A 246694-nucleotide genomic window follows, 5' to 3' on the forward strand; every position below is an offset into this window, starting at 1 on the left:
CCCGAGGCGAAGCCGAGGACAAACATTTTCTTGAGGGAGAAAAGGCATTTTTCACTCGTGATATACACAACATTTTTCCTCCACCTACATTTTTATAAAAACTGCAAATAAAGATAATTTTTTCCATGTTATAATAAATTATGCTTTTTTAATTTTGTCAAAAGTTATATAACAAGATCTGTTATATAATGCTATATTTTGTCTTTTGTTATGGTATCAGCATATCTTACGCTATCGTTTCTCTATGATAAAAGGCAGTGAAAAAAGAGACTTGGCAACCATATTGCCATATAATTTCCACTGACTTTATAACGTGAATCTCACAGAGCACTGTAGTTATAATTCTATAATTATTAATTATATAAATAATGCTGTATAATTTGAGCAGTAGCTGCTGAAAGCCAAGGCACTTGATGGTGGGGGATGAGGAGTGTGTGGTTCGGAAGTCACCAGCCTCCGCTGCAGCCACTGCACTGCTTCACCGCCTTGCCTTCTCTCAGTTCGATTGTGTCTTCTCGATTGCTATCCACGAGGCCGTTGTGATCGTGTCTTTTCTGAAATAAACGTTCAAATGTAACATAACCTCATTCAGACTATATCAAATAAGAAAGAGATAATTTAATAATTAGGGAGAGAAACAGTTTTGTGTTCAAACCTGCTGATTCTCTCCCAATCATCGATTTGACGTCTAGTCTATCAAATATTTCAGGTCCGAGATAAATTGAGACATTTTTCTGGCTCAACTCTTTTTGTCATGAGGATTAGTGATAATTGTTGCTGATTGTTGGCATTAAGATGTGGGGGGGAGGGTGCTTTTGATATCCATATGATATACCTTACATAAACACCTTATCGGAGCTACATTATGCAGACCCAAATTGTATTTAAAGCTGCGTTTACATCAAAGTTATTAACAAAATGTTTATTTTTCCGTCCTTATAGATTCTATAAGATTGAACATAACTTATCATACACATGATGTACATATGTGTTTGTCAAGCTCCTTTTAATCTAATAGAATCTATGAGAACGGAGAAATAAACATTTTGTTAATAACTTTGGTGTAAACGCAGCTTTAGTAGTCTTCTTTTTCAAGAATTTCAGGCGCTTATCATAGTTCAAACTCACTGCCGGCGCACAAGTTGTTCTTTGCCATATTGTGATTAATAATATATTATATTTTATTAATTTGTAATTACTTTTATGACAAATAAATAAATTTGGATATTATGTGGCTTCTGTTACACCTATCTCTAACAATCACCGGCCTGGGGAGAAGAACGGAAACGTTGCATAGCAAGGTTCAGTCACTCGGTCAGCCCGAGTTGAAAGCTGTGAAAAGCCATACTTTGAATCAAACTAGTTGAATTTGTAAGGTTTGCTAGAATATGGGACAAAATTTGCAACAGGAAATCGAGGAGAGTTTTAGAACCGTTTGAGATTATTTATTTTAGTGTTGATGGCGAAAAAGAAAAGATGCTTGATGACTTTTAGAAGAATCATGGCCATTGGTTTGCTCTAGGCTTTTAGGTGGGCTTTGAGATTTATGTATAACATTTTTAGTTTGCCAAAAGTGATAGTGATTTACTCACATGGGAATGTGATCACGTGGAGATACAGGCGATTGGAGTCAATGTCCTTGTAACCTGGTTTGACAGATTTAAACATTTTATGAATTTTAAAACAAGACTTTATGAATTTTAATTTATTTCCGATTAAGAATGATTTCAATCAAATAGATGAATTGAGAATGATCTAACTGATTGTGAAATGGCTTTAAATATTAGAAGTTGTTCAATGACAATACCGAGATAAGAAGGGTAAATCTATCTCTCGACATAGAGTATCAGATGAATAGTTGGAAGCAACAGACCGTCGGAAGCAACATTGTTTGGTGCCTCAAGGAAGTCACACATAGGGTGTGTGGTTACGACATGCATTAGGGTATGTATAAGTGAGAAGAACAGGAGAAAGTGAGGATGTCACTAGCTCGAATGGGACTCCTCAGTCCTCAGCATGTAGCTGAGAGGAAGCACAGTTGTCTGGAACTGCAGAAGCATGGCTGTCTGGCAGGGAGGAAGCGTGGGTTGTTTTGTACTGCATACTTGGAGGTCTGGCAGGGAAGAGCACGGCTGTCCGGAACTGCAGAAGCATGACTATCTGGCAGGGAGGAAGTGTGTCTGTCCTGAGGTATGACTGAGCACTCTGTTCGATTTAGAGGTTTGAGACATCGTTGGTGGAGACGCGATAGAGCCCACAAGGTTGAGGATCAAATGTTGGTATATCTAATTGTTTAAGTTTTATTGGAAATACAAAGAATCCAAATTGTTTGTTATTTGGCCAAGAATTGAATTTTGGCAATATTAAAAAAACAAACAATTTATGCTCAGAGAAAACGCAGGGGAAGGCCCGTTTTGAAAAGAAGGCTACATTGTGAAGAGGATAATTGTGTATAGGATCAAGAAACTAAATGAATAATCAAACCAAAGGTTGTACACATTAGTCGTCTACTACCTTATCAAAGAAATCTGGATATTGGAGACCAACATCCCTAAGGGGGGGATAGTGATGTAGGCTAGCCTTACATGGATAGCACGGTTGTCAAGGTGACTGTTTTGGCAACGAACTGTTTATGAGAAAATAACTAGCTGAGTTTTAAGTTGGATTTTGATGAGAGATGTTCAAAGATAATGTTATTTTTATTTTTATCTTGTTTGATGTAAACTTTTAATAAAGTGACAATTAAAAAAGCACATTTACAACAGTACTATAACGAGGCAACAACATTTTTAGAATAGCATTCTCAAATTAGCTGCTTGAATCCTAAAATAGCAGAGGAATGAGTGCGTTATAATATTAAATTTATGCTGAGCTTCTAGGAACCTTATCAAATCTGATGTCTCCAATGAACCTACAGATTTAATGGATTATTAAATTTAATAAGAAGTGTCCTAGAAACAGTTTGAAACTATTTTAAAACCTCATCAACTGTTTATTTTTATTTATGGCCCCTCACAGTGGAATTCCCGAATCACTCTACGAGAGTGGTCTAAGGGTAAAAACACGGTGGAGCAGCGAGGTAGAGGGTAGCTGAGAGTGTTGGAAATAATTCATTTATCTAAATGTCTCCGCTCCCTTCTACACTACCTTCGCCGCTCCACTATGTTTTGACGCTAACACCACAGTCGTATGAATCGTGCTACACTCACCTTCAATTCCGAAGCAAGACACAGGAAGGCTTGGTCAACGTTGGTGTTGTCTTTAGCTGATGCTTCCATCACATAGAGAATTTCTGGAATATATTCACACATTGCTTCAGCTTCCACGAATTCCACTTCACGTAGACTCTCCAAATCACATTTATTACCTACAAACAGATACAGAGTGGTGAATAGTCGGTACCATCTCCAGATCAATCTATAATTATATTTTGTGGGATGCAAACATAGCGTAGCGGCGACGGTAGCTCCAAACTTGATAGAGGTGAATGAAATGCAGGTATTCAAATGGTGGTGCACGTAGTACTCCACTATTTACTACCAGAGTACGCCACCATCGAATGGCGTGCATTAATTCAACACCCTAAAGCTTGAACCTTCGCCACCCCACACTGTTTGCAACCATAGTGAAAGAATATTCAACCAGATTGATTTTCTTTTCTTGAGGTGACTACTCAAAATAAATTATTATGAATTTCTATTTTTAGATTCCTTGACCACATTGGTTGAATCTTGTAGATTAAAAAGTAGTGTTACAATTTTCCAAATGATTCCATGGATCTATATATAAGTTGCTCATACATAAACACAAAGTAGAGACTGCAAGTGAATGATAGCCAGTCATTTGTCATTATTAAATTTCTAGTCAAAATGAAATAATTTCACCTGTACATGCAGCTACTCACCAACAAGAATCAACATTACATTAGAAGCTGTGTATCTTCGAACTTCTTCAATCCAACGTTGAAGGCCAAGAAACGAGGATCTTTTTGTTATGTCATAAACTGCAATCAAAATTAATTCGACCTCAGTCAAATAGACAGACTTTCATAGAAAACAATCACAATCAATCACTAATTAATTGTATTTCAAATAAATAACTTGTAACTTTGATAGTGCTAGAACGTTTTCAAAAATCAATTGATAGTGGAAGAGGAATTTATTGGAAAATCAAACTCGAATTTGTGTTCAACTGAGGAGTAATATTTCACACAAAATTTCTAAATATCCAATAAATGATACATCAGAGGCCTCTGAGTTGTTCTAATAATTTTAAATACAGAGTTCAGATATTTGAATAGTAGTTTTATCATAAACTTGATTGAGTTACCATACTCATAAAAATTAATAATGATAGACGGTGACCGGAACTTTGGGACCATGTATTTTGCCACCAACTGGAGAAGATAAGTCTACTAGCTAATTCTGGGGTCTACCTGCGAGGTGATTAACAAACAATTAGTAGTCGATCGTTTTGATAGGTTTAAACACTCCTGTCACTGAATGAAAACTAGAAATTTATGACACACAAATACTTACAATATATTCAACTACATTCATTCTTCATTCACATGTAATGGTAATTCATAAGAAATCATTCATAATATCAAGTCACTCAATCCGATCCGCTTTATAAAAATCTTTGGCTGTGGAATGTTAATGCTTCTGCGGTTCGGAATCGTAAACATTCATAATCTTCTCCTAATTTATATTTTCCTCATTGAGGTAGTGGAAATAATAATTTAACTTTACCATTTGAATAAACACATTATACAGAGTGTCGCAAAATTAAAGTGCTAAACTTCGGGAATAGGTTCTATGGGTCAAAACAAAGTATAGGCTATTGAAGATGAATAGGCTGGAACTGAATTGCAAATTCAATGTGATCAACACTTTTTGGTTGAAGAACAATGTCTAAACACCTCCACCTGTTGGAGACACCTGATTCTACCCAAGAAGACCATCCCCTCTTATGCCGGAACTCTTTATTTACAAAAAGTACTGGTCCCAAAAGGTGTTGATCCTAGCACATGATAGTCACACTACTTTGAGAGCTATCCAAACAGCAGAAACAACATTCAGAAAATATGGGAGTACTTAGTTTTATATTCAAAATATAAAACTTGAACTTACCAATAATAACACCATTAGCCGATCTGTAATAGCTCTGTGTGATAGTTCTAAATCTTTCTTGACCAGCCGTATCCCAGATCTGGAGCTGAAATTGAACCGAACAAAACATCAAATCACTGTTTGTTGACATTGACATCCCTGAAAATCTCAAATATAGCTTTCCAAGGATAATTGAATCAACCTATATTATTATTTAAACTAAAACTACTTATAGGCTATGTACATAATTAGACTGACACAGTATCAATATTAGTCATCAAAGGAGTCAATATTTTTTGTGGATTGTCAATAGCTAGTTTCTTTTGAAGTGATCAAGATGATTTCTTCAGATTACTACTATAATGGTGACATTTATTCATTCATGATATTACAAAGGAGTCAACATGATAAATTGGTTGTTATCTATGTTCATTTCTTAAATTAATATTACAAATTAAAAGGGCCAAGGCAGATTTGAAATTGGATTAGAAAGCCTGAGTGCAACGCTTTAAAGAGTGGTATTTGGTGGGCTACAAAGATAAGAAAGAAGTCTCAAATTAACTAAAATAACAAGTAATTTAGATGAATAAATAAGCACGTCAATAACACATTCATCAAAATAACAAAATCCTCTAACCTACCTTTACTTTCTTGCCATCAACTGTGACAGTTTTCATTGAAAAGTCTACGCCAATTGTGTTTCCATGTCTTTCCACAAAATTTCCTGATTTAAATCTCTGAACAACACAAGTTTTTCCAACTCCACAATCACCAATCAATACAACTTTGAACAAAAAATCAAAAGATTCGTCGCTAGCTGACATATTAGTGGAATCTCCACTTCGTCGATACATTTTCAAGTAATGTTGAACATCTATCTTGGAGGACACACAGAGACAAAAATCAAAGTATTAGATCCAAAATAAACAATCACATCATGTCAAATTCGTCGATAGCAAATATAAGTTAAGTTTTCCTAACCTCAAAACTTTAAAAACTTTTCTTTCTTCTTTGTACTTCAACTTTGAGAGAAGTCAGCTGATTGATAAAGACTGCTTCTGAGTTTGATTTCGCTGGAAGCAACACATTTTTAAAAGTTTGATTGCTCGAATGAAGAATAGACAAATATGAACTGGTTGAAGAGAGCACTTCAATGGTGAATAATATATTTTTTTAACTGCTTCTTGTTCTTTAAGGTAAATATTTACTGAATATTGATATAAGTTGAACGATTGATTGTCATGAACAAACATGACCGGGAAGTCTGGAACCCCAACTTTAAAACCTAAGTTTTAATAACTTGCTGGAGATCCCATTGGCTGAGGGGCTATAATTTATTGACTATTCTGATGATACAGCTCTTTTAGACCCAGCTCCCATAGAGAAGAACCTCATGAAACTAGCAACCAGTTACATTAAGAAAAACAATGTGTGGCTGCATGAGAACGGACTATCCGCTCACAAGATGGAAGCAGTTTGTAGTCTTGGCTGGTCGGAGAAAACTGCTTTCCACTTCAAGACAGAACCTGCATGACTCTCAGCTCAAAGACTACCTACATCAAGTACCTGGGATAGAAGGCACAGCTTTATCCCCCATATAGCAGTGGTGGCTATGAAGAGGAAGCTGAAAAGACAGCCATGGCGCCACACAGTCATATTTTATGCAGCCCCCGTCTGGCAGGAAATTGATGACAACAAATATGCGCCCTGGGAAAGAGACAGAAGATTCAACGAAGGATGACACTCAGATTATGATTGTAGCTCCTACCGAACACTAGGGGCAGAGCAATAAACATTTCATACCTGGGATTTCTTCAATTGATCTTCTAATCCAGAATCACAATCACAGACATGCTGGAGGCAGTGAGTAGCACTGCGTCAGGCACTGTTGGATGTATGGAGTGGAAGATGGGCACAGGAGGAAGGTAGGACTAAGCTGCTAATCCTAAAACTACAATGATACAACAGGTAGGGTTGCCGCCCGTACTATATAATAAAGTATTGTACTTTATTTGTAGGTCTTGTACTTTATACTTTGTAAGCAAGATTTTGCTTAATAAAGTACTATATAATAAAGTACGAGGAAATCAAAACATTTTAGTATAGTAGAGTGGCAGAGACTGTCAGATTTAAACTAAATATTGGCTACATTTTTTTACTGCATGTGATTCTGATGAGTTCAAGAATTTGTATAAAGTGGTTTCATATTTAGGCCTACTCTCTATCCCTGCCACTTCAGCATTTGTGGAAAGGGATTTTTCGGTGATGAATAATAAGTGGAGAGATGAGAGGAGTAAAGCATCTTTGAATCTCATAAGAAATAATGAACTAATGATTTATTTCAATTTGAATGTTGATTGCAAAGATGCTTTGCAACACTTCACCAGTGACAATTATTTATTGATGATGGCCAAAAGCATTACAAAATTTATTTTCAAGAATAACTAATTGATTTTTTATTAAATTTAAAATTCATTATCAAACTAATTCTATATTCAATTTTACTCATGTATTGATTTTTGAATATCCATTCAAAATTACTTTATTTGCATGGGCTACTTATAAAAGTTATTAAAAACATGATGCACCCTTAATTTATCTTTTCCAGGAGCACATTGAAGCTCTAAAATAAAAAAAAATACAACTCATTAATCAGCCTTGTGGAGCACTTGATAGAAGAAAACCATAAGTATATTGATATGAATGCTAATATGAAGATTTTAAACGTTGGAAGCAAAAGCAGTAAATTAAATTGATGTAAAAGAATATTTTATATCTGCACTACAGCAAAATTTAATAGTAATAAACCAATAAATATCATTCAATTCGATTTAGATAATCCCATTTTTGATAAAATTATGCAAACCAAGAAATAGAACATAATATGGAGGATAGTCTTATATGTACATAAATTAGTCAATACCATCTTATTTATTTGAATTTGAAAATGGCTAAAATAAGCTGAACGCGGTCGTGCTTTTAAAATATTTTAAATATTTCATATAAATAAAGGGTGCTTTATTTTTGAATGAATCATTAAAAATTGTATTTTGAGAAGTAGCTACACATATTTTTGGCCAGAGGGGTGCAATTTTTTTGCATTGAATTTCTTAATCTTGTGTACGGTACCTCAAATTATTTTGCTATAATAGTCTAGAGTTGATTAAATTGTTGAAGAGTAACAATATTATGCATTTTTTCAAGGCGTAAAACTTACATTTTGAATTTAGATGACCAACACTAAAACTTTTTGGATTAAATAAAACAAATTATATGTTTTTTCATTATACTATATTAAACAATTTTTCTGTATGAGCGTGTGCTTTGTAAGAAATGAAATTAAATTATCTTTTTAATGATTTATGATTATTTTCATCATACCAGTATGTAATCAATAACTTTCCAAGCTATCATGTTCTTATTTGGATAACTCGAATTATTCTATCATTAGTCATTATTAATAGAATAATTATAATTGATTCTAATAGTAATCAGTGATATTCATGTCAATAATGTGTATTCTTGTGAGTATATAAGAATGCCACAAAGAACTATACTTTTTGAATATACAGGTAGAAATGACATTTACTTTATTTAAACCTAATGTACTATATTTTTTAGGCCTGTGATTACCAATGTACTTTATTTTTCTTAAAAAAAGGTGGCAACCCTAACAACAGGGGACATGAAGATGTAAGCCCCTGCATGACCCAGTTTCTCACAGGTCATGGGGGTTTGGCCTTTACCTGAGGAGGATTGGTAGACTGGGAGAGGACAACTGCTGGTATTATGGGGAGCCAGAAACCGCAGAGCACTATCTTCAACCGTCCCACTGCTGGAAAGACCTCAGAGAGCAGTACTGGAGAGAGATTGTGCCTCAGACTCCGGACTCCATTGTGAGGACAATGTTAGAGAGCCAATCTGCAGGAATTAATGTGAACAAAATGGTCTCATCCATATTGCTCGTAAAAACAGGTGGAGAATGCAGGAGGCAGCAAAGGTATCAGTCAGATGATCAGTAGGGCACATTGTTCAGGCTAAGTTGCACTGCAGACCAGTTCTGATAGGGTTCACTGTGTAAATATTCTCATGACGTCCTGAGTCCAGGGATGTCAGGTACGCCCTTACAGAAAACATGTCAACATGACATGGCCTCTGAACACCAAATAGCAAAGTGGAATGCTCTATTTCTGGAGATCCATTGTTCGATCACTGTACGTTGAATCTGAAGCAGATTTCCTTTATTTCACGAAAAAAATAAAAAGGCGTCAGCGAATATAAATTTTCATAAAATTTGTAGTTCTTGATATGGAATTAGTTATTAATCCTGTACATGTACTGCGTACAATATTGTTGGCTAAAATAATTTATTTGTTGAAAATTTTAAAACTTTACTCAATAATTCGCAATAAAATATCTAGACTACAAAATATAGAACAAGTCAGTTTTATTCAGGTTTCAATAGTGCCGCTTAGCATTATTTCGCTTGATTATGGATGAAATCCATGTTCTTCACGATTGTCCATAACATTAACAAAAATAGGCTATTCGATCATCCGCATTTTTATTATTTCTTATGAATTCTTTCTCACTCCCCTCAATCATCATTCTTGACTTATAATTCTGAATGAAATATGCAATAATAATTGACCAGGATTCATTATTCTAGAAACACTGTGAGATAATGGGCACTATAAATTTTCAAGTAGAGAGAGCTTTTTTTAGTGTATCATATGAAGAAAAGATGCTCGGAATCCATCAAACGCCAAAATCATATTCGCTGTCATTGTCTGTCGATCATCTTAAAATTCAATGCACGTAAGGTAGGTATTTGTTCGCCCCATTTTCCACTGCAGCACCTTTGACTGAGCGATATTCATGCTATATACTGTCACCATTGATTGAATTGAGAAACTTGACGTTATATATGGGGAAAGCTGACAATTTTAGATGAGTCTTACTGTACAACTACTGCACATTATCCTCTTCAGTCTTCAGTGGCGCTCTGCCGTTGCTGGTGCCCGGTTCTTTTTTACAAGCTACTGTCAGTTACTGTCATGACCGATTGATGTCAATTGTAATGCAGCGCAAAATCAGCTGCAATTGAATTTAGTTTATGCTAAGTACGAAGTGAATACAGTAGTCCAGTGTGCATGCATTTATCTTGTCAACTGACGATCTCCACTAACACTTTTCTCACTGTAAACAATAAGTTAAGCCGTATTGCTTTACTCTAGTAGGAAATGAGTACAGAGCTTCCATTTACTGGACTGCTCCGATTCTTCGAATATCATACTAAAGTTCTGAGAGTATGATCAGTTATGAGTTGAGGAAATATCAGTTATCCTTCAATCAAAGGCTCAATGGATAGGATGAGCAATCTGCAATCTGTATGCCATATGGAGTGTATGGTAGTCCACAACAGGATCCAGATTCTCCCACTATTGATATCGAAATACTCGGAGAAGAAAGACAATTCCAAAGAAGAACAAGTGAAATGAGTAATGTCCTGTATGCGGACGTGACCTCTCTCTTAAGGTCATTTGCATACAGTAATGACTTATTTCTGCATGTTGTATATGTATTATAATCTTTGTAACTTGTGAATTTCTATCTTGAGTTGATGTCCACTGTTATTTTATTGTATCTCTAGTAGAGTAGTCTTTTTGATGTATTTTTCGTTCGCAGTGTAGCTCTAGAAGAGTAAGCCATTAGCTGTACTGTTTTTTTTTGTTTCTTTGTTTTGTTTTTTTCTCATTGTATTTCTATAGTGGAGCAGAATGATAATACTTGTTTTGTATATTTTCACGCAGGAATAAAGTCAAATTTATTATTATTAAAAAAAAATTGCATGATCCTGTACAGTGGATAAAATTTGTTTAAATTCAAACTGTACAAAAGAGAAGTGTAAAACTAGTAGCCTCTATTTACCAGCTTGCTGTAGCTGGTAAGCAATTATTACTTACATTTAAATATATTTTTGTTACTACTGTATTTAGAAATTGTTCCAAACATAATTATTTCAATTTCCTTTACTTGACTGTCAGACCAATCGATCTCGAATTTTGATTGTCAGGGCCTTTCTCAGAGCAGTAGCTCTAATATTTAAAACCATTCCAGAGGTAAAAAGATGGGTTAGCATAGATATATTAAGCTCTGAAGATATTTTTTCTTCCTCACCCTATCTTGATTCCCTTGAATTAAATTCTGAAGCAAAGAGTACCATATGTCAATCTATCAGCAATCAACTTGCTGTGAGATGGTATAAGTTAGGCCTTTACACAATTTGAATGGTGTAAGTTTTTCCACAATTTGAATGGTGTAAGTTTTTCCACAGTGTAATGGTGTAAGTTGTGTCTTTTACACAATTGGATGCCTTGTTTTCGTTCTCGCTTTTGTAGCAAGTCCGATACTCGGTCGTGCGACGACGCGGGCTCGATGCGATAATTAAAGTGTGTCTCGAGTTGAAAAATTCAAATTTTAAAATAATTTTCGTCCAAATTCATATATTAAATTCTATGAACTTGAATTTAATCGTATACCTTGAAGTACAAGCATGTACTGGTTTAAAGCTTCCAAGAACAACGCCGCTAGTACACTAAATTATACAAGGGAGCATATTGTAAACTTGTTCAATAGCACTTGCTCAAGTTACGGCAGGTTGATTTATTTCTGTATCATTGTAACGAGGAGCAAGCTACCGAAACCGGTGAACTTTTTTTGGGTTCGATCCGATTGCCTGCCCCTGGTTAAATTGTCATTATATAAGCTAAGCTCAGCTAAAGATGCGACATAAACAGATGGTGTTGGAATGTATGGTTGACTGTGACCCGCTTGAAAAAGCTGGATATCGTGCCATTATCATACCGGCAGTGCAGGTTGCACAACTTTGTCTTCTCACTCCTTACTATTCACCCTCTTCTTCTTCTTCACCATCCTCTTCGAATTGACTTCCTCTTCCTCCGACACCGGTGACGTACTTAGTAGCAGGGGGTCATAAGCTTATCCCTTTCCCACATGAGTCTCGCAAAAAGTGTACCTCTCCACTATCCGTTGAGAACAGGAAACGAGTCGTTCTCCGGGATCAATGCATGACAACAGTTCCAAATAAAATAACCCGAATAAAGATTATTTCGGAAAGAAGATAAAAACAAGGTCGGCTGAAGAGAACAGTCAGTCACATGCCAAAAGCCCGCTATTCGTTCCAGTTCATCACGCTGCATCCGATAGTTGTTTAAAAGCCTCTCGATATATGTCAATTTGTTTGTTTACAAAATTCATCGCGTTCTAATTATTTATGGAAATTTCCGAGCTAGGTTCTATATCAAATCCAACTAGAACTACAGATATTCAAATTTGATAGAAATAGTATGGAGGAATTTTGATAGGGCTACTTAAAATACTGTCTAAAATAAAAAAGGCTACCATTGATTTTTCTAGTTAATTATGAAGAGGAAATTAATGGATGGAGTAATGTAGTAGGTCTAATGATGTAGAGCAGTGGTCGCCAAACAGTCGATCGCGAGCTACCGGTAGCTCGTGGGGTGGTTTTTGGTAGCTCACAGAAATGCTTGGGTTGTCAACAATGCATTGAGAAACATGGCTACAAAATTTTGCATTTCTCACAGATATAACTGAGAAGTTGAATGATTTAAATTTGCAGTTTCAAGGAAAGATAAGGACATCGGTGGAATGATTTGAACTGTAAAATCGTTTTCCAAGGAGCTTGAGATGTGGGAGAAGAATGTCGTCCAGTTTGAATATAAACACTTTTCCAGTCTGAAGAAAATCAATGACGAGAAAAATCCTTCACAGCACCTCAGCATAACCAAGAATACGTTACAATTCAGACTTGAGACAACAGTTTGATCAACGATTTCAATATTTTAAAAGCATATCGAATATGGTACAATTAGTCAACTCTCCTTTTGTAGAGATTGATGCAGAACTTTTTGCAGCTTCGCAGCTTGTGTTGTAAAACATTTTGGTGGAGATCAGGCTTCAGTTGAAATGGAATTTGTGATGATCTTGTCTCTCAGATCACTTTCTACAACTGGAAATATTTGGCCTCAAGTCCCCAAAGAAAAATATCCAATTATTATTAAAGTTGCATTGAGGTTGAAAGCTATGCTCAGCTCTACCTACTTGTGTAAATCATCTTTTTCAAGTATGAAATTCATAAAAAATCGATATAGGAACATGTTTCGGACAACTGCATCAGAATGGCGACTACAACGTCAAGAAAATACTTGATCGCCAAAACAAATATCTCATTGCTTACTTTATTCCACTTATCAAAACTAATCAATTATAAATTCATATTATCTTTATTGTTGGTAATACAGGGTTGTCCTCCCTTATACGCGACACATAATAATACATATATCACGATAACTTATTCAATTTATTTATGTATTGTTGTTTGTATGACGATTGTCAATGTTTCAGACTGTGCCACCCATGCCATTAAAATGAAGAATGAATGGAATAATAATAAATAAATTCGTATGGCTTTTGTTGGTGGGGAGTCCCTTACGGGAAGGTCCCACCGCCTGAATATATGATTCGAGCCGTCAATGAGCCTTACGACTGTCATACTTCCGCCGTGACCGACAATTTAACGTGCCCATCCGATAACACGGGAGTGATCTGGTTAAAAACTTTTTAGTAATGAGAGGGTTTGAACCCGGGATCTCTATGCTGCTACGCAAGCACTCTATCCACTAGACTACGGATCACTCCAATGAAAAAAATAAATGCCGACCAGGATAGCCGAGTAGACTAGGGTGTTGCACCCTTCAGTCTGCTGGCGCTACCTGATGTGGGTTCGAATACCGCCGGTAGCCATGGACGTTTGATCATCTCATCAAATCACTCTCGCACTTTCCATTACCTACCTATCAAAGAGTCCATGTGGGATTTTATCATCCGCAATTAAAACATAATTAAGAATTTCAATGATCCAGTCCACATCAGCTTAGGGTAGTAACATATAGTGGAACGGAGAAGATAGCTTAAGCTTGATGTGAGTGTTGAACGTAATGCATGTAATGCGTTTGAATTGGTCGAAACATACTGCTTCACTATTCACCAACAAAGTCCGCCACCATTCAATTACATACATTAAATTACGGTAATGAAACACTTTCAAGCCTGAAGTAACCTTCGCCGCTTCACTATGTTTATACCCTTACCTACTTTACTCCTAAGCTATTCATTTTTGATTACAGTACGGTAGAACCTACATAATTCGTAGTTGAAGTGACTAAGTGTGTACTACCATAGAAAAACAATAGCATAAGTAGGTATCCCATGGTATAGGGCGTTTATGTCGCAATTTTCACTGTTATCTCAAGCTTATAGTCCACGTAGTTCTTTCCCGTGAAGCTGTGTGACGCTGGTAGTCTCTCATATTGTGCCGTTCATACACTTTCACCCCGCCAAAACATTAAAAATCGACAATAATCCACAGTAATCGACAATAATCGGCTTGAGTTGACAGTAAAAGTTGCGACATTAAAGTCCTGTACCATGGGACATCTACTTACGCTATTGTTTCTCTATGGTACTACGAATTATAGAGGGTGACGAATTATCTCGGCCAGGATGGTGGAGAAAAAAGCTGATAACTATAAAGATGATGATGATGGAGGAAGTTATATAATTATAATTAATTCATATTGAATGCTTGGTCTCATCAAGTACGAATTATAGAGGTTCTACTGTAGTAATACACAGTAGAATAGTGAACAGTAGTGGTATTTGGATTTGTCAATCTTTATAATGGGAATCTATTTGAATGACACAGAGGAAAAACGATCAAAGTCAAGTCACAAAATATGTTTTTCTTCTTCTTCTTCTTTTTCGTCTTCTTCTTCTTGTTCTTCTTGGTTTTCTTCTTCTTCTTCTTCTTCTTCTTCTTCTTCTTCTTCTTCTTCTTCTTTTCTTCTTCTTTTTCTCCTTCTCATTCTCCTTCTACTTCTAAGCTGAGAATATTGTCGTTTTTCCCCTATGCCCTTCATTTTCTAATATTGTTTTTATTCAATTTTAGAGGTCAATACAACATTCTTGCTATTGCCAAAAAGGTTCGGTTTTTATTTGATTACGGTACTTATATTGCAATTCAGTAGTTCACTTTTGGACCAATGCGACCATTAATAAGTGACAAACAACTCATTGCGATGCTTCTAGCGACACGTTAATCGATCGATCCGGGTCAATATTGCAGAGACGATTAGGTTTATTAGCCAGAGGAGAATTTGGCGAGTGACGCGTACGTGTCAAATTGGCAAACAGAAGAGGACAGACTAGGAGTGGCGAAAGTGTGGGGGCGTGATGGGGTGGGGAGGTGTATAGAGGGGGGAAGGGTCAGTTGAGGCCTAGTTGGCCTTCTTCCCGCTATTGTTCATTCGGAAAAGTGTTCCGTTCGACGAAATGTGTTCGTTGCAACGATGCTTGTTGCCTCTCTCAACGATATATTTATGTACGATCATCAATTACCGTAGAACCTACTCTAGATACGAAGTACTCACATGATTGGTCAGTGTAGGCATCAATCAAGAATAGGCTATAGAATACAGAATAACATTCAGTTTACCTGAAGAATTTACCATGATTTTCAAGGTGAGACATAGTAATAAATAATTATTATCAACCGAAAATCCCAATTAAATGCTGTAAATCACCCCGAAGACTTCTGCAACTGCAAATATTGAAAGCAGGGTTAACAGATAGATGGAAATTCGATGAGCACTAATAATACACAAATTATTTGTCAGCCCGGGCTTATAATAATTTTGTATAGTAGCGCTCATCGAATTTCCATCTATATGTTAACAGGGTTACAGATAGATGGAAATACGATGAGCACTAATAATACACAAATTATTTGTCAGCCCGTGCTTATAATTTTTTTTATAGTAGCGCTCATCGAATTTCCATTTATCTGTTAACTCTGTTGTCAATATTTGCAGTAGCAGTAGTCTAAGGGGTGATTTAATTGGAATTTTCGTTTAATAATAATTATTCATTAATTAGGATTTGAACAAATGCAATTTCTGATTGATTTCCATCCATAGCAATAAACTTCGTATAACATTGCGATGCAAAACCAAGAACCTGGAGAGTTGCGTGTGCTTGGAATAGTATGCAAGAATTCTTGGACATTCAAGAAACTTGTATTTATGTTAGAATCTTGAATAGGCGAGAATCTTGGATAGGCGTGAGTCTTGAATATACAAGAATCTTGGATGTACAAGCATCTTGAATATGCAAAAATAATCGATTTGTTATGTTCTATGTGGTCGCGCTGATAAGCTATCGATAAGATGAGCTAAAATTCATGCGCCTGTTACTTCCGTTGTAAGGGTGACCACTTGACGAGCTGACTCCTCTAAATATAATTTATGAGTCTAAAAATAGTTTCCCGGTGGTTCGGAGCCCACCTTGAACTCATCAATTGGTCCTCTCATCTCTCATCATCAACATCATTATTAGGGTTGTGTGGCAGAGAGGAACTGGAGTCCTAACTCCGCCCTAATAAAGGCAAATAATCAATCAATCAATCATCTGTCTCATTATCCAGTCTGGAGTTCATAATATGTGCATCATCCACAGCCAAAAAACCACTTTAATTAAGCTTCCATACTTATCTCTTGAGCTTCCAAGTTATCTCTTAAGCTTCCAAGTTACTCAGTTGATCTCTTTCTATCTTGAAAAGAGAGAAAGAATGTGAACTTGAAGGCTTTGCATTTGCTGGTTGAGTGAAGCAATATATGTTACAATTATCTCTATTTCCCTTGATCGGAAGTAATTTGAGAGAGCCAGCTAAAAATTATTCTCCAGGGAGTAAAAGAAAATAAGAGGACCCTGCTCTGACCTGACCTATTTAACTCGATCAACTAGTCACCTATTAACGATTCAAATCATTTGCCGAATAGTATTTTGCTATGGAGAATAGGGCTAATAGGTTGTCAGGCAATGGATAATATGCTGTAATAATAGACGCCTGTAGAGAATCGTTAAGAGTGTTGGTAATATTGAAATTAGCAGCTTTTCTCACGGATAAAAATTTGATTGACACTTGTAATGAATACTGTACTTTGCAATCATGCGAATTTGCAGCATGCTATCAAATATCAAGTAGTATTAGTTATGTTAATATGATTGTTAAATTCGCGTGTTTCACATAGTCTCTTAACATATTTTCTTGTGATGAATATTAGCACACAAGGTCACTTATAAGTCGTCTCTAGGTCTCTAGTTCTCTATAGCTCTTTAGCTCTAGCCTGACCTGTCGATAGAGATGTTGAAAACAGCAAGTTTTCAACTAAGGATGATTTAAAAGCTATCAAATTCTTGACTACAAAACGGTACTTTTGACAATTAGTCTATGAATAGATTAAACTGATAAGGAGCCGAACCAGTTTGTTTAAAAGCACTCTAGATGATTGGAATGTGATCTAGTAGCAGAATAGCATGGTCCGAATTATTCCAGTAGCTATCTTAGAACATGCAATCCTTTACTGCACTTCAAAACTCACCTTTCTATCACAATAAAAACTTCAATGTGAGTTGTTCTATTCACTAATTTAAATATTAAATTATTAATTATTTATAATTATTATCATTGAATGATAATGGAGCAAGACTTCTTCTTATTATATTGTAATGGATAAAATATAAATGGAATAAACTTTTTTGAATGGTAATGAATTTTCATAGAAATTTCTTAGTCATGATGTCTGATAACCAATTTTCGCCCAATAAATTATGTCGCATAGCCTTGAATAATCGATGAAACTATTACTTCTCAGGGATATCTAGTTGGACCTTGAAATTCGAACTTGAAGTCTTTAGATCTCATCTAATGCTTTGAGATCTATGGGCTGTATCTTTGTGAAGGCCTGCGTATACTGTTGACAAGTTCTCACACATTGATAAGTTCCGAAAATCGAGGTTTAATCAAAGCAAGATTACGCCTAACAATAGAAAGAAAATCTGTATTGTGTAATTCATTTGTCCATTCACAATATTATTCATTGAATTGAAATTCCAATTGTATTAGACAATTTTCACACAATTATTTCTGAAATGAAGCACCAGAGTAATGAATCTATTAGACTACAGTTTCTCTCGAAATAACATGAAAATTCAAAATATCAATTATCATGCCTGTTGAAACTGTTTTGACTGCATCTGTCCTACTTTCAATCTTAGTACTTCTAATTGGAGTAATATACTAATAACTAGATGCACTTATACTCCTGGATGTCACTTGACAGTTATTGTTGACACAGATTAGTCTCAGATGAAAGTGATAACAATCGATCGCGCAGCCCGCTGAGATCTCAACATGACGATCAATTCTGTACCGACAGACGGATCTATTGCCTCCATCACCAGCCCTCTACTCTTGTATTTGCTTATCGAAAGAGCAATTGTTGAGTTTTTAGATTCCAATCTAAATTTTCATGTTCAATACTTGATGACTGGTTGTTTATTTACATGAGTATAACTTTCATTTTCCTATCGAGATAATCTTTTTTGTCTCGTTACTAAAGGTTTTACAGCCCTACTAGAATAATGAAACTAGAGTTTACTTTAGTTTCAAGTAAAGTAAGTAGAGTACATAAGTGAGTAATTAATTAAGTAAGTAAGTTTGATTTTTAGTAAAGTTAAGTAATTGCGAAGTATGGTAGGCCTATATAAAAAGGTAGATTGGAATCTAAAAATTTAACAATTGTTCTTTCCATAAGCAAATACAAGAATAGAGGGCCACTGTTAAGGTAGGCACAAACCAGTTAGTCAAGACAAGACTAGTCTCGATTAGTCACAATACTTCACATAGTTGCTTATGAAGACATGTCTAATTGCAATGACTAATCGGTGTGTGTTGCTTCATAAGCAACTATGTGAAGTATTGTGACTAATCGTGACTAGTCTTGTCTTGACTAACTGATGTGTGCCCACCCTTAGAGGCAATAGATCCCAAATACTCAGAAAATACGTTCCAAATAAACTGTGGATTATTCCACATGATGTGAAACCTACACATTCAGTAGACTTTTCAAAGACTAATAATCCACGCAAACATGTGTAGCCTAATGTAGACGCTTTAACAAGATCTCAATTGTTCCAGTTAAGAGTAGAAATAGTCACATAGTTTTTAGTGGAACTGTGCTATACGCTACTAACCACAAACGCAAAACATACATGAAACGGCCAATTATAACATCTAGTTTTGAACATGTGGAAACAGTGCGGTCCGTCTCTACTCTTCAAGAATTTTATTTACATGAAAAAAGAAATGGGTTTCTCTTTTGCTTCTGCCATAGTTACTCATACATTCAGACATTTGTTATGCAGCATCAAACAAATGAGTCCAGGACAATGCAAAAAGCTGCCTTTGTGAAATTCCCAACAGACCAACAACTCAATCAAGACTGACCACTCTCTGATAAGACTAGCAACGAGGCTTCTGCATATTTTCATCAGAATGGAGCCCGAGACAACAAATCAGCTCGTGGATTTGGCGTACACCATGTCAATAGTGGAAATAATAGTGCACTATGATAGAGGAAAATAGAGGTAGAAAGAAAAGGTAGGTAGTTTCAACTCTTCATCATCAGTGACCTATTGCATGAGAAAATACAAACTAATAATATTCTTGTTATTAAAATAGAAGATTACAGAATAGAAAATATTGGCTTCTCATGCAACTGGGCCCAGATCTTCAAAAAAAGTTTGTTTTTACCACCTTCTGTACCCATGGGAGCATGAATGAAATTAATCTTCATTTAATAAATTATCTATAATATTATGAATAAGGATATCATTTGGTTGTTTGAATTCATAATTTATTCTAATTGAATAAATTATCAGTTCCTTAATTGTTGTATGTATTTTAGTTAAGTGCAGTAGCTTATATTTATTTTTTGTAAAGCTTTCCTGTATTTTGTTTATGGCAAATAAATAAATACATTCAAATTCATTCATTCATTCATACATTTTCCAGGTTGATATTCCTATGTGAATATTAGTTGATGAACTGTTTTATCAAATCTATTAGCATAGATCAACAAGATTCTATCCTACTCTATAATTATATTATAACTACATGATATTATATTATATTTGGAAATGCTATTAATCAGTTTGTATGCATTTGAGTTAATTTCAAAGAAAAAATGAAGCACTGCAGCTAAATTAATACATTACAGAAGAGTTCGCGGTGAATATAGAGAGATAGGATGTAACAGATAATGTGAGAAAGAGAGAGAGAGAGAGACAGAGTGAGCGAGAGAGGGAATGAGAGAGAGGAGCGAGAGACAGTGAGTATGAGAAATGATGGACTGTCAAGCGAAGAGATCTTTTCTCCGGGGCTGGCTAGGCAATCGGTATGACACGGCGCACGATTCTATACTTATAGCTGTTTTCATTCAAATAGACGAAGAATTTTCTGTGAGTGAGTGATTAGTCTATCTATATTCTAGATCATAGTGTAGACTATCAGTGAGTAAATTCAGTAATCATTACTGAGGAACATGATTAAGAGAATTTGAAATTCAATGCCAAAATGATAACAATAATCTCAATTTGTAATATTCCAAGAAACAGTGTAGTGAGTATTTCGTTGTGTAGATTCAAATTTTAATTTTATTCAATTTAAGCTCAGATTGAGCTTATACAATAGAAACATGTAGACTGTTTCTGTGTGGCACTCACTACCCGATTCCATAATAAAACGAATTTCGCCCAGTTTTTGGCACTTACAACGTTATGGAAATGCACGCTTCTGTTATGATTCTTCTCGACTTCATTCAAGTTCAATATTTGATGAAGAATGATAACCATTGAATAATGTAATTTATAGGCTACATGTACAGAATTTATAATAAGTGATTATTAAATCTCGATTCATGAACAGAAATATCCTTAATGTATAATGAATCACTGTAATTGTTATGTTATGGAAGAAATTTTTGGGAGAAATCCTGTATGCTTCCATGTTTTCATGAATGAATAAATATAAATAGTCTTTTGAAAATATTGTTAGACCATTTCTCTTTGGAAATTGATAGTAGGATATAATTAGGAGATAGGCTATCAGTGAGATTCACTTTAAACGGTCAGCATTTATTGGTTAAGTAAGCTTCCGTCATTTTTAAACTTGAAACGGAAACTAAAAAGTTCAAATTCGATTTCAAACATTTCATTCACAAGGTTAGTAATTGGAATAAGATGTTCATGTATCACAGTATTTATAATATTATAATCTACGACTTATTTTCATATAATCAGTACTAAGTTACCAGTTTATAACATGTTCTTAGTTCCCAGGATGAAGGAAATCCAAATTTAATATCTACATAGTGAGTAATAGCAGTGGATTAGCATGTGTTGACTTGTAATATTATCACATTAATAAATTCATAATCTCGAAAAATTGAGGTAATGTTGTACAATTTCTGAAGAAAAGTACCCACTCAGAATACAATAATAATAGAATGACAACAAAATATTTCAGACACACGGCGAAGTCTAGTTAAATTGGAATTTTATATCTTATTTGAAAATCAGTTGAATAATGAGAAATCGGTAATCAACTCATATCGGCAGAAATTTAATGAATCATTCCAATTAATTGTGAGTAATTGAATTAATAAATGAATATGAATATTAAATAAAAATACTAAAAAATTGTCAAAAACCACAGATTTATTGATACTTAAAAAGACTGGTTTCGGTTGTTACACCATTGTCAATCTCTGATAAAGAGAATTAGAGTTAGACTCTGATAATAAGAGTTTATCAGAGATTGACAATGGTGTAACAACCGAAACTGGTCTTTCTAAGTATCAATAAATCTGTGGTTTTTGACAATTTCTTAGTATTTTTATTTAATATGAATAATTACATTAATATCAACTTCTCAACTACACAAAAAGTGAATATGAATATGGATTACGCGATTATTATTAGAGGACAATATCGGAAATCAACTAACAATGCTTGTATTGTTTGGCTTTCCCGCCAATTTCATTCATAATTATTTCTCTATAGAATCAACAACACTAGAAGCAAGTCGAGGGATGTAAAAGAGGAGACAATCGCGATTGTGTGACGAGTGACCGCGGGTTTGGCCTGGGGGTGACACCGCGATGCATCTAGGGTCGCAACGACGGTGTATCAGTTGCCTGGGCCCAATTACCTGGTGACCTGGATGGCACATTCGCACTGACGGTGGCATGGCACTGGTCTCTGCTCTGGAGTAGAGGGGCCTTCCGCAGCCGTTGGCTCTGTGGCTTAGTCGTCGGCTTCAGTCGGTGTTTTAGCATGGCGAGCACACGCCCAGCCACCACAGGGCTGCAGTTCTTCAACTTCCTCTCTTATCACCGCGTTGCTTTTCACTCGCTGCTTATCAGTTCGCTGTGATTCGGCTCTTCTTAATGAACATGGTGTACTCTATCGGCCACCAATCATAGCCAACTGTTTTGTTATCCAGTTATCAGTTATCGTTCGGTTCTGCATCGTTCTGTGAATACGTCTTATCATTTATCAAATGTGAGTACCTACATCAATTTTTATTTCATTTGATTTCAATTAATCTGTTTCTATTTATCAAATGTGAATGCATCAATTTTTATTTCATTTCATTTCAATTTATCTGTTTCTACTTATCTATGGAAATTATTTTATCATGAGAATCCATGAGAATGTTTATTATCATTCATACATGGGAATTACTATTCTCTAACCACAGATTTATTATAATAGAATAATAATTTCCAGAGTAGTTGTGAAGGTGATATTGTGGTAGTTATCCAAAATGAATAAAAATACTAGATGTTGTCAACCCACAGATCTATCAAACATCAAGATACCGGGTTCGGTTGTTACACTATTATCAATTCTCTAGTAACTTACAAACTCTGGTGATCAACATTACGGAGAGTACCAGAGATTGATAATGGTGTTGTAACCGAAACCGGTATCTCGATTTTCTATAAATCTGTGGTTTAACAATAAACTCTGAATTTAATAAACTATGGTAAATAACAATACGGAGTTTGCAAGAGATTGATAATGGTGTAACAAGCAACCCCGGTATCTCGATTTTAAATTAATCTGTGGTTTAACAATAAACTCTGGCAAACAACGATATGGAGTTTGTAAGAGATTGATTGAACGAGTTTGAAATATGTAACAAGCGAGTTGGTAAACAATATTGAAAGTATCAACAGTATTGAAAATATTAACAGTATTAACAATATCAACAGTATTGACAATATTAACAGTCTTGGTAAAAAACAATACGGAGCTTGCAAGAGATTGATACAAGCGAAACCGCCGTTATCTCGGTGTTCAATGAATCTGTGGTTGGACAATATCTAGTTCTTTCATCCAGTATGAATAAATATCACAATATCACTTCCTCAACTTCTCAGTAAATTATCATTCTATGTAAAAACATCGGAGGCCTCAATCAGAAGACAATGTAAACAATGGAAACAGAAGGCTCAATCCAGAACTGCTTTTCTCTAAAATTTGGATAGCATTTTTAACACATTACACCCCATTTATTTATTTTTGAGTATGATGCCCACATTAGCTTCCACTTGTTCGTGGGTGAAGAGATGATATTATAATTAAATAATACAATCAATAGAGCATGGTCTGATTCGGAATACAACTTTTCCGACCGTACTTTATCAAAGGTTGATAACGCCTTATCTGACCGAGCTACACACATTATTAAAGATTATCGGAAAGCCGGGGTTTCCAAACTAGGGATTTAGCTAAGTTCTAGACTTTAAACAGCTGGAGTTAGAAAATTAGCTTTCCAAAATGGGGCGTAGCCGCAGTTTTTATAACAGTAGGCTAGTGGCAGTTTTTATTTTCTCATTCCTATAATTAGAAACGTTCTTCCTTGACGAAATTAAACATTTTTAAATAATTCAAAAAAGACGAAACTTCACACTATTATCCCTTTATTTTTTTGTGTTTAATTTTCTAGCTTTTTGAAATTTAATTCAAACGTGACTTTGACAATGACTACGACTACGCCCCGTTTCGGAAAGCCAATTTTCTTACTCCAGCTGTTTAAAGTCTAGAACTTTAACTTTACTTTACTAGAACTTTACTAGAGCCAAATCCCGAGCTCGGAAACCGGCCCTTAAATGTCAGTATTGCTAATAATTATTATTCAACGTATTTCACAAAGTATGAATAATTATCAATCAGAAGGAAGATTGAAAGTAATTTGAATAATTTTCTCCCTGTATGATTGGGAGATGCCCTAAATTTTTCCTCTTCTGAGTTTCAGTAAAATTTGTATATTCAATTCCATTTCTTCCCACTTATTCTTGTATTATTAAAAAATCATGACAGTTATTAAAGAGAATGAAAGGAGCACATTTGATACAATTCATTCTCTCTAGTATTTTCCTATAAAAACAGGAAGCTTAGGATGCTCTAGATCTCTTAGCTGGATGAATAAGTTTCCCGAGTCGCCTGGAAGGCTGCAACGTCGAGACTTCATTCAGTGATATTCATTTCAAACTGCCTGAAATGGTTTAATGGGGTTCATAGACTTTTTATAAGTCATGCTGATAGTTTAAAGTGAAACTCATGACATACATGCCATAAACTTATAAGTTCAATGAATACACTATATGGGAGGTCTGAGCATATAATACGGTCTACCACTTGCAGTTTTATTCAGACGACCTGGATTGTTTGAATAATCTTAGTACTTTCGCACTATTAGAAGAATAGACGAGTCGCTAAGCCCCCGTTTTAGGAGAATGCAAACATGACACTGGAGAGGCTATCATATACGTGGATGCTGTATGAATGAGTAATTAATCATCACCTACAATCTTAAAAAGGTTCAAACCTCATTGAAGTTGTTTTAAAACTGTTACTTTTTCATGCTCATCTCTAATTTTTCTGAGTTGAAAGAAAAGACCTATAGACCCACAAATCCAATATTAGAAGCTATTTATCTTTCTAGAAAGAGTAAGCCAATATATGGTCTCCTCAAAACTGATTAACATAGGCTTATATTTTCTTTAACTTTGAAATTGATGTTCATATACACTACCCTACCAAGAATATTATTCAAAGTTGTCAGGTAATCTATACGTTTCAATGATCAACATTATTTTTAGAGATTCAACGAGTTTAAAAGGATTATGTTTTTTCTCTAGTATTGCCATCAGACTTACATACAGTATAAATATAGGTTTTCCCCACTTTCACCTTGATTGAATTGTGTGGTTAAAATATTAAAGTTTAGCTTATCATGTTGAATCACAATTTTCCTATTGAAAGTAATATTATCGTTTTCTGTTTTTATTTTGAACTGAACTGAACTGTTTTGATACTCGTCACCAAATTAGAATTATTGGCTGGTGTCGCCGAATTAGAATGTACTATTATGTTAAAAAAATATATATCTTCTTCTAAAATATAACATTATTGTAATCTGTATTTAATTGTAAACATATTTCGTAAGGCAATAAATTTGATTTGATTTGATGTAAAGTAAAGTTGCCTACTATATTATAATTATGGCCTACTAGATAACAAATAATGCTTCGGTAGATCATGAAATATGTTATAATTTTCTGTCGGAAGTAGATTGAAAAGTTGATTTTGCTATTTTATCTAGTGGGCATTGAATTCAACAATTGATCATTTTTATTGCAAATCATTGAGTTTGAACTAGAATTTTGTGAATAAGGTGAACGTGAGAGTGACTGGTTCTAGAACTGGTTTACAATATTATTTTACTGTTGAGTGTTGCTACTGTTAATTCGAACAAGCTTCCTTGTCTAAATTATTTCAAGAAAATGAGAGTAACTCTCTCTAGTTCACTGTTGTCTTTTGAGTGATAACAAGCACCTTTAATGCAAAATTCGTTTCCCTTGCAAAAAAATTCAGATTTTTGAAGGTTTTCTTGCTTAGAAGGTGTGATTTATCCCATTATTTTATTCTTGGCGGCTGTGGATTGAGATGTTTGAAGCAGATAATAGAAGCAAGTTTCCGTTCATTACTTAGATAAGAAACAATAAGTATCATTACTGTGTCTGAGAGAGTTAGCCTGAACCACTTTTTCGAAATCGACTTTATTAGCCATACGTGACAACTCCATCCATTTCCTTTACTGCAGTGAGTTAGTACAGTAAAACACAATAAGAAAACTGTGAGATTACAAGTGGGAGTTTCATCAGCTCACTTATAGGTTTATGGCAATGTATACGTTTATAGCAGGTAATTTGCTTAGTGTCAGTACACTTAAGCAGTCGTTAGGTCATGTCAGAGGCCCTGAAATCGATCAGTTGTGATCTGAAATCTCTGACACCAGACCTGAGCCAGCCAGGTCACTCGATATTATTATTATTAGTCGACTTCAAAATTATCAGTAGAATTCAGTTCTGATTTTCATAGAATGCAGTATCAGAATCATCAGTGATCACGAATTTAATATGGAATTTGTAAAAGAGATGGAGAATACATATATAAGAATTTATTCATTCACAAACAAATTTACCGTAGATTTTTATGTATACGGTACTAATCAATCGGCTTGAACTCTAGATTCATTATCCATTATAGCTCACTGGAAACTTCAAATCTATATTTGATGAATTTCACATTATAATTAACGTAATAGAAAATCTCAAAATAGTCTTGATAATATTATTTCTGACAGCATTATTTTATTATGTAGTATGGTTATCTTAAGCAGAACTGGCTGGGACACTTGCTGAGGCATGGCGGACTACTTGTGGTGACAATGGAGGGGACTGTGCAGGGAGGGAGGGTGCTGGGATGAAGGAGAGTGAAGTTGGTGGATGATATCAGGGAGGAGGGAAAGTACTCCAAGATGAAGAGAATTGCACAGGACAGAGAGGAATGGAGAAGGAGGAATCATGTTTAGACCTGCCCTAGGGCAGAACACCAGTAGTAGTAGTATGGTTATCTATTAACTGTGTAAAAAAGGCTCTTCATGGTATTGTCTGTGAGCCATTATATGTATATGAATATCAATAAATAAATGAATAAATAAATAAATTATTTTAATAAAAGTTAGAGAAATTTGTATTCTATAGTATAAATTTATCAAATATGAAATCAAATAAAGCATCAAAATCTTTCAAATTAAAGAACCTTCCATAATAATTAGTATCTAATGTTTTCCTTATCTGATGTTATGGTGGAAAACCATACAAACTGATTGAAATTAACCTGATGCAAATTGCAAGAATTGGCTTCGTAAAAATTTCCAAATTGAATGAATCGTGACTAATTGGATTAAACTTGAGATTTTGAATTTACTTGCATAATAATATCGTAAAGTAGGTGAGTACTATTTGATGAGCAATATAAGGATATTACATTTTTCCCGTTAGAAAATATAAGTGGAAATTATCGTTACCGGCGGGGAGAATATTACAAGGGAAGCTTGAGAAGCTTATAGTCTGTCCAATCTGTCATACATGGAGATATGTTCTAACCGTGCAATGAGGTACATCGTTAAACGTTATAACCTTATCATCAAAGCTAATATCTCTTACATCGCACATCCTTTTCATAAAGGATTCATACAAGAATTTCATGAATTCAATTATTTATTAATTGATACATTTAATTATTGATAGCAGTTGCATTTGAAATCAAATTTTTAAAATTCATGATAATTGAACGAAAAACTTTTCTATACTTCATAGTCTTCTATAATATTATCTACTCTTTGAATAAATACGAGGCTGACAATGCGGTTTGTTCATATTGCATGATTTTATTCTTCTATACTTGACTTGAATCTTTCGAAACTTTCATGTGTCTAATGATGATGAATATTTTAATGTGAAAGGAAATAGTTGCCTGGTTGAATTACAACAGTCAATTTTTTACGAGCGTTCAATGATTTTTCTAGGATCCGAAATTGATGGAATTGATAAGATTATGATTTTTATTGAAATGAATCATGATACAGATACGAATAATCGTCGCTGCCTTTAAGAGAATGATTGATCCACGCGTATCAAATTAAGTTGATGGGTAGGAATGAATGATTTCAGAAATACAGCACCATGCATTGTTTGATGAATCGAGAGAAAAAAGGAAAATTCAGAGAAGATTCGTGGAGAGATTTACAATTTATACGAATTCTTTTTTCAAGTATGCTCATTACAATATTTTGAAAGGCGGAATGTCTTTCATGGAGAATTGTGAATATTATTGATTAAGGGAACTTAATCAAACTGAGATAATTGGTGTCATAATTATTTTCATTCCAGTTCAAGGTATCCTACTCATGAATTGACTGATAAGCTCATACCCACTCTACCTTTTTCTTCATCCATTACCCACACTTGTAGGATCGATGGCTTAATTCTTACAATAGTTAATGTAAGATGTCTGAAGTTAATGTAACTGACTACTCATTTATAAACTAGACTTTCAAACATCCCTAGAATATGTGCCAACATTTATGTCATGGATAAAGAGAAATAACAAAAAACACTAAATTGATCAAGCTTTTGTGGGAGTTTATAAAATTTTAAAATAAAACCATATTTGTTGCAAACCAATCACTATACAACACACCGGAGTACAAATACTCTAAACGGGAACAACCATTTTTTATTATCTCACATAAAAATGAATGAAAAGTTAATGTAACTAACTACTCATTCATAAACTAGATTTTCAAACATCCCCAGAATATGTGCCAACATTTAGTCACAAAAGTAAGAGACTTATTGCAGCTTAATAACGGCTTGTTGACCTAAAGACAAACACCAGTCTCTGGTTGGATACGAAAACAGCATTGGATCATGAAGTGGACAACAGAAATGCATTGCTGCAGTTGCATCTTGCATCCAAACCAGTTTCATTTATCGGCAAAGGTTCAAGGTTCAATGCAGTTTTTATCTTTCCAATGAGAAATAGCGTATTCGAATAATATAAAAAATTGAAAATTCGTAGTTAGGAATAATTAAACTGTCAGTTATCATGAGAGATCATGAATAGCCCTGCAATGATGCAGTATAAATATAGGAATGATGTTCAAGAGTGATTACCTAGAAGATACAGCAGGAAAATTATTTTCCTTATTCCTCATATTCTGTCTTATACTCATTTAAATAAAAACGACTTTGATAATGTCAAAACCATCAATTTTTTGTGTTTTAAAATGATTTTTTCATGATTCTGCTGTTCTTAAGTTTCTATTGTAGTTATTAGTTAAATTAAACCTAAATTTTCTGCATTATATCGAAATATTATGTTTTTCTTTTACTGTTTTGCAACTCTCACCAGCGAGCAAAGATTTTCTATTTGCTGGTGATGCCTAGATTTTATATTTTATCTTAATTTTATTCAACTATGTGTATGAGTAATTATGTTTATTTAATTATATTTTTAATAATATGTCATATTATAAAGAGTTTGTAATATGTCTTGAATATTCTAATTGGCAATAAATGAAATGTGAAAAATATGAAATTTGAGATACTATTTTTGGTTGTTACGCCATCAACAATCTCCAGTTTACTGACAGCTTCAATATTGAGAGGCAGAATATCGTACGGGTGAAGCCCTACGATTGGCCATTAGCTGTCGACCTATGAAGGTTGAGCTCTACTGTCATTGGCCGAGACTAGGCACTCCTGCGTTCGTTGACTAGACCCTTCATTGGTCGGCAGCTAATGACCAATCGCAGGGCTTCACCCATAATATACATTCTGGTGCTCAATGTTTAAGCTTTCAGTTTACTAGAGATTTATAATGGTGTAGCAACCGGAACTAGTATTTCAATTTGTTTTAATAAATGAGTGGTTTTGACAATATTAAGCCGTTTTCATTCAATATAGATATTTTCCACAACATCACTTTCATAACAACACAGAAAGTTGTTTTCTCAAAAGAGATATTATGATGTATGAATGTTTTTTTATGAAGAAAAACAATGAATATTCAAGATAATATATATTGATATTCTAAAAATATTTTCGATGAATTTCGTTGACTTTTTATGCTTTATAGACGTCAGTTGGTTATATTTCAGGCAAATTTTCAGTTCACGATAAAAAATTATCTGAAAAAATGGCATAAAAATATTCTTGTAAACTCTCCCACCTTTTATTAACTACCTTCACCAGATCAACCTCAAACTACACAATTCAATCACTCCCAAATACAGAACAATTAGTCCCATAATCCAATCCCAGAATTTAGTCCCCAATCCCAGAATTTGCAATACTCGCACTATTCTAATCACATTATACATTCAGTGATACCGTTGATGATGTCGAAGATTGATTCAGTGGAAACGAACCGACATTTATAAAACTCGTCAAATTTAGGGCTGATTTTTTCTCTGTTAGAATGAACTTATCTCTACTACGGTTACTCTCATCATCAGCATCATGAATTTAGAGGATGATTCAAACCATCATTATTTCAATTCTCAATATATTCCTTCAATGAGCATTTGTAGATTTACGATCTTTGTTACACAACACACTTTAATTCAAATATCGAGTATCAAACGTAAGTTGAGGCTATCTTTGATCTTCAACCCTCCATCTGATTCATAACAGACTTCAGAATCATCATGATTGGAGAACAATATTCTTCTATCTATATAAAAAAGCGAAATGGCACTCACTCACTGACTGACTGACTCACTCACTCACTCATAGAACTAAAAATCTACCGGACCAAAAACGTTCAAATTTGGTAGGTATGTTCAGTTGGTCCTTTAGAGGCGCACTAAGAAATCTTTTGGCAATATTTTAACTCTAAGGGTGGTTTTTAAGGGTTTAAAGTTCGTCTTCTAGCATGTATATTCTTCTTATTCTCTTAATTATAATTGAAAAATGTCCATAGCATATGTTAATATAGAACTATAAACTAGAGAGAGTACCTCTTCGAAACAGTTGTTAACTGGTAACTAAATTAATAATTTTGTCAGGTTGGCATTAAATTGAGTTGACTTTGTTAGGTTGGTGCCAAGTTGAAAATTATTGGAAATGCATTTATCGTGGAAAATTGATTGGGCACTGCTACTTCAATCAGAGCTATTCCTGGGAATATTATATTACTAGCTGTCAGGCTCGCTTCGCTCGCCATATCCGTTTAGTCTGGACCCCCGACTGGATCGTCCAAACATATGATAAAAATGCTCAAATGAAAAATGCAGGCGAGCGAAGCAAGCCTGACGGCTAGTATTTTTATATAAGCTTTGTATGCAATGTGTAGTGGTGTTGTTAAAAAATCCACACACTGCTTTGTAATACAATATCTCCTCAGAATGTTGTTGTATCTCCGTGGAGAAGACGTATCGCAAAAGTTCAATTTTATCCTAGAATAGAACATGTCGATTATTTTCGAAGACATGCGACTGATATCAGTTCGATGTGGTCTTGTCCAAACAATGGCCAGCACCGATATTGATACCCAATGCCCATTCGCTGAGAACCAATTACGCTCACTTCGATAAATCGCAGACAACCGTGATAGCTTTACGGACTGCCAGTCTTTTCTAACAGCTTTCCGCAGAAAACTGAAGTCTGAACTCTAACCATTGTTCAATCTATATTATTTTCAGTCATTTCTCTGGAACCTTCATGAAAGATGTACTTTATTGAACGTGTTAGCTGGTGTGAAAAGTCCAAAGTTTTTGCAGTCATATCAAGTTAAAGATGTTCCTTGCAGCTTACAATACCGTACATGAGGAATGGAAATTGAAATATGCCTGTGTAGTGCATCGTTCATTTGACGAACTAGACGTTGAATTTTAGTAGAATATTGGCATTCCTGTGGAAATATACCAGATAATTCATTAAACAAGGATATTGTTGTTCTTAGGAATACTGGAGGAGTTGAGGAAATCAACATATTCAGGATTTATATTCATATACATGATACATATTCATATGCCCTAAATACTTGTGAATCAGGTTAAATTTTTCTCGTGGATTGATCTTTATTTTGAATGAACTCTCCAGCTAGCCATAGTGAGGTCCACGTTATAATGACAGTATTTGTTCAACTTTGGTTTTGCTATCCTTGTCTATCATTCGACAAAGCCGGTGGTACTATCCTTTTCTAGGTCCACAACGATGCCAATTATGTTTTTGACAGTGTAGAAATATAATTAATTAATGCAGAGAATCGGCATCGCTATTCTCCTATCTTTATCCACTGCCATTATAACGTGGACCTTACTATAGGCTAACTTCAACTATTAATCGAATCGAATCGAACTACCGACCTATAGTCTTTCCCCTAAAGAATTTAAATGTATTTGTAAAAATAGCAAACATTTTTGTATTATTTGGGGTTTGTTATTTCGTTCATATTATGATTAAGTAATTGATTCAAGGAACAGTTTTTGGTAACCAGATGATCAGCAACCAATCAATGCGATTTATCAAAGATTATCTAATCATTTCGATATCTTCCGAAAGCAGATGAAGCTGCAGTAATTGCGTGTAGTGGGGTTATATGATACTTATGAATAATTGATGATAGTATTAATACTGAGGGTGATGCCCACATAAGCTCTTAGGCTTGTACGTGGATAATGAGTGGGAGGGATAATTATGATGAGAGATGACTACTTTTTAGGTAGTCGGGACTGACGGCTTATCGTCTCCTCCGAAAGACGATAATGTTTTAATAGAATAAATAATTCTATTAATTAATTCTCACGCCAGTGTGATAGTTTTTCATTTTTAGATCAAATAAACGCAGCTAGAGGAAAATAGTATTATTCTGAAAGTCAAGTGTTTCAATAGCAGTACATTGTCATGTGAGAATGCAGGCAGTGAACTGCGTGATGTGAATAAATATGAAACTAGAAAGTAACAACTACTCATCGGGTGACAATTTGACAACTGGTCAACTAGCTCCTACTGTGAGCTTTAAGGATTCCGTAGTTTTTTACATATTTATAGCAAGTGATCGGAGACAAAAAAAATGCTCGTATGCAAACATTTAATTCGGTTATAATCCTGTCCAATTTTCAAATATTCATACTTTTGTTTTCATATTCATTAACTGAGTCATTCTACAGTTTTTTATACATAAATATAGCAAGTAATCGGAAACAAAAAATGCATGTGAGTACACATTTAATTCGGTTATAATCCTGTTGCAATAAAATTTTCAAATATTCATACTTCTATTTTCATGTCCATTAACTAAATAATTCTTATCATGAAGACCTGTGATGAATTTTCCACTCAGCTTCTAAATCTCTACTCATCCCTCATTATTATCATTAGTTTCATTACTCACGCACAAGCCTGAAGCTTATGTGGGCATCATCCTCAGCAAAAAATGATTGTTTATTTGTTGTTTTTTTTTTTGATCCTCCTATTGGTCTTGAACTGGGTCTCATTGCACATTAGGTGGTTCGTGAAACTTTCATAAGTATGACAAGGATTATGTTTATTTCTAGAACTGGGTAGTTCATAGGTCGAGTTAGGCTAGCTAAGACACAAAAAGTGTATAGCTATGTTGGTGTTAAAATGTTTAATGTTCTATCACCTGAAGTTAGAAATTATGAATGTAAAAGATTCAAATATATTATAACATAATGGTTGAAGGAGAGAGCATTTTACTTTGTTGAAGAGATTTTAACTAGTAACTCTCATCCATAATATTATGAGTTTTAATTTTATTATAGTTTTTATAATGTAAGTTAATCTGACCTGTACTTGATCCTAGTTTTAATATTGTGATATTTATGTCAAGTGACTTTTGTCTATGCAATTTTGTTTGTGACAATAAAAAATTATTGATTCTTGATTGTCATTTGCAATTTAATCTATATTCCAATGTGTTGTATTAAGTAAACAAACACACATGAAAAATGCTTCATATCTTGAAACACAAATAATCATTGAACCGTATAAATAGCAAACAGATATTAAAGTGGGAAGATGGATTACAAAATAATGACAAGATAAGTAGTTCGAGTATCAATGGAGAGTATCTTGAATATCAAATCTCATTAATGATTTTCCAAACTTTTACTAGTGATTACTTGAATTTGAATTCTTTGCTAAGGATGATGCCAAAATGAGTTCTAGGCTTGTGAGTTGGTAATGTAACGGATGATGATGAGAGATGACTTGAATTTCTTTCTCGGATTTACTGCGAAATTTTTCTCTTTAGAAAATTAGTTGCTCTCCTTGTATCTGATTCTTGATCCACTCAAAATTAGTAGTGAACAAACTCTACCAATCTATTGAGTTAAGTCTATGCTCAGCAGAGCTCAAATAATGTACCTATTCTTCCTTTTTTGCAAAGCTGGAAACAACGATTTCTTCATGGTCGAATTATTCCTTCATAAATACATCTTATCCAACTATTCAATAACTCTAGATATACCTTATCACTAGATGTTATATTATTATAATCTTCAGTTGTGTCTTGTCCTGAAAATAATAGCAAAATTGTTTTCATCTATCCGAATTAGTATTCACCCACCGTAGACATCGACTTTTCGACTGGCAAGTGATGGTTTGAACATGTTAGAAGAAGCAATTGTTGACTTGTCACATGTATCAACAAGCGAAATTATTATTCCATTTGCCTGAGTGACAAATTGCAGCTAATAGGAAATCGTGGAATTTGTATTCGGGCCGAATAGCTACAAGTTGCCATTATAGTTTCACTTGCGAACTCATTGGTTGTGTTGATCTGATAGCGAGTCAATAGGACAATTGCCAGGTCTTGACCAGTGCGAAATTAAATTCGGCCAGCGTCGCTTTTTTCATTTGTTTCACTTTCTTTGGACGCGCGACCTCTCTGCATTCGGCAAGTGTGTCGTACGTTCTGTACGCACTTCTTCTTTCTGTTTTTCAAATTATCTTCTAAACCTTTTCTCTCCTCCTTCCTCTTCGGCCCTTTCCAGGTGAGTATTGAGTGATCTTTATCTTTTTCTCTTTCGATTTCCGTTCTATCTTAGTTTTTCTTTTTCCTCCATTGCCACTATTTTTCTCCTCATTTATGTCTTGTCATGTTCCTTTCTCTCATTTTCCTTAATGTCACTTTCTCTCCTTTGTGTTTACCTTCTTCTTATCCTTATCCTTCTATTTTACGTCTCTTTATTCTTCGTTTTCTTCTTCTCCTTCTGCTTCTCCCACCGCCTTCTTTTTTCCTATCTTCTTAATCATATATAGAAACTATCACTCACATCTTCTTCTTTTTGTTATTGTTATTCTCCTTATTATTATTTTTCATCTTCTTTTCTTCTTCTTCTTCTTCTTCTTCATCTTCTTCTTCTTCTTCTTCTCCTCCCACTACTCCTTCTACTCTTCCCCCTTCACCAAATTCCTCCCCCTCATCCTATTCCTTCCCCTCCTATACTCTTCCCATTTTCTGCTGCTCTTCCGCCTCCCTCTTCTTCCTGATCATCCTCCCCTCTTTCTTCTTTCTTCCTTCTTTCTCATCTTCCTCTTATTCCCCTTATTCCCCTCCTCCTTTCCGTCTTTAAACTTTCCTTATTCTGTCTCTTTTTTTCTTGTTTCTTCTCCTCTTATCCTTCTTTTTCTTTATCTTCTCTGCTTCTTTTTATTTTCAATTTTTATTGTCTTATTCTTATTCTCCTCTTCTTCATACAATTATTCTCTACTCCTTCTTTTTCCTTCTTTCTCCATTTTCCCTCTTTATCCACTCCACTTTCTCTTCTCTTCTACCTATTCCATTTGATTTTTCTTCCATTACTCTCTCTTAGCTTTTCCAATTCTCTTCTACTTGTAGTTATCCACCTTTTCCCATCTTTCATCAGTATTATCACTCACATCTCCTCCAAAATTTTCTCTCGTTCCTCTTCCACCATTCTAGAACTACTCTCGATTACTTTTTCACCGGCATCTTTCGATCAATCGACGCAACGCGATCAATCCAATCAATCGATCAACTATTTGCTCGAGCAGCCAACCGATTGATGGACGACACACGCTCTATGAGCCCCCCTCCCGTCTACCCCCGTTACTGGGGGGACTACCCCCTGCCTTCCCCCCTGACCCACTTGTCGTTGCAACTACTAAAGCCTGTCGCTAACTGTATCGCAGGCTGACTGTCATTGTCACCAATCTCACTTTGCACCCGGCTAAAACAATGATCGCACAACATTCTATTATTTCTAGTTCACTCGCCGGATGAATGAATGAATGAATTTGCATCCCAGCATCGCAAGTGCACAATGTCATCAGCATCCGACTTCTCTTCTCTCTGCACTATCAGAGAGGAAGGATCGTTTCTCTATGGTACTATTCTTAGTAGATCGGCCAATACGGATCTAGAACTTGAATAGCACGAATCCAAAGAGCACGAGTGCTATAGATTAATAAATTAACATGACATTTTTGTACAATGAAAAATGAAAAGTGAATAATCTTTCTTTTTTAAATTTGTGTATAAAAATGTGGTTTTTATGAACTTCTAATGACTCGCAAAATGTATCTTTATTAGAGTTTTTAACTTTTGGCATAAAATCTTGAACAATAGCAAAATTAGTGGCATCCCGACACATATTCATATATAGTGGGGGCCACATTTTCCTAGATCAGCAAATAATCAACCAATTGTATTAATACTTCGTAAATAATTGTAGCTTATAATATGCTTTTTGTAATCATAATTTGAATAAACTCCTCTGGTCGTGTTGTACCCTCGACCAGAGACATTATTATTATTATTATTATTATTATTATTATAACAAGTGAATCTCAATTCCATTGAACAAAGTTTGCGTTATTCTCCTAACTACATCATAGACAGGCTGCTTCAAATAGTTTGGCACCAAGTTATTTGAAGCAGCCTGTCTATGATGTAGTTAGGAGAATAACGCAAACTTTGTTCAATGGAATTGAGATTCACTTGTTGGGTATCATGTCAATGGAAGCTCTTGCTAAATATACTGACCTGTCCAGAAATTATTTTAAAAATGAATTCAGGGAAGTTAATGAGATAGGTTATGATTTAAGAAATAGGGCATTTAGACCGCAAAGATATAATAATAACTATGGTAAGAGATTATCAAAATTTAGAATTCCTTACCTGCTGAATTGTCTGCCACCTGAGTTGAGGAATTTGCAAGGAAAAAGCGAATTGAGAACAAAATTGAAAGATTTCTTCATAAGAATAGCTGAATAGGATAAAACATCTTTTTCCTACAGTTACGTTGAAAAGTGGCCATTGCTGCACTGATTACAGAACGCAAAGAATCACTTTTCCGCTCTAGTGCGGGAAAAATTTTTCTGCACTCCAGATTTGCAACATGGCAACGCAAAATACTTAGTAGGTTATATGGAGCACCAGTGCAGCAAAATCAAAATGAAGTTGGTAACAGTGACTGCTGTGGCTGCCATAGTGAGCAGACGTGCAACGAAGCACAACGCGCTAATTATTAGTATTAGATATTATAACCAAGGACAACATTTTTATTCAATTTGACAATAAATTAAGGTTTTTATCAATAATAAAATTACACAGAAAAACATTTGATGCATTTCAGGCAATTTTACCCATAATTACCCACTTTTCATATTCAATGGTAACTGTAGGAAAAACTTAATGTGAAATACGTGCGCAAAGTTCCTCTGCTGCACTCAAGAAACCATTCCGCCCTCGCCTACGGCTCGGGCGTAAACGTTTCTTTCGGTGCAGCAAACTGTCACTTTGCGCACTAGTTGCACAAATAACTATTTCCAAGTGATTTTATTATGTGTTAGTGTGTTAAAATTTAGTCAGGTTAGTAAGTAGTCATGTTATAAATATGTAAAGTTAGTAGCATACTAAGGTTAGTGAACAGAGAAGAAAAGGAAACATAAAAATAAAAATTCCAATAGGCTAGATTGATTTTAATATGGAAAATAGAAAGAAAGTATTGTATGTAAAATGTAATATGCTGATAGGTTTAAGATTATAAAAAAATATTGTAATGAATTATTACTGATGTTTATAAATTTTGAAGGTTATTTGATTGTGCTTCTGTGTTGTGTTCGATTGGCTACGGCCATCTGAATTTCGTTACTTGTGTATGAACAGTCAAAGAATTAAAGAGCGACTCAAGTGGTGAAAATCGGAACTTACTGTATGTCAAACTCTCAAGAATTTCCTCATTGTAGAATAAATACAGTAATGATTGAATGTGAATATATTATTATTATGTAAATGATTTTGACACTCCTCAATTAGCTATAAGCTAGAGGAGTAACTAAAAGCACTGAGTGTATTATGATTGTAATGTAATTTGGAGAAATGAATAAATTGAATTGAATTGAATTGAATTGAATTGAATTATTATTATTATTATTATTATTATTATTATTATTATATCTTATTAAATAATTATTTTTCTAATAACTTTAAAATGTCAAGTAGAATTTTGCATGAGCGAAGACAAGGTGCTGCTTATAAGAGGTTTATTGTGCCCGAATACAATAATTATCATGGTAAATGTGAACTTAGTTATGTTGTACCAACTATTTTCAATGAGTTGCCAGATGATTTAATTGGTCTGGATAGAATTTCAATTGTTAAGAATAAGATGAAACACTTTCTGTTAAATAATTTGAGTGAATTTGAATGATTTTCATAAATTCTTTCTTTTTTATATATATTTTTTCTTGTGTATTATTGTTTGTGATAAGCAACAACTGAAATCCCATTGTTTTATTATTTTATTGCTACACAATACAATTAAATGAATTATTATCAATGTATCAAATAATTTCTAATTGTTATTAAGAAATCATTTTCGTTCAGATATCAATCTTACAATCACACCCAAAAATCACATCGATATAATATTGGAGATTGACCCTCTATTTGTATCAAAATCTCAAGATATCTTTTCATTATACTGAGGTCCACCTTACAAAGTCCGTTGTAAAGAAGATAGTACTACTACAGGGTTGACGATTCTCTGTGTTGCCACTGCCTTCTATAGTAGATATCATCCCCAGTATATCCGATTTAATATTAGTTGTTCATTCTTGTAAATAAAAATCAATTATATTATACCCGCTCGTTGCCAAAAGTTTTTGTTTTGGTCACTCCCGCGATATCGGAAAAGCACGTTAAACTGTTGGTCCTGGCTGTAGTATGACAGTCGTAAGGCTCATTGACGGATTAAATTATATTCAGTCGAGGTGGGACCTTCCCGCAAGGGATTCCCCACCAACAAAAGTCATACTAATTGACTTTCCATTTTATTCGTCAAGAAATATACTTTTCAATGATTCAATAATATATTTACATGAATTAAATTGAATATTCTCGTGATTAGTTATATTTCTACAAGGTCCAAAAAAAATCTGGCGACGTTGCGTGGTTGGAAAAGGTTAGAGCTATCTGCTCTCTCTAATGACAGGCAAGGATAGCAACATCAATATTAATCGGGTACCAGATTCATAACGTGGACGCACTAAAGGATTCAAATAGAGTGACTGATTAATGGCGGTAATGCATATATTAATTGAAAGTTGTTTGCATTGTCCTCTCGTTTCCTTAGATCGTTTTCTCTCAATCGTTTCACCAAAAGAATTCGAAGGAGATGGAACTAGAATGATACAGACACGGTTGAATTGCCCTTCTTCAATTAAAAAGTGAGAAGAATATTATAAGTGATGAGTGACGGCTTATTGATACGTAGACACGAAGAAAAGCGAAAATGGAATGGAAAGCTTGCTATGGTTTTGACTTTGGACAAATGTGATTCATCCCAACGCGTAAACTTGAAACAGCATTGTGGAAAACAAGAGTATAATACTATAATATGGAAATATTTCCCATAATTATTCTCTCTGCTTGAGAATAATATGATTATTTTCAAGAGAAATATATTTAAAATATCAGAGAGAAATCTTCAGCCATCCACGGTCTAGGCCATCCTTTACTATTTTCCCCTTTTTAGTATGTAGTTGGTGAAGTGGTAAAAGGGATACCTTCTTCATCACAATGGAGGCTCATTTAAAAACATGAGTAATTAAGAGACAAATATTTTGAAACCGATAATTATAGTTTTGTCTATTAAAATAATTTCGAGTACTCCAAATTGCTCTGTCGTTTCATTAGTATGGAAGACAATATGCATTGTTTTCGAACGAGCCATATCCGCAACTTTTTCTTCTAATGTGAAACCAACATACTATAATATTCATTACTTTCTTGACACCCAGTTCGGGGCTGGATCAGTTTTGAAGTGTCAACTGTGAAGATCGCGTGTGTGCCACTTGATTGACATGACATCAACTTTGTAAGTACTGAAAGCTTGTAACATATTGCAGTTCCACTCAAATTAGAATTCAGTAACTATTGAATAAATGAAATGAGAGCTTCAAGAGATATTCAGTCTGAACTTATCAAGTTTGTGTGATACTGAACATAAACAGTTCCACACAAATATTCTGTAAGAGAATGAGAAATTCATGAGAGTATATCAATCTTCTGGAAAATACAATTAATACAGTAGCCATAAAATCCAAGTTTCATTATTTAAGTTAATTGAGCAAACTGGAGTTCATAATTGTATATTGAACTTCTACAGGCCTATTCAGACAACATGAGAGGCGAGTGTACCTCGGAACCTACTCGAAAAATGAATTAAGTATGAATTAACAAGTGATGATTAATTATCCATATAAAGTCTATATACAATAAACATGAATGATACTTTATCAAACCTTCTTCAAGGAAGGATCCAAAAACTCACTCATCTTCTTATTTTATAAAACCCTCTCTTCCAGGTTAAATTCCATACTATTTTTCCATAAATCTGTTATCAATACAATGAACAATCAATACGATACACGTGACATGACTACCTTCAAGTTATCTCACTCTTCCACCTGTCTCAGACCTTCTCAAAAATATAGAAATGATAGAAGATATTTTAAGAAAATGCGAGATATCCTTGTTTTAGAATATTCCAAGGAACATTACGGATTCCACCGCGATACCCATAAATATCACAAATAACCATCAGGATAGTGTTCTATTTTGAGTACAGTGAATAGTAGAGCTCCAGTGCAGCATGACGCTAATCAAGCAACAAGTAGTGTCAATGAACAGGCAAATGAAACTGCTTTAGATTGGATCCGCTGAGTTTCCTTGGCCGGCAAATTGGTTGGCAGTGATTAAGGTGACTTGATCGGGAGCACAGCCACTGAGCACAAATAATGATCTCAAAAGATCCTACTCTATCTCAGAAGATTTTACTTTATCTCAAAGGATGTTATTCTATCTATTTCAGAATATCTTACTCTATCTCAAAAGTTCCTATTCTATGTATCTCGAAAGATCTTACTCTACCAGTCTCAAAAAATATTACTTAATCAATCAATCTATCTATTTATTGGAATAATTTGTCCACTGTTCGGTCCTGCTAAACCCGTACGTTTTTCAGCAGGTGTCATATTTTATTATTATTATAGTACAACTTTGCCTTGAAACTAAATAGAACAAACTACAATATTATAGAAAGACAGTAAAGTGTAGGCCTACTCAATTACACATTTTTCTGTTTTGAAAAATAAACAGTAATGTAAATAAAATTGATTCAAAAATTAAATCTTCCTCTTCTTCTTCTCCTCACAAACAAGAACTAGGCTATCACCTGTTCCGACTCACATCTAGTCTACTAATGATTCAAATAAACCTACAAATTATCGGAGCACCGAGCTTCGCTCGTTATTTTTATCCTATTGTAATAAGCGAGCAATTTCTGTATTTATATACCTGGTTATTTTTATATCTGGTTGTTTTTATAACTGGCAATTTTTATATCTGGCTATTTATGTTTAACGGATCTCGAAAACAGCACTAACGATTTTCACGAAATTTGGAACATAGTAGGTTTATGATAAAGAGATTCGATTGCTAAAGGATCATCCTTGGCTGAAACAGCTGTGTATAGTAAAAATCTGAGTATGTGAAAAATCAAAATATCGCATCCCCGAAATTCATAAGATGACGTATAGCCAGCTGTGAAATATAAAAACTATCATTTTAGAGAATATTGTGTTCGGTTCATCAATAAAATATCGGGGCACCGAGCTTCGCTCGTTATTTTCATTTATTAATAAATTTATTTTATTAATAAAACAGAACATAATTCTCTAAAATGATCACAGCGATATTTTGTTTTTACACATACTCAATTTTTTATTATCCACAGCTGTTTCAGCCAAGGATGAATTATCCTTTTAATGTCGTTCAGCGATTTTTCTCAAGGATGAGACCTAGTGCAATCGAATCTTCATATCATAAACCTACTATGTCCCAAATTTCGTGAAAATTGTTGGAGCTGTTTTCGAGATCCGTTAAACATAGATAACCAGATATAAAAATAGCCAGATATAAAAATAGCTAGAAATAAAAATAACCAGATATATATAAATACAGAAATTGCTCGCTTAATATAATAGGAAATTGCTAAGTTTTCCATTATTCCTACCGCTTTCGCGGTCTTTTGTCTACTGGCTGATAATTATGATTTTAATGGAATTCTCTCATCTGTCATTCATTCTTCGGACATGCTCCCTCCATTGATGCTGATTCTCTGCAAAATAAATTTAAATCAAATAAAATATTAAATCGAAAAAATTAGAATCAGATTATGGGGATCGGGAACTCTATCTGAATGAGCAGAGCAGGACAGGTGACGTGGATGAAGCACAAGGTGTGCGCGAAAAGAGAAACGTCCGGATAAAAGGAAGAGGAATTGACACGATTGGTCGCGGTCCCAAGGAGGAGCGGTCCGGGAAATTGCGAAAAGGCGAGAAAATGAGATGGAGAAAACCTCACAAAAAACCTGTACGGCCGAAAACGGTGGATGAGGGGCGAATCGGAGACCAGGCAGCGACAGACAGCACGTCGCCATTTTTGTGCCTGCTGCTTTTTTGCGCTGACTCCATTATGCTTAGCTATGCGACGACCATCGTCGATCATCCTCCATCCAGTGCACTCATCGATCTTGCTCAGTTGACATCAACAGCAGAAATTCTGTGAAAATTATTAAAATCTGTGAAAGTTTTAAAAAGTGTAATAGTGTGTTGAGTTGAGTGATGGACCATTGAGTGATGACTCCACTCATCATAACTTGGATTAACATGAGATACTCCAATTGATTACGGAGATTTTGGCAAGGTAAGGCCTACCGATCAGTTAGCATGTTCTGCATGCACTGACCTACAATTTCCTAAAAGTGGAGCTGCCTTGACTCATCTAGACTTACTTTTGCGTTCAAGGTGGAGAGATAGTCTAGGTAGTTGATGGGGTAGTTTGGAGGCTTAAATTAATGATAAATAGTACTTCATTACAAACTCATATTTCATAATGAGATAATTATTTAGGAATATTTCATACCATACTAGATTCATTATGATGATTAATTGAATAAGTGTGGCTTTATTGATAATATTCAGCCTGATTTTCAATTATTGATCAAACTCAGATTACAATAGTTTTCGATATGAAAAAATGAGAACAGTATTTGATATTTTGCATGAGAATATTTGTGCAATACTCGTATTGGTTTCCTAGTTTGGGATAGAAATTCTATCTTAAGATAGTGTTTAAGATAGAATAAATTATTTATACCAGTTACACCGTTCTTAGTATCTCTTGTCAATTCCAATATTCATTGAGATTGTATTGTATCCGATTTGAGGAACCGATCAAGAAGTATCTCATGCCTCTTTAGAAGTACCTTCAATCATTGATTAGAAGATTTGGAAGCAATAATTCACCTAATATAATACAGTTATATAATATGATACTTTAATAAGTATATAATAGTTCTGTGATAAGTTTGACTAATGGTATGCATAAAACAAAAGCCCCTTAAAGTTGGAAGTTCAAGTCACTTTCCATTCCTAATGACATTTCTTTCAGCTGTACGATTTTAAATTGATGGAGTTTTTCAATCTTGAATTCCTTGAGATCAATAAGAAAGCCGATAAATATTGCCAAAGATGATAACTTTATGTGCAATATCATAAACAATTAACATGATTAGAGAAATTTTCGTTGAGATTTGTAGTATTATTGAAAGTTAATCGAGTATAATCTCGTTATCCCACGTCCATTATAATTTTATATTGTTCATCATTGGAAACATTGGAGAAATTCAGAAAATTGCTTTAGTTGTTTCACAATAGCTGCAATGTGAAGTCTAGGAAATTCTTGAGGAAGGAATTCGACGACAAGAATACAGAATTCGTCGAGACACGTTTCAGTGTCACAGGCCCTCAAAGCATTCCACGCTGAAAAACTGTTCCACTTCAATTACTATTGCTATGTGATACTGCTATCCAAAGACTGAACTCCATCAAAGATACAATTTTTTAACTATCATCACGGAAACTCAACGATATTAACCCGAGCTGAGTAAAGACCAATAAGAATGAGAAATTTATACGCGCTAGAAAATATATTTTGTGATCTATTATTTAACAAACTTCTTCAACATATACATCCACAATCTTCAAATTCATAGTGTTTCTGGATTAAGAAATGGATTATTAAAGGCTTCGAAGTACTCTCCTGAATAAATATACAATTCTCAACCTGAATTAGAATAGGATTCCGTGATTTGCTAGTTAATAGCCATAGTAGTCTCCACTACACACTCAATCTATTAAGTTTTATTCAACATAGACTTATTGTAGAGGAATTAGCTGTTACAAAACAACTATAATCAAGTTTGACAATTACTGTGAACTGATTACTGGAAATGTATTGAATATTATGTAGTTTAATCCATTTCAAAATGCTTCTTTATCAGTGAAATCCATCAATAAAGACTCTCATATTTGATTCAATCACCTGCATTAATATTTTACCCTTAAAAGTCTACTTCAAGAATATTATGAAATGCTTTCTAAACGCAAAGATAAATTGGTGAATAGAAACTCTTCAGACTCTTTAGTCCCGTCCCGCCTTCCAGCTGAACCTGTGCATTGAACATAAACATTTCTAGCTCAATCGTTCTAGAAATAAATAAATAAATAATCCTATCATTGCATTCTTATCGCTGAATACCCTTTTCAGAACAATAACGTGTAATTGATGTAGGAATGACTGAATTAGTAGTCCACGCCTTGAAAACGAAGGAGCTGTCTGATTGGTCGATGAGTTGATTAGTCGCCATTCTATTTCCGCAGCTCACTACCAAGTACCAATAGGAAGCAAGCTCACATTGGAATGGCCCCTCCCATATTTTTTGGTGTCTTAGTTTTACCTTCTCCGCTAGGCATCATTTCCTCTGAAATTCTCATTATTTTCAAAGAGTGAACAAACCCGTATATTCTAAAAAAATAACAATAATTATGTAGTTGTATCGTTATATTGTGCTCTAAGAATCAGCATAGATTGTCTGCTATAGAAATTTTAATTATGTTTGATAGAAGAGTAATTCTTAATAGAGTCAAGGCGCAAAATATATTGGGCCTGGGGATGCCATATTCCGAATTTCGGCCCTGCTGATACATAACAATCCTTTCTATCCTAATAATCTGCAATGAATTGTATGGTATTTCTTCGTCAATGCACTGCAGTCAGAAATTAAACATATTAATCAAGTCTGATTGAAAAATATTATTACTCCTTTATTCTAAAAGGAGGTTGGAACTGAACCTTCTCAAAAGGCAAAATCAAGGCGTATCCTTGACAGTGAATAATTCATATATGCTCAGAGAATTCATACAAAACCCATTACGTTGATTGGAACCTATGTAAGTTGATAGCTGATAACGCAAACAATATAATGAAGAATGAAATATCTAGAGATGAATGTAGATTAGCTGAACTAGGAGCTGCTGCCGAATCTATCCATTTAAGTATAACAACATGATTAGACACCTGAGAAAAAAGACTAAATAATCACTGCGGGTCCATCTTTCTAGTATAGCCTCAATAGAACAAGGCGCAGGAAGTTTAAAAACTGGTTCCTTGAACTCAACGGTTCAATATTTTGGCTACATAATAAATGAATTCTATTCTTAGATGGATTGTGACCTATAATTTCAGGCTACAAAAATATTCAAATATTCAATTCAACTATCTACACATCTGAGAGACTGTCTTTGTAACTTGTTCTGAGCACTCGGCCATGATTGAAAAATGATCTCGTGTGGTTATTCTGATATAACTTGCATACTATTATATAGGCTAAACCTAGACAAACAATAGTGTTGGGTGGCTAAGGTGCTATCTCCATCTGCATAATGGCACTGTGTTGATTTTCTTGTAGCCCACGATAAGCAGTCAAGTTGAGGATATAACAAGACTTTCAACGCACGCATTAATATTCATAATTTATTGATAGCAAGTGGCTTTCAGACAGGCTTAGATATTGTAATATTACCGTTGGATTGGAGAACTTGTTAACAGATTAGACTATAAAAGGTTATGGATGAATGACCCTCCAAGCTCAAAGAATTAGAATTGAATCAAAATAATGAATAATATAATCAGAGTATTTGATTCAAATCAAATCAATTTATGTAATTTTCTGTTTCAATCTTGTACGTTGTACGTGCTTGAAAACTCGTTCAAAAATGCTCCCCCAAACCTCAACTACAAGGAGAGATTGAACTTGAAATCAATAACAATTATTCATTTATTTCGAATTCATTAATCTAGGACAGCATCATCTACTGGAATAGTGTTTCCTAACGCATACTATTATTAAAATTTCATGAATCCTCTTCAAGGATTCAACGATTAAAACTTAAATTTAGGCCGGGAATCTACTCTGACCACCCAGGACTATCTCTACAAGAAATAAGTAAAAATTGGGAAATCTTAAAATCCAAGAGCCTTGAAGAGCATTACAGATTTGTTTCATTGTTCTTTCCATCAAGCTATTGTATTGGTAGAATCATAGAGAGAATATAGCATAAGCAATGCTATCTTTTCTCTATGATAGTACTGAGGCGTGTTGGTAGAGTAATTTGGTGTTTTTCAGACAATCCGAATGTATATTCTCAAAACTACAATATTATTTCAAAATTATAATAACTCAAGTCAATTATTGACTGCTGAATTATTGACTGCAGACCTGTGTTTTCCATAACTATGACGTTGTGATTCACGTTAAGTCAGCACCTGATTAACATTTGTTATCCTCACACATAGGAGAAAACTGTCATGAAATGGTCTGCCATTACACAAATCAGATACCTCCATCTCTTTAGAGATAGAATGCAGAGGTTTACGAGAGGAGGACTGGAGAGATAAGGAGCAATGGTAGAGGGGATGCGAGAAGCGACTCTAAGTTGAAAAACTTGCGAAAAAAGATACCTTCGTCTTTTTCTAGCTCCGCTCTGTTGCCAAATCGTTTATTGACTCTCATGAAATATAATGAGCTACCAGAATATCACATCTAAATTATGATAATTCATTATTGAATCATGAGAAGATTTACTGTCTCAATGATTTAAGTGTAATTGACCATTATTAAGAAGAACCAACAATTAGTATTATAACTTTGTTGTAGTTTAGACACTGCGTTACATTTGTAGATATTTGAAAAACGCTCATTTTTTGGCGAATTGAGGTATGCGTTTCACTCCTGGGGAGGAGCTTCATCAGCCTCACCTCCCCATCAGGAGTGAAATGCATACCTCGATTCGCCAAAAAAGTAAGTATTTTTCAAATATATACAAATGTAATACAGTGTCTAAGCTACAACAAAGTTATTATATAGTGTTTCGTCATGGAAAGCAGCATCAATTTCAATTAATATTATTTTAGATATACTGTGATAACTTTAATGTCAGTTATGTACTAGAAAAACCGGTGAAGACTGATAATGCTTCTCTATCATTTGCACTGACTTTATACCGAGAATCGCACTACAAAAGACTGTTCTGTTTGAGTTTTCATCAGCTTCAGCTTTCCAGTCGCATCCATGGAGAGAATGGACTCGACTAGTCGTCGCATCGCCAGACCGACAGCCGTCTCTATAGAGTAATTAGTGCAGGTTACAAGCCACAATAGTTGATTTGCATGGCAAACTGTCTGCTCGTTCTAATGAGAGCTATAGTCTACCTGACCAATGCCTTTCAATTGCACCTTTGTGCCTTCCTCTCTCGCTCTCTCTCACCTCCAACCCACTCCTCCTTCTCTCTTTGATACTATGAATGCCAGTTTATTCGCAACCCTTTCAATTGATTGCAAACATCATGCTGTTATTTGTTTGTTATTGGCTCTTTTTTGAATCACCCCAAATACATCCATTAAATCGTTTTTGAAAGGTGGTAGCATTGTTAGTAGCAAAGTCTGAATGCATTGAAAGGATTGAAAATGTGTCTTTCAATTAAACAATACGAATATACCGTTGAATTCTGGGAGTGACAATAGTATCACTGAATGTTGCAATCATTCACGATGAAGAATACAATAGACAAGACAATGCAATAAAGAATAGGTTAGTACCACTATTCCGACTGTTGATTTTCAACAACCCTGATAGCTATAATTATTGTCCAATAGCAATGTCTGGTTTGTCTATCGATATTAACTTCACATTGCTCTCAATCTAATTAATGAACGTATTTTCGCTTCTAGGTTTAGCATATTATGGAAGTTGGATGAAAATTGATTATTTGCAATGTTGTTATCGAGCAAAAAATAATATTTTATGAACAGAGGAATGAGCTTCCTATTTTCAAGGTAATATGTATATCTACAACATCAATGTTATTTGTAAAAAAATGAATGGAACCTTGTATCTGATTTCGAAAATTAGGATGATTCATACAAGAATCACTGAGTGATAGATTCCTATTCGTGTAAATGCTCCAGCTCTCAACAAAATTTTCAACGATAATATTTCATCAAAAAATCTTAATATTGTATGCTACTCAAGAGCTGTATTTTGAAATGACGGAATAGTTATTACTCTCTCAATACCATTGTGATTCTTATAATAATTATTTTAATCTGAATTATTTCTCGTTCCAAAAGTTGTAGAATTTCTTTACAGAGTTGTGCGTATCCTGTATGTTAGGAAACATGTTTTATATCTATATGTTTTGAAGTTGACAGACAGATTCAATAATATGCAATGTAGAAAAAAGTAATTGATCAAATCACTCTGCTATTCAAGTCAAAATTCGCCCAAATCATGCTTTCATATTTTTGTTATTCCCACATTCATGAACTGTCACATACTTCCTATATGTTAAAGAGTATTCCCAGTTTGTTTCCGTAGGCTATAACCTAGAAAAATGATTGGTACGCATATTTCCAACTCTGGGAAGAGTCTCTAACTGCCGGTTGTGATGACAACAACTAATTGGGTGAATTGTTTTTCTTTTGGGAGAAATTTCTACTATAATGAAAACAAAAAAGAGGATAGAGGCTCAGACGATGAAGATGAGAAGAGAGGAGGAAGGAGAAGTAGCAAGATGATATGGGGAAAGAGAAGGAGGAATGTTTTGTTTTGTGTTCAGTAGCTCGTGTGCATGTTGAGAGTCGTGTGCTTGAGCATAGGCGTGTGTATGTCAAACGGTTTTGGGGAAGAGGAAAGACCGAAGAAGATGAATGGGTGACGGAAAAAGAAGAATTTCATTCAAGCTATGAGAAAACTAGTTTGCAATTGAAAGTGTCTCGCGAAAAAGCACTAGATCATCCTTGAAGTCTCATCATTTTCCGTCAACAAATTTGTCTTGCTTGCAAATGAAACAAACTCTAGTCATTTATAAGCTGATCCTGAATTTATTAGCCTCGATATTCTACCAGAGATATATGAGATAATTATGTGCTCGTATAAGAGAATCACAGATTGAAGGATATTCTATTCGACTCCATAACTAGTGGATTGTAATTGATTGTATTGTCAATATGATAGAATCATCATTGATATGGTATGGGAAACTACATATTACTGTTCAAGGAATCATTCAAGTATCATACAAGGAACAGATAAGATATATTTGATAAGGTTTCTCTGAACGCAACAGTAACGAATACTAAAGTTCAAATACTGTATATTTTACCCCCACACAACCGTGTATTTTACCGTATTTCACCCCAACCGTAGTTTGATAATATTGATGCCTCTGTGAGCAAAGTATTAATAGGCAACAGTGATAATAGCGATAAGAGTTTTTCAGTTGAGAGTAATATGCTGTTAAAAGTCTAAAAAGTGAAAAGTAAATTATAGTAATTTGCTCACAAAATTCTACATACAGATTAAAGTTTTCATTACATTGAAAATTTGGAGGCTTCTAATAACTGAATAGGTTTCAAATAGAAATTAAGACGTGTGAAAACAGCAATAGAAAAGTAGTTTAACTAATTTCCACTGGATTAAATTCCGTGGATAGTTTACTGCATTTCTAGTACACATTTTTTTAGTATAATAGTGATTTTGAACTTTTGATCATTGTGGAAATATATGATCAATGTTAATACTAGAACAAGATATCCAGCCTATTTAGTCACGAAAGGCTTAGTTAAACCCGAATTTTGTGAAGAATATCAAAAGGCTCAACACTCAACAGCCTTGGGCGTTTCTATCTACCAAGAAAGCTCAAAAAGGTAGTCATGTCTAATTTATATTTTGTCCGGGAAATGACTCTCAGCTCTAGCAGGCAATATGAACTCTTGAACTCGCAAATGAGAATTTCAATTTTATCGCCCAAACATTTTCTAATTTACGCAAGTGAATGGTGAGGACTTGTTTGGAAATGGGGAACGAACGCTCAGAAGTTTTCAATTTTATAGCTGTCACGTGACCTGACATTGAATAACATTTCGCACTGGGATAAAATCATGGACTTTTTCAAGGATTCCAGAGGTATGTAGTGTGTCATTCGGTCGAGATTAATTTCGAGTGGAATTGTATTTTTCCAAACTCCATTACGATTCTGATTAGCAGTCAGTTGTCAGAACTGACCAGTCAGTCAAGTTTTGATTGGCGTCGCGTATCGTATGCTAACGGACCGAGCGTCTTGTAATCATTATACTTCACCGCGTCACATCAGGATAACATTTTATTAATGGATTTAAATAGGAAGAACCCGTTTCCAGACCCACCTCAACTGTTGCAGGCTATCATTTACGTTTCAGTTCGTATGCAAACTCGCCACTTGACCTCTTTTCCCATCTTCGGCGGAGTAGCTTCATTATTTTGTTTTTTCAATTCTGTGCATCTTATAAAATGATTACAGAAATTATGTAAGCTTCGGTAATAGGTTGTATGTAAGGATTCGGTCATACATAATTATTTTCTCAACAGTAATCTACTGATTTGCATCTTATCAAGCTTTGATGGTAATCTTATTTATCACTAAAATATCATGTATCTTATTTATCAGTATAAAATCATGCATTTTTGTACAAATTCGAAGGAATGGAAAAATATTTTCAAGCTCCTCCTGGAAAATTTGATACAAATTAATTGCACTGGAATAACCTTTCTCAAATACAAAAAGATCACGTCTTTGTCGTCAGAACACAAGAAATCGGAATGTTTGGAATGAAGTTTCAACTAATAGAAACGATTTTCAGTTCGAGTTCAAGATGGGACACACAAGATTAAGATATAGATGGGATACAAGATTTAAAAAAATCTATTTTCAAGTAATAGGCATGCATAGAGCGCAAAAGATAAATAGATATTCATAATATATTTGCCTAAATAGTACGAAATCAGGGTTCCCTATCTCAAGTAAACTGTAGCAACTAAATTATACTGTAGCAAGTAAACTGTAGCAACTAAACTATACTGTAAACTAATTAACTACTGCACTACACTGTTACAACTGTAACAGCTCAAACTACAATCTGAGTCGAGATGATGTCACCTCGTCGATTCCGTGGACTTCTAGTTTTATGGTGATTTCAAATGTCAATGGTCATCATTGTATATATTCACTTTAATCGTCCCTCATAGAATACTAGGAAATTAAAAAAGAAATAGTTACATCAAATACAAGTATTGAAGTCGAGAAAATGAAGTTTTGAAGGATTCATCTATGATTTCTATTCATAAACGGATCAAGATACATGGAGATGTTTTCCATCAAAAACTAGAATATAAAATAGTTAGAGAAGCTCGATTTCCGAGCTTGCTTACATAAATCAAGATCATGGACACAAGTGAGGGTCAGAGTTGATTGACAGATTCAAACCACAGTCTCAGATGACTAGTTTTGTTCAACTATTTGGAATGGTATAATGTATTCATAGAGACATAGAATATTAATGCGTTGTCTGAAGAGGTCCAGAACAGAACTATCAGCCCACATGCTTATTTGCAACCAAGAGCATTGATAGTTGTGAATCAATTTTGAAAAAAGTGGGCCGAAAAGTCGAAATCAGTTGGACAGAATAACAAACAGTTTTTTATAGTTGAACTAGTTGGGAGCGCGTCCATAAACTTGTCGGTGAACGGATCGTGACCGTAAGTTGGCCACAAGGCTGTTGGATCGGGTTGCTCCTTGTAATGGGTGTTTTCATGCGTGTAAATCATCATCGTTGGGCGGCTCGGCAGCAAGTTCATTTTGGTTTCACTTTTTAGCGGTTCGTAGAGTGAGATAAGAGCCTGCGTAAGGAAGCATGAGGAGGCTGTATGGTGTGGCGGTTCCTGGACCGGTGAAGCAGGTCTTCTCTGTGACGTTGCCTTCCTCCACCCTCTTCCTCCACCAGATCTGCACATCCTCGGTCACTGGTCACTGTGTCTTCTACATCCAGGACATAGCCTTCCCCAGTCCATCTGTCACCTGCCATATATCAGATACCACGACCCCAATTATCTGCAGCAGCAGCATTCGACCTCGCTCCAACAGGGTCTACGTGACTTCCTCTCACATAACATTGACAAAATTAGAAGAACAAGTCTTCCACTTCTTTCTGTCCGAAATCTTTTGGAGCACGACCGATCACCCTATTAAAACAAAATCCTGAGACAACAGGAATGTTCCGTTTGCCTACTTAGCAGGCCGTTTACAGGCTTGTAGCTGCAAGTTGTTATTGCACTTGCTTCCAAGTAAGGTGGCGTCTGGACCTTACGGTCTTCTGAGATAATAAACTGTCTCTAAATTTATCACATATGCCTGACATATCCATGTCTTGTACCCTGCCAAAGCAAAAATACATTTGCTACTCTAGAAACATTTCCTCTATTTTGTTAGAAGACCCACTCTGTTTTGTAATGTAGAGACCCACTGAATTGTTTAAAGCATGCGACAGAAAACGAAATCTGGAGTACTTGTCCGTAGCATATGTTGTGATTTTCTACTCCTAATTCTCCAATTTTCATTGTTAGATTAGTTAACGATCTAGGTTCGATAAGTTATGATTGACCAATGTTTATTAGTAGTTTAACAATCTAGGTCTATCTAGTGCAACCTGCAACCTAGTAGAAGATTCACTGTTAACAACCTATCTCGATCTTAATAATTTATTACCAATAAAAAATAACGCTCGCATTTAATATACGTACAATCAGCCTCCTTATTATCCAGTTGAAGATACCATTCATGCCTTTGAGATAATAATGACTTATGTGTTATCATTTTCAAATACATAAATCGCCTGTCAGTGAGATAGATGATGCCACTGTACTTCTATGCTTACAGCTCACACGGCGAGCGGAGATTATTGCTAGAAATACGGTCAGTGTGATGATGTGATTTATCGTTACAATTTATATTACGACTGGATGTCTATTACGATGTAATCACAAGTTTCGTCTACAATTTACAAGTTCATTGATGGACTGCTTCAAGAATGAATGACATAAACATGTGAAAATTCATTTTCAGTCAAAGTAAATTCATGGATTTCTCTAGAAAAGAATGCTATACCGCCCGTAGAAACCTATTTACCAAACGCTTGTTCTTTGTAAAGTAAAAGTATTGATTAAGAGATGAACCATAAGTTTGAAATTTTTTAAAAGCTGTGATCGATTTGAGACGATTAGGTTGTCCGTTTTAGGGCACAACGATGTGATTGGCTAAAATAATTTAGTTTGAAAATTAATGAATAATAAATAGAATAATGACTAGTTTTGTTTGCAATATGTTCAACATTGAAAGTTTCAAAAACTCTTCCTTCATATTCTAAGATGCTTCCAATCAAGGTTCTCCAATTTCTCTCAAAGTTCAACCATGAGGGTGAACTTGGGAGCCACTTCGCTTATTGTTTTCGAACAATCATAGCCCTCGTGCAAACATAGATGTTAGCTACAAATGTATCTTCTCCGGAACTTCCCTGGTTCAATATAAATGAATTCAGACGACTTCACGCAGAGGTACAACACTGAATTTGAAATCGTTACTGCTCTTTTTACAAGGTCAGGTATCAGTATCGAATAGTTTGAACATTAGCATTCAGTTAAAAAGTTAATGAAACACATAGTAAAAAGTGAGTTCGTAGAAGGCTTTTTTTGGTGAAGAGATCCTTGCGGGAAGGTCCCACCCCACATGAAACACAAAAATGTTGGCATGCTACTCGTGATTCTCTTGAATGAGGTGCTGTGTGTAGTGCACCACTCCTAAACAAGTATCAGTGATCATCTCGTAAACGAGTATCAGAGTGGATCAGTGTGGTGCCATTCAGTTACTGAGCATCCTACGTAGGCCGAGCATGCTGGAAGGAAGTGGACAGAGTTCATAGGTCCCCCGTTGTAATACTCTCAACCGTCAAATATGTTATGCATCCTATTCTGCGGTGGCCTACATTGCAAACTTGAGTCCATCCTGCTATTTTACCGTTAGATTTCAAATATTCTACATTAAGGATGTTTGTGTCCTTGGCGAGAATCATATAGGAAATCGGTGCATCAACATTAGGGTGAACCAACTTAATTATGAACATACGGGACATTGCATGTCATATATTCTGAGATTTATTAGGCTGTTGATAAAATTATTGGTTAATTAACTGATAGAAACTACTTCAAATACCCTACGATCGGTGTAATATCTTAATAGTATAGTATTATGGACCCATTCATATATATTTATAATTATAATTGTCTTTTTCTCTTTAGGGCTACTTTTGAATATAAATCTGACTACCCTTTTTAAATATTTCGTCACGACATGTTTCGGCTATTAAAGGCATTAGTAGTAGAAAGGGTACTCAGATTTATATTTTCAATTATATTGTGTTTTTAGTTGTGTTGTAATGATCTTACATTGAAATTCTATGATGTCCGAAGAAATTGAAGGCCATTTTCATTTAGTTTTTAATTAATCAATACCTCCATCAATAATATTCCCTATGAGTAACACCTTCCCTATGAGTAAGAATACAATACGAACGATACTAATTTGAAATGAGAATGACACTTGATACATAGCAAAATAATCTGGTGTGGTACACTCACACAACTTTCCTTGCTCATATTTGAAACTACGATCAGACTTCTGTATATGTGTATATATAATTGTTTTCAGAGTACTTTTTCCTTTGTGTAAATTGTGAAACTCGATGATTTTTTTAGTCCTCATTTTTTAAAGTCGTCAAAACAGCTGTTCTACAGATGAAATATCTCGACTATGTGTTCTTTTTATGAACTGCGCTACCTACCTACCTCATGCACGAGAAGGAGGTTTCTAAGTCCATTTATCAAGGATGGGATGGACCCCCAATTGGTTTCCCAGAAAGGAGACTCATGCCAGTTGATAGAGCTGATAAAAAACTATACAGGGTATGAATTTGAAAAAAATCGGTCAAGTTATTTTTGAGAAAATCGTGAAAAACATGGTTTTTTAGTAATTATCCGCAATTTTTCTCAAGAATATTACGGAGCTCCTGCAATTTTCTCAGAAATGAGACTCATGTCAGTTGATAGGGCTTATAAATAGCTATCCATGATATAATTTTGAAGAAAATCGTTAGAGCCGTTTTCGAGAAAACCGTGAAAAACATGGTTTTTTAGTAATTATCCGCCATTTTTTCCGCCATTTTGAATTCAATTTTATTGAATTTCTTATTGTCGGATCCTCATGGTATAAGGACCTTAAGTTTAAAATTTCAAGTCAATCGGTTGATTAGGAATGGAGTTATCGTGTTCACAGATATACATACATATACACACACACACACACACACACACACACACACACACACACACACACACACCACACACACACACACACACACACCACACACACACACACACACACACACCACACACACACACACACACACAACACACACACACACACACAAACACAGACCAACACCCAAAAATCATGTTTTTGGACTCAGGGGACCTTGAAACGTACAGAAAACTTGAAATTAGGGTACCTTAATTTTTTTTGGAAAGCAATACTTTCCTTATGGCTGCTCACATACTTTATTCATTTTGATAGAATTTGAACAGTGAACAGATTTTTCAGTTCTAAATTGAAGCCAGAGTTGGTTTCGCACACAACCGTGACAGTGAACAGTGAAGATATAATTCCCAAGCGTTCTAATTATTGGACTATTTTCACTCATGCCGACCGAGTGAGTATGAATAATACCATTAGAGCTTATGAAATTATATTTACCTAGAAATTATATTTTCACTGCGAATTTAGCTTTACTCTATTTCTTCAGGAACCATTATTGAACAATTTATGTAATAAAATAATTCAAGGATCAAAAATTATTATCTCAAGACCATCATGAAGTATTTCTTGTCTAAATATTTACAGAGGAATAAGGCATAAAGATTTCTAATAGAAATTTAACTGAACTTCAAAATCACTGGCTCAGATTTTTTGGCACACCTTAATTTAGAATAGAAAAAATGTAGATGAGCCTAATACTATTTGGGCATGAATTATACACAGTTACTGTAATTATTAGTTGATGCTAGTCCACCATGCAATAAAATAAATTATAGCCATTAACTAGACAAGCTAGTTGACAGGTGGATTTAGTGCGTTGGATTGATCTATCAAAGAATACAAACTCCCGTTAGGGAATTGCCGAACCAAGTTGCAGCCTTATTGGGATGAGATAATATAACGTTAAAAATGTTCAAGATCAAGATCAGGTTATTATTGAAATAATGAAGTGCTCGTTGCATAATGGATTGCTGCAGGGGAAGCAGCCTGTTACACAGTTGCCATTGCCACTAAATGGCGTCGCTTATTGCTGGGTTTAGAGCAAACCTGTTCTCTATGAATTGCCATCGAACATCTCAGCGGTCTCTCAACTTTTTTCCTTGACATTGTCCAACTCGACAGACTGCGTACCATCATAGAGTAAAGATACGTTCTACCTAAATTATTTGTCTCTGGTACCAATTTCCTGGGTAACAATCTTATGAAATAACTTTATTTTATGTGCTGTGATAGTTGAGAGTAATATTCGACTATAATTTCATGTTTTTATCCTTCTAAATTTCTAGTTCTATATATTTTTAGACAAAAATTGAACTTAAACAGTAAAAATATAACCTATCCTTGATAAAATTTGTTGAATGAGAATTGATATTGGGATAAAATTAAAATAAATTTATAATAAAAATTAATCTATTTTTATTGGCATGTTATTAAAATTTTGGAGTGGAATAGTTTTGGGCCAAGCCTGTTGTTCATTCCCAATCATATTTGTAATATTGTATCCACAAATTGATAAATAAATAAACAATGGAGTTTGACTGTGGAATAATGCTTGACTGTTCCGAAATAGTTCTGAGAATAAGAGTAGGGCAGCTGAGAGTATCGTATTTTAGTGGAACTGAATTTCAAGCCTCATTAAGTTAAGAACTGATCATATTCTCACTCTACAATGTCAATGACCTTCTACAATTATTACTTTAATCATGAAATAAACAATCTAGATCTATCAATTCTAGATAAAAAATAGACAATCTAGATCTATTGATTGCGTTTATTCTATTCTTGAAGCTTGATCAATGACTTTTCAAACTGCATATTTTTTAGTCCACAATGACATGAAAACTCAAAACAATCATCATCATCATTATCACTGACAGTCCTTTTAAAGCGCTACTCACCCCCTTCTCCACCCTTCTACACACTAAATTTCTGCCTTTGCTTTTCAACGCAAAAGCAACTGTTCTAAATCTCTTCACCTTACATCCACCCTTCTCAGATGCACCAACATACGTATTATAATCATCGGACTGTGGGTTTCATTCAACTTTTCTCTTTCCCACTGGATCTCCAACTAAACATCCACTTGGACCCCGTTTGGATTAATATTCTCGTCACTGTACCTATTTTCTCTGTTGTCAAGATTTGCTGGTGCGGGAATCTTCATGGGCTTTCAAAACTGATATTTTAATAACAGCAATACTTAATTGGTGAAAGCCCAATCATTTAAAACAATTGAAAATTTACTTAAACTATCAGTTTTCAGTCTTGAAATCCTTTTAAGATGTTGCACTAAGGTGTCACACTTCAAAAAAGGTTCTTTTGAGTCTCATGACCTGGACCTCAACTGTACTACATCTGAAGAGTTGAATGATATAAATGGATTATGGTTATTGACAAGGAAGTTGAATCTAATAGAAATTCCAAGAAGCTCCAACCTCCAACACATCTTCAATTTGAGATCTTATCGATTTCCTTATTTATTTCCACAAATCATGGAATAATAAAATTATGACCCTGGAATGATTTTACATCAATATTTCGGCAAATCATTTGTATTGCAAGTTGTAATTTTCCAACTGATATACTTCAATCAGAATGATTATTAATGTTGTAGGCTGACTCGTATTATTGACCTGTATTAGATTGGCTGATAAGTGGTTGAAAAGTTGTCTGGGAATACCAGTCATAGAGTATATTACTATGTATATTTTTATAAAAATTATATTAAGATACCGTTGGAGGGCGTGCGTGCAATCTGGCGGGATTTCCATGAACTTCAGGTTCGGCTCGGCAAAGCGATTGGCTCGCTAAATAGGCCTACGCCAGCCAATAGAGTGGATGACTAAATATTTGCATGTCTTTAAGATTTATATCCATAATTATTAACGAACGAATGATTACAGGTATCTGAACAGCCGCTTCCATTTCCAATAACAGATAGAATTTCAGGAGCAACTCTTTATCAGGTGACTAGCTACTGCTCGTCTTCAATACTTATAATTATTGTTTTATTGACCAACTGAAGTAACTTTGAATTTAATGAGCATTCCACGATGATCGCCTCTTAATTCGAGGAAGTTTCTGATATTACTACGAGAAGTGTAATATCATAAAGTTGATTGTAGGATTGGGATTTTTTCAATTTGTATTTTGTAGTACTTGATTGTATCTTCCTTATGAGATCACGTGCCATGTGAACAAATAAGAATGTTGAAATAATAATATTAATTCAAAATCCAGTTTCAAATTGCATTAACATACTATTACTCCTTTCCCAATTTCATGATTGAGGAAAAAAATAATGGATAAACATTGTCGGGTATTGATTCTAATGTGGTATTTTCTCTCGTGATTTTCGAAGATCATGTCGAGCATCACAGATAATGATTTAGTTAACATTAAACTCTGACATTATTCAAGAGCATTGTCTTCTGTAGTGAATAGTAGATAGCAGTTTATCAGGTGCTGACTTTGTAACGTGGATCTTACTGTAGTCACACTTAAAACTAGACGATTTCTCACTAACAAGATTGTTAACATTTGAATTCTAGAATGTGATAGTCAGGTTAAACAGCAAGATAAGAAAAGAATCAAGTTCATACTTGACTGTCTACTTCTTTAGAGTGAATAATATTAAGGTATATAGGCATGAATGTGGTATTGGAAAGTTAGGCCTGCTACAATATATATTTCACCCGGTTGTAAATGCTTGTGAACAATTCCATAATTCAAAACTATAAACACAAAAGAACCAGCTTGCGAGCCATTAGATAGAATCGAAATTCAATGATAATAGCTAGTTTGCATGGACGAACGTGATGTTTTTGAAAATAAATTTCGAAATATAACGGTAACAAGTTGTTATTCCAGTAACAAGTTCAAAGGCGAGATTACCAAATATGAATTTCAATGCAGCCAGTATGACAAGAGTGAGAAAGGTACCACATTAACAGTATTATATCGAGATGTGATAATTAATTATACAGGTTTTGTAAGCAGGCCTCCAATTTGAAGAATGACACTATTTTTGGAGACCTCTTTCGCGCTCCGCACGAGTATTAGGTCAGCTTGGTGTGGAATTGCCTCCTGCCAGCGGTGGGGGGTGGTCAGGGGGGTGTCAGTGTTGACCCCTGACATGAGGGGGCTGAGTCGATCACTGGCGGTGTCTCTGCTTGTGCAACGGATTGTCCACTTGTGAGAATAAATAAAAAATGCGTGCCGCACACAATCACATACGTTTTTCTTGTGGTCATTGCCAATTTTCAATGAAGAAACGTCGACTATCCTCTGCAAAGGATCCGGTTTTTACCGTTCCAAGTATCGCCTGCTCCACAGGCGGCGGGCCAATTCTTTATTAAGGCAATCCTTTTTTTATATTTTCCTCGTTTTTGTGATACACGGGATCACACAGATCTGTGTCAACCTTGACCCATAAATTATTCATGACGACTGTTCCATAACAAGCCAAATCAACTGGATTCATGCATTTTTCCAAAAGCAATAATCTTCAAGATAGGGAAGTCATCAGAACGAGAACGTTTCCTCAGATACGCGCTCTCATAACATTCATTCCTCTAACAAGGAAGTTGTATGTTGTTGTAGCTGTGGTTGTGATTAAATGGTGGAATATGAACACGTGACTTACACATACATCGTTCATTAAGCTGTTCTGAGGCATCTTCGAAGCTCTCATGTGGTTTGGAGTAAGTTCTCATAATATTGTGCTGTTTTCACATACACTCCCGGAATACCGTTGCAAAAAAACTTCAGTGTCCTGAGGAAGTGGTGGATTTGAAAATAATACAAAAAACTGATGGCTATTTGCAAATGGCCATACGAACTGGAAGATTGGAAGATACGATTAGAATACTATTACGAGACAATTATAAGAATACGATTGTATTTCCCATTAACAGAATGATAATTCATAGAATGAAGTTTTCTCTCTTCTAGAAGTATTTACTCGAGGAAAAACCTGCTCTATTATTTCTTCCAGTCTTATCACATGGAGAGAAAGAGAGAAAAAGGCCCATATTTTCTAATTTTCCAACAGTGATGTCAGAGTTTCCTAGCAAGTCTTTGGATCCAATTTCTGAGAGAGACACACAATATCTTAGTCTTCATGATTTCCTGAAGAGTTTATCACACATAAAATGGAAATGTTGATAGAGAGTGAAATTTTGAATTATTCTGTGTCAGTTAGTTCTTTGAATAGTTCCAAATTTCACAAGATCAATATTTCGATTCAAATTGAAACGTTCAATAGATAACTGATAATTCTGCTTTCAATCCAAGAATGGTATCAATATACATAGATGACATTATATTTATTCATAGGGAATATAGGGATCTTACTATATTAAAGCTGCAAATGACAAAAATTTTCCAACTGTCTCGGATAACCCACCTCAAAATCAGTTAGAGAACACACTGGAGGCTATGGGAAAACCTCCAAATCACGAAAATTTTAACCCCCTGGCACCCCTGGAGCCCCCAAATTTTCTCGACACATTTAGGATAATATGATTACTGAAAACAATAGAATAATATCTCTCATTCTCTAGAAATAAAACCGATCTTATACTGTAATTGAAATAGTCCAAACATCTTTAATAACATACTAAAAACAAGATCAGTCATCGTACGTGACACCATGCAAAAAAATAGCGTTGTAGCTACTTCCCACAATGGAAATTCCTTCAATTCAGCAGGAAAATTACATTGTGGAACAGGATTCAAAGAAATATTGAATTATGGATTTCGGCTGAAATAGATTACAGTCAATTACAATGTCTGCAGATGAAGCATGTGAGTAGGAGAATGAAGATGAACTTCCCAATTGACAAAAAGCAGATATTATACGTTAGAACTAGCACAACCATGTACTGCATGGATGACATAATGAGGTCACAGGTGAAAGTGATGAAGTTACCGGCAAAGAAAAATGACAGCCAGAATTGTTCTTTTCCGCCATTTCGAATCATGAACGGGGTAGACACTGTTGTATTGGTGACATACAAGTATTCACATATTTACACAAAAAATGTACATTACCATTCACTTCGACGAATTTTCGTTTTTGAGAAAACTGTGAGTAGTTGAACAACGAACTTTTTCACTTTGAAAAGATTGTATAAGGTTATTAGAATGAGAAATACAGCTTCGAGGCTTTGTTCCAGCCTGAAAAACTACATCAATTTATCAACCTCCATTCAATGATGATGTGAGTTTGCGTGATTTTTATTGAAAACTAGCAGGTAACCCGTGCTCCGCAAGGGAATAATCAAAAACTAGGCCTATAACCATCCTCAGTAAATTTATATATTCAAAATTTCAAGTTAATCAGTCCAGTATTTCAGACGTGATGATGCGTCGATGATGATTCTTGAATTTCCTATCCCGTACGTGTATAAGCTAATTCTTTCCTTTATTATATTATAGATTATAGAATCAATTTCTATCTAAATCAAATTATGATTATAATATTGAATTTCAAAGGGAATAGACTGTGAACTAATGTTATTCAGTCATTTTATTTTTGATATGATTTATTGATGCTGTGTAACTTCTCCGTAATTGAGGAACAGTTTCTTAATAGTCTAATCCACATGATGAGATGAATAAATTCATAGGTGGATTTGACACCTAGAAGCGTGTCTTTCAATCATTTCATTTCTTATCCTTTTGATTCTCAATATACAGTGTAAGTTTGTTACTTTGTACATTCTTAGCAAGTTCTCTAGGTTGAATACCATCATCTAAGTGATAATAAAACGCTCAGTTTTCTCATTACGATTTGTAAGATATGAGATTATGAATATAAAAAAAATATATATAAAAATCTCAGTACCCTTTTTCGAATTATTTTATCACAACATATTTCAACATTCATGCCATTTTCAAGTGATAAAATAATTCAAAAAAAGGTACTGAGATTTTATATTTATTTTTTTCTATTTATATTAAAAGTAGCCCCATACAGAAAAGAGACAATTTATGAGATTATGATATGTGGAAAAACTAGTATGGCCACCAGGTAAGCCGACTGTCAAGATAATTAATTCCTTCTTAGTAAGTTAATTCGATTACTCCAAAGGCGTAATAATTGTTACCTGGAGATTCGAAAACCGGTCAAGGGGATTGAGGATTGTGGCTCTTTTAAGGCACTTGAAGCATTGCAGAATGCCGCTTTAAAGCTTGCCCCAAATTGTTGAGTGCTTATACAGTAACAGGAAAGAATCCTGAGTTATCAGGGGAATTCCAAGGGATCTTCTGGATCTTTGAGAAAGGCACGCCATTTTATCGTAAACTATTGTGAGTAATTGTTCAATGAAACGTGAAAAAATTTATACTGAACTCAGAGTGAGAAAGATTTTTCAATCACTACTGATTGGAATCAAAGCAATTTGATGTGATAATCCACATTGTTCATTGTGCTAATCAGTGATAGATGTGATTATTAGCACTATCCACAATGTGGATCCTCTTTGATGTGATTTATGAGAGTTGACTGTAACTGCACATTTTCAATAATAGTATGTTATTAACGTTAAAATTGTCTGCTACAAAACCTATGTGCGAGACATAGTGAGACCTGATAGTGCTTACATGATATAAGAATGTTCTTGAACAGGACTTGTTCCAACTTCATTCATTCATGAGAAGCATTACTGATTAACATATTATTATATTTTTCAAGATATATCAGTTTTTTACTTCCCTTTAGAATATATATTCCCATGTAAATCAATTTACAGTGAAGCCAATCCACTTTTTGTGATTTTATTCTATTATTTATTATATAGATTTTCTTCTATTCCATTTTATTATATTATAGATTATAGAATCGAATTCTATCAAAATCAAATTATGATTATAATATCGAGTTTCAAAGGGAATAGACTGTGAACTAATGTTATTCAGTCATTTCATTTTTGATATGATTTATTGACGCTGTGCAACTTCTCCGTAATTATTGAGGAACACTATTCTAATAGTCTAATCCACATGAGATGAGATGAATAAATTCATAGATGGATTTGACACCTAAAAGCGTGTCTTTCAATCATTTCATTTCTTATTCTTTCGATTCTCAATACTACAGTGTAAGTTTGTTACTTTGTACATTCATAGTAGGTTCTCCAGGTTGAATATATCATCTAAGTGATAATAAAAGCGCTCAGTTTACAATTTGTAAGATATGAGTTATTGAATTAATATGATATGTGAAAAAACTAGTATGGCCACCAGGTAAGCCGACTGTCAAGGTAATTAATTCCTTTTAGGTAAGTTATTCGATTACTCCAAAGGCGTAATAATTGTTATCTGGAGCTTCGAAAACCGGTCAAGGGGATTGAGGATTGTGGCTCTTTTAAGGCACTTGAAGCATTGCAGAATGCCGCTTTAAAGCTTGCCCCAAATTGTTGAGTGCTTCTACAGTAACAGGAAATAATCCTGGGTTATCAGGGGAATTCCAAGGGATCTTCTGGATCTTTGAGATAGGCACGCCATTTATTTTATCGTAAACTATTGTGAGTAATTGTTCAATGAAACGTGAAAAAATTTATACTGAACTCAGAGTGAGAAAGATTTTTCAATCACTACTGATTGGAATCAAAGCAATTTGATGTGATAATCCACATTGTTCATTGTGCTAATCAGTGATAGATGTGATTATTAGCACTATCCACAATGTGGATAATCACATCCTCTTTGATGTGATTTATGAGAGTTGACTGTAACTGCACATTTTTCAATAATAGTATGTTATTAACGTTAAAATTGTCTGCTACAAAACCTATGTATGTGCGAGACATAGTGAGACCTGATAGTGCTTAGTGTACATGATATAAGAATGTTCTTGAACAGGACTTGTTCCAACTTCATTCATTCATGAGAAGCATTACTGATTAACATATTATTATATTTTTCAAGATATATCAGTTTTTACTTCCCTTTAGAATATATATTCCCATGTAAATCAATTTACAGTGATGCCAATCCACTTTTTGTGATTTTATTCTATTATTTATTATATAGATTTTCTTCTATTCCATTTTATTCTATTATAATGTATTCTATAAAATCACTCATTTATTCAAATTAATAAAAACAATATAAAAAATTGTATTACTCTTTATTAAAAACTTTAAAATAGTCTATTATTGATTTGTATTCTATACTATCACATTATATATTGGGAGTCAGTGATCTTTTACGATCCTGACAGTCCTTGGGATACTGGTGCTGAATGACTGGATCCTATCTCTACTACTCTATTTCTACTTCTATTCTAAGATCAAGAATTACTTTTCATTGCACCTGAGACAAGCGTATTATATGTTCAAAAGTTTAGTAATTTTTTCGATTGAAAAATCATGAGAATAAAAAAATCTATTAAAAATGGAAGTCAAGGATCCAAGATTTTCATTAAACACTTCATCTTTAAATTCACAGCTACCATGGAAGCGAAAGAATAATGATAATTATTATAATCAGTAGGAAATATGAAATGTGTACGTACAATGCTTCTCAAGAAGCAAATATTCAGGATTGTCTTCGTGACAATGTAATGGACAAAATATGCAAATTCATGCAAAGCAGTTACTGTCCAGGACGCATTGAGCACGTGTATACCAGTGCTGTGCCATGATATTTCAGTTGTCCTTTTTTAAAGCTGCACCTCTCTATTGTAAGATTATCTTACATGAAGAGGAGAGCTATGATTATAATGTATAAAAATCGTGGTGTGTCTGTACAAAAAATCAATAATCACAATTTCAGACAATCAAACGCATTTTCGTATGAGGGTTTTGAGATTAGAATTAGACAGCAGAAGAACTATGATTATAATGTATGAAAAATCATGATGAATTATCTCAATTTATTGATAATTTCAGACAATCAGGCGTACTTTTGTATGAAGATTCTGAAATTGGAATTAAAGTCTCTCAAATAGAATTCAATTTGTGATATCACTTTATTTGATGAAATAAGCTCAGAATCCAGCATCCAGCATTAAGAAAGCTTAGATGACAGGGACCTTTGCGTTCGATGAACTTTGGAGAAATTATGGAGTATGGAATTTCTGAACAACTAATCTTACCATAATTCTCGTGCTCTATTTCTTTGAATTCTGTATTTTGAACTTCAGTCAACTATAGAATATTGAGAACATTTATAGGCCTACACACATTTATAGATGATAGTTTAAATGATTCAAACATATTAATATTGAAAAGAAGTCTGTCTCTTATTCGATAAAAAAAGATCTTGCACCACATGAAGAGATGATTGAGATATGAGAATTATCGTATTTGAGTCGTTTTTTATTGAGATAGAAATGATGTGGAAAGCTTCCTCAATATTCATGGACAACCTTCTCAAGTCTATTTGGAAAATCCGTTAAAATGCTTGAGAAACATGGATAGAAGATAAATCAGCAGAAAGAAACTTTTGAAACTCTCAGCGAAAATAATTCTGCAACAAGTCTTCCTTTACCCATACTACATCAATTGATCTGAAGAATTATCATCATTCGATGCAAGAGCTCATTTCTTTTCATTCTTTTGCGATCGTTCAGCCTATCATCCTCTCTCTTCAAAAAACCTATCAATTTTTTACTGTCCTGATACGCTGAAGTCTCTCTTTACTCTAAATCTCAACCACAATCTTCTCCTCATAATCAACCACAATCCTTATTTCCATCAGGTAGTAGTTAATAGAAGGTGGTAGCCTGGCCTGGCCCTGCCCACTGGCCACTGTAGGTCAGAAGACATTCAAATAGTATAGAATATATATATACTCATCCTATACATTCTATACTCTCTGAAGACAGTAGACAGCATTGTGAGGAATCCGGTATTAGGTATCGGTAGCGTGGTGAATTGCAATCTCGTCTACGGCCTTGACCAAAGGCTACCGACCTCTTAAACGCTGCTGTGATTCATTCTGAGTTCTTAACCAAACTTTTCGGATTCTCACAAGATTTTCGATTTTGATCTGAATTTTGATCTAGCGGGATATGGTATCAAATGCTTATAAACAGTATTGAGCAAAATAAGTCTTTATGATAATTCAAATAATATATTCGAATGATCATATCATTCAGTAATTAACTATTGTGATAAGATGGACGTGACAACCCATTTAATAGCAGATATGCATACGTATCATGATGAAAAGGGGGATTATCACGATTATAATATCAACACTCTATTAGGCTAGTTTCACACTCATTCGGTTCGTTTCGTTTTCGATTCGTTTTCGGCAAATTCCGATAAGTGTGAAACGGTAATTCGGTTTGAATTCGGTACCGAATAGGAACCGCATAGAACCGAATGCCCACTTGACTCTAATGAATTCCATCAGGTTTCAATTCGTTGCTAGCGAATCTTATACTATACTGTAAAAGATTGAGGTTGTATTCGAGGCTGCATGAGTTGTATCAAGGTTTAGTGGTAGAGAGAACTAGAAAGTCCCAACTCCGTCGAATAAAGAATGTTTTCATTTCATTATAAGAGCAGTTTAAAAATCTGTGAGAATTTGAGTGACCTTGGAAAACTACAAGAATTTACACAGCTAACATCAAAGTGAATTCAGTTGAATATTTATCAAATCTTACTTGTAGGTAAAGCTTGTACGTTTCATATAAAAGGAACAGGAAGGATTGCACTTACACTACACCGGTAAAATCGCCGTTTTTATTAGAATAGCATTCTAAGTGAACTCATCCTTCAATCCATATTTATTTAAATTGGATATATGCTCATTTATAAACTGATTCATATGGGCATTTTAAAATGTTATTGCATTATCACAGACAGATTATAATGAAAATTCGTGATGAGATCTTAGATAGGATAACGTTTTCCAAATGAGCTTTTGGTTATTAGCTAGAATAGAATAGAATGACTTCTTTATTTGTTGACGTGGCGAAGTATGGGCAGTAATGACCACTCTACCTCTCGACCACGTAAGTAAAATGAACAAACAGAGAATTGTACCTGTCAAACTGACCAAATATGACGATTAATTTGAGAGCATTCAATAATAGGAATCTTAGAAGAATCATTCATTAGACATCATTCAATCAATCAAAAATCAATGTAACAAACGTCAAAAAAGTCATTCCGTATCATCAATAAGTCATCATATAACACGTTCCTTCTTATTAGCATTCCATCACTACTGAATGTATACTGTAATCTTGAGTATGTACTATGCTACTAAAATAAGAAAAAAACCACAATTGTTTTTTTCGTAATATATACTTTTAAAGCTTCGCTAAGTTACGTCTCGGAGATTTCCAGATACGATAAAAATACTATCAAGAAAACTTTTTTAGCATCAATATCAAATAACCCAACAGAGAAAGAATGAATTTGCAAGTGGGTCGAATACAAAATTTGGCAATCTTCCTTATTTGATTTTGCGGTTTACGGGACTAAAAAAATTAGCATTGACTTGATCATTCAACCTACTCCATAGTATTTCGTTTCACAAACATTTCTGTAAATGGTCATCTCGAATGAGTGGAGTAGAATTCCGAATACTTGAATAAACTCTCTGTTGACACTCACCATGAAAATTTTGTAATCGTTAAGTTTCATGTTAATTGGAGAAGAAAATTATCTCCCACTCCTCTATTCAGAAGTATTTTTATTGAATCCTTCTTGAACTTTTATAGTTATTGGTGGGTTATTCATATTATATTAATGATAACTCAAATAATTAATCGAAATGATCATGTCAATCAATAACTAATTGACCGAACGTAGTGAGGTCTATGTTTTAACTCGGATTTTCTTTTGTCTGTCTCTTTGTATGTATGTAACGCAATTTCGGCCAAACGCCTTTATAGAATTGGATGAGATTTGGCAGGAATATTCCTTTTTCAACTGCGCCTCGATGTTTATAATTTTTTTTTCGAAATTTTGCAATTTAAGGATAATATGAAAAGAAAAGGAATTCCTCCATACTCACTATATAATATATCTTCTACTCTGAAGATAGGATTAATCAGACTATAGAATTATTCATAATCATTCAGCTGACAAGTGAATTACACAGATGTCTGGAGAAGCTGTGTCTATTTATATGGGGTCTATAGTATCAATCAAAGACTTTAAAGAGGTATATGCATCTTTAAGGTCTTTGATTTCAATATTTTGTTTTGCAGTCATGGTATTATTATGCGTGCCCGTCAGTTTCAATATTCTCACATTTGAAAAACCTAATTTAAAAGGTGATTAAAAATAATCAAATGAACTGAATAATGCTGAAGAAATAATTATAATATTTTTGATTGTCAAGCAATAATTCTCATCAGATGGAAAGATTATCACGGAGCTCGATGAATTATATCATATGGATACAAAATCAAACATGAACTGAGTTTGTTAACATTTCAAACAGGTGGCATCAGATAGGTACTTGTAGATGTGGAAAACTGCGTGAGATCTACTATTCACAGAACTATTAGTTATTATGATGTGTAGAATAACTAAATTAATACGTTTATCCATTTCGGATTTAGCCTATTGTAAAACGTGTTTAAACATCCAACGTTGTAATGTATAGGCAGTACAACTGAAAACATGAGTTCTCATTTACTTCGAATTGGTATCAGGCCTATTTGAGCAATTTGTTTGTTCAAAGAAAAGCTTGTATTGGTCAGCTTGGAACACGAGTACTGAAATGTGGTTTTAGCGAGAGGCTTTTACACATTATCGATCAGATTGGAGTGGACACAATGCTCAATCTCTTGTTTCCAGAATCCAATATTCTACTCATGATCAAATAGTGTGATTTACGGTGCCGTGGAACGGATCAACAATATTTGAACTACGTTTAATCTGGATTCCCACATATCAGTGTCAGTGAAAGTGACCTTGGTAAATTGAGAATGTTATTCCCATAAGTTCTTATAGGACTATTCATAAAAAATGTTCATGTTTAAAATTTAATATTCATTAAATAATTGAAAGCTTCATAGCTTTCAAAAGATGTGACAACAATGCAAAGCTAGAAAAGGATAGTCATAGTCTAGACCTGGACACAACCAATTTATATTCATGCTAGGAATTATCCGCTGCCATTAGAGAAGGATCCACTTTGGCTAGTGACAGACGAGGATGACAAAGCAATGTAAAACAGGTGCTGACTCTTTAACGTGAATCTCTCTATAATTTACTACAAAGAGAATCATATTTGATGGAATAGATAATATGAGAATCGACTCTGTCTAATATCAGACAAGGATAGGTAACTAATGTTAATCAGGTGCTGACTTGATAAATCTCACTATAGTTTTCTACTCAGATAGTTATTTTTTTACGGATACGAAAATCGACTACTACCCGAGATCATCAATATTCATTTGTATTGTGAATACAATTGTAGATCATATTATAAGTATGATTAGGATGGAACAACAGGCTTGTCCCAAAACTATTTTTCACTCACATTTTAATGAAGAATGAATAAGGCTAGTTATATACAATCCCGAATAAAATATTTGGGAGAAGAATTAAGCCAGATACACACATCGGTTTTTGGACGTATGTTTTTTCTGTCCTTATAAATTTTACAACATTAAACAGATGATGTTTGTCAAGCTCCGATCAATCTGAAACAAAGACCTTTAAAGAGATATAGACCCACAATGCCTATGCCTGCCTAGCACGAGATATCATATATTATTTATTTGTAATACTATAGATCACAAAGGCATTGGTGGTATTGGTATGTAATAATCTTATGGGTTGCCCCCTCAATGGCGGATTTCAATTCCAAGTACGTACGACACTAGCGCTGCATGTGAGTCTATGCATCTTCAAGGTCTTTGATCTGAAAGAATTCATAAGGACGGCAAAAAATCAAACATCCAAAAAACGATGTGTGTTCAACTGGCTTCATTCTCCTCCCAAATTTTACTGAAAAATAACCAATTCTTATTGAAGGAAGAATGACGTGTGTTTCAGGCTAAAATGAAAAATGAATAATTCTTATTCCAAATTGTAATGAAGGATGAATGACGTATGTTTCAGGCTAAGCATGCTGGCAAGGGTGTGGTTGAGTACCCTGGTGGCTACAGCGCTAGTGCCAGCCGCGCAGCTGTCGCAGGCGAGAGGGGCAGCTGCCACAGACAGCGACAGCGACAGTAGTCGCCCGCCAGCAGCCACAGACAGTGACAGTAGTCGCCCGCACTCGCGACAGAAGCGACTCATCTGGATCACGACTGACGGTCGTCTGGCCCTTCCCCCTGGCACCCATCTCACCATCACTCCCACTATATCGCTGCCCTTCGTCAGGTACCCCCCTGACGGCTTCCTCTCCAACATGACCATCAGTTTGCCATTCACAAGTCAGTACCTAACATAGTACCTACTATTCCTTATATTGTGATACCGGTAATCTTTTGTCTCTGTTACCTACTCAACAAACATTCTGACATTCATTCAGACTTCACCTTAACCAACTAACCCTACATTTATGTTACATTGTAGGCAGATGAATATAAGATAATGTTCTATGAAAGAAAATAGAAGTATTTAAATGAATCATCAATATGACCAACAGTGTCTGATGCTTTACACGCTTTTTAAAGATTCTGCCGGAGACAAATAATCAAGGCATCTTTACTCTATGAATCTACCTACCAAAGTAAGCTGGAACTCCTCCCTATCAGAGTCATTATCACACATTGTAATCAGATTTTGTATTATACTTAACGTAATTATTCATTTTCTAAACATATTTAGCGATTAATTTCAGTGTTCAAGAATGCATCTATATGTGGAATTCATCTGATGCATTTCGAAAACACTTTTTTACGATTCAACCAAAGTTGAAATTGGGGATTCTCATTTTTGAGAACCGATTGCACTGTTTGTAAAGGATATAAGTTCTGTAAAACCTTGCTGGAGGAAATTTTAATTGGCATACAGAAGTATCATTCGCATGAGATACGAATATACTCGTATGTACAATAGCTTGTACAACTACATGTACAGTTAACTTGTGGCAGGTACATGCCACAGGGGGAGGGGGAGAAAAACTCTTATAATATTTATTTAATAATCCAAAATGTATATTTTCTTCTATATTGATATACTCATACTCGCCGGCAGGCTCGCTTTTCTCGCCTCAACCGTTGGCAATGTAGGTAAAGTTACATTCAGATTGATGTCAACGGATTTTGCAAATTTGACTCCTATATAGAATGTTGATGGACTCCCCAATAATGGATGTTACATTAACTTTAGGTTCCGGTTTCTAAGAAACTTATCAAATCTAATGTACCATTGAATCCATATGCACTATTTATGGACTATATGACACCTGGTGAGATCAGACTCCCTAATAATAATGAATGTCACATTAACTCTAAGGACCGATTTCTAGTCACTTATTGAACGTAATGGACCTTTGAATGCATATTGAAGCTATAGGTTTAATGGTCCATTCGATTTGTCAAGTGTGCCAGAAACTGGGCCCTAAAGTTGATGAAACATACATTATATTGTGAGTCCGATCTCTCTAATGATGTAACATTATTATGATTATGTGTTTTTGATAAGTAAATTATGAAAAAATAAAATATATACTGATAAACTAATGCTTGTATTGATTTGTGCAGTTGATTTCGACTCACTGGGCTTGACAGACAACCAGAATCCGTACGGTGTGCTGCCTCCGATCCTGGCTCGCAGCATGGGACGAAGCATGGGCGTGATGTTGGCAGACTATGTGGCGTCCTTGCTTGAAAAGCGACGGCGACGGACGTCCAGGGAAGAGCCGGCGCCTCAGCAGCCACTTCCCAAGGGCGTCTTTCATGGCGGAGAACGGTTAGCTCAACATTATTCCATTCAAGTTCTGGTTTTAAATATGAATTGAGCAATTATGCATAATGAAAATTTCAATTTGTGTTTTCCACTATGGAAAAGTCAAGTACCACAACATCACACACAACACAACTGTATCTGATCATGAATTATAAGGTAATTGTTGTATTATAATGAGTTATGATTGTAAGTTTTAAATATCAACCAAGTGCTTGAGAATCATTTTAGGAATGATTTGTATTTCTTTATATAATATTATGTTGTAGAAAAATTAGCTCTCATAATATAGTATTCAGATGTGAAACTTTCTGTGTTGAAATGAAGGTGATGTTGTGGTAGATATCTACATTGAATTGAAACGAATTGATATTGTCAAAACCACTAATTTATTAAAACAATTTGAGATAGTGTTTTCAATTGTTGAATCATTATCAATCTCCAGTAGACCTATCTAGTCAATACTGCTTAAACAGGATAGTAAGAATAAATAGTCTGGGTGAAGCACTACGATTGGTCATTAGCAGTGGACCAATGAAGTTGGAGCTCGACTGTTATTGGCCGAGACTAGACATCATGCCGAAGAATTCCAGGCTCTAGTCACGTGTCTAGTCTCGGCCAATGACAGTCGAGCTCAACCATCAATATATTATTTTATTTAGCGTATGGAATTTTTTTTTGCCAAGACTTGATCCTCACAGCTGCGCGCTGGCCTAAAGCCTGCTTGCTCGATAGGGACTATCTCAAGGATTGCTGTGCTTATCCCACTATAAAGCAGTATTTCTAGTAATTTATAAATTGAGCTAAGCAGAGCTATTGGCCGATAGCTTTCGACCTGGTAGCCATCTTCCCAGGCTTCAAGATTGCTACAATCTTTGACCTTTTCATAGCAAACCGTCAATAAGTTAGTGGTTTTGTGACATGAGGAACTTCACTCTAGTTATTCTAGGGTATCGAAACTTAGTGAAATTGGGTAGAACCAATCAATGGGAACAAATCTTACCAGTAATTTAACATGTAATAGCAAAAAGTGTTTTCTGATCCAATAGAAATATTTCGTACGTGAGTGGCTCAATGAAATTTCAAATCAATCGTATGATCAATGTATGATCGATCCTCTATAATGATCAGAGGGCTTACACAAACTTTTAGGCTAGTAAAGTTGATAGTACTGAGTATAGTTTTCATTCTTAGGCTCATAATTACGATTTCGTTTTCCAGGGCATTGCTTTATGCAGTCGTTGAAGACCTGTTAGCCAATTTCGGAATGGATGGAAGAGCCTGCTTACTGAGGGCAATTTGCGAAGTTCATGGACAGCCTTTGAGTAGGTTTGGACTAATCGGAGAGATCGTCCATCTATTTTTCACGTAAGTTTTTCTTGAATCAGAGATGAAATTTGTTATTAAAAGCAATAATTTTCAACGCCAATCAATCTATTTCTGTCCGTTTTTAAAAATTATGAGTGGCTCAGTGGCTCTGAGTAGTTTCTTTAGAGCTCGCATGAACGTAGTATCAAAAATAAACTAGCCTAGTAGATAGAACAGTCATAGAAGTGTTATAATTTCAGTCCTGATCAGTGATGTAAATTTATCCAATAATCACACCTCTCCAGTTAACGAAATGAGGAAAAATGACGTGATTTTAATGTTATTCAAGCATAGTTTAACAGTTCTCTGTAACTTGAACATCATTGAATGCTTTCAATGACACATTGGCATGTAATCAGTAGCGAATCAGTAAATAAGATAATATTCCCAATCATGAATCTCCAGAAATTTCAAACCTTTGAGAAATACTATTATCAGCTCAATATATTTTCGAAAGTAGCTGATTTAATAGAACCATTCAATAAGTCATCAATAGCTGAGTGCTGAGTTATTGACCTCCCATTGATAACTTGAAAAGTGGAATAAACTAATCAGTTTGAATGTAGTTCGTTTTGCAATTTTTTACAAAGAGAGTTGTTTTATTATTGCAGGGCGAGTAAATCGCCTTTCTCGGATCTTCTTGATGAATACGTGACGGCAGAGAAAGCGGGCAGAGATGATGGTGACTGCTGGAGGTATTACAAGGATTGTCCCAAATCAATATTCCAAGCTGCTCACAATAAATACAAGTACGTGATAAATTCTCTGGTTTTCTAAATTTTTATTAGTTATGGTGTTAGTTATTCACAGCCACCTATCCATGTATGCTACTTCTTTGCGGAAATGTGGAGTAGTCCATAAGAATTATGGTATAATAATACTGAGGGTGATGCCCACATAAGCTCTTAGGCTTGTGCGTGGGTGATGAGGGAGAGTAATGATGATGAGAGATGACGACTACTTTTCAGGTAGTCGGGACAGACGACTTATCCTCTCCTCCGAAAGACGGGTATTTCGTCTATAGTCTATTGAGTGCAATCTACAATGAACGATCAGGTTCACTTTGTCGTATACCTAGTAACTATGAGATACTTTGTAGCCTAACCGCGGAGTAGAAACCTATAATCTGTATAGAAATGTATATTATGATTCCTTGGAGTGAAGAGCCATACAGAACTTCTAATATAGTAAAGAACTGGAGTATTTCCATATTTTGTGCTACTATATAGGTACTTTGTCGTAATGAACGGCAGACAGTCATTTTCTATCATTACTCCACTTAGGAAGTTGCATTTCTTAATTTACAAAGTCCTGTCAAAAAATTATCCCCCACTCACATTTTCGAGTGATAAATTTCTTGAAGTGAAGAAATTATATACCTCTATATTTAAAATCACCTCACTTATATGGGCTACTTCATTCAAATACATAAAAACAATATAAAACTTGTAGTACCCATTTATTAAAATGTCATTTAACTTGAAAATGGACAATGTAGGTCGAAACTGGTTGTTAAAATGTTTTAAAGTGTTTAAAATGTTTTAATAAAAGGGTACTACAAGTTTTATATTGTTTTTATTAGTTCTCTATATTTAACTTTCGAAAACTCTATCAATCTCTTGGATATTCATAACCTCTATATTTAACTTTCGGAAACTCTATCAATCTCTTGCATATTCATACTCACTTTTCCTATTCGAATGGTGATGTAAAGTTGTAAGCTTTCACATATAAAGAGTGAACGAGACATAAGTATTAGTAGCCTATAAGAAGATCAGTCAAAAAATATTCAATGTTTTCAACAAACATCTTACATAGATCAAAGTTTTATCACGACAATAATGAAGTTTTTTCTCCAGTTATTGCTTGATAGTTTATAGCTTATAGCTTGTAAGACCGGACTCCCAAATTGCATTGATAGAAAAAATTGATATAGAACATATTCCATTGATAGAGCTTAAGCTTAGATTTGTCGAAGACTACCAACAAATTTAGATGATGGTAAGTTACAACAACTGTTGTAGAATGACTTTCATGCAACTGCGGACTATATTATACATTACATACATTATTATACATTTTGAACAGTGCAGTAAGTGTGTACATCAAGTAGTGTGCCCAGTAAGTGTACCGCACATTGTGCACAGTAAGTGTGTAGATTAGTAGAATCATCATCTCAGCATCATCACAGGTGGGTGTTGGGACCCAAAATGGCCGTAATGAGGCTCAAGCGGTAACGGATACGGGAAGCATTGAACAATGAAATAAATAACAATTGTTTTCTCTTATTGTACTGGCACCATTTCACAGTTACTAACAGTACTGGTAGAAGTTATATTCTATTACCAACAAAAATTGAATTACGATGAGTCTAATTTTCATTAGTGCTCTCTAATGACTGTGCAGTATTAGGTTTATATGGACCAATAAAATTTGACAATTAACTATGTTTCAGGGACGAGCACATGGCTCACGAGGAACACGACCTGAGTGATAATGAGCTGGCATCGGAACATGAAAGCAAACTTCGTGATAAGAGAACATCCAAAGTGGACCTGAAACCCAATAACATGGGATTGAATATGTAGAGTGACAAGTGATAAAATTTGAGACGCTAAAGTTACGAATTTTGTAACAACCACTCATTAGATGTTTGCTTTGTTATTTTTCATTAGTCTTCATGAGAAACTTTCAATGTTTATTTTCAGATTTGTAGTAAACAATTTGTCATGAAGCCCAATAATCTTTATTATATTAAAGCTGCAAATGACAAAAAAATTCACAGCCAATACGGCTGATTGTCTCGGAAAACCCACCTTAAAATCAGTTAGAGAGCACACTGGAGGCTATGTGAAAACCTCCAAATCACGAAATTTGTATAATATAACTTAGTTGAAAGTTTAACTAATTAACTTCCTTCTCGTAACTAATGGATTAAAGTAGGTTGATTGCAAATTGAAATGTTGAAGTGGAATATAACTTAATGAATATAATTCCCATGAAATTTCTTTCAATCTTGAATCTTGAGTTGAAACTTCGTCCAATTGTTACGAAATGATCTCCATCTCCATACCTTACCTTATAGAGATTAAAGCCACGAATCTGGAGACTGTATGAAAAATAACGACCAGCATCTTCAAATACCAAAAGTGTAGCTTACATAATTTATCAGTGCGAATTTATATCATGATATTGTTATGTATATAATAGAGACAATAATTTTCAATTACAATTAAGTGCCGCAGTGCCAGTGCTTAGACGAGATACTTGAATTAGTTATTACGGACTCGTAAGTGATAAACTGCCATAAAAGAAATGTGTAAACAGTATTTCATTACGTTGTATACAAGTCTATGGATCAGAGTAGTGAAAAATAATCTCTCTCAAGTCTGCCCACAAACGAGACAGGAAATCTTTAGTGGAAATTTGAATCATAATTTGTAGAATATTACACAAGCTATTTCCAAACGATTGAAGAGCATCTGAGAGAGAGTATTTTCAGCATTACTCCCCCAAAAGAAATATAATCAAAATATATTCGCCAAAATGTGAAATGAGTGATAGAGATTGATTGTAATTTATTTATTTATTCAAGTATGTGAGAGTGTATGTGTGTGGTGGTCACAATGTAATTATTATAGAGACTTGTAAATTGTTAGAAGGACTAGTCGGCCATGTTACCTTAGACAGTTGATGGAGAAATGTTAGACAGCTCAACCAGTATGCAATTTTCTTTCTTGTAGTTTGATATCTGATAAGCATTAAAATTTGAAAAAATCTTGTATTCTCAGTTGTTGTCAATGTCTTGTAAATGCAGTACTGGAGTGCAATATTACTATAATTCGAAGAAATATGAAAGATGTATATAGATTTATAATATTATAACAAACAATTAGAGAGTTCGTTTAAAATTTCGACTTCTGATGTCTCGAGTTTTCAGTTTTAGAGGACTGATGACTCTACAATCTATTTATTTTATTCTTATCAGTATCCATTTTCATAGTTATGAACAACGGTGAATGTATTTTTATAGAAAAATTACTAAGAAATTATTGAACTCCCTCCTTTCCAGTATTTGTAGAATCTAGCTCTCATGAATGGAAGGGACTTCCATTGGGAAATTGGGAAAATACTTAATAGTCTCAATGAAGAGCTCTTCTAACATAAATTGGAATCAAACCTACTTTTTTAATTTATAAGTTGGATAAATCATCTAATTAATTGGTGAAATTTGTTTAAAAATTATCTTTGAAACTTTTTTGAAATATATGGAAGATTCGGAGAGAAATACAAATCTATACTTTTTATACGATAACAGAGAATCTCAAAGCTAAGATAAATATCAATATCAAAAAATGAATTGAATTTAAACAGTTTCTTTCTAGAACGATCTTGGTCATAAACCACTTCTTTTCTATCAAAGGTGCTGTCGAAAACGACACCTTAGAAAGATTACTTCAAGATTATGAAGTTCATCAATATCAGTACTGTAGTTGAATTCAAAAGGTGTTTAACATAAGCTTCACTGTTCGAAAATAGTTTGACTAGTGCTAGAATTGGATTGTTCTAAAATTGTAAATAATATTTATAAGAAATAGTATTTTAAGTTTGATATTTTAGCCATTATTAAATTATCTGTTCTGATTATTGTAGTAGTTATTTTCTGATAAATATATGAATGTTACAATTTTTTTTTGTTCTTATTCAATTTCCCACTTTCTCACTAAACAAATAATTGTTAACAAATTTTCAAGTCCCATTCCTTACTCATTCAACGGCAGTAGCCTACTTTCATAATCCTTCAAGTACAGGAAAGGGATGAGAAATTTCCCTCCAAATTCATTACCACCACTATTTCTCGAAATTAATAATTCTGTTCTCCGTATTGAATGAAATTGTTCGAAGTAAGCCTAGCAATGAAATCATTCCTTCGACCTGGATCATAATCTTCTCGAAGAATTCCCATTTTACGAAAAAAAATTACTCCACGTTCTGTCAATTAGAAAGATATTTCTAGAGATTGGAATACTAAGAATCAATTTTGCACATGGTTTAATTTGGAAAAACTGGAGCAGTATATTTGTGAACTATCTTACCATTCGTTGCTCGACGGACGGAGTTTCGAAAATTTATTGAAATTCTTGAATAACTCTCCTCATGTAGAAGTTGATCCACAAATCTTTTCTTCAGGACTTTCGTAGAAGTAGACAAGTGAAAGGAATCACATAAAAATGCAGAACCTCTGAATGTGAGATGAATTCACTGAAGCCAAGCACAACTGACAGAATAGTTGATATTTTTATGTTCCTTTGTACCTCACTCGATCTCGTTTTCCTTGTACATTTACATTGGAAAGGGTATCTTGTTTCCAACAGCAGCACCATCGACATCAAATTTTTGTTCCATGCAGAATATTTTTCGATATGATCTGCTCATAAATCAAAGTATGACATCTTCTGTAAAGTAGGCTCCTTATAGAACAGATGAATATCAAAGACGAAGTCGAATAAATCAATACGACAATAAATCATCATGATCGGCAAAACTGTATCACTACCGTACGAAAGAAAATGTAAATTTTTCAACCGATCCTTATTGAGAGTCGATTCGAGTGTAAATTTTGGGCTTTCTATAATTTTAGTAGAGATTTTCTCTATGATAAGAATAATTGTGGAAATATATGTGACGTGAGAAGAGAAAATGTGATTCTAGAAATCCTATATCATTTGAATGAGATTGTAAATATTATGTAATGTATCTAATAGCTTTCTCATGGTATTTAACAGCCAATGATCTTGTGGAAGAAACAGATTCACTATGAATAACTAGCTTGCAGGATCGCTTTTCTCTCCTAGCTTCCTGATCCTTTGATCATGCTAGACTTGCCCAAGAGAGAATGACAACGTCGCAAGGCTCAGTCACCTTGTCACCCAGAATTGATGATAGTACCAAGAAAAATCACATAATTGTAGTCTATCAAAAATCAAATCAAAATCAAAATCAAATCAAATAATTTATTTGCCATACAATAAATACATATTCAAAATATAATGAAAGAAAATACTTAATTTTATAATCAAAAGTATAAAATAATTAAAATAAAAATTAAGCATGAATAATACCAAAATCATAATTATTAGATACTTCTCAATGGTAATCCGGCATCACCAGCAAAAGGAATTAAGCCTTGCCCGCTGGTGAGAGTTGCAATCAGCTAGTTACATTGGTTGTTTCCTAGTTTTTTACAATAATAGAGAAGAAAAATAATCCACGCTTTAAAATATGTTTTTAAAAAATTAGATAATGCTTTCAATTGAAAAGAAATAGTTTTCTCTTATCCAATTTTTTAGTATTTTATAATTAATTTTTGCTTCCAGATCAAAAGGCAAATCATTTATGAATCTTGTACTTATATAAATGAGCTGTCTCATTTAAAAAACAACCAAATTATCAGTAAATTGACAGAAAAATTTAGTGGACAAGAGTGGAATGTCCAAGATAAGTTCAAAATGCGTTGAGTGAAGTTCAATCGCATGCTGCAGCTGACTGCTTATTTTAGACCTAATAAGTTCATACAGTTTACAATACGTTATGCATGGAATTTGTTATAGATGACTCTTCTTCTACTATACCTGTGTATTTTATTTCCAGTTTCTCATAGTTCAAGTTGATAGGTCTCATAGTTATTAAGTCAAAGCTCTCAAGTTATTAAGATACATGTCATTTTCGTGCGTAAATGTGGACATTTGCAAATCCCTATGACTATTCCCATAGCTGAGCTTCCGAGTCATCCGCTCAAACTCTTTTCACCATGTCAATCACGAGAAGCAATCACTTTCACTACTTCCCTTATCATGATAATATATCGCCCAGTCGGGAATCGAACTCGGGCATTTTGCGGGTAGGCTAGTATTTTACTGGAGAACGTTTAGATTCAGTTGGAGATTAGTAAACTGTAGAAATCTTGAAAGAAAACGATAGTTCACGCCTCTAGATGCCCAAACTATCTAAACTCGATATTTGAGGAAGCAATAATATACATTTTTGAGGTTCAAATCATTGCTGTTTTCTTGGAATTAAAATGCCACAAATCTTGGCATCATATTGGGTCATAAGCAATAAAGATATAAACGGCATATAAACTTACACAGACAAATCCTTTCTTATTATATTTTATTACCAGTAAATAGATTTAGTTAGTATCAGAGGAGAAGAGCTCTGGCTGCCATTTGAGAAGCCTTGTCAGCAATGAAAACCAGAGCTCTCCTGGTGAATTAAGTGAAATAATGTTGAGACGCGAGTCAACAAGCAGTCTTCTTTGTTGAGATCGATCAACAAGTGTTTGACAGGGGATGCTGAGCAGGCAGACGCGCATGCGCTGACTGACAGCTGCCGAGGGCTGAATGTCGACGCTTCGTCACTCACTCAGCGTCAGCAGCCGGAGGATGGCTGAGTCAGCAAGGACGGCTAGAGCGACGGCCGCGATGTCGCTGTGTCTGGCGTTGGCGTCGCTGATCGAAGGCGTCATGTCGCGCTCCTTCAACGTAGGTGTGCTGATGGCGTCGCGCCTCGATTCGCCCTTTGACCTTGAGCGGTGCGGCCCTGCCGTTGACATCGCCCTTGAGGAAGTCAACGAGAGGGTTCTCGCCAAGCACGGCGTTACTCTCAATAAAGTCCAAGCCAGGTACTTGACTATTTACACGCTGAGGCCCGATTTCACCAGAAACTAGGAATTGGTTAGAGCGATAGTTGACTTTAAGCAAACCAATATTAAAACAGAACCAATTTGAAATCATCTTACTATAGTGAGGTCCACGTTATAATGACAGTATTTGATCAACTTTGGTTTTGCTATCCTTGTCTATTATTCGACAAAGCCGGTGGTACTATCCTTTCCTAGGTCCACAACGATGCCAATCATGTTTTTTACAGTGTAGAACTTTAATTAATTGATGCACAGAATCGGCAACGCTATTCTTTAATCTTTATCCACTGTCATTATACCGTGGACCTTATTATAGATCCAACCACCACTCAAACCTAGTTTCGTTTTTTGTGAAACCGGGCCTGAATGAGTTCTCACGTTGTGAGAGAGTTGATTCTAAACCAACAAAAAAATCATATTACAGGAATAATTTGGAAACTTCCTACTAGACCTCATCCAATATGGCTACGAACAGAACGGTCAGGTCAATATGTCGCTATCGACCTTCTATATCTATTGTCATATCTATATCGATGACTCCTGTTGTTTTTATCATTGGTATCGATCTTCACCGCGAATCACTGTACTCTTTCTCTTCGCACCATGATTCGCGTAGCAACAATTTATTAAGTTTTCAATAACTCATTTGCAATCAGTGATGGTCAATGTAAATGACTTTGGGTCAAACTCTCAAAAAGGATCAATTCATCAACTTCTTGTAGAATATACACTTTTCTGTGTAACACTATCAAAACTCTTAATGTAATGACTGTAATAACTGGTTCAGTACTGAAGAAGGTGAAATTACTTCACCATGGTGCTACGGGTTATTAGACTCGTATCGCTCGCCTTATCAGTTTAGTCAGGGTGCTCCTACCGCTACCTGTACTGCCGGCTCAATTAGAAGCGAATAAAACTCTCTTAGCTCACCTGCATTTTACATTTGAATAGGCTTCCATTACAGTAATATTCATCAATAAGACTTTCAAAAACGATTCAACCACCTGATTAGGGAGCTCTGAGAGTTGCAAAAATCCCTGTCTTTTCAGGAAAAGAAAAGTATTTTTTTACTCATGAAGAGATGATTGAGATATTATGAGAACTATTGTATTCGAGCATGTTGGTTTTCTAATAATTGAAAAAAATTTTCAATCATTAATATTCTACCTTTACCAATGTACTTGAAGAATCTGAAATGCTTTAGAAACGTCAAGATGAAAATTGGTGGAAGAAACTCTCTAATATCTCAGTTTCGCTTCCCAGCTGAACCTGTGAATCGAATTAAATTAGAACTTTTCCAGCTCAGTCGTTCTTGTAATAAATAAATAGCCCAATCGGGAATCGAACTCGGGCATTTTGCGGGGTAAGCTACTATTTTACTGGAGAACGTTTAGATCCAGTTGGAGATTAGTAAACTGTAAAAATCTTGAAAGAGAACGATAGTTTACGCTTCGAGATGCCCAAACTATCTAAACTCGATATTTGAGGAAGCAATAATGTACATTTTTGAGGTTCAAATCATTGCTGTTTTCTTGGAATTAAAATGCCACAAATCTTGGCATCATATTGGGTCACAAGATATAAAGATATAAATGGCATATAAACTTACACAGACAAATCCTTTCTTATTATATTATTTCATTACGGTATCAGTAATTAGATTTAGTTAGTATCAGAGGAGAAGAGCTCTGGCTGCCATTTGAGAAGCCTTGTCAACAATGAAAACCAGAGCTCTCCTGGTGAATTAAGTGAAATAATGTTGAGCCGCGAGTCAACAAGCAGTCTTCTTTGTTGAGATCGATCAACAAGTGTTTGACAGGGGATGCTGAGCAGGCAGACGCGCATGCGCTGACTGACAGCTGCCGAGGGCTAAATGTCGACGCTTCGTCACTCACTCAGCGTCAGCAGCCGGAGGATGGCTGAGTCAGCAAGGACGGCAAGAGCGACTGCCGCGATGTCGCTGTGTCTGGCGTTGGCGTCGCTGACTGAAGGTGTCGCGTCGCTGATCGAAGGCGTCGTGTCGCGTTCCTTCAACGTAGGTGTGCTGATGGCGTCGCGCCTCGACTCACCCTTTGACCTTGAGCGGTGCGGCCCTGCCGTTGACATCGCCCTTGAGGAAGTCAACGAGAGGGTTCTCGCCAAGCACGGCGTTACTCTCAATAAAGTCCAAGCCAGGTACTTGACTATTTACACGCTGAGGCCCGATTTCACCAGAAACGAGGAATTGGTTAGAGCGATAGTTGACTTTAAGCAAACCAATATTAAAACAGAACCAATTTGAAATCATCTTACTATAGTGAGGTCCACGTTATAATGACAGTATTTGATCAACTTTGGTTTTGCTATCCTTGTCTATTATTCGACAAAGCCGGTGGTACTATCCTTTTCTAGGTCCACAACGATGCCAATCATGTTTTTTACAGTGTAGAACTTTAATTAATTGATGCACAGAATCGGCAACCCTATTCTTTTATCTTTATCCACTGTCATTATACCGTGGACCTTACTATAGATCCAACCACCACTCAAACCTAGTTTCGTTTTTTGTGAAACCGGGCCTGAATGAGTTCTCAAGTTGTGAGAGAGTTGATTCTAAACCAACAAAAAATCATATTACAGGAATAATTTGGAAACTTCCTACTAGACCTCATCCAATATGGCTACGAACAGAACGGTCAGGTCAATATGTCGCTATCGACCTTCTATATCTATTGTCATATCTATATCGATTACTCCTGTTGTTTTTATCATTGGTATCGATCTTCACCGCGAATCACTGTACTCTTTCTCTTCGCACCATGATTCGCGTAGCAACAATTTATTAAGTTTTCAATAACTCATTTGCAATCAGTGATGGTCAATGTAATTGTGACTTTGGGTCAAACTCTCAAAAAGGATCAATTCATCAACTTCTTGTAGAATATACACTTTTCTGTGTAACACTATCAAAACTCTTAATGTGATGACTGTGGTTCAGTACTGAAGAAGGTGAAATTACTTCACTATGGTGCTACGGGTTATTAGACTCGTATCGCTCGCCTTATCAGTTTAGTCAGGGTGCTCCGCTACCTGTACTGCCGGCTCAATCAGAAGCGAATAAAACTCTCTTAGCTCACCTGCATTTTACATTTGAATAGGCTTCCATTACAGTAATATTCATCAATAAGACTTTCAAAAACGATTCAACCACCTGATTAGGGAGCTCTGAGAGTTGCAAAAATCCCTGTCTTTTCAGAAAAAGAAAAGCATTTTTTTACTCATGAAGAGATGATTGAGATATTATGAGAGCATGTTGGTTTTCTAATAATTGAAAAAAATTCTGTAGAAAATTTTCAAACATTAATATTCTACCTTTACCAATGTACTTGAAGAATCTGAAATGCTTTAGAAACGTCAAGATGAAAATTGGTGGAAGAAACTCTCTAATATCTCAGTTTCGCTTCCCAGCTGAACCTGTGAATCGAATTAAATTAGAACTTTTCCAGCTCAGTCGTTCTTGTAATAAATAAATAGCCCATTCTGATAGTTCTTCTAGGAGCAATAACATGAAATTGATGTTGCTGTTTTAGTAGTGTACGCCTCCAAAACCAAGGATCTGACTGATTGGTCAATGGGTTGATAAGTCGCCATTTTACCTTCACAGCTCACAACCAATAGGAAGCAAGCAGCTTGAGAGCGTCATGTGCAAGTCATCGACCAATGAGACTGCTCGTTGAATTTGCGGCGTAGCTTACGTAGCATATTCCACTTCCTTATTCCATGGTCTCTTTGGTTAGATCTGCCTTTCTACGCTAGAATTAGGTTTTTCTAAAATTCTCAAAGTGAACTAGAACATAAGCATTGATTGATTGTTTATCACAAATGACAATGTATTGCCAGGTCTTGCAAGACCCATTGCAGACTAGCACTACATGATAATGGAAACAAATGAACAATTAACATATTCAGAACAGAAAATAAATATGTAGATGAGTGTATAACTTTTAGAAACAAAGAGTAGAACCTATTTGTTTACAGAATAGAAATGAGAATACACATGAAATTCTATCAATACTAAGTAAATAAAATAACTCAAATTTTCTTAACAGATTTTCACACACACACACACACACACACACACACACACCACACACACACCACACCACACACACCACACAACACACACACACACACACACACACCACACCACACACACACACACACCACACACACACACACACACCACACACACACACACACACACACACACACACACACACACACACCCACACACACACACACACACACCACACACACACCACACACACACACACACACACACACACACCACACACACACACACCCACACACACACACAACACACACACACACACACACACACCACACACACACACACACACACACACCACACACACACACCACACACACACACCACACACACACACACACACACCACACACACACACACACACACACACACACACACACACACACCACACACACACACACCACACACACACACACACACACACCACACACAACACACACACACACACACACACACACACACACACACACCACACACACACACACACACACACACACACACACATAGCATTCCTCGTTTTATTAAAATGTTGAGTGACAGAATATTATATTGAATGATCACAACGTAGAATCGAACATTATTTTGAGGTTGAGGACCTTCAAGTCCACAAATTCGCAGTTTGGTTATTCCAGCAACTGACTTTGAATGAGTAGCCTAGACATTTCTGGCTAACATTTACAATATATTGATTACTATCAAAGTATTGGTACTAATAAGAACATTAACTCAGTAATTGAGTAACTTTATTCATTATAACGTGGTTATAGAACAAAAAATATAATATAGACGTGGTTATGATACTTCCTGCTACTAATTCAGTCATTGATTGCTTTCAGGAATGAGAATCTATCTTTTCAAAATATTTCCTTCCACGATGGAATTTAGTCAATCATTTATGATGAAAATATCCACTTTAATGCTTTATAATGAAAAATGAAATTGAGTAGTATTGATTGTTACTAACAACTGAAGTTGATAGTTGACCCTTTTCCAAAATTCTTTTGGAAAATAAAGAAACTATGCAAGGAACTAAGTAGGTTTTGTATGATTTCAAAGTAGCCAGTCATTGAATATAAAATTAATTAGAAGATTGTTACGCTCCAAGCGTCATAGAGATTCTGTAATTAGAACAATAATATTACATTCCTTTCCTATATCTCCCTCCATACTGCTGATTGTCTTTCATTATATTACTGTAACTCAACATTGAGTCTGGGATGGCCCCAGAGCAAGTCAGATTTCTACCCAAGCCCAAAGGTGCTAACAGAATGAGTAGATTTCGGTTTCGATGGAATAAAAACATTTCGAAATCGATACTTAAGCGTAATAATGGTCTTACCCATGCTTTACAATGATATTATCTATATCTTATTTTTACTACGATTTACATTTTTATTGTTTATATTTTCTATTTTATATTATTTAACTAAAATAATGTTTGTTCAACTAAAATGTTTGTTATTTATGTTGCTTAACTAAAAGAGCTTAGTTTTGTGTTAGATAAAGTTCTATCTCGGTCGCGAATTACACTGAAAGCTGAATATCGAGAATCGAGCTGACCATTATGTTCGTACCCTGAGACTTTACATTATATTCTGATAAATTTTAAACGAGAAATAGACTCCAAAATATATGTAATGGTCAAGCGGAAGTATAGATATAGCCTTTATGAGCTCCACAAGGCTCATTCATTCGTTTTATAGGAGTTAATACTTTATGAGCATGGGATCTGTGGTCCAAATCAAAGAATGCTACGTAATAACTTCCTTCTTCATCTTTGTATAGAATGTTCTGCAATGTTATTTTGAAAATATTCCACACAGGAAAGTAAATTCCATTTCCTTATCTCTCACGTGATCATGTGACAACTTCAAGATGCGTTTTCTTGAGAGTTTTTCTTGGATGTGTTTCCCCGATCCATTTCTCTTGAACTGGTTGTATCGGATATTGTACTGATATGTCATTCGGGAAATTGGGATTTCTATACTCCACCAAAGTAGAATACTTTGTTATTTCATAAATGTCAGTTATTCTGTTCACATATTTGCCATTTCTTCCTAACTCTACTAAAAATGACTGAATGAAAATTTGAGATCATTACTGGATGAATATTTTACAGAAAAATGTACGGTACACTGAATCATCAAGCTCATTTTTGAAATGCTCTGTGTTTGGGTGAAACAGTAATGACATCTCTCATATCACGCATTTCCAGATATAGAAGTGGAAATTCTCTGTCATATACCATTTGCGTGCTCCCGAGATCATTTTCACCATATATTTATCATGTCTCTCCATCCTGCCCCACATATATTTCTAGAATGAGAAAGAGAGAGTACACTCAGTCATCTGCAAAGAATGTGGCATATGAAATTCGGCATTACTGTCTCTTCCGTAGTGAAAAATTTCAACTGAAAACTTGATTGATCATTTGCATAGAGGACGCATCCTGAATAGCAATACTGTATTATCCACATTGCCTTTCCCCGAGTCAATATCTCACAGCGAAAAACCTCCCGATTGTAGTTTTTCATGACAGTTCATCAGGTCTTGGCATACAAATTTATCACTGTTTGAACTGACTCATAGAGCAGGCTTCTTGTAGCTGAAAAATTTTCATAAATTTAATGATTTTTCTAAATTACTGTAAAATTTTAGTAGTGTAGTACGGCTCTTGTGTATTTTCTATTTTTTTCCTTCTTATTTTCACTTACACAGTAGACATTATTTCCTTGTTAATGGAGTTATCCCTTATGTGTTATATGGTTAGAATGAACACTGGTTGAACATAACAAATGAAAATATTTCAAGTTTTTTGAATTAATTTAAATTAACAACTTAATATTTTCCAACCACTGATTTATTAGAACAATTTGAAATACTAGTTCCGGTTGTTATACCATTATTGAACATGAGATTGAAGATTGTGCAGCAGAATATAATATAGAATTGATGAAGCCCTACGATTGGCCATCAGCTATTGACCAATGACGGTTGAGCTTTACTGTCATTGGCCGAGACTAAACACGCCCAAGTATTCCAAATATGGTCATGAGAATCAATGAAGAGAAACTTAGTAACTAATAGAACCAAATGAATAATATGAGAAAGAATGGAAGAATATTCAGTTTTTGCGAATCTGATGTCAGTCAACTAATGAAGTTTTGTCCTACAAAAAAGGATGAAAATCGGAAGTCGCAAACTGAATAGAATTAATATCACTCATGAAAAATAGGACTTTGATCGACAAAATGAAAATGATTATGACAGTGAGAGTACCCCATCATTTCACACATAGTTTCAATATTCACAGGAAATTATTATTTTCTGTTCAAAGAACTTGATTGAGAATTCACCCTCATTAATTATCACGCCAAGCCCCTCTTTATCTTCATTCATTTATAGAATCAGTTTGTTTTTTGTTTTTCAGATTGATTTCCACACTGTTGCAGGTATCTTTTGGTATCTATTTCTATTTGTTGTGTATCTGTCATACGCTAAATAATGAATAGAATCAGTAATGTATTCAATGATCAATAAAATTTGAGTCAATAAATGTGTATCTCAAGGCCAGACATTTCAATACTCATTCGCTAAACTGTTCGACAACTCAATCTTGAAATATAACACCTATAGGAATGGCACACTAATACTCAACGAATGAATCTGCAAAAGTATATTGTACAAGTAATTACATAAACTATTTCTATTGAATAACAATCATATAACTCAACATGCCTCAAGGGTTGTTGGACAATATTGACCATGAGTTAGTTCGCGTACCGGAAAATCATCATTATTTGAATTAGTTATACCACTGCCACCTCTATTAAATACATGGTGGAAAGAAAGAAAATTAAAACTTTCATAGTTGAAGAACGCAACACAATTCTTCTCTTACAATATTATGTGTGATTGTATTCCACCAGCATAGTTGTGCTTTGGAAGAAATTATGTGGGATGTTGAAAATGAATCAGTTGTTCTCCGATAGTGATAAACATGAATGATTTGTAATTTCAATCATCGTTGCAATGTTGCAATCATTAGAGTGCATGCTGTAAAACGCTGTAGCATGCAATGTGTCACTACTATTTCCAGAAGACCTCTTCAAATAAGGTTTTGTTGTATCAATTCCTCTCATCCAATAAAAGAGTTTTTATCTGGAAAGTAAAATCAGAATATAATTTTTCCAAGGTTTGGTTGCAGAGGTTTAGCCAATCAAGCTCTAAGAAATGAAGTGCAGTAATTACATTCAGATTTATCATAAATTATAAAGTTTATTTCTAGTCTTTGTGATATTTTTTTCCAATTAAAATTTTCCCCCAACTTTCAAAAGGCAATAAGAATGAAGAATTCAATTCTTGGCTGTAAGTAGACTAGTACCTAGCAGGTAACCCATGCTCCGCAAGGGTCTAATTGAAAACTTTAAAATAGGCCTACAACCATCCTCGATAAATTAAGAATCTAAAAGCAAAATTTCAAGTTAATCAGTTGAGTAGTTCAGACGTGATGATGCGTCAAACATAATTTTCGTGTATAAGCCGATTCTTTTCTTTATTATTCTATATTCTCTAAGATAATCTCTATATTCTATAGATAATTCTCTATTATTTGACAGCAACCAGTTCAAATCTATCCTATTCAATATATTCCAGACAAAGTCCAATGCAGATGCGAATTCGAAAATCATTGAGTTGTGCTTGTACATGGAGAAATATAGACTCCACATCTTTCTAGATCGTATATTTATTACCTTCGATATTGCATCTTAGAAAAGATAAAATTCAATTTGAGAGGGAATTTATTGTAACGAAGTAGGTCAAAATGGAAAAGCCAAGCATGAACTTCAAGTTTGTACTTTGTTGTTGCATTGAAACTACTGTTGGAATTGTTTTCCTCGAACTTATTGAAGAGCCAACATTTTCCAAGAAAAGAGCTTTGTAAAGTTCATGAATTCTGTTTCAGTTTAGAAGTTTATTGGAGTTTCCTTCCTCTCATTATTATTCATTCATGATGACTACTGTTCTTGTTAAGAAGCGAAAAATTCTAAACCCATGTACCGAACATAAATTTTGAAATCAAATACACAAATACATCAATGATACATGAAAATTTGAAATCAAATACAAAATTTAAATTTGAAATAAAATTTAAATCAAAACGTAAATTTTGAAATCAAATGCACAAGCAAGTATGATGCAAGTCATGATACATCAATGAGACTCAGCTTCATTGTTAAAGAGTTTCAACACACTGATCGAAGTTTTTGCAGCATGCTGAAATTACATTTTCTCTCCTACAATGTTCCTAAATTTCAGGTGATGATGATGATGATAATCATAATGATGATTATGATGACGATGATGTTGATGATGTAATGACTACACCAGAACTCGCTCTCAGTGAAATATTAGCGCTTTTCGCGTTTCCAGTTGCGGCGAGCTCCATTCTCAGGGCGAGAGAGCAAATTAACCACCTTTATCAGGCAGACACATGAAAATGATCTTATCAAGGTATAGCCGAAGCAAGCTGCATCGTAGCTTCAAATAAGCTCCAGGCTATGAAAAGCTCTTACGTCAACAACAGGCTTCATAAGCAATATTCATCACAATGTATCTTTATAATCTTAATATAATATACACTAATACGAATGGATTACTTCACTGATGGGAAAGCTAACATCAGATCTCCGTGCTGAATTTTCTCTCCATATTGGGAAGTGAAGAGAATATTGCATTTCAAGAACAACTGTAGTGGAATTAGCTTCAAACTTTGTTAGTTATTAATAATATAATGGTGTTTAGCTATGCATATGATAATTCTAAACGCAACAGATTTTCACTGGGAAGGCTGAGCTTTATGTGTGTCTTGAACGGTTGTCTCCTCCCTTGAGAGAGATGAGAAATAGATGAGAGCACTTTGAATCAAATAACCTTATTATTTCTTGAAACAACCTCACAAAAATCTGGTAAAGGAACGATAGTTACTTTAAATATTTCTTCCATTCAAGGTTTAGGAACTTGCCTGTTCCCACTCACAATAGTATATTATATTTCTAATCTATTACAGTACATTATTTCTAAAATTCAAATGAAAAAAATTTTTGGCTATCCCATTATATTTTATTGCCATCTATTCCGAGGTTTACCTATATCTCTTTTTTCTATGGGGTGGTAGTTTAGAATCTTCAAGGGAATCCTCTCTGTTGGCATTCTGTTGACATGCTCTCTCCACTGACTGCGATATGATATAACCTTTTCATTCATGTTGAAGGCATCTAGCTCTTGTCTTATATCGTCGTTTCCTATGTGATCCCGGCGGTCACAGCACTTTAACCTGTGAGGAAATCTCATTTCTGCTGCTTGCACCCTGCTTCCTAGAGGTTTTGTTGTGATCCATGATTCACTCCCGTAAAGAAGAGCAGGCGCAGTCATCACTCTCTAGAACTTCATGAGAGTTTCTTCCCTCGCTTTCTTGTTGAGGGTCCTACGGATGTTCCCACATATTGATTGTGGGGGATATTAAGTATTTATGTAATATAATTGCACACTGATCTATCTATACTACCTATAAGTACACTGAAGTGAAATATGCCCAAGGGATCGTCATCAAGAAATCAAATCTACAGTGAGGGCTGTGTAGCGTTGTTTTAGAGTAGCAATAAATCTAGTAGCTATATACTCGGAGAGATAGATACGAAATCCGTCGACAACCCTCATCCCAAGTTTGGCCTGTTCTACTACGATATCACAATGCCATCAAAAGGCAATATAACAAGTCCTTTGTCCAAATAGTGTATGCTCATAGAATTCATGCAGCCAGATATTCGCGGATGATGCGGATATTGAATTTTATGAGCCAGCGATGGTTTCAGAATTTATGTTGTCATGTGATGCTGATCCATTCTCGGCTGGCTGTGCATCTGGCATTTGGACGGCTCGTTACCTTGTTAGCCGCCATTTTATGCGCCAGCACGAGAAAGTGTTGCTATGTATTGCCAAGCAGGCCGAGCTCAATTTACAGTGGCCACCTTATTACACGGTTGTAAACTTATATTGAAGCTTGTCGGCTCCATTTTTACAGCGCTGTTGAATCACTTAATTCGAAATAATGAGCTGTGTAACAATGGCGGTACTGTAGTCTAGATGTGACGTGCAAGTCATGTTTGTTCATCAATGGAAAATATTTACAATAATAAATTGGCTTATAATACAGGGATGTCCACCCCTCCAAGACCGAGAACAAACCGCTGTAAATATAACTAATTCTAGTATCAACCCCCCCCCCACACACCAAAAAATAAAAAGTGATCCTAGCGAAAAACGTTCGGTGTTCTATTTAACACAGTTTATCTTTTTTGGGACCCCCCTCTCCAGAAAAGTTCTTGAACCCCATTTCCCAGGAATTTCAAGAACACTTTCGTTTACGCTCTCACTCTGTGATCAGCCCTTTGAATGTGCACAGAAACAAGTATTAGTATTACAAGTAAACTGTATTACAAAATACAGTGATACTATTAACACTAGACTTCGGCACACCCACAGATTATAGAAATTGATTTATATTCTATACTATCTCGGCACACAATTGACCAAGGAGTGTAATAAACTAATAAATTGATGTGCATCAGATCTCAACTTTCTTGAGTTTAATTCCTTATAACAATAATTGTTCATTCAATTCCTTTATTTAAAAATCATATTTCTCTAGATTTCCTGTTTCTTCATAAATTGGTTCAATTTCTTGAGTTAAAAATCATATTCCTCTAAATGTCGTGTCTCCTCATAGCCTAGATGTATTCAATTATTGTCCTACCTTCGATATCAATGTTACACATAATTTAGTTCCACTTTTTGCCTTCTTATCATCTTTCATTCAATCTACAAAATGACTGATTGTTGACTAATGATGATTCCAACAATCATAATTGAACTGGTGCATCATGAAGGGAAAAATAGTGACTGATCTTCCAAGTAAAAAAGAAGATGAAGATGAATTCTTTCAGTACAGTAGTAATCTTGACATTGAAATCAGAGTAGAACTTGAATAGACAATTGCGTTGAGAAGAATGGATGGAGAAACGAATGAGCAGGCGTCCGTTGTCGTCACTTAAGTGAATTGCAAAGCGGAACTTAGACGAATCTCTTTCAGTTTCAGGAGTCTATCTGTCTCTTTTGCTCTCCTGTAATAATGTCGCTCTGTCTCTCTCCTGGGCGTCTGGTTAGGCGTCGCGTCGCGTCTGGCACCGTGTGACCTTCAGATGGAAATCACCCTCTATCTGTTTACTGTCCACTCACGCGGACATGACCAGCACATTAGTACGATAAGCGAAACCTCCTCACCCTTCACCACCACCATCCTCATCGTATCGTGAAAAGTACTATTTTACAGAGAGAATAAACACTCTATTCTATTGCCATTCACGGAACATTCGCTGGGTATTGTTTATCCAGTTTTCGTCACAGAAGAGAAGTGTCTACTTCAAACAAAATGCACACTTTTTCGGAAATAACCAAAATAAATTCTCGTTCTCGGTGGTCATTTCCTCCCACGTTCAGATCTATGTTTTATCTAAAACGAATAGCCTATAAACCGAGTTAAAGAAATTAATACTCTACTATAAATTACATTCAAACTGTATTTTGAATTATATAATTAATTATATATAAAATATATAACTATACACTCAAACAGGCGAATGCCTGTTGTTTTTACCTTAAGTGTATTAAGTGTGTATGAATAAATAAATATGAAAAATAAATAAATATTCTCAATAACAAAGTAGCTTACTGTAGCCTTCAGCCTCCAATATTCCCAATTTCCCATCTTAGAACTTATACGAGTGAAACTCGAAAGCAGTTTTTCATCCAATCGAAAACTGCTCACAAAAATAATCAGCGATTCCGGCTGAATGAAGTTGAACGTCAATCAACATGACTTGAACAGTATTGGAAGAGAATGATAACAAAAATCAATTCAGTAAATACTCAGTAGTCGCTGATTCATATCACTTGTTTAGATAGGAATCACTGGTTTGGAAAGGAGTGGATCAGAAACGGTAACAATCATTCTGCTTCACTGAAAGAAAATTTTATTTCATTATAAAGATGGACTCCAGAGATAAACATAATATTAGCAATAATGATGAACTGGTTTAGAATGGAGACGATGATAAACAATTCAAGTTAGGTGCTCAAGGCTAGACTTTCTCAAAATACTACTCAACAGCCCATGGTTTTTTATATTTGTAGCATTTTATTGTATTTTATTTGTTTTGTAATTCTTTGTCATTTTGCTTTGTCTTGTTTTGTGTGTTTTAATAAATTGAATTGAAAAAATTGAATATCAGAAAAAATATCAGTTATAGAGTAAAAATATTTACTATCCTATCATGGATTAAGAAGAGGAAATAGATTTTCATCTGGTTGTTGACTACATATCCATTCTTCATTCATAAAACCGATTTTTGTGTAGTTGAGAAGTTGATATTGTGGTAACTATTCATATTGAATGAAAAAAACTAAGAAATTGTCAAAAAACCACAGATTTATTGATACTTAGAAAGACCGGTTTCGGTTATTACACCATTGTCAATCTCTGACAAACTAAAACTAAATACAAGAATTCTAAATACTAAATTCTGCTGCTCTTGTATCTAGTTTTAGTTTATCAGAGATTGACAATGGTGTAATAACCGAGACCGGTCTTTCTAAGTATCAATAAATCTGTGGTTTTTGACAATTTCTTAGTCTTTCAACATAAAACCGATCTTCACGGATAAAACGGATCTTCATTAAACCGTCTCAAGGCATGATAATTAACATTGTTGACGTGATTGTCAAGTCACAGGTATTTTGAATTGAACTTGGGAGATTGACTTGGTTGCAAATTGTTAGTACTTCACTCGAGCCGTGCTGATTACGTGATTCGTCGCCACAACAGGCTTGTTCATTTGTTTTGCTAGATTATTTATTTGTAGTCGGTTGGCTTCAGGTCTAATAAAGGTGAGCCAGTTGAATTCGCTCAGTCTGTTATCGTCGCTTCGACAAAGAACGCCTCCAAACTCAATTTGCTTTGATTCAACTCGGCGCGGAACAAGCGTGCCACTACTATACACGGTATGAAAAGAGCCTACTTTGTAACTACGCTATCCTATTCTCAGAATAGAGTTGAAAAGGGTACAAAGTTCTACATTCATGTAATACTTAAGTATGCTTATGCTTCGATTGTAATAGAAGATTGAATGAGAAGAACGAGAGAGTTTACTAGAGATTGATAATGGTATAGAGATTGTATATTAATATAGATTGTATAGTATAGAAATTAGTAATAGAGATTGACAACCGAAGCTAGTATATCAAGTTATTTTAATAAATAAGTGGTTTTGACAAAATCAAGTCTTTCTCATTCGATATGGATATACCACAAAATCACCTTCTAAACATCACAGAAAATCTAACTAAATACTCCAAATCGAGTATTAGAACTTGAGTGCTATTGAGTTCTTGAGTGTTAAAAAAACAGGAGAATCTCTGTTGTGAAAGAGATTGATTAGTTGATTGGTTACCTCTATTGAGGGCAGAACCCTGGTGTGAGGTGTCCACTAATGGCAAGAAAATGAATGATAAATCATTTTCATAATATTATTCCCCCACTTTTAACAGAAAAATAATGAAGTAGCTATACTGTAGATTTCACAGTAATGTGTTAAGTTTTCACAGTAAGTTTTACGTTACTAATTTATTCTTAGTGCCTTCAAAAAATCCATTTACTGTGTAATATATTTACTAGGTGACAACAATATTATTATAAAAATCGGTACAATTTTCTCTCAAATCATACTCCAAATTGAAGTATTCCAACTATTAAAGGCAGTGATAATTTAAGGCCCGGCAACATAGAGAACAATCTGCTACCTGCGATTTCATAGGTTTCTGTACCTGCGTTACATATTAGAAAAGTAGATTTCTGATGAAAAGTCAGATTCCAAAAGAAGAAATAAAAAGTAGAGTAAGTTATTGTATACTTTCAGAAAGTAGTATTTTTTATTCCCAATTCACAAATTTATTTCTGATAAAACATACCAGTATTAATTATTTTATTAATTTTTTATCCATTATTATTTATCTTACTGAGCTGCGACTTTTTGTTTTTTATTGTGATTGTAAATATTGTGAATTTGAATTTAAATTTTTAAATTTGTGACAGCTATCCGTCGTGCTCGGGAGACCGTGCTCCTGGTCTGGCTGCTGACATGCACTTTTCGGATGACGTCATCGCATTCATCGGTCCTGCGTGCGCCTTCGCGTTGGAGCCTGTCGCCCGCCTGGCTGCCTACTGGAACACACCAATCATCACCGGAATGGGAGATCAGGTCGAACTATTTTATCCTGTAAAAAAGTCGATTCATCGACAGAAAATCCAACAATAATATAGAGTTTGTGTTTGTGTATATGAAAGTGATGACTTTTGTCTGCTTTTACTCATGCTCGACCAAAGTGAACCGCACGAAAATAGTCCAATGGAAATTGGAACGACTGAATACCTTCTCCATCCTTCACCAATAGATGTTGCCAATTCGTCACGTATAAATTATGAATCAATTATCATTTATATCTGAGCCAGCCAGGTCACTCAATATTATTAATATTAATAATCATTTATAATCTGCAGTGGACAATGTTATTCAACCCTTATTTGGCAACGTTACACACATCTGTTTCCAATTTCCATCGGACTATTCTCGTGCGGTTGACAATAGTAGAACATTGTCTCTTGGTTCCTAGAACAGAATATGAGTTCATTCTGAAACCGTATTAATGGTCTGAAAGAACCAAACAAACTCCTTCAAAGAACTCTGATTAATAAGGAGAGAGGGTAGAGGTGTGTTTGCTTGTTGACGAATATCTCAAATCTTGCTCGAATGATTAGAAGTACCAAATTGCGAAAAAATTTCAGGATTGATGATTAAAATTAAATAGGTTGATAGCAGATTTTACCAAGCTCGGTCAAAGCATTTGAACATGGTCAAGTCGTGTACGCGTTACAACGTTACAACGAGTGCACTGGAATTATCGATGAACGAGTGTACTCGTTGTAAATCGTACCTGACTTGACCATGTTCAAATGTCTCAACCGAGCTTGGTATTACTGGGTATAAACACTGTATAGTTAAACCAGATAAATAATCTAGTTATCATCGTTCAAACTAGAGTATGTGAGTATTTCTACTCTATTGTTCAACCGAAGATGACGCCATGAGCATCGAAACCCTGGGTTTAGTGAAAATAAAATTGACAAGTTTGTCAAAATCGATATAATATCAATTATAAACTGGCTGTCATTAGTTCACAGAAATCTTTAAACATGAGGGATTTGAGGATGATATTTTAATCATTGCTTTCTTTTTAATGAACAGCCCCCATCAGAAGGACAGCTGTCGGTTACGTCTGGGATTCTCCGTCGACTCAATAGATGGAAGAATGACTCTGCCAATGTAAGTCAATTAATCATTACATTTCACTTGGAAAAGCTAATTCTATTAACTTAATGAAAAATTTTGAAGGATTTTATTTATTTTGTGAATCTGAAGTTTATTTCATGTTCTTACAAAAGTTTTATTATCAATCTATCCAAATTTGAAATTGTTTGTTTTATTCTGATTTATATTTTCAGATTGTGATTTGGTGTAGAAATTAAAATGGACATAACCTATGTATAATATTTGGACAATTTGAAACTAAATTAGGAAATTGAAGAAGTTTTGGGCAATAGCCTGTTTTTTCTTTTCCAATCTATGTATTCAGCTTACCCAATAAATAAATATACTACGAATTTTCGCTTGCATTCGCTTACTGCGTAGCCTACATTTCCTTGAATACTTTTGATAGAAAAATTTAATGTTAATGTGATAGTTTTTTATTAGAAATAATCTAATTTACACTTAGGAGAATATAATTTTAATCTGTGGAATCGGCACACAGGTTATACCTATTATACCTAAATACCTGAATTTCATCCTCTTGAATTATAGAATTCCAATACACAAGATGTCGTGAAGCATAATAATCACTTATTGCTACATTGAATGCAACTTCAAGTACCGGTAATCACTTTGTTCTAAATTATTTGATCAATATTATTTGGGCTATTAAAAGTTTATCCTTATCGTCCTTCCATTTCGTATTCCTAATATATTAGAATGTAATGTGAATTTTATGGATCATTTTGCAAGAGAATTAAATATTTATAGATCACTTAGTAAATTAGAACTCCTGGAGGGAATAAATTTCATAGGGATGAAGTGCATCGATTAGGGCTAATAAAGAGGTATGGAGGGGAGGTGATTCCAGGGTCAGACAGTTTATGCTCTTTTTTAAGAGAAAAAGAACCATCTAAGCGTTTTTATTCGATGAAAAAGATTTACATGAAATGACCTTCCTTGACTCTCACAAGGGATGAATAAAAATTGTCTATCTCGATTCTTTCAAATTCAAACCTCAAAAGTGTTTCATTTATAGTAGCGTGACTTTCAATCAATCTGTGTAAATGATTATTGACAGCCACTGGCTAGGTGAAATATTGTATAATAATCCATTAAAACTATTCACATTCTGTACTACATTCTACTAAGCTGTAATGTATCGTAATAGAGCTGTAATCAGTCGCATACAATTTTATTTTTTGAAAATCATTACTACTTGAATTTATTTTTGGTAGTAGTGGAACAAATTAACGTTTTTCATTTTAATTTATGGTTTTCTAGAAGGGTAGTTCATTTATTTATTCAATTATTCAGAATTACACAACTTTCAGAAGAGTACCACAGGCGGTTCCAATATTCTTATTTATGCAACAGTCCAAATGTATCTAGTTTACAATAACAAATGAGGTTGGGAGAACAGAAACGTATCTTGATACATTTTTGTAGTACTCGATTTTTAATTTCCAAATTAGGCTGTCACTTCTGTGTTATGCTACGATTCTTTTCTCTGATAATAATTTTTATCGCTACCGTTAGGCTACTGAGAGGAAAAAATATAAAAGGGAGAAAATTTCATGGTTTACAAAAAATTAGCAAATGAGAGATTTCTTCGTGAATAGTTTAAGGTATGGAGACTGTATGATCAGTCTGATTACACAGTCTCCACAGTTTAAGGTACCAAACCTTAATTTTTCACCCCAAATTCCAATTTTCAAAAGTGACTCACTATTTATTGCACACCGCAAGACGTCTAGTAAAGTGTGTTACACATAACTTGTACAATGATGTTCCGGAAAAGGAAGACTTCCTGTGGAGACAGCTTAATACAACTTCCCGAGCCCGAGAGCATCATCTTGTCTCTTCACTCTTTTTCTTGTCAGCCTGTTTGCAAGACTAAGAGAGATTGATGTTGGTAACACAGTAGAGAAACTGATATCACGAGAGAGTGGCACCCATCCAAAACACGCAAGTCAACGTTTTCCAAGCTGATAATGCTTCCACTATCAAATCATACCACTACACTGCTGAGAGGATGTCACTGGTAGACATTACCGACCAGCATACCTTGCTTACTCGTTTACTAATCGAATAATACTTGACTTATCTATAATATAATAAAGGAAGAATTGCATATACACGTACGGGATAGGAAGTTCACGAATGAAGCGTCATCACATCTGAACTACTCGACCGATTAACTTGAAATCTTACTTAAAGATTCTAAAGCCGTGTCCACACTGAACAAATGTTCGACAAACATGTTTGTTGAAAAAGTTTGGGCGAATTTTATTATGTTTGCCCGTGGCCAGTGTGGAGACGTCACCAAACAAAATATTTGTAAGTGGGAAGAACGGGTTTTATGTTTTACAGCTGTCAACACTGAAAATGTTTGGAAAAACATTTTTTTGTTTGACAAACAATGATTGTCCAAACTTTTAAAAATGTTTGTCCCTGAGCTCCTCAACAAGCATGTTTGCCGAACATGTACGTCGAACATTTGTTGAATGTGGACACAGCTTTAATTTACCGAGGATGGTTATAGGCCTATTTAAAATCCTTGAAGGTTTCAGTACGTCAAGTTTTCAGTTTAATTAGCCCCTTGCGGAGCATGAGGTACATGATAGTTGAAAATAATACGTCATTTTTGGGAAAGCCACTGTTTGATCTGAAGTGTTTCAACTTTAGTATACTGACTCAGTCATGGTTTTGATTCTGTCTAGAGTTATTTTTACGACTTCTCACCTCTTTATCCACACTCAATTTTCACTCAATTCCACAGTCAAAAGAGTAATATAGTATACAATATAGACTCTTCGTAAATCAATAGGTACTCAATACTCATGTAGCCATCAAACAATTCTAGCAACTGCAATGTTACATCTATAATAGTTCACTTAATTGCCTTGTCTAATGATAGATAAGGACATCAACAGCAGTGTTAATCAAGTACCGCCATTATAACGTGGACCTCACTATAAAGACAATTCATATCAGTTATCATAGCTCATAGACTCTTTGTAAATTAATACTCGTGTACTGTAGCTTAAAAACTCTAGAAACTATAATATCACAGTCATAATAGACTACTATATATTCGTTATAGCTTAATCATGTTTAAGCTAAACCATAGAGAAAAAATAGCATAAGAAGATATCCATCCCATGGTATAGAGCATTTATGTTCCAAATGTCATTCCATGCTAAAGCTGATCCGCTTGAAATTTGGAACATAAACTCCCAATACCATGGAATACCTTCTTACGGTATCTTTTCTCTATGTCAATACCCTCTAATAACACAAATTTTCAACGAATAAATAATCTGTACTCCTGTTTCACAATATTCTATTTACTAGTGAGGTTCTTAGACTAATCTATTGTATTTTTCAGACTCTTTTCAAGGATAAGAGCGAATACCCAACTCTGACTCGAATGTCTTATTGCCAATGTCGTTTGAAGCTGGTATTCTCCAGTATTTTTCGACAATTCCAATGGAACAATGTTGCTCTTTTGTTGGATAGATCTGACCTCTTCTCGTTGACGGTCGGTGAGTAGACATTTGTAAATTCAGAAATTATTTAATGGTCTCTTTTCATTCTACATAATTATTATTTAGATAGGTATGTAAAGAATTAAACTTTATAGTAAATGGAACTATATCAGAAAGAGAATAGGCCTAGTCGACCGATCCATTGAAATGGAATTCAATTTATTAAACCAAGTTTGCGTCGTCAGTAGACCCCGCATTCTTATGAGATTCCAAGACACATTCATATGAGAATTTATTGAATTATAATGAATGTGGTAGCTACTCTCATAAATTTCATATGGGTACAGTAATATTGTTTCGGTAGTGGAAAGTGTTTCGATATTTTTAAAGTTTTTCTCTACTATATTGATGAGTCTTGAATGGATATTCATTCTAACTTGCTGGTTCCTTTTGATATCAATTAATAACGGATTCATTGCAGGTAAGAACTTGGAGAATGGTCTTAAAAAACTGGGAGTTCTGAAATTTGTGAGGGAGCTTGATGGCAACGAAGAGGAAGACTTGGAAAAGTATTTGACTGATGCCAGCATGTATGCTCGAGGTAGGATCAAATTTTGGTTATTGATCGAAAAATAGTCCGTACCATTTATTATAATACACACCTCCATACAAGTGTTGAAAATGATTCCACATGAGAGGATCGATCACATCTGAATCCGAACTTTGAAAACTTAAGTGAGTTAGTCAACACTTAAGTGATGAACAATGCAAGAGAATTTTGAATTAAATTTGCAGTAAAAGGCTAGCCTATATATATACTTCCTTTCAGAGTTCACAAGTTAATTACGCATAATAGTAATCAAATCAAATCAAATCAAATAAGCTTTATTCCTCAAAAATATACATTACAGGAAATTAAACACACTTTACATAGATACAGGAATACCCCTACAAGACTATTCGTCTGTGTGTAGGGGTGAGTTCTGGGTTGCCTGAAATATAACAGGCTGCTAAGTTAAATTAAGTAATAAATTAAATTGTGAGGAGAAAAATAAATATTCGGTTTATAAATAATGAATGAGTTAGATAACTAACTACAAAGAAATTATATTTACTTAAAATATAAATAGAAGTAATTTGAAAAGTTAATGGAAACATTTAAAAGGAATGCTAGTAAAAAAAAAATAAATAAATAAAGATAGATAAGGAAAAAAAATAAAAAATGATAGAACATGATAGAGCAGGGACAAGCGGAGCCTCAGGTAAGATTTTGGAATTGAAAAAAAATATATATGAAGGGATTTGAATAAGAGAAATGGAAATATCTGGGTGAATTCCAAGCATCGTAGAGGATAATAGATTAATGCCAGTACATAGACCGAAGCAGGCTTTCAGACATTTCTGTGCCAAGGCGGTATAGCCACCCCTCCACCATACGCTTGAATGCCGGCACACTGCATACCTCCATACTGATTCTAATCTCAGCCGGCAGATTCCTGTACAGAAGTTGAGAAAGATAGAAAGGGGTTCTCAACTCCAGTCCATGAGCCACCCGCGGCGTCGCAACTCCATGGTTGACTCTAAATCGTGTGGGGTAGGTGTGAGGAATTTCGGGTAGAATGTTATATCTATTTTTTTTAGAAAGAGCAGTAGAGATTTATGTAAAGTTGTCTAATATTTAAAACAGGAAATTCAGTAAATAATTCAATTGTTGGGTAGAGCTGTTCCTTTTTCAAAACTGTTTTAATTATTTGTCTTTGCGACACCGCAAGCGGCTCCAAGAGAGTAGCGTGCAGACCCCCCCAGACAAGAATGCCATACTGGATGATTGACTGGACGTAAGCGAAGTATACAGTCTTACAGTGCGCCTCACTCAAAACATGGCCTAGCTGGGAGAATGCATACAATAACCTTCTAAGTCTCTGCTTCACAAACTGGATATGCGGACCCCAACTCAAACCACTATCAACTATAATACCTAAGTACTTGTACTTATTTACTCTTTCTAGTTTTGAGCAATTACAGACAGTTGATGTTGGATCTCTGCACGAATGAAGTATTAAGTCTCTTGGCTCTGGATCTTGCTGGTTACGGGTTGTGATGGGCATGTATTTGGTCTTATCTATATTAACGGTTAAGGAGTTATGGTCGAACCAGCTCTTTATTCTGGCCAAATCAGAAGTAGCATTTTTGAATACATCGTCCCACTGTTTTCCTGATGATACTACAGCTGTATCATCAGCAAATAGAAAGATTTTACTATTAATGTCAAGCAATGGGAGATTGTTAATATAGATTAGGAAGAGAATTGGCCCAAGGGTACTTCCCTGCACAACGCCATAATCAACCTTTTCCAAACCACTTCCACTGTCATTGATCTCGACATATTGTGTCCTGTTCTGTAGGAAGCTCTTAAACCATTGTAAAGCAGTCTGCTTGATCCCAACCATTTCAAGTTTGAACAATAGCTTCTCCCCATCAACAGAATCAAAGGCTTCAGCAAGATCAAGATAAGTTATCATTAATTTGCTTCTTATTTTTACTTTATCAGCTATATATTTTGATAGGTCGAATAAAGCATCAGAAGAGTTCTTAGATTTTTGGAAACCATACTGTGATGTGGATAGAATATTATTTTGGTCCAAGTACTGCATTAACTGGGTCTTTACACATTTTTCAAGAATCTTAGAAATAATAGGCAGAAGAGAAATGGGACGGTAGTTGGTGTAATCATTTATTGAACCTGACTTATAGATGGGTATTACCTTTGAGATTTTGAGCATGTCCGGAAATTTACCTGTCTGAATACTTAAGTTAATTAGGTGAAGAATAGGATCAACTAGGGTATGAATATTGTCCTTGATTACTCTTGCTGGAATACGATCATGGCCTGGGGCGCTATTACCTCTCATGCTACCGATCACCTGCATGAGATCTTCTCGCATGACAAGTCGAAACTCGAACACAGAACCAACAGCATGATCGGAATCGTTTATTTCTGGCTCGCCAAGGGGAGTTAAAGAATCAGCCAAGCGCTTTCCCACAGAGGCAAAGAACTCATTGAAATTATTGCTAACTTCGGTTGCAGTGATTTGAGCAGGAGCCCGACCATCCCGCGCGAACACATTGACAGGAAATGCATGCACCCTGGCAGGCCTCCCCGAGACCTCATTCACAGTTGACCAGAATTTCTTAGGATTATTTGAGACTTCAATTATTTTATTCTTATAGTAATTATATTTTTAAATATTGGAAAAATACGTTTAGCGGGAAATAAATTCGTGCTTAATTCTAATTGATAAATATACCTAGTCACGATCATCTCATGACTAGCCAAACTAGAAAATGAATTAGAAGCATGAATAATTGTATATAATATCATTTCCCTAATTATATTTAATTTTGCGATTGAGTGGACCATTTTCATCTTTGTGAAATAAGAAATAAGATTTTAATTATTACTATTAGTGGCCCATAAATGTTCACATTACTCTTACTATAAATCAAGAGAACAATGTTTTTTTATGTGTTAGTTTATTCAATAAGTAAATTCTGTTCATAATCATCCTGTCAATCATTAGTTGGTCTAAAAACGATGTTTGTGCATACAGTGGGAACTGAATATTCTGTTAAGAAAGAAGATCCCGATAAGAGAAGACAATCTAGACTATTCAGTAATGTATAGACATGACACAGTCAATGATGTGTAATCTAATATTTAAATTAAAGCCTATCTTTATGTAATCTAATTATATCTAAATAATCTATTTATATCTTAAGTACTAGCCTATCTTTATAATTATATCTTATATTATAAGATTTAATTCTTAATGTATAAAAGAATACATAAAGAATAGAGCTAATTATGTAAATTAAAAATCTAGTATTTAAAAAAGTATAAATATAGGTATTGATATGAGAACTAGCAAGATAGTAGAAGTGCTTATTCTACTATGAATTGAATAGCAAGGTTTACACCACTTACTGAGGTCTAAATGATACGAGTACTGTAATTATAATAGTACCGTTTTCATTTGAAGATTTAATGTATGAAGTTTATAGTAATAACTAACTATCTATCAATTAAATTTATTACAGAATTAAAATGTATAGTGGAGTAAAAGAATATCTACTAAACTATTGATTTGGATTATTGAGTTACTGATATGAATGTAGGTATAGAGAGACAACGGGATGGAAGTGTAACAGGCTACTGTAATCTTATCGCCGATTATTATTATTATTATTATTGTATTCTTCAAACTGTACCGGTAACATGCCCTTCTCTTGTTTTCGAGTAAATAATTCTACTGTGATCTTGCAGACTGCTTCAATCTCAAACAACTAGATAATCAAGATCTATGATAATACTAAGAACTGCTATGCACTGTAAATGGGGCTTGGTTCAACTTATAATTTCAGGTGCAGTAGCTACAAACAGTGTACACAGAAGGCTAATGATAATTTATGAAACAACAAATTATTCTGTATATTTAGATAAATTGAATTAAAATGAAATAGTATTATTCCCAAGTTAAAATTTCAGGTGCAGCAACTACAAACAGTGTAGGCTACTCTGAATGCTAATAATATTCAAGAAACACTAATTATTCAGTATATTTGAGTTAATTGAATTAAAATGAAGTAGCGTTATTCTTAATATCTCTATTTTGGGAAGTAACAGGCGAAATTATTAGATTATATAGATTTATTTTTTAGAGATACGGTAGGCAAAAAGCAGGCGCTTGCACGAATGCTGCCTTAAAAAAGGGAATCATGAAAACAATAATATTTCACTTCATTCTATATAATAAAAAAATTTGAAAAATGAATAAAAAATAAAAATAATAGTGTTCTGACTGGTTTCCTAATTTACCAGAATTTGGATGAAAAACAACAAGTTGTGATTGGGTGTTCACTGAGCCTCATCCTCGGAAATAGGCTTGCTATCTTTTCGGCGTAACTCAGCAATTTGCTCCAAATCACGGATCAGGAATGCTCGATGATCGGCGGCAGCCTTTACCATGACTTTGCAGTCCCTGGTCCACACTGAAATTAGTTTGTTTTCCTTCAAAAGTTGCCTCGCCGCATTGAATAGAGAGCGTGTCACGGGAGTGAGATGTTCGCTCAGGTAGACTGGGGTATTAGGGAAATTTGTATTAAGTTCACTAGCTGAAAGCCTACCTTTAAGTCGCCTGGCGGTCAACCAACTCGATTTTGTGAAGCGTGAGGTGAAGTTAACCACTATTGACGGTGGCATATTGGCGTCTCTATTCCTATTCGGTAGTCTGTGAGCCGCAGATATGTCCCACTCGTTGAAGCTAACGTTTATGGCTCTGGCGACTGCATCCAACACGGTGAACATATTCTCCCCCTTCGTTAGGGGTACACCTGACACTAGGATGTTGTTTTTGCGTGTATGTTGCTGCAAGTCATTTATTTCACCTCTCGCTACGTCTAATTCCTTTCTAAGTTTAGAGTTATCCTGACGCAAGAGTTCGACGGATTGACACGCACTATCACACTTGCTTGTAACTGCCGCGAACTGTTCTTTAATAAGTGAAATTTCCAGATTTGTTTTTTTATGTCTTCTTGCACTTGTTTGAGTTTCTGTACATTAGTATCCCACCTATTGTTGTTAGCGTCCCAATTAATTTTGTTCTCCTTCCTGAAATCGGCTATGGCACTGAGAATAGATTTATAATATATAGGTATTAAAATATATAGGTATTAAAATATATAGGTATTGAGAACTATCAACACACAGTTCCTCAAACAAACAAAAATTATAGCCCATTTGCTGATTTTTTACAGAGCTTCTTCATCTTAACCAAAAAAAGGGTTATTACAAGATACTTGAATATAGGTTCTATCCAAGTACCTAGGGATGCATCCTTTCCCGTCACTCAGATGTATTTCGATTCGAAAGTCACCGCTTCAATAAGACTGGATCTGTAAAAAAATTCGAAGAATAGGCCTATGTGTTCACAATTTTAAGCAGATTGATCAAATCGATCAAAAGTTATTGTAGACACAGACTGACTGACACACAGACGGACGATGATTTTGGCCTTGAGTTCACGTGGGAGCTCACTAACGCTAGTTCTATGAATTCATAATGGAATATTACTAACATGATTTTGTGTACTTGTTCAATAACACTTATTCTTGTTCCAGTTGTTATCTTGAGCGTGAGAGGGGTTCTGGTGCGCAAATTTATGCTGGCAGCGCATTCGTTGGGTATGACAAGAGGAGACTGGACTTTTCTGGATGTCGAGATTGTTCAAGTATGTTTTTCTAACTCAAGTTTTCTAATTAATCCAAATTTCTCCTTTTAACTATAAATTGTACTATTCTCAGAATTCCGCTCACATATTAAATGTTTTTTTATAACATTCCACATAAAATTTTCTTCATAAAAGAATAAAATAGATCGAATTAAATTGGGTACTTTTTTATTTGATGGCGGGGTTCATAATAAGCACGTCAATGAAAATAGTTACTGTACAGAAATCAACTATATATGTAAAGTAATGCAGGATCATTGGAGAGATAATTTTACCTTCATCTTCTTATAAATCTCTTAATAGGGCCTCTCCCTCTCTTAAGGCCCTCATTCTTAGGGCTCTCTCTCTTAGGCCCTATTCTCATTCACTCTCTCTCTTTCTTTTAGGGCGTCTATCTGTTGGGAATGGCATTGGATGAGACTTTATCAGAGGAGAGGGATATTCGAAACGGCACAGCCATAACTAAGAAGATGTGGAACAAGAATTTCGAAGGTAAGATAGACATAAATTGAAGAGGTTTTAATACATTTTATTGTACTCAACACATGTACTGTACTAACAAAATCAAAATAATAAAATTTATTGTACGGTATCTATGAATATACAAGCTGAGGCAGCATCCTTTCCCTCAACCATCGCCGACTCTCGGCTCAGCCCCCGGCTAAGGGTGGCCACTAACGACAGCACAAATGTGTTGAGCATTAGTGTACACACATGCTCGTCATGCATGTTGTGTCATATTGCCAGAGGCCTGCTCTATTCTTCGGGGACGCGAGACCTCCTTGTCAGTTACCTGCTCTCTCCCTTGGGGACACGAGACCTCCTTGTCAGCACCCCTAACCTCTCCTTAGGACGCGAGACCTTCCGTCAGCGGCCTGCAACTTTCCCTAGAAGAGGAAACTTCAAAGATAGGTCCATCTTTTGATTTTTTTTATCTCGTCACTGACCAGAAAAGCCAGTACAACGAGAGCCCACTAGAGTGGTGAACACATAGGCTGGCAAGCAACCAACCCGTGCCTAAAGAGCTCTCCTAGAGGCTAGAGACGCTCCTTGCTTTCTTGTCCCACCCATCACGACGACTGAGCGAGGTCGATCAGGGAAATCACCCTACATCAATCTGATCACTCAGGAGACAGTAAGAGTGGCTGTAAAAAGAATAACATTCCTGAAATTCAAAATCGTCTCAATCGATGAATCACTTGAAATGAATTTAAGAAATGAAATAGCTATCGTGACTCTCACAATGTGAAAAGCATTCTTCTTTTAAAAAATTCGACTGAGTCACTGTTAATGTTGTAGAACCGTTCCATAATGAAATAAAAACATAAATATATTGTCAAATTCTACAGTTTTATTTGGTACAGGACTTGTATACAGACAGGTTTTGTATTTTCAAGCTCTTGAAAATGTGACGTGTGTGGTCACGAAACCATGGTCCTGTACCAAATAAAACACTAGAATTTGACAATATATGTGTGTTTTTATTTCATTGTTCTTTTCTTATGCCTTCTTCAATTGACTGGACATGGGATTTCTTGATTAATGTTTTTCATATTGTTCTGTTAAATCAAATAAAGTTCTATTCAATATGACATTGCTCAGAACTTGTCAAATATACCAAGTATTATTGTTCACTTTGTTAGTAAGGGGTATTAAATAAGTATTGCCTTTATTAAGGGCGGAGTTAGGACTCTCTAACTTGTATACTACAAAAATCGAAAGTGTAAAATAAAAGCTTGAATACACTTGAAAATGACTCAAAAGAGTTCGAAACATTTGCATTTAAATAAAACATTTTGAGGATTTTATAAATCCAATTGCACATGATTGTTATATTGTGATGTATTGGCAGGTATAACAGGTCACGTGCGAATCGACGAAAACGGAGAACGTGACGCGGACTATGCTGTGTTGGACTTGGACCCGATCACGGGCCGCTTCGAGGTGGTCGCCCACTATTACGGCGAGAGGCGCGTCTACTCTCCCGTCGCCGGCAAGCGCATCCACTGGCCGGGTGGCAAGAGCGGTCCCCCGCGAGACATACCTGTGTGCGGCTTCATGGGCAACGATCCCAAGTGTGCAAACAATGGTCAGTATTCAAAAATTAAAATTGCAAAATGCAAAAGTAAAGATTCAAAGTTACTGGCGGCCAATGATTTTCGTTATGCGACTTTCCACCAATTTCCATTTTTCAAGCATCTGTCGAAATGTAAATTCACAAAAACTGCTGAAAAATGATAGGTAAAGTAAAGACGGAAAGTTAGCGATGGCCAATGCTTGTAGCTATTCCACTTTCCAACAATTTCCATATTCCAAGCATCTCTGGCACAACAATCTTTGCTAATAAGTATGTTTATTGTTAACAACTGTGCTTCATCTCCTAATGTTGTAACCGTACTTTATTTATGATCCCATCTGTTGTGAATTGGTAGTTGAGTAATTTATTGATTATTCATATTTACAGTTTCATCACATAATTCAATAGAGAATTGGCAGAACAAGAAGTGAACAATTAAATTATTATAGGGCTAAATACTGTTGAAAGGATAAATCCATCAAGAAAACTTTATGGAATTGTGAAGTTTTCAAATAATGCTAAGCTAACTTCATGTAGTTTACATGTAACTTCATGTGATCACATAAGGCCTCAATATTATATTTTGACACAATTAATAGTACAGTTATTCAATCAGACATCTGATTATAAAACTAAAATGTTGTTCAATTGACTGCAAAACCCGAATAAAAATTGTCGTTTTTTTTGTAGAGCTACTCTTGAAAATAGATAAAAATATTGATGTTGTGACCAACATCATTGACTTGATAAAGGGATCATATAACCGAAACATGTTTTGCGTAAACAATGTTAAAAAGGGTACTTAGATTTCTATTTTTATTTATTTCCCGAATAAAACCCATGATTTTCTACATGAAATGGAAAGAAGCACGATTAATAGTCAACTACCTATTAAAAGATACAATACTGCTTAATATAATGATTCTGTACTTTTTGTAAATTAACTTGAATGATTGTCGTTTGAAGTAAGGATTTCGAAATTGGTTGAGAATATTATATGATTTTTATATTGCAGAAGCACAAATGATGGTCAAATACGGTCTGTTTGGCTTCTTCATGATCTTCACTTGCGGCATTGGTGTAGCTTTAGCAGCAATCAAGTGAGTAATGGTGCCTAATATACGATAACGGGTTTGTAATGATGATAGTTCTTACAAGCATAACAACGTATAAAGACAAGTATACACAATGAGTTTATGGCTACTTTCATAAAATCATTGACACATTTTCCATATTACCAAAATATGATCTTGCTGGTGGATTGTTTCCTACGTTTCATAGGTCTAATTTCTATCATTGACGGAAACTAAAAGTCATCTCAATTACAGAAATTATAATGATGCAGTATATTTTTGGATAAATTGGCGAAGCTAGTTGAGCGATAAGTTGAATAGATATTTTTCTGGATGAGGAGAATAATTGTTTATAGAATACTATTTATTCATTAATTTCTTCTAATAATTTATTAACAGACATATGAGAATGACAGCAGATCTCAACAACATGTCATGGAAAGTAAAAACAGAAGAAGTACTTTTAGAGATGGGGAAGCCGTTCTCTTCAAAATTAGCACTGCAGAAAACTTTCGAGGTAAAATTTACTTTTTTATTGCTCAAAAAATCATTTAAGCCTACACTTTTTGAAAATAAGTTCACTAATAATTTAATAGTGACTGCAGTTAACTTATATTTTTCCTTTTTAATATTCTATATCAGCAGTGGTTAGCCTGATTGGTTTTTTATTCCTCTATCACAATCATCATCATTCCACAATATTATATTAATTTCTATGTCATATTGATTATATATTTTTGTGAGAAAACATGAAGAACCTAATAAAACAAAATAAATCTTATAGCACACTTTATTTTTTTTTAATTTAAAATAGTTGAAACCTTTAAAAATAAAGGGTGCTATAAGATTTATTTTGTTTTATTACTTCAAAAGTAGCCCATGTCAATAAGTGTTTTATGAAAACCTAATATATAACCTATAAACTTGAGTGTCAATAGGAAATGACATTAGAGGTAATACGGCGAGGCAGAACATCCAAAAGGATCTCTCTGCCGATAAAAGCCATATGAATAAATAAAAAAAAATTATATATCATTTCAATAATTAATTGACCGAGCGAAGTGAGGTCTAAGATTCAAGTCGACGGTTTGACATTTCTCTTAATTTTTGAATGTTTAAATGAAATGTTTATAATATGTTGCGTCTTAAGGCGAAACGCGGTAATAGATTTTCATGAAATTTGACAGGTATGTTCCCTTTTTTAATTGCGCGTCGACGTATATACAAGGTTTTTGGAAATTTTGCATTTCAATGATAATATAAAAGGAAAAAGAAGCCTCCTTCATACGCCAATATTAGAGTAAAAATCAGACTATAGAATTATTCATCATAAATAAGCTGACAAGTGATTACACAGATGTGTGGAGAAGCCAGTCTATTGCTGTATTTCCATAAGGTCTATAGTTTCAATCAGGTGGATGAGAATACTGCGTGAGGTCTACTGTTCACAGATCTACTAGTATTTATCATAAATATTAATTTTACCTTATAATTATAGTGAAGCAAAATAAGAGTAACATTTTTGCTGGCTTACGAGGTTTCACTTCTAAGCCATCGATATGCCATTCTAGGTGTCTGACAAGTCCTTTTGTATGACTTTTATTGTATGGACTTCTAAAATAAATTTGTTACCATTACTGATACTCTGTCATGCACTCATACTTTGTATCAATTGGCCATTATGTATGTAGGATTTTTCTATAATAAATAGGAAATGGGAATTTATTCATGGCAAGACAATAAACTATTCTAAAAATTCATTATGATTTTTTTTTTCTAGAGTAATGAAAACGGGATACAAGAACGCTTTCCATTCAGACGATCTTCAATTGAATCAAATTCTTCATTTCTGCCTGCACAAGTCTACACAACGATTGGAATTTATAAAGTGAGTGGCCACCAATCTGAGGTAAAACCTTGGACATGCATATTTTGTTGTTGGAGCTGTGATTGGATTGATATAGCTAAATTTTCATTTCAGAAGTTTTCCAAAGAAAAGTTATTGACTTCATCACACTACAGATGAGTACCTACATTATTGTAGTATTGCAGTTGAGTAGCTGTGATATAGCTGAATGCTTTTTAATTGAGAAGTTTTCCAAAGAAAAGTTATCGACACTAGAGAAGAAGACATTATTGCAGTTTTTTTTTGACAAATTTCAGATTTAACATTAATCAGTCTTATGTAACTGGAACTGAAAATTACACACGGAGTTCAATACTTTTGAAGCCCAATTTAGAACATGTTTTATTTTATCCATATATTCGTGTTTTTCAGGGCAGTCGAGTCGCAATAAAAAAGGTTGTGAAGAAAAAAGTTGATATCAATAAGCGTCTACTGATGGAAATTAAACAAGTTAGTACTCTGATTAAATATAAATAACCAGATTTGATATTCTTATTTTGATGGATGAAATTAATAATGGACTAGATATGAATAATATAGTTCATACATCTTGAATTTAATTATTCATTGAACTTATTATTCTTTGAGAACGATATCAATCAAAAGCCTTGTTTTGGTTCTTGTCTTTCGAATATTTTTAGTTACAAAATTACTGTTCAAGATTCTTGGAATATTTCTCTACACCTACAATAAATTAACTCTTAGCCTACTTATTTATTTTTCATAGTTGATTGATTGATTGATTGAGTACTTTATTTATGTAGATTACAATATATACTGGCTTATACACTTATATACAATAGCTTACAATACAGCAAAATTATAGATGAATTTACATAATATAGACTAAGAAAATAATTATTGAACTGTATATGATATGAAAAGTAATTTGTAATAATACTATAGATAATTATATTGTTATGCATCTACATAAATTGGCGGAGCTTTGGACATATCAATGTCCATTCTTCGGAAAGAATATTAAAAATATCCTCCCCACTATCAATAGTTGATAGTATACTATCGTATAGTACCTACGCGAAGATAGAACTGCATTAATTTGAATAATATGAGTATTTGCATCTTCCTCAAGTGAAACTAGAAAAGTTAAATAATATCCTTCCTTAAATTTGTGCCCTCAGACATCTTCCTGAAGTAAAACTAAAAAAATTAAGAAAATATCCTTCCTTAAATTTGTGCCCACGTTTTTGAAGTATGATCAGGACCAATAATTAAGGATTTGATGCATTCAACTAAAATGAAATGCCAATACATTTTACATAGGTGCCAGATTTTCATGTACGAGCAGAATTAGTTCTGATCACTTTTAACAGTGAACATTATAAATAAACACTATGAACATGTAGGCTAAAATCCAATTAATTACCTATATGACATTACTTATCTCTAAAATTCTATCAAAAAGGGTACCATACTAATTAATTCAATAAAAAGTAGTACAACATTCCAACAAATCATTATAATAACTATCATTGTTGTTAAATATTAATTGCAGGTAAGAGATGTGACACATGAAAACACAGTGAGGTTCATAGGCGCTTGCATTGAGTGCCCCACCGTTCTCATATTGACTGAGTATTGTCCAAGAGGCAGTTTGAAAGATGTTTTGGAGAATGAAGCTATCAGGCTGGACTGGAATTTCCGTATGTCATTAATACATGACATAGTGAAGGTAAGTATTGGACGAGTTCTAATCGAATCTTTATCAGAAAACTTTTGGATTACCATTCTCTCATCAGTCAAAGATTTGTATTTCTGGTTGAAAAATATTTCAAGATAATAACGGGGTAGCTTATTCGTTACCTGGAAAAGTAACTTCGTAATAATAATTAAATCACAACAATTGTATTATGATATAACACTAATTATCATCAACATACTTCAACTTTTCAAATTAATGGATGAATTAATTGATAAATAATGAATGATTTTTTGTTTGACAGGGAATGGCGTTTTTGCACAGTTGTGAGGTAGCAGTTCACGGCAAGCTACGCTCATGTAACTGTCTCATTGACAGTCGCTTTGTTTTGAAACTGTCAGATTTCGGATTGCAGACATTGACTACGCCATCAGAGATAATACGAGATGTTCCCTATTACACAAGCAAGTGCATTCATGACTTAATTTGCTGCCTGATTATTCAGGAGATCAATAATAATATAGAGGAAGGATAGCATAAGTACCAGTGGAAGTTGTACAGAATTATAACAGTGAAATTTGGAACATACCATGAGATATTTTATTATGCTATTTTTCCTCTATGGTAATACTGTCGAAATTCAAAATGATATTAAAACCAATGTAGAGTAATCACAAAAGTACACAATACTCGATACCATACCAAGTAATAGATTTATCAGTTCAAGAAATTGAGATTTTTGATCAAGGAGATGAGACTCTTCATCCCAAGCAAAGATGAATTCTTTACAGCCACATATTAATTTAATGAACCAATTGAACAATCAAGTTTGCTGTCAAACATTTAAAATATCAGGTTTCAATCAGAATTCCGTGATTCATAACGTTTAATGCTTGTCCCAAAGTTTTTCTTCATAGAGGATGACAGAATGAATTTAAACACAGATAAAAGCCTATTATAGCAAGTCAAGTGTGGGACTCTCAATCTCTGAATTGAGACCAGTGATGTAAGAGGCATTTGACATTGTCGTGCGTCCCTGAGATGGTCACTACACTCTCAATCATACCTACTAAACGAAAGTCTATTAAATATGACGAGTAAAAGTTTGAAGAATAATACAAATGACAACAATATATTTTTAAAATTGTATTCAATCTAAGTGATAATAATAAATTATTCATGTTTTTCAATGTGCTATAGAACTGCTGTGGGTGGCACCAGAGTTGCTTTCTGAAACCACGGTTCCTGGCAATCCTTCAACACAAAAAGGAGACGTTTACAGCTTTGCCATTATCTTGGAGGAAATTGTGATGAGAGGTGGACCATTTGAAGTAGCAAGGCAAACATTCACAATCCAACGTGAGTTGAATACTCTCTAGGCAATAATATCCATATAAATGAAAATAGAAATCCAAGTACCCTTTTTAAAATTGTTTAGTTATAACATGTTTCGGCTATATGATCAACTTGATAATAGCATACCGTAATAGATCCAAAACATGCTGACTAAACAATTTTAAAAAGGGTGCTTAGATTTCTATTTTCATTCATATTAGAGAGTTGCCCTAAAGAAACAAGACAATGATTTTCATGGTACACATTTAATACGATACACACATTGAAAATATGACAAGGTAGGCCTATATAAAAATAGCAATGCCTCAACTTGAACCACTTTCATTGAACTACATTGTTCTTCTTGAACAATGAACAATGAACAAGTTTCATTTGAAATAATGATAAAATTTAATGGATATGATAATTAAATTAATATTATAAAAGTATACTGTAGTGTGTAATGTATTAATAGGAAAAAATGTGAAATGTTTAGGTGAACAGAGATGTACCCTTTTAGATGTGCATTTCGTAGTTTGTTTGAATTGTTACAGAGATCCTTGACAGAATAAAGTCGAACGACAGTCCCCCATTCAGACCCGACGTGAGTGGCATAGACTGTCCTAATGAACTGCTGGAGTTGATGGAGCGGTGTTGGCCCAACAACCCTGAAGAGAGGCCGACATTCGAGGTCATCCGATCGGTCATTCATCGAATGATGAAGTGAGAACCCAACTTGAATATTCCATTCAATTCAAATGTATCTGTTGTCAAGCTAGAATGAGCAAGTTTGATAGAAAAATGTACAATAAACTAAAAATGTTCAATCTAAACTACGAAATCTACCCTAATACAATAAACTAGAAGTGTTCAATCTACACTGAAAACCCTTCAAATTGCAAACAAATGTGTTCAATGAAAAACTAGAATAAGCGAAGTTTGATAGCAAAATCTACAATAAACGGAAAGTGTTCATTATACACTACAAAATCTTATAGAATAAATTAAAAGTGTTCAATCTTCACTACGAAATTTATATTCAAAAGTAGCCATAAGGAAAATAGTCAATTATTATTATAACCATGAATATCAGTTTTCTCCTATAGTTTAGTTTTTCAACGCAATACGTATTGTCTGAAGAATTAAGAGCACCAGATGGTATAGAGACAATGCCTATGAAATATGCCTATCCTTTATCTATGGTACCTATAAAGTTGTAACTGGTAACTTAAATTCTACAGTGCATCCACTTTATACTGAGTTGGAGTTGTATTGAGGTTGAGTTTTTATCTATCTTCTATCTATCTATCTATCTATATATATATAAGCGAAATGGCACTCACTCACTGACTGACTGACTCACTCACTCACTCGCAGAACTAAAAATCTACCGGACCAAAAACGTTCAAATTTGGTAGGTATGTTCAGTTGGCCCTTTAGAGGCGCACTAAGAAATCTTTTGGCAATATTTTAACTCTAAGGGTTGTTTTTAAGGGTTTAAAGTTCGTCTTTTAGCATGTATATTCTTCTTCTCCCAATCTCTTAATTATAATTGAAATTTCCATATCATATGTTACTATAGAACTATAATCTAGATAGAGTACCTCTTCGAAGCAGTTGTTAACTGGCAACTAAATTAATAATTTTGTCAGGTTGGCATTAAGTTGAGTTGACTTTGTCAGGTTGGCACCAAGTTGAAGATTCAAATGTATTTATCGCGGAAAAATAGATTGGGCACTGCTACTTCAATCCTGGGAATATTATATAACTAGCCGTCAGGCTCGCTTCGCTCGCCATATCCGTTTAGCCAGACGTTTAGTCTGGACCCCCGACTGGATTGTTCTAACATATGATAAAAATGCTCAAATGAAAAATGCAGGCGAGCGAAGCGAGCCTGCTGATTTCATTCTTGGACGAGCCAGTCGGGGGTCCAGGGGGCGGAGCCCCCTGGCTAGACGGATATGGCAAGCGAAGCGAGCCTGACGGCTAGTATAGCATATAATGGAATCTAAGTTATAAAGTCAGCAAAGTTTGCTATCCTTGCATTTCATTTGACAAAGCCGATAGCTTTTATCCGTTTCTACCTCTGCAACGTTGCCAAATCGTCTGTAGGCTATGTGTTCAATCTACACTACAAACTCTTCAGATAAGTTCCATTTATCCATCCTATAAGCATGATAGTTATATTTTAGCATTTTTTTAGCATATTTTTATAAGCATTAAAGTTATATTTTGAATAAATTTGATGGTTTCTTCAGATTTCAATCTCAATGGACAGTTTCAGGTCTCAGAGTGTACAGAATTCAAGAGTGACACATTGGTAACTTTTTAGTGATATTGGAAACTTTGTCAACTTCTTATTAGAACCTTTTTTTGTAACTTAAAAAAAATAAGTATGATTGGACGGCAGTAAAGTCATTCTTCAATAAGGGCAGAAATGTTCTCGTGGTCAAATGATAGGAGGCAGTCAAAATATGCTTCAAAAATGTATTAAGATTGAAACAAGATACCGTACGAGCCATTTTCCAATATCGTCTTATAATTAGAAACTACCACACTATGTATGATTCGTCACTCATAACAAAAGTTGGAAATTATTTCAATTGAATTGATTGCCAAACCTTTAAAAATGCATAATTGTATAATACAAATAATCATTTTAACATGAGTAGTCTAATATAATATTATCATTGCAGTTTTGGCACTGCCAACATAAGATCCCTAGTGTGTTGCAACATCCTGTAGAAGAATACTATTAGAAATAGTTCAAACTTTGAAAAAGTTATTTTTATCACCAAAATTTAAAAGATTTATAATGTTGTAAATAGAATAAGGAAGGTTTCAATGTTTCTTTTGAAAAGAAATCCACAGAAATTGAAAAATAAATTGAAGATTCTTTGATTGGTGTAAGCATGTTGTCAATAGAATAAGCAAGGTTTCAATGTTTCTATTACAGAGGCTACTGCGATAATCTAATGGATGACCTTCTTCGGCGTATGGAGCAGTATGCAAATAATCTTGAAGAGCTTGTGGAGCAGAAAACTGAACAGCTGAGCATGGAGAAGAGGCGCTCAGAGGAGCTACTCTATCAAGTTCTGCCAAGGTGAGATGCAATTTTCAACATAAACCCTATACATCAATCAATCTATGATGAGACATTCAAGCATGATAAAGTTCAGTCTCATGAGAATTTTATTTATTTTTGTTAATCATATTAACACTAGTCACTCTGACTAACCATTCATTTTTCGCTAATATATCTTACAACTCAAAAAAAAACTTTCAACTTGGTGAAAAAATATTTTTCAACTTGAAAATGACCCAAGTTATAGTCGAAACTAGTCGTTGTAATATTTTAAATAACCCTTTATTATTTAATTAACCCTTTATTAATTACTTCAAGTTTCAATATTGTTTTATTAACTTACAACTCAATTATTTTTATATTAAAGTATTCCAATGAAGTCCTTAGTTAGGTACTTTCTATGAAATATAATTACACTACATTCTTCTCTCTCACTGCACTTGCTATTGTCATATTTTCTTATGAATAGTCCCTTACAATTTTTTATTTTCACTCCACTAGCACTATACTAACTCTAATAAGGATTTTATTCGTTTCAGTTTCGTGAGACTTCTATTTATTTAATATTCATTTAAGAATGAATGTTTGCTTTTCCACAAAACAGTTACTACAGTAATGCGTAGCTCTCATCGAAATTCCTTCTAGCTGTTCTCCCTGATGTTAATAGTTGCAGTAGCAGAAATCTTCAGAGTAGTTGATAGAATAATTTTAATTATTGTTCAATAAGTATATAATTATTTTGATGATGTTGCAGACCAGTAGCACAGCAATTGATGGCGGGAGAAATGGTGCAGCCCGAACAATTCGAGTGTGTGACCGTGTACTTTAGCGACATTGTGGGGTTTACATCTTTGTGCGCCCAAAGCACTCCCATGCAGGTAAAGCCAAAGCTCAACAATATAAGTGTGCTATTATACAATATAAGTGTGCTATTATACAATATAAGTAACAATGTTGAATGTGCAATCTCAATAAAAGAAACAACACGAGTGACAGTGGACATTAAAAATGGATTATTCTTTTTCAATTTTATTTTATCTCTCACAAATAAATAAAATAATGTTGAAAAAGGGTACTTGGATTTTTTCACTGTATTTCTTACAAAGAGGAATAAAGTAAAGTTGGAAAAGGATACATTGATTTTTTAATTTTTACATAAATATGAGTAGCCCTTACCAAAGTGAATACAGTGTATAGTAGTTGTGCTTTGTGTATTATCGAAGCTTTCTTTTGTTTTTCAAATACTGAATTTGATTGTATTATTCCACTTCCCCAGAACATGACACTATGGGCCCGTTCTGTGTACATGGAATGTGGTAAATTGTCCGATTCACAATTTACCAAGTAAAAAGTTCCGCGTCCCATGGGAAGAATTTTGACAGATTCTGTACCAGAAACCAGTTCCAGTTCCAAGTTCCTGCCCCACAGTCGAAGCGTGGTAAATTGTCCGGCCTGGTACAGTTCCAACTATCTGAGCTCTCATTGGTCGATGATTGTAGTCTGCTTGCTTCTCTGCGCATGCGCTGATAGTTTACCATAGCATAGCCATAAATACATAACCAACAAAATGATGTTTGATAACCATTCGTTAAATGAATGAATTTTCTCGATAGAAAATTTGAGAGTAATGGAATGAAAGAAATGCACACTTTTCTAGACGGTAAGTTTGTAAAACAGCCTTTCTTCATTCACGCAGCTAGTAAACGACACATTTTGGTGTAAATCAACTTAATAAGTGCGCGCCAAAAGCTTGAACCAACGATTTTGAAATGGCGTTCCATGGGAACATTTTGCACTAGTCACCTGAAGGAACAATTTAAGATTGGAACTGGAACAATTTACTGTACACAGAACGTACACACTAGTATCTTATATATTGACATCAGATAATCATGGAAAACTCTCAATAGTATTTTTGTAACTATTACATTCCTCAGTATCTTTAATGATAAAAGTACACTTGAGAATTTCCCTACAAACAGATAGATAGTCTAGTTGGGGGATTGCAGAATGTGTTGTAGATTGAATTTAATAAACGTGTATCATGTTTTTTGAAAAAAATTGAATTTGAAAAAAGAGTACCCTTAATACTTATCATACTTCATCATAATCATAGGTTATCTGTTCATACTTCGCCAGTGTTGGATTGTAAATTGCAGTGTCTACTCGTAATTCAAAAATGTGTGAGTGACACCATAGAGAAACAATAGCGTAAGTAGATATCCCATGGTATAGGGCGTTTATGTCGTAACTTTTACCCGTGCCTAAAAAGCTCTCCTAGAGGCTCGACCAGTCCACTAAGAAGATAAGACCATAGAGAAACAATAGTGTAAGTAGATATCCCATGGTATAGGGCGTTTATGTCGTAACTTTTACTGTTATCTCAAGCCGATTACTGTCGATTTTTACAGTTTTGACCGGGTAAGAGTGTATGAACGGCACAATATGAGAGACTACCAGCGTCATAAAGCTTCACAGGAAAGAACTATGTGGACTATCAGCTTGAGATAACAGTAAAAGTTGCGACATAAACGCCCTATACCATGGGATATCTACTTACGCTATTGTTTCTCTATGGTGACACATAACCTACTTATATTTGGACTGTCATATAAATTGTATTAGAATTGGAACCGTTTTGGGCACAAGCCATTGGTACTTTTCTGGAAGTTGTGTATGTTGAATGATTGATTGAATATATGCATAAACAAGTAGCAATAATGTACTTTTCTGTGGTACTTTTCTGGAAGTTGTGTAGCCTATGTTAAATGATTGATTGAATATATGCATAAACAAGTAGCAATAATGTATCGCTACGATTGGAAACATAAGTAAATCGCAGATTAAGAGATAAAATGAAGGTTTTTAAAATGCATTAATGACTTGTATCTATTCTTCCAATAGGTGGTGGATTTGCTCAATGATTTGTACAGCACATTCGATAGAGTGATTGGAGCTTACGACGTTTATAAAGTAAGTGTAATTTTTCCAAAATTGATTAAATTTGGAACTTGTTGTTGAATTTAAATTACAGAGATTCACAGAAACCACACTTCACTGAAATTAGGGAAATTCTTAGGATTCCCAGGGCAGATATTCCTTACATGCCAGAGTAAAAACTAAGTATCGACAGGCCTAGAAAGAGATGGCAGTGGGAGTGTTTGAGGACGAAACAGGTACCTTTGTGCCAAATCCTTGAAGGATAGGATTCACAGGATCAACTATTTTAATCCTTGAAGGAAGACGACGATGACTGTTCAAAGACTGTTCAAAATGAGGTCCACATTATAATGGCAGTGGAGAAAGATAGGAGAACAACGTTGGAGATCCTCAGTCTTGTCAATGCCTTCTATAGAAGCTAGCTGATACAGGTTTATTGGTGTAATATTTACTGTCCATTCTCGTTTAAAATAATCAATTATATTCTATTAACCAAGAAATTATATCTTTTAACAATTTTATGATGAATTTACATAATTAAGATGGAATATTTTGTTAACTAATTCTCAATTCTACATTGTTAAAAGCCGACCTGGCAACAGAGCAAAGCGAGAAAGAGATAGCGCTATCCACCTTGTTGAATGATAGACAAGGATAGCAATACCATTGCTAATCAAACACTGCCATTATAACGTGGACCTCACTATAGAAGTAGGTAATAAGTGAAAGTGAAATCATAGAGTTCAGTTACCTACCAATAGTTCAAATTAGGACAAAAACTCAGATGAAATTATGGTGTTTGAAATTAGTAGACAGTTATGGTAATTTTGTGTGCAGATGTCTATAATAAAAGATTATTTTGTATGTAGGTGGAAACAATAGGAGATGCGTACATGGTGGTGTCAGGGCTACCAGAGCGAAATGGCGATTCGCACGCACGTGAAATATCTCTGATGGCGCTGGCAATACTCGATGCAGTCAACAGCTTCAGCATACAACATAGACCCGATGCGCAGCTCAAAGTGCGCATTGGTATCCATTCAGGTCAGATTTCATCGTAAAATAACAGTTCCCAATGCTTTCAATGACACTAATTTAAAAGTTTCTTGAAAAACACTATATACAAGGAATAGAAAAATTTAAATTTGAACCGATATTTTGTCTATGTGATTATTCAGCAGTCTATGATGAAGAATTGCATATTGTTACTGTGGATCGGTCTTACTGGTCCAAGATTCACTCTCACACACGCATGCTTGTTTACATCGCCTCTCGGCTTCCAGGACAGACTATAACATTCCTCAGTATCTTTAATGATAAAAATACACTTAAAAGTTTCCCTACAAACAGATGGATAGTATAGTTGGGAGATTCCAGAATGTGTTGTAGATTGAATTTAATAATCGTGTATCATTTTTTTGGAAAAAAATAATTTGAAAAAAGAGTACTCTTAATTACATACTTATCATACTTGTCTTCATCATAATCATACGTTATCTGTTCATATTTCGCCAGTGTTGGATTGTAAATTGCAGTATCTAATTCAAAAATGTGTGAGTGTCACCATAGAGAAATAATAGCATAAGTAGATATCCCATGGTATAGGGCGTTTATGTCGCAACTTTTACTGTTATCTCAAGCCGATTACTGTCGATTATTGTCGATTTTTACTGTTTTGACCGGGTAAGAGTGTATGAACGGCACAATATGAGAGACTACCAGCGTCATAAAGCTTCACAGGAAAGAACTATGAGGACTATCAGCTTGAGATAACAGTAAAAGTTGCGACATAAACGCCCTATACCATGGGATATCTACTTACGCTATTGTTTCTCTATGGTGACACATAACCTACTTATATTTGGACTGTCATATAAATTGTATTAGAATTGGAACCGTTTTGGGCACAAGCCTTTGGTACTTTTCTGGAAGTTGTGTATGTTGAATGATTGATTGAATATATGCATAAACAAGTAGCAATAATGTATCGCTACGATTGGAAACATAAGTAAATCGCAGATTAAGAGATAAAATGAAGGTTTTTAAAATGCATTAATGACTTGTATCTATTCTTCCAATAGGTGGTGGATTTGCTCAATGATTTGTACAGCACATTCGATAGAGTGATTGGAGCTTACGACGTTTATAAAGTAAGTGTAATTTTTCCAAAATTGATTAAATTTGGAACTTGTTGTTGAATTTAAATTACAGAGATTCACAGAAACCACACTTCACTGAAATTAGGGAAATTCTTAGGATTCCCAGGGCAGATATTCCTTACATGCCAGAGTAAAAACTAAGTATCGACAGGACTAGGAAGAGATGGCAGTGGGAGTGTTTGAGGACGAAACAGATACCTTTGTGCCAAATCCTTGAAGGATAGGCTTCACAGGATCTGGTATTTTAATCCCTGAATAAAAACGACGACGACTGTTCAAAGACGTATAGTGAGATCCACGTTATAATGGCAGTGGAGAAAGATATAGGAGAACAACGTTGCAGATACTCAGTCTTGTCAATGCCTTCTATAGAAGGTAGCTGATACAGGTTTATTGGTGTAATATTTACTGTTCATTCTTGTTTAAAATAATCAATTATATTCTATTAAGCAATAAATTATATCTTTCAATAATTTTATGATGAATTTTTCATAATTAAGATGAAATATTATGTTAATTAATTCTCAATTCTACATTGTTAAAAGCTGACCTGGCAACAGAGCAAAGCGAGAAAGAGATAGCGCTATCCACCTTGTTGAATGATAGACAAGGATAGCAATACCATTGCTAATCAAACACTGCCATTATAACGTGGACCTCACTATAGAAGTAGGTAATAAGTGAAAGTGAAATCATAGAGTTCAGTTACCTACCAATAGTTCAAGTTAGGACAAAAAACTCAGATGAAATTATTGTGTTTGTAATTAGTAGAGTTATGGTAATTTTGTGTGCAGATGTCTATAATAAAAGATTATTTTGTATGTAGGTGGAAACAATAGGAGATGCGTACATGGTGGTGTCAGGGCTACCAGAGCGAAATGGCGATTCGCACGCACGTGAAATATCTCTGATGGCGCTGGCAATACTCGATGCAGTCAACAGCTTCAGCATACAACATAGACCCGATGCGCAGCTCAAAGTGCGCATTGGTATCCATTCAGGTCAGATTTCATCGTAAATAACAGTTCACAATGCTTTCAATGACACTAATTTAAAAGTTTCTTGAAAAACACTATATACAAGGAATAGAAAAATTTAAATTTGAACCGATATTTTGTCTATGTGATTATTCAGCAGTCTATGATGAAGAATTGCAGATTGTTACTGTGGATCGGTCTTACTGGTCCAAGATTCACTCTCACACACGCATGCTTGTTTACATCGCCTCTCGGCTTCCAGGACAGACTATAACATTCTTTGACAAAAACAAGATAAGAAGTCATTTGTGAAAGCTCCATAAGGTACACAATTTTAGACCAAGCGGGAGAAACCACTTCCTCCGTAAACCATGCCATAGTGCATTCTGGTGACGTCAGCACAGGTAGGGCTCCTACACTAATAAAAATCTGTTGCTTTCAGCTGATCTATATCAGCTAGTGTTTTTATTGGTGTAGGAGCCCTACCTGTGCTGACGTTACCTGTCATGCACTATGGCTGTGCTTACGGAGGTAGTGGAGAAACTGATTCGGACCAGAAGTGTATGCTTTTTTATTTATTTTATCCATATATCACTTGTTCATTCGTTCATTAATGCGTGGTTTTTATTAATATTTAATTCAGTTGTCTGAGTAAGTTGGCATTTTTCCTAGTTGAAAATCAATCGCGAATACTCAACTCAAAATAAAGTCATGAACTACAATTTGTTTCTCAAATGAAAAGTTGAAATCCGATAAATTATTCTGTTCATAATTTTATGTTGAAACAAAATGCATATGTAATGAATTGTCGACTTATATGAGTAAGTCTATATGTGAAAAGCAAATTATTTGATGTTGTATTTCGTATATTGCTTTTTAAAGTGTAATAAGAATTGATTATTTATTATTTATGATAATTTGTTGACTTGCAGGGCCAGTATGTGCTGGGGTTGTGGGCCAGAAAATGCCGCACTATTGTCTGTTTGGTGACACAGTCAATACAGCATCACGCATGGAGTCATCGGGCGAACGTAAGGGCCAATTCAAAAACATTCTGGCAAAACATCTTATCAACCATTATTCGGAATGTTCCACAATTTCGATACACAATTTCAGTGTGTATCAGCTCTACATTCTCCGCCAATAAGCCCCTTTATTATCAAAAATATATAAGACTCAGTTCCTAGGGAAACTAATGAATATAATGGGGCATCGAATCTACAGGTTAAATGGTCAATTAGATTTGTGTCCTAGAAACCAGAACTAAGGCAATTTATCTATTATTGTTTGTTTTCAGCACTGCGCATACATGTGAGCAGCATGACCCGGGAGATACTGATGAAAGTTGGCACGTTCCAGTTGGAGCTGCGAGGGGAGGTGGAGCTTAAGGGCAAAGGCAAGCTGATCACCTATTGGCTGACAGGCTGCTCCGACCCCGACCCCCGCCCCACCAGTCCCCTCAACCAATGCAGCGACACCACCGAAATGAACCCCTATCCTCTCATATTCCCGGAGCTCAGCGCTTCTATTATACTAAAATAATTGGCAACGCTTGCATTATTATTGATCAATACATCAAACAGCAGCTTTAAACAATTATCAAGAGATAACATCACATCGATGATGAAATCAATTTACTAGTGAATAATAATTAATTTCAAATCATGTTATGCATAATTATTCATCAATAAATCAAACAGCAGCTTTAAAAATTATCAAGAAATAAAATTGATGATGAAATTAATTTACTAGTGAAATAATAATTTATTTCAAATGATGTTATGCATTTAATGATCTATAACTTAGCTAATTTATAACATAGCTACATTTGGACTGTTGTAAAAATTAGAATTGGAACCGTTTTGGGCTTAAGCCTGTGGTACATTTCTGAAAGTTGTGTAATACTGGATAATTGAATTAATCAATTGGCAGCTATAAGCAATTCGAAGATAAAATTGAAGATGAACTCTATTAGTGAAATAATAATTTATTTCAAATCATGTTATTATTAGAATGATTTTATTTTGATAACTGGAAGAATGAGAATGTAAATTTGTATACCAAAGATGATACGATATTAAAAATTATTTTTCTAATACTTCAAGTTTTCATTGGCTATCATTATTCCAATCTCCTTTCCATCAATGCTTTCATTTTCTTTTGAGACAAGGTGCATTATATGGGGTTTTATCAAAAGTCCATTTAATGAACTCTATGAGAGTGCAGTTTAAAGCGTTGCTTTGTTGTTGAACAGTTAAGATTCCAAACTAGATTTACAAAACCTAACCAAACCAAGAGTAATTAACCTAATTGATACAAGCCGATATAGTGTATTTCAGCCCTTCTTTTCACTATAAAATATTTCAGCCCTAAATATAACAGCTCTTCACTTATAGTTATATTTTCGATTGCAAAATGAATCCTTTGGAGTGAAAACTACAAGTTACACCATTACATCACTCATTACTCCAAGAGCGTGTCCAAAAATTCTTTTAATGTCACCTATTGTAACTATGAGCAGAATCTGATGAGAAATATTAAGACCTGATCCTGAACAGCTTTGTAGGAAAGAGTACAATCTATCAATGCATGGATTCTAAGCTTGATAAGCCGGTACTGTCTTTTTATCGCACGTTATTCATCAGATTTATTATATATACTGTAATTGCACTTAAAATATCTGAAAAACTCAACATACTGATCTCATTTACTAAGATCCAAAACATACAATTGAGAACGAACTCAACCAAGCACGGTTGTATGTCTATAGCAGCCAATCAGAGCGATTCTAGAGTTGCACATCGTTTATGAATGCGGCCCTAAGTTTTGAATTACCAAAATAAATTATTTGAAAAAAATCACTATGAAAGGTTCAAGCCTCTACGTTTCACATTTGCTTCTTCTCCCAGATCTCAACCTTATTGAAGGATTTCCATGGAAATGAGACTACACATATTTCAGAAACTTATTTTTATTGATGAATATTTCTCATTCTTCAATACATTGTATATACAAAGGTCTTCATTAATTATAATAAATTATCTATACTTATATAACTTGTTTTGCAAATCAGATTAAAGATGGGGTAATGAACAGATATTTCTGTTACCATGAAGCTAGATACACAGAATAAAAGTATTAAAATATTTCTGGGGGTAACCGATTACAATATAGATATAACAAATATTATAGATACATGTTAAGCATGAATGCACTATTCTTGACAAGTAGGATTATTATCAGCACTGGATTTAAAATCCAAGATAAGGATATCAATTATATCGATACATATTATATAATATGAGATGCATATACTTTTTCATTTTTATATACGTTTTACGAACATGGAAGATAATATAAAAATAACATATTTCTCATTGAATGATGATAATAATACATGGAATGGAGTGGTTCTATGAGAGTTGACTCACTGTTTTAATCAGGCAATCGCTTTGGCTTCGGGTAGAAAGGTCTCCCAGTATTTTATGAGCTGAAAAACACATATACAAAATTAGAAGCGCAAAAATAGTTAAATCAAGGTTAAAAAGGTTCATAAATATAGACACTGAAATCACTTCGCTCATATGGGCTACTTGATTCAAATAAAAACAATATAAAAACTTTTAGTACCCTTTTATTAAAAAGTTTTTAATAAAAGGGTACTAAAAGTTTTTATATTGTTTTTCTAGTCACGGAAGTATACGAAAGCTCAGTATGTAGTAAAACCTATACAAGGCAGTACCTACACTAAGTGTCGGTTACACAAAAGCCGGTTAAATTTTAATCATGATTAATTCCACGAGAACCAATCAGAGAAGCCGTCTTATAAAAAAGACCTTCTATGATTGGTTCTTGTGAAATTAATCGCGGCTAAAGCTTTTGTGCAACCGGGCTCAAGTATTTTTAGCTGCTTCAATTCAAATTCATTACTTGAAATAGAATAAAAATATCATCCAGTACAGTATCATCTTATATTTATTGATACATAACATATTCCCTATATACTCCATATACATAACATTGGCCATTTTCAGGGCTTATAACTCTCCAAAAATGCATCGTATAAATTTTTAATGCTTATCGTAGGTTTGTAGAACAATAAATTCTCTTTGAAATGATGTATTATTTCACTATTCCAATGTTTTGTTTCATTGTTATAGAAACTTTAATGTAGTGGGTGAAATTTTCAATATTGCAACAAAAGTCAACTCAGCGGTTCCACACCTTCAACAGAGGGGATAAAGATACGCACTTTTGCTATATCTACCTACTAACTAGTTAAAATTAATCTTCAAAGTCAAAAATTGTGTCACAGACACCCCATTCAAATCACATTGTCAAATGATCAATTGTTGTAGCATTGAAAATTTCACCCACTACATTAAAGTTGCTATAACAATGATACGAAAACTTGGAATAATATACCTTTGAACCACCACACCACCTCTTAGAACAAGGGGTAGGGGTGGGGACGTTTGATATGTTTACCTCCTTATTACCCTAAACATAACTGCGGGGTCAAAAATTGTCTTCCAAACTTTTACCTCTATAAACCCTTCCTTGACTGGACCATAAATATATTTACTGGATAATATTTTCATTTTATTTCAACTGATAAATTTAAATTGAAGCAGCAAATAATACTCAGTTTAGGTACTGCCTTGTGTAGGTTGGCACTACACCAAGTTTTTATTTTGCCACTTCAATTAAAACTAGCCAAACTTTCCAAAACACTGCTGCCTCAATCACAGTTACATGCAGTTCTTATTTGAGCTCGATGATATGATACAATATTCTGCCACACCAACAAAAAATTCCAGTTATATCTATACTGAGCATCTCCTTCGGTAGCTAGAAGCCTCTCTATATCGGATTTGACATTGCTGTCACCATCTCTGGCTGAGTCTTCCATGAAGTCACCAATAGTAATTATTACTGATGATTATTTATATTTATTCATTTAACAAAATTATCCACAATATATTAAATACAAAATTAAACGAGATAGACCACTACCTCCGTGTACAGAGATAGTGGATAGACCCAAAACGGTTTACATGAGAATACATTATTGAAGATAAACAGTTCAAGCTTGGTAACGGAAACTATTATTAATTTATTATTTATAACCTCATCCTCTACAACAAAATAATACAGTATGTTACCAACCTGGGTTTGGTGATTCATCTGGTTCTCCAGATAGGTGATGATAACCTCCTTGAATTCCTTCACTCTGGCTACTTCAAATTGCTCCATCTCCTTCTTTATCATTTTCGAAATACTTTCGAATTCATCTTGGCATCTGACAACTTTGGCCTCCCACTGAAAGTGAAAAACAAAATGAAATTGACAAATCGATAAATAAAGCTGGATTCCGCACACTGTGTCAATATTCATGATTCACTGAGTGAATTTCCACATGATTCATCAGTACTCAGTGAAAATATTCTCCCCATTAATTCTAATAAGACTATTTTCACACGTTTAATGGAAATAGTCCCATTTGAACTCATGAGAATAATATTCTCACTGAGCACTGATATGTGGGAATCCAACTTTTCTTCTGGACCTTCAATAAAATAGTTTCTTCTCAATCCATTGTACTGTTTTCTTTAAATGTAGCCTAATTTAAATGTATTTGTCTTTTTTTTTTTGGGGGGGGGGTATGAACAATCTAATACAAAAAATTAAATATATAAAGTATAAATATGAATAGAGCGTATGCAAGATGAGAAGTATCAAAGGCGTCTTAAACACATTGAGCGGAAGTCACAAAAATTCATTTTAAACCATCATAGAAGCTAACCTATGTCCAATCTTAATGATTTTATTGGAAAAAACATTAATTCATAACTTATTCATACAATTAATATAATTGACAAGACGTGGCCGCCATGTAAGAGAAAGAAGCCAACAGTAACTACCTATATAAATGAAACAAAGATTGCAACAATTGTAATAAATGAGGAAAATGGTTTAAATTTTTCTCTTCTTTCAGACTAGCCTGCCAAATAAAATCGAATCAAACTTTATTCTATTGAAATTGATTACAATTTATAAGATTTTACTAAATTTCACTAGATTTAATTACTATAGTGAGGTCCACGTTATAATGGCAGTGTGTGATTCGCAATGGTGTTGCTATCCTTGTCTATCGTTCAACAAAGCAGATGGCGCTATCTCTTTCACGCATTGCGATGTTGCCACATCGTTTATCAACAATGAAGAAATTCAACTAACTGACAAAATATTTAATCTCAATCATGAAAATTCATTGTTACATCTTTAAAAAATATATTTTCTTGACAAATAAAATATGATATGATAACTATTTTCAACAATAATGAACAGTTAAATTCATCAGATATAACAGTATCAGCTGTTTGGGTGGCAAGGCTGAGATCTGGCAACCCTTTTCTCCTATCTTCCTACACTGCCATTATAACGTGGACCTCACTATAAACATAGGAATTATGAATACATAATCAATACTTATAGCATAAATTAACACATTGATTTGGAAGAATATTATTATAATACTTAATAAAAAGACTGGATATTGCCTTTTTATTCAGTTTGGGTAACTACAACAATATCACCTTTACAACGACTCAGAAAGTGATTATTATGATAATTTGACTATACTCACATCGGCTATCTCTCCTGAGGCGATATTGCCCTTGTCTGTACGATTGGACAGATCCATTTTAGCCTTGTACTCTCTCTTCTTATTCAACATCAATAATGAATGTTGCCAGTTTTGAAACACTTTCACACGTTCATGGAAAACTTCCTGAAAACAGATCAGAGTTTTTCAACAATGATAACTTTAAATTTTGCATCAAGTAAGCATATTCAAAACTAATCATTTATGTTTTAAAATGCTTAAAATTTATTAAAAACATATCAACAAGTATGCAATGTACATAATTTATGTAATCAATACTACTAGTAATAGCAACATTGAAGAAAACAACATTGAAGAAACACTATGGAATTTGAATGCTTCCTCAACATTAGACGAACGGCAAAAATACATAAGGGGTCGTCACATTGAATGAGCTGAGGATTATTGTTAGAGTTAGGGAGAAGTTACTTAAGGCTGTACAAGGGCTAAAAATAAACTTTTTACTCGAGATTTTTTTCAAAGTTTTTGATTTGTATATCATCAAGTTTTTTCAGGTAAACATTTTTTTCTGATCATTACTTTTTGAGATAAGAGCGCCTAAAGTTTAAATTTTTGGGACAGAACATTTCAAATCTGGCAAGAGATAAATCCATGAGATTTAGAGGATAGATTCTTCATGGTATTGTTGATCTAGTAAAACAAAAAGTTTCTAAAAATATCATTTTTTAAGATAGTTATTCAATTTACTAAAAATAACCAAAAATAACTTTTAGTTGAGTTATTTTTGGTAAATTGAATATTTTTACCAAAAATTGATATTTTCAGAAAATTTTTGTTTTACTAGATCAACAATACCATGAAGAATCCATCCTCTTAATCTCATGGATTTATATCGTATCGAATTTGAAATGATCTGTCCCAAAAATTCAAACTTCAGTCGCTCATATCTCAAAAAGTAATGATCGGAAAAAAATGTTTTCCTGAGAAAACTTTTTCATTTTGATAGCTTGATGATACACAAATCGAAAAACTTTGAAAAATATCACGAGTAGAAAGTTTATTTTTTGCCTTTGCACAGCCTTAAAGGTTAAGATAAGATTAGGTGTTGAGTTTTCGTTTAAATAACAATATGCTAGTATTTTTTCGGTATTATTTGTAAATTTGAAATTTCAAACAGGGAAATTTGCCATTTTATTTGACAAAAAGCCCACTGAAAAGCTGAAGGTTGTTCTTCATTTGGATTTGTAGCCTCTCGTGTCTCGTAACATTAGACGACTGATTTTTGACTATTACAATGACAGTAAAAACTTCCTGAAGCTGTTAGATGGGTTATTGAATCAAAATAATAAAAAGTTTTCTGGTACAATGATCAGGAGCTTTCTTTAAAGTTTGACGAATAAAATAAATTTTGAGATGTGTTTTAGTGCTCTTAGATCATGCATCACACGATAAAAAGCCACGACTCACCTTGATAGCTCCCAGTAAAGCAATGTAGTCTTTGAGCAATTCACACAGAACAGAAAAATCCGTGTTCGCTTGCTCGTTATGGAGAGCTTCGACCTGCAGATGAAAAATTAGTATTTCATAATGAATTTTGTTATTTTCAACATATTAATAATGAAAATTATCAATAAAAACTTGGACCAGTTCATCAATCTTCGACTGTTCTCTTTTTGTTTTGCTAAGAATGATGTCCACATAAGCTCTAGGCTTGTGCTTGGGAGATGAGACGGATGGTGATGAGCGATGAGTGGTCATGCAGCCTGTAGCTATAGATTTAGGTAATCGGTTAGAATTTTACAGTTGCTAATGAAAATAGTAGCAGGCAGCTATCTATTCAATAAAATATGAGCATACTATCTGGTTAAAATAATCACTATAATACTACTGGATTTGAGCTTGTGTTTATCTTCTTTGAAATATTAAACTCATTTTCTTCAAAAAAAAAACTCACAAAACCTTGTAAATTTGTAATTTCAATTTATTTATTCACGTATCATACAATTTTTACAACAAAATTACAACTATAAAATGAATATTAGAGCCCACATAGACTATTACGTCCGTAGACATTAAATACGATTGTTTTTGAAGGTTCATCAGTTAAAAGCATCAAGTTGAATATTTCGTATTTCATTAGGTTTTTTCTAATATAATTATGTGCATAGATTTATATGCAAGTCCGCATATCTTGGCACAATCTGATCGATCACTCGACGGAATACAAACTGTGCTAACATTATACAAAAATATGTAGGTGTAATTGAGACCTTGGAGATTTTAGGACAATATAGTCAATAATTGGTACCGGTGAGTTTAGAATAATATGGTTGATTGTTACCTTTTCTTCGACTTCGGCCAGTTGTGACAGTGCCCTCGACAGAGAGGTGTGTTCTTCGCAGTTGCTGAGCATCGCAGCGCTCTTAGCGAATGATGACGTCAGCATCACCAGATCTTTGCGGCCAATCACCAGCGCTTCCACACTCAGGTGCAGCTTACGCAGTTGCATGTCCAAGTTCTCGATTTGTAGCACTTTCTCTTCAAACCACTAGAAAAAACATTATTCATCTATAGTTTGTACCAAAATGCGTCAATATTACGTTGTTCTTCAATTATTATACAAGTGGAATTTTTCCATAAAATGTAGTTTTCATTACAGATTGAAGGAGCAGGATGTATTATTATGGAAACATAGGACAGCTTGTAGGATACAATCTTACAATAACCTCATTATCTTTATACCTTTATTATCTTATTGTAGGGTTAGTTGATAGTTAGTCCCTATACAATCTAAATGACCGCAATGTTGCAGATCAGATGTTTGGAATAAATACGCATGATCAGCTGTTTGAAATTGATGGAATTCGACAATGACGTTACAGCCAAGTTAAGGTTGGGTGTGTGGAGTGGACACATTATTAAATAATAATTGGATCTTAGACTTATTTGATAGAACTATCAATTCTTTATGTTTTCTAATTTACTCATGCATTTTCAAGTAATAATAAAATAAAGTGGCCGTAGTCAAGTGGATAAGTGGATAGTTAACTGGCTTTATAATTCAGATGCCTGGGTTTAAATCCCGGCCCGGGCAAGGTATTTTTCTCGGGCTACTCCCGTGTTTCGGATGGACACGTTTCATCGGTCCCGGCTGCCTCAAAAACAGTCTTTAGATCATGTCAGAGGCCCTGAAATTAATCAGGTGCGACCTGAAAGCTTTGACATCAAGCCTGAGCTTGCCAGGTCACTGGATATTATTGCATTTTCAAGTGTAATACAATTTTACACTTGGAGTATTTTAAAGGTGCTAGCGTGCGTGATTATGGAAACGAAGATACCGGTTCTATCCAAGCCGAATGTAATATTTTTAGCTACGAATTTTCAGCTTCAATAAAGATTATTATTCATGTGGTACGAAGATCCCGCTCTATTCAAGCCGAAGACAATATTTTTTTGCTACGAATTTTCAACTTTAATGAAGGTTATTCATGTAATTTGTAGTGTTTACTCATTGCAAAGCACGGATTACAACTGCTCGTATGCAATAAATTGAAGTGTGTAGGCTTGATTATGAACCGGTGTCTAAGATTGTTTGAAGCGCACTTACTGGATCATTTTCGTCCATCTTATACGTCATCTTGTTGACAGTTTCCCCAACCTTGTTGAAGAGTCTCATGACTCCTGCGCCACTTAAAGCCGATGTATTGGTTGCTTTGGGCAGCTCCATGTCTACAAATTGCAAAAATATTCTAATTATTGAAAAGAAAATACGTTGAAATGTTAACAAAAGTAAGAAATGATACAGTAACTTTACAGCAAATACAACTAATAATGGTTACTGTTATTTTTTTATGATGGAATTGTTTTAAATCTCCAATTAGTACCTTTGATATAGCTGGTTCAGTGATAAGAAAAATGTTGAAACTTCAGGGACGTGATACTTATGTCGTTTGTTTCTCACATAATTTGTTTTGCACTAGCCGGCAGGTCACCCAATCTGGCGTAAGCTAACTACTCTTTAATCGACCTCGTGACTGAACCATTTATAGTCCTTTAATGATTTATTGTCTGAATGACAAGACAATTAATTTGAAACATACTTTGGAACACTATCGAATGGAAATACTCGACTCACTTTTTCTATAATGGATTTATTCAAATATATTTACAGAAAATAGGTACACAACATGTATCAACATAGATGTTGACCCAGCATCTAAGTGTGATTGGTTGTAATACAAACATAAAAAGTAAACATTTGGTAAATAAGTGAAATATAGAATATTGAGGGTTAGTATCAGAAAGGACATCCGCTTGTAGAAAACTGGAGATGAGTTTTTGAAGTTTTCTCTTATAAAATTGGATGTGACAGAAAGAAACAAAAAGCGGGTTTACAGTTGTGTTGTGAGTGATGTTGTGGTACTTTTCCATAATGAAAACACAAATTTTAAATTGTCAACCACTTTTAAAAAGTGGTGTTTTCAAAAAGCGGGTTATCAAATGGTGTTCTGAAACTCTTAAAAGTCGACTGAATGATCGCCGATTTTACATAATCAACTTCAAACACTCATAACCCTCTGCTTGTAATGAGTGTCACAAAGTGTCCAACGTTACACGTCCATTACTAATTGTATGAAAGTTTCCCTAAAAATAAAGTAAATTGAATTCAATCGTTTTTCAAATTGGTGCGAAAATCGTATCTACCTGCTTCTAGAAATTCCCTGAAATCGGGATCAATCTTCAAAACAGGATGGGCCGATGTTCTGGAAAGATATCTCTCCAACGAAGCTCGCCTTCTCTCCAAGAATTCAGCAGATGAACCCTGCTCATTCTGTGCCGACATTTTTACTTTCGTTGTTCCTTAATCAGATGAAAATTCATTAGTTTTTATGATAAAAAGCGAGCAAAACTATTTAGCATCAACTGTAGTCTGTTTCTTTGTCCTTAGGTTAATTGTAAATGATGAATAAATAAATGAATAGATGAACTATCATATTTCTGTATTGAGATAACATGTTTGAGTTTCTCAAGATGATTCTAGATCTTTCAGTTACACATCAGGAAACAATGATGAATTTCGTAAGTTACTGGTTCATGAATATGATTATATTCATATAATAACTTATATTTGTTTGATTATTAACTATTTTTCCAGATTATTAGAAACAAAACCGGTGCTCTTCATGCTATTCTAGATCTTTAAGCATTGATGAAATCAATTTCCAATAAAAGGAGGATATATTTCAAGTCTTAAGCTACGTTTACACCAGAGTTGTCAACAAAATGTAGTTTACAAAAAGTTTTCTTCAAAGATTTGTCAATTTTTTGTAGAAAACAAGTTGAATGTTGTTGTGATTTCTAAGAAATTGGCAACAAATTGTTGAAATCACAGTTGATAACTCTGCGGTACACGTGGCTTTACAAGTCACATATGAAAGTTCCAGAATTTTACAAGCGTCAAGCGACGTCTAGCCTGAGACTTAGCACCATATTTCAAAAAAGTGAACCAAATAATCGCTTGATTTCTAGTATTGTTTATTGTTTTTGAAGGACGGATTCAAGGATCCAAAGGTTCAAAGAGCCCCACACGTCAACCGAAGCTTATTGTGTTCCCAAGTAGTATGTTAGTTAGGCAAACCAATACCTGTGTCCTTTACAAGAATCAGGAGTTTTCCCTATACTAACATCCCATTCATCACCCGGTTACTTGTTGCAATCCAGTGTGATATGCTTGGAAGTCTCTTCAGACTGATTAGTCCTCGTGACCTACGTTAGTTCCACTCCTGGCCTACTTTGAAGGTCCTACCGCTGAGAAAGGGGTGGCCAAGTTGCCTCTAGGGCGCCCGGCCACCCTTGACTCAGCCTCTTGATCCACATTTGTGCCTGGAGTTTCACCTATCTCTGGTCTCTTGGGTTTTCTCTTTTTGCCCCCCCCCCCCCCCGAAACTTCGCAGGGTCAGAAGCCTCACCTCTCCCAAGAAGTTTTGCCTAAATGGCCGTCCTTCTTTGAGCAGTGGTGAGTTTTGGTCTTTCCACCCACAAAAACGTGACCTACGTGAGTTCCACTCCTGGTCTTTATGTAGGTCCTTCCGCTGATAGAGAGGTCGCCAAACTGCCTCTAGGGCGCCCAGCGCCCGGTCACCCTCGACTCAGCCTCTTGACCCAAATTTGTGCCTAGAGTTTCACCCATCTCTGGTCTCTTGGGTTTTTCCTTTTACCCCACCGAAACTCTGCAGGGTCAGAAGCCTCACCTCTCCCAAGAAGTTTCGCCTAAATGGCCGTCCTTCTTTGAGCAGTGGTGAGTTTTGGTCTTTCCACCCACAAAAACGTGACCTACGTGAGTTTCACTCCTGGCTTCTTTATAGGTCCTTCCGCTGATAGAGAGGTCGCCAAACTGCCTCTAGGGCGCCCGGCCACCCTTGACTCAGCCTCTTGACCCAAATTTGTGCCTGGAGTTTCACCCATCTCTGGTTTCTTGGGTTTTCCTTTTGCCCTTCCGAAACTGCCCTGATGGGGCAGAGCCCGTGGGTTTGAAGGCAAGGCAACTTCTGGAATTGCCTTGAGGTCCATTTCAGTTGCCTCCTACAACTAGCATGGATACTGTGGGTGAATTCTGGTTTTCAACACATTCTTGAATACGATGATCGACTCAAAGCTCCCCCAACCCTCAGGGGGCAAGAATTGATTTTTAGTAACGTATATTGTAATTTGTGATGAAAATTGTTTCCACATTACAACAATAAAATAATCTAGGATTAGAATTTATAGTATACCAAGTAGCCAGGATTAATAACAGTGTATTAGCAATTTCATTACATTGATTTTCTTCAAGCAACTTTAATACATTATGTTGTTTGGCCCTGAGTATAGTTATAATCTTTAATTGTATGGATGAATAATACATAAACAAATACATGGACAATTCCATATAGAAAAGTAAATCAAGGGCGAATATTGATGTGAATTTAAAGTTTAAATAGATGATAGATACATACCCAACATATTTTTTTCTGGAGCAGGAGGAATAATTCGACCAGATCTCAAATACTTTTCAACCAGCTTATCATGAAGTCCCAAGAAATCACTGAATCTTCTTAGGACTGTGAGCTTATTCTTTTTGAAAATTGGAATGTTTGTATTAGTCTCAACTTTGTAAGCCACATAGGATCCCATTCCATCACCGACTTTAACAGTGTCAGTAACACGAATTTCTATGAATTGATCCTTTCCTTTTTTCTCGATCTGTAATCGAAGACAGTCAAAAATCAAACAGAATTCTAGAAAAATAATTCACTGAATTATGAAACACATTTTAAACTTATCTTGCATGATTTCACACTATTTTTTGGACTAGGTTTAAACGAGTTCATTCGTCGTTGAGAAATCATCTATGAAATTACTATGAATACAGTAGATGATAAAAATAGGCTCACTTTAATTGAATATTCTAGTCCATTATTTAAGTTAACTTTTCCTGTACAGACATAGTTAACTGTACAATCATAGTTTTTTCCCTATACAGCCTTAGCTGTAGCAGCTAACTGTAAGTCCCGGTTTCTCAACAGTAGGTTAAATTTTAGGGCCGGTTTCCGAGCTCGGGATTTAGCTAAGTTCTAGAGTTTAACTGGCTTTAAACTCTGGAGTCAGAAAATTGGCTTTCTGAGTCTGAGCGTTAACGTAGTTAAGGACTTAAATAGACTCTGGAGTTTAGAGATCACGTTAGACCCTGGAGTTCATAACTTCGCTTTCTGAGTGAAGGGCTTATAAGTCCAGGACTTGAATTAGATTCTCGTCTCTTTCCGAGTCAAGAATTTATCAAAAATCGTTGAGTCCAGGACTTAGAACAGTGTGATTTTAAACCCTCGACTGGGGTAGGGTTTAAATTCAAGTTCTAGACTCAACTGAGCAAACACAATTCAGTTATTATTTTGCAGTAGATAAAAAGCCAAATAGATGTCATGGAATACCTAAATTATTTGGATTAGTCCATCTAAATTCATAATTTATAGTTTGCAAGTTCATTTTGGAATAAAATTGTATTTGAATTATGCGTAAAAAACTAACCTTATTTTACGACTGTGACATAGCCTAAAAACGTTCAAGAAAAATAATAGAAGGATTGCCTTGGAATTTATATTCCAATCTGAATGTTAATTATCAATGTCATATTCAACATATCTGTATAATAAGAGAGAGTAGGGTTGTGTTTGTTCGTGAGTACGTGTGTTCGTTTGTTCGCATGAAAACATGTCAACTTGTGGATTGCATACCGGAGAAACGGGAATGATTTAGATCTCCAAATTTTGCACATAGATTCTAAAAATATCAATCTCGTGCACCTGGAAGCCCAAATTTCAATTTTCCTTCTAGATTTTTCAGAATTAATGTTCAAATTTCATCTATGCTACCGTACAATGAAGTTCCATAGGCTAAATTGTTGTAGCCCAGAAGTGTGTTTTTTTATGAGGAGGTTATAATGCTGTTACAAGACTATCATTTTCGAACGGCCGTGTAGCGTAACGGTAAAACGCTCGCTTATGGAGCCATGGTTCCTCGGTTCGAATCCCGAATCTTCCCAATGTTTTTGTTCTTAATTTTTTCCCTCGAAACGTTTTATCAATTATTTTTTGAAGGAATTTGTTTTCATTACAATTGAACTTGGATTTTATCAAATAATTATTTTTAATGTAAAATTTTGCCACCAGTACAAATGAAATGGACATAGTCTTCAACTGATTAATTTGAAATTTTGCATATAGATTCTTAATTAACCGAGGATGGTTATAAGCCTATTTTCAGTTCTTCAAGATTTCATTACGTCAAGTTATCAATTTGTCATGCTTCCGTTGATGTATAGAAGCAGCTGAACATTTCTTTTAAAAGGGACATTAGATGATAGGTATGATTGGGGATCCTATTCGAATAAAAATAACTGATTTTCTGTCGCATCAAAACCGCACCTATTTCTCAAACCGTTCAAAAGTTATTCTCATTCAAAGATACTGATAAATCATCCATCTATCCATCATCTTTACTATAATAATGGAAAGAGCTGGCTCATACACGTACGTGATGTAGGAAAATTATGTTTGACACATCATCACGTTTGAACTACTGGACTGATTGATTTGAAATTTTTCATATAGATTCTTTATTAACCGAGGATGGTTATAGGCCTATTTTCAATTTTCGAATTTTTTATTACCTACGTCAAGTTTTCATTTTGCAAAGTTTTAAAATAGACCCTTGCAAAGCACGGGTTACCTACTAGTTAATAATAATATAACCATAATAGATTATTATTCCAGTTTTTTTCATAACAAATACGTTTTCAAACGCAATAGCCTAATGAAATTTTTATTCCAAAATCACTGGTTAGGATCAATGATCAATAATAGCACAACGTAGAATGAAATGTTTCTTCATTCACCTTTCAAAGGTTTTGCTTTGAATAGGCCTACAAAGAAATCGAAAAAGTATCTTTACGAAATAGTTTGAGAGCATGCTCACTTGATTTTGAATCATCCCGCTGCAGCCAGCTGTTTCCGTTTTGTTATAATGCCAACAATACAGCAGCAAAATATTGTGAAATTCCCTCATGTTTACTGCGTTAAAGTCCTGAACTCAAATAGGTCGAGAACTTAATAGACACCGGAGTTTAGAAGATAAAATCGTGACTCAGAAAGTCAATTTTGAACCGAGGGCTTATTTTAGTCCTGGACTCTGTAAGTCCAGAACTTATAGATCCCGAGCTCGGAAGCCGGCCCTTAGTCGTGATGAATTTCACGAGAATCACGGTTAAAATTTAACCGTCTGTTGTGCAACTGGCACTAAGAGTAGTAAGATATTTGAGAAACGTATTCATACTACCAATTTTTAATAAATGAAATTAACACTAAATAGTTATGTTATGTTGAGTTCTTACAAAAGGCTTAATCAGGCTGAACACTAACGAAACTTTTCACATGCCCGATATGACTGACGAACAGTCTCCCAATACATCTGGCTGAAAGAGTACACAAACACTACAATGTTCTCATAAGTCGGACCGACTTACTTTAATAAGTTAACCTCAGATAAGAAGAGGCGCAAAGAAATGAACAACGAGGAGTCGTAGACACAGAATTTTAACCTCAATCTCGTAAACGCAGGTAAAAACAATGTATTTAAAATTTTTCTCTGTTTACCTGAACAGCACTTTTTCGCCTGCAGACTTACGTTGAAGCTACAGCCACTAATTAGTGTTCCAGCTTTCTACTAGTTAATATAGGCTAAAGAGGTATCGAACAGGCGAACCGTTGCGTTAGTAGCCAGCCTTAGTTTATGAGTGAGCATAAATAAAACCACAATCGCAGAGTAAAAGCATACATTTTCTTGCATTGCTACCGATAGTCTCTTGCATTGTATAGCAGTTACTTCCCCAAGTAGTCCATTCACTATATACATTGGTGCATGCAATTAATATTGTAGTTATGATTTTTTAATATATTATTACGATACTTACATAAGAGAAGTCCAGAACCAATTTCTTCATGCTAAAATTCATTGTACTAGATACAGAGTGGCCCAAAAACCTCGCATTTTCGGCTAATTTTCCAGTGTTCAACTATTGCTGCCAAATCTCGTAATCGGGAAGAAAAATTTGCTCTTGCCTTTTTTTAGATTATAAAATTCTGAATGAAATGAGATAATTCGGAACTCTCTAACTCCAATGAGATGAGTACTGAGTTATGATTTTTCAAAAATAAGTAAAATTTGAAGAATAAATCAATTTTGATGAATTTTAGTTTTTGATCAACAATATCTTCCGATTGTTACCATTTAGATGTAAAATTCCAAATCCCTCTAGGCGTATTTTTGTGCTCTTCGATCTGAGATCAGGTAGAGCGCTCTATCTCATATAGATTTCTGAAATCTGGAAAATGAGCCGAAAATACGAGGTTTTTGGGCTACCCTGTATCTAGCACAAGGGAATTTTGCATGAAGAAATTGGTTCTGGACTTCTCTTATGTACCCAAATAATATATTAAAAAATAAGAGCTACAATATAAATTGCATAAAATAATGGGAAGAATCGGCTTATACACGTACGGGATAGGAAATTCACGAATGACGCATCATCACGTCTGAGCTACTGGACTGTTTAACTTGGAACTTTGCATATAGATTCTTTATTTACCGAGGATGGTTATAGGCCTAGCCTATTCAAAGTACTTCAAGATTTCAGTAGGTCAAGTTTTCAGTTTGTTAAATTTCAAATTAGACCCTTGCGGAGCACGGGTTACCTGCTAGTTTAAAATATAAAAACAGCTTTTGAATGACGTTTGAAATCATATAGCCTATCTATCTACCTGTATTTGGCTCACGCTTGAAAAAAGTTATAAAAGTAGCTTACATATATTAATTATTCTTTACCTCTTCAGCAGTAGGCAGTTTTTTCTGAACAGGTGTAGAACTGAGAATACTGGTACTGTCAGGAATGACTTCATCAAGAGGTGTGCTCGGCAGAGGAGCTCTCTGTTGCTGTAAAAGAAACACAAGTTAAATCTGTTTCTAGATTGTAATTATGTTACAGTATTAAAATTAAGTTTGTGGTTTACACAAGTTCAATCCGGTTGTAGATTGTAATAGTTAAAGTATTGAAAGTAAGCTAGTGGTTCACTTGAGTCTTTGTTAGCAAAAATACAAAACATCACCAAATTGAATAATAGTTATAGTTAGGCCTAGTCAAGTTCAGTGATCGCCATTGAATCTCTCCACGTGTCTAAAATTTAGCAACAGAGAAAAAAAATAGTGAAACATAGTTTGGCTGATATATTCAACATTTTCATTTCTTCATTTCAGGCATTTTCTTTTCTGTATTGAATAAAACGACTAGATATTTTTCAAGCAGAGATTCATTAAAAATTAGCTTTTCTGTATCAATGTTGGAGACCGAGTGAACACTTCACTGAGAACGAGTGAAAGAAATATTACTACTGTTACCGAATAAGATTTTTAAATGAACGTGAACTCACCGCAGATAACTGCAATTTGGGAAGATAATCGGGTGATTCATTGTCATTGGACTGCCGGTTGTTCTGCTGCTGTTGATGACTGGTGCTTATGTCCTGAAAAATACAATAAATTATTTATTGGCCTTCAATTAACTTGGTTAAGACTTGGGTTATCACTTTGAGTGATGGTGATTGGCTACCCATATTTCAATTTGAAGCAATATTTCTGAAGTATATTTCAAAAGAAACTAATATTTTAGCCGAACACCAAACATGAAAGTGTGAATCCTAAATCTCTATTTCTAGTAACTTACAACTATAGTTGCCCAAGCGAAAATGGGTCTCTCAAGGTCAATGTTTCCTCTTGACACCACCACCCGTCTCTACCAACACTGTTGCCACTTTGTACTAAGGGTGGCTAGCAAGAGAGAAAGTGAATGTGTGTAAGAGAGAGGGTGTGAGAGTGAAGTATTGTTTTTGTGAGGAGTATTGTTTGTCTTCTCTGGATCGTTGACTATGACGAGGACAATAGAGTTCACAGTTTTACAATTGTATTGTAATGTATTGTACCTGATGATTATATATTATATATAATACATATATCTTTCAACAGCTGTACTGGTGTTTGAATGAGAATTGATCAAATGAGAATTCATACAAATTGAAAAATGCAGTGAAGTGGACACTACATGAATATTGAATAAAATAAATAACATTAGCCTACATCACTCCACTTCCAATTGATCATTATAAAAGTCTTCAAGTAACCTTTATGAAGTAATAGCTCAGTTTATAAATAGTTGCATTTAGAAAGAAAAATCTAATCATGATTATAAAATTGGATTTCTTGATGTCATGACTCAAGAAAGAGTTATATACATTATACATAACAATATTCTTTCCCCCATTTCATGATGTTGAAGAAGATAGCGGAGGAGGTAACGGGGGATGTTATTGTTCTAACTTCAAAAAATGACACAATAGAACTTTTGAACCTGACGTGTTCAAAAGAATTTGTGACAGGTAGTGATGGAAAAGAGGAAGAGGGAAGGTATGAGAAGGAAAGAGCGATCTTCAGGGTGTAGAAATATATATTCAATGTATATAGACTGGTTGAGTGAGGGGTGGACAACAGTGGCAACATTGCAGTGGCCTTGAGAGACCCATTTTCGCTTGGGCTACTAGAGGTAAGCTACTATAATTTGGTAACAGGTAAAAGTTTCAACTTCGATCAGAGCAGGCTATTTATTCATTTGTCGAAAAAAATAATTTATATTGATTTTTAAAAATTGACGCTATTATGCTTAATTTTATTCAAGATTCAAGATTCATTTATTGTCAGAACACTTTAACAAAAATGCAAGACAAAGTCAACAATTGAATAAAAAAATTCTAAAATATAACAATAAATGTCATCACAGTCACATCGTAATATATACAAAAAAGACAAAGATAAGCAAATTCTATATAATATAATAAACATTTTTAAAACAGGTATATCACAGTTAAGAAAATACACAGACATCACCACAAATCCTCATAACCATATGGACAGCAGTCAATTAGAATCTTTTTAACAGAAAACTTAAAACTATTAATATCACATTCTTTAATATGAGCAGGCAGTTTATTAAATAACCTCTTTCCAAATTCAACAAAACTTTTTAAAGTTAAATGGTAATTGCACTGTGATAATCTAAGTGCTTCTGCTTGTCTTGTAAAATGATTGTGAATATTACTATTTATGGGTAAGATGAAAAGATTTTTTCTGGTATACATCAGACATTCAAACACATACAAAGCATAAACAGTCATAATATTAAGTTTTTTAAACAGAGGTCGACAATGTGCTCTACTATATACTTTACAAATGATCCTTATGGCCCTTTTTTGTACAACAAAAAGTCTCTTCATATTGGTATCTCTCCCCCATGCCAAAATACCATACAACAGGTGTGACTGAATGTAAGCATAATATACAGCTACCAACACATCAATGTTAACAATATTTCTTAATCTACATAACATAAAAATGCCTCTAGATATTTTCTTACCCAATGAAAAAATATGATTTCCCATTTCTTATTACTCTGCAATGTGATGCCAAGAAATTTGACATAACTAATATCTGTCTTACAACAAAAGTCAAAATCCAACAACTGGGTCTTATCTTTATTGAGACAAAGAAAGTTAGCAGCTGTCCAGTCCTCAATAGTTGCATTAATCTGCCCCAATACATTCAAATTGGTAAAAAAATTTTCACACTTAATCTGGACTGCCAGATCATCAGCAAACATAAAAACCTTAATATCTCCACTACTTATAGCAGCTGGCAAGTCATTAGTATAAATAATGAAGAGTATAGGTCCAAGTGTGGAACCCTGGGGTACACCTGTCTGAACCTTCAAAAAATGAGAAAGAGAACCCTTATAAAAAAAAGCCTGAAATCTATCACTTAAATAGGAAATGATAAGAAATAAGTTAAACTGCTGCTTTAAATGGGTTTTAAAGTACTAAAAATGATCGAAAGCTAATAACTAAACTAGTTACAACTTATAGGTTAATTCTACATAATTTTCATCTCAGATAATGCTTTTTGGGATTAGTAGGTAATCTAGTTAAAGCCCATTGAATTGTTATAAAACATTTAAAATTTAGATTATTAAAAATTGCTTAAGAATACTTACGTCAATAGCAGAACTAAACAAATCATCACTATCGTCGTCTTTTTCAGATATATCTACGTTTTGAAAAGGAGATTCGGTACCGTTGTTATCGGACATTATTGTACAGAACAGTGTTATGAACCGCAAAATTACTACACTACTTTCCACTACGCTGAAAAAGATAACTTATCTCATCCGATTAGTTATCAGACACTATAAACAGCAAAACCATACAGCTACATACAAAATTGAAGAGGAATTGACATTACAAAATTCCTAACCATCATCCACATCAACAAGATTTTTTTCCCAATAAACGATAATTATATCGACTTATAGAGTATCGACGTTTATAGATAACAGAAAAGTCGATGTATCGAATATAACGAGAAACCGATATTTCCATTGTGAAAATGATTATCGATCGATGTTGGTCGATCATACACAGTCGATAGTTAATTAGTGGGCACTAAAGGTACAGTATGCCACAGCCTATCCCTTGGCCACACAAAAAAAAGACAGAATAGTATATTTCGCACCTAGGGCCGAAAATGAGACTTTTCCGGCTCGAAATCGGTTTTCAAGTCCGAGGCTGTAGGCCGAGGACTAGAAAAGATTAAGAGCCGGAAAAACATTTTTGCCCATGGTGAGAACGTTATTTTTCGCCACACAGAAAAATAAACAATATAAATATGAGAATAATTGTTTATTAGGCACTTCCGAACGCAAAAGAGGAGCTCTAGCAAATCTGAGGTAATCTGAATATCAGGAAATTGTCCAAGTATTTTTATTTTTTATTCTGATTTGTCTAAATAACCTAAAAGATTATGTTCAATTATGTAAGAGGTTGAGTTTATATACTTTTTATTCTTCCAAATGACAATAAGATGATATTATTATAAATGTTTTGATTCTTGAATAATAAACACAAATAATGAAAAGTTTTTTATCAGCTGTTTCAGCACACTTGAAATTTGGCCAATCTGAATGTCAATGTCAACAATGCTTGTTGTCGTTGACTTCGGAAGTTTAGGTTATAAGTTCTATCCTACTCTGAAAATCGAATTTGAATAGTTTATAATATATATCTTATCTGTATTTTATTCATCCAAATAAAATGATAGTATCTTATTGCAGAATTCTTATTCAATTCTAGAAGCATAAACTGATTCCGTTTCATAAACCATTTTGTAAACACGTTCACATCAAATCAGAATCAGCTGACTTCAAGGTTATTTTACAGCCCTAGGGCCGTAAAACTTTTACCAGCCTGGTCAGAAAACAATCTTTTTCGGCCTCCATATGACGCACGAAAACCTGTTCATTACATCCAAGTGGGGCGAAAAAATAATTATTTTCTCTAATATTTATGTTTTTTTTCTTCTGTAGCCACAGACAAATACGTATTGGACTGATATCTTTACATCAGTCCTCAGTTTATTTATTTATCATATTGGTACAAATACTCAAAGTCAACTCAAATAAAGTCAACTGTCTGACTGATGCTAATCAAATTACGCTGATCCTAATAAAATTACGGAATTCTGATTGGTTGACTAAAATAAGGATACAACTCAGCTGGATGATCAAATTCTAATGCAATGCATAGTAGCGTATTGATGCTATGGAAGGCATGAATCACTCCAGGGATCAAGTCCGGATCATTCATGTTCCACACATTCCATTAAATTTACGAAATTGTGTGTCAATGGGACTATTAAGGCCAAAATTATATATTCAGGAGAGATGGAACCTTCCCGCAAGGAAATCCCCACCAACAAAAGCCATACGAATTTACTTTACTGCCCAGTGTCTAGTAAAATTATTAAATTTGATGGACCATTAGATCTATAATAGGATACCGATTATTTGTTATAACTTGGCATGGTTTCTAGGATACTTATTAAATTTAATGGAACATTCAACCTCAAGATTTGATAGTTCATTAGGTTTTATAACTGTCCTAAAAACCAGTCCTACATTTAACCAATAATCAGTGCCATTATAGAAGAAGTGGTTGATAATAAATTCAATAAAAAGTATCTAATTGTTCAGTTTGATTTGTATTTTGAAAATGAGCACATAAATAATATCAACAATTTAGTCACACATTAGTATATGACAGTTTTCTATTGAAGTAGGATATAAATTTTCTATTGGAGAATGATTTATTATTCTAGAACATATTATACAGAGTTTGGTACATTATTCACTTGGTTGAAACCCTAGAGCGCTTGTTCCAAGCAAAATTCACAGCATATGACTTTCCTCTGGCTTTTATCTTTTTCTCCTTCTCCACATACCAGCTCCAACCATTTTTCTCACAGAAATCAATGGCATCCTCGGTTGAGTTGAATTCAAGCTTCAAGTTTGACAATGGATCACCACTGTAACAATATAACAAGCTCATCAGTAATGTGACAGGCAAACTATCAGTTAAGAAAAAAATTGTTTTATACATGGTCAAGAAAATATATAATTATGAAATGAAAAGAAAGAATTACAACGAGACTAACCCCCTGTGCATCGCAGATTGCTATAACTCGTGAACCTTCACGATTAGATAGCATAGAGAAACAATAGCGTAAGTAGATATCCCATGGTTTAGGGCGTTTATGTCGCAACTTTTACTGTTATCTCAAGCCGATTAATGTCGATTATTGTCAATTTTTACTGTTTTGTTGGGGTGAGTGGGTATGAACGGCATAATTTGAGAGACTACCAGCGTCACACAGCTGCATGGGAAAGAACTACGTGAACTATCGGCTTGAGATAACAGTAAAAGTTGCGACATAAACGCCCTATACCATGGGATATCTACTTATGCTATCGTTTCTCTATGTAGATAGTTAATCGAACGAACAATACAAAAAAAAACGGTCGACAACAAACTTAATCTGTAAAAAGGTTCGGAGAATATGTGTTTAAAATTTGAAGCTAAGTGATCAAAGTGTTTGAAAATTATTGTAAAATATAAAAACAGACGGACAACGATTTTAGCCTTGAGTCAAAAGTAGGAACTCGCTAACGCTCGTTCAACTAATACTGTGATATTGTAATGTAATGAACTATATTCATATCTTGATGAAAATGTTCTACTAATTGGAAACGACTTAAAACTACGCACTGCTAAAATTATTAAAAAAGAAAAGTTCCGGTTTAAGATGGATCGTATGCGATTGTGGACACTACATCCTGGCTTCACTGCTATATGTGAGGAGCAACATTACAACGCTACAGCAAAGAGAGCAAGTTCATTCCTATAGCACTCGGAGGACAAATTTGGATGTGCCACGCTGTCGTATATCGAGGGTGAGGGACTGTTTCCCGGTGCTGGCGCTGAGGATATTTAACCACTTACCAGAGTCGGTGAAGGTGCATCCAGTATATATCTTCAGGTCTGAGTGGCTGATTGATAAGATTCTGTATGGAATATCAATGATTTTTTTATGGATATACTATAGTGAGGTCCACGTTATAATGGCAGTGCTTGATTAGCAATGGTATTGATATCCTTGTCTTTCATTCAACAAAGTGGATAGCGCTATTTCTCTCACGCTTTGCTCTGTTGCCAGATCGGCTTTTAACAATGTACAAGTAATAGTTAATTCACAAAATATTTCATCTCAATTATGACAACTCATCATGAAATTATTGAAAAATATAATTTCTTGCTTAATAAAATATAATTGATTATTTTAAACGAAGACGAACAATTAATATTACATTAATAAACCTGTATCAGCTACCGTCAAGAAAGCATTGAGGATTGGCAACGTTGTTCTCCTATCTTTCTCCACTGCCACTATAACATGGACCTCACTTTAGTGATTCCACTGCCATCGTGATCAAGTGAAGTGTGGTCTGTTTTTTCATGCTTAAATGTATTTGACTGACACGATTCTACCCAGTAATGGCGTAGTCGTTGATTGGGAAAGTGGATATTGGTATCCGCATTATATGCGCTACAATACTGTAAATTGTGAGTAATTGCTGTGCAATTTTACACACCTTGAAGTCCATCCCATCAGAGGGTTTTCCCAGCGCTCCCTGGTTTCGAATTCCATGGACCAGACTCCAACATTATCGGTTCCAGACTGCATGGCATTTTTGGAGCTCGAAAAAATCCTAACGCGCCTCTCTTTTACATGTTCCTCTGGCACGCCTGAGATCAATGAGACATCCATCTGCAGACATAGTACAACGTTCATCAATAAATATTTTTTTGAATAGTCTAATTTATAAATACAAAATATTTTAGGGTAAATTGAATCACTTGAGTATTACTTTTATTACACAAACTTTAGTGTCAATCTACACAAGAAAGAGTCAATTCTTAGGCTAGGCGCACACCAGTTAGTCAAGATAAGACACGTTTAGTTACAATACTTCACATAGCTGCTTGTGACACAACTCACACTGATTAGTCATTGCAATTAGACATATCTTCATAAGCAACTATGTGAAGTATTGTGACTAATCGTGACTAGTCTTGTCTTGACTAACTGGTGTGTGCCTAGCCTTAGTTTTCACTTTTCTTTCAAAAGAAAGCTTTACTGTCAATTCTAAAGAAAAGAAAGCGGCGTTTATAGGGCTCTAGCCGCGGGATTACTGTATTAAGGAGCGGTTGTAGTCTACTATTGTAGTCTATATTATATTATGTCGACTATAGCAGTTAATAAAGTGCGGCTACAGTCGTCACTTAGGAATTGGACCTTCAAGTTATAATCAAATTAGTATTGAAAAAATAATTCATATCAATTAAAATATCAGTTATTCATCAGATTGACATACCACTTTTGCTCTTTTCAAGAATATTATTCCTATCTTGTGTACAATTCAGTAGCTCAGAATGATAAATTGAAGCTTGTGCCAAAACTAATTAACTAATGGTGGCAAAAGTGGCAAAGCAACTGATTAATATGTCACACACTACATCGGTACATAACAGCCATCATATTCAAATCATAAATAAATTCAACAGTCACTCTAACATTGAATAGTTCATGTCTCGTTTATTGAAGCAACAAAAAAATGTGAAACTGAGACCTATACATGTATACATTCTGAGGCTAGCTTTATAGACAAATATTGATGTGTTGAAAGTTGTAACATGTAAGAAGATTTTCATGGAATAATAGACTCACAGGATCTGTTATTGTGATGGTTGACTTGATTTTACTCAAGTGCTCGATGTCTTCAGGACAAAGGAGAGCGTATTTCTTATCCTTCATTACTGGATCTTTTCCAAAGACTGAGCTTCCAGTTGAGAGAGAAGCGCATTGCCTGGAAAATTTTTATTTAATCAATTTACTCACATAGTTTTAAAAGTATCACAACATATCACAATATTACAATATATACAAGAATACAATGCTCAATGGAACAATTTGATAGATAACCTCATTGGAGATCATGTCATGATACAATAATAACTTAATTTGTTTCCATTCGAGTACCTAAGGGTACAAAGAGAACGGTCAGCTCTATATGTACATTTCAGCTCACCGTCGACCTTCTGTAAAATTTGTGAAAACTCATTATTAAGTGTATTTAATTCCCTAATGAGCTGGAATTCAGTATAGTGGCCGGGGGTTTAGCATTGATAACTAGATAATATTATATAGTTTAATGATGGAAGTGGTCAAGATAAATTCATATTCATGTATATTAATGTTGTTGATTTCAAAGAATTGGCTGAACACTGAACAAACATCGAACACTTAAAACTTGTATTATTACATGTTTTCGAGAATTCGAAGAGATTTTACTATTTTAGTACGGTACCTAATGGAGCTACCAGAAATCTATTTGAATTTATACAATGTTTGTTCAGCTAATTCTTCCAATCAACTTCCCACAACATATACCCCAGAAATAAGGCATGTATGGGTCTCCCATGTATACTGGACCACACCTCCATAACCAATTGCCAACAAGCCTAAGTAATATTCAAATATACAAATGCTTTTATCAAGAACCTGAAACGTTACCCGAGCATGAGAACATACGAAAGTTTAGACAATTTGAGGAGGAATACACCTACACACCTATCCCAAGACCTTCGACACAGTCTATCTTGTTTTCCCAGTTAAAAACAAAGAAATCAAATAGTATCAAGTTGGAAATTAAATGGGACACACCTACAGTAGACAAGGCGCGGATCCAGGACCAGGGGGTTATTGGGGGTGAGAGATTTATTTTTTAATATTGATTAGATTTTTGGATTAGTTCATTCGAATGCCAAGGTAATGATACTTATTTCCGCACCCTCAACATTTTTTTCAAAGGCTACTTGGAAAAGTGTGAGGGGGGGGGGGTCGATAAGTGGACAGAAATTATGTACTGTACTTGAGACCTTGCAAGAGGTTGTCCTCTTTCAAATTCAATTGATGTATGGAGCGCTCTTTTTAGGACATATTTCTGCCGTTCAGAATATACTGCTTATGCAGAAAAGAGCACTGAGGTTGATGGGATCACCGCCGTCTAATGCAGTGAAGTTGAAAAGGTACGGTTTTCAGAGCAGAGCATGGGGTATGGTTGGTGATTACCTTGGTAACAGACAGCAGGTCGTATCCATCATGGGAGCTACTTCAGATAGAGCAGGAGTACCACACGGAGTACCCCAGGGCTCAGTGCTTGAACCACTGTTATTCATGATCATGATAAATGACCTGCATCTGCGGAACTGCAGCCTGCTTTTTGCGGATGATACCACCATCTTGGGACAGGGCAAGGGGCCAGAGGAAGCTAAGCTGAAGGCTCATGAGCTTTTTGAAGAGGCAAAGAGTTGGTTTTGCACAAAATCTCAAGTTGAATGAGAGCAAAACCCAAGAGATGTTGTGTTCACTGACCAGAACAGCCGTTGTCAGCGCTGCTCCTGTCACCTTGCTTGGCTTCGACATGGAAGCAAGTTTTCATGGGAACCTCACATCATCAAAGTCTGTAGAAAACTTTCTAGAGTGGTCTATCTGCTCCGGAAAATGAGAGGACTTCTGAGATCCCATAGACTACTAATATTGTTTCATGCTGTGTTCAGTTGTCATATCCAGTATGGAATACTTGTGTGGGGTCATTTTGCTCATGCTGAGGACATTCTCCTGCTTCAAAAAAAAGGCACTTCGTGTGATGACTTATAGCAAGTTTGATGCTCACTGCCAGCCCATATTTCAGCGTCTGGACATCCATACTGTGTATGGACTTTACATATTGGCATTACTCTTGCATGTCAAAAAACACCAGTCTATGTTCTCAAGAAGAGAGTAAGTGCACACCTACAACACTCGGGGGAGAATCAACTTGGATGTTCCACGCCGTCGACTGTCTAAGGTCAGGGATTGTTTTCCGGTGCTGCCAATCAAGGTGTTTAACTGCCTGCCACATTTAGTAAAGGGCGCTCATCTACCGCATTCAAGAACACCCTATCAAGATGTCTCATTTGGAGGAGCTTTTATTATTTAGAGGATTTTTCCAATGATGACTATGCTGGTCTGCAACGCCGCCATCTATGTGTAAAATACAGTTTTAATTTTTGACACGATCTATCCGGGGAAACCTGGTCATCGATTACACGATATTGGATAATTGTATACTTTTCAAGAGCCTGGGCATTCTCACAGTCTACAGCCAGTACATACTGTGCTCATAATTGTAAGTCAATAAGTGTAAATTAAGACTGTGAGCTCCCATTCCTGTCATCCTGAAGACTTAAGTCAGATAAGTGTCATACACAACCACAACACTCATCATGCTGCCAGACCAGAGATGCCTCATTGCAGACCCAAAACAGTTTGCCAACTTGGGCCATAATATGAATAAACATATATGTTTCAACAGATGCAAGTGCAAGACATGCAACTTACACAAAAGAGTAAGAGGGTGCTTGATAGGGGTTTGTATTCGCTGTAGTAATTGGATGAGGACTCTCTCTTTTAGGTAGCAGCACCTCCTCAAACCATGGCATGGGTTCTACCTAACAACACTAATGATCTTGAAATCCTTGTTCTTAGCAAAGACATTATGTATCAAGTAAGTACCACTACTATTAATAAATCTAGAGGTCAATGCTGAAGTCTAACCCATAATGGGCTTTCCTTAAATTTCAAGATAAAATTTTTATTTAGGCTATCTGTATCAACTCGTATATTTTATTATTATAGATTAAAGCCTAAGATTTTTATACGTTTTACTCGAGCCTGTTGAATTTGAAAAAGGTGAATTATTAGATTGTATAAAATTATGATTTGTTTGTAAGATTATGTTATAGGTTAGGCCTATAGGTCATAGCCTAATTATACCATTTTGATGAATTTGAAAATAATTTACCTGAGAGTTGAAGGTCGAAGAATACCATTCAACTTTCGTAGACCAATTAAAGAAGCCATGATACAAGTAATACTAAAATAATAATAATCAATACATATAAAAATTTATAACCAATAACTTATCAATCAAGAAAAATAGATGGTTTGTTGGTTAATTGGTTATGTTGCCAATGCCAAATTTTCTTATCGGGTGGGTATAAACTGTTCGACTGGAGAGCTAGTCGACAGTCAAAAATGTAAACAAAAATAAACTTGAGTGGAACGATAGGATCGTTCCACGTTTCCACTCTGTAAAAGCTTTACTCAGTGCCTACTAAAGATCTACATGGCCGGAACGTTGAACCAATCAGCTGATCAAAAGCGTACAAATGTTGGTATTTCTCATGGCGTCAATTGAGTTCAAATTCAAACTTACATAATTTTGAATCATCCTTTTTACAAAAGTATTGAGTTTAGTAAAGTAATTATTGATAAATCAGAATCATTATTTTATTGACTAACAATAAAATATCATAAAAAGTGTTGTTGAATTAAATTTGTTACTTTTAAAACAAAATTAAGTACGATGTATACTAATGCGCTCAATTCCATTCCGGTATTTGAGACTCTATTTCCATCATTATTTTAAAACTTTCGAGTAAGAAAGTATTGATTTGGGATTGTATAGAAGAAATATTATATCTACAAAGGTCTATATGATAAGTGCTACTTTAAACTTGATAATTTATGGCAAAATAAATTATGTTATAGAGTACGGTATGAATTACAGTGTATTCAACGATATACCGTACGTACCTATACCTCGTTAGGCCTACAAAATAAACTGTAAGTTACCTTAACACTAGCTTTTTCTATCAACATTTATGATACACTAGTATCATAAAATAATAATTGAAGTACTGTATAGGCCTATATATACCTATAGCCTACTTTCACTTTATCTTTCTTTGAAGTTCAGACTTATTAAAAATGCCTACTGCCTGTTCTGTTTCAAGCTGTAATTCAAATAGCAGAGCTTCGAAGCTAAATGAAGGTAATATATCAGTTTTTACTTTTCCTACAGACATTGAAAAAAACAATGAATGGACAAAAATAATAAGCAATGTTAATAAGATCAAATTTAAACCGACAAAAAGAAGCGTTGTGTGCATAAAACATTTTCTAGAAAAGCACATAATTCGTGAAAATAAAATTACTTCCAGTGATGGTACCATTCAAATACTTCAGAGAAAACATCTAAAATTGTTGGAAGATGCAGTTTCATGTATATTTCCAAACATCTCTGGTCCAACTCCTACTATTCCACGGAAAACACCCAATGAAAGAAGAAGAGAACAAAATGAGAGAGACGAACGAGAACTAGCAGAATTGTGTAAAAAGGATAAAATAAGCGATTTTAAAACTTTTGCTAGTTCATTCCAGAATAGAGAGTGTAGGGATTTTATGTATCATGCATTTGATGATTATGTTCTATTTGTAAAAATTGAAGAAATACGAGAAATAACAAAAGTTGCTGTAAGCTTCAAAATTTTAAAAGACTTATCTGTGAAGTGTTATTTTAATGATAGCATTTTGCCAATGAAAAATTTCCCATGGCTTACAAATGGCAAGTTATCAAAGTGGTCTATGTTTGACACTCTATTGAATCACCTGTGCACTTTTTCAACAAATGTTTCGCTGCCAATCAAATCAGAAATAGTTTCAATTTCTGACAATTTGAATAGATTAGTATTGAGAGTTGAGGATCAAATAATTACTAATGATGAGGTTGATTTGGCAAATTTAGAAGATAAACTGAATAAACTAAAATTTTTAAATGAACAATTGTTTCTCTGCTCAGCTTCCAAGATACATTATTCAACTGAAACCATTGTTTGGTCTTCTTATATAGCCTTATCATTTCCATCGGCTTATGATATGATAAGGAATTCAGGCCTGTTAAATCTTCCTCATCCAAAGCATCTGCGCCGATTGTCAGGGAATATAAAATCAGAAATTGGGTTGAACCAGTCTCAGATAGAGTATTTAAAGGAACGGTGTGAAAATCTCCAACCAATACAAAAGGTTGTTAGTGTGATCTTTGATGAGATAAATGTGCAAGGTAAGCTTTGTTACAGAGGAGGCCGATTAGAAGGTATTGCTATGAATGAGGAAAAAGTTGAAAATGCAGTCAGAATACAAGCATTTATGGTGTCATCGGCATTTGGTAAATATGAGGACATTGTGGCATTGTATCCCATAAAAAGCAATACTTCTGAAAATTTAAAAACATGCACATTACAAGTACTGAAAGCACTAAACGAAATTGGTTTCAATGTGCTTTGCCTTATATGTGACAATCATAGACTCAACAGAGGGATGTATCAAATTTTGTGCAATGCAAAAAAATAGCAGAGAGTACATTGTGAATCCTTTCAACTCTCAACAAAAAGTCTTTCTTCTGTTTGATACGGTTCATCTATTAAAATCCATAAGGAATAATTGGCTTAATCAAAAAAATGAAGAGCAGTCATTTGTTTTCCCCGCTTTTAACAACCAACAAAATATTATGTGTGCAAATGTTCATGACTTGAAAGCATTACATGCCAGTGAAGAAAATAATATTGTGAAAACTGCACCAAGCTTATCGAAAAAGTTTTGTATCCTACAATATTTGAGAGACAAAATGTGCTCCTCGCATGCAAAATTTTTGACGAGAAAGTGATTGCTGCACTGCAAAATAAAAATGATATCTTTGTTGAAGGCACTGTTGAATTTATCAAAATTATCATGTCTTGGTGGAAAATAGTAAATGTTCGCACCCCAGAAGGCGGTATAAGACTAAGAGATCCATTACGAGATCCAATAAAAAATCCAGATGACTCAAATGTCCAATTTCTAAAAGATTTCGTGCAATGGTTGAATGCTTGGGAGAGCATTGTGTTTGTACCAGATGAATCAAATCCTAAGCATACTGCAAAACTGACACCAGATACATTTTCATCTCTTAATCAGACTTGCAAAAGTATAATACAGCTGATTGAATATGTATTTGCAAACATCCAATTCAAATACATTTTACTTGGTAAATTGTCTTCAGACTGTCTTGAGGGTCGCTTTGGAAGATATCGTCTGATGAGTGGATCAAATTATAATGTTAGTGTTTGCCAGGTTGTTGATTCAGAAAGAAAATTAAAAGTCTTGAATTTACTGAAACTAGAATCTTCAAGTCTAGGCCGATTCAGCATTAAACAATTTAATGAAAAACAAGGAAGGTTGCAAATTGAAGCTGATATAAATGATACTCCAATAAGTTCAGCATTATTTGAAGATTGTAATTTTTCAAAAAATGTTATTTTTGAGAAAAGTGAAGAAATTTCTATAACAGAATCTGAGTCCGTCTCTCTTCTATATATAGCTGGCTATGTGTGTCATGCAATGATAAAGTACATGGGAAGTTGTGAATGCTGCTGTCGATTGGTAAAATCAGGAAAGTATATGGTGGTAGAGGCAAGTAACGTAGCTGCCCATCAGTACCTAAACTGCATTACGCGTGGAGGTTTGAAGGAACCAACAGAGTATATACATCAACTTGTTATCCTGGAATTCAAAATATTTAGCTGCCTCATATCTCCAGAGTATGAGGAAAAATTCACCAAGTGTAAGAAACAGCGTGAAGTACTCAAATATATAACCAGATTTGCATTTTTAGTTTATTATAAACAGTTTGAAAAGCAATCGTGCAGTTGTGGGAAAACTATGAATGATTTGATAAATAGAGCATCACATATTATTGCAAATATATTTTTGAATAATTATACAAAAATGCGCAATGATCACCTCTCGAGTCGTAACTCGACAGATTCAAATTTGAAAAAGAGGAAACTGCAGACTTTCAATTGACTAATATAATAAGGCAAAGTAGGAGCCCTAAGACATATTCGATATGCATTATCCTAATGTATATTAGCCGTTATACATTATAATTATCTTATATCTACACATTATATACATAATAAAATATATTATACATTATATCTATATAATATTACATATCATGTCAAAGTAAAATAGCACTGATTCACTCACCATGAACAAAACTAAAATAAAATCTACCTACTGGACAAAATAATTAAAAATTTGGCAAATGTGCTCATGCACTTGTCCTTCTAGAGGCGCACTAGGACCGGATTAGAAAAAAATTAAAACATATGAACAATAGGTCTAAACAGTATGCGTTTTTTTCAACTCTTTCAAGAACTAATCAACAGAAAATGTAACATTTTGTGCAGAGGTTCAGCTGGGGTCTGGAAATTCAAAATTACTATGACTTCAATATTAAAAGATTGGCAATTTTACAGCGTTCACTAGCGTTTTTTCAGCTTTTCTATAATTAAGAGAAAATGCTTAAATTTAGTACAAAAGTTAAGCTGAATCATGAAGAAATATTGTATTGTAAGGGCTTAGAAGATGCCCAAAATCGGCGTTTTATCAGCTTTTTCAAATAAAATGAGCAGAAAATTTTTCAATTTTATACATATTTTCAGATAAGAAGAAATAACATGACAAACTTAGAGCAACAATGAATTGGGTGGCGCCAATGATACCTCTGCCATTGAGCAGATAATACAGCACTCAGCTGGGGGACTCTTAGCCTTTGCATGTTAGATAACACTATAGAAATATAAAATGTATTGAAGATTGGTGTGTGATCACATTGTGTGCTTATTATGTGCAAGTACACGCTTTGTTATGAATGAACAGGCAAATACTATGACTTCATAGTACTTGCGTAAGGACGAACTGAGCAAAACTATCGAGGAAGCCACACCCAGTTGGCTGCAGGCTCTCATGGAGCTAACAGTGCACACCTCCTTTGGCAAGCACGACCCCTAGAAGGACGATATCACACTTGTCCTCCTGCCCTTCCAGATATTCAAGATTATGCCCATATCCACCGAAGAGGAAAAAGGTTCACCGACACTTATTGGATTTTGGGTCCGAGCAATGGGAAACACTCACATTAAAATGTCCACTTGTTGGTTGCGTTTAGTATGAGAAGCTACATGCCAGGCACAATGTGTTCCAATGAAACTTTTCAAATTTTGTTTTTTGGCTCATGCTTGAATCGGCGTACACTTGCAGATTTACGCATCCAATGTGATCGCACTAGACTGCCGACACACAAACGGAGAAAACCTGCCAAAGAGAGAAAATATGACAAATCCTGGTCACTGACTATGAAGAATAGGAACAAGTAACAAATTTAATAAGTAAGTGACCACACCTTTACGTTATCCATATCATAACAATTTGTTCGATGAATATAGCGAGCTTTAATGTAAGCTTTCATCATTGGTTAATAATCACTCCTGAATAATGCACAGATTTGTTATGATATAACATGGTCTTACTATGCTAACTTATTTAAAGTGTGTTTATCAGCCATAAAGAAACCTTAGTTTAGAGTTGGAAATAGATAGCCTATGATAATGAAAATAAAATATAAGTTACCGGTACCTACTGGATAAGACTGAATATTGAAATCTTTTGCTGAGTAAGCTAACAATATAATCATTTAAAACATATTTTAGTCTATAATAAAAACTATTGGAAATATGTTGGGCTCTTTTACTCAATATAATCCAAACCATAAAAGTTTCCAATTTCATAACATTCTTGTTATAGGTACTTCAAGTAGAAGTAGAATTTATATTCCAATAATAAGCTCTATAAAAAAAAAGAAATACTTATTATATTATATGATGACAAAAAACTTACAAATTTACTTTCGCCTTACTTTCTAATAAGACTTATTTGTGTATTTCATCTGAAAAGTTATGAAATCAAATAAAGTTAGATTGCCATACTACAAGATTTCAAATGGGGAGTCTGAGTTCCTCTCTGGAAATCAAGGTGTATTGTAATAAAAATAAAAAAACAATCTGTAGGCCTAGTTCTTAAAACTTTCAGCAACTCAACTATAATCTTCATTTCATGACAATAAATTATTAGACTACGTGTTTTGAAATTTAACGTGATTATAACTCAAGTACAAATAACCTACAAATTTGTTGACTAATAAATAGGAATTTTGTGAGAACTCAATGATTGCTGCCCTTAAAATTAATGATAGATGTTGAAATATGTATCGGGAAAATAAAATAACAAGCCACTATTCTAAAAAGTAATTAACAGTAGAATTATCAACGTTTATTCACGAAAAATTCCACTCGACATAGGGATTTCAATGTAAACACGGGTTGAAGTGTACGCTTTTGAACAGCTGATCACCTGAGTGTTCTAGCCTTGTAGTTCCGTAAGCAACGGTATTAGCAATTTTGAAATGTAATGGCTAGTCGCGCGTGTAAATTCTATTGGTCGATCCAGCGCATGCGCATTACTTCAAAGTATTCATAGTGGAATTGTGGAACGCTAGGAACTTCAAGGCCATCTCTGTTTACTGTCGATCGGCTCTCCCATCGAACAGTTGGGGATCCCCCTTCTTATCAAGGTGAACAGATGATTATAAAATTTGCACATTTTGTTTTATTGTTTGATTTTGATAAAAGATAATTTATTTTATTAGTAATAGAAACCTTTAGATTTTTTATTCCTTTTCAAAAATGTGTTATTTATCTCTTACAACTTGTTTAATTTTTATTTTTTTGACTTGTGTTCAACAGCTGACTTGAAAGTCGATTAAATAGTAAACAGCTGACTAAAATCGTCTGTGGAACTGCGAGTTGATAAGCAAAGGGCAAGAGGTTTGTATTACTATTTTTGTATAAATTTTGGATTCATTTGAAAATTTTTGACCCAGTTCATAAGAAGTCAGTAAGAAAAGAGAAATTATTCAATAAAATTATCTGGTTTAAATTTTCTTGATAATATAAGAGAACCTAAGTGTTGTTAACGTTAACCTAACTTTACCTTCAGTTTTGCAATACTAAACTAAAATTTATCCAAGCTCTAAGGTTTTCCAAACAGTTTGTAATGCTAATACTGTATCAAATGTATTCATAATCCATTTTAAGAGAAATAAATATTTTAAGAAACTTTTAAACCTCCGTCAAATGACGTGATGATTCTTACTTGATACTTGTATCTCACTGGAAACGCTGCTGCATCGTGGTCGTCACTCTGTAGATACTCTTCTACCGAGTAGTATGGATTGGCTAACAGATAGCTCTTGAATGCTTTCTTGAATCTGTCCTCTCTCTCTATGCTTCTAATGCTAGCCGGAACTTTGTTGTATATTTTTGAGCTGAGGAATTTATGTCCATTCCTGGCTGAGGTTAATGTCACCTGCTCCACGTGGATTATCCGTGTTTGGCGAGTGTTATGCTGATGGATTTCCTCTTTCCTCACAAAAAATGCAGGCTTCCTCCTCTCCATCATGGCCGATTCCAGAATGAACATTGCTAGTAAAGTCAATATATTTAATTGTTGGAACAGCGGTTTACAATGTGCTAGGTATGCTCTGCAAATTGTTTGTACAATACGCTTTTGTAAAAGAAAAATTCTTTTGGCCAGTGTTCTTCCACCCCACACTGTTACATGTTACGACTCTTGATTGTTCAGTCCCGAGAAGAGGTCGACTAGGTTTGGAGGACATCAGGCTGGCTGCCTTGCAGCTACTGCAAAACAAATTGCCAGAGAAACAGAACTCATTTGAAGTACTTTTTTCCCTCCACCTCTTTTTAACCTTTCTCTCGTAAAGCTTCTCTCTGAAGCATTGACCCACTACTTGAAAAAAATGCGTCGTATAATATAATACATTTTCAATTTTTAGCAGCTCTTTTTTAATTTATTTGCAATAGATATGTAAATCTTGACGGCTGCCTCTACACTCTAAAAAAGTAGAAAAAACCCCATTTATCAATAGTCAACTCCTTAATGTGTGATCACATTAGATGTTCAAGTGCACGCTTGGTTATGCATGGCCAAGCGTGCAGATGATAAACAAATATGGAATGAGTAATAATAACACTCACACTCAAAGCGTGCACTTACTAATTGCGTTCAGTGTGAGCAGCTACATGCAAGTCACAACTTGTTTCAATGATCCCAAGCTCACATGGTATGTCTTCTAAGAAAATTCAAGTCATCTGTCCCCGCAGATGATTTGATAAAAGTTTACCATTCACTGTTCCATAGTCACATAAGCTATGTAGTTCTACTGTGGGGCTATGCAGCTGAGACAAAAAAAAATATTACTGCAGCAAAAGAAGGATATGAGGAAATTTTCATAAGCGGGGAGGATTGTTCAATGCAGACCACTGTTCTCATTGACTTTTTATAATCAGTATTTATTGGATTCATCGGAGCATGTGATGGAAAATATTGAAAAGTATGAGCAAAGACATGCTTCCCATCAATATCATAGAATAACAGCGGATAACTTGAAACATCATGTATTTATTATTTAGTGTTTCGTGGCTGACGCCATCGAGTCCACAAGTTTTGTTAAAGGATGAAGGAGAAGGTATTAAGGTACATACATCTCAAATGCAAATCAAGGACCCAGGGCCCGTTTCCGATGTTGGTACTGTTGTCATAAGAGATTGGGAAGCACTGACTTCAGTAGAAGAATGAGAGAGATTCCTGCATCCAAGCACCTGTACTCTGTCAAGGAGTTCCTGACAAGAGGATGTCTAAAGAACAAGGCCTAAATCACCATGATAGAGCCTGGTCAATGGCAATAATATGGGTAAAAAGGTAATAATAATAATAAGGTATCAGCTAATAGTGTCGCATGTATTAAATACATCTCATCAATTAGTCAACTAATCTCCATGTATTATTTTCCAGCTACAATGGAGTCTCAATTCTCACCACACTTTAAATTGCCGTTTGCTGATTTCGGAAACTTTTTTGTCTCACATCAAGACTTTGGACCTTGTGCTAAAATGGAAATGCAAGCTTTGAATTGCTTAGAAGCGTACGGTCGTGTTCGTGCCCAGGAGAAATGTGCTGACCTCATAAGTGACTTCAAGGAATGTTTCCATGGAAACTTACAGGTTAGTATCATAAAAGGCCATTCACTTTCTGACAATTTGTTCCAACTACGTTGGGCTACTATGTTGGTTCTTTCACCACTCACGCTCTGGTAGGTTAGTCCGACATCCCCACTCACGTTGTAAATCGAATTTGACAAGGCGGCTGACCTTGCGAGGTCGGACAAGTCAGGTGAACAGTTCACCAACTTGTCCGACTCGACTGGCAGCATTCGCCCCGCCCACAGCAACTCCATTCACGGTCCAACTTCGAATTTCTGGACCTCAAGTTGGACAAAATATCAGATAGTGAATGGTCTGTTTTGAATATATTAGGATTAAGAGTTTTTTGAAAGTGATAAAGTTATTCAACAAGTCTTTAATTTGTATTCGGATACAAAATCACTTGACAATTTTAAAAGTGCTGCAGCATACTTCTTCTTAGGTAAACTCGAATCAATAAATTGTCTTGTTATGTGGAGGTGATTGACCAAATCTTGAGGACAGTATTCACTTGAATCAGAAATCTGATGAGCGTTCAGTATAAAGGCTGTTCGGTAAACTTTTTTCATTATTTAAATTGGATATTATTTTTCATCGTTAAGATCATTATAAGAGTGAGAAAAAGTGGCAACTGAAATTTTTAAGTGGTCTAATAAGCGAGTTATGGGTTGTTGAAGTGCTAACTTTCCAGATTCCGTTTTCTTTCCAGATCATGAACGGTTTCGACTATATTATTAGAACTTCTCTTAAAAATTCAAAAAATGTATTTTTCTAAACTAAAACTTTTTATTCCCCATAATTATCGTTCATAAATAGAAAAGTAACATTTTTGTAAATTCGATAACTTGTTTATTTTGGCATTAATCGCGAAAAAACGCTTATTAGAACAAAGCCAATTATATACTAAATGTATTTAAAAAACTCCAAATGAAAATTCGAAACCGTTATTTCTAAAAATAACCTTTCTTATTATTATCCTTAATAGAACATTAATATTTATTTACTAATTCCATAATTTTGTTTGTTTGTATTATACATTTTTACTAATTTTATTATAAAAAACTTTAATCCCATATCAGTGAATGAAGTTTGTAAATAGTAATTATTACACGCAATAAGCAACTAATTACTTATACCCCAACACATATAATATATAGTGGGGTGTATATTTATTCATTGAAATTATCATTTATTCATTGTTGAAACACCGCTGATTTATGTAGTTATATTACAATACTATATTATCAATATTCTAATGTTGCATTCAATCTTCATTGTAATTAATAAGTTTTCATAATATGTGAAATTTGCTGCATAATTGGCTGTTGTACTGTAATTTATTGTAGATTCGTGTATGAACCAGAATGTATTGTAACTTACTTACTTACTTACTTACTTGTTTATGATCTGGAAAGAAAACTGAGTTTAGCACTTCAACAACCCATAACTCGCTTATTAAAAGGTGTATAAAAAAGGCATATAAAAAGGTGTACCGAACAGCCCTAAGTTGAACGATGATTGCTTTAGGACACCCAGTTGGTTTTAAGTTTGAACCACCTTTTCATTTGATGATCATCAATCTATTATATAAAAGCGAAATGGCACTCACTGACTGACTCACTCACTCACTCACTCACTCGCAGAACTAAAAATCGAGTGAAAGGAGCCTGACGGCTAGTCAATAATAATTCAATGAGCGTTCAATGATGATGATTTGACATGATTTTTTATTAATTTATTGATCAATCATTTTATGATTAGAAAGCAAAATTTCAGTGTCTGAATTGCTTGAAATTCAGGAAAAATTCTTAATTTGATATGAAAGCCCTTTATGAATTTTTTAGTCGTTACTGTAAATTTATAGATTTTTTACCAAAGTATTTCTGATATAATTTGTCAATATGATTGTAAAGTATTATTTATCTTGTGGTATAAACTCTGTACCCCTTGATTCAAACAACTTATTCATATTGTTAAATAAGCTCCAGTGCCCTTGATTCTATGAACTAGCTTTTATAATTTTTTAAAGTGTGGTCAAGGTAGATAAAAGCGGTACCTCATAATATATACTACCTATATAGGAAGTCCTGAATAAAGGTATAACGCTCGTCATCTGATCAGAGCTTTCTATGTGTCGATGTGTGGTGGTACCTTGATTGGCTGATCATGAAATATATTTCATTTAATCATTATCATAGTATAAACATGTATGTTGGTGATTTCCACTCAAATGATGACTAATTTCAACCCAAATGGCCGTCTTGTGTTGGCAGTTCTTAGTTGAAACTGAACAATTATTCCCAAAATAAATTCACAAGTGTGAATTTGGCTGGATCATTTACTTTATCAATTTAATTCAAATTAATATTTCCACTGAATTCCTCTTCATATTTTATAATTTCATTCCAGAGGCTGTTATCATTGTGACTGATAACCATTTAATTGAAAATGTAATCAAACTCGTAAAATTTATCTTTCTAAGGAACGCTTATAAGTTAGTATCCTCAATTGAAGAGTCCAAGTAATTAGATAAATAATTGAAAACTCTCATGTTGTGAGATTTTCGAACCTCTAAAACTTGAATAATCATGATAATTAACTGCTGTTATGCTTACATCTATAGTTTGAAAGAAAGATAAGGTTATCAACTTCGAATTCTTCCATCATAAATTATCGTTCTATCCATAAAACTGATTGGATTCTCTGCCAATCAATCATGATGGATGATTACTATGGCTGGCCACTAACGGTAGAACAACGTCACATACACATGTCCATCCTCAGCGATAGGCTTCCAACATAAAATACACCTATAACAATAAATAAACCACTGGAAAATTACAAATTATAATGGTACATAAATAATCTAAACTCAAATAGAGCAGCGAAGAAAAAATAAACAACAAAATAATCGAATATACTAAAACCTTACCTAAAAAAATTGCTCGAAGCCTTTCGCTATGATGACACAACAATGAATGATGACAAGTTTACACACATGTTCATAATGCATATCCTGTCGTTAGTGGCCAACCTTAGGGCCCGGCCACTTAGAGAACGATCTGCGATCCTTCAGATATCTATCATGATCTTATAGTTGCCGAGCCCGTAGTTGACAATCTTCAAATTGTTTCTCCTCCAATTGTTTTTTTATTAATGTATCAATTTATAAAACAAGGGAATAGGAGGAAATATTTTCAAAATTCAAACAATGTTTCTTGTTTTTTGTTTGAACAGTACAAGAGAATGTTGGCAATGCGACTTGAAAGACACAGGCAGTACTACATGGGCGAGAGGGAACAGCATTTTGCCCCTTCACCCAAGTCTGGAAGTTTTTAATTATAATTTTCAAAATTGATTACAAAGTAGTATGATTGTTCTCATTGAGTTTCATAATGTATAAAAATTCATCAATATAAAATTTATCTAATTAAAATATTGCTTTTCTTCATTCGAGTTGCTCATGTCTATTATATTATACAACCACTAAGCTACTATTGGTTAATTGCTTACTTTGGAAAACATACGCAAATCCTCTGTCAAGCGGATGCAGGCTTCTGATTGGTTCACTAATTTGCCATTTATGGAAGTTATTGAACCTAGCCTACTGTGCGATGACTATATTATAAAGTCTATGTAAGCCAAAGGGGCGGTGTGCGATGTGCTTTATTTCTCTTGAGATGATCGATTATCAAAAGCTTCGGAAAATCAAATCTATTGATCGATATTGATGAAAAACTTTAGTCAATATAAAAAATATGCAAGATAAGTTCTCATCAAAACCTATAATGTAATATAATTATTGTTAGTGGGCAAATAAATATATATTTTTTATAGAATAAAAGACAATGTTATACCCATGGTTTGGGGTGACTTTATATCCCAGTTAGAAAAAAATATGGATTCAGGTTAATTTCAAGAGTTAGACAATGTGAAATCATTTGTAAACCTTTAACATGAATAATAACAAAAGCAAATGAAATCCACTTTGAAAAATCACAGACTATTGATTGAGAGATATTTTAGTTTCTGCTGCTCAAAGATCTTTTGTAGCGTCGAGGTATGATGTCTGCAGCTGCTGCAACTGCAACAAATGAATACGGTACTCAGAACGTATCAGTTTCAAGCAAGGTGAATATATTTTTTTATTACAGTAGATAAAAGACGTGATATTTATCATAATATTTTGGATTGTATTTGCATCACATTCTGCATAAAATCAAAATTTTCATATTGAGACAAAGTCAGTCCAAGTTCAACCTAAAAGCAGAGAAAACTACTACTATATTGTATTCTGTGCTAAAAGTGAACCTTCTGTATTTAACTAGTTACAGAATCCGAACCATTTCTACTATGAAAAAAATATATTAATTGAAATATAATAAAAAGACAAAAATAAAATGAACTTACCTATATTATAAGTCTTTTGGAAATGGGGTTTCTTATTTGAAGTTTTCTGACAAAATCACAGGAATTGGTTTCATTTCATTAGTTCAACTAATAATTATATCGATTGTAGAAAATAGAAAATTTATAGCTACGTCTATCAATGTTGAGAATCGAATTCGGATAACAGAGATCGGAGATGAACGGATTTTTTTTTCAAGAAGTAGTCAACCTCAAACCGGTTGACGGTACTAAAGTACACTTTTCGAAGAACTGACAGAATATTCTCTCTGTTCGAGCAATTTCGACTTTTCGAAAAATAAGTCATTCAGTCAGGATGCTTTTAGAGAGATTTGTTGTACGTTTCATAGGAAAAGTTAATTCTTCTTTTATTCAATTTCTTAAGTAATTAAAAATATTATTTAATCAATTGAATCATCTATTTTGTGATAATGTTCAGGTTTGATTATATTTTAACATCACTGATTACACAGCTGACCAATCAGTGACTGTCACAATCAGCTGGCTGGATGAAGCAAGCAGACAAGCCAACAGTTTCGTTTCATTTCAGTTGTTGGCAATGGCAAATTAGCATGATAGCTTAGCTCTCCTAATTTCTGTTCTATTATCTTCTCTTCTGTCAACTGTAATAAAAGCTACAATTATCAAAAATATTATGTAACCTATTTATTGAATAGTTTTGTTGTTTAATCATCCCATTACATGCTTCAAAAATATCACAATCGAATTGTAGATGTTGACGCTACTACCGGTAGCAATCCTTCATAACTTATTTTTTAACTTCATTTGATTCAAGGACAAACATACAAAGTTTGAATAGGAACGCTCTTGATGAATGATTGCAACTAATCATTCTTTTATCTCAAGACGTTTGTACGTTGACCAATTCACTTTTATCTTTGCTCTTGAGCTGCTAACACTTCTTACTGTGCAGTTGTCTAGCAACCAGGAACTTAACACGATATTAATCAATAGAATAATAAGTTATCTATTAATATGGAAGATAAGCAGAAGAAGTTGGATCTTGTACGTGACTCGATTGGCTCGTATCCAGATTTTCCAAAGCCAGGAATTTTATTCAGGTATGATTTATGTAGTGAAACAAATTTTAATAATTTACCGTACATTATATAAAAGAAAAAGCCCAGTTTCTTTTAAATGCCTGGTTAATAGGTGGGACTGGTATCTCAATCTAGTAGACATTCTGTTTATGAAGTTCATTATCAAAAAACGTTTTTTCATTCCTTGAAAAATCATTCCTGTTTATTTTCATTCCTATTTGCGCCTATTCATCGCAATAGTTCATGAACCGAAACGCTAAAAAATAAATAGGTAGTACCATAGCCACCTTTAATACATGTATTATTAGCCACCTTTATGTATTAGAGGTGGCTATGGCAGTACCTAGCTAACACAAAGACACTATTACGATGAGGTCCACATTATAATGGCAGTTATGGAAGATAGGAGAACCAACAGTGTTGCAAATATAGCTGATACTGGTAGGCCTATATCTAATGTGATATTAACTATTTTTATTCTTTTCTTTAAAATAATCAAAAATTAATTATAGTTTATTCGTCAAGAGAAAATATTTTTAATGATAAAATTACTAATTTTCACAATTGAAATGAATTATTTGGTACGGTAATACTGTGAATTGTATTATTGCATCGTTGAAAAACGATGTGGTAATGTTGCAGAGCTAGACAATGATAGGGCTATCTGCTTTGTTGAATGATAGACAAAAATAGCAACATTAATGTTAATCTCAAATACAGTTATTGTGATAATGTGGACCTTACAATGGTGAGACATAGCAACCTGTAGAGTTAAAACTTCAGGCAAAAATTTTCATATAGCCTATTCAAAAATTAGTTCTCAAATTAATATAAATTTGTTGATTTTCAAGATTTATTTATTTTTACATTGAGTTCTCTAAATTGCCAAAATTTTATGATTGGAAGACGTGGCAGAGGCCTCAACAATTAATAATCCTGGCCTCTTCCTCCTTCATGTGATTAAAGAAATAGGAGGCATTTCCTCTATATTTGAGAACGTGGTGAGGAACTCGGCAGTCTTACTTCTCGCCTCCGAGACCGATAATGCTACAGTATTATGGTCTTATTTTCGGAGAGAGAGAGAAAGAATGATATGTGCGAGTGAGAAAGTTAGTCCCAATTCCACACACTCACTTCCAGCGTTTGAGGGGCCAGAACTATTCTCGATGCATCTATTGTATCGAGCTGCAACCAAGGCGTGCAGCTAAACCACATCTTATAATGGTCTCTGGCAAAACATGACGTAGAAGTTGACTCGATGAACGAACTTCACCTGCCGAACGAGTATAATGGGCTATATCGGTATGGTACGACGAGATGGCCCCTGGTTTACATCATTAATTTCAAATCGTTGCCAGGGGCCATCTCGTTTTACGCTAACAATAGTAATTATTCTGCCAAGAGATGTAGCCCAGTAGACGGTAGTGCATCGTATTTTTGCTGAGGAACAATTTTTATGAAAATAACTCCTTTGCTACTGTTCATTAGTTAATGTAGATTATCTGGGTAAGACATATGGGACAGATTGGGTAAAATATTAACAAATTCTTAAATGTAAGAAAAACAGTATGAGTTATGTCGAAAATCAATGAAGTAATATTAATTTAAAACTGCCCATCCTTAAAAACTGACACTCAGGACACTGTAAAGGCGTGTTAGATGAATTTTGCACGCTAATAATAATTGAACGAGCGTTAGCGAGTTCTTACTTTTGACTCACTTGAAAGCAAAGTCGTTGTCCGTCTGTTTGTATGTTCTACAATAACTTTAGAAAGAATTGATTAGCTGTTTCCTTAATAATTCTCACCAACTGTATTATTACAAGTTGCGTATTTCAGAAATCAATACAGTTCATGAGCGAGTACTTCAACCCAGGGGATCACTTGTAAAGTATCACTAATTATATTTGAATTCATTTTATTTTTCCAAGCCTTCTTATATTGTTCAGGTTAAATTGTTTATTATCATGGATAAAGAAATATCAAGATACTAAGGGCCAAGTCACATGGAGCGCTATTTAAGGTGTTTTTGCACTGGTGGCGGACTAGTCAGCACTGCAGGAAGCTCTCCGATTGGCTAATTATAAGCTGTTTCTCGAACGCCAATCCAATCAGCTGATAATCACCCAATCGGAGAGCTCCCTGCCCTGCCGACTCGTCCGCCGTCAGTGCAAACCCGTCTGAAAAACCGCTTCATGTGGCTTGGCCCTGATTACATGAATTTTAATTCACATTATAGAAAAACGTGCTAATGTAGCTGAAGAAAAATGTACAATAGGATTTATTCAACAGATTATGATTTTTTCAGAGATATATTTGGTGTGTTGCGAAATCCTAAAGCGTCGGAGTGCTTATTTGAGTTGATACTAGAAGAAGTGAAGAAGCTGCCTTCAATTGACATAGTTGTTGGCCTCGACTCGAGAGGCTTTCTGTTCGGACCTGTCATTGCTTTGAAATTGGGCATTCCATTTGTCCCTGTGAGGAAAAGGGGAAAATTACCTGGCAAGGTGCAGCAAGTAGCGTTCGTTTTGGAGTATGGCCAAGTAAGTGTAACCTCAAATCTGACATTTAATTCTGCAAAACAAACTTTTGTATTGTTCTCAAGATTCTCTTTAAACTCTAAAATCGAAATCAGAAGACGATATATCTGAATCCATATCTGATGGATTTAGTGCCTATTGCACAAAAGCCGGTTATATTTTAGTCGTGAATAATTTCACGAGAACCAATCACAGAAGCCTTATTTTCGAAAAAGCCTTCTCTGATTGGTTCTTGTGTAATTAACCACGGTTGAAATTTTACCGGCTTTTGTGCAACCGGGCCTAAATATAAAACTTTGCTGGCAAAAATTTAAGACGATAAAGATACAAGTAGCCTATCTCTACTATACTCTATACAAAATAACTTTTGACTTGGAATGGACATGCGCAGCAGAGAAGGCATAGAGCGGTAAAGATACAACGGCGGCGATGTTGCCGTCTTGAATAGACCAGCGTTCTCTAATTTCTAGTGAGTATTCAAGCGCTCATGTTGAACTTACGAAGTGTTCTCTCTGCGAGCACTGACTCGACTGACTCTAATTGACAACTGCGCTTCCACCTATGACTATCCATCACTGTAATTGGCTGATCTCCCTCCATTTCTCTGCAATTTTGCTAAATAAGTAACATATTTTGCACACTTTACTTTCAATTTGATGCTCACGTTATGATATTTCCCTTTGGCTCAGGGGTACCTGTATCATACCTTATAGAGTTTTTGTAATTAAAAAGTGTTGTGAATTTTACAATTTTTGGAAACAGGATGCCCACAATAGCTTATATAATACTATGTTGTTTGTCCTCATTTCAGAGGAACCTGTAAAATATGATTTACCGATTTTTGTAATCAAGAAATGTTGTGAATTTTACAATTTTTGTAAGCTTTACTGCGTGAGTTTATATAATTATGATCTAAGCTGGTAATATAATTTTTATAAATTATTACGGTGGAGGTAATATAAATAAGCTTAATTCTCGTAAAAATAGAGCCTGTATTTTAATTCTCTCATTCAAGTCTCCTGTATTTGATAGGTTGGAACTTGATATAGATGCGGATTAGCAGTCTATTTTTATGGTAATCAAAGTTAAACAAACTAGCATGAAATCTTGGTTTTTGAACGAGACTTTGTCACCGTTGAAAAATCCCATTTTTTAAGCAGCCTAATTTTCTTATAAGAGTTGACTTCTAAAGTCGGCAGACAACGAGAAAGTTTCTGGTATACAGGATTCCAGCATTTAGCGACATCAAAATAGATTCAAGTTAATTACACTTTATTCCTTTTAAGGAAAATTTGTGGAGTATCCAGGGACATTCTCGAAGTGTGCCAACTATAAAGTTCATTTATTTAGGAATCACTCCAAAATTATTGCAGATAATTCAGCATCAAAGCCAATTTGTTGTACCATCTATACTTCAGTAATTTTAATACTATAAATATTAAAATTTTGTTTATTACTATAAATATTATTAAGTATGTTGGGTACAGTTTATCATAACTCTGTCCAATGAACGATTTGTATTAATCAAGTTTGAACTAAATTTCTACATTCAAACTTTTTAGGATGTCCTAGAACTACAAGAAGATAGCATAAAACCAGGCCAAAAGATACTTGTTGTCGATGATTTGCTAGCGACTGGAGGTAAGTAGAGGTTTTATAAGGAAATATGATAAGCAATATTAAAAATTTCATCCTAAATTAATATATTGTGGATATATGTTATTCTTGGAGAATACAAAAACTTAAATGTAGATAGATATAAAACTATATTTTGTGACAAACCCACCAAAATTACAATTAGAAACACGTCTTGAAAACTATTTACATAATAGAAACCACATATTAGCAGACAATATAGCTACAACATCATGATAAATAATTGAAGTAGAATATTTTGATACTTTCTTATAATTTTATTCAAAATTTTATCCTAATACTATATATTTGCACATATTTTCATTTTGACAAATTGATGTGGTTGCATTATACCTAGTCTCACGCCTTTCTGTATTGTGCACATGATTTGAAAATATTTTAATAAAATTTCCATTTTTTCGAAAATTAATAAAAAATTGGAAATAGAATACTGAACAAACATTATTTTACATGTTACACATCTTTTCTTTGTTATAGTGATGATGAGAAGACCCAGCTTTGCATGGGTTACGAGTCACCATCAAGCAATTTTCCACCGCATGAGATATTTACTGTGTTTATTTAAAAAGTCATGAAAATACTAAACGATAGTGGATATAGCTTAGTTAAGAATATGAAAATTTAAATGTAGATAAATATAAAACTATAATTTGTGACAAACCCACAAACATTACAATTAGAAACACGTCTTGAAAACTATATTTACAGAATTGAAACCACATATTTAGCAGAAAAATGATTGGTATAACCGTATAAGAGGATAGAAAAAATAATATATCTTTACTTTATTAGAAAGTAAGTGTACGATTTAGCTGGTGATATCATGTTTGTAGGAACTATGGAAGCAAGTTGCAAACTCATTTCACAAGTTGGAGGAGAATTGGTGGGGTGCCTTGCAATAATAGAGTTGATTGATCTACAGGGAAGAAAAAAACTGAATGCTCCTGTAACCTCCATAATACAATATTAGTGCAAATGCAAACAAGAGGGCTTCTAAAAGGTGAGTTGAATGTTATCAAATCTATCAACTATCATTTTTGACTTAGTGCCTTCTGCTTGTAAGCTGACGATATGATTCACAAAATACAATATATTATAGTTATTTTAACGTAGATATCGTAAATGCTTATGTCAGCATTATTCTAATCATGTAAGCCAAAACAATCTTCTTGTTTGAAGAGTTTTCGTTTACGAACATTTATCATAACTTGAAAAAATAAGTAGTGGTTTATTCTAGCCAAAATATACAGTTATATACTAACTGAATGTAAATTAACATGTAATAGGATTGATTCTTGGAGGCAAGAATTAGATTCACCCCACCACAAAAGGTGTCAGCCGCATATAGGGGAAGCTAAAGACTTCAACTAATTCGCGGATTCTAGAAATGTTGTCTTTGGTGCTTCAAAGTTCAAATTTTCTGATTATTACTAATGTATTGAAACATATATTAACGGAGATATGAAAATAATTGGAAACTAATTATTATTTTGTTTCAGGAGGTCTAACTCAGGTTGTCTATATGCTTCAAAGTTCAAATTTTCCAATTTTCTGATTATTACTGATGCATTGAAACATATATTAACGAAGATATGAAAATAATTGGAAAATCTTATTATTATTTTGTTTCAGGAGGTCGTCTAACTCATCAAATCTATTCAAAGAACGTCTATTGGGTTCATAGAACACTCACTATTGGGACCAATTTCTTACAGTTCGTTTGTGATTTATACATTCCATTTTTTTTTCTATTTTTAATACGTACCTAGTAAACATTTTTCAATTGCCACCAATAATGAACATTCCAAATAATGTTACATTTTTTAACCAATTTTATAGAATTATAGTTGTTTTTAAGTTATAGTTTTACTCCAATTTGGGCTCAACTCCATACTTATATTATCTCATTTCTATTAGGTAAATTATTATAGAATCAAATGTAGGTAGGCTTATAAACTTATTCATCATTTCAACAATTTGAATAAGAAATAAGTTTTAATAATGCAACTTTATTTCAACTGAAACCAAACAGTATTTAAGGCAAATTAAACATTCTTTTCAATATAGTATCGAATATTCCTTGAATTTATCAATAGCTTTACGAAATTGAGTAACTTTGAAAATATTTCCGTTGATTTATTTTTTGAAATAGTATAATTGACTGACTATCCTTAATTTTGTGTAAAATACAAGACATATTGTCAATTGTTCCATCTGTATACCGAATGAAGTTTATAGAATGCATAATAAATACATTGTTTTCATTCAGTTGTTAATTGAATTTTTGAGAATGTTACTAAATGTGTGTTAATTATAATGTTTATTGAACTGCTTTAATAGCTATAAACAAGTTTCCTAGTAGTAAGTAATAAAATGGTAGAAGGAAGAGAACATGAATATAATGAATAGAAATAATAGAATGGATCATTACCGGTACTCTAACTAGAAATCCTACTATGCTGTGAAACATTAGTGTATGTAACTTTGGCCTCTGCTCTCAGGCTACGCTCAGTTAGAATATTCCTAGATTCAAGAACAATTTCAAAATGTTTTGTGTCTTCTAGATCAAATCCGGGAGCAGCAGCAAGAAAGTTGGAGCACAAGCGATTTATATTATTTATCGAAGAAATCATTTTCATTTTCTTCTTTCTCACCCTGAAATAATTAAACATTTGTTAGTACATTTCGCTCTGAGGCCATGTCGATATGAATAATTGAGATGAACATTCAGTCAAGTACTGTGTCGGAAATAATACAGTGGATCTCTTTATTACAGATGGAATTAAATAGAGAATGCATTTATTCAAATGCTAATTAATATATAATTATTATTTAACGAAAATCCCAAATAAATGCTGCAAATCACCCCGAAGACTTCTGCTACTGCAGACATTGACAACAGGGTTAACAGCTGGATGGAAATTCGATGAGTACTACTATCCAAAAATTAGTTGCCAACCCGGGAATCGAACCCGGTACCTCCCAATTGCTAGTCAGGAATGCTTACCCTTACACCAAACTGACAATCTCTGGATAGTATATATATAAAAAATATTAATTAGCATTTGAATAAATGCATTCTCTATTTAATTCCATCTGTAACTGGTTGGCCGCTGTGGCTTTGTATAAAATGAGCGCTGCTATCCAGAGATAGCAGTTTGGTGTAAGGGTAAGCATTCCTGAATAGCAATTGGGAGGTACCGGGTTCGATTCCCGGGCTGGCAACTAATTTTTGGATAGTAGTTCTCATCGAATTTCCATCTAGCTGTTAACCCTGTTGTCAATGTCTGCAGTAGCAGAGGTCTTCGGGGTGATTTGCAGCATTTATTTGGGATTTTCGTTAAATAATAATTAGATCTCTTTATTCTTTGATAAAACAGTGGTGGATTTAGGAGAAATAATCCAAGTCATACAAACTAAAAAAAGTGCAAAAGCATATAGAATATTTCAAACTAAAAATGGTTCGATGACATGGAAGAGTGAATACTAACAAGTATTCGGAATCTACGGCCAATCTTAAAATCGAACCTACCCAAATCTTGTTTAGTTATAAAATAGAATTGTAGTACACTTTGAAATTAATAAAATAATAGATTGAGAATACAAATTATAACAACTAGTTTTAGTGTTCACACCATCGTCAGATTATAAAAAATAAATACCTATCAAATCAGATTTGAAATTTATTTTTATAACCTGACGATGGTGTGAACTTTGGAACTGGTTGTTATAATTTGTATTCTTAATCTATTATTTTATTAATTTCAAAGGGTACTATAACTAGTAGTTCACGCAGTTATAACGACGTCCCAAACCATAAGCACATCCACACTGATACACGAACTAATTATTTGATCAGATCATGCGTACACAAGATTTAATTATCATATAACGCATTCTGGAATTTAGCGCGAGAAAACCAGAAGACATCTAGGCGCCCAGACAAGCTGTTATAAGTTCTTTGCATCCTATTTAATAGTGCATAAAAATTGCATTCAATGAGGCATGCAATTTATAGTCTACACAGCTGCAAATTTTTTACCAAGTTACATTGAGATATTGATTGCATGCGTCATGGCATGCAATTTATAGTCAACTCGACAGCTGATTTATGATGAATAATTCTATAGTCTGGTTTTCACTCTAATATTGACGTATGAAGGAGGCTCCTTTTTCCTTTTATATTATCCTTGAAATGCAAAATTTCCAAAAACCTTGTATATACGTCGACGCGCAATTTAAAAAGGAACATACCTGTCAAATTTTATGAAAATCTATTACCGCGTTTAGCCGTAAATGCGCAACATATAAACATTCAAACATTATGAGGAATGCCAAACCGTCGACTTGAATCTTAGACCTCACTTCGCTCTGTCAATTCTATTTTATAAATAAAAGAAAGTAGTCTTGTTTAGTTACCTTACAACCAAAAATAGCTACCGATCAGTATAAAAATCGAAATATCTTATTCCCGAAAATCATACACTGACGTATATCCAAACTGTATATCCATAATTTACTATGTTTTATAAATGACTAGGCACTCTTGGATAGATCGCGTCGTGAGCACAAACACAATCATAGTCATATACTTTGACTAATTGTCACAGAATATAAAAATCTGGTGTGGCGCACTCACACAACTTTCCTTGCTGTTAAGAAAATTGATCACCTGAAGCTAGTGTTCATGCGCATCTCAAGCCTACTTTTTAAAGATCTGAGCCAGCTGGTGACAGAACAATAACGATGGACACACGAGGTCTGCTATCTCTTAATAGTGAATTTAATAGATAGAATCAACAGTTTGCAATTGAATAATCACATTTTCTCAAATTTCAAGGTTATTTTAGGTGAAAATGTTATAGAACATTAATTGTAGAGATTTTCATGCTCAATCTTTTCTACTCGGAATTTTTCGTTTAAATTATATCTGAGACCTGATAATTGGAAATCTAAAAGCCAACTTTGCATAGGTGGGGCGGAGCTCCTGAAATTTTTAGCTTATCAATGACTATTTAAGGTACAAATTTGATCAAAATCGTTGGAGCCATTTTCGAAAAAATCGCGAAAAACCATGTTTTTGACAACATTTTCGCCATTTTAGCCGCCATCTTGAATTGCATTTGAACGAAATTGTTCCTGTCGGATCCTTATAGTGTAAGGAGTTCCAAATTTCAAGTAATTCCGTTAATTGGGAGATGAGATATCGTGTACACAGACACACATACACTCATACACACATACACACACACACACACAGACCAATACCCAAAAACCACTTTTTTGGACTCAGGGGACCTTGAATCGTATAGAAATTTTTGAAATTGGGGTACCTTAATTTTTTCGGAAAGCAATAATTTCCTTACCTATGGTAATAGGGCAATATAAAAAAATGATTCACCTCACGAAAGAAAATTGTTCATATTGCATCATTAATTACTGAAGAATGACAGAATAATTTACAATTTTTTTAATTTAGCTCAGCTGATATTCATACTAAAATGGAAGATGGAAAGAATAAGGAATTCTGTGTGATTCATCATATACCGCATATTCCCTGGACCATCTATTGACAATCAACAACTATGAACGCATTAAATTCATCATTGAAACACTGACTTAATCTATTTTTTTACAATTCAACACTTTACTGATAGATTATCTACCAATAGATTGAGAATATGTTTTCGGAATAATAAATGCTGCATGACTAAGCACATAGGAAGTCCGTATTTAGATGTAAATGGAAATATTAGTAGCTTTTCTCAATTAGCCACCGAGTTATTGCTTTCTTGAAGGTACTGAACCGAGCAGTCTGAAGATAAATAAATAGATAAATGTCAGTCTTTTATTTGCACGTTATAACATTACAAGTGATGTGGGCGAAGTTGAGGCAATAAGAGCCCCCTCTTCCACTTGACCCAAAGCGAAGAAGACAAATGATTGAACTGCTTCATTGCCAATGCCAGGGAACAGTATTTTACTTAATAAAGCGGACAGTGGGGTATATTGATATTAGCTCTTCCTCTGATAATGGGCCATATGGATAAAGTTGAGCAGTTGCTTATACTTTTAAAATATGGAGCATTTGCTTCATTTTCTATGAATAAACGTGAGCAAAACCTTTTGCTCATGCTCATCAAAAAAATAGTTTGAGCGTTTCCTGAAAAGGTGAAGCTTATACTCAAAATTGTATGAATAAACTAGAGCATTTGCTCAATTTTGAAGCACGTGAGTCTAGTTTAGAGCAGCTTATCACCTTTTGCTCATAGTAAAATGGCTCAACTAATTCGTATGAGGAAGAGGAAAACATAGCAGATACGATCACAACCAATACCGTAGTTGAGAACTATAAAACTCTTTTTAGATTCAACCATGATATATATATCACCATTATTCCTACGAAAGAATAAATACAAGAGATAGCAGCAACCTGATATAAAGATAGCCATCACAAAATAGGAAATAGGCATTTAAGAAGATGAGTGTGTAGACGATTATAAGAAGGCTATTGATATTATAAGAATAATGCTGAAGATTATTATAGAGATGACATTTTTCACACTATTATTTGAAAATTCTAAACTCAACTAACCTGAAACTCTATTCATGAATAGAAAACAGAGCAGACGACGCAAACACAAATGGTGCCCCCTACTTGCATATTTAGCGCTTCCGTGAGCTATAAAAACAAATTAAGGCTACAAAAGCGAATCAGCTGATGAAAAATCTTTAAAATACGTGAGCATTTGCTCCAGAGTTCAGGAGCATAAGGTAAGAGTATAAGGTAAAGCTTATTCATATAAAAATGAGCAAATGCATTTGCTTATATCTTTTGCTCATGAGCAAAACCTTATGCTCCATGCTCTGGTTTTATTCATATGAGCAATTGTGAGCATGGATTTGTCGTCTTACTGTGAAGGATTCGTAATGAGATTTCACGTATAGGAGTGATGAGAGAATTTACTGCCCATAAACGGTATGTAGGCCCAAACGACGGAAAAAGTGGGTCTACAGTGAGTGTTGAAATCACTGTACGTCATTGTTCTTAGATATTTCTTCTGCAGCAGTAAGAAAAATATTTTCTTACGTCATGTCCTCACGTCCTTCTCGTGAGCCCAGAGTCCCCAGGGAGTATTAGTAAAAACAAAACCTAAAAGTTTGAAAGTTAAGGCTGTGCAAAGGCTAAAAATAAACTTTCTACTGGTGATGTTTTTCGAAGTTTTTCGATTTGTATATCATCAAGCTGTCAAAATGAAAAAGTTTTCTCAGGAAAACATTTTTTCCGATCATTACTTTTCAAGATATGAGCGCCTAAAGTTTAAATTTTGGAGACAGAACATTTTAAATTTGGTAAGAGATAAATCCATGAGATTTAGAGGTTTGATTCTTCAGTTGATCTAGTAAAACAAAATTTTTCTGAAAATATCAATTTTGGATAAAATTATCCAATTTACTAAAAATGACCAAAAATAACTTTTTGTTGAGTTATTTTTGGTCATTCTTGGTAAATTGAATAACTTTATTAAAAATAAACAATACCATGAAGAATCAGTCCCCTAAAACTCATGGATAAACTCATATCTCTTATCGAAATTGAAATGTTCTGTCCCAAAAATTTAAACTTTAGGTGCTCATATCTCAAAAAGTAATGATAGAAAAAAAAGTTTTCCTGAGAAATCTTTTTTATTTTGATAGCTTGATGATATATAAATCGAAAAACTTTGTAGTATATCACCAATAGAAAGTTTATTTTAGCCTTTGCACAGCCTCAAAAGGTAGGTTAAGGGGTTGGGTTTTTGCTTTTAAATGGAAATAATATGCTGGTATCATCCAAAATGTTTTGATAATTAACTAGAATACAGAAAGCTTTTATCTCAAAACATGTTTGTGTTATATAGTTTGGCCAGAAGACAATGTAAGATTTCCGGGGATAGGATATTTTGCTCACCCTACCGATCAGTAGGATTCTCGTAGTTGATTACCAGTTAACCAGGCCAAACTAGCCTAATTCAAACTTGAATTAATACAAGAGTTACTTACGCATCGCGTTCCTTCTGATGTCTAGGTTGCGACAACTGGTTCAGACGACTTCTCTCTCTGTATGCTTCAAATCTGTCATTGGCTTCTTCGTACATCGATCTGACATATAGAAGCTGCTGCAATGTTGAGTCACATTCTTTTTCTATCTCGTTGTATTCGGCCGCTGAATTCTCCACTTCATACATCATTTCGATGATTTTTCTGAAAGTACAAGGGAGCCCATTTAACACTGAAAGAGCCTTGGAAACCACTTACTAAGGGTCGCATTTTTCAAAGTTGTTTCAACTATTAATCCAGTTTAATCAATGTATGGTCGTATCTATCGTAATGTGTTTCCATTGAGTCAGCTGATAGTTTGAAATTCAAGTTCAACTTTTTTGGTGAAAGTGGCCGTAAATAAAGTGACCTCTAGAAAAGAGTCGTGAAGCAATAATGTTTGTCAATTTATTCTTCAGCACACAGATTAAAAACATAAATATAATGAATGATTAATTTCAATTAATTAAGATTTGTATTTAAAAACAAGTGAAATTTGCATTGCCTTTGAGTCTACACAGATCTAAAATATTGTAGAGTTCAATAGAGAATCTCATCAGGACAAATAACTGGAATGTTAACTCTGCCCCAGACATTCATCCTTCCATTAATTTCTTAAACAATCTGAATTGAAAATTGTTTGTCAGTTTCCATCAATTTATTTTTCATCAAAATAAAAATCCAATAAAGTGAGAAGTAGCCGATACTTCTATATATTCATTTTCACGAACGTGTACTAACGTTTTATCCTCCTGTGATGGATAGCCAAAATTGTAAACGAGGGCTCTGATTGCCTGAACAGTTCAGCGTTCGGCTAGAGACGCGGATAATGGTTAACGAATGAGTTGAAACATTATGAGACATATGACTAATTTTCACTACACTGCGCGCTGCGCTGTTTGTAGCGATGTTCGAGGTTTGGATGGTGGACATGAAGACTGTTGACGCCGTTAAGCAGTTATCTTTATGATGGACTTTTGACAAATTTTGGAGTTAGTAGGTGAGTTAGTGTGAGTGAGTTAGTAGGTGACATCTGACCTTGCTACAATGCAGTTCACTTCTTCCATAAGATTGTTTGACCACTGTTTTGTATTTCAGCTAATTATCATCCTTTTAGTAACCAAAGTAACTCAGTCAATTTCAACTTCTTAATTAAACACACTAGAAATCAATAATTAGATTTCACTTAGAATGTGTGACTTACTTATTACTCTCTGAACGTTTGACATCAATGGATGAGTCAAGTGTTTGATATGGTTGAACAGTTTGCTGATGTTGAACAGTTTGCCAATAGATATCTCTCATCAGTGACGAGTTGACAGAGAATTGAAAAACGGACTCATGGAGAGTACGCAAAAGAAAGGTGAAAATGTATTCCATTACTGCGAATTTATTGTCTCTCTCTATCGCTGTTGCATCAGCAATAGATTTTGATAGGTTGAGATTGTCTGAAAAAAATAAGAACTACAATTCAGCATAGATTTTAAGACTGCAATTTGTTACTGCATTTTGTGGGAACAAACAGCCATGATTATATGAAATCAATTTTACAATAGAACATAGACGAGTTAATACATGCATTGTCAATCCCATTAAATACAAGTAGTATAATCATATAGGTTTTTCAGCATACATAAGTTAGCAAACAATATTTTCTATTGTGGTCTGCCTTCAGGCAATAAGGTACCTTGAACTGTACATTAACAAACATGTATATTATGGTATCCCAAAAACATAAAAAAGGAGTCTTAAAAAATGACTAATAGGCTAATGTAAAGCGTTCAGTGACCGTTATTTTCATATTTTATTTCATCCCAGTATTCTCTTTCACTTCACACCATCGCCCAATGAGAAGGATATTCTTTTCCGAGAATTGACAATTACTTGCTGAAAATGCATCGATTTATGTAGTTATTCTACTTTATAATCTTATAGGATGGAGCACGAGAAAGGCGCCGTCAAGGTCAATCTACTCTCCATCACCTGCCATTTAATCGCTATTATGCCGCTTTGGTCAAAAGATCATCTCAGTATTTGAAACTCAATTCAACTTCCAAAGCCCAATAAAGACAGTTCTGTTTTATAAATTCAGATGGAAATGAGCTTTATTACTCATTAACACCATTTCTCCTTCATACTATTTGAAAATAGGTAACATTCCATCAGCAAACTTAAGACGTTGTTGATAGTCCACTGGCGTCAACTTTTGGGTACTGATTTACCACTTTTTATGCAAAGACGGTATGATCTTTCGACCACAGCGGCACAATAGCGACTGAATGGCAGGTGGTGGGAGTCGAGTGACCTTGACGGCGTGTCACCCCCTCCACCAGCCGCCAATTATTGTGCGATTCAAAACCGTCCGTTTCCCATGGTCCACTCTGTATAATCAAAATATTTTAGTTTCATCTGTATATTTGTTGGCTATTAGTGAAAGCAGGAAGAACTGTCATTACAACTGTTTCAGTAACTTACGCCTGAGTTTGGCAGACATTGAAGCATTTCTTGTTCTCAGTAGATTGACAACATTATTGAGAAAAGCCAGGCGATCTGCATCTGAATAAGAGTTTGAATTTTCTGCACCATTGGAATCTCTGATAGATATTTCATTTCTGTGGTAAGTGGTCAGGCTTGTCTCCGCCATGATTCTGGAAAAAATAAATATAAATAAAGATTAAAATTTCAATGTCTGTGACAATTTCAATAAGTGCGTTTAATCCAATATAATAAAAATTCAGAATTTAAATCTTCATGAAGTCTTAATCTTCATAGATTAGTCTTAAGACTAGATTAAGCAAAATCGCTTGTTTTTCTTTTAAATACCCCAAATAATTTGATAAGTAAGTGGGTGATGAAGGTACATAAATAGAACTGGTAGTAATTTGGTACTGGAACTAAGGTATGTGATTTGTAACTGGTAGCAATAGTGCAAATTGATTCTTCCTTTTCCAACTTGTGAAAAGTCATTAGTTATAACTCTTGACGCAGCCCATACGGCCTTGGTGAAGAGGAAGGTAATCCACATACTATGTTGTTAGACAAACAGAATGTTTATATCATGGATTACTAAGCAATTCAATTATTTCTCCCAATGTCCTCAGATATCATATCCTGACTAGTTTATATGGTGTGTCATATCAAACTCCTAGATCATTGCTTACATTACCAGAACCAGGCAGTTCAGTTGAGTGGAAGGTTATCAGAAATTGAAAATATTCTACAAGGGGTTTCGCAAGGACCCATATTGAGCCTCCCACTTTTCATTGTCATGATGAATGATATTCCATCAGTGTTGAGTGACAGGTTGTATGACGTGAATATATCATTGGACAATCTGACTGTAGAGATGGGTCAGTCTCTGTGTACCATATCGCATTGGTTTGAGTCCAATTATTTCAAATAAAATAAGAGAAAACTCAAAGGATATGGTTTGAGAAATATCACACATCAGTTAAGGACTTCTGGGCTTCCATTTGGATTCAAAATTGACATAGAACCCACACATAAACTACATCTGAACAAAGCTGTCCTGAGTAATTTACCTACTAAGGCAGCTGATGCTGTGCCCTGTGTGTATTTAAATGATGATGTGAGGACCTGAGGTCTGCATTTATATATCTTTCATCCAAGGAATTGTGATGTATGGATTGAAACACTGGGGTGCTGCAAGTGGCGTTGAAAGAGTACTCCTACTGCATAAGATCACTATCACATTCATCACTAGCTCTGGCATGATTGATCACTGTCGCCCACTGTTTTGTGATGAATCAGCCATAACTGTCATCTGCCTCTACATCTTGATATCCCTCAAAAAATATCAAGGGCACAATGTAATGTTTGAGCCTGAGGAATGATTTTCATGACTAAAACACAAGAGGCAAAAGCTATCTGCCCTCCACAAGGCTGATTGGGATACAAAATAGCCCTGGTAGCCTCAGCATGAGGTTTTTCAACCGGCTGCGACACTGCAAAGGCTATCATGACACGGCATTCCATGAAATCTATCCATGCATTTCTTGTGAAAATCAAAAAATTGAAAACAAATCTTTTTAACCTTTTAAAAAGGTTACAAACTTTTTTAATAAACAATTAAGGAATTTAATACATTAAATTTTTTTAAAGAATTTATATTGTTTTTTTTTAGTAACTGAACATAGTATTTTACTTGATAGATTAAAGTAAAACCAAAACCGAATTGTTTTCACTAGGATAAAATAAGATGTTGAGCAACAAATAAAAAGAGTACGGTATTGAGTAATGTCTGCACTTTAGCAAAGTCTTTTTATATAACGAATATATTATATCTCACTAGATATCTAAAACTAACTGATTAATATTATTGAACTTACCTTGATGATTGATATTCAAAATAATTGTATTAGAAAAATGTGTTCAATGTATTGTAAGTTGAAATAAAAGACACTATGATTATAATAAATTGCTCATCAACTATTCAACTCATAATTCAACTACAAATCACAAAAGTAATATTAATTACATTGAGTTATTAAGGATGAATAAAAAGTATTTCAAACTTTCAAATTCCTAACAACAGTACATTACAAATTACATTGAGGATGAAGATTTAGATTTGAGGTTAGAAAATGAAAATTCAGTTGATTTTGTTTGGTTTCGCGGGCTATTTCTCATGGACATAACTAATAGAAAAGCTTCTCTCGTTGCAACTGAAATAGGAACTGAAAATGGAAAGTGAAAATAATTCCCTTGAATAATTGAATTTTGATAATAATTTTATTCAAAAATGTATCCAATTTGGTTCAATCGGGTTAATTTTAGTGACTTTTTACTTCAATTTGTAATGTTGGTAACAAACAGCTGACTTTCAAATTTTGGCGCCATAATTTGCGTTGTTGGTCCTTGGTTGCAAGTTGCAAGTTTTGGTTATGTTTATATTTCATATTTTGTTTTTGTGACACTGTGACTTTATCTTTATCCGGTAATTATGTAATTCCTTATTATTATCATCTCAGATTATGTTTATATCATAAATATAAAATTGATAGAAGAAAATTGTTTTATAAATTCCATAGAAGCTCCAGTAATACCATGTGTGAAGACCGAAAGGCTAATAATATTATTTCATTGGTGATGTCTTGTAAAAATAATTATAAAAATTAACCAGAAATTAACTTATCAGTAAGTTGGGCTTGATCATATTTTATTACCTACTTACATTCCTTAGATTCGTGGATAGCCGCAGGTAAAATGGCCAAGTTGAAAGCATCCGATATCCACCCGACATTTCCAAAGGACATTAAGGTATTTATGAACAATCATTTAACTCCAGAAAACAAAGCTTTACTCTATAAAGCTAAAGAAGCTGTGAAAAAGGCGAAATTGCGGAGGCTTGGCTCTCGGGGACCATTATCCAAATAAAGGTTAACGTAGGTGACAGGAAAATGCGTGTGCTGAGTGAGAGTCACCTTCGTGAAATAGTGCAGGCCAATCAAACCAAAAGTGGCTGATAACTTCTATTACAGCGATGCTCCCCTGTCGACAATATTATTATGTTAAGAACAATTATATTTATACATATGGGTCCTTCAAGTAATTAAGGGGGAAATTATTCATTTGGTTTTAATTTTTAAATTGTCTCTTATTTTCTGTTTTCCGCGTGAAGTTGTTTGGGTTTTTCTAGGAGTAAGGATGATCTATATATCTTTTAAATTTTTTTGAACCCATCCCGTATTATTACATATTGTATATGTGTATTTTTTTTTAGTTCTTAGAGTAATATGATGGGTGTAATTATTGCATTTATAATGTCAGCAAGAAATAAAATAATGATAAATAGATCTTCAATGCCTAAAGGTGGCCTACTTACACTATATATACAATAAAATTTACTGAATACCGTGTTTAATGAAGTGCAATGCATCATCATCTCATACTGAAATGGAAATAAATAACATAGCCTACATCCGTGTTCTCTAATACAAAAGATGTGCATATTAGTATTATTGTGAATAATGTAATACAGCAGAGCTATTTATATATATGGCGCGTTTATATAATATAGTAGATTATGTTGCTGGCATGAAAGGAAGTTAGCTACAAATTAAAAATAAATTCTCTCAACGCTCCACGAGATGAAGCTTTCATGTTTCTCTCCTGAAACCATGCAACTCTTAACATGTAAACAAAAATTGACCTATCATTATTTTTTAATTTTCTTTTTTAATTCAATTATTATTTATAATTTATAATATTGTATTCATGCTACGCTATGACAAATTTTGCTTACAACTAAACACCACTTAATCAGATAAAAAATTATTATTGTTCAACATACAGTATAATAAATATCTACTGTGCTAACTTAAAGACACTAATGATTCAGGATATTCATATTAGCACAAGTAATGTTGGCACAAGTAATTTGCATACTTCATCGCATTTTTATTGATTGTTTATTATTGTTTCTACATGACTCCTTTTTTATGTTATTATATACATGTAGGCTACGTAGGCGAGCCTTGCTTCTCGATGTTATTGTTCTGGAATAGCTCTTAAAGACTATTATCTGCCTCAGAATACCCAGAATATTCCTCAACGATGATATGATCAATGTATTGTGATTTTCATATTATATCAACTTAAGGATGAATTGATGGAGTATAGAATCTTGGTAGCGTAGAGTATAAATTGTTTTTATGATCGATGTATTGTGATTTTGATATATAGGTAACTTGAGGATGAATTATTGATAAAGTATGAAATCATGGTAGCTTAGGGTACAAATTATTATCCATTGATTTTTCTATTATTCACTGAAACTCAAATAGTGGTCGAGCTGAATAACATAATAATTATTGAAAAGTAGAAAAACCATATTAGCTTAAAGTATAAATTATTTTTTCATTGATGTTTTATTCTTCACTGAAACTTGAATAGTGGTCGAGAAGACTAATATAATAATTATTGAGAATCGATAGACTATTGACATTTATATTGCACTCATTGTTTAACCTTATCGGTCCTTATCATCAATCACTTTGATGAATGATATGCTTCCACGAGTTGTATTTCTCTATCTGTTTTCTCTGTTCCTCTGCCCAAAAATACGATATAAAATCCTTAGCATGCCTGTTTTAATAATATTTCTACATCTTTCTTCGAATAAACATTTTTTTGTATGAGTTATGCTCAAGCCCATTCTATCTTATTATTTTTTTTCTTAGTATTATTATTTTATAAACTTATTATTATAGCATTTTTTTTATACATGACTTTGTAATGAAGAAGACTCTGAATCTATCTAGCTTTTATGCGGATATTCTTACTAGTATCTGTCTTGGCATTCCTTATTTAATGCACTTCACTCATTATACACAATAATTATTACTAGGCCTATTAACGGCACGTCTGGTCGGTGGACCCGGGCGGCGAGTTTTTTTTCTCTTTACAAAAACCAAGCAAGTTTTTTAACTTCTCTCTCCATTATATCTCTTTCTTTCTTCTTTCTTCTTCTTCTTTGCTCAGATGAACTTTGATTTAGATGATGGAGTTGAGGATCTTCTGTCTGTAGAGTCGGTATTCTGTGGGTGCCCGCTGGAGGTGGAGAACGTTTTTCGCGATGATTGTCCTGCCCCCTTTCTGAAAATATTCCATATTCGATCGTACAATAGAAATTTCGATGAGACACTTATAATGCTAAGTGAATTCCATTATAAGCCAGATGTGATAGTGCTGACGGAGGCTTGGTTGAGGGATGACAATAACCTAATTCCAATAGATGGGTATGAGGCTGTCTGCACAACAGTTTATTCTAATAGAAGTGATGGAGTTGTAGTTTACACTAGGAAGGATATGACTGATTGTAGGGACCTTGAAATTGGCGGTGCCAATTGTCTGGAGGTTAAGTTAAAATTTAATAGAAAGAATGTGAAACTTCTAACCGTTTATCGGAGCCCTATGTCTAACTTCGGTGATTTCCTTCACAGTCTAAGAAACTACTACGAGGTTTTCGAGGAGAACACTATATATATAATGACAGGTGATATTAACCTGGACTTCATTGATAATAATACAATTCATGAACGCGACGAGTATCTTAATTTTTTGGTTGGGAGCGGTTTTGTTAACTGTATCAATTCTCCCACAAGGGTCTCTCCTACAACTAGTTCTTGTCTCGATCATGCGTTTGTAAGACCGATGGAAGCTCCTTTCATTAGAGCAGCCATACTCACGTATATGAGACGGATCATTACGCAACTGTTATTGGCCTACAGTACCCTCCGGCAAACAGGGACCCGGCTCCTCTGCTTAATATCTCTCCATTCCGCAAGATCAATTTTAGAATTTTTGCTAACAAAATAAGAAATGAAACATGGCAAACTGTAATCAATGAATATGATACCAATATAAGTTCTGATAACTTTATGGAAATAGTTGAAAAAAATTAAAATGAAGCAAAATACACTCCAATTAATCCTACTAGTAGAACAAGAGTCATAAAACCGTGGATAACTCCTGCTCTTGTGCGTTCAATACGTGAGAGAGACAGATTGGGGAAACGATTGAAGAATGAACCCTTTAACACAGTCTTGAAAATACATTATAAAAATTACCGGAACAGATTTTCTAATTTAATCCATGCAACCAAAAAACAATACTATAGTAACCTTATAGCTGAGAATACAAATAACCCCAAAAAATTATGGAGAGTAGTAAATGAACTGGCAGGAAGACAAAGAAAAACTAATGACTTTCCAATTTCTGTTTTTACCCAGAATTACAATAATATGGATAGCATTAAGCAAGTGACAGACAATTTCAATAACTATTACTCCAGGGTAGGGTTTAATCTAGCTGCAGCTCTGAATTCGGGTGGTGAAAGGATTGTAGCAGATGAAGATTTTTCCAATCCAAATACTTCCTTTTTCCAAGCTGTAACAGAGGCGGAAATTACTTCAATAATCCTTTCCATGAAGGGTGACTCTGCCCCTGGATTTGATGGTGTTGCAGCGTCCCTAGTTAAGAATAATGTTGAATACTTTGCTAAACCTTTAGCTCACCCCTGGCATGTGCTTGTCTGGCGGCCCTGATGGATGATCCTCGACCCAAATTAAAACTTTTCTATTCTGTACTTTCTTCTTACTATCTCTCTCTATCTATCTGTCTCCTTTTTACTCTCTCTTTCTTTCCCCTTCTCTTCCCTTCTTCCATTCTCTCTCTCTCTCTCTCTCTCTCTCTTTAGCTGGTTTTTCCTCTTGTTTCCTCCTCTGAATTAAAATGAATATATTAAATGATTCGGACTCTTCTTCGCACACAGGCATCATAGCCCATGTGAAGAAAATTTCCTATAATGCTTTCTATAATTTTTTGTAATGTGTATTTATAAAGAGGAATAAATTGATTTAATTTGATTTGATTTACATACAAGGTTTTGGCCGCAACGCCACATGTTAACACACCTCCAAGTGTGCACCTGCTTTTTGCATATCCCTTGAGATGTGACACCGACACAGCCAAGTCGGTAGGGAAGTATCACAGAGGAGTTTAGCCTGTATTACAGTAGAACCACCCCAATTGACCGTGCACTTCGGTCGGGACACTGTTCATTTCCGGCTGTATGTGGGCCAGGTCGGGGTCCGATCGTATCCGCTATCTTGTCTTCAGGCCAGGAAAAATATTATTGCTTCCCAATTGTATACGTCTCCAAGATGGGCGCTTGCAGACGCACGTTTCGTGCCCAGCTACTCCCAGAGACGGTGAATTCAGGTGACTCGGTCGAACAATCAACCTCCAATAGTCTTGAGCCTATACCCAGCCGTAGTGCCATAAGTTAGGCTACTTCCAGGGATTGTTTAAAGAGTCATCACGTGTGCTATGGTTCCCCCTGGATTGCAATTTTTCCTTTATCATGAGAACCAGCGGCTGTTGGATTCAGTAATACCTGAGACGGGACAAGGAAAGAACTCCAAAGGAGCTCTAAAAGAGCCCCCCATGAGCTGAAGCTTTTGCTTGTTCCCTCAGGGACCTCTATTTTCTTACAGTAATGTATTGTGAATCAACTTATATTTATTCTTCCTCTTTGTGTTTTTCAGTGGAAAATATGGGAGAGCTACCTGAAACGCTCGCCAACAATAATCTCAATTACCAATTTGAAGCATTGATGGACCACGTGAATTGTCTTACTGAGAAATACGCAACTTCTGGTATAACATTGATTTCATATGTTCATATTGGCTTAAGTTAATCAAGTTACTATTTAATATTAAATTTTAACAATCGTTTTAATTTATTTATGCATTTGGAAAAATTATGTTGATATTTCTACTGCGATGGTAATATTCTGTTAATAACTTAGCCTACGGTACTGTAAAGTACTTGTCTGGAACCAAAATCCTGTAAAGTGTAAAACAATGCAGACCTATACATTTTTAGGTTAATAGTAATGCCCAGTCGACACTTGACCCAGTAAGCTAGCCCCGCGTGATAAGCTTGGCTGCGTTGGTCTTGCCCTCCACTCTGCGTGTCCATTCTGCGGTAGCCAACATTGGCAAGCACTCGCTACACGGAGCGCCGTATTCAAAATTGAAAATAGAGTTGAAAGTTGGAAATATTAACTAGCAGGAGCACAATAAAAAAGTAACGCAATAACAATCCAGAGAAAATCAACTCAAATAAAAAGTACACAGAAAAACCAGCAGAGCAGACGACAAAACAGCATTGTTTGGTAGACTAGTGTGGATGGATTGTTTGCCAGTGCTGGCCGTCGTTGGCCTGTGCTGGGCTGGCCTTCACTCGAGCAAAGCAAACCTACGATCCACATATTGGTGCTGGCCGACGTTGGGCCAATATGTAGATTCGGCGTTACAGGTTTCTAAAAACATTAGTTGAAGCATCTTAGTGCCTTATATACCCGAGTACATTGAGAAGAGTAATTATGTAAACATTTTGCATGATTCATGTCAGCAGACAAACATATTGAATGATGATTCTACATGTCGCGACATTTGTAAGTCTGTTATCGTAGCGTAGCGCCTGGTCACGGGTTCGAATTTCCTGCTAAGGAGATTCATCCATTTATCCACGCCCATGCACAACCTTTAGAAGGGCATCAAGTTCAAACTAAAATTTCTCATAAATTTGTTTTGTTAACGAATGTATTCCTGAATAAGTTAATTAAAAATTCAATCAAAATTTTTCATTGAAAAAGTAATCTTCCAATGCAATCCATTAACTCTATTAATTTTTCTTTCCAGCAAGAGAAAACTTCGAGAAGCTTGATTTTCTAGGCTTCAATTCAGTGACAAACTTGGAAACTGAGATCATCAAGGACAATATTGATTTAATTCAGGTAATGCTCAATAATTCAAAGATGATAAAGTTTTTTCTCTCACAATTCAACATATTGTTTTCCGTATATTCAAATATGACAAGTCAGACCGTCACGCTTCGCAACCGCTCCGCGCGCTAATTTACCGAACGTAGTGAGGTCTATGTTTTAACTCGGATTTTCTTTTGTCTGTCTGTATGTAACGCAATTACGGCCAAACGCGTTGATAGAATTAGATGTGATTTGGCAGGAATTTTCTTTTTTCAACTGGGCGTCAATGTAAGTTATATAGCTAATTACTTATATAGTCAGCACTCCTCATTCCATTATTGTTGATGTAGCATAGTTGTAGTGGAAGGTAACATTGTATTTAGTAGTCAGTTCCAAGCTAGTGGACATAGCGGACGGAGCTCTATCGCGAGATATAAAATTATTGTAATATGTGGTTAACAAATAAATTCATTTTTTAAAAAGACTATTTGATTAATCACAATCTTAACTGGCGCAGTCGGTAGGACACTTCAAAAACGAGAATTTGGTTTTTCGGTTTTAACCGTTAATGAAGTGTTCATGAACTTACGAAAAAGTTGTATCAGTCACCTAACATCGGGACTTAAATAAGTGAACAATCATAAAAATAACTTCATAACAAATTGAATAAGTTGGTGAACTATTATATTATTAAAATTCGTGAGTCTTAATTGCAAAATTATATTCTTACTCAGTCACCTAATATCGGGACAAGTGTGAAAAATTATAAAATAAGTGAACAGTATAGTAAAGTGTTAACAATACCGTATTTCATCTACAAATTGAATCAAGAAAAAGCAACAGACTTTCAATATCAGGACAACCAAGGACCTTCATCATCTAAGGACTACTATGGACTTCATCATCTAAGGACTACTACGGACTTCATCATCTAAGGACTACTACGGACTTCAACTTCTAAGGACTACAACGGACTTCAACTTCTAAGGACTTCCACCTTTGGAGACTTTCAACCCAGGACTGTGACAAGACGAACTCGATTTTAGTATTGTGAGTAACAAACTTTTGTGATTTACAAACTTGGATAATATTAATTTTACTTACTATTTTCTTATTTCTTTTTCTTGTAATTTTATCTATAACTAAGAGCCATGAATTCCAACAATGATAAAGCAACCAATCCCCAAACTGTACCTACCCTTAAGAAAGAATTCTTGGACATGATCCCTGATTATTCAGGAGAGCCTACAATGCTAAATCGTTTTATTTCAATTTGTGACAAACTTGTAGCGAAATTTTACGTAACTGCCAATCCAGATGATTTCCAAAACGAATACTTGTATTCTACTATTCTTGCCGGTATTAAAAGCCCAGCTCTTGACATTGTTACTAGTTCTAACACTTATGCATGGCCTGACGTAAGAAAAGTTTTGATCAATAGTTACATGGACAAGAGAGATTGCTTTACTCTCAATCTTGAAATGGCTGAACTAAAACAAGAATCAGGTGAATCACCCTTTTCATTCTATGAACGAATCCAAAAACTTCTGAATTTACAGATCTCGTATTTACGAAACAAACAACCTACAATATCAGAAGTCATGTTTCAGTATGTAAATGGATTAGCACTTAGAGTATTGCTAAGAGGATTAAGAGAGCCTCTCGGGTCTCTCATGAGAACCAAAAATCCCAGTTCATTGGACAGTGCTCTAAACATGCTATCCAACGACTTCCAGTTCAAATTTGGTTTCTTTCAAGACCACTCTAATTTGAAAAAGCCTAACACTCAAATCCAACACAAAAGTAATCCCAGCTATCAAATGCAAAACTATCCTCAGAGACAACAGTTCTATCACACTCAAAATCAGAAAGGTCAATTCTTTCAAAACAAAAATCAACACTTCCAAAATCAACACATGAACAGACCTCAACAACATTTTCAAAACAATCAACCCAAACCACAGTATTTCAACACAAATCAGCCAAGAGCTCAAAATCCAAACTACAACCAACCAAGACCCCAAAATTCGTATCAACCAACGCCAATGAGCATTTCCTCAATCAACAATCGTCCCCAAAAAAGACCAAGACTGTTTCAAATGACAGGTCAACCAATTGACGAAATGCAAAATGATGAGTTTGATAATAATTTCGGAGAAACCACTCAGAAAGAATTATCAGACGAATTCAAACAGCTCTCCGTTGAAAACGAAAATGAAACGTATTTCCAGCCAGCCGAACAAACCGAATCAGAGTGTTTTTTAGAGGATACGAGCCTCGAAAGAAATTTTCAATTATGAATTTACAAGATGACAAAAATGAACTTCCCTACTTCATTGATCCTAAAACAAGATTTAGAGTTCTAATCGACACAGGAAGCACTAGGTCATTCGTGAAGAACTTCATAGGTATGGAATGTTACAAAGAAAACTTGATAGAAGACCCTTTTGAAGTAGCAACAGCGCATGGTATTTCACAGAGAAATACAGTACAAAGATTTCTTTATTAGGAAAATCGAAACACACGTTCTATCTTTTTGATTTTCATAAAAACTTTGACCTTCTTCTCGGACTTGACATATGAAAAAACTTAAAATAAATTTGGATTTCATTAATGACAGTATTGATTTCAATGGAATGAAACTACCTATTTATTATTTTAACGCTGAAGAAAACGATTCAAAGTGAAGCCAACGAACCCTACCAAAAATCAAATGACACAAATAAAATCATTTCTGATACAAGCTAGAACTCAATCCATTATAGAAATTCCAAGTGAAAATATGAATGAAGGTGAAGCTATAGTATCATACAAAAACATTTCCGGACTTGAAATTCCTCAGTGTCTAGTGAAAGTGAAAGAAAACAAAGCCTATTGTTCTATTTTGAACCCCACTACGTCAGACAAGAAATTTACCATTCACAAACCAATGTCAGTCGAATCGCTTGAAAACTATAATTGTATTAATCCAAGTGAGTTACGTAATCATAATACATGCAATAATTTGAATCTACTCCATCACAAAACTAACAAAATCGATCTATCAAAAATTAGAACCAATCATATGAATGCCGAAGAAGAGCAAGCTATTTTACAAGTGATTAAAGATTACTCAGATATATTTCACATTGATGGAAATCCTTTGACTTTCACAAATGAAATAAAGCATATCATAAGAACCACCGACGAAATCCCGGTCTATCGAAGTAGTTATCGCTACCCTGAAATCTATAGAACTGAAGTAAATCGACAGATTGATGAAATGTTGGAACAAAAAATAATTCAACCCTCCAATTCACCTTGGAATTCACCAATATGGGTCATTCCAAGAAACAAGATGCTTCTGGTAAAAAGAAATTTCAAGTTGTAATTGACTATCGCGGTTTGAATTCTAAGACTATAGACGATAAATTCCCACTTCCTAATATAACGGATATTCTAGACAAATTAGGAAGAGCACAGTACTTCACTACCCTAGACTTATTCTCTGGCTTCCATCAGATAGAAATGGATCCTAGCAGTATTGAAAAAACTGCATTCTCTACAGATACGGGTCATTACGAATTTTTACGAATGCACTTCGGTCTCAAAAACGGTCCACCCACTTTCCAAAATCTATGAATAGCATACTAAGAGGACTCCAAAATGAATTGTGTTTGGTATATTTAGATGACATTATTATTTATTCAACTAGTTTAGAAGAACACATTGATCGACTAAGACAGGTATTTGAAAGGTTAATACAATCCAACTTCAAAGTACAACTTGATAAAACAGAATTTTTGCGTAAAGAAGTTAGTTTTCTCGGACAATTAGTGACACCAAACGGGGTTAAACTAAATCCTGACAAAGTCGAAGCGATAAAAAGATATCCTATCCCTAAAACAACGAAAGAGATAGAAGGATTTCTTGGACTTCCAGGATACTATCGAAAATTCATTAACAACTTTGCTCATTTAACAAAACCTCTAACTAAATGTTTGAAAAGAAATGCTAAAATAGATATACAGGACTCAGAGTACATTGAGTGTTTTGAAACTTGTAAGAATATCCTTACTAACGAACCAATCCTTCAGTATCCTGATTTTGAAAAACAATTCAACCTTACAACAGATGCTAGCAATATAGCTATTGGGGCAGTTCTTAGTCAGAACAAAGACGGTGCTGATTTGCCTTGTGCATATGCAAGTAGAACCCTCAACGAAACTGAAATGAAATATTCAACTATTGAAAAAGAACTTTTAGCGATAGTTTGGGCTACCAAGTACTTCCGCCCCTATCTCTATGGTAGAAAATTCAAAATATTCACTGACCACAAACCCCTACAATGGTTATTTTCTATGAAAGAACTGCCGTGCTACCAATTTCTCCTAAATAGGTTGGATAGCATTTCACACCTATTAACCTACAGGAAGTTATCGGCTCCAAAGTGGTAGATTCTTGATGAACTATGAATGGATCTATCGCCTATGAATGAGAAATCCAGTTTTCAGAGCAAACCAACTTATAATCTTCAGAAGAATTTTGGCAATATACAACACAAATCCACAATACAATACCTTACACACTTAAACATCCTAGCATCATTACAAGCTAAAATACTTATCCAGTTTATATAGTTCAAAACAATGGCTATAGGCTTGTATACACACAAAACAATTTTATACAAAATTAGAACACCATAAAACTGTTCAAAACTCAATTTAAAACATTATAAATTTCAATTAGACAGAAAAATATTCAGAGATCACAAAACACTTTCCATAGCCAGCCACCATTTTTTTAGAGAAGACCGAGCACAAAGTACAGAGCAAAGACCACACCTCAAAATCAGTGTCAACGTTATGGACACGTCATTGATATTAAATTCCAAAAAATTATAAATTACAAGTTTAGAATTTACATTTTACATTTGTTCTCAATAAAACTTTATTCGAAACTATTATTTTAAATTTATATATCCTCTATATTATAATTTTTTATTAATTCTGTTTCTCTGTTTCGGTGATACCATGGAATGCAACACAATTATTTACGATAAATTCTCAGTTAAAAAGTTGTCCGCATATCGATTACTCTGATATTTACTATCAAGTTTTATAGATCTCGAATTGAAGATTCATTCCAATCGAGAAAAAATGTAATATTACAGAACCGAATTCAAAATTATTAAGATGGAGACTGAAATTAGAAGAATTTGATTACGACATAATATGTTATAAAAAAGGAACAGCAAATCAAAACGCAGATGCCCTTTCCCGAATTCAGTTGAATAATAATAACACACACAACCAAAACTCACCCAGATTATTCAGTGATATTGATGCGATTATTAATGAAGCCATTGAAAATGTAGTGAATATCATACCTAATGAGGATGCACAATCTATTATAGCTAACGTGGATGATAACGAAACGTTATTTCAAACATTAGAAAATGAAACCGGTACAGATGATAATGAAACCCCATTTAGAGAATTTGAAAACGAACCCCCTTTTCGAGGATTCGAAAACGAAACCCCTTTTCAAGGATTCGAAAATGATGAACCAGATTTCATAAGTCCTGCTGAAGATGAGTTCATAGAAAATAATTCTCATACGCAACATTCCAATTACGAAAGTAACACATCAGTAGAAATACCAGTTTCAGATGACCCAGTTAACTATGCTAAAAACCAAGTCATATTGAAGCTTGTGAGCAATACCCAAAGAAAGTCACTATCCATAAATATTTGATAGTAAAACAAGAATGATAGTAGAGATATCTGAGAATAATTTCGATAAAAATGTGATTGACTTCATGAAAGAATATTTAGTGCCTAATGTTAGATATAGCTTGTATTTTGAAAATGAATTCTATGAAAGATTTGCTTCAGTGATTGCCAAAAATTTTAAATTTTCAAAACTCATACTTGTATGATGTAAAGTTAAAGTACTTGATGTAACACATGAAGATGACAGAATAGAAACTATTAATAATTATCGAATTGGAAAAACGAATCACAGAGGTATACAAGAAACGTACGATAAGATAAGAAGAAAATACTATTGGCCAAACATGAAAAATTATATTCAAAATTTTATTAACAAATGTGAGATATGTCTCAAAACAAAGTACGAACGAAATCCACTTAATTTAGAAATGAACTTGACACCGACAGCTACAAGGCCGCTTCAAATCATTCACGTGGACAGTATAACATTCGAGAAAAAGAAATTTCTCACGATCATTGATAGTTTTTCAAGATACGCACAATGCTATCCAATAAAAAGTTGTAACAGTGTTGAGGTAGCAGACAAACTGCTTAGTTTCTTTTCCCACCATGGTATCCCTCAAACTATAGTTGCCGACAATGGATGTGAATTCAATAATGGCTTAGTAAAGGAATTGACAGAATTGCACAAAATCAAAATGCACTGGATAAGTACTCAACATCCGCCTTCAAATGGCTTAGCCGAACGTTTTCATTCTACGATAATTGAGCACATCAGAATATTCAATAATCGCGACGAGTTCAAAACAGAAACAATTGAAAGTAAAGTAAAGTACGCCGTAATTGCTTATAACAATAGCATTCACTCGGTAACAAAACTGACACCTTTGGAAGTTTTATACGGACACATAGAATCTAATCCCATTCTCGAAATTGACATTCAGAACAGATTTATTACGAATATGTTAATAATCACAAAGAAAAAACTAAACGACTATTTGACCATATACAGGAAATAAACCGAAGTAGAAAAGAACATGCCATCAACGAAAGGAACAAAGATCGAGAAGAACTACCAGAAATTCCAAAAGAAGTTTATGTGAGGAATTTACAAAAACAAAGTAAAACTAAAAATAAATTAAACAAAGAAACTCTCCTATCAGTGAATCGAGAACTTAAAACTGCCAAAATAAATCCCCGACATCATAACACTAGAGAGAAAATTCATTTATCCAAGATAAAAAGACCTAGAAAGTTTAAGAAACTGAACAAAGATCAAACTAATGAGAGAACTGAACAAGTAACAACCGATCCTAATTCAAATCCTGTTCTTCCAGGTTCCTCCTCTGCCTAATGAGTATGGCGAATCATTCTTCTAAAGCTGAAGAATTCAGGAATATAAGTAAATCTAGGAATAATTGCAGCAGATTTAGGCTCTGCAAAGTTAGAGATTTCAAAACACACTTTCATCCACTATTATGAACTAGAAAGTATTTTTGATCATGTTGATAATTTGAATATGTATTATGATAAGGTATCTGAAAATATTAGAAATAAGATTCCAATAATGGAAAATGTAGAATATATAACTGATAATGGTAGTAAAGCAAGAGATATAGTAAACTATTTGAAATTTATTAATCATACTAGGAATGTAATAGAAGATAAGTTGGATATCATAAGTGTGACTAATGATAAGAGATCTAAAAGAGGACTATTGAATGGCATAGGAGCCGCAATAAAATTTATTACTGGAAATTTGGACTCGTATGATGGTGAAAGATACGATTATTTACTTGAACATTTGAAAACTATTCAAAACAGTTTGATTGATCAAATATCAGATTCATTGAGTTCAGAACTTATTGCTGAATTTAATCAGACGTTGAACATTGTTAATTATAATTTTAATGAGTTGGAGAATAAATTTAAATTTGTAAATGATAAACTTAGCGACTATGTAGAACTAGAGAAATTTAGAGATTTGCTGAACCAGTTGAATATTTTATATAACATTGTATTAAGTTTGATCCAAGACATTGAAAACTCTTTAACATTCTGCAAATTGAAAGTTTTACATCCTAGCATTATTTCAACTAAAGAATTGTATTATCAGATAACCAAGATTGCTGGTTACTATCAGAATAAATTACCATTGAAACCTGAATTGAAAAATATGTGGGAATACGAAAATTTGATAAATGTAAACTGCCAACTAACGTCTAAAGAAATCATTTACTTTTTGAACTTACCAATCGTAGATGAATTAAATTATAACTTATACAAGTTGTTTTCTGTACCTAGTATGTTTCAAAATGGATATGTAACTATTGTTCCTAAGGTCAGATACTTACTCAAGTCAAACGATAATAATTATAATAAGAAAGAAATATCAATTGAAGGTCTAACTAGTGAATGCACTAGAAAAACAAGTTCAAATTTTATTTGTTCTGTAGAAAGTTTATGTAATGACAAATTGAAATGTGAAAAAGAAATTATTGAATCAGGAACTACATCAAACTGTAAATATAGTAAGATGAAAATAGGTAATAGTATTGTAAAATGGATTCCAGAATTAAATAGCTATTTGTGTATCTTTCCAAATGAAGAAAACATAAAAATTGACAAGCAAGCAGAAACGATAACAAAATCTGTAAAAGGAGTTTATTTAATTAATAGCAACAACAATACATATTATTATAATGGTAAAATACTTAATCATTTGTCTGAATCAAAATATCGACCTAAGTTATTGAACCTGGACAACGTTATCAATATTTGCACTAGCAGAAGTTTTCGGGCTGAATTACAGCATTTGGATTTTCGTTTAATAATAATAATTATTGAAAAATATAATTTCTTGAGTAATAAAATATAATTGATTATTCTAAATTAGAATGAACAGTTAATATTACATCAATAAATCTGTATCAGCTACCGACTATAGAAGGCATTGACAAGACAGAGGATCGACAACGTTGATCTCTTATCTTTCTTCACTGCCATTATATCGTGGACCTCACTATAGACTTCAGTATGCTTGGACGTCTTTTCGAATACCTAAAATGTATTAAAAAACCAATTTCTTCTCAATATAAGAAAACTGAACACTATATTAACGTGTATGTTTTAGAGATTGGGAATCGAGAACGTTTCGCCAGAATGCAGTAGTATATCGGAAATATCAAATGAAGTAATTTGCACGTTGAATGAACAGAGGCACCTGACTGCACTCAGGGCTGCAAACGCTAAAGAAGAGGAGAAAATAGATCAACTCGAAAAAGCAAAACTGTCTTTGAAATGGTAAGATAACTTTGATTCCTCGCATTATCTTTACTTATTAAATACTTTCAAATATACAGATTTTTGAAATCGATAATGTCATCACTTTACGAAAAAAAAATTGCTATCGTGACATGGTGAGATTTAGAAACTAAAAGTTTAAAAATCAGATTCTTGAGGCGTATGTTCTTTTTCTTTATATTAATTAGTTTAAATTTGTAATCTGTGAGTGATGCCCACATGAACTGTAGGCTTGTGCTTGAGTAATGAGACGGATAATGGTGAGAGTCTGAGAGATGTACACCTACAGCATTAATAGATTGACCTACAGCTTTATAACAAATTTATTTGCAATTTTTCAAATAGCAACTCGTTAATTCGTGAACTTTATGTTTCAGCAACCTAGAAAAGCAAAGGACAAACTTCAAGACAAAGATAGATGTCATTGCAAAAATTGATCCGAAAATTCTTTCACGTCAGGATAATGGACTTCAAGACTCACACGTTTTGACATCAGCATTTCAAAGAGTACGTATGATTATGTTCATCAGTTAAGTTTTACATAGAGGAGCCCTTGAATACACCTCAGCCTAAGCTGAATAAGCCATTTGGACCACAATCACCTTCCCTTTTCACGAGGAAATGTACATTTGTAGAGGTATAATTGACAAATAGCAGTTTTGAAAAATGAAAAATAAATAGGAAATTCTAGTCTGTTCTACAATTGACCAAGAACAAATTTTTATCATTGAAAATTATCGAGAGACAATATTAAAGACATAAATAGGCTATTTTTTATGCAGGGTAATAGAGATTTATGTACAGCCAAGAGGAATGATTTTTGATACTCTTACGGTTTTTCTGCTGAGGGTGATGTCCACGTTTGTGTGTGGCTAATTTATTAGAGGGATGATGATGATGAGAGATGAGTTTTACTTGAACTTGTACCACCTAGTGCTGAAGAATGAACTGTCGTTTAAGAAGATTCTATGATTTATGGGAAAGCTATGGGCATTATTAGATTTTGACCCTTGATGAGTTCATGTAATCTTCCTCGAGAAAATACTAAGATTTGATACAAGGAATGGGTAGGTCTGGTGAAATATGGTTCCAATACCTGTGCGAAATTTCAATGTAGGGACCAAGAAGTCAGTGGTTTAAGTTCAAACTAAAAAAATGTTTTTATGGCAAGAAAATTTGCAAGTCAACACGTGTAACCAAAAATCTACTCAGGATGGAAAGACCACCTTCTCGACCTACTCAGATTGTAGGGAATAAATTTATCCTCACAAGGTGTTTTCAAATTCAGAATAGTTTTTGCAAACAGAACAGAAATAGATAGGTAAATATATTAATAATTACATAGAAACAATGACATTCCGCAAAGTATAACGGGGCGGTATGTGAGTTGTACTATGATAATCAATTGCATTTTAGTTTGAACTATACTGCTATGGCAACATGTGAGTTTAATTTTAGTGGCAAAATTCCAGCCATAACTTCCAAACTTGCATTGATATCACGAGCACAATTCGCTTGCGTTAAGTTTAAGTGCTGACTGGTTCACTCAAATAACTGGATACAACTCAGCTAGATGTTCAAATGTTATTGCTACGCATAGTAGCGCTTTGATGCTATGAAAGGGGTAGATCGACTCAGGTATTTTATTTCCAGTCAGCGACTATACAGTTGCCAGTTGAAAGTGTGTATCTAAATTTTCCATGTTCTCCTCATTATTAATAGCTTTCCATTCTATATTCTACCAATCCCATGTTTAAATTTTATTTCTGGTAACGTACAAGCAATGATATTCTCTTCTACCAAGTATGTCTGGTTTCCATCAAATTTCGCTATCAGCTATCCACTAAATTTAATTTTGTTTCAGCTCAATTTGGATAAGAGCAATATTTTTGAAAGTCCTGATGAGCTGCTTGAAAAAGAAATGAGAAATTCGAAGATCGAGAAGGAGATTACATCTATTGAAAAGGAACTGAAAAAGTATGACGATCTACCTAGTGATCTTTGCTTGGCCAAGAATATGCTCTCACAAGCTCAAAAGGAATGCAAACTATTGGAGAACGAAGTACAAGAGCATTTCAAAGCAAATTCATACGTGTCATAATCAAAAACTCTAGGTATTTATTTATGTTTTTAATTAATACAAACAATAATATATTAAACAAAACTGTCTATCCATTTGGACTTATATATTTGGACAATATATTCGGTGTTTATAAACTAGTTCATATTTCCAAAAACTATTTCTTTTTTATTTTATCGATTCTATTTTTGAGTTTCTTTGGAGTATTTCGATTGAAGAAATCATAACATGGATGGATGAACATGAGTGAATAATTTTTTTTCATGTGTTTCGTTTTGTTTTATTAATTATAATTTAATAATTAGTGTTCTGCTAAATAGCTTGAAATGTAAATTATCCTATATTTTCCAGTTTATCAATAAATACCTGTTACAGAAGTATTGTTACTATTGTTATTTATTATCTGTGAATAGTTACGAAAAATATTGAGAAAAGAATGTTTTCTCTATTATTTTGATAGCACTTTTCCATAGTATAATTTATAACAAGCAAATTGTCTGTGAAGCAGATTTATTTTCAATTTGATTTGCATTGTGTTTTTGAAAATATAGTTTTATTTACTATTACTAGTGACTTAAGCAACAAGCAAATTGAGTAACTCACAGATACTTTAGTAAAAAAACTTTACATACAATTACAATAAAAATATTTGATGTTCTCCTCGATCTTTTAAATGTCGATCACATTTTGTTAATAAAAATGTACTCATTTTTTGAGTGAATAGCAAAATTCAATAAACTAGTTTATTCTTATTGCAACTAATAAAACCGTTCCATTACACTCTAAATATAACAAATATGAATAACTAGAGAAAAGTAGCTAACGTTATTAAAAATTACTTTTGCTTTAAATGAGTTCACTAGCTAGCCTAAATATGTGCCATTCAAAATATAAACAAAAAATATTGTGTAGCCTATAAGAAAGTACATCTCAAGAATTTATATCTTTCATAGAACTTCATTGTAATTTAATGTTCGTACAACAATATCCAGGTGTATAATTTATTATTCCAATGTGTAAAACACATAATTATATGAATCAATAATTGACTATCACAATTTTTCTAGATAAATTCTATAATCAGAATTTGATTCTGATAGAAATATCACAATTTAAAAAATATAATTATACATTCAATTTTGCCTTCAAAAATATTTATATATTTCCATGAAATAGTGTTCGATATTTTTGAGCATTAGATTGTTTCAATCACAGTATTTATGATTAAACTTGAGAGTTCAAATCATTCAAGCTTTGGTTTAGAGAATGTAAAGTGACTTATCATTAAGACAAATAAGTAGAAAATTGCCAATAGAAAAGCATCAAGCTAATAACTTTGCATAAATAGACTATGTGGAGATCTTCTTTTTCAACTTTTGGTGAATTGAAACAGTGACAGTCTGACAACAGCATCTTTCTCATCACATCCCCACAGAGCTGTAGCCAAGGCGCCTAGAGTAGCACTATCATCATATTCTTGGGTCCACTGCAGGAGCATTTGGTATATCACCTGCAATTCAAGATTAAATTAATCCATCAGCTACTGAATAATAAATTACAATTTCTATTAATTGGAAACATAAATAATTGAACAATCTTTTTCAGAAGAATGACCACTATTTCAAGTAATGTGGCCATTGGCCGTGCTCAGACTTACCGATTTTCGGCCTACACTCCGATCTGAGAATTGTCTGCCGACAATCGGTAAGTGTGAAAACCGCCATTGTTTGTAGACTTATTAATAATAGTAGCCTAGTATTAAAATAAATTGTAAATTTGTATTAGAGGCTTTGTAACATTAGTATTATAATAGTATTTGCGTAGTTCGAGTTCAGTTATTAATTCTATAAACAATTCAAACACAACTGCAGCATTGGAAAAGAGACGCATCTGAATCTTATTTATAGTTTGTTTGGAGTTGATCCAGCTGACCTGGACTGAACTTCAGGCTGAGTCCAAGACTTTTCCAGTTTTTACCAATATGCGACTCCAAATGCAGAATGTGGTCCTTCGTGCATGGTGTATTGTCAGCGAACAGAGCTGAGGACAAACAACTGTTATTAGCTAACGTAAAATAATTCTACGTATCACCATATAAAGTCGGGGGGATACAGTATTATTGTCATGCAGCGGCGTTCCAATCCCAATCATGTTCGATTTTTCTGAGGGGTGGTGGTGGGACAGACCACATGGCGGACATGTGTCGCATGTACATTCTAGGCCGTTGTCATCCGTGATCGAATCGGAGTGGTTTCGGAACGCTGCATGACAGGTGTTCAGCGGTCCAATTTTTCTGTGGGGTGAAGGGAAAGTGGTAGTACAGATCATATGACGGATAGGTGAGTCATTCAAATCCGTTGTCAGTTTTGCTGTCATACATTCGTTCTCCGTCCTCCTATAAGGATTGGAGTGGGATCGGAACCCTGCAAGCATCAATCTGAACTCTAGCTGTTTACCCAGTTGCTAATATTTGCAGTAGCAAATGTCTTCATGGTGATTGACAACAACTAATTTGGATTATAGTTTAATAATATTATCATGTACTTAACACGCGAGTAGTCGCGCCCGCGGCAAATTGCCGCACAATTGTAACTTTTGTATGTAGCTTTGGGAATTTTCGTTTTCCAAGGTTGGCAGCTCATGTAATCCTCGCTGTGACTGTCCTCTAGACAATCTTGAACAGTTTGAGGATGACAGAATGAACGTTGACTAATTTCAATATATAGGTATTATCTTCCTATTTTATATTCCATCTTCTGATTTAAACTTTCATTATCTTTTTATTCTATCTAGATTTCGAAAAATGAGTCAAATAAAGAAGGTATATTCATTCCATTCATGAGTAGATTATTTTATCCCATGAAAATGATAAATTCTAACAATAAATTTGCAGTAGGCCTATGTATTTTTTTTTTAGATTACGTCTTGGGGACTACAGGATGGAGTATAAGACAAGTCAATATACCATATTATAATATGCATAAGTAATATATATACACATATATGGTTTGAATATAACTCGCAGTATGTACCTAAGTAAAAAGGCTGTCCAGTTTATTTATAACATAGAAAATACTGTGTATTCAAACACACAGAATGTCAAGACTTTGAATCAAACCCAGATATTCAGATGGAAAGGAACTCTTGGATACTATAAAATGTTCCATCGACCAAAAACTTTTTTAGTTGATTCTTGAATATTTTCATACTTTCCTGATTTTTCAATGTATTTGGTAGTTTATTATAAAATACCATTTTTGGAATCTCCTCCATGTATTATGTTATTATAAACTATTAAATAGTATATAATAACATAAAACACGTTGAGAAAGATTTGAAATTAATAAATATTGAAAGAGCATTGTCAAAACCAACTGTTTATAGTCTAGAGAGCCATAAGAGTGAGTGTGAGCAAAATGCTCACGCGCGACCACTGACGTTCTGCAAGTCTGTGCGACTACTCGCGTGTTAAGAGGAGTTAATCATAACTTACTTATTGCGGTAGGCTACTTACTTCGTATCTGATCAGTGAGGACTACAGGCGGACGATAGTCTTGTTCGTTCTCGTCATTCTTTTTCACGTTTGTGTGATCACAAGTTTTAAATTCTTGCTTGAGAGAAGGTCCTATGTGAACATTATTGGAATAGGATATATTCGTCACATTCTGGTTAGCTGGAAAATAATTCAAAACAAGCATGTTGAGCTGCAAGACTAACATCTGAGGAGAATTATTTATTATCGTATTCTAAAAATTAATTGCTTTTCCTACAGTTACATTGAAAAGTGGCCATTGCTGCACTGATTACAGAACGCAAAGAATCACTTTTCCGCTCTAGTGCGGGAAAAAGTTTTTCTGCACTCCAGATTTGCAACATGGCAACGCAAAATAGTTAGTAGGTTATATGGAGCACCAGTACAGCAAAATCAAAATTAAGTTGGTAACTGTGACTGTGGTGCACGTTATAAGAATCTTGAAGTGGTGGACAACATTCAGCACACAGCCGCCTTCATTCATTTACTACTACATTATTATTCAATTTGACAATAAATTAAGGTTTTTATTAATAATAAAATTACACAGAAAAACATTTGATGCATTTCAGGGAATTTTACCCATAATTACCCACTTTTCATATTCAATGGTAACTGTAGGAAAAATTAAATGTGAAATACGTGCGCAAAGTTCCTCTGCTGCACTCAACAAACCATTCCGCCCTCGCCTTTCTTTCGGTGCAGCAAACTGTCACTTTGCGCACTAGTTGCACAAATAACTATTGTAGCATATTAAATTACAATCAATGTACGATTTTCCTTGATGTTTGTGTTTTTTGAGAGATTGTTTATTTTATGTAAGGTTCTAGTAAACTTAATTAAGCAGCACTCTTCATGCCAGTCTTAACCCTTTGCGCTCTCCTGGCACAGTGACACTGGACATAGCCGATTTACTTGTAAGCTCGAATTTGTTTAGTGTCTGCACTTCCGCTCAGCCCTCCTGTCCATCTCCCACTCGTAATAAGATTCACCCATGATGCCTCTACAGCTCGGATTTAATTTTGCAAACAAGACCTCTCATAGCTGAAAAGACAGTATTTTGAAGTTTTAGGAGGCCTCATTTCATTTTGTAATACTTTTTTTTCAATAACAGTCAAGTCACATGCTTTCTTTCTTCTTGTATTTCCAATATTATCCTCAGAGTTACTGTCAATATCTCGTCACTTTTTTCACTGTCTTCAATAGTATATTCTTCATCACTATCACTGTCCGATAATTCAAAATCTGATGTTTCTTCTTCCAAGGCACTCCTCATTTCTTGAGGATTAAATTCTTGGTCAGCCATAACTAAAATTAAAGTAAAAAATTAAAAAAAAACCTATAAAAACAAACCATCACTCCAACTCACCCAGCTTCTAGGTTAACAATATCTCTTACTAGATAGTGAGGAATCAATGCATTATACCCACAATGCTTACTTATAATATTTTCATATCTCACCGACAGACTGCAGCTCTTTACAGACAATTAGAGACGATATAGAATATAATACAGAGCAAAATATCCAACTACGCAGTTGTCCAGGACTACTGGACATGAGAGCGCATCAGAATTTCAGTTTTGTCCAGCTATGCTGGACAGGAGAGTTGAGGTGTCTATTGTAATGCAGTAAATTACGAGTGGATTGGAAAAATGATGATGTCCAGTGTGACTGGACAGGAGAGCTGGTGGGTCACATTCATGTTAAAATTAACGAGCGCAAAGGGTTAAGGCCAAGCCGCGTTTTTGTACTGGTGTCGAACAAGTCGGCGGGGCAGGAAACTCTCTGATTGGCTGATTATCAGCTGATTGGGTTAGCGTTCAGGAATCAGCTGTTGCTCAGACAATCGGAGAGCTTCCGACTTGTCCGCCGCCAGTGCGAAAACGCTTCATATGTGGCTTCAAATCAATAGAAAATAATGATGGAGCAGCGCTGGAAATATATTACCGTAATAGTTTTAAATATAGCGTTAAAACACAATGAACAGTCACGGTCTCACAAGTTGATCCCTGAGCCGATTCACCCCTTCTACAGCATCAAAAAACGCTACTAAGCATAACAATATCATTTGATCAACCAGCTGAGTTGTATCCAGTTAGATCACATCTGTAAAGTAGTTTGTATTTCTGATTGAGATATCGCCCTACAACGGAATTTGTCTCTAACTGAAGATTTTCATAGAATGAAAATAACAACTTACCTGTATAACTGAACTCCGGAGTTTTATTTGATTTATTGTTTTTCTTTTTCTTTGAAGATTTCTTATGAATGGGTTCAGCATTCTGTTTGAGATTGGACTGATCTTCATCAAGTCGTTTCACGGCATCAATGTCTGCTTCTTGATCGGAAGTTGATATTCTTCCATTGTCGATCGATGTCCGAGCTCTACTTGGAACAGCATCTGTCACTAATTCAGCAACACCGTGGAACACAGCTGTAGAAATGAAAGAGATACTATATAGTGAAGTGTCAACATTTGCAATTCATCATGTTTTATTTTCTTGAAATTGACATTCAACGGAAAAACTCTCATTACGTTAATATCTCCCAGTTTTATTGAATAACTCCCAGAAAGAGATTCGAAAAAGATTTTCAATCCAATAAAGCAAAATAATTACTTACTGAAATACTTGTTATATATTTCCAAAAAATATCCATATATAATGTATTGTAGTTGAGTAACGTTTATCACCAATTACAATTAGGGAATAAGAAGCTCAAATAATATTGTTCCAGGAGGTGACCCATCTCTTAGTAGATAAACGAGGGAATTGATCATGCGGAATCGCCAAATCTCTATCTCAGGAATGCTCTGTGATATAGTAGGTTGTAGTCCAGGCAATGAATGCTCAAAGAAGGGTATAGGCCTAGAGGTAAATGTTTTGGAAGACAATTTTTGACCTCACAGTTCTGTCAAGGGTAGTAAGGAGGTGAACATATAAAAAGTCCCAACCCCTACCCACTGTGCTAAGGGGGTGGGAGTGGTTTAAAGGTACCATTTATTGGTTTCTCGCATAAAACTCAAAAACTATGTATCCTAAGGACTTGAATGTCATGTAACAAATTAAAGCCCTCATGATTTCCTACAATATTAATTCTACAACTTTCTCTATATCTCCCCTAGTGTTTGAGATATCCGCTCTTGAAAGTGTGACATTTTTGAAAAAGACACGTTTGCCACCAATTTTTTTCTATTTTTACTTCTATAAATTTTTGAAAATCGATGGGAAAAATCCATGTTGATTATGAGCTTATAGTGCATTAGATTCTCTTCAATTTGATGTATAATTTCACACTTTTACGAATTTCCCAACACCTTTTGCAGCAGCTTTAGCGTTGAGTGTGAAATCTCAATTTTTGCAACAATAGACCAATTGACAAAGGAATTTGGAGGGAATGTTCAAAACAAAATTTTGACTTTGCAGCTTTGTTGAGTCTAGTTAGGAGGAGAACATATCAAGAGTCCCCATTCCTAACTCATGTGCTAAGGGGATGAGGGTGGTTTAAAAGTTGCATTTTTCAGCGTTTCACTTCCACGCTCATATCTAGAGAAAAATGCGTTCAATCAACTGACATAACTAACCACTCAAAAATGAAGCTCGATGAATTCTCTACACTTTTTGTTCTATGGAATTTTGCGATATTCCCAACAGTTCCCGAGATATTCGCTATTGAAGGTGTGTAATTGTTAAAATAACAGTTTTAAATATCAAAAAATGGTACCTTTAAACCACCCCCACCCCCTTAGCACATTGGGTAGGGGTGGGGACTTTTTATATGTTTCCTCCTTACTACCCTTAACAGAACTGTGAGGTCAAAAATTTTCTTCCCAACCTTTCCCTCTATAACCTTTCCTTGACTGAACTATTGAAAATTTTCAAAATATGCATAGGATAACAATCGTGCGTGCTTGCAAGTCTGTATTAGGGCAGATCTCGTATTCACGAGATTATGATAGTCTCGTCTTCTTGTGTTGTAAGTGAGCAACTGGTCTCTCCCTTGGAAAATGTGAACTTCACTCCGTAAAAGGCGGGCCATTAACTATCCGATTCCTCATCCAACAATGTTGGACCGGAAATAAGACCATTAGTCGGATCTTTACTCACGCTGCGACTGGGTTAGTCCAACATCGCCACTCACGTTCCAACTCGACTCTGACTAGGTGGCTGACATTGAGAAGTCCGGCAAGATTTGACCCAACATCAACAACCCCATTCAAGGTCGGACTTCGAATCCAACATTCAACATTGGACCTCAAGTTGGACAAGAGCAGCAGTGTATGCTCAACCAGTATAACCAGATGGGGCTACCAATTATTACATAATATGGGTAGCCTAAGTAAAAGTTATGGTTACAACCAACGGACGCCTATTATTATTGAGAATTATAACTTATTCGGGAAGAAATTCTGGGTCCCCCTTCTCTTTTTTCCTGAAAACACTTGTCCAACCAACAGTGTATATAAAAGAAGTTTACAAAACTTCCAGCATCATAATAGTTAGGTATAGGCGAGTACGGTAGGTACCTAAAATTATTTCCCAAAATTAAAAAAAAACAAATTACAATACAATTTGGCGGAATCATGTAAGAAATTTAATTTATGCTGTGTGAAACTTGGCTATTCAGCCTTGCGACAATGTCCACATTACGTATCAAGACTTTTGGAATTTGATAATTAAAAAAAATGATAAGAGATGAATGGGTCTATTCCATGTAGTTCTAACTTAGATGGGTTCTGAACCACCAGCTGGGTGACAATGACGCAGTAATGATAAAAAATAAAGAAAATTATTCTTGCAGCCTATACACCGTACTAAGAATTGGCATATTGACCAAAAACCTAAATAAATATGGTAGCCTGTCCTTTAACCTATAAAAGCTCAAAACTTTTCACAGTAAAATTAATCGAAACTTCTAGATTCAATGATTCTATTTCTCAACATTTTAAAGTTTGTAAAATAATGCTAGACTACAAAAAGAAAAAGCAAATCGAATAAAAACGTGAAATAACAGAAGCTGACTCACCTGTTGCTTTGGTTTGAAAAGAACGGAAGAGAGATTTTTTCGATTTTTCTACTCCAGTCATTCCCAAACGTTTAAAATCTGAAATAGGACGATTATAATTATAATTTGTTGTTCATTCCACACAAATAATTTAGTTGACTTTTTACTACCAAGGAAAAAAATGCGTAACTTACAAAATTATCTGACAAAGCCGAACGTCAGAACACAGAACGAGCAGCGAGACCTCGAGACAAGACAAAGTAAAGATAAGGATAACAAAAATACCAGTCAGTTGTTTTGAACAGTAAATTTCATTATTATGATTTTAATGTTGGCTATACCGTTTAAAGTTTAAATCAACGTGAAACAGTGAATTTGATTTTTCAGATTATTCAGACCATTGAGTCACAATTTTATTTGAAAAATAAAGAATATTCAGAGTAATAATGAGTCATAACAAAGCTTTATATAATGTATTTTCAAATTTATTGAAATTCTCTTGCTAACTTTTTCAAACATTCATAAATTGCGCTTCTGCAGTAATACCAACTGCAATACTTGCAGAGAGTGCTAGTGCAGCACCACTGCCTGTTGTATTATGTTTAGTTTTTGTTCGGTTTTCATTTCACATTTTCTGGATTGTGAGAACGGAAGAACTGAGAACAGAGTTTTGGTTTAATAAGTTTCTTGTTTGTCAATTAGTATTTTTCTAGTTTGTTCTGATCAATAAACTATCAAATATGTTTGTGTAAATTTTAGTATTTGAACTTAGAAGTCTAAAACAATAGAATTTAGGTGTTTGACTAAACTAATACCTGTCAATGAATGACCGGGCTGCGGTTCACCTTGTCAAATAATTTTGATTTTAATATTGATGAATTTGTATAGGTAACTCTACAATTTTTTATAGATTTAATTTTTTTGTAATTGAAGGATTAGAAATAACTATGAACCCCTGCGTTGTAGCTTGTGTACCAGTAGATCCTCATGGAGACGACAGATGGATGAGCCAGGTTGGTTTTAGGTTAGGATTTCTCTTGACCAACATGAGATAGTAACTTAATATATTGTATTTTTCTCATACATTGCAGGAAAAAACTGTAATTATTGAATACATCAGGTATTTTTATACAAAATGTCATCGGATAATCAAAATCCAAAGTTTACAAGAAATAGGGTGAGTATTTCTTGAAAAATAGCTGCGTCCGTTCTGTATACATACCAAAAAACTTTTTTGGTAATAACATTGATATTATCGAGAGAATTGGCTGGCTCAGGTCTTGTGTCAGAGTTTTCAGGTCGCAACTGATCAACTTCAGGGCATATGACGACCTAGCAACTGCTTTTTAGGCAGACGGTTAATGTGTCCAACCGAAACACTGTTTTGATGTAAACCTGATTTGCTCTATGTAGACTGAATCTGGGTTTTAACGATTGACATTAATTTCTTGTAATTTGTATGCACGCTAGCTTTAGTATTTTACCTCGCTTTCCTAATATTGATGTTAGGATAAATTAGCTTATACTAAATCCATGCAATCTGAGAATGCATCAATCAGATTTTAAGGTATTGATTAAAAGAGGGTTACTATTATATTATGCTAGATTCTTTGTTTGAAGTTGTTCTTATTAGCTTTTACTTGTACGTGGGTATGAAAGTAGATTACCAAGCTGTGTAGGACTCATAGCTGTTCCATTCACAGCATTTAGTTTATATCTGATTGTTTTATCCATCAAACTAAGCCATCGCAATTTGAAATAAAATTATCAGTTCGTTTGAGATAAGAATATTATTTTTTAAGATTAACAATTAGAAAAATGAGATTCAAATTTTAAAAGTTTCTTTGGCCTAGCCTTTATTTGGCGATTTGACTATAGTATTTTTTAGACTGTCCATCTTGTAATCAAATTTAATGGAATAAACCTTTCTGTTACAGCATAAACGGCATGTTCTTGAAACAAGAGAAAGAGAACCCGAAGTGTTATTGATTGGTGACTCCATAATCCACCATCTACAGTACCGACCAATTTGGAATGAACTATTCGAGCCACTTCACTGTCTTAACTTTGGTATATCGGGTGACTCAACACAGCATGTTCTGTGGAGAATCCAAAACGGGGCTCTAGAAAACATCAAACCAAAGGTAATCCTACAACATAATTGGTGTATGAATGAATGAATGGTGTATGAATGAATAAAACATAAGTAACAGGGAGCAGTTTTCACCTTTACATTCATTGATTTCCTCTATTTACAGAAACAGCACAAAAACTCTTGATTCAATCAGTTGATAATATTTTACAATTCGTTATTTATTTTACAGTAAGACAAAAATAGCTACTTTATGCTCTTACAGTACGGTATTCAGAGTGCGGGATACCGTAGTTCTCTTTCTCGCTCCAATATCTGACAAAAGTCAGACAAAACGAGTATAGCATTTCTCAGGTGATACAGTAGCTTGTCACCTTGCAAAAATATATAGCTGACAAGTTATTGACCCGTCAGCTGACCACCTTTCTGAAACCACAGGTGTCAAGTAGTCTGGAACACGGTATTTAGCTGAAGAGTTTATACCTTCTATATACCGTGGAACATAAACGACAGAGTGACACTTCCCTGGATGGCGTCAAGATGTTAATCCGTCTGATTGTTATCTACTCAGGGTCGAAACATAGTGTTCGAAGTTATCTTTAAATTCAAGAGTGTTGAAAATGAATTTGAATAATCCTTTTAGGGACAACTTCCCGCCCTAATGTAATTATTGGGAATGAACCGAAACCACAACTGGGCTACTTCGAATGTGGATCTTCAGCTTTAGTGGGAGTAGCGAAGTTTTCTATGAGGATGTAGCCATTAACAAAAAAGTAAAAGCCGGTTTCCGAGCTCGGGATTTAGCCAAGTTCGGGACTTTAAACAGCTGGAGACAGAAAATTGGCTTTTCGAAACGGGGCGTAGTCGCAGTCCACGTTTAAATTTAACTTCGAAAAACTAGAAAATTGAACACAAAATAAAATAAAGAGAAAATAGTGTAAAGTTTCAGCTATTATGAATTCAGATGGAAATTATTGAGATATTGCAATTATTCAAATGCGAATTAATTATATAATTGATATATTGTAGACTGGCTGGCCGCTATGGCTTCGTATAAAATGAGCGCTGCTATCCAGAGATTGTCAGTTTGGTGTAAGGTTAAGCATTCCTGACCGGCAATTAGGAGGTACTGGGTTTGATTCCCGGGCTGACAAATAATTTTTGAATAGTAGTGCTCATCCAATTTCCATCTAGCTGTTTACCCTGTATATTTGCAGTAGCAGAAGTTATCGGGGTGAATTACAGCATTTTATTTTGGATTTTCGTCTAATAATAATCATAATTTAAACTATTCTGAATTATTTAGGAATGTTTAATTTCGCCAAGGAAAAACATTTCCAATTATAGAAATGAGAAAATAAACCTTTTGTGTAGTTGAGAAGTTGATATTGTGGTAATTATTCATTTTCAATAAGAAGACTAAGAAATTGTCAAAAATCACAGATTTAAATCTTAGTTAGTCATTACAATTTCTTAGTCTTCTTATTTAATGAGAAAATATCATGAAAACTGCGACTACGCCCCGTTTCGGAAAGCCAAAATTCTGACTCCAGCTGAAGTCTAGAACTTGGCTAAATCCTGAGCTCGGAAACCGGCCCTAAACTTTTCACAAGGCACTTACGATCATACTTGCCATTACGTTGATGTGGGTTGAAAACTAATTTCACTTTATGTAACCAAGCATTTTAAATTAAAATTGGTTGGGTGGAAATTTATTATTTATTTAGCGTATGGCAGTATACACAACACATTTATGATCACAAAATTCGAAAAAAAAAAAGAAAACAATAGAAAATTCATATATAAATCGAATGAAAATATCTTAGTCACTTTTGACCTGGAAATTAGAGGCATGCTTCCAGGGTATTTAAGTAGGCTATTGATGCTGGTTTAGCCACCAGGAAATCTTCATGTGCACCTGTGTATGCTGATCTGGGACATTCCTCCACTATGTGTCTCACAGTCTGGACTGCTCCACACTCACAGAAAGGGGAGTCAGCCTTCCCCCACTTATGCATCAGATAGGCACATCTACCATGATGAGTTCGTACCCTATTCAATGCCGACCATGTTTTACGAGGCAAATCGAAGCCTGGTGGCCTTTTGGTTACAAATGGGATGTCAATGTTCTGCTTTGCTGACCATGCTTGTTGCCAGGCCTCAGTTATACGGAAACCTGAATCTAAGGCTGTAATTGCCGTCCTAACCGGTGGCTTACGAGATTGCAGACGTCTCTGATTGGCATCTTGTATATCCTCATGTATTGGCAGGCTTCGATTTTCCTGTATCTTCTTGTACTCTCTAGTAAGGGCATTCATGCGTCGAAGATTTGGGGGTGGGATGTGACTCAACACCGGAGCCATTCCACAGGGGTAGATTTTAGAACACCACCTATCATTCTCATTGAGTTATTTAGCTGAACATCAACCCTATGAACATGAGAGCTATTCATCCAGACTGGAGCACAGTACTCAGCAGCTGAAAAGACAAGGCTTAGGGCTGTAGAGCGTAATGTAGATGCTGAAGCTCCCCATGATGTTCCGCAAAGTTTTTGCATAATATTGTTTCGGGTTTTTAGTTTTTCTGCTGTCTTTGTTAGGTGCTCTTTGAATGAAAGTGTCCTATCAAGTATCACGCCCAAATATTTTGGAGCCTTATTGTGTTTAAGGCTTCTATTCTCGAATTGAGTTCTTAGCTCTCTGTTAGCTTCTCTATTGTTCAGGTGGAAGCATGCAACTTCTGTTTTACTGGCATTTGGTTGGAGACGCCATCTTCGAAAGTACCTACCCATCTCTCTCAAGTCATCTGTAAGAATTTCCTCTGACTCTTCAATGATTTACACTGTGTCGATAATACCCAGTCATCAGCATAGCCATGTTTTCTAGTCAAGGTTTCTGGCATGTCAGCAATATACAGACTGAACAAGAGAGGGGCAAGAACTGAGCCCTGAGGCAGACCATTCTTAAGTTTCCTTTGTGAGCTTATATCAGATCCAATGATGACTTTGAAAGTTCTATCACTCAGCATATTATTCACAAGACGAGCTGTTATTTTACACTTGATCACTTTTAGGAGCTTATAGATCATACCTTCTCTCCAAACAGTATCATAAGCTGCTGATAGATCGATAAAGGCAGCAGATGTTTTCAATTTCTTCTGGAAACCAGCTTCAATGCATGTTGTAAGTGATAGAACTTGATCAACACAGCTCCTGTTTGGTCTGAACCCAGCCTGCTCAACAGGTATGATTTCAAATATTTTCTGGCATACTCTATTATAGATTAGCCTCTCCAGTAGTTTATACACCACCGACAGTAATGCAATTGGTCTATAGTTTTTTGCTGAGTTTGCTGGTTTTCCTGGTTTCAAAATTGCTATAATCTTTGACTGCCTCAGCTCTTTGGGTACATTGCCAGTTTGCATAACATCAGTGAAGAATTTAGCCAGCCATACCTTTGCATATTTTCCACATTTAACTAGAAATTCTATTGAAATCAAGAAATTATATTGAATATCAAGCTCACAGATAAACAACATTCAATCTTCAAATTTTCATTGTTCTCAGATTGAAATTTCAGATATCAATTTGTATGATTTGATATTGTCATAGCAATCTCTAATAAAAGGCCCTGGCCTACGATATTACAACGTCGCAGTGCAGGCTTAGAATCTAATACTTGATTGGTGAAAAAGATCAGCTGGTATTTTTTAAATCTTTTTCACCAATCATGTTTAGATTTTAGGCCTACACTGCGACGTTGCAATATCGTAGGCCAGGGCCTTGTATTAGAGGTGGCTATGATATTGTTCATTACCTTGAAAAAATCCTGTTCCAATATTGACAAATCTTTTCACTGTTGCAGGTAATAGTTCTATTAGTTGGTACAAATAACGTCTCAAATACAGCTGAAGAAGTATCGGAAGGAATTATAGAAATTGTGAGAACCATCAGAGGCCTTCAACCAGACTGCCAAATTGTTGTTATTGTAAGTTCATTTGTCTTATTCTCTTCAATTACTCATTAATTGACTTCCAAGATTAATGACTATTCATGCAATGACTCATTTTCCATAAATTCAAGTGGAAATTGACTAAACAAATAGTTTTATCTACTGAACCAGGTGTGGTTTAATGCTGGATTATCAGATCTTCCATTATTTTTTAATTTTCGGTTTTCAGTTTAGTGTTATATGATCACAATACTCCCTCTAATAACCCATCAATCTCTACAGACCAACGTCCTCTTCAATTGTAGAAATATATTCTATACTCTGTCCAAACCGGCATGAGCTCTGAAGGATTAGGCCGACCCTCCTACTACTCACACACACAAGCGCAGTCTCCTTTCGTGTGTGTGAGTAAAGGGACGGTCTGCCTACCTGTATACTACGTATGGTAGGCCGGATGTGTGTGCCTGCGTGTGGGGGAGGGAGGGTTGGCTTAATCTTTCAGGGCTCATGGCAGTCTGGACAGACTATAAATTGACTGCTCAATAAGCTTATGAAAAACTCCACCACCCTAACACTATCAAAGATAACAGTCAGCTAAAAATTCGTAGATTGGCTCGTTCCTCATGTCGAGTGAATAATAAAATCATTCATGAAAAGTCTTTCGACATCCACACTTTACTAAAATTCAATGTTAATTTTTTTCTATTGGTCAATACTATAGCCATCTAGTCTAAAGACTAATGAGATAATTTTTTTTATCCTTAAATACCACTTGAAAAATTGAACAGTGAATTTCTTATTGAAAACTCTTACTGCTATTGTTTAATTAATTTGTACACTCATTGACTGCACTATAGAAGCTAGATTCGCTGAGTAATGTTAATTTATTGAGGTAATTTATTATATACACATAAATTGCGAATTTGTAGCGTGTTCATTGTTCTTGAAATGTGATAGGTAATACAATGGTTATACAACTTACTCGATAGTCTGTTATACAAATTATTAATCTTGTCCATTTTTCATCTTATTTATATTTCTAGTGAGATTTACTTAAAACTCAGCATTCATTGAATTGGAATCATTGATGCTATTCATCGCAAATATTAACTGAGTTAAGTAAATCTCGCTATTGTTGACTGTATAGGCCTGCTTTCTATTATTCAATAACTATAGTGAGGTCCACGTTATAATGGCAGTGAAGGAAGGTACGAGAACAACGTTGCCAAATTGACTCCATTTTGCCACTGAGTGTACACAGCTGTTATTCAATTTGATCTAATATTAATTTCAATTCCTTTGATTAAATTATAAATTTCATGTCAAATTAATTAAATTCATCAATAGTCTATTTTTTCATAATTTGATTCTGAACTTTGCTTTTATAACTGAGATTAGATTTACAAGCCTGAAATGGCGGCTAATTTGAAAAGCTGTGATTCACCAATCTGAACTTCAAAACAACAGCAATTAAGTTTTTCGCTAGGTATTCTATTCCAATTTCTTTTAAAAATAATAGAAAAATAGAAATCCTATCTATAATAAGATAATTTCAATGGAAATAATAATGAAATAACCTTTCAATAGGCCTAACCTATTCCGGTAAACTGACGTCTAGGATGGTCTCAAGGTTATTAACTTTTAAAGTTGCATTTTAAGTATAATTTGTGTTTCTTATACGGTAATATCTAAAAATAATTTGATTCATTCAAAAATACATTTAAAATCAATTATACGACTCCTCTACTTTATAATTTTGTTATAAATCAAAATAAAACATGGCGGCTGAGTATTGTTTGTCTACTTCTGTACAGTCACTGTCAAAAGTGAAATAAACATTTCTGGCCAACCGACAACATTGCAAATCTGGAGAGAGATAGTGTTATCTGTTTTGTTGCATGTTAGACAAGGATAACAACACTATTATCAATCATACACTGCAATTATAACGTGGACCTCACTATAGCAGGAAACCCGTTCTCCGCAATAGTCTATTTTAAAACTTGGCAAACTGAAAACTTGACGTAATGAAATCTAGAATAATTGAAAATAGGCTTATAAAAATCCTCGGTTAATTAAGAATCCATGTGTAAAATTTTAAGTTAGTTAGTCCTGTAGTTCAGACGTGATGACGTGTCAAACATAATTTTCCTATCCCGTACGTGTATAAGTCAGTTCTTTCCTTTATTATAGTATGGATGAGACACAATCTGTTATCCCAAGTGTTATGACTATAAATGAACAAAATGTTGAGTAATAACAGATATTTGAAGCACTTTCAATAAATATGAAAAAACAGACATCAGGCTCGACACGACTGCGTAACATTGCAGGTTATGTGAGCACTGCTCCACTATCAATATTACATTGTAAGTTCCTTTTTTACATAGTACATATTACGGATTACTCTTTTCATAGAGAAAATATTCCTTGAGAATATATCCCATGGCATATAGGGCGTGTACAGGTCGACTGTTAACACACGTCGATAGTCCTAGTAGTTGTTTTTTCCTGAAACTATGTGACACTGGTAGTCTCACATATTGTGCCTTTCTTACACTCTCATCCGGCCAAAACAGTAATAGGCTTTAGTTAACAGAAAATCGGCTTAAAATTTGGAACATTAGCAACCTATACCATGGGATATATTCTTAAGTCAAGACAAGACAAGACATGATCAGACAAGTTTAGTCACAATACGTCACATTATTGCTTATGACGCAACTCACACTGATTAGTCATTGCAATTTGACATGTCTCTATAAGCAACTATGTGAAGTATTGTGACTAAACGTGACTAGTCTTATCTTGACTAACCGGTGTACGCCTAGCCATATGCTATTTTTTACTTTCCTTGCCCTACTACCATAGGTAAGGAAAGTATTGCTTTCCAAAAAAAATTAAGGTACCCCAATTTCAAGTTTTCTATACGTTTCAAGGTCCCCTGAGTCCAAAAACATGATTTTTGGGTATTGGTCTGTGTGTGTGTGTATGTGTGTGTGTGTGTGTGTGTGTGTATGTTTGTGAACACGATAACTCCATTCCTAATTAACCGATCGACTTGAAATTTTAAACTTAAGGTCCCTATACCATGAGGACCCGACAATAAGAAATTCAATAAAATTCAATTCAAGATGGCGGAAAAAATGGCGGATAATTACTAAAAAACCATGTTTTTCACGTTTTTCTCGAAAATGGCTCTAACGATTTTCTTCAAATTTATATCATGGATAGCTATTTATAAGCCCTATCAACTAGCATGAGTCTCATTTCTGGGAAAATTTCAGGAGCTCATTAATATTCTTGAGAAAAATGGCGGAAAATGACTAAAAAACCATGTTTTTCACGGTTTTCTCGAAAACGGCTCCAACGATTTTCTTCAAATTTATACCATGGATAGCTATTTTTAAGCCCTATCAACTGGCATAAGTTTCATTTCTGGGAAAATTTCAGGAGCTCCGTAATATTCTTGAGAAAAATGGCGGATAAAGACTAAAAATCCATGTTTTTCACCGTTTTCTCGAAAACTGCTCTAACGATTTACTTCAAATTCATACCATGGATAGATATTCATAAGCACTATCAACTGGCATGAGTCTCATTTCTGGGAAAATTCCATGAGCTCCGTAATATTCTTGAGAAAAATGGCGGATAATGACCAAAAACCAGGTTTTTCACGGTTTTCTCGAAAACGGCTCTAACGTTTTTCTTCAAATTCAAGCCATGGGTAGCTATTCATAAGTCCTATCAAATGACATGAGTTTTTTCCTTGGAAAATTGCAGGAGCTCCGTAATATTCTTGAGAAAAATGGCGGATAATTACTAAAAAATCATGTTTTTCACGATTTTTTCAAAATAACTTGACCGATTTTTTTTCAAATTCATACTCTGTATAGTTATTTATCAGCTCTATTAACTGGCATGAGTCTCCTTTCTGGGAAACTAATGGGAGGTCCACCCCATCCTTGAGAAATGGACTTTGTAACCTCCTTCTCGTGCATGAGGTAGGTAGGTAGAGCAGTTCATAAAAAGAACACATAGTCGAGATATTTCATCTGTAGAACAGCTGTTTTGACGACTTTAAAAAAATGACGACTAAAAAAATCATTGAATTTCACAATTTACACAAAGGAAAAAGTACTCTGAAAACAATTATATATACACATATACAAAAGTCTGATCGTAGTTTCGAATATGAGCAAGGAAAGTTGTGTGAGTGTACCACACCAGATTTTTTCTATTGTAGTACTGACAATTGACTATTTATTATTTCAGATTAAGTACCATTTTTCACTATTTTTGTGTCCCGTTACAGGATCTCCTGCCTAGGGGTCAGTTGCCGAACGAACTGAGAGAAAAGAATGCAGCCGTCAATAAGTTGGTGCGCTCCAAGCTGGCCGGCTGGCCGAAAGTTGAGATTGTAGCATCAGACAAGGGCCTGATCCAGCAGGATGGCACCATCAGTCACCTGGACATGCTCGACTACCTGCACCTCACTGAAGGCGGCTACCGGAAAGCATTCGAGTCACTGCATGAGCTGCTGCTACAGTTGCTCAGTGAAGGAGAGGAGGAGAAAGATCTCACGCCTTCCGAATGAACGCCTTCGGCAGTGTAACCATTCCTAGGAACTCATTATTACAATTGAAAGTTATGCTACGATATCCTTTTCTGCCGAAATAACTTTGGTTATAATGAAATGTTCTAGTTGAATGTCAATTTTATACATTCATCTATCATGGGTGGAGAAATACTTATTCGTCAATGGTATACATTCATCTATCATGGGTGAAGAAATACTCGTTTGACAACAGCTTGAGATAACTTTAGGGCCAGACCATATTAATCGTTTTTCATACGTTTTCAGACGGAGTTATTATAGTCGGCAGGGCAGGAAGCTCTCCGATTGGCTGATTGGGTTGTCGCCTGAAAAACACTTGTAGCTGCGTACAGACTTGAGCGCCACGAACACGCGCATTTCACTTTTTAATCAGCTGATGCTGCGCATATTATATCTGTACCTTAGGCTGGGCGTACACCGGTTAGTCAAGACAAGACAAGACATGATCAGACACAATACTTCACATAGTTGCTTATGGAGACATGTCAAATTGCAATGACTAATCAGTCTGAGTTGCGTCACAAGCAGCTATGTGAAGTATTGTGACTAAACGTGACTAGTCTTGTCTTGACTAAACGGTGTACGCCAAGCCTTAGGGTAGGCACACACCAGTTAGTCGAGATAAGACAAGAAATGATCAGACACAATACTTCACATAGTTGCTTATGGTGACATGTCTAATTACAATGACTAATCAGTGTGTGTTGCGTCATAAGCAACTATGTGAAGTATTGTGTCTGATCATGTCTTGTCTTGTCTTGTCTTGACTAACTGGTGTGTGCCCAGCCCTTATGTTTCTGTACATATACAGTTATAATACGCTGATCAAAAGTTAAATGTGCGTGTTCGAGACGTTCAAGTCTGTACACAGCTTAATGTGGGCTGGCCCTTAGTTATTAATGAAAATTGTCAGGTTGAATGATAATGGCACACATTCACCTATCATGTGTGAATCATCCAACATCTAATCAGCTTTAATGTATTACATTTCTTGTGTGATTGGTTTTGTAATTTTCTCAGGTTTATATCTATTGATATGCAAAGTAGTAACAGTGAGAGAATGTTTGATTGTTTATTGTTATGAAGAGATCATTACAATCATGTGGTTATGTGTTGGGAAACTAGAAAGTTTAATAACTATTTTTTTCAAATTGCAAATTAAAATTCGTGGAATATTGTCATCATAAAATAATTCAACGTTTGTGGAAAACTGGTCACTTTAATCGAGCATTTTTTTATACTGATTAGAAAGAATTATACATTACAATATTCATATTAAAATATTTTGTAACTTATAGTAGTGAATGCAACTCTGAAACATAAATTACAAAGATGCAAACTTCTATTTGTAAAAAAAATCCATCATAGAATCGGGTATAGAGCAAGACTTATAACTAATACTCAACTTATTACTTTGAGTTTTGTAACTTCTTCAATTATTCAGTAAACTACATTACATCAAAGGAACAAAGTGTTTACCAAAATTACTCCAATAATTCAATGAAGCGAAGGAAATGTCTCTGTTCAAAGGAAACAGTGTCTTTGAAGTTGAAAAAATAGAAAAGATTAGAATATGTGCAATTATAGCTCCATGTCTCGTACAAGTTTGCAGCTTCTCCTTCTCTTGAAAACATATTGCTTCAACTATTCACATTCTCTGGCTACATTTATCATGTAGTCTCTTGTTTATGAATTCTATTTTTTGTAGATGATCAGTGAAGTTCACTTCAGAATGTTTTGATTGTGGTAGTCTCTTAGTATCCTCTAATATTTTTTATGGTGACTAATTTAGTTAGAAAAATGAAGTTGCATGCTTCTAAACCCAAAGACGCTACCCAAAAACTAATTATATAATAAGCACATAGTTTATAGTAGGTTAGGAATAAAATACTACTCATCTCATTAATTATTGAATTTGAAGGAAATTTCAAAATTCGTTCAAGTAAATTCACTGTATAATATTGTTTTCCTGCTGTCTGATAAAATGTTAAGATATCTTAACTTTTTGTCATTCCTTGAACCTTTTTGTTCTTTCATTGCCTGCATTCTTAACTGATGTCGAAGTTAGAAGATGTTTCAGCATTTTTCATTAACATCAGTGGAACTGTCTCAACTATGAACTATATGTCTTAACTGATAACCTATCTATCATTCCCATCAAATCCATTTGTTCCTAATCACCACTTAATTAGCTAGCTTTTTACTGTAGTTGAATCACTCTCAGTTGTCACTAATCGAATGTGCATTTGGTACAAATAATTTAAGGAAATCAGCATCCAATTATCAATCAGAATATTATATTATTCATGTTTAAATCACTGTGAAATCATAATTTCTTAACTTTGTATAACTTCACGATTTGTAGATTTTAATAACCGCTGCAGAAATTTAAATTTGTATGAAATCAACATTGATGTTTATGAATTCATTTACTGTTAAAGAAATGCTAATGAAATCTCAAAAATATTCAAGTTTTGAGAATTTATCGTTATCTAGTCTAAAAGTGGAAGCAAATTTTTCCAAAGCTATCAATTTGATCTCTAGGAGGGAGAGAAATAGTATTTCTTCAATTTTTAAGCACATTCCACACTCTTAACAAGATAGCCCATAATAATTATTGATTAAAAAAATCCGTTTGTCAAGCTCTCTTATAGTGTGGATCCAGCTTTATTCATTTCAATATCACTTCTGTAAAATGTGATTCATCATTTAAAATATTATCCACCACTTATTTAAAAACTACTTAACTACGGGTGTAAAACTACTATCCTTTTCTAAGTTTAAATTCTCATTTGTAAGAAAAATTAAAATTTGTAAATTGGTAGCCTAGTAGGCTATCTTATTCCACTTAACTTTCTCAACTTGACAATGATAAAATTTTCTCTTTCTATACTTTTTCTTTAAAGCCTTATAACCTTTTCTTTCTTCTATAGGCCACTGTTGAGAAACGGTTATGTAATAATTACTTGAAAGAATTTTATTTTTATCATGGAAGCTATAGTAGGCTATAAGTTGATTTTTTACTTGAAAATGAGAACATTCCATTTTCAATTATTCATATTGATCTTATTATTTGTAGTTATGAGAATTCCCTATTTATAAATTTGGCTGTATAGATATTTTTGAAAGTTTTAATTTTTATTTTAATGCTATTAAATGTGATAAATTAACATAATAATCATTATGTTTGTATTGTATTTATGAAGATTGCATATAAGTACAGTATCAATGATATATTGTATTTTGGCTCTCATAAATAAACTATAAGAATTTAGTTTTTAAGGATTTTTCACGTAACGAAAACTCGAATGAATGCTTTATATCCATTATCGCTCAGAATTGCTTTTTATCAGTTTTAAAACAGAAAATGTATTTTCAAAGTGAATAAAGATTTATATTCAACATGAAAACAGTTTACAATGTACCGTTATTCTCCCTTTTTGCTGATTATGTCTCTTTACCGTTGTATCATAATTTCTAAAATATATTTCCTGCATTCAAAAACAATGAAATCACTGCTTTCATTGTTTTAGCCAGTATTATAACTCAAATCAGCATTATATAATAAAATATTATGTTAATTAATGATAACCATGTGAATTTACTAAACTTTTTATCTTGAAGATGGAAATCTTTGCATGGGTGAAAAGAGTCACTAAAATTACATCTATTGAATTTATAGATCGATTAATTGTTCATAATAGCTCAGAATAATCAACCTATAAAAGTTTTCTCTGATAATGGGTACGGTAACTTAACTCTGATAATCTAGTGATTAGTATTATTATTTTCTTTTGTCGCTCAGTACATGACGTCATGTTTTTGAAAGGAAATTGATTCATCAAAAAGACATATTACCTATAAAAATCTCAACTAGTCATAATGCTACGGTGATTCTATCAAAGGTGATAAACGCCACCTCTTCAACACTTTCATCACTCGAGCTCATTGTTTGCCCAAGATAACAGTCAAGCCGTTGTAATGCTTAGTTTTAAACTTGCTTGTTTCTAGTGATTCGACCCCATTATCGTACTCTGTTGTGCTTATGATTGCTGAAAATAATAATAATAACTCTCTCAAAAGTTATCGGAATTAACTAGTCAAGTTTAAAATTTACACATTTCAAAGTCGATTATGCAGTGAAACTATTAAGCTGTTGAATTCTATCAACCAGTGAAGGTAAATAGTAGAGATAAGTCTACATTATTTGACAGTTAACTTGAATGTTTGTATTTTTTCCAAATACTCAAACTTATTTTTTTTCTCATAACATGATTTTTGTCAGTTTGAAGAATGAATTACGACGTAGCAGTCAGGTATTTATATAAATAAAAGCTATTACGGTTTCGGACACTAGGCCCTTCATCAACACTCAGTAGCGGAAGTGCTACACTAATGCAAGTAGAAGCTAATAGCATTTATTTATACAAATACCTGACTGCTATGTCGTAATTCATTGTTCAAAAATGATTATTTAACAAGCAGTTCGTAATGGAATCAAACATTGAAAAGTATGATTTTTGTCTTGATATTATAGTATCGTTTGTAGCCGATGGTTTTTAACTTTTGATAAATAAATTGGTTGCCTCAGAACTTTTCAAATCGACTTCAAACTTTTTCCATTCAGTTCAGAGCTGACAAATATCAAATAACCAGTGATGAAAAATGTGGGAAATTGTAGTTTGTAATGGATGAGGTAATTGATGTACGGTACCTTCACATATAATAATAATTCATTTTTCTATAGATAGGTAATACAAATTTCACAAATGACTGAATAACCGTACTCTGCATGAGTAGTTTGAACAGTGGAAAATTGAATTTTCTCTTTATATATGAATTTAAAGATTATTAAATAAAATTACCTACCATATTCCACTATGACAAGCAATACTGGATCACACATCTTTGGACAGTTTTTTTTAATGTATTACAAAAAAGTTGGTAAGCTAGTAAGAAACATTCTACAGGTAGATATTAAAAAAACCTAAAATACTAATTATAATAATAAAATACTAAATTATTCTCAATAATATAATAATTCATGAATTGCCTTGCGCTGTTGTCAATCTGACAACTTTAATGTAGGTATAATTATGAATGTTAGATTCAAATTGAGAAATAATTTGAAACACTATCACGTAGTGACTAAGCCGACACCTTTGTTGTTCAAATAGGTACCGTATCGTACTGAAATCTCACTTAAAGCACTTCTCTTTTCAGACTTTATGCAATAAATTAGTAACCGTAACCTTGAAAATATTCATAAACTGCGATACGTCACTTCTGAAACATTTTCGTCAAGACAGTGACACATTATTTGTCGTTTTTCTTACTTCTTACCAATCATTGACAACTGTGAACTGAATCAAAATTGAAACATGTTTCTCATAAACATTTCAAAACTCACAAGTTATCAACGCATTCTACTATATTTTTGATAAAAGGGTCTGAAGCCAAGCCCACCAAGTTTTATTCAAGTGTCAGTAAATAGCTGTGATATGTGTTTTAGATCTATTATAATTATTATATCTTTTGTGAGAAGTACTTTTGACCAGCATGCAACCTATAAGGACGTTTAGAAGTAGCCTTCTGCAGGTTATTACTCTACATATATTTGGTAAGAGATGTTTTTTCCTACTGAAGATTTTATTCCAAATCATTATACTAATATTAAATTAATTTATTGGTTTCCAAAATGAATTTGATGAAACCATTAAATATGATTACTCAAACACTACATTTATAACTAGAAATATTTACCTTTAAATCTAGTACATGTACCGGTGTTTCGAAACATCAATATAATATAGAATTATCACTCTCTGGGACTGGGATTGTGTGCCGTCAAACCGGCTAGCTTGAGACAATAGTCTTACTTGGGACAGTTTAACCCCTTCCCTCCAATTCCAACTTACCAGATGTCTGTGCAATTCATTCCGAGTTTGAGCATTGTGGATTTGTTGGGAACACATAATAATCATGAAAATATTCAATTATTAAAAATATTTAATAACGTTTTGAAAATCTAATTAATAGCTAAGATACTTTTTTTAACAGTCATAACAATCTACTATCTCTAACCTAGAAATTGAGCCTTTAATAACTTCTATTGTGAACACTCAATTATTTTATCAATTATTTTACAGTTAAAGTATTTTTATTATGAATATGAAACATATGATTCAAAATCTAATGTCCCAAGTTAGCCTTTAACCACTCAATTGTCTCATTTCAGGCAAATCATAATGGTGTCCCAAGTTACTCAACCTCTGCGGATAACTTGGGACACCATATTTTTCAATTTTTTTTCAGGACAGGTTGGAATAATAATGAAATTGAATGTATATATTTGAAGTATTATTAAAGACCTACGTTTTGAGCACAGGAGAAATAAACTATTAAAATAATAATGGAACTGTATTTCAAGTCAAAGTTGAAAACTGTCCCAAAAGTTAAGCCGATTTGACGGTATGGTTTACTATAGTCTTTTTCAGTAAATTCTTACTGAAATACATTATTAATTTAGACTAGATAGGTACTAGTAAATAAAATAAGTAAATAGTAAATTGAAATGATTCAATCGTGAAATGGAATGATCTCACCTATGTGCATTAGATGCTATAAGAAGCTATTATAAAAATGCTATTCATAAAAATGTATTTGCATGTGAAATGTAATAATTGGTCGGGAAAATTAATAGTATATTATATATATGAGGTGATAGCAGGCCATGAGCAAGATAGACTTATAGGAAACACGTACGGTACTATATCTATCTGTCATATATCATCCGCATAGAATATTCTTCCAACATTGTAACCTCACTTAAATAATAATAATTATAATAAAGGCTGATTGTTATTCATATTAGAATGATTGAGAAAACAGAAAAATGAGGATTATACCTACATTTTTTTAGTTGATAAATTCTTTGATTCCAGAAATGAGGAACACCCTAATTCCTTTCGGATTATGCATTCTTATTTCTGGAGTATTCAGCAACCTGTGTTCGGCACCATGCTCCTGTATCGATAGAACCGTCGACTGTTCAAATTTGAAGTTGAAAACCCAGTTTAATAAAACTGAATGGGATGGAATGCAGTTGATAACCGAAGCAAAATTTGATGTCAATCAAATAAGACATTTGACTCAGTACCCAAAGTTGCCTTTGGTGTATCTTTCTTTGACACATAATATGATATCAACGATTGACGATGGAGCTTTTTCAAATCTAGAGAGTTTGACAATTCTGGATCTAAGTCATAACTACCTCGACTCTGGTCATCTAAATCCAAACATATTCAAGGTAAGCACCGGTGGAAGTAATTTCTAAAGATAAATTCTTTGAACTCCTGGCCGGGTGTCTAGGACATTTTTATTGAATATAATGAACCATTAAGTCTATAGGTTAAATGGTTCATTAGATTCAATAATTGCCCTAGAAACCGGACCAATGATGTAGATGTGGACTATAATTTCTTTTCTTCAAACATTGGAAAAGCATCGTTCGTTCGTACTTGTCACGTGATTCTATATGCCAAAATTTGAGTACGGTAATAATCCACTGTTTTAACAGCTTTTTCATTGAAGATGGAAAGGTCATGTCTTGTGCATTCTGGAGCAAGACAGCATTCAAAGAGGTGGTCATCCGATTGTATATCACCACAGCCGTCAATCTGCCTCCAGGTTGTGCAGTTTTTCTTGTGCAGGCACATTCAGCTCTGTGGCGGTTTAGGGTCTTCCACTTGCCATATGGCAGCTCTGCTCCAGATAGCAGTTGCTCCTAGAGCAACTGAAGGAAAGCATATAGGCTTTAGAGCATCTCATGTTGAACATTTTGAATTGTTGTTAGAAATCAAATAAAAAGTTCTACGTTTTATGAACTCTCTATTGAATAAGTAGGTATATGTTTACCAATCGCGTAAGCTCAATATGCTCCTCAGCTTAGATTTGATCATTTCTGAATTTTATTCTTTTAAAATTATAAATTTGATAAAAGATTGAACCGCACCCTCTTCTGGTAAAAGTCAGTAGTTATTTTTGACATGATTTTTTTAAATAATGATATTGTTACTATTCAATTTTGTAAAACTTTGAAGTGAAAAAGCACTCACATTCTTTGGTGTGGCATTGATGTGACAATGATATTGTCAGAATCAAACTAACAAACTGAGATATTGGACGTGTGGGATATTGTACATCAAACCCAACACCAAACCAACAAGAGCCCACTAACATTTAATGAAAAAATGTACTATTCATTAATTGATTAGAATATTTATAGAAACAGCAGTACTGCATGAACATTAACTAACAAATTCTCATTCGAATATTTCAATTAGTACTTTAACTATGGACTCTAAAATCACATTCCATTTGGATTTTTATTATTGGTTCCTTTTATTAAAAATATTAAATCTATAGATATTTATTAAATACTTACTAAACCTCTACTGTAAAAGTCCAAAGTGTGCAACGAATAAAATGGAAATGCATAATCTCACCTCTAATAAGCTTCAATTTATTTAGACATTTTTTGAATTAGGAAACATTCATTCATTTCAAAGAGGATTGATTCTTCCCAGTTGGAATTAAATTTATAAGGTAATAAATAACATCAACATTCATTTATTTCAAAAAGATAATTAATTTATCCAGTAGAAAAAACTGAATTTGAATTATGATCGCGGTTGTTTCAACTTATGATTTAATTTTTCTGTTGCAGGGACAGTACCAGCCTGAATATTACGCTCCTTTGAAAAATTTGACCGAATTGAATCTAAGTCATAATTTGTTGTATACTCTCCACCCGGATGTATTCGAACACCTTCCAAGGCTTGAAAGGCTGTCACTTAACAACAATCCGTTCAAAACACTCGACAAAAATACTGTTACTGCTCTCTCATCAATACAGTCTTTGAAGGTAGGCTACACATTGAGGTTTTTAGAATCACTGTACTCGAAAATAATATAAGTGGTTTTCAAATCCTTTTGCTCTCATAACAAACTGTGAGCTGCAATATATTTTTTGAGATATTCTTATAAATATCATTATACTGTAATTTTGATAATATAATATGTTATTATTTTATATACCATCCAATGTTATTACATTAGTGTAATTTGAATTATAAATTTAATAAATAAATAGAATGAGTCTTCAAATTCTTTTGCTGTCATGAGTTACACCGTATGGGGTATTTTACCTTCATGGGTTGGAAATAATCCAAATTAATTCAAATATAGCTACTCGTATACGAAAGATCAGGAATGTTGCATTCATGCAATCACAATGTATCCTTTTCGTATAGCAATAGCCTAATTGTATTTTTTCATCAGTGATACTAATGAATATAAATAAAAATAGAAATCTAAGTACCCTTTTTGAAATTATTTAGTCACAACATGTTTTCTGATCACTTGATAATGGCATCATATAGCCGAAAAATGTTGACTAAATAATTTCAAAAAGGGTACTTGGATTTCCATTTTTATTCACAATAGCCTAAGAGAAGTTTAGAAGTTCTTCTTTTGAGTATCATTTATTGGGACAGTATTCTGTGAGAATTTACAGGATTCGTGCTCTTGAACTGGTATATACTGTACTGGTATATATATACTTACTTTCTGGACTATAGTATATTAATTAAAATCGGGGGGAGGAACAGTTATGGGCTCTACCCGCTGGTACTCCCCCAAACATTCCAATGAATTGTGTATAAATAAATCGACAAATGAATGAATGAATGAATGAATATTTGTTTTGTATTCCTATTCATTTTGGGATACTGAAATAAGACTTTGTCTTTATATAAAGGGTTGAGGACGTTGAGGAGATATTTAAAATATAATCACACTCTCAGAAAGATATATTCTAACTTCCCAAAATATATTTCTATAATTACTTTATTTTTGTATGTATATGTATAATCTACTGTAGCTATAATTTTGGAGTTCATCCTATATAGGCCAAATGCTGATTGGATGTATATGGTGAACAACTGACACTAATATAATTTATTAAAACAATCGAGAGATAAACAATTATCGTATGTTTTTCTCCCCCAATGGTTAATAATACACTAATCACTTTTATTATTTATTGATTGAAAACATATTATATACGCTACGTATTATTGTATATATGGTGTAATATTAATTAAATTGGAAATAATATTTTTCAAAATGATTTTTTACTTATTTTAATCTGCTGTTGATTATACATTCTTCTTTCCACTACCTACTTTAATATAGGCCAACTTTGAATAGAAATACTTTTATCTTTATATAATAACAATCATGCTATTATTGTGGCGATATGATTCGTGTTGATTTTGCACATTTTCAAGCCCAAACAGAGAACATGCAACGTGCTGGTTGTTATCATTATTTTTCACATAACAGTATTGTTTTTTAAGTTTTTCACTTCATAATAATTTTCACTTTCCTCCCCTACCTACTACCATGAAGTAAAGAAATATTGTTAGAAAGAAAAAAATTTATTTATTTAATCTATGCTACTACCATAGGTAAGGAAAGTATTGATTTCCAAAAAAATATTGTACCCCAATTTCATATTCTCTATAGCGTATACGTTTCAAGGTTCCCTGAGAAAACAGAGAAAATACAACATGCTGGTTTGTATTATTACTTTTCACATAATAGTATTTCTCTTTAAAATTTTTCACTTTATAATATTTATTTAATTTAATAATAAATTTGTTATTTTTCCATAGCTCTTGGATTTGTCCGCGACTGACTTATACTCGTTACCAGAATATCCTTTCGGAACGCCTCGTTTTCTTTCCATCCTGAATTTGTCACTAAACCGCTTCAGTGCAATACCTGATCAGCTCGAGCACGTAGAAGCACTGCAATTCCTATTCATGGATGACAATCCAATCATTTCCATTGAGTAAGTTATAAAGTATTATTCATTATTATGGAAATAATAATTACCGTACATGGTAGCTTTTTGCCAAAACACTTACCTATATAAAACTCAATCATTTATTAGAAAGAATTATTCATAATAGGCTAAACTGTCATTGCTGTTCAAGCCGTGTTTTAATTCACTTATCTTATGGAGCAGGATATTTTAATGAACATTTATAACGATGAATCTTCTCTGATCTGCGATGCAATAGGGTCACCTACTTCCAACACAGTAGAGAGTAGAATTACTTGAAAAATTACATCTGAAAATGTAAGTATTCTTTTCTACATACAACAATACTGTATCACCTCACTATCTTATTGTATAATAACTGATTTAGTATTTTATAACTGATTTTAGTATTTTTGCACTTGTCAAGTAATCAATCGTCTTCTGAGACTTGAGATGACACATTAAATAACAATAGCAATGTAATATAACAATAATGAAGGGTACTAGTAACTCTATAAATAAAAAATATATATACTCTTCCTCAAACCATTGGCACAATTTTTCACTTAAAGTTATTGAGGTGTGAAATTTGTGTATATGTAGGCCTATAAATCGCAGTTCGAGACCATCATCCTGAACTACTAATCTGCTTAAAATGCTTGGATGTGGTGTAGGCCAATGTCGTCATGATGGATTCAAGTTTAATTTATTAATTTATTTTTTAAGTGATTTTTAAATATAGGTATTGAATGAAAAAGACTAAGAAATTGTCAAAAATGTGTTCAATATGAATAATTACCACAATATCAACTTCTCAACTACACAAAAAGTGAAAAATATAGGTAATCCATCATTCACATTCAAAAACTAAATATTTTGAAAAATTCATAATTTCTGCATTAAACAATTATTAAACATGTTACTAGATTGCTAAGATTAATTGAAAGAGATTTACTTAAGGAACAACGATACTATTGCTCTTAAAATTACTGGAGCTGTAATATATATTGTCAAATTCTATCGTCGATAATTGGGCTATAATTTTATGTAGGTTTTTAGAACTTCTTATTTCTGTTTGCATTATTTCTCATTCATTAAATTAGCCAACATAATTTTTAATCTTTATTTTTGCAGTAAATTTCCCCGGTTATCGAAATTGGAAGTTCTACATTTGAACTGGCTGCCAAAGTTAAAGCAGATCGGACCGTATAGTTTGAGCAATCTCACAGGACTAAAAGAGCTCTATTGTCATAATAACATAAATTTGAAAGAAATATCAGCAAATGCTCTAACATCAATTCCAACAGACTCGTCTGAAGGACCTGTATGGCCAGTTCTCAAAAAGGTATCATCTTGAGAAGTATTCATCCACATGAAATCTAAGAATCAGTTGGTTTAAATTTACTTACCAGTATTATCATTTATCTTACCGTACCTATTGATTTCTTCAAAGTTATTCATTTTACAGAATTTGAAAAAAATTGTTATACTGTATTTAAGTACTGCAGTCGTAATTCTAGTCTGTGTCTAAAATTGAATATTGGTAAATGTTTTTAAATGAATGTTTTTAACCTAGGAGTTGAAGAGATTTTATGGAAGTGATTGGTTTCCAATAAACGACATAAACAACAAACTAGAAGTTTATGGCAAAATAAGAAATTCAAATAAGAAATAGATACCGTTTGCAAAATATTAAATTCATTCACCTCAATCTATAAATCACAAATCTTGTTTACTCCACTAACTTCAGCATTTTAACTAAAGCAATCTTCTTCTGTTAATTCTGCGTCCTTGTTTAGCTCATCCTGCATTATTGATGGCCTTTCATCTGTTGCACTGTAGACTTTGATTGACTTTCCTTATTGTCTCTTGTTGGCATTTCTCTTATATATTTACAGGGATTGTCCACTCCTTCCAAGCCTATGGACGTACACCCCCTAAACTTAGAAAAAACAGCTTTTATCTCCACTCCCTATACGTAAAAAAAATGTTATCAGTAGCCATTTTAACTAATAATGTCTCTATAAAATGGTTCTGCAATGAAATACAGAATTTCTGCAATAACATAAGTTTGGGAGAGAAATAGAATAGTAAAATAACTAGCAGTTACCCGTGCTTCGCTACGGGGAACATGACAGAAAGGATTTTTTTATTGGACTGATATTGGTATTGGCTTCTGATGAATAAAAACTGTATGTTGTAAAAAAATGACATATATCTTTACTATAAGTCAAACAGGCTTTTAATTTGATAATTGAGTGAATGAGACAGCAATCGGACATCTGAGTCGGGGGAAAAAATAGAATGAATAATAATAATAATAATAATAATAATAATAATAATATAATAATAATAATAATAATAATAATAATAATAATAAAATAATAATAATAATAATAATAATAATAATAATAATAATAATAATAATAATAATAATAATACATTTTATTCCCATTAATATACAAATAAGCAATCTAATCAATAAAATTTACACAATATTCAAATACAATTTATGAAATTTTTTACAAATATAATAAATTTCATTTTTTCGGAAATTAACCTACTCAACTATGGAAAACCCATGTTCTAGAGCAGGTTAAATACATTAAGTTTAGAGTGGGGGTGCAAATAACCCCTGAGAAAGTGAGCTTACAATATTGTTCGAAATTTATGTTTCCTCTATTATGCCTTCCAGTTGTTTGATCCAGTTTCTAATGGCGCATTTAAATTTTCTTGAGTTTTCTATTATCTTGATGTGCACAGGAAGTAAATTGTGGTATTTTTGTGCTAGGTGGTTGAAGTAGTGTTGTTGGTATGTTGCCTTCCTAGCCACGTTCGTGATGAGAAGGCTTCTATTCCTTGTGTTATGACAGTGGTTTCTGTTTTGAAAGCTTTCTGGTTTTTGTGTAGACTGCAAATAATTCATAGGGAGTAGAGTTGTCTTGCGTCCATCACACCAAACTCATTGTAGAGCTGGTCTGACGGATAACGAAGAAAGTGGCTTCTGCTTGATGATTTTGATTATTAGTTTTTGCACTTCTATAAGGGGGTCGAGGTGAACGTAGTTTGTTCCTCCCCATCCTACAATTTTATAGGTACGCAAAAACTGAACTAATAATGTGTTTGTCCATCAGTTCGCCGTGCAGCTCGCCATACAATATTTGGCTATCCATCGCAAGTGGAAAACATGCGAACATGAATACAGAAGTATGGGACATTTTTTATTTGATTAAATTCATGTTTTGAACAATTCATTGTTACGAATGACAAATTGATAGGAGCTTATAAATATTTTCTAATTCAAATGAAATAACTTCTGGAAAAATAATGATTGGATAAATACCAATATTAAATTATTGTTGACAAGAACTCAGTACATCGACAATTCATTCAACTAATTCGGTACTGATAAAATTATAATCATTTTTTTTATTGATAATCAATTTCATCAACTAATCATAAACTGACTGAAAAAGTACTTCAATTTCCATGAATTCAATTAATATAATTATATAAATCTAAAGTGTAGGTCATATTTTATCTAAATTCACAAAGAGTTCGATTCTTGTTGGCAAGAAATCATTGTTATTTCACTAAAAGATAGGATAAAATGAATAGTTGCCCTTCCAGGGGGAGCTTTGACATCCCACAAGACTCATTTTCATTTACATAAATATCGAAAAAGAGCATAGGACCTTATTTTTTTGTTCAGCTTGCCAAAATACCCCTCATTTCAATATTAAAATTTTCGACTGACTGTACAGTGAGTCAATCATTCCATCAAGGCTTGAATAATTTTGAAATTGTAATTAAATAAAAATGGCAGAAAATAATTATCATGTAAATATCAACACTTTAATTAAAGACATATTAACTGCATGCGTTTTCATATTGCCGATACAGCATTGATAAAACTGCAGACGTTTATTTAGCAGTCTCAAAAAACTGTTCTAGCTGAAAAATTGATAATCCAAGCCACGTGTAGGCCTATACATTGCATTAGGAAAACGAAGTTCAAAACTATGATTTTCCTAAACATATGTTTTTGAGATAATTTCTTTGATGCAGCTGTTTCACATTCACCATTATATTATACAGAGTTTATGAAAATAAAAATATTTATTGACTACCAAAACAATACTATTTTTATATTAATCATAATAATTAATTATCAAAACAATACTTTTATTATATTAGTAATAATAATATTATTAAACATATTTATCCATTATCAGAACAATATTATTGAGGTTAAGTGGAATCAGGTAGAAAGCAATAGTAGAACAGATGTTCTTTTTTAAATTTCTATCATATTATTTTGTTATTATTTTCAATGATTACAACATATGTTAGAATATCACATGTCAATAAATAAATATCCCATTTCTATATGGCGTTCACCTTACCATGTTCATAACCTTACTTAATAGGATCCTTTGATGTGACAACGTCTTATAAATTGGTTTGCCGGGTGACAATTCAAGAAACTGCGTTACGTTCCCACGTTATGCGCTCACAATGAGAGCGAGTGAGAGCGTTCGTTTCGGTTCACGGTCGTCTGGAAAGAGCACGAATAGGAGCAGTGGCGAGCAACGCAGCAGCCGAAGGCATTCACGTGGAGAGAGAGTGAAACGGAGCAGTCAACCTGCGCAGGCGCTGCAAGCAATCTCCTGCGACTGCGCCTGCTTAGGTGAATAAGTGAATAGGTTATGTTGTAGTAATCACAATAATGCATAATCACATAATCATGCATAAGTGAATAGGTTATGTTGTAGTAATCACAATGTTGTGGTTCAGTGCGAGATTCTTTGTATAAATTAATGTTTTCAATATAATTCTTTGTATAAATAAATGTTTTAAATTGTTACTATTATTTCATCCTTCTTCCTACTATAAGAATGAATATTCACATGAATTATTTTACCACTCAAAGTCGTTGTCACGTAAAACATTCGCCCGTATAGGTATCGACTTTACAGGCAACCATGCAATTTATAATAAAATGCAGTTTTTTTCATCCTTTGAAATCCTTAGAGGCAAAATATCTGAAAATCCGTTCTTAGTGCGCGTCTAGCATGTTTGAAGAATATTTGTGCAAAGTTTCAAGTCTGTAGGACAATTAGTTTGAGCTGTAGTGTGATTTTACATAAAATTTTCGAAAAATGCCCTCTCCTGGACCCCCCTGTGCTCCTGATCGAATTTTTTCTGCATAGATCTAATTTTTTTTGTAGCTGAACAAAAAAGTTCCTCATGACTTTGCTGTGCAATGAGCGGTTAAAAAGTACGAAATTTTGGGGGGGCTGCAGCTCCCTCAGGGGGGAAAATTTCTGAAAATCCTTTCTTAGTGGATGTTTTCAGGCTACCATAAATAATTGTGCAAAATTTCAAGTTTTTAGGCTCAGTAGTTTGGGCTGTGGTGTGATTTCAGTCTGTCGGGGCTTAGCCTTTTATAAGTATAGAGATTACCTATTCTTAGTTTTCTTTTCCATACAGTACTATCTTGTGAAAATAGTGTACTTTCAATAATGGTTTATTTATATAATCAACACTAATATCGTGCTATTTTTGATTGAATGTCGAAGACGGTATTCGTCAGTTTGTTTGACTTTCCAGATTTGTGATTCGATTTTTGCAGTGTTGAAAATACAATCATTCACTCTTGTATAAATAAATGAGTGTAAGTTTTAAATGGTTATTTTATGGCATGGAAATCAAGCAACTTGTTAATTTTCTCTTTTCTATTATTGTATTACGGTATAAATAATATTCTAACTAAATATTTCTCTTCAGTTAGATCTACACCATAACGGCCTTAGATATCTTGATAGCAACCTACTGGGAAGGTGGGACCTCCTGGAAGACGTGAATATCAAAGGAAATCCATGGGTCTGTGAGTGTGACAATCAATGGATTGTTGAAGATCTCATACCAAAGATTAGAGCTTTGAAGAAAGACCATCTTCTTGATGGGATTATGTGAGTATTGATTTCTCCTGCAGTGAAATATGATTTTCAAAATAGATTTGTGAAATAGCGAAATAATAAAATTGATAATGAATTTATTGCCAAATGAAAGAAACATTTCTACAAATAGAAATAATCATTAAAAATACAATAGGTTCTGGCGTGACTGGAAAAAGAAGCCTTGAACTCCAGCCACGAGTACCAAAAGTAAGAAATACACTTTTTAATCTAATAACAGCAGTACAAATGAAACAATATTCTGTTGATAGATATTGAATTTTATCAATGATCCAAGTACTTGATAAACAAAATATAAGTGCACAGAAAAATAATGAATATAGTGAATAGTGAATAATGAAATAAGTTTTTAAAACTTACTTTGACGAATGTTAAATTCCAATGTCGTCAAAAACAACATGCGAAAGTGCAAACAATCAATTGGTCTTATTGATATCGTCAACACTGACATCGTGCTATTTTTGATTGAATGTCGAAGACAGTATTTGCCAGTTTGTTTGACTTTTCAGATTTGTGATTCGATTTTTTCAATGTTGGAAAAATACAATCCTCCATTCACGTTTATTAATGTAACAGTCAGATAACTGATATTTGAGAGAAACGACATTTTATTTGATACAATGAATTTGACAGTTGAGACTATCACCGGCAACTATAGTGAGGTCCACGTTATAATGGCAGTGTTTGATTAGCAATGGTATTGCTATCCTTCTTTATCATTCAACAAAGCGGATAGCGCTATCTCTTTCTCGCTTTGCTCTGTTTCCAGATCGTCTTTTAAAAATGTAGGTAGAATTAATAATATTAAAAAAATATATTTTATCCTTATTATGAAAATTCATTATGAAATGATTGAAAAATATAATTGATTATTTTAAACGAGAATGAACAGTTAATATTGCATCAATAAACCTGTATCAGCTACCGTCTATGGAAGAGAGAGGATCGGCAACGTTGTTCTCTCCTATCTTTCTTCACTGACATTATAACGTGGACCTCACTATAGCAGAGCTGACCTATTATCTATCTAAAAACCAATCTACATTTTAGACGATTGTCAACCTTTTTTCAACCTGAATTAGAATATAGTATCAGTGGTTGTGGTATTGTGGAGGAGTGCAGATTCAAAGCTGAGAACTATTCAATAAATCAAAAACTTCTCTATTTACATATCTTGAATCCTTGAATATTTAGCATACATCCATATTACAATGGAATGATAATTTATACTTCGAATTGATTTCAGATGTCATGAACCTTTGGAAATGAAAGGCGTGTCAATGGTTGATCTGCAAGCCAAACATTACACAATGCGATGCCTGGACAAATATGGCAACCAACCGGAGAAAGATGGCAGTTTCTTATTAGGATTGATTATCGGATTATGGTTCGCTGTACCTTTCATGGTTGCTGCGATTATAGTGTACAGGAGACGCAATCAAACTCCGAAGCAATTCTCGAGAGCTTTCTATAAGAGAGCAGAGTCTAGTGAAAACTTGGCTGATTCCATGCATTATTGAAATAATACAGATTGTCTACAGAATTCTTCTGATCCTGAACTGTGAATCACTCATTCAATTAATAAGGAAATTATTATCCTTACCCTCCACCGATAATAATTTTCCCATTACTTACTTTCCGTGACCATGATCACCATTATGCTATTAATCTATATATCTCCCTCCAAAAATTTAGCCACCTGAAGGGCTCTGTCTTTGCAATTGAGGAGGTCTCTATGACCTCCATTCATGACTCATTGATACTATAGTAAGAAGAAAGTATTATCTTTAGACTAAAATTAAGTACCGTACAGACCAAGGAGCATGGAATACATTTTATTCTAGGTACATTGGTACAGACTGATCGACGCGCCACGAACACGCGCCGCTCACAAGTCGATCGCGATCAGCGGTGTGCACGCTGCTCGTCATTAATAATTGATGATTTCTATAAGAAACTCAGCTGATGAGGTGAATATACTATTTTCATTCACGCGCAACTAACGTGCCAAGCTCCCGTTCAAACTTGTATAACAATCAAAGTGTTCGTCGGAAAAACCGACAGTTTATGGATCGTGACAATTAGCGGTAAACGCGCTGCTTGCGCTCTGTTCGCAAGCAACTTGGCGAATCCTTGTTGAGTAACGCTCGTGAGATGCTTGGCGCGTAAGTATGTACGCAGCTTGGATTTTTTCTTCTTTTCGATCAATCAAATCTGAAACTAAAACTTTGTAATAGATAAGGTAGGTCTTTTCTTCACTGATTATTCAATTTGTGCTCCTTTGTGCTCTCTTTGTTTTTTTCTGTTACTCAGAGAAGAATAAATATTGTTGATGAACAGAAATAATACGTTGATGTATCGTAAGTGAGTTTGAAGCCTATCTTATTGAATTTATCAAAATCTTTAGATTTAATCTTTGATATTCATATAATCTCAAGACGTTAATAGTCAAAGGTCCAGCGTTACTGAAGTTGTATCATTAGGTCAATGTAAATGCGTTTTGCTTTAAATAAAAATGAGCGTGCGCCTTTATTTCTACAGCATTAACAACTATACTGATATGAGTTCAAGCTTTTCAGTACCTATACTTCACTTATTGGTAAGTTTGAAAAAAAACATAAATTTTCTAATTTCCATCAAATTTCTTGTTTTCAAACTGTTCAACAATTTATTGATGCTTCAATTGAATAAAGGCCTATATGACACAATAAATGTTTTTTACCTAATTAAATGTTGTTTGTGTGATGGAATCTTTGAAATACGGGTATCATTAGTTTCGATAGAACTTATGTATTGTTTTAGGATTAATGCTTTCAGTTGAGTAGGCTATGCTTGATGATGAATATGAACTATAGTGAGGTCCACGTTATAATGACAGTATTTGATCAACTTTGGTTTGGCTATCCTTGTCTATATCATTCGACAAAGCCGGTGGTACTATCCTTTACTAGGTCCACAACGGTGCCAATTATTTTTTTGACAGTGTAGAAATATGATTAATTAATGCAGACAATCGGCATCGCTATTCTTCTATCTTTATCCACTGTCATAATAACGTGGACCTCACTATAGACTATTTTATAGAAGATGTTTTCTGTTTTGCTTCAGATGACAATTCGATCCATATTGTTGGACCAGTTTTCCCAATAATTGTGATGATACATAATGGAATTCAGGATTTATTGTTAGCAAAATAAACATTCAAATGTGTGTAACTACTTATCGCACTAAAGCTAGAACTGTGTAGTTGTACAATCACGATATTTTATTGAGCATATCATAGGTGTAATGTTAGCTGAGAGTAGATGTGGGGATTATTAATTTATCACACCATTTGGCTAGAAATTTATGGAGGTGTACAGTTCATTTGTCTTGCATTGGCTGCTGGCCTCCAAGATTAGTTGTGAATGGGCTAAAAAATGTGACCATTGTGTAGCTTGTTGCTTCAATACCTGTCTAGTACTATAATTTATGGGTCGGGAAGCGTGCGCTTTCACATGCAGTGCATTATTGCAAGGAGTATATTGAGGCTTGCTGCTAATAAATTAGCATGATTGTGCTGCTGTCACCATCTCGTAGCTTGATTAATTCATCGTCTCTATACCGCTACGACTGCTCTGTACTAGCGGTGGTGTGTAGCGACGATTTTTCCATTGATGGTCTACTGCTTCGTTCCCCATGACTTGGCTAACTGGTGCAAACGCTAATCCCACTCGTTCGAAACCAAAGTTCCATTCATCTACCTGTTCGATGTTTTCATAGACGGTTTTAAGTCCATTGCTAATCTCTTTGTCTACACATACATGCTCTCTGTCTGGTTTCTAGTCCACAGCTCGTTTTGAAGCTAATCTGTTTGGGACTCACTAGACTAGGCTACCTCATTTTGTGGCATCAATGCTTAATCGATTGTTGATTTGGTGGACGACTAATTCATTCATGAAGTGTTTGTGTGATTTTGCAAATCGATGGAGATCAATATCCCTGTTTGACATTTTCTATAATTTGAAATCAGTCATACATCAGTGAATGATGTTTCTCTCTTTTCTGAATAGGGCTACTTTTTATAGAAATATAAAGAAAAATAAAAATCTCAGTACCCTTTTTTAATTATTTAATCACTTGAAAATGGCACCAATGTCCGAAACATGTTGTGATTAAATAATTCATAAAGGGTACTGAGATTTTTATTTTTCTTCCTATTTCTAATGATGTTTCTATATTGGACTAATCAATCCAATTATTAGAGATTTCAATAATTGCAATGATGAAAAGTCTCTACAATATTGAAACTATTGATAATTATTTCAAGGTTATTCTCAACTTTCAACTACCATGTGATGTTGTGGCGGTAGTAAGGCGTGAAATGTTTATGGCTTGTTCAAGTAATGCTTAAGGCTTAGCCTATGTAGAACGATTTTTAAGGGCTATTAAGATTTTGTCCTGGTTTGGTTTGCAGACATACGGTAGCTTAGTCCCCTGTAGGCTTCACTGGAATAGAACAAATGATATAGAAACACTTCACTTATATGAGAGCTACTTTATTTAAATCTAAAAGTTTTTTAAAATGTTTTAATAAAAGGGTACTAAAAGTTTTTATATTGTTTCTATCAAATGATATAGGTATATGCAGTCCAGTCAATCTGAAGAAGCCTCATAATTCTCATGATAATTATAATTTCCTCCTGAAAATTTAGTTTTTTCTGGGCCCGATTTCCAGGACACTTATTCAATTCAATCGAACATGAAAACTATATTATTGAGGCCTGGTTTCCAAGACACTTATCAAACCTAATGGACTATTAAGCCTGTAGATTCAAAACAGATTCACTAGTCCATCGGATTTAATAAGTGTACAAGAAACAGGCCTTAATCAGTTTATCATCTTTTAAATAATCACCCGTATCTATTCATTATGTCTATGCATGCTTTAATGATTACAATAAAGCATTTGATAAGGTACGTCACAACCCATTGATGAAAATTCTGGAAGAAGCATGCATTGATACTAGGGACATACGTATAATCAAAAATCTATACTTCCATCAAAAAGCAGAAGTGCGAGTCCAATCAAAGACCAGTCGAGAGCTTGCAATGAGACGTGGGGTCCGTCAAGGATGTGTGCTCTCACCGCTCTTGTTCAATGTGTATTCTGAGCATATCATTGCAAAAGCTTTAGAAGGTGAAGCAGGGGGCATTGTCATCAATGGCACCCATATTAATAACATACGCTATGCAGATGACACTGTACTCCTTGCTGAAAGCATAGAAGACCTGCAGAGAATGTTAAGCAATCTAATAGGGGCTAGTGAGGAATATGGTCTCACATTAAATGCCAAGAAGAAAAAAGTATATGGTCATCACTAAGCAAGGAATTCCCCAAGATCACTTTTTTGCTGGACGGGATAAAATAGAACGAGTGGAAGCCTATAACTATCTGGGTACCCGCGTTTGCTGCAATGCAAGTCACATGCCAGAGATCAAGATACGAATTGAGAAAGCCAGAGCTGCATTTATAAAAATGAGACCTCTTCTGCCGGCTCGTGATTTGAGTCTTGAGGTCAGAACCCGCCTCTTACAGTGCTATGTGTTTCCTGTTCTTTTGTATGGGTTAGAAGCATGGACTATGAATAAGGAATGTGAGGCCAAACTTCAGGCGTTCGAAATGTGGATCTACCGACGTATGCTGCGTATATCTTGGACAGATAGAGTCACAAATGCGGAAGTTCTCAGACGTATGGGTAAACAACTGGATATTGTGGGTGAAATTAAGATCAGGAAGTTGAAATACTTTGGGCACATTATGAGAGGACCTAAGTATGGAATGCTGCACCTCATAATACAAGGTAAACTTGTTGGTAGGCGTTCGGTGGGACCTGAGAAAACTCCTATAATTAAAACTCCTGCTGTTATTAATTCTGTGGTGGGACGTAGAAGAATGTCTTGGTTGAGAAACCTGAGGGAGGTATTCAACTGCTCGTCACAGGACCTCTTCCGAGCCGCAGTAAACAAGGTGAGAATTGCCATGATGGTAGCCAACCTCCAGAATGGAGAAGGTAACTAAAGAAGAAGATTCATTATTTATCTCTTTTCTGTATAGGGCTCCAATAAAAATCTCAGTACCCTTCATGAATTATTTAATCACAACATGCTTCGGACATTGAT

The 246694-nt window shown here is 34.3% G+C and overlaps 12 protein-coding genes across 15 annotated transcripts; 7 read left to right on the forward strand and 5 right to left on the reverse strand.

The window, feature by feature from the left end:
- Positions 1-53: 53 nt before the first annotated feature.
- LOC111053408 (ras-related protein Rab-43) lies at positions 54-6121 on the reverse strand. The gene is made up of 5 exons (XM_022340298.2): positions 5753-6121; positions 5133-5217; positions 3905-4003; positions 3210-3367; positions 54-554 (listed from the first exon to the last, which is right to left on the reverse strand). The coding sequence occupies exons 1-5, from the start codon at positions 5963-5965 to the stop codon at positions 447-449; spliced, it is 663 nt and encodes a 220-aa protein (XP_022195990.2). The 5' UTR covers positions 5966-6121; the 3' UTR covers positions 54-446.
- A 16241-nt stretch (positions 6122-22362) lies between these two features.
- LOC111053412 lies at positions 22363-77344 on the forward strand. The gene is made up of 6 exons (XM_022340301.2): positions 22363-22676; positions 71287-71603; positions 72879-73086; positions 74302-74448; positions 75060-75197; positions 76904-77344. Coding segments are annotated over exons 1-6 (945 nt in total). The 5' UTR covers positions 22363-22674; the 3' UTR covers positions 77037-77344.
- Positions 77345-84076: 6732 nt separating this feature from the next.
- LOC111057294 (atrial natriuretic peptide receptor 1) lies at positions 84077-127824 on the forward strand. Its single transcript, XM_039420568.1, is given in 23 exon segments — positions 84077-84328; positions 97471-97636; positions 98681-98758; positions 102135-102291; positions 102716-102835; positions 108412-108540; positions 108785-108893; positions 108895-109013; positions 110374-110610; positions 111614-111698; positions 112071-112188; positions 113452-113559; positions 113950-114027; positions 115094-115270; positions 115542-115701; positions 116438-116596; positions 117127-117295; positions 119529-119675; positions 120412-120535; positions 122562-122630; positions 123467-123641; positions 126666-126764; positions 127031-127824. Coding segments are annotated over 23 exon segments (3249 nt in total). The 5' UTR covers positions 84077-84107; the 3' UTR covers positions 127276-127824.
- Positions 127825-128688: 864 nt separating this feature from the next.
- LOC111057298 (sorting nexin-2) lies at positions 128689-147353 on the reverse strand. Its single transcript, XM_022344723.2, has 11 exons — positions 147045-147353; positions 144379-144471; positions 143777-143884; positions 139357-139603; positions 137066-137221; positions 135969-136090; positions 134703-134909; positions 133829-133921; positions 132383-132526; positions 130903-131055; positions 128689-129223 (listed from the first exon to the last, which is right to left on the reverse strand). The coding sequence occupies exons 1-11, from the start codon at positions 147138-147140 to the stop codon at positions 129173-129175; spliced, it is 1470 nt and encodes a 489-aa protein (XP_022200415.2). The 5' UTR covers positions 147141-147353; the 3' UTR covers positions 128689-129172.
- A 1714-nt stretch (positions 147354-149067) lies between these two features.
- LOC111057299 (NADH dehydrogenase [ubiquinone] iron-sulfur protein 4, mitochondrial) lies at positions 149068-155533 on the reverse strand. The gene is made up of 4 exons (XM_022344724.2): positions 155349-155533; positions 152171-152309; positions 151035-151210; positions 149068-149410 (listed from the first exon to the last, which is right to left on the reverse strand). Exons 1-4 carry the CDS (start codon positions 155405-155407, stop codon positions 149233-149235), a joined length of 552 nt encoding a protein of 183 aa, XP_022200416.2. The 5' UTR covers positions 155408-155533; the 3' UTR covers positions 149068-149232.
- Positions 155534-161845: 6312 nt separating this feature from the next.
- On the forward strand, positions 161846-167784 carry LOC111057300. The gene is made up of 3 exons (XM_022344725.2): positions 161846-162093; positions 164141-164349; positions 167566-167784. Exons 2-3 carry the CDS (start codon positions 164146-164148, stop codon positions 167665-167667), a joined length of 306 nt encoding a protein of 101 aa, XP_022200417.2. The 5' UTR covers positions 161846-162093; positions 164141-164145; the 3' UTR covers positions 167668-167784.
- Positions 167785-169260: 1476 nt separating this feature from the next.
- On the forward strand, positions 169261-176388 carry LOC111057292 (adenine phosphoribosyltransferase). Its single transcript, XM_022344717.2, has 5 exons — positions 169261-169817; positions 172104-172338; positions 173898-173976; positions 174825-174991; positions 175624-176388. Exons 1-4 carry the CDS (start codon positions 169732-169734, stop codon positions 174959-174961), a joined length of 537 nt encoding a protein of 178 aa, XP_022200409.1. The 5' UTR covers positions 169261-169731; the 3' UTR covers positions 174962-174991; positions 175624-176388.
- LOC111057293 lies at positions 174228-186689 on the reverse strand. The gene is made up of 5 exons (XM_022344718.2): positions 186420-186689; positions 184546-184718; positions 183275-183518; positions 182035-182235; positions 174228-176646 (listed from the first exon to the last, which is right to left on the reverse strand). Exons 2-5 carry the CDS (start codon positions 184712-184714, stop codon positions 176430-176432), a joined length of 831 nt encoding a protein of 276 aa, XP_022200410.2. The 5' UTR covers positions 184715-184718; positions 186420-186689; the 3' UTR covers positions 174228-176429.
- Positions 186690-186934: 245 nt separating this feature from the next.
- On the forward strand, positions 186935-205197 carry LOC111057296. Of its 3 annotated transcripts, XM_039420571.1 has the most exons (7): positions 186941-187027; positions 187274-187350; positions 192141-192251; positions 193302-193396; positions 202214-202383; positions 202761-202890; positions 204248-205197. In XM_039420571.1, exons 3-7 carry the CDS (start codon positions 192149-192151, stop codon positions 204482-204484), a joined length of 735 nt encoding a protein of 244 aa, XP_039276505.1. In that variant the 5' UTR covers positions 186941-187027; positions 187274-187350; positions 192141-192148; the 3' UTR covers positions 204485-205197. The 3 variants fall into 3 exon arrangements, with proteins under 3 accessions (XP_022200414.2, XP_039276505.1, XP_039276504.1); XM_022344722.2 differs by lacking the exon at positions 187274-187350 and having other exon boundaries at positions 186935-187027; XM_039420570.1 differs by lacking the exon at positions 187274-187350 and having other exon boundaries at positions 186944-187227.
- Positions 205198-206349: 1152 nt separating this feature from the next.
- LOC111057295 lies at positions 206350-213268 on the reverse strand. Its single transcript, XM_022344720.2, has 5 exons — positions 213195-213268; positions 213022-213099; positions 210197-210430; positions 207978-208136; positions 206350-206503 (listed from the first exon to the last, which is right to left on the reverse strand). The coding sequence occupies exons 2-5, from the start codon at positions 213080-213082 to the stop codon at positions 206361-206363; spliced, it is 597 nt and encodes a 198-aa protein (XP_022200412.2). The 5' UTR covers positions 213083-213099; positions 213195-213268; the 3' UTR covers positions 206350-206360.
- Positions 213269-213609: 341 nt separating this feature from the next.
- Positions 213610-226523, forward strand: LOC111057301 (platelet-activating factor acetylhydrolase IB subunit alpha2). The gene is made up of 4 exons (XM_022344726.2): positions 213610-214013; positions 214938-215144; positions 218956-219078; positions 223358-226523. Exons 1-4 carry the CDS (start codon positions 213948-213950, stop codon positions 223637-223639), a joined length of 678 nt encoding a protein of 225 aa, XP_022200418.2. The 5' UTR covers positions 213610-213947; the 3' UTR covers positions 223640-226523.
- Positions 226524-227602: 1079 nt separating this feature from the next.
- Positions 227603-243240, forward strand: LOC111050520 (leucine-rich repeat-containing protein 4B). Of its 2 annotated transcripts, none has more exons than XM_039420573.1 (7): positions 227603-227839; positions 230605-230969; positions 232389-232586; positions 234400-234578; positions 235686-235896; positions 240342-240526; positions 241779-243240. In XM_039420573.1, exons 2-7 carry the CDS (start codon positions 230607-230609, stop codon positions 242050-242052), a joined length of 1410 nt encoding a protein of 469 aa, XP_039276507.1. In that variant the 5' UTR covers positions 227603-227839; positions 230605-230606; the 3' UTR covers positions 242053-243240. The 2 variants fall into 2 exon arrangements, with proteins under 2 accessions (XP_039276507.1, XP_039276506.1); XM_039420572.1 differs by lacking the exon at positions 227603-227839 and adding an exon at positions 228943-229280.
- Positions 243241-246694: the final 3454 nt, after the last annotated feature.

The sequence above is a fragment of the Nilaparvata lugens genome, chromosome 2, assembly GCF_014356525.2.
Source record: "Nilaparvata lugens isolate BPH chromosome 2, ASM1435652v1, whole genome shotgun sequence".
Lineage (NCBI taxonomy): Eukaryota > Metazoa > Arthropoda > Insecta > Hemiptera > Delphacidae > Nilaparvata > Nilaparvata lugens.

Coding starts and splice junctions, on each gene's coding strand:
- LOC111053408 (XM_022340298.2), bottom strand. CDS start 5,965: ATGTATCGACGAAGTGGAGATTCCACTAATATGTCAGCTAGCGACGAA. Junction 3,368..3,904: donor TGTAATGTTGATTCTTGTTG/GTGAGTAGCTGC, acceptor ATCTGTTTGTAG/GTAATAAATGTGATTTGGAG. Junction 555..3,209: donor GTCTTGCTTCGGAATTGAAG/GTGAGTGTAGCA, acceptor CGTTTATTTCAG/AAAAGACACGATCACAACGG.
- LOC111053412 (XM_022340301.2), top strand. Junction 73,087..74,301: donor GTCTTTCATGGCGGAGAACG/GTTAGCTCAACA, acceptor TTCGTTTTCCAG/GGCATTGCTTTATGCAGTCG. Junction 75,198..76,903: donor GCTGCTCACAATAAATACAA/GTACGTGATAAA, acceptor ACTATGTTTCAG/GGACGAGCACATGGCTCACG.
- LOC111057298 (XM_022344723.2), bottom strand. CDS start 147,140: ATGTCCGATAACAACGGTACCGAATCTCCTTTTCAAAACGTAGATATA. Junction 134,910..135,968: donor AGATGGACGAAAATGATCCA/GTAAGTGCGCTT, acceptor TGTTTTTTCTAG/TGGTTTGAAGAGAAAGTGCT. Junction 131,056..132,382: donor CCTCAGGAGAGATAGCCGAT/GTGAGTATAGTC, acceptor TTTCACTTTCAG/TGGGAGGCCAAAGTTGTCAG.
- LOC111057299 (XM_022344724.2), bottom strand. CDS start 155,407: ATGGCTTCTTTAATTGGTCTACGAAAGTTGAATGGTATTCTTCGACCT. Junction 152,310..155,348: donor CTTCGACCTTCAACTCTCAG/GTAAATTATTTT, acceptor AAAATTTTCCAG/GCAATGCGCTTCTCTCTCAA. Junction 149,411..151,034: donor CTGATGGGATGGACTTCAAG/GTGTGTAAAATT, acceptor ATATTGTTACAG/TGGTGATCCATTGTCAAACT.
- LOC111057300 (XM_022344725.2), top strand. CDS start 164,146: ATGGAGTCTCAATTCTCACCACACTTTAAATTGCCGTTTGCTGATTTC. Junction 164,350..167,565: donor GTTTCCATGGAAACTTACAG/GTTAGTATCATA, acceptor TTGTTTGAACAG/TACAAGAGAATGTTGGCAAT.
- LOC111057292 (XM_022344717.2), top strand. CDS start 169,732: ATGGAAGATAAGCAGAAGAAGTTGGATCTTGTACGTGACTCGATTGGC. Junction 169,818..172,103: donor AAGCCAGGAATTTTATTCAG/GTATGATTTATG, acceptor TGATTTTTTCAG/AGATATATTTGGTGTGTTGC. Junction 172,339..173,897: donor TCGTTTTGGAGTATGGCCAA/GTAAGTGTAACC, acceptor CAAACTTTTTAG/GATGTCCTAGAACTACAAGA.
- LOC111057293 (XM_022344718.2), bottom strand. CDS start 184,714: ATGGCGGAGACAAGCCTGACCACTTACCACAGAAATGAAATATCTATC. Junction 182,236..183,274: donor AAACGTTCAGAGAGTAATAA/GTAAGTCACACA, acceptor TTGTACTTTCAG/AAAAATCATCGAAATGATGT. Junction 176,647..182,034: donor CATCAGAAGGAACGCGATGC/GTAAGTAACTCT, acceptor TAATTATTTCAG/GGTGAGAAAGAAGAAAATGA.
- LOC111057296 (XM_039420570.1), top strand. Junction 192,252..193,301: donor TGAGAAATACGCAACTTCTG/GTATAACATTGA, acceptor TTTTCTTTCCAG/CAAGAGAAAACTTCGAGAAG. Junction 193,397..202,213: donor ACAATATTGATTTAATTCAG/GTAATGCTCAAT, acceptor TGTATGTTTTAG/AGATTGGGAATCGAGAACGT.
- LOC111057295 (XM_022344720.2), bottom strand. CDS start 213,082: ATGACTGGAGTAGAAAAATCGAAAAAATCTCTCTTCCGTTCTTTTCAA. Junction 210,431..213,021: donor TTTTCAAACCAAAGCAACAG/GTGAGTCAGCTT, acceptor TCATTTCTACAG/CTGTGTTCCACGGTGTTGCT. Junction 208,137..210,196: donor TCCGGAGTTCAGTTATACAG/GTAAGTTGTTAT, acceptor ATTATTTTCCAG/CTAACCAGAATGTGACGAAT.
- LOC111057301 (XM_022344726.2), top strand. CDS start 213,948: ATGAACCCCTGCGTTGTAGCTTGTGTACCAGTAGATCCTCATGGAGAC. Junction 215,145..218,955: donor TAGAAAACATCAAACCAAAG/GTAATCCTACAA, acceptor TCACTGTTGCAG/GTAATAGTTCTATTAGTTGG. Junction 219,079..223,357: donor ACTGCCAAATTGTTGTTATT/GTAAGTTCATTT, acceptor GTCCCGTTACAG/GATCTCCTGCCTAGGGGTCA.
- LOC111050520 (XM_039420572.1), top strand. CDS start 229,220: ATGCAACCTATAAGGACGTTTAGAAGTAGCCTTCTGCAGGTTATTACT. Junction 229,281..230,604: donor TATTACTCTACATATATTTG/GTAAGAGATGTT, acceptor CTTTGATTCCAG/AAATGAGGAACACCCTAATT. Junction 230,970..232,388: donor TAAATCCAAACATATTCAAG/GTAAGCACCGGT, acceptor TTTCTGTTGCAG/GGACAGTACCAGCCTGAATA.